Below are 217,470 nucleotides of genomic sequence, written 5' to 3'. Positions count from 1 at the left end.
GAATGAGTTACATGGGATTAATTTTGATAATCTCTTTATGTGGGCCCATGTGAACCTTATGAGGTTCCACAAGGCCAAGTGCAAGGTCCTGCACCTGGGTCGGGGCAACCCCCGTATCAATACAGGCTGGGGGATGGTGATTGAGAGCAGCCCTGCAGAGAAGGACTTGGGGGTACTGGTGGATGAAAAGCTGGACATGAGACAACAATGTGCGCTTGCAGCCCAGAAGGCCAACTGCATCCTGGGCTGCATGAAAAGAAGCATGGCCAGCAGGTCGAGGGAGGTGATTCTGCCCCTCTACTCTGCTCTGGTGAGACCCCACCTGGAGTACTGCGTCCAGCTCTGGAGCCCTCAGCACAGGAAAGACATGGACCTGTTGGAGTGGGTCCAGAGGAGGGCCACGAAAATGATCCGAGGGCTGGAGCAGCTCTCCTACGAGGACAGGCTGAGAGAGTTGGGGTTGTTCAGCCTGGAGAAGAGAAGGCTGCGGGGAGACCTTATTGCAGCCTTCCAGTACTTAAAGGGCACCTACAGGAAAGATGGGGACAAACTTTTTAGCAGGGCCTGTTGCAATAGGACAAGAAGTAATGGTTTCAAACCAAAAGAGGGTAGATTCAGACTAGATATAAGGAAGAAATTTTTTACAATGAGGGTGGTGAGGCACTGGAACAGGTTGCCCTGGAAACATTCAAGGTCAGGTTGGATGGGGCTCTGAGCAACCTGATCTAGTTGAAGATGTCCCTGCTGATTGGAGGGGGGTTGGACTAGGTGACCTTTAAAGGTCCCTTCCAACCCAAACCATTCCATGATTCTATGTCCCTTGCACAGCCCAGTATTTTAAATGATAAAATATAAAAGAGGTTGTGTCTTTACAAGTAAGTCTTTATCTACCAGTGTCTACTGCTGTCTAGTTCCACAGAAGCAGCACCGGCTGAGATTTCAGGGAAAAGATGGGGGAAGAAAACAGGCCTAAAGAAATGTGCCGTCCTTCCCAGAGACTCTGAGCAAAGCCTGAGACAGAACGGTTTTCCTGCACCTCCAGGTTGGCCAAACTCTTTCATAACCGACATCTACTTTAATACTACAAGAAATCATCAGAATAGATGAGAGCAAAGAATTTCATGCTTAAGAAACAAACAAATCCAGACAAGTGCATACAGGTGATTAGCTTGTTCACACATACGGGTGTTCCATAAAATTTCAGAATTACGTCAGTTTTTACAGATTTAGGGCATGGTCCTCTAAAGTACTCCTTACTACATAGCACACAAATAAAATGTTAGCAGTGATGACAAACTGCAGTTTCACCAGCAAACTTTTATTTTGACTATAAAGTGTGTAAAACTGTTAAAAAGAAAAAAACCCCCAACTGGTAACAGCATGAAAATATTATTTTCCATATGTAATGCATAAACATAATGAATCAAAAGAAGCAAACCCCCCCAACATTTATATACAAACATGAAGTGCTTTAAAAAATAGAGTCTGAAAAATGCATCAAATTCCACAATGGAGAGAAACTCATGTAGGAAAGAAAACATTCATATATAAAACCCAAATAAGAATTATTACAATCAAACAAATTCAACACTGAGGGTCAACTCAATGCAGAATCTATATAAGTGGATAGCTTAAGATTGTGACAGATTTTCTGCTTTCAAGCTGACTCGTGAGTTTTAACTTAAAACACAGAGCTGAAGAATAAATCCTCAGGCCCATTGTAAGTCAGTGTGGGACACACTGGTTAATCTAAGTACTTACCAATTCCGAATCTTGTGCAAGAGCGGAAAGTTTTTATCTGAAGAATGGTAGAGCGTATACCAAAAATTATCAGGAACTGAATTTTAGTAACAGCACATTCAAGTAAATAAAGATTTGGAAAATAAAGACAGGATTATGAATTTAAAAGAAAGGCGTATCAACTATGGTGATACAGGAAAAATAGTGCTAGTTTAAATACATATATTTAGAAGGCACAAAGCAAAGAGACTGAGAGGTTTCACAAGCCACTGACAGCATGCTACCCGTTCTAACCAGATGCTCCTGGAATCTCGGTGAAGTCCTGAGTAAATCTTGTTCTCATCTCTTTCTGGTTCAACATTATAAAATGCTATGAAAATTTTTGAACAAAAGACTAATGGAAATCACTTTTACCCATCAAGATCTCTGCCGCTGCTCCTAATTCTCGAGGTTTAACTGCACTGTGATAAATACATATTTTAGCTCCCCAATTACTTGACTTAAGTGTAGGCAGGAACCAAATGTTCAACAACTGTCCTCAAAATGATAACCGCTTCTTCACAATCCAATCTGGTATATTAAAATGGTGACCGCAATGCTTTCCCTAGTAGGCTACTAACAAGTATTAGTAACACTGCTGCCCAATACTGCACTGAGAGATATATTTGTGCGTGTGTGCGTTATACATACATAGTTTATATGTGTATATATATATATAAGAAGTTTTCTGCCACAGCCATCGCTGCAACCAAGCACAAACTGCTACCAAAAGCCCTTTGTAAGTATTTCACAAAGGCCAAAGCCTCTCTCTAGCCAAAGGATGAGTGATGGCTCCATGGCACAAGTCGGAGCATCCGAATGAGGCAAGAAAGCAAGGCGGGGGAGGATTCCGCTAGGTTTTGCTTCCCTGAACACCCTAGTTGTGATTGGAATTTACACAGAGCCAAACACCTATCTACAACTAAAATGTGCTCTTCCTTCAAAAAGGGAAAGTGTCAACAGCTGGTACTTTCAAGGTTGCTTGAAAGACAGAGCAAATAAGAAACCGAGTCCCTTAGCTTCAGAGACAACAGTGCTGGTTCCTCCTAGCAGAGCCTAGCAGTTGTTTGTAACACATGCTGCATTTTTGCAAATGTTTTTAAATTGCTTAGATAATTGGGTGACGTGTTTGCTTGACCTGCTCATCACTGTATTCGTACTTGGCCATGTGGTTTCTGGTTCCTTTACACTTGAAATGCAGTCACTGCATCTCCTCTGCTCATGGACCACAGGTAAAGAAGAAATGTCTATTTTGTAAGGCACGTTACTCCTATCTGATTTGTTACAGCTTCAGTTTTATTCCCCTCCCCTCAATCTTTTGTTTTACTGTTCTGTTTTGCTTGCTGTGTATACATTTAAAAGGACTAGTAAAACTGTGGCAGCTTTAGACAACATATGAAGCAAGCTTGCTGAAGCCACTATGAAATCTGAAGAAAGATAACCATGTTAGCGGTCCAATTACTACCTAGCATCCTTTAAAATGCCATTGCTCTGGGAGTTCTCTTTTTTCTCCTGGGACAGTTAGGCAGCAAGAGAACAATGAAAATACCTAAAGTTACCTAAACAGTTCAGTGAATCAGTTTCTTGAATAAAAGTGGTTATCTCGTATTCAGACAGGAAAGTTGTCTGCATCTGATTCAGACATTATATTAACTTCCATAAATTTTATATATATATATATATATATATACATATATATATATATATATGTAAGGCTGAGGTTTTAAACTTTTTTTGTCCTCCAGACTGTGGAGCCCTGAGTTTCACCACCTCATAGGAAGCACAAGCCTGACTTCGGTGTGGTCAAAAGCAAACCCCCCTCCCGAATTCAGCCAGCCCAGGCTTGCAGCCCTGGCACCGAATGCTCCCCAGGGCTCGCTGCGGTGGCTTTGTGCCTCTCCTTTCTCTCGTTCGCAGTTGCATCCTCCCTCTAGTGATTTGAGACGGAAGGAAAGGTTGTCATTTCTGACAGAACCACATACAGAAAGTACGTGAAACATTTCCATTTCCATCCAGAATCCTATTTCAGATGTAAATGGCCACATAATAACATAAAAAGCAATTTTCTATCCACTTAATAAATTTCCATTGAACCGAACCTTAAATGTTGCAAATCAAAAATATAATGAAGGAAAGAAGCAACCAGTCAGCACATACTATGACTCATTCAGTGACAGATGCGTATCATTTGAAAATGAAAGAAAATAATAAGGTATATAATTGAAAATCCTTCAAATATATTGACTGGAGACAGAATATATTTACATTGAAACTTCAGAAAATAATTAAATGCATTCGTGTTTGTAGAACAGCAGACTCGGAGATAAAACTGCTAAAAGACATGTAGACTACATTCTTTTTAGCTACAAACTTATTTTGGTCTAGAATCTGTAACGTTTGTTAGCAATTAATATTTGAAAACCGCATTTCCTTAAGGTATCATGAAGCTTGAGTTTTCCACTTAAACACCAACCAAGGCAAGGTCACGGTTAAACTTGTTCTCCGTGGCCTATACCCACCTACATGTATGCAGATGGATTTAAACATCCATGCAGTACAATCTAGTTGTAGTGGACGTAACAGAACTAAAGGAAAATTTCTATGACTCAGTACATCCAGAATCTAACAAAAACGTGATAAAAAACCCCCCCAAACCAACATTGTTTTGATTCCTGAGATACTTCTCATGTTCTAACGTCACGTTAGAGCAGCGGTTCTACTGCATTGGTAGAATGCAAGGCTGGGGGTGGCTTTACGTACTATATTTGGAGAAACAAGTTTATAAAATGCTAGTTTAGCCCGTGGGGTTTTTACAAGACTTTTATGTAAACATTACAGAAAAAGGAAAAAAAATTGAGTGTACACTGACATGAAAAAATAGTATTTCACCCTTGTGAAAAAGAAGAAGTGCCAAGATATTTTGTGTGATTAGCCATTAATTTAAAAAATATGCTTATTATTTAACAAAGTTGTGCATATCTAACGTCTAATACATATCATAAAACATAAAGGGAGAATGGATGATACAATCAATCCTGTTTCCATATCACAGTGCTCTTTTAGCATTGAAACCAAACCCAGTTTAAGACAAAAATACTGGTTCTTAAAACATTACAAAGTAGGCTGCACTGCTACTCGATCGTACGAAGTATGCTGTTGTAATTTTTATTAACCGTAGCGGACTCCCTGCTCCCCTAGAGACAAACATCACTACAGTGGGCATAAATGATGCCTGAAAGCGGGATGTCCCGCTACTGCATGTCCGCCTATAAAGTATATATATACAAAACACAAATAAAAGCTAAGCAATATTACCTGAAAATAAGTATCCAAGAAAGGCAGTATTTCTGGAAATACTACCATGCAAAACTAAATGGATTGGGGGGGGGAAGTCAGGCTCAAGAACAGAATCAGAAACACTGACTCTTGTGCCGTGAGTCTACGCAGCACTGGGTCATTTCTTGCGCTGCTGAGGGAGTTCAGCCTGGGCTTTATCCTTTGTACTGAAAAGATGTTTCGAACTCCACCATGTGGACAAAAGGAGGTATGTTGCAGCCTCAGAAAAGTTTCCCTCTTACCAGGTTTATTACTTTCCTTAGGCAAACTGAGTAGTTCTGTACATAGCTATTTGAAGCAAATCCCAAAACGTTCTTAGTAGATGATAACGCAACTTGCCATAAAATATAATGGTCTGACCCTGAACTAGAACAAAACTTAAGAGAGCTTTTAAGAAAGGTTTAAAACATTTTGTCAAAGATATTTCAGTTCAAAGTCCTGTTGTATGTAAACATTCCCAAATCAGAAAAATATCTTGTGCTACTGGGAAAAATAATCCTCCGTGTTTAGTTCCTTGCAATGCGTGCTGCAGCACAGGCTGCTCAAAACAGATAAAAAAGTGATAAAGCAAACTGCAAAACAGATTAACATCACTCTGCCCTCCCCGGCCCCCTTCCCAAAAACTAAGACAACATCGGTCTGAAACTGCAAAGAAATTTCAGGGGCCAAACCTGAAAACCATGCAGAAGCACGTTTCCACCTACATTCTGCTTTCAATTTTAAAAATACACAGTAGGAGCAAGCCAGTGCGAAGTAAAGTTAAGCTGGGATTAACTTTGTTCTACCCCAGTGAAGAACGCGGCACCTTTAAAAAGGTATCGAGATAGCCCGTATAACAAAATACCCGTTTTCTCACGTGAGAAAATTAAAGTGGGCTTTTAGCAACATAAAAAATAATGCAACAAGATAATTACCAAAGTTACCTGCAAATAAATTCAAAGTGTTCAAATACATTTTTAAAAGACCTTTAGTTTTGAGCCTATAAAAAGAAAAAGGCATCCGTAGGAAACATAGATCAAAAAATAAAACTTCTTCAAATACAAAAAGTGTTCTGCTTTCTGGTAAGTTCAAGTAAATTAACATACAGCAATTGCATCCGGCAAATAACAGATGCTTGGTTTCAGCTAGCTAAAAGCCCCAAAATATACACATACCACTAACGCGGCGCAATAGTCGATGTACAGCCTTCCAGGACGGGGGCTGCTTGGAAACCTCTCAGTCACGCGGATACTCTTTACGAGACAGCACCCTTTTCGATATTATCACAGAAAATGAAGTTTAAAATTAACTTAGGAAGTAAAAAAATATTTAGATTTTTACATACATTGGAATTACTAAAGAAGTAAAAAGAAATCAAGGAAAAAAATGTTCATGCAAGATACCTGATCAGCAGTTCATTTGACTGAATGGAAAACAGTATGTGGGGCCCGGTCCGCCGCTGGTGAGGACACACCGATACATACACTGGTGCAAGGCCCCCGGCTTTACTCGCTGGGCTGGCAGACCTGTGGCCCGGACAGCAGCAGGTGCCTCGGGACAGACAAGCGCTGGGTTTCAAGCCGCCTCACCAGTTCCTGGTGTTTGCACAGCTACGACGCTCTGAGGAGCAGATCTGGAAAGGCGGTCAACACCACAGAGCAAACCAAGACGTGCTCCATGGGCACGGGAGGTCTGGAAGGGGAGCAGCGCGTTTTGCGCTAGGCACAGGCGGGACCACTTGTTGCAAGCGCACCTTGGCCCCAGCGGGACGGGTCCCACCGCCCGCAGAGCGGAGGACGCGCTGGTCTAGAGAAGGGGCAGCCACTGCCTCCGAGGGACAGCAAGGGACGAGCAGAAGAGGAGACGTGAGCTTTGACCCGTCCATCCCCCTCCTCATGAGGGACAGACGAAGCACCCTGATCCTGCCAAGGGGTCCCCAGCTGCCGGACGTATTACAGCTCGCAGATTCCCTTCAGGGGATGGTTTCACGGCAAGCCACCAGTTTCTGCTGTCCTCCTTCCTGCTGCCCTCTCCTGTTCCAGGTGTTTACTCTCAGCCTTCAACCTCTGTGTTTACTTAAACATCGCTCTTGTGCCAAGCACCTTCTTCCCTCAAAACACCTAACTGATCAGCACATTAAGTAGCACTCCCAGGTTGCTCTTAGGGTATGCTTTCTCTCTCAGAAAGTGTGGCTAGGGCTTACCTGTGCTCCCCAGCTACCCGGGTTAACTCTATCACCTCTTGCTCCAGTCTGGGTACAAGTGCTTGGAACTCTATTCAGAACAAATGCCGATGTGTTTTGGTTTTTTAAAAGACTCCCACCATTCATTCCTTACTGTTTTTAAGGAAAAAACAGAAGTCAGCCAGACTACTGTCTCACAACAGCTCCTCTGGAAACCAGCGCATCCAATTTGGGAACACTTCCCCGGCGGCTCAGGACTGCTCAAGCACGGAGATCACCAAAACCACTTACCAGCCTGAAGCGGGAGAGAACGACTGCCTTCCTAATGGTAGGGCAAGAGCCCTCACTGCTGCTTTTGTACTACGGGTTTATTTTGAGGTTGTGAGTTATAGCTGTCCATGTTCTCTCGATAGCACCTTCGCTTTCTATTGCACTGTAGCAAATTCCTTAGGACTAATCTAGGATCATCCGTTTCCTAATTATCAGGAGTGAAACTTCAGCCAACCCTCCTTCCTCCTTTTCAGAATCAGCCTCTGTATGATTGATTTTCTCCATCTTTTCTTTTGTCCAACCCTTTGAGCTCTATAGGATTTACACTTTGTTCTGTTTTGTTCTTCATTGACAATGTCTGGTCCTGTAGGATTTACTCAATGCCTGCAAACTGCATGCAGTCGTGCTCTCTGTAGTACACCTTTCCAAGGAGGGTTTTGTAATTTTTCGGAATTTCTCTTGAGCTCAATTTTTTGCAACCAGTTATTAGGACCTGTGAGTTTTGGATTCCACTGTTTCCATGTTGTTCTCAAGTTTATTTTGGCACACAACTGTTGCAGGAAAAAGAGGAAACTTGTGCCATCCGTAAGACTAGAGGCTTGTGAAGTTCCTTCTTTGACTGTCTCACTGTGTACCCACCACCTCTGCTCTAGAGCAAGAGGTCGTCTTTGCTGGAAGCAGACATAACGGCAGACTAGCTTGGTTACAGGCAGTGATACTGCACTTACCGAGCCCACGTAATGGTGAGAAGACGTGCGAGTTCTCAGCTAGGACCACCACCACCAGCCCCTAATGGTTTCGTATCTGGAGTATACGCAACCATGACTAAACGAATGTACGAGCCCTCAGCTGGGACAACATCCAGTCAGGAGAGACGCTTCTTGGGGCTACACCTGGCAAATTTCCAGTCAGTCTGAAGCTAAACGTTGGATGGGGTTAGAGAGATCATAAACACAGCTTCGTTTCCTTCTGCGACATCTAGGAAGTGACGGAAATGGTGGGTAGCGTTTGCGGTGCACGACACGGCCCCGGTTCAGAAGGTGTTGCAGGAGCCTCCTCGAGGGACGTGAACGTTTAGTCTAAACAGAGTTCCCAGCGCTCCAGCTCAGGTCCTGCATTCGCCACAAGCAGGCACGCTTCAAAACTTCAGAACTGCATTTTCTCCACTTAAACTTCACCGCCAGCAAGAAAAATAAAGCCAGCTTACATACTGAGGCATACATACTGTCTCAGGTTATAATAAAATACGTTTTGTTTGAAGAAAGAAGCTTATGAAAATTATTTGGGCCTATTTTCTCCTCTAAGCAAAATAAATACGAGAAACATAACACATGGAATGCACTCTGGAAAAATATATGTCATTTCATAATTACGACACTGCAAATAACATAGAAAAAGGCTCAGTTCCGTGCCTTATAAATTATCTATATACCATGCAGTGTCAAGGGAAAAAAAATGCACCAAGTAGTTCAAAGATTAAATTAACTTATTGAGAGGAGTGAAAAGTGACTGTGAACCCAAGTGTCTACGCGAGAGGGTTTTTATTTCCCGCTGGTGTGTGACCGAGCCTGTGATATGTGGTAATAGCAATCTGCTGGATTGCATCTTCCGTTGGGTCCCGGTGGCCCCTGCGGTCCGGGTGAGCCTGGCGTTCCCGGTGGGCCCGGCGGGCCGGTAGCTGGCAAAACAAAGCTAGAATTAGCAGAGCGCGTGCAGTGCCCCGCGCTGCATCGCTGACAGTCGGCTGCGTGCCAGCTCGTCCCCGAGAAGGCAGGTGGGTCTGACCTCACGCTACGACCAAGCTCGGGAGGAATGCACGGGTGTAAAACCGGCGTGAAAACCAGGAGAAAGGCCTGTCAGTTCATAAATAACAACAGCAGAAATAAATCTGGAGACTTGTACCTGCAGGGCCGGGTGGTCCAGGGTTACCGGGCAGTCCAATTCCAGGCTCGCCTCTTTCCCCTTTCTGTCCTCTATAACCTACACAGAATAAAGATAGGAAAATAAGAGCATCCTCTTATTACAAACAGTGATCTTCCATATATCTTGTTGACAGGAAATTATCAGGACAAATGCAACGGGGAAAACACATGCTCACTTCTTTTTCTGAGACTGGTATTTTTTTCTGAGACAGCTCTTATCTTTAAAAGTTCCTTCTGGAAAATACGAGCATTCCTAGCAGTAACTGCTGCATCCTCTCCCAGAGGACTCTCGCTATGTTCACCAGCCAGACCTTTCCCTGAGATTTTAAGTTACCTTCCTGAAGTTCCTCTAATAAAGAACCAAATGCGTATTCTGCTCCAGAGTTACCTGTTCGATGAAGTGATGTAAAGCACCAACCCAAAGGCCATCTGGAGTCTGACCAGCCCTTCTCTGATCGCCCACAAACTGAGCGAGACTTCGCCCTCTCCGCTTTACATAAATCTTTAAGTCTACACTTTTTAGACCGCAAACTGGTAGTCGTATGCTTAGATACTGCCCGTATGCGAGAGAAGACTCACTCCTCCGCCAGCGTTACACAGCTGCCCTCACGTGGAATGAGGCCTCTTCAGAGCTTGGGCAGTTTCGGGTTCTAGCGTGCAAGGTCTACTTTGACCCAAGTGGCTGTATATTGTTAACAAGGTGTGATTTTTTTGTGATACTTTGAATATTTGTGTCCATTTTCTTCGCAGGCCATAGCTTTCTCTTTATTTAAATAGCTTCCATCTTCTCAGGTGCTGCAACTCGTGTCCAACCCCTGCTTCTTTTTCCTTAAAATGTTTGTAAAAATTTTTATTAGTTGGAAACGCTCTGGCTGCTTTAGAGCAGCGGACTTGTGGCTAATGGCATAACATTTTGCTTAGTATTTCAAGTTAAGAATCCATCTACAAATGTACCTTTTCTGCTTAGACCATGTAATTTATGTAGGACAGGGGATGAAGGCACTTTGAAAGGAACACGTGTGACACCTGCCACAACCCCTTACTTTAAAAGGGGTTATAAGGAAACGGTCTTCCCTCCCCAACGCCTCAGACACTGGCATGTAAGGTCACATATGTTGAAGATTAATTTGCCAACTTCTGGTCACATTTAGAATTAAATTTGTTCTGCTTCAGGGACCAGTATATTTCCAGTGCCGCGTATGCCATACAATAAACTTCCTCTTGTGAAGAGCTGTAACTTAGTTTGAACTAAAAGAGAAGTCACGGCTGACCAGGCAGCATAATGGTATCAATCCACCTGATGTCTCACGAAGATTAATGGGCACTGGCAGATGGATGGCAAAGGTTGTCTTGTCAGTGTACTGCAGCCTGTAGCAACACTGGTACTACACAGGAGAATCCAGAAGGAAACTATTGTAAGTGCTGTGGGTACCGATTCAGGGTTGTTACGACAGACACAATGCAGTAGGAACGGTACACAGAGTATTCAAGCTTTCCGTTACACACAAGTTCATTATATGCTTCGGTAGAAAGTCTATTATCTGTTGCAGTCATTCTAGGTTTCAAAACAGAGCATCAATTATCTTACTCTTCCCTCAGCACCCCAACAAGGAAATTACAGTGAGGCAAAAACATTAGAAAATTCATGCAGAGTGACATGCATAACATAACAAAAGGAAATCAACTGTCTAAAAGCTCACAGAGAAACCAACTTAATATTAATCATGCATTCTGGTCACTGAGTTGTGTTAAGCAGAATTGTACAAGGCATATATGCACACAAGCTATAAAGACTCGGAAAAGGGAATATGTAGGTGTTTGTATTCAATTGTGAATCTTGATTTTGCTCTTTAATGACCACAGTAGTATTTATAACTACATCAAGTTGGTTTGCTCTGAAAATCTTGTGTAATGCATAGTAGTTGCTACTGTTTGAGAAGCTCAATCATACAACCACAGAATCTATTACATTTCCTATTTATTATATATATATCTATGTTTCTTAATTTACAATAGATAGTTACAGTACATTTCTCACTACAAACCCAGTTAATGGTAATTTTACAAAGCAGCGCTGCCACTAATCATTTGTTTTGCATTTCTTTAGTTACGGGGAAAAGAGAGAAATCACATTTATGATATATCACATTTACAAGCTCCATGATAACCATTGCTGTAGGTATCCGAGACATCATAATTGAAAAGGGACTGAGATAGACTGAAAGGTTCTGTAAACATCACTGGAATTCAGGACAATAAGGAAAAAAACCTCCACAACAGGACAAAGAGCAGCCTGCCAATGCAAATATATGATCCAGGGTAGTGTAAACCATTGCTGGCTGTATCTGAATACACATGCAAAGGTGTAGTTCGTACACAGTGGCAGGTAAGTTATGTTGACACTGAAGTTTAATACAAAAATTCCCAGATATCTTTTCTAAAAATAAGGCTTTATTTAACAGGGTGTAAGCATATCAGTAAACAGGCCTATATGTAAACAATCCAAACAATGTAATGTGTAATTCTGGCAGGAAAATATTTTATTTTTAATGAGGTATATTTTGCTCAGAAGTAGGGCCATGATTACACTTCTAGAGGATAGTATCACCTTCTCTCTGAGCTTAAAGTGACAAACTCAAACACAGTCAAAGGAAAATATGACCATACACATAAATCATATTTTGATTTATTGTTTTTAACGTAAAGGCACATATAAGATGCTGTCTATTTTTACTGGTAGTATTACAACTCTAGTAAGAGGTACCTGCTTAATTCAAAAGGCGACTGCTTTAGCAAAGCCTTTCACTCGGGTTCCAGAAATTTTGTTGTGATTTCTGCAACCCAAAAGTTGTGGTATGTAAACACGTACCCAAGGTGGGTAGTATGGTAAACACTTGGTAGCAGTACGTAGCAAGTATGTGTTCAAATGGATAAGCTTTCTTCTGCTCATAGAGGAGTGGTGATAGCTAAAATACAGCTCTCGGTTTGGTGCTCTCCAAAAACATCACAGTCAAACGCATTACTACTACAACGCCCTCAGCTCTACTTGGAAATGACACAAGTTCATGTCTATGAACTTGGAGATAAAAAGTTCTCTCATTTAAACAGCTCGAAAAGGTATTCCACCTATATCATGGAGACCCTCTTCCATCCGCATAGATAATGCAGCACCTGAAACTAGCGTGTCAAGTATCTAGAGAAATCTGAGGTTCTTTAATACAAGTATGAGGCAAGCACATTACCATGACAAGAAACAATGAGACCGAAGTATCCACTGTGTTTTACTGTGCAAATACTCTGCGTTCTTAAAAACAAACAACTGCAAAGCAACAGGAAGGGTGCTAAGAGCAAGCCCTCTCATCCAGCCTCCAGTGCATATTCTGAATTCCTTCTGTGTGTTATAGCCCTCTCAGCTGAGAGGTAGCAACTGAGTTTCAAAACAAAGTAAAACAGGTTAACTTCACCCTCCACAGCAAAGAACAGTTTACAGGAGGTAACGCTTGAAACCAGTGCAGCTATTTTGGAAGAGTGACCGTGCCTGGACAACATCCACTACAATGGGTTCCTGATGTCAGCCAAGGCTTCTAGATGCTCCCACCATGCAAATTAATAATAAGAGATATAAATTTTACAAGAGAAATCATCAGTAAAGATAAGGAATTTTGACTATTCATCACATGGTATTTTTCTTCCCTGAGATGTGATGCTTGATTCCTCCAGGCTACCACGAGTTAGGAGAACCTATAAAAAACCCTTAACTTGATAGAAACAGTGAAGTTTAACTACAATGAAACCTTCTTTTCTCTACTGAGGAAAAACATCAATGGACATATTAACATAAAGGATAATATGCATCTCTGGATTGCAAAATTATCCCAAGGTGAATTTGATCTAGTGGACCAAAATTCACTTTCTATTACAGTTTTAAAAATCCAATTAAGTCAGTGGAATTAATTGAGCGAGATCCTCTAACACATGACAATCTGATTGACTGTTTGCAAATGGATGACATTGCGACAGCTTGTCAATAAAGTCTTGAAATAAACTTCCTGTTTCTCTACAAGACATTAGCATCCTTTAAAATGCATACAGAGTAAACAAGTTCCTCTGCTCCCCCTTAAGCAGATGCTGTACATTTCACTGGTAACATTGCCTCACAGTATCAGCTTGCTGGTGCATATGCCATAGGTTATTTTTTTTAAATGAAGAAAAAAAAAAAAACTTCCAATCACTATTATATGAAGTGTGTTTAAATACCAATTGCATATTTCATAATTTATCTTGCAATTCTTTGTTGTTTTTTGTTTGCATGCTATATTTTTACTGAGATCACCATAGAAAATCAAAATTATTTGTACCTGAACCACTGGGAAGTACCTGAGGTACATTATGAACAACCTTGCTGAAGGCCAGCAGGTAACAATTCTGGACTTCATTAGAAATGAATTACTCTATGCCCAAGAGTCTAGCAATTCCTTAACTACACTTTTTGAAGACCACGTCTACACTTCCAAAAGTTGGTATCTATGTTTTTTGCCTCTGGGACTAACCCCTACCTATTGGTTTGCTGTGCAGAAGGAGGCTCTGGTGGAATCTGGCCAGGCCAGGCCAGACCAGTTCCTGGGGGAACTGGCACCACACTTGAGGCGTACAGAGGGACCCCTGCGAAGCTGCAAGTTAAGCACCTCCTTGGGCACACGGTGACTCCTGCCCTTCCTGCTGGCTGGCTCTAGCAGGCTCTCTGCTCGGCGTGCAGCATCGCAGACCGCTCTGGAGGTGTTTGCAGGGGTCCTGTTAATTGCTCTCCAACAGTATCTACTTCTTTTCAGTGGCTGCATGGGACAAGTGACTGTTTCATTCTGCCAGCCCAAATGTGTATTACTATACACAGCAAAACCTTGGAGTTGGCAATTCGGGCTACAACCAAATGAGAATTATAATAAGGAATATCTGGCAGTCAATACCAAGCACCCTCTCCAATGCATATTATGACTTGGGCATACGTGCACACAGCATGCTACCTTGATGGTCTCAGCCACACATGCAGGTAACATGCTTCTTGAAGAAGTCTTGTCTGCTATGTCTTTTATGGCTGAAAATAAACTGGAATACAGAAGGATACTTTTCAATCTGCTCAGAGATTTGAATGTCTCTTTACTGTTGGCACAAAACAATAACACGCATAGGCACAGCTGGGAAAGACATGAAGGGTATTTGTAAGTGGGTTTCTTTCACGGGACTATCTCTTACTCAGAGTGTAAAAAGGAGGCAAGACAAATTTTTGGTTTTCTTTCCTTGGAAGTATAATTTCATATATCTTTTGATGTATCAGAGAAGTAAATGCTTCTCACTTAGCTTACCTTTTACTAATCAAAAAAGAGTATTGAGCATATCAGTAAAATAAATGGAAATCCTGCATACATGGGGCACTACTTTTACTTAAGCATAAGGCATGAAAAAGCAGCTTTATTTTTTTTCAAGAATAGCTATCATCTTTACTCTTGATGCTCACTAGGCTGGAAATGAAGCCTAGTACAACGTTCCACTTCCCAGAAGCATGTGAGACTATCCACCACATACATCATCATTGAACAATCTGGCACTGACATTGAAGTTGACTGTTTACAGTGATCTGAATATTTAGGTAATGATGAAGTCAGTGTTGTAAGATTCTAAGCCTTTTATTGTTTTCCTTGATCCTTTATTCTTGTTCTTCTCATTCTGAGCTCATCACATTTTTCAAGCTTCTGTCAGGGGTTTGCGCTTATCAATGTTAGTAAGTCTTTATTCTTCTGATAGCTTTAGGATCCACACATCTTCAGCTTTGCTCTCATGTTCTTCATTCCAGTCTGACTTGCTCTGACTCCAGAGCAGACCAAACTAACAAAAGATAATAAAGAACTACCTACAGATAAACTGCAAATTACATATTACCCACCCACAAAATATTATTCATCGATAAATTCTTTTTTCCTTTTATTCTGTTCTCCTCTTCCTTTTAATCTCTGAGAGGCTGACACTACAGTAGAGCAAGGCTACATTGAGCCTGGATCCCTTGAAGCTAATTTTGCAGTGAAAGACAGTTCAGTGAAACGAGAGTCCTATACCGTCCAAATGCATTGCAATGTACAAATTACCATTTAGGGTATAGTCAAAAGCTGATTACTCTGAAACTGATTTGTGAAAATAGACTACTTCACTGTAAGAAGAATTCATGTGGTAATATTTCAGTTTTCACTGCTTCTTAAAGAATAATATTTGCCTTCAGTTTTTCCTCCCCTGTGTTGTCTCAGGATCAGAGCTGAGAGCACTCAGACTTGGAGATCAGATTTTGTGTCTTAAATAAGATGGTCTCTCACTATGGAACAGGATCTAAATAGTTACATTAGAGTGCTGGCATAGTTTTTCTTCCTTGTTAAAGTACTTTGGAGAAAAAAAAACTGCTACAGGAGTCTAGATATCTGTCAGCTTTAGACATCTGTCAGTAATTAACTTTAGCACTTATTAGAAATAAAATGCACTGATTAGGAGTTTTTAATCAGTAAAATCCACACATTTACTATGGGTTAATATTTAGATCTAGTCTGGAAAACATAAGTACAGTTTTAAAAGTTAATCATTAGAAAGCTACATAGGTAATCCTGGCTTATTTAATAATCATTAGCACATGTATAAAGATTTCAAGATACAATTCGTGGGAACATTTTTTGGAATTCCTACCTTGAATTCCACGCTCTCCTGGTGGCCCTGGCAAACCATCCTTTCCTGGTGGCCCTGGTAACCCATCTTTTCCTGGGGGCCCTGGTTTTCCGTGCGCTTGGGAGGCAAGCATTGCAGCAGGCAGCTTCAGCTGGGATACGAACTGAGCCATCCTTTCTTCATTAACAGAAGACACAAGAAAAAGTGAGTAAGAAATCTGCTAGCAAAATATGGGAAAATAAATAAATCCCAAAACCCCAGCTAAAGTAAATTTCTGGAAGTAAGGTGTTTAATCCTTCTAAATGTCATGGTATTAAATGCTCCTATAAGTACTGAGGCCTTCAGTTCCAACTCAGACTCATGTCTGAGTCTTTACCCTTTGAAATAATCTGAACTAATTTGTACTAAAGTTTCTATTACTACTCTCTTTTACTAATGTATTCCAATATTTCAAATGACTTCTGACTCCTGTTCATGGAAGTACTTAAAATACATGAACACAGAATAATTAGTACTTAACACCCTTATGAAGGGCTACCTTATATGTTTGTAACTCATATTAAGTTGCAAAGTAGAGCTTAAATACTGCGAACAATTCTTGGAATGTGCTGAAACCCTGAAAACAGTTGTGAAAAAACCTGTAAGCACTCAGCAAACACTATTAATTGCAGAGATTTCAGCATGAACTGTTCAAGCTGGTAGAATAAAGTGCACTTGGTAACAATTCAGTGTTCCTTAGAAGTAGATAAAATATATACTAACCTTGAATCTGTCTCATTTATACCTGATTAAAAAACTTAACTAAGCATTCCACAATTTAGCAGGTATTTACTGTGGTGGAGTTTTAAGATTTAAGAAAAAAATTAGAGTAAAGAGAAGAGTGGGCATCAAACAAAAAATAGGCAAGGTGATAGAAAATAGGCAAAGTGAAACAAAGCCAAAAATAGAAGATCTGTGGGAACACTAGTGAGGTGTAGAAAATGGAATAGCTATAAAGGCAAAAAACAATATTCCCTGTAGGCAGGACACCTTTTAATACTTTCTTTTTATGAATGGACTAAATACTTGTTACCATTCCATTTGAATGGGAAAAGCCAACAAACTGCTCTTGAAATACATAGTAGGTTGAACTCCTAAGGGGTAGCAGTGTGGGGAAGGGTGAAAATACACAAAATAATAGCCTTGTTATAAAGTGAAAAACTGCCTGAACAGTTTAAAAAGTCTCAAGCTCTGTATGATTTCATTTATCCCTAAAAGACAAAAGGTTTTGTATCCACAAATATTAATGACAAAATAGCTAAGCATATTGCAGACATAAAAAAAGCATTTTGCAATGGAAGAGAAGCTACTGTTAAGAGGTGTTTGAGCAGAAGCAGCTTGTTTCAGACACCTACCTGAGTCACAGCTTTTCAACCCTGACTAAGAAAACGCTGGGGAAGAAAAATATTTCCTTTTCAGAGTAAGGACACACCTAAGAAAGCTTACATAGAACAAAGGCCTTGGCTGAATCTGGTACTTGCCTAAAACTGTGCCAGAAGACGGTGGTCTGCAAGGGAGCTTTGGAGCTCAGCAGGGATGTTTGCTGAAAATGCACAGCAGTTTAGACTTGCGTGACTGAAAGCTGTCAAGCCTTTCTCTCATTTAGATAGTCAAATCAAGTGGCCAAAATAATTAGATATTTCTGTTGTCTCCACTTTAATAAATCTTCAATGTCTTAATGATACGTTGTAGATACATACGTATCTGCAATAATATATGACACATATACGTATCTACAGTGAGACATACATATGTTTGCTATTATGATTTGGAGCAAACTACCTTTTAATGCTAATCTTTTACATAAGGAAATAATTTATAATTGTTTGAACATAATTATATTAAGTAGACTTAAACAACAGTTAAACATAGCTACAGCAACAAGGCAGCTGCTAAGTCCAATGTAAGTTAGATGACATGTAAAGAAGTGTATATACAGGCTGTAGGGATGTAAAACATCTAGAACAGAATTTAAGATTTACGTTTAGTTGTATAATACTTCATTTTCTTACCTTCAAAAACCTTAAGAACCTCTTGTTTGATATATTTTTTTATTTCTTCAAGTGAAACTGTATCACCCTGATGAGGGAAAAAAAAAAAAGGAGATATGTATCAGAAGAAACACACAGAAGGCACTTCATGATGCTACAAAAATAAAAAAATGCTGAAATTAGCATTAAAAATGTAAAGCTTTCACAAAAAATTATATATTTTAATAATATTTGTGTTATTTACTTAACTGCAAAGGCCACTTTATTGCAAATAAATTATAATATAAAGACTACTAATACCATGAAGTGGAAGAGGCACTCCCAACTGCCAAGATGATCAGCATGTTATGTGTATGGAAATTAATTTGCATAAGACAGTAAGGATGTCCACTGACACCGCTATGCTTTACCTGCCTTTTGCATAGCATTTCCCGACTTCTCACCCCCTCTAGGGACTAACTGCTGTGATGCACAGCCAACTAACTAAAACTGCATCACAGGACCAAGAACTTCACTGGAAATTTTTTTTAGAGCTTTACCCTATCTGATTGAGGGTAAAAAGAACCTGTAACTTGGATGTGTGTCTGCACGCGCATGGAGACAAACCAAGATGTCTACAACTGACAGGCAGCATTTCATTGCCTTTTTAAATGCTGATTTCCCTTTTATTGAGAATCATTCTTGTCTGCCTCTGTTTCTTTTTCAGTTGCAAAGACTTACACTTAAGCTCTTAAGCTTATGAAAAACTTGAAAATTAACAGTATTGAGTAGCCATATTGATTTGTCAGGAACTAAATAAATAAATAATTAAAGTTTATCCACAGCACATATTTAAAAAAAATTAAAAATAACTGCTTGATCACCTGGGTATATTTTTTCCACCTCTTAACTGAACACTGAAATTATCTCAGAGTTATCTTAGTTTTTCTGATACTGTGGTATTACTTGGTTGAATTTCCACTGCTCAGCACATGCTACCTTCACGTTATCTGAATTCACAAGCAACCAAGGAAAACTTGTATTTACTTACTGGAAACCCTGGGGGTCCCGGTGAACCCGGGGGACCTTGATGACCTGGTGATCCTGGATAGCCTCTGTCTCCTGGTGGCCCAATAGGACCCACATCCCCCTTTTCTCCTGATGGGCCAGGTTTCCCTCGTTCACCTTGTGGACCTTTGTCCCCTGGAATACCCTGATCTCCCTGTGTAAAATAAAAGCAGAAAGAAAATCACTGCAGACAGTGGAACAAACTAGGAAAAGTCACCCAAGAATGGTAAAGAGAAAATTCTTCCCTGTTCAGAAATAGATTTTATGAGTCATGCAGGGAAGCTGATTTTACAGTCTAACCCTTGTCTCTGAAAACACATCAAGTAACGTTTTGTTTTCTTACACTTTTAATGTTGAAGTCAATGACAAAAAAATAGCTTGACTCTGTAACCCACTTTTCAAGGACAGAACTTCGGTGCAGAAAGTGTATAGCCGTTATACAAGGATCTAGAAATGTCAAATACAGCATAGGTAGAATTTAGGTGCTCAACTTCTCCCAGGCACAAGGCACCAGGCTTTTTTTCTGTAACTTTACCTAGAAGCCTATTATTTTATTTCTGTATGTATACAAAATTTCAATTAATAAAAGAAACAACAAATATACAAATCCATTTATGATGAGTGAATTCCTTGCAAACAAAATAAATTAAAGATCAATGTTCTGGCCAGCAACAGCTTCCATCATGGCTGAGATTGCATTTAAATTTGTTTTATTTGTGAGGAATTAAAACTTTTAGAGTGATTTAATGTATTAGCTATTAGTTCACTGAACTACAGCTGTGGAGCAGAGTGCTGCAAGTCAGATGTTCAGATTGTTAATGAACAGCTGGCAGTTCTTAAGGGTCACTGCCTGCCCTTGCTGCATCACTTAAGCTAATGTTAGGCTCCACCGTAAGCAGCAAACAGCACCAAGAATTGACTACATCATTACTAGATAAATCCAGAATCTACATTTATGAAGGGTGAATGAATGGAATTAATTGAATTCTTAATCCACAGCAAGTGCTGGTAAACTGTATTCAGATCTGAAACATCATTGACTGATAAACCAATAAAAGTGTAGTTATAGTCTTAAGTCATATTTACATGACATGGAAAGATTGAAAAAGAAAGAAAGAAAGGTAAGGATGCAAGTAGGAGGTTGTATAACATTTTTATCACCTATCTGTCCTCCAATCTGTATGATTTCCAGTGAGTTAGACGTTATTACTGACTATAACTAAGCTTCACTAGAGAGACCACTGTAACTTGTGATGTTTTATTGCATTAACTGAAACCATAATGCATTCCCAATTGGTGTTTAAATTGCCCTCACTAAGAGCGCAGAGGCTCTGAACTCTGAAAGTCTACCACAAGAAAAAAACCCAAGTGTAAAAATCTGAGACCTCATCATCTCACACCTATAATTTTAACCTCTGTGGTGGGTTGACCTTGGCTGCCTGCCAGGTACCCACCCAGCCGCTCTCTCACTCCCCCTCCTCAACAAGACGGGGGGAGAAAATGAGACGAAAAGCTTGTGAGTCAAGGTAAGGACAGGGAGATCACTCACTGATTACTGTCGGGGAAAACAGACTGAACTTGGGGAAGATTAATTTAATTTATTGCAAATTAATAACAGAGCAGGATAGTGAGAACTTCCCCTCGACCCACCCCCTTTCTTCCCAGGCTCAACTTCACTCCTGACTCTTCGACCTCCTCCCCGCCGAGAGGTGCAGGGGGATGGGGAATGGGGGTTGCAGTCAGTCCTTAACACTTTGTCTCTGCTGCTCCTTCCTTCCCACATTCTTCTCCTGCTCCAGCGCGGGGTCCTTCCCATGGAATACAGTCCTTCATGAACTGCTCCAGTGTGGGTCCCTTCCACAGGCTGCAGTTCTTCAGGAATGGACTGCTCCAGTGTGGGTCCCCCATGGGACACAGTTCCTGCCTGAAAACTTGCTCCTGTATGGGCTCCTTCCCATGGGCCACAGGTCCTGCCAGGAGTCTGCTCCAGTGTGGGAACTCCATGGGCTGCAGCTTCCTTCAGGGCACATCCACCTGCTCCAGCGTGGGGTCCTCCACGAGCTGCAGGTGGATATCTGCTCCACCATGATCCTCCATGGACTGCAAGGGGACAGCCTGCTTCACCATGATCTTCTCCACAGGCTGCAGGGGAATCTCTGCTCTGGCACCTGGAGCACCTCCTCCCCTCCTTCTTCACTGACCTTGGTGTCTGCAGAGTTGTTTCTCTCACATAGTCTCACTCCTCTCTCCCAGCTGTTGCACAGCATTTTTTACCCTTTCTATCACACAGGCAGTACCAATGTCACTCGTGGGCTCACCTTTGGCCAGCAGCAGGTCCATCTTGGAGCCGGCTGGAATTGGCTGTCCGATGTGGGGGCAGCTCCTGGTGTCTTCTCACAGACACCACCCCTGCAGCCACCCTTTTACCAAAACCTTGCCACATAAACCCAATACAACCTGTCAAACTGCTAACACGATCACATAGTCAGGGAAGTCAGTGTGATGTGGAAACAATCTCAGTGTGATTACGTTTACTCTATTTCTCTTAAAAGACCTATCCTGCCAACACTGCAGACATCTGATTTCCAGTTTTAGTTTCTGGGCATGAATACTTTGGGCAAAACTCTAAATATGCAGCATATGAATGATTTCCAACAAACACACAGCTAATTTAGCTGTTCAGTAGAAAAAAGACAAGATATGATGTGATACACAAAAGACACCTGAGAATCTTTGACAAGGGTTACAAATTTTCAACAGTTGATGGGAGCAGGAAAGGGAGCATATGTGCATTGGGGAACTGGAAGAGTAATGTTCTGATGAAAGAGGCATACCTTTTCAGGCTTCTATAAATTTTAAGATTTACAGGAAAAAGTGTTCTGTCCTGCATACAACTATTGTATCGGATGTGTATTGCAACACCTTGAGAAACTCAGGGCAGAGGAAGGATTCTGACTGAGAAGCAGAACTTTTGTAATCTGCAGGGAGGAGGCTCTTTCCTGGCCTTAAAGTTTTTGCATCCAACCTCCATCTCCTACTTTACTCATAGCAACCTGAAACATTATAAAATTGAAGAACAACTCCTGTTCTACCATATGCTATTGCAAAACTTTGAAGAGGTATAACCTTTAATATAATTTTTAGTTTAGTCCCTTTTTTGGAGATTGAAGTCCAGTACAGGGAGCCACTGGACACACCATTTTGTCTGATAGTGCTTTCAAATGAGACCACACACACATGCATGCACCCACATATATAAAAAAAAGCTGTCTGAATATTACTATACTTACAAGAAGCCTTCATTAAAAATGTAATTAAGGCATAAATATACATATATAATGTCTCAGGTTTATAACCCTGCAGAGTAGGTATGGATAGCTATTCTATCAGAAATAAAGAAAAATGCAGGTTTCTCTAAGACCATGATGCTATGGCAGTGTGAAGCTGATCCTGGAATTGCTTTTCTTCTAAACAATTCCCATTTTACAGGCTGCCAATGCGTAGGAGGCAGATCAAATACTACAGCCACTTTTCAAACAAGCATTTTTTTAACTGCCTCCAGTGTTTTCTTTGTGTTTGGAAGAAGCTCCTTGTAAAAATTTGTAAAACTAGGTCGTATCTTTCTCCAGATTCCTCTTTAAACTCTCCTTCACTATGAATTATACAAAAAACAGGGTAGGACATTTGCGTTTTGCGATCTCTCCCTACAGTGCTGATTTATTCAGTCCTCCTCCTTTCTAGTGTTCTCCCATGTCTTGCATTTAATCTTGCACTAAATTCTGTGCAGAAGGAGCTACTGTTTTGCCTGGCTTTCTACACCCTCTAGTCCAGCAGGCTCCTGGTTTGCAATGAAGGTATGCAGATAACAGCAATAAATGAGCCAGCCACCAGTACTTTAATCTGTTGTTGAAATGACTTGAAAGGCGTATTTCTGATTGGTATAAACCACATGTTTTCAACTGGTTTGTCATGCGCTTTATAAAGTAGTAATAACAGCAGTGTTTAGTCACTCAAAGGATGTATAAGATTATTTCAGCCCAGGTGACTTTTTCCTTCTTAAAACAGATTCTACAAGGATATACTTATATTAGACACGAAAACCTCAAGAGTTTTATTCTGTCCTTTCAATTTTGATGCTTCTCTTTTCTGTAATTGCAACAGCTGGTCTCAAACTGAAGGAGTACGCTATACCACAGTAATAATAATGGCTGCAAGAAAACCTTGACTTTGTGTTATTTGCTGTAATCATTGCAATCTCTCTCTCAGATGCAGGTCTGTAATACCTGATCTGGGGAGGGGGGGGTGGGGGGGGAAATCAACTCCAACTCCCCACTGATCTCTGATCTGAGATGCAGACTTCTGCTGTGTATTTTGCTGTTATTTCTTAGGAAGATCTCCCCTTGTTTTCAACAAACCTTTTCTTTTCCTGCAGAATTGTAAGGAACAACTGACAGCTTTCTGAAAACTGTATTCAGATACTGCATTGGGCATATTTATAACTTTCCTGTTATAAAAGGTTGTGAGAGATTTTGATTATCAGTTGAGACAAAAATACTTCTGGAAATTGATTTATTTTTTAAGAGGTACTTATATATTTTTTATATATATATATGTGTGTGTGTATATATATATTTACTTTACCCTGTACAGAGAGCGCTAGATCGTGACATGTTTGCCAGTGATCCCAGAAGTGAGAGCAGATTCAGGCATCTGTGACCTCTCTGAGAGCAAGCATATATCCATATTTACATCAACAGCTACATGTACATGTGTGTATGTATGTACTCTGTCACCAGTGAGACTGGAATAAATACACCCTCTTCTCTTCCCCTGAAGCTTCCCAATTTTCACTCTGATAAAGCAAGCTTAGGCTGTGTCTCTGTCTCTCACAGACTTTTTCAACATCCTCCTCCCTGTCAGTATGTTTCAATGTCATGCACTTAGAGGTCCAGCCTCCTCTTCTGCTTGTATGTGTACAGTACTATTTGCAGGGCATTCAGATAGGTTGACACTAAGAAGATCAAGGCTGAGCAGTGTAATGCAGTACCACAGTAGGTGGTACAGTAAGAAGAATAATTTTATTTGTGTCCTTAAAGGCAGAAACAGAACATTGCAAACTATTAATTTTTGTAAGGGACAATTATTGTAATAATGGTTAAAACCTCATGTCTCCTCAGTGTCATAAAGCAGTATTTCCTTTTCCACATTACACAAGGAGGTGCTTTTCTGATTCATCAAATAAATGCAGTTATCAATTGGATTAGGATATCAGGGCTTTAGTTATGTTCTAATAGGAGCAGAATATGGGATAGGATTTTCTTTGCTCTAGCAAAATAAAGATCATCTCTCACCTCCCATAATGATTCCTGCCCACCATGATGTTGTTACCATGAACAGAACTGTCTAAACATTTTGGGAAGCAGTAAGGTATTGCATTGGCATTCCTGCTGCCTAAGTGTAACAAGCTTGTTTTATATAAAACATGATGTATCACAACAGGACTAGCTACTTTCTAATTTTTAACCTATTGATCAATTTACACTGACCAGGCCAACTGTGTTAGAAAGTCTATAAAATGTGTTTTTCCTCTAAATGCAGAAGCAATTCAATTCTAATTCCTTAAAGTGGTATCTAGGACTAAACCTCTTAGTTGTCTAAGAGACTGCTTGAAGGTCACGGAGAATTAATTTATTGGTTTTGCCTGTAAAATATGCACTGATGAGGTGCTTAGGTGCTGACAAAAAGAAAAAAGCTATTAAAACAAGGGACTTACACGTTCTCCTTTGGGTCCTCTGTCTCCTGGTCTCCCCACAGCACCCTGAAAAAATGTTTTTGAAAAAAGATAAGCATATCACTTAAAGGCTTTTTTGCATATTCATCTGTTAGCAGAACTGAAAGCAATTGCCTAGGATTAACAGCTATGGCATCTGTGGAGAATAAAATACACTAGTATGCAAAAGCATGTTTTCCTACCGGAGGACCTGGCAATCCATCTTTTCCATTGATTCCCTATAAAAAGAATAACAATTTTTAAATAAATATGCTTATGTATATGCATTTTAAAAATATAAAGGGTAAAGCTCAATGTTTAGTGCTGGTATCAGTACATATTCTGAAGCTGCAGAGGCAGCAGTTTGTGTGGTTACAATATAGAAATACTCATAAATAGTCTTGAGATGTGAAATAACAGAGCTCAGGGTGATACTGAACTGCAAGCACATTAAATTTGAGCTGAGAGCAGAGCAAAAAAAATCTCTGACATCAAGATATGCATCAAATTTAATGAGCACACAACTTTAAATTACAAGTTATATGGAAATTCTGCAAATGTGGAATATGGACCTGTACATGCACTCTTCCAGTCCCAGCTAGTCATTATACAACCATAGAAGAGATTTCTCTTATTCTAGATATTAGCCCTGATGCCCTATTACTCTTCTGCTGTTACAGAGATTATGCCTTAATAGGCCAGATCCATTCTTTGGTCCTTAGGACTCGTGGCACGGCACACTTTCAGCCTCCTGGGCTAAACATATTTCCTTCCCAAATCTTTTGGGTGGTCTCATTTGTACCACCTGCTGGAAACAGTCTCAGGCCCACGTTATCCCCCAAACTGTAATGTGGCATTATCTGAGAGTCCTAGTTGGCATGGGCCAAAATAATGTCAGAGAGCATGTTAACAATTGCACAATGCCAGATAATTGCAAGAGAAACGCTCTGGCACTGTTTAATTTACTAGGATATACATGGATCTGCATATGCTGCCAACTCGCTATTTCACTGAGTGAGAAAGACAGACTTGCATGAGCAAAGACGTCAGGAATATTTCCTTCTCTTTCATACTGCAAAGTGGAGTTTTGCACAGATTAGGCACCTTGGGCCAATTTGCTCCTGAAGTTACAGAAACTGTCTTTTCTTTCAAGACAGAAGTGTAATGTGGAGATGTGCTGACAAACTGAAACAGGCTGCTTCTCATGCTTGTCCCCAAAACACCAAGCTTCGGGGGAGATAATGAGTTCTGCGCTATCCTAGCTGAACCACTTCTAGAATATAAACCAGGTTGTTTCAAACCAGCTCAGACAGTGCTGACTACACTACTGTCACACTTTTACTAAATAGAGAGGTCAGATTAGACATATCCTAAGTGAACAGTAAATGCTTCAGCTGCAGTGTTGCATCACCTGTATACAGAAGAGTTACAGAGTTTATTCAGAGTCATGGAACACACACTTCCCTATCTAAACTGAAACCAAGAATGCATTTTGTCACCCCATCCTTTATAGACTGTGTTGAGTGTCTGGGTTAATATTCTCCTTCTGAAAAAATACGAGAGGATCCTTTATGTCAACAGGATCCAAAGAACCCTCATAAGACCTTTAAAGGCAACAGCTCAGTAACACTAAGACATCACAATACCAGGAATTCTTGACTGGATGGTTAATATTGAGCACTGTAGCTCTAAGTGTTCTTCAGATGTTACCTAGCCTAACACAAAGCAGGATGTAATCTCATTTCTTTTGTAACTTCCGATAAACTAAGACGCATCCTTTTGTAATGAACATATATATTCAGTATAAAATGGCTTACTGGTTTTCCTTGTGGCCCTTCTGGCCCGGGGAAGCCTATATCTCCTATAGGTCCTCTTTCACCCTAAGAAAGAAGAAAACACACATACAAATCTGCATGTAAAATATTGCATTCGGTGTCTGAAATATTTGTGCATTATCATAAAAGTCCAGAACTCAAATCTGTACTTACCGGTTCCCCTGGCATTCCTGGGGACCCGGGAGATCCTGGCTTTCCCTGCAAAAAGAGAACATTACAAATTCAAATTGCTAGGAAGCAAAAAATAATTTCTCTTAGGTCAAAAAAAAGAGAGGATATATATTTGAGTGAAATATTCATGTTACTGTTCATTAAATGCTTTAAGAGAGGAAAAAGAAATATTTTACCAGGTTTAATATTTGTGCCATGTTAATCTGGCTCTTGTGTACAACATAATTCAATCACTTGGTCTTTTTTACCCTTTCTGAATACTGAGATAATGTTTTCATGAAATTTTCTTTTACAACACCATGATTTCCTTCTTGAGAAGTCATAGTCAGATCAAAGTTTATCATTGTATATGTGAAATCAAGATTTTTTCCTTCAGGTACTTCCTAGCCCTGATTTTTTTTAAAGTGAGTTTATTACTGACTTAACGCCTTTTGCAAATTTTCTTCATGCTCTTTTTCGGCCACTTTTATTGTCATTTTATGTTCAGCCTGCCAGAACTCACAATCCATTCTCATCTCATCGTTTAGATGGTGATTTTAAATGTCTTAATTTTTTTAAATGATGCTTTGCTTTTAACAACCTATCTGGTTCAGCCCCAGACAAGACTCTATTACACTGAATCTACATTTCCTGGAAATATCCTTAGACCAGATCCTCAGCTGACTTGTACAAGTGAGGGATCTAACACATCAACAGCAGTGACAACTTCAGGAACAACAGGACTGAGGATTCGTGCTGAGGAAATGGGCACTGGTGGCAATTCTTGCAGAATCTCAGTCCAAGCTTCCCTGATAATCCTGCTCAGCGAAAAGCCAAAGCTAAAATGAGAGGTTTATACTCCCAAATGGGAAAAAGGTCCACTATTCAATCTAGGGAGTAACGCCAGGCAAGAAGGACAAATTCTCTTCCAGTAAGGTACGTGGATATATTTCAGAAACTCTTCCTAGGCTACTAAAAGTATTGTCTCTCATACGTCTATTAATTTGTTAATTAAAACTGCTTAGCATAAAATGATAAAGCAAATAATTTATTTAAGTGTATTTTATTAGAATTAAATGTAATCAACAGAATGCAACTCCATCAGGGATGAAGGTAACTCATTAAATATTTCATATCCAGCTAAAATAGAGAGCAAGAAGAATAAGACTTGGAACATCCAGTGGGAAATACACAGGGAATGAACAATTGTGATCATCCTAACCGGCTACTGCATTATTGATTCACAGCGTGAAATATATTTCAGAGCAAAAAACTTTGAAACTCTTACATGAGCTATAAAAGTCAGAGAAATACTTCTCTTTTCCCCTTAAATGTGCTATTTTACCTTGTTTTAGGATAACTTAACTAAATTAAGCTATTTAAGCTGATGTTCTCTCTTGGAACTAACAGTAAATAGACTAAATCAGTGGCTAATGGAAACGGGAGTGCATAGACACAAACTTCTCTTTATTTCACAAAACACATATTTATTATTTAAGAACAGCTCCTGAATGGATCGGTAGCTGCCCAAATTTAATAATAAATGTATTTGCATATAAATAACTCCATATTGCTTCCTGAAATATGGATAAACTTTTTTATTAAACTGTGAATGCAATCTAAAGAGAAGTTGTCTTCATTTCCTTTAGGAACACAAATGAATAATTATAATTTCAATTTATCATTACTCACATTTACTTTCACCTACAACAAAGTTTCTGGATGACTTTCAGAAACTTCTCTGAATACCACGCGTAAACAGCTGACAAAGCATTCGCCTAAAGCAAATGTTTGATCAGCTTGATATGCAGATCCTTGTGGATTGCAATAACTAACGTTCATAATTTTTCTTTGTGATAGAAAGATGCTTAGAAATTTGTGCATGCCGAGGACACAGAAAATGTCTTTATCTATATTAAACTGAGGCAATGAGAAGAATCTCATATGCTTTCTTAACTAAGCATATGCAGCTTCAAATTCCAGCTTTATCATGTATTCACACCATTCCCTCCTGTCATTTTAATAATAATATGAACCCTCAGTGGTATTAAAACTCTAATCTCTTTAGGAAAAACACATCATTTTCATGCCTGCCTATACAGCATTAGCGAAGCACTGGTGTTCCACAAACAGCGATCAAGATCAGCACCTTGCTTGACCAGTTTTTCAGCTTCTAACAGAGTTTTCTTTAATGAATATACGTACCGGTGTCCCTGCTACTCCTGGTGTGCCAGCTGCTCCACGGTCACCCTGAAGAAAAGATAAATCTATACTTAAATGGTAACACTCAAACCAGAAGTTTGTTTGTGGATTCCCATTAAAACCTGAGGAAGGATTATTCAGTGAACTGAAAATGAGGACAAGAGTCAGGCTCTGCTAAATGCTAATATTTAGCTCTGCCACTGACTCATTTTACCAACTTGAGCAAGTAACTTAAATCCTTTGCTTAGGCTGTCTTGTATAATATAATTTCCATGCTATCCCTTATACTCTGCTTGAGGCCTTCCTTGAAAAGGGATGGAAAGTCCCTAACTTATCTGTAGTTTTCCAAATAATTATCATTTGTGGTCATGACAATGACCAAAATTCACACAGAGTAATTCGCTATCATATCAACATCCCCATATTTAAGATGTATCTTTCAAAGAAGTTTTCACCTTCCTGCTACCCAGTCATCCGTTTGCCACAAGTCAGCATCCTCGATTTGCTTGTGCCATGGCCCTTTCAGGGCAAAGTTTCTCCTTTTAGCATACAGTCACGTTCATCTATGCTTTAAGCTAAGTCAATGGCTTTTGTGCTGGAGCTGATGACTTATGGGCACAAATTCATCTTTCTCTCTTGACAGGACTATAACCCAAAGCAGACAGATGGAGCTCACCAGTGGTAAAACTTTACGAGATTTGCCCTAACCCACTGCTGACACGTACTGGTCTGTAACACTACACTCTGCTAGTATAACGTTGGTTAAAAATGTAAGAAAAAAACCCAGGCTCCTAGTTTCTATAATCGTGTCAGAAAAGCCCTGGCACAGTTAAAGCCATACTAACAGGAGAATATTTCTGTGAGATGAGTTTATGTTACCTAGAGTTGTTTTGCAAAAGCTCCACCAACATAGCTACAGCCATGTTCTGTTGTGCCGAACAGCCCCAGGAGATGCTGGGATCCTGGTTTCTGTTCTTACACCTAATGCTGATTTGTCTCATTCTCATTATTTTTGTTCCGGTTGCGCAATGATAATGCTGGTAATTAGAACCACTTAACTCCATTATGCAAAGTGGAGACGGATGACAAGTTAAATGTCTGACCTTGTGTCTGGAGGGAGAAGCTTGCTTACAGGCCACAGTTCAACCTCTCTTGCTCTGGAGGCTAAGAGAAGTCACTTACTGCAAGGTCACCCCTCAGTGAGGACCACAACACGCACCTCAGGAACACCTGAGCACCGAGTATCTGTAGCAGGGCATACTGGCTGGAGCACTGTACTCTGTCCCTGTGGTTATTCTGGACCCAGAACTTGTATCGTGGTGTTCTCCCTATATGCTGGCTATGACAGCGAAGCTAGAAATTTCTAATACTTCCCCTGCAACTTTTTTTCTTTTAAGGGTTATTCTGGTCCTTTCAGCAATGTGATTTGCAGCACAGCCGCACAAACCACTGTGTTAGCACAGCTGAGGGAAGGGACATTTTACCCCGAGGACACAAAGTTCTTAAGGCAGTTCATGAAATTACCATGAAATTAAAGCCAACATTGTCTGTGGAAGATGGCATTCTACTACACAGAGGTACCTAACAGCTCTAAATTAAAAACCAGCATGCACTATACTGTTGGGACTGGCAGGCAGACTCTGGGGATACTGTTCATTTATTTGCACCAGAAATGTGGAATTTTGGCCAAGTTCAGTTAAGGAAAGGATATTTTTACTTTGGGAAAGGGCCAAACACTCACTTAGCTTGTTTTTACGATCTGCTCCATTGCTTATTCCCTTTATTTAATTCTTGTCCCCACTTTGTCTCAGTTAGACCTGTAATATCTCCCTGTGTTTGTTCATTTTGAAATCAGACTAGTCTTTAATTGCTTGTAAATTGTAGTCTTCCAGAGCAAGAATCACCTCGTAATTTAAACATCTAGTATAGACACCTACCTTAGATCTCGTCACTCCCCACTCTCTGCACAAGTAGGAGTAATGCGTAGTGATACTGAGAGAGAAACTTTTAATTTACATTGCTTTTTGATGAAAAATAAGTTTCAGTAAACTATTTTTGTATGAAGGCATTGAATAACATGTAATTCAAAAAGCTGAATAAATATTCCAGTTTTAAAAAATTACTCTTTTTTTCTTCTTAAATTTAGAAGATATGGGCAAAATCAAACTGTTTTCACTGTCAGAAAACATATTTACAGATTTTTTCATTTCTTCACTGAATTTTTTGTACTTTGCCATATTTAGAAATGAATACCAAAATCTTGAAGTTTTTAGCATTTCATGACAAGCTTTTGTCTAAATTAATATCAGCCTCCACAACCAGTAAGTGAAAGGCTGAAACATGCCACCAGCTGAAGGAAAGGATCATTTCCTAGCACTAGAATGCAGACTTGATCTACAGCAAGGAGCTGGAGAATATGATACGGTTCGGTATGTGCTACGGTGGCATCATACATGCAGCATGGAGTGCAAGAAAAGCAAAACAGAAACAAGGGGCCTTTTTTAGAATAATGAGCAACAATCCGAGAAAAGAGATTTTTGCTCACTTTGGAGCAGGATGCAATACAACAGGAACTGCAGGGAATCAGTCTCTCCCTCTATTTCTACTCTATTCTATATTTTTACACTCATCTGAAATAGTCTCTTTTTTTGTATGGAAGTCTTGCATGCACTAGGTCTAGACTAATTCAGGTACAAACTTCTCTTCAGATCTGTAGCTATGCCATAAGTCTTAGAACAAGACAGACAGACTGTAAGCATCAGCTGATGTTCAATACAGAACAAGAACTAGTGACCATACTTAGGAACATGTTAACTATATTACTGTCAAGTAATATAGTTATAAATAGTATATACTATACATAATATAGTATATAGTGGTATTCTATCAAGTTAAGGAAACAAAATATTAGAAGACCTCCTACACACAATTTTCCATTTGCGTAAAATGAAATTTTATGTTGGGTGAATATATGATTTAGATCCACAGTAAAGCAAAAAAAGGAAATACAGATAAGTATGCAAATATTTTTCACACAGAAACATTTACTTACACACAAAAAAAATTCAAACAAGGTTTCAGAAAACATTCAGCTGCAGATAGTTGCCACTAAGAAGCCATGACTTCTTTTTAAGAGTCCTACCTTTTCCCCTGGGAGTCCTTCCAGTCCTGGTAATCCCATTGGTCCTGGGTCTCCCTGATTTTTTTTTTTTTAATTAAAAAGAATCACATACATTAGAATTTCTGTACTCTACATGAGAAATGTTGAGCAGCAAGCAACACCAGATTATTTAACTTGATATCATTAAAACAGCTAATCAGTTATTAGGTGAACAGATTTTGTTATGCCCTGTTTTAGTGATCTGCGAATTAAGCTCTTCCCAGACACACTGTTTCTATATATTTGGATCAACAGTTTTAATTTTTATGAAGAATGTAATCCAGAAGATTCCCCTGCAGTCTTCTTGCAAGCCAAGGTCAGCTCTAAAGCAACTCCAGGCAGTAGAGCCCCAGGGTGTAAGCATACACTGTCAACCAGAGAACCAACCTCCAAGCAATTCTGTGCTCTGTTCCCTAGACAAAACTCACTCTGCAGCAAGGGCCACACAGACTAGGTCCCTGTGTAGGTCTTCAAGTTTTGAAAGAAAACCAGAAACATGCTCCACTGGAGAAATAAATTTAACATGTAGAATGAGGAGGCCCTTTTAATTCTTTTTCTTTTTTTAAAGAGAATCAGTAATTTACCACCAGTCAACAATTCTAGTATTTCAGCAATTCTCAGTTACATCAAAAGCCACAGCAAATTCCTGCCTGGATTTCACGAAGTCTCTGGCAGATCTCACTTTCCACACCTAAACTCTGGGAGATCATGCTTCCTGAGTAGGAAATGGATGCTGCTACAGAAAGACGTATTCAGCTTCTGGGCATTATGATGAAACAAAAAAAAGAGGCTTTGTGACTTTTTTTGAAAATAGATTAATCAACTCTTTAGGAAACTATCTCACAACTCCATGTTTTGCTGTGAGTGCTGAGCAGTTCTGTTTTGGGTTTCTGATTGTCCTTGAGGAGCACAGTTATCACATTGGTTCATAGAATAAAGTTTAGTTTTTCATGTAGCTGGCCTCCATTAACACTTGGCAAGGAATCAAACATGATCCCACGCCCTGCACAGGTTGGCTGAGTGGAGATTATGCACATTCATGCTAGATGAAATCCTAGCCAGCTCTTAAAAATGTTACCTTCCCATACCACTTTGGTCTTGGCTGGGTTACTCTGAGCCAGCTGCACTCAATTCCACTGCTATTTTTGTGCAGATACTGTGCCTGCACTGGTAGGAAAAAAGATAAAACTGGTACTGGCATGCTGCTATCCTGAGTAGAGACATTTCTCAATAGTTTCACACTGATACTGAAGAGAAAGACTCCATGATATGGACCCAAGTCAGAAGACAAGAACCCTTCAACAGGAGAAGACACTCATCATCATCTTCCAAATACTGTGGCCTGATGTGTTCAGACAAGGCCAGTCTCTAGTGACATTTAAACAGTCTATGTGTTGTGCTCTGACCTGATTCTTTACTACCAGGCATCTAAGATGTTGGCTGAACCATCTCCTTATTTATTTTGCCCAAGACTAACAATTCAAAGACAGGACAGCAGCTGGAGAGGTCAAGTGTCAGCTTCTTGGTGATTTAATGAATTCCTGAATGTGTTAAGGAACTCTGTGTATTTCTCTGAAGTAGTAATTTGTTTCATTAGTAGCAGACATAGCTGTTCTTTGCTGGAAAGAACGTGATTTTGTTTCAAAAATGATCTCCAATGTTTTTCAGGGTTTCCTGATCTTTATCAAGTACACAATTCATCAGCAGGTTGTGGGGAATGCACTCTGACTGGGCACAATTTTCTTTCCTAACTAGCTCAGCTTTTACTGCTTTTATCAGCAAATTCTTCTCATCAGTTTCCATTAGCTGATTCATGGTACTCATCCTGATTCAGTCATACTGCCTGAAGTTCGAAAGAGGTCTGCTGGACACAGTTCTACCACACTGACTATGAAGGAGCAGTACCTGTTTTGCTGCCTTGCAGTGTTACAGTGCTGTAACTATCATTACGCAGTTATGTGATGTTCCTTAGACTTGAAGTACACGAATGTATTGAAATTTTAACTGCTGTGGAAGCACCTATCCAATTTTTAAAACAGTATCTATTTAAAATGACATTTGATAGTACCATACTTTTTGGGCTAAATGACCAATACTCAAATTTTACTATTATCTTTTGGGTATTTTCACTGACATCCAGTCATCAAGACACAATACCTATAAGTTCCAACTTTGCCACCTTCAAGGCTAGGAACTGTAGCGACAAATCGCAAGCTAATGACAAATATAGTTTCTCTATTATTCACTTATTCAATTCAGTGCAAATTACATCACATGTCAAGGACTTTAGGAAAAATGTACACCCAGTCAGGATTTGGATCTACATTCTGCTAGTGGCTAGCCTTATGCAACTGCTCAAGATTCTTCCACTAGTTGTCCTTCCCCTCCTCATAATTTTTAAAGAAAGATCATGTGAAAAGGACGTAATGCAATGCTTAAAGGAAAAAAATATTAAGAAGTTAAATAGATCTGCTTTTGAATGTCAAACTGCATAGTTGAAAAGTATAGTGGCTCCCATGATCATCATCATCTTGCTCACCAGAAGCAATGTGATCATACTGTAACTGACCATCATGCCATTTCCAAGGAAAACATCAACTTCTAGTTGTTACTAGCTAGCATGATGTAGCATGCTGTCCTTTCACCCTTATCACTTTCAAATTTAATGTTGAGAGCAATCTAATAGCTCTTAAGGTATTTTCTACCTTTATTTCATATTCTCTATTCTTACATATATCCAGGGACAGCTCAGCAGAGATGAATCCACAAGCAGTTAATACTATGTTCCGTCATTCATTATATTATCACTTAGAACTATTTACCAGAAATTGCAAAATTTGAAAGCCTGGCAATTAAAAAGGCTTTTTCAGATGTACTGATTCTGCAGGAGGTAAGCTACCTGCTAAAGAACGTTAATGGACTATCCCACCCTTGTGAGTAGGATCACATGTTGAACTACTTGTGGAATTCTCTATCATGACCAAAAAATACATACATACCACTGTGCCTGGATCTCCTTTTGGACCCTGAAAAGAAATGAAGAAGTGGAAACACATTTAAAAAAGAACAGTTACACAACATGATGATTTTTTTTTGTATTACTGCATTATGTGTATACTTTGCTAACACAGTGCATTTAGAATCAGTATTAAGTCCATCCCTCTCAGCTGATTAATTTAGTATAAAATCTTAGTAATATTTGGGTTTTGTTTTGCCATTCCAGAATACAGACAAAGACAGCTCTGCAGTCCGGTGTGAGCCTATGACTACAAATGGCACATAAGGTAAGGATAAAGCCCTCACTGATTGCTACAACATTTTTCTGTGGTTACCAAAATGACAATCATCTTAAAACAGTAGAACTTGCCTATGACGCTAACAAGAAGGAGGACCTAAATAAGTGCACAGCATCTTTAGCTCCACAGAACAAAAGCAACAGTGTCAGGCTGCAAGGTGGTGCATCTGCACTCTAGCATGGAAGACACCAGCCCTGTATTACTGCCACAATATAATTCTTGGTTTTACACATTTTTCTGCACTGTGACTATACGTAGTGAATCAGTGACAGAACTGAGATCAGAATTCATGAGCTTCTCATTTCTGGCACCAAATTTAACCAGTCCAAAACTATGCCATCGCTAACTATAAATACTGTATTACATGTTTTAAGATATTAGGATACTTTCACTAAAGAGTCCAATACCAAATTATGTACCATTTTTGCAGCCTTTACTTGCTAGGGTGAAGTACTTAAATCAAAATAAACTACTCTCCAAAATGGGCTAAAATGCTTGATAAACACATAAAATCACATACTTCATCATTTATTACATACTAATCATAGCCTTATTTTTTCTTTCACATATAAAATCAAATTCCATGCCACTTACCAAATGGCATGCAACTAACCAACCCTTCTGTTACTATGTTAATTAAGTATTAGAAATTACATTTCTGTTAATACTTACCGGAGGTCCTGGTGGACCTGGATAACTAGCAACACTCACACCTCCCTGTAACAGCAAGTTTAAAAGTTGAGTTGGGCCAAAATTATGTGTTGATTGAAAAAAAAAAAATTAACATTAAAGAGAAATACCTGGAGTTTATATAAGCTGCTCATTCCATTTCTCTCATTGTAAGGCGTACCCTTTAAAACATAAAAGCCAAGTAAGTGTCACAACTATGAATTATAAAGGCAGAACTCTTGCCCTGTTCAAGTCCCGTAGCTCAGCAAAGCTGTAGTATCATTTTTGTTCTTGATTAATTTTTCACAGATTCCAGACATTTCAGTAAGAACATAAGACACATACCAGTGCAGCTTGGGATTTTTTTTTGAATTACAAAACCAGAAACCTGTAAATCTCAGTGTACGTTACATTTTGATATTTATTATTAGTATAATTCTCCAGAATTAATTTTGTCAGGTACTATTCCAGTTAATTTGGAGTCCAGTGAGCTCTACAGACTTTTCCTAGGTTCCCTGAGTTCCCTGATCTCAGGTACTCAAGCTGCCTAAATTACTCTAATAACACTGGACACCAAGGTTAACTCATTTGACCAAGTTTCTAGGATGGCTTTAGTGACCTGAACTTACTCAGTGATGAATCACAAGAAAAAAAAGGAATACAGAAACCTTTTGCAAAAAGATGTTGTTGTCTTCCTGCACTATTAATACATATTAGATTGACAGTCAATTCTTTATATTACATTACATTTTACTCACAGGTACATTGTTCCTAATATAACATTCAAAATATAAAACACAATGTCTCACCGGAGGCCCAGGTGGTCCAGGTTTCCCAGGAGAACCTTCACTACCCTAGTAGAGCAAGAGAATTATTTAACTAATTTAATGTAACTGACGCCCAGATCTATTCCATACCCAAGATATGATGACCATAATGACAATAAACAAGAGATATAGTCAATATGAGCAGGTAATATCAAGAATAAATTCTCCTGCCTGGCTCCCGCTTAAGCTTTGGGCAAGTTATAAATCATTACTTTATACTAGTTTTTCATTTTGTAGTTACTTGATGCTTCATGTGTAGTAACTTCCTTGTGGCAAAATAGTAGTAGTAACATGGGTTGTGAAACACTTCATAAATATATATCAGGAGGGAGAGGAAGAAAAAAAAAAGTGTTGTTAATATCAATTTCTAAGCAACTTGCAGATAAAAGTTAACATTCATTTTATGCTTTGTATATTATTTTGCAAAAGCCAATCCTCAGTTGATCATTCACAGGTAAATAAAGAGCTACAGTTTCAGAAGTTCAGTTTATTTAGAAACACACTGAATAAAAATGAAGATCTTCTTTATTAAGAGACATAATGAATATCTTTTTGGTTTTTACTGTAAAATATTAATCTCTGGTTACCTGTATCTGTAGTCTGTTCTGCTGATGTGCACCGAATTGCTTATACTAAAAAACCAAAAGCTTCTGAGTTTTCTGCCCCAGCAGAATGGTGGGGTCTTTGAACAGTATAAAGTTACAGAAGTGTCAACATCAAATTTCCCAAACAAGATCTTTCCGTTAAAAACACTGTCTAATTTGGAACAAGTCTGCCAGAATTTTTCACTGACTTGTTAAACATTACAGTGAGGGTCAGTGAGACCCTTAGGCTGCATATTTAAAATTATCAAGGTGCCAAAAGTCAAGCTAAGTGTTCAATGGCAATAATTAGCTCACCAGAACAACATAATTGTAATTAAATGTTTACACTAGGATAATTTCCAAATGATCCTGCTAATTGATAGAAACTGTCAGCCTCCAAAGAGTGATTTGGAGTACTTCACGGGGAATAAAAATACTATACTTTAGAAAGCTTATTATATGATCATTTCTCAAACAGGTTCCCCAGATGAAGGAAGGAGAAGGAAATTACTCTGTCTATATTTCAGTTTACTTCACTCTTCAGCCATCTGAGTTTTGCCCTTTTTGATCAATGAGACCCTAGTTATAGAGCAGTGGCTTCTCATTCCCGCCTGTGTGTGGGCTGTAAAGAAGGAACTAACAAAGACTTGTGTTTTGCATTCGGTTACATAAAAAGGAAATAAGCGTGGCAAATTTTTGCTGTTATGGTCTGCAAGGAGAGAGGTCTCAATGAATTTTTATATTGAAATCTTTTCAGAGCTTTACAAAATAGTTTCCTTTCTTACTCATACCAGAGTCAAGGTTTTGTAGAGTATTAGTAGGATCACATACATTGATGTGGCAGTGCTATGCCTGGAAAACTCCAGGCTAAAGCTGAAAAAAACTTCAGAAGAGTGTATTCATATACAAAATGGAGAACTTGTCCCAGAAAGTGTTTTGCAGCAAACTAAGTTTGTGTCTGCTGTATTTCACTGATCTGAGGTGCCCAAGAAATGAATTTGACCTCTTAGTTACAATAGATAATACTGAGTGCCTGATAAAAGAGCACATAAAACATTGATAAAAAGCAGTGCTATAACAGTGTAAATTAAGTATAAAGGAAGCTTATATATTTTTGCAGAATAGCCTATACTCAATAACTGTCAGTACTTGTGAAACACTTTTAAAGTATGCAATTACTTTTGACTAAAATACTGGTAAAAGAATGAGAAGCAGAGCAAGTAGTAACTAGTCATATACTATTTCACAAACGTATTTTCACTTTCCTAAATTTTATGTAATATGTCATACTTAAAGAACATTCTCTGCAACTTACATACACCACAAGGACTACGCTTCAAAATATAAAGCCCTATGTATGGCATTGTTTGGGGAAAGTACTTGTATTAAGACATAAATAAAAATTAATTTGAAAATGTACGTCAAGTTCTTGTTTGCACTCTGTGTTAAAAAAACCCCAAAACATAGGAACATAATGGGATTGCAAAACCTTCACAGATCTTTACCAAGACTAAAAAGAAGGAATACCTTTTCGCCTTTTGACCCTGCTGGACCGGGATGTCCAGGTCTTCCTGTGACTCCCTGCACAACATAGTATCAGTTTATATTAGTTAAGAAACAATGAAACACAGTATTTTTGCATTGCAGCTTAGTTTTTAAAACTTGTACCTTCTGAAGGTCATTTAAACCTAATTATGCTTCTCCTCCAGGTTTAAATATTTATCTTCTGTTTGATACAACAGCTATGTCCTTCTGATAAGCCCTTTGAAGGGTAAAACTTGTGTTTGCGGTTGCATTTTCACCTTGGCAGACTAAATGCACTGACCTTAACTGGCACCTCTTGATACTGCTAAGAACCATGCTTTACTGCTAAAATGCCTATTTACATATTCCACATTAAACTTCCTAAATGTGTTACCATTTTTGAAACAAGGAAAGCAACCTAGGCATTAATAATGATCATACTAACTAATGTAATCCCATCCAGTATGTAGAAAATAAAATTTAAAAGAATTTCCAAGACAAGTTTTCCCAGAAATACCAACATTTTTAATGATATTTTTCAGTGACTTTAAATACTGTCAGCTTATTCTCATCCTTTTTTATTGTGAAACCAAGTGATTACTTGGTTTCAGCATGTTTTCAGAATGCCTAGCTGGAATTATTTTTAGATTTTTATTACTAACATTATTACTGTAGCTCGGGTACAAATACATAATTAACTGCAAGTTTGCACATCGTAAGTCATGTAACCTCACAGAGTCTCCAGTAATGCCAAAACTCCAAACCCATTTAAGTTACATAAACTTTGAGCCCAGACAATGACAGTATTTTCAGTAACATCAACTCACAACATAGTTTCCTCCTAGAGCCAGTATGGGTAAGATTTTATTATTACTCTCCTCAAAGCCAAAAGAAAGGACAAGAAACTAAGAATATGAAGTTTTACTAGATAGTTATAGCAACCTCTGCAGAGACAGATTAGGCCACAGGTGATACCACACACTTACAGAAGGTCCACTGGGTCCTGGTATGCCTGGCAGTCCAGGAGCACCTTGAAGGCCCTGGAAATTAAAAGAGCATATGTCTATTTCCTCTCCCACTTACACCTCAAAAACTACTTATATTCAGCATGTCCAGCAGTATTATGACTATATTAAAGTGTATTTTCATCTAAAAGGTTGGCATAATTTTTAGGAATGAAAAAAAACCCCACTATGCAGGGAAAAGATTATCATTGAACAAGGTTAGAGGCAACTTCTTGCTTGACTGATAAACACTTGACCTTCAACCTTTCACATTGTTAGCTTATGTCCTGTATATCTGCTTGTTTTTAGTTATGCAGATAAGAGCAGGACATCTGGCTTTTCCTTAGAGATTAATTTTCTATTTTCTATCACTAAAAGTTTTTTTTGCTGGTGAGAAGACATCTCCTCAGACTTCTCAATGTTACCTGATGGTATCTAAATGCAATGATGCTTTCTGCCTGATTCATAGATTTTGCTTTTTTGATAATGGAACATGACATTTTTCATAGTATTTAATGACCTACTTTCCTGCTCTTATTCTATTTGATCGCCTGGAAATCGATGGATTCTGGTATCCGCTTACTAAACATACAGGTGTGCAACTTACTATGGTGGATACAGGCAGGATTTGAGACCAGCCTGCACATCACTGAAGTCTTTCCTCTGCCACACCAGGCTTAGGTGCAATTTTAGACATGTAAAAGTCATGTACTAATAATTGCTCTCGGTTCCCCTTATAATCCACGAAGGGAAATAGGTCCCTCCCAGCGGTGATTAATTTTATCTGCACAGGGTGCCTGTCCTCTGACAAGAGGAATCACCTCAGAAAAGCCGTATTTCTCATGTTAAATACAGTGTTTAAGAAGGCATGGCTAAGGGGGTAGTCTAGAAACCACAGAGGTCAGGAGCCCTGAAACAGGGGCTCTGAGGGGGAGACTGAGAGAAAAACTTCAGACAGAAATAAATCAGGAAAGACGTGGAGATGGAGAGAGACATTGATTTCCCTTTCTTGCTCCTACACACAGAGGACATTAATCCACCTCTGCAGCTTTTCAGAGTGGCAATCCAGCTGCTAATGTGTTCTCTGCTCATTTTTAATTACTTACTCTGATGGTACAGTCACCCGGAAAATGAGTATGAAGCCAAAGGAACATTTTCTGTAACTCTTATTACTGATATTAGAAAACGCCTCCCCTGAAAAAAGGAATGTTTTAAAAAGGAAGAGAACTAAGCTTCAATGAAGATTAAAGGGCTATTTGAAAGCACGTGGAAGTTAATGAGCATATTTCAAAGGGCTTCAGGTGGGCTTCTCAATCTCTCTTCCCATTCCCATGCTAACCAAATAATAAAAATGAAAATAAATGCATTCTTTTAAAATTTGTAAATTTGTAAAAAAAGTTACTTTTAAACTTTGTAAACTCTTTCATACGTGTTTCTGAAAATAAACTCACTCACACCCTCATAATGTCGTAATCAAAAGCTGCTGCTAAACACTGAAAATATCAGAGCTAACACAGCTAACCAGCTATCAGTGAAGAAGCATGTGAATAGCTAACTTACTAACAGGGCACAGCACCCTACTGAATCAATAAGAAAATTTAGAATGAATTTACTCTGGAGTCCTTTAAAAAACCCCTAACTGCCAGTTATAATCTTGCCTTTCCCTTATTATCTTCTTAATTGCCTCTAATATCTCACTTGATTCTCAGCAGTTCAATAGTATCTGAATTGTTTAAACTGTTTTGCTAATGCCTCAGACTGCTAGAGTTGAATTGTAGAGGTACCCTATAGGGCACACGAAGGATGGGTTACTTTCCCATTTATTTTTTAAGTAACATTCTGCTTGGGCTTTGGTTATGGCTGCCCCATCATTTCAAGGTATATGTTCTAAATCCAACCTCAGGAGGCACTTGCTTTTAAGAAGCAAAGACATAATGAGCTCTACAGAATAAGCATGATACTTTAGTCTGACAATCTGCTAAATTCTGGGGCAAAGCAGTAGCAGGAATACATATCTAATGCTTCTGCTGCATCTTTTTTCCCCCCTCATATAACTGTTTACTTTTGGAAGCCAAGGATCCTGAGGAACACATATTTTTTTGAAAATTATTCTCATTCTACTACTGTTTGAAAATTCTTACTATATTATGGCCCGAGGACCAAAGAAATGTAAAACGCTCGTAAAGAATTACAAAACCCTCAGTCAGTAAGATCTAAATTCCTTTCATATTTTCCAGGTGCCTTCTCTTGTAGCCAGCACTCCCAAATTAGAAGTGAGTAGTATGTATTTAACAGTGCCAGTTAAGTATTTTGGAATTTCAAAGTGTTCACCAAATATTTTGTAACAGACTACTTGTTTTAACTCCTTCAGTTGGCTAAGGTCACTACGAAATTCATTTATTTACTCAGATTCATTTGCTTAATAGCTTCTGCTTTGGTGAGGTTTTTTTTTTTGGGCAGAGATTGCTCTTGAACTGTTAACTGCAAATATTTCATTTTAAAATGAAAGCTATAGCAGCTAATTTGGATTCGGCACCACAAGTCACGTGGCTTTTTTTCCTTCTCCGTAATGACATAAAAATAAACCCAAGAATGCAGTATATGATGCAAAATACTGTAAGTATTTTAAATTCAGTCTTCAAACATTTTCCAGTTTCCACTTAATAGTAATTGCTGCTATGACTGTTCCCAGAGTATTTGCCTAATGGCATGTTTTTGAAAGTGAATTCTAAAGGGGAACTGACACAATGAAAGCAAATATGTTATAAAACATGAAGTATTTTCTGAAAATATTTGGCACTTGCCTATTTATTGCTCTATCCTATACTCTTAAAAATTAGCATTTAAATGTATGTGAAGCTTTAAAATATACACATGAGCAAAAATCCTCAGACAAAAATTAAATAGATGTTATTTAATCTTGTTGAAAATTCAGAATTGAGGGCTATTTATAGCAATAAATTATTATCTCAGCAGTTTTAAAGAACTGAATAACATTCTGTGCATTTCATTCTTGGTCTAGCTCTTTATTCAAATTCAGATAAGAGTGCAACCACTATAGAAACGAAGTAGTTTTACCTCGTCGCCCTTCTCTCCAGCAAGCCCAGGAAATCCACGTTCACCTTTGCTTCCCTATGAAAATGTAACATTCAAACAAATACTTCCTATTAGAGAACAATGAATTTCATGCTCTGTAGGGCATTTTATGACCCACATTTAATATATGCTAGCATGAAGCCCTTACAGCAATTGTGCCTAAAACAGAAAAAAAGGCTCAATACTACCTGAAAGCTTTAAAATATGCCTCCCATCGAGGTGAAAGGAAATGAGTGTTTTTAACCTAGTAGGCAAACTAGCCAAAAGGCCTGCTGGAGACATCTTATTAATACCAAAGAGCTTAAATGCTTGCCGAAATGGAGAAAGTACACTTTAATGGAATTACACTCAACTGTAGGGGATATCTGTATGCCAAACCACATGGCATTTGATCTAATTACAGAGAAGGAGAACTTTTATGGACATCAATGAAACTTCAAGTCCCCGTGAAACGGCTGCATTACTCCCACAGGAACAAGGTGCAAAGGCACAGGGTGATCCAGCTGTTGCACACTTGAGGGAGATACAGGATGTCTCCTTCTTCACCGCAGGATTCTTGTCTGACTGACTGACCTAAAATAAGCCTGTAGATGGCAATGCACTACTGGACAGTCAAATCTGAGCTAGCTTTAATGGATACAAGACAAAGAAGAGCTATCCTGGCTTGGAATTCAACTCGGGCTATTTTGCTCACTTTCCTGAGAGGAAAGGCAAACTCACACAGGAAGAGGGCTGAACCGTAAAAATTGTTTGAACCTTTAGGCTGCTCAGATGCTACAGGGATAGGGATCAGACAAAAAAGTCAAGACTGTCAGAGGTAAGAGTCTGGCCTTTTACTTTTAACAAGCAACAAAGCAATGTAAAGTACTCTCTTCAAAACTTACCTTTGGCCCTTCTCTACCAGGGATGCCTGGAGGACCTCTTGTGCCGGGATCACCCTGAGGAACAGACACAAAGCAAAGTGATAAATAATCATTTTGTGACACAGGCAGAAGGTCTGATTTATGCAGACTGCTTCCTTCCTGCCTTCGTGACCATCACCCCTTCATTTTACCCCAAAGCCTTCTCTTCAGCCCTTTCTGTCTTCCACACAAAATACTTGTTCAGATATCCTTCCTTGTTTCCCTCCCCATCTCTCACACGCTCTACTCAAACCCTGCTAACAAATTTTTAGCTTCATTTTGAGAGGACTCATAAATGCCTTCCTTTTGGATAGTCCCAGACACACCTGTGTTTAGGTTTCAGCAGACCATCTTCCTTTTAAGGATTAGGTAGAGATGGAGGCTACTTGTTACTCTTGCCAGCTTCAAATCTACAGTTATTTTAAACTAAATGATTCCTGCTTTATTGAGAGAAGCATTTTCCAGCTAAATTACAATCTTATAGAAGTGTTAACCACAAAACAGAGAGAACTGAAGAATAAAGCATAAAGAATCCGTAAGAGCGAGAATTGACAAAGACGTAGAAGAGCATGTACAGGAGAAAGAAAATACAATTACAAACAGAAAGAATCAGGGAAAAGCCCAAAGACAGACCTAAAAGAAATCAAATTTGGGAATGAGAAAGTCAATAAACCCTAAGTACATGTATTAATAAAGGACAGTAGAATAGGATAATCTCTCTCCTCAGAAGTGGTGTGTGCTTTTCATATAGAAATCCTCCTGAGCACACTTTTCATTTTGGAATATGGCAGATCACTTCAAATTTTATTATTTTTTAAAATAACGCCTTAGAAATTCTAGACTATTTTCCCCATTTTGTATATTATCAATATTAATACTACAAAGTAAAGTGGAGAATGAGGTATACTTGTAGCAATTCATACTGTGGGCTGGATGTACTGAACAGGCACTTGCTGGCTACTACCTCACATACTGTTCAAATGCTGTTTTGCAAAATTCCTATCAAATACGTTCTTGAGTATTTTTTAAAAACAAAACAAAACAAAAACCTCAAAATGATTTTAGGCTAGCCAAATAGTTCAGAATTGAACCTACGGAAACTTTCAAGTGCATATTTTGGTTTAAAAGCATGCTTATAGTAAACAAAGATACTTAACCTCTGACAATGTTTACCTTCAGTATAGCACCCATGTCTCCCACAAGTGGCAGTGCAATCTGAAATTAAAAAAGGCAGCTGCAGTTAATGTTTTACACAACACTACCAATTCTGATAGGTTCTCATTGCTTATTTTGTTTATATTGTTACGTACATAACTGATTACATATATATTGGCTGAAGCTATTTTTTAATGACAACTCTAAAGAAAAATCAGGGTTTTTAAATGTTAAATATCACTGTTTATCCAACCTAACAATGTAATTCTTTGTTACGATTTCAATGAAGTTGCTTAAACCATGTCAACAGCACAACTCCAGAACACAGTAAATTGCACTTTAAAATATCAGTAATATATTGTTGTTTTTGTAGCATACCAGCAACAACTTATCGCTATTGGAAATTCTCACAGACTATTCTCACCTGATTATCTTCAATTTTCTTCCTTCTGCTTTCTCCTAGGCTTTGACTCTACTGTGAACTGTAGCATGAATTGTGGAGATGCCAAAGCTAACTTCAATAAGCTAGCTCAGATATGGGAAAGAATCCAGCTACAGCAACACGAGCAACATATATAGTATTTTGTCCTGCCTTTAAACATTAAGAATTAGTGCAAAACTCTGTGGTGCCACAGCTCAATTGCTACCAATACTAAAGCTAACCCATTTAAAGCTCAACCAATAGGTTTACACTGTACTGCAATCTATCTCAGATTTCCAAGTGCTGCCATTAAACTTATATTTAAAGACTCCCTGTAAGAACTGATTGAACTGGTTATAATCAGCTTCACTCACAGACTCTTCAACTACCAATGCTCATTTCTTCTTGCAATGGCTAAAGCAAAAATAGCCTGGACATACTATAAAATTAGACACATGCAAGATTTGTTACTGTTTTTGTTCAGTCTGTTTCAACCATTTCCATGTTGAAGAAGAAATATCAAATGTAAGCACTTTTGTAGCACGTTAGAAAAACTGTTGGTTGTTAGCAATGGGTGTCAAATACCAACTCAAGAGAAGCCCTGCTGAACATACTTAACCATAAGGGTAATCAGGAGTACACGATTTACGGGATAGCATTACCACCTCTGAAAGCACACTGAGAAGTTTTCTAGGGTGAGACATAGCCACCTAACACAACTTAAGGACATAACTATGTAAGGTATGAAGTCCGTCCTCTGCACAAAGGTAAACTGTACATAGACAGTGTCACCTGCTCTTAAAAACCTGTAACAAGCCTTAAAAACAACAACCACACCCCTACATGGTCTGACTTTTCATCCTTCTCCTTGTGACAACATTTTGCGGATAGGCAGGCTATTTACGTTGTTGGTCTTTCTGCTGGACTACACAAGCGTAATTTCCTCAGTCTCTCCTATTTTCTAATGTTCTTGTTTTAGCTGCAGTATACCTTTGTGGTACAGGTCCCCAAACCCTCAGTGTGAAAGGTTCCTAACATCCAGCTGCAAGGGCACACCAGGGCTGAGAGCAAGCCTACTGCGTTTGTGCCACACAGTTCGTCTGCTCTGTAGGTACAGCAAATCCAGCCTAACTACACACATACTGTAGAGTCATAGCTGTGTATGCTGAGCTCTGAATAAGTGTACGATATATGCTGGGATTTTGAAAATGTTAAAATGGCCTTAATTCTCTGGACTCACTTCTGCTTGCACATCTTCCTTCAAAAATGTTCTCTTCAAAGAGAAGAGTATTTCAAGAGAGCAAAAGGCAATAGTTCTCCTCTTAGTAAGTTTTACCATTTAGACCTGTCAATTTAACAGTGGCATCAGATTTTTTACTTACATTTAGTTTACAGTGCACTGTGCCTTCCAGACCTATTCTACTTATGGATTTTATTTTTTCTTATTAAGCACTTTATGCTCATCTGTCTCAAGTTTAATCTTGTTGAGTTCAGACTGTCTCTGAATTTTAAGTTTTGATTATATCTTCAAAAAGCTAGCAATCTTTCCCAGTCCAATTGCAGAGTTTATATCTACTTATCCTAATCAAATTAAATCACTGACAAGAACCGGGCTTGGGAGAGACCTCTCTTTCCAAGTTTGACAGTAATCTGATGATAGACACTCATATCCATATTTTTTGATACGCACTAACTATATGGCAATTCCTTCAAGAGCATTTTTTGCTTGCTTATAAAAACATCATGAGGATAGTCTCAAAGTTTTATTGAAGCCAAGGTATATAGCATGACTGTTTCGCTGGCTTTCCCAAGAAAGCTGACCTTTCAAAGACAGAAATCTGATTTATTCCATGACTGCTTCTTAACGAAATTATGCCATCTTGTGTTTCCACTTTATCATCCATATCACTAGTACTTAGAATTAAATAATAATAAAAAATTAATATCTTTCTTGCAATCAAACAAGACCTATTATATCTATATTTTTCAACAGACCTATATATTTTTCAACAGACCTATTATACTCTGGTTCCTCTTCTATTCACCTTTTATGAAGATATGTTTTTTGTTAGCATCTCTCCCTTCCTCAAAAGCCACATCTTTCTCAAAGTACTCAAAGGTAACTGCTAATCGTTTAGAGACTGCTTTGGTTCATTCTTTGGGTGAATTACACCAGATCTTCATGCTGTATATAAAACCTCTTTAACTAATTATTTTTTCAATTAAATTAATTAAAATTCATTTTATGTATTCTTTGAAAAGCAATTTTTTTTCAGTGGACAGTGAAAAGCCACTGAATTACTCAGCTTTCCCTGCACAATCTATAATTTGATCTCCATGATTATTAAATAATAGATTTCACTGGTCTTTCAAATAATTGTATTCACAGTGCTTTTTTCTTGTTGTTTTTATAACCGTTCCTAAGTGAAGCTCATTTTATATCTCAATCTTTGTGACTCTCTGACTGGAATTCTACCTTCATACTCAATGCCAGTGATAGACTTGCTTTTACGTACTGATTTTAGGCCTTTGAGGAGCTACTGATACTCTTAAGTGTCTCTTAAAGCACTGGACCAGTTCATTAATGCAGGAAACAAGGAACCAACTGATCAGAATCACCATCCTGATCCCTGATAATCAACAGCGCATACGTGCTAGCTAGTTTCCAGGCTCTTCTCTGGAGAAAGCTGACTATTCTCTCCGAGATGAAATCTTTGTGTGATTTTGGGGCTAGTTCATTCCTCCATAAGCTTCTTGTTGTCAATCCTCAGGCTTACTTGTGGACTGCTGTGCACCTGTACCATCAAATGTTTAATTGAAAGCACGATGTATTTTACTGCCTAACGCATTCCTGCAGCAGCTCTGGAGCATTCCTAATCTCTTCACAGGCTATCAGCAGTCTGCAGACTAGTTTGGGAAATGCTGCCTTAGATTTGCATTGCTGGACACTTGGAGATGGACCTCCCTCATAAGACATGATGCAAGTCTCTGCATCTGAGGAGTACGTGCAATGGTCAGGTATGTGCAGAATTGCTAGTTTAAGAGATGAACAGACTGAGACCGCCAAGATACTCTACTCACTCAGTGAAAAAGCCAAATTCACTCCTTGGTAAGGAGCAGAGATTTTGCTAAAGGACATAATACAGTTCAAATGTTAGGTTTTGTAATTTTTATTTTCCTTTGTTTTGATATGTCTCAAATAAATACTACTATCACTGTGTCTCCCTGTTGTTTAGAAAACTGTGCCTTTGACTAAAATCTCTTGGGAAATATTAAATCCTATAATACCAAATAGGATCCTATAAAATAGGATCACGGTTGAGTTTAACAATTTTTTTTTAAGCTCTGGTTTAAGTTTGTTTCTTCCAACCATCTACAGATTTTTATTTATTTTATTTGTATTATTATATTTTATTTATATCAAACAACCACTCAGGGAATTCAGAAAGCTTCATTTGCTGTCATAAAAGCCTTTGCAAGCATTTGCTTCTAAAGAGAAATTTGCTTTTTGAAAGTTCTGAGGTAGTTGTTGGGACTCCAGACAGCAGTGGGAATAATGACCGAAGTTTTGCCTTTATGCCAATTTTGCAGATATGCTCGCTGGACTCTCCTGACTCCCATGTAAAATACTCAGTTATCTTTAAAGGTAGAGTTTGGTCTGAGGCATGTGCAGGCTTTTTGGATCTTGTAGTGCTGGACTTCACAAAACCTGTAAAGCTATAGCATTGTTAAATACAAATCATTGCTGTAATACATACCCAAGAGGAGATCATAACTCCTGAAGTGTGGTGAAGGATCAGAATTTATTTAGTGTTTTTGTTTTCAAACCCAGACACTTAGCTTTTCATTAGTGCTAAAGGGAATTTATTGCATTAGAGACTAACTATTCTCAGAATTTCACTAAAATTAATGTCTTCTTTCTGTGGCATAGCAAAATTAGCTTCAGAATCCCCAAACTTTTCTCTTCAATCTTTTAACAGGAATTACCAAAGTACACTCCTGAAAATCTGCATTATACAGAACTGCTTCTGAGGCTGAGGAATACTATGCCACGTTATAGCCTGGCAGAAACTCTAGTATACAAACTGTAACACCTGAAAATAAGGTATTTATCCTGTATACGTTAACATAAGTTTAATTTATACTGCAATATAATCAAGTAAAAACCACAAACCCAAAGGATGTAATAATTGAAAAATCAAATTAATTTAATCAATTGGACTTCTAGACTTGCTAGGTTACCTCACCTCCTTTAAATTTGAAGTATTTGCACCAAAGCAAATGCACAAGCTTTCTATGTATACGTACAGGATCACCTGGAGGGCCTGGTAGTCCTGGCTTTCCATCTCTTCCTGGAGTGCCCTAGAAACAAGTGTAAAATTTGATGGCCTTAAATCACTGATGAGGGACACATTACTTTTTGCTGTATATATAGAGAACTGTTACTTACATTAATACCAGGGGTACCTGGAGTTCCTGGTAATCCTGGGGGTCCCCTAGGGCCCTGAGAGCAGGAAAGGTCATTTAGGATTTAAGAATATTTTTCTTTTACTGTAAACTTCTTAAATTAAATTAATGTTTTTTATATAAAAGAGAAAACTTATATCCTACCTGCACACCTGCTGATCCAGTTGGACCTATAGGACCCTGCAAGAAAACTCCAAATAATCAGTATTTACACTTTTTGGGATAAGGGAGATTAACTTCATAAAAAAATACTGAATGTGGGATATTGGTGCAGTTTGCATTGCAAGAAAGACTTGCTCTAAGGTTTGGCTTTAAATCCAAATCCAATTTTGCCAAAATCAGAGAATTCCAAGATTTTGCTGAGGCCCATTTTTAAGGGCAAGTAATACCAAAGAATAATTATCTGTGCTGAAACTTGCTATTTAGCTAGGAGATTAATAAGAAAAGCTGATATTCAATTGAATAAAAACAAATTAGATTATCTAAATGTAAATGGGTAATTTTAAAAATTCAGATTTGAAAATATTTTAACTGAATAAATTATTTTAAATAATTTTAGATTAAGGATTATTCTAAGGATTTTAGATTAAGATCTCAGTGTGAATCTCTAGTCACCTCTCTCAAACATTTTGTCTCTGTACCCAAGTCCTGTCAATAAACTGAAATGTATCAGCTGACTATATTGGTCTGGACTGAAGAGAGATTGCCCTATTCACCACAACAGAACTCGGGTAATAACATGTACCACCTACCATCTACACCATCAATACCATCAATTTTTTTACTGAATACTCTGAAGACACTGCAGATGGATTTATTTAAAGGCAATAGAAAGAAAGAAACCTAGGAAACAAGCTGAATAACTGAAACAGTTACTGCTATAGAAGTTATTTAGTATGAATGCTCTAGATACACTGCATCAACTTGCTTCATGTTTGAATTTAAACTGCACAGAAATACGTGAAGCAAGCCGTGCCGAATCAGGACTTTATTATTTCCTGGTGTAGTAGCTGGCACTGTAAGGTCCTCATTTATAAGCAGTAGACCTAAGCTTGTAATTAGCAGTCATCACAAATGAAAAAGCTAGGAGCTGATGCAAAGCCTTCCACATCTCTTCCATGTGTCTTTGCCTTTTCCAGTACCAGCATGGATTTCAAAATGCCATCACCTACGATGTCGAGTACACCTCTTCTCTTTGTGCCAGTACTCAGGCTGGATTTTGCTGACAACTGCAAACAGTTGTTGCTTAGAAACAGACACAGTTAGTCTGAAGATGTCTCAACATCATCACTAGGAAGCTCATCTCTAAAGTAGCCATTGACTCAGTTCCCCAAGGTTTCCATTTCTCACTTAGCACTAGATCTTTCTGGGTCTGGATAAAGGCAAAAGATGCTGAGCTGGGAGTTGAGTCAGAAGGGAGTTCATGGCATGGATTTTTACTATGCTTTGGTTACTTGGTGCATCTTCTCAGCAATGCACAGTGAGAAGCCCAAATTCTGGGTGTTGCTATACTTACTCGTGATCCCTGAATGCCTATTCCAGGGGGCCCCATCTCCCCAGGTGCTCCTTGTACACCAGGTAGTCCTCTTTCTCCCTGAGAAGGGTACAAAGCTTTCAGTTACAACAGGTCTGAAAATGTAAACTAGCATATTATCCTTTTTTTTTTTTTTAGAAACTTTAGAAAAATAAGGTATTTTTTATACCTTTGGTCCCCGTGGACCTGGGTTTCCAGGAATACCAGTGGGACCCTAAAAAAAAAAATCCAGAAAAAAAACAAATTATGTTTTGAAATCAAAGAGACTAGCTGAATTTTATTGCCAAAATTAGTCAGCCTTTATAAATAAACTATGACAGATTTACATATGTCTTCCTTGTTAATACCACTGTCACTAGAAGCATGTGTGAGCCTTGCACTATTTCTAGACTATATTTTAGTGCACTTACAATACCACTATAACATATATCTCAATTTTTAAATTACATCCAAAAAAATACTTGTTCGGATTTATTTCATTGCACAGTGAGAATTCTTTAACAGTTGTCGCTACAAGAAATAAAGTCATAAAAGCCTTTTCAGATTATGGACTTACTGGTGCTCCAGGCAGACTTGGTCCAGGAGGCCCCACATCACCTTTTGGACCTGGATGTCCAGGTGGTCCCATAATCCCACCAGGGTCCCCCTGCAAGATAAATTTGAATCACTAATTGAAATGTGAGAATTTTCCCTTATGAAAAAACTCTAAATATTATCAAGGTTATCCTTGAAAGTGCCAGTACTTTGAGAAGAAATAGAGAAGAAAAAAAACCCCATATTTTCCTTCAAAAAGTTACAGAAGAAGAGGAGGCACGGACCACACAATCACTAATAGTAACTAGCATTCTCTCAGTTTTCCATGGTTGCAATGCATCTGATGTACATTTCTTTGTCTTCATGCCTCTAATAGGCAGATTGTCATTAAACCCTGCCAATTAATTCACAGTAACAGTATCAAACTGTCTCTCTCCAGCTATCTAGTGCTAAAATCCCAGTCTTCACATATTCCTGCTTACACCTCTATTTCTTACTTCAATGCATGCAGCGTCTCTTGCTCCACATCTCTACAACTCCTCCTGCTTACACAGGTGAATTTGCGCCTTTTATTACACTGTCCCCTTGTGTATGATGCTCCTGCGTCATTCTCTGTAATTCCTTCTGAATCTACTACTTCCTATTTTGCAAGATGAACACATTTTTGTCATTGTTCCACAGTCACTTTCTTCTCCTGCCTTTTAATCGGCTCACTTCTTCAAACTATAAACGGATGTTATTAGTTTCCCTTGTACCCCACAACGTATAAATACCATAACACATCCCATAGCTCACAGTATGCCTGTATATCCTCTTTTCTCTCCTTCTCTACATTCAACGTATACACGCATACCATTTTTACCTCTTGCGGATGTAGCTGAATTCTAACTCAGGGGTTTCTACACAGCAAAATACAATGCCATAAAGAGACCCCAGCCTCGGCTCACATCTGAGAGAGAATAGCTCCCCCGGTGCTCTGCCAAGGTGAGTATGTCTGACTGTGAAGTGGGATTTTACACATTAGTCTGGTTAGGACACTACACTGAAAAGGCTGTTCTGTGGTCAGGACCTGAACTGACATTTCTGAACCACACAGATTTAATGTAAGAGCTCAATGCAACCTCCTTGAAATATTACTTAAATTATGAATCTAAAGAGCAATTGGGTTGCCAAATTGGCCTGCAGCTTCTCCAAGGAGCAGATGGGGTTGCTGCTTGTACATTTTAAAATCAATTCATAAAGCAGCCACACAGATGCACTACAGAAGGATGGAAGGTTACTTCAGAGATTACAGTCTAATATGCTCTAACATATCAAGCTTAATTAAAAACACTTAAAACATACCTTGTCTCCTTTCACTCCTGGGTTTCCTGGTACCCCGTGCTCTCCTGGTAAGCCCTGCAATTAATAAAAATATAACTGTACATTTTTATAGCTACTCCCTTAAAGATTATCTAAAATTACAGATGAAAATGAGTTTCCACTGGATTATTTACTGTACATTAGTATTGACCCAAAATGTTAAAGAGTACAAGTTAATGAATGCTTCTTTAATCAAATATATGAATCATTTTTCTTTAAGTTGAAATGTAATAATCAAGATTATTTTATGGACCCTATCAGGGCAGAATGGCAAAGACTGACAGGTTTATTTCTTCAATTTCAAAATAATTCCAAGTCTGGAAAAATGAATCATTTTTTCAAGGAAGGCGGTAGCAGGTACAAAATTGAGTTTTAAAAAAGTGTCTTAACTTTTTTGCCTATGAAAGGTTGCATGATTTCCTACACTAGTTAATTATTCACATTTGTATCTTAGCCTCAATGAATTCCTACTCCTGCACATTACTTAATCCACCCAATTCCTTTAAAATGTTTTAGATATTTAATGGACAGTCAAATATTTTCAGCAAAATAAATATATTTCACCCTTTCTTTTGTCTAAATCTTCTCATCTTTCACATTTTGATTTTAATGTCAGTATTTTCCCTTGCCCTTTTCATGAAGGATTTGTTATAAATGCAGAGTAATGAAATAGATTAAAATCTAAATAGAAACTATTTAAATAATAGGGAAGTTTAAATTGTGTTCTCTTACTATGCTGTAACAAACACAGAAAACTTTTTCCATAACCCTTCAATGCTATTTATTCAACCAACTATTGTATCAAGCATTTTATTAAGAATAGCAGTAATTTTCACAGTAAATGATAAAATTGCCCAAACTGAACAGTAAAATCTAAGTATGATACTTAATCTGGAATGGAAAATGAACTTCTAAGAAAAAGACAAAGAAAGACATATTGTTTTTATTTTTCTTCGCAGTGTAAAACATACTTTTGTGAACACTGACATATGAAGGATGACAACATTTTCATGCCAGTAGTGAGGGTTCACTTTCTCTTCTGTATTCTGTCCTTAATACAGACAGACAGCTACTTGTTTCACCCAGCCATCCAAATCAAAAGCATAAGAAAAAAACCAACAAACCTTAATGAAGAATATTCTGCTTATACCAACACAAAATCATTATAAGAATATATGGAAGTTTAAATTTACTGATTATGGATTAGACATCATGTCCTACCCTATCCCCTTTTGATAGCGACATAAAATATATACAGTCTATCTTCTTTCCTAAGGATTTCTCAGATTTTTTTTTTTTTTGTTGGACCAAGCTTAAGGGATATCTTAGGAAAGGAAAGAAGCAAGCCTTATCTGCTGGATGACTCTTCAATGAGGTTAGTGGAAGTAAAACAATTTTCAACCTTTCATAATTTTCATGATGCTGCATAAGACAAATTATTATATTTGTTAATCCACAATGTTTCATCTTTAGAAGATAAAACAACGAGCATGGAACTATATACCTATTTCTACAATATGTTTAAATATATGTTTTTATATACTAGAATTGTGTGTACAAACACGAGTCTTCAAGATCATCTATATCTAGGATCTACATATATTATATATAGTATTTATCTGTTCATAATGTCACTCGATTAGAGATCCAGCAGAACAGCAGTTTCAAAAGCAGCATATATGAACTCAAGCGGCAACACAAGCAAAAGAGAAATGCAGTATTTTGTTATCTTTCACAGTAAGATTTGGGATCTATATATAAATTGCTGCACAGCAGAAAAGGCTTACAAACTATTGTTATAGAAGACAGGTAAATTAGACACAATTTAAAAAATGTGTGCCTCAACTGAGTAGTAAAATAAGGTATAAAAAAAACGGTCAATAAGAAGACAGTACAAAATGACTACATGCATATTTGAATATTAGGTGTTTTTTCCCTGCCAGGAGCTGAAGATGCTGTATTCCAGCTGTCACTTTGCTTATATCTCTAAGGCTTTTAACAGGTCAACAATAACAAGTCTGCCAGCTGCGTACCATTCAGAACTGTATTTTAATATTAATAAAGTATATGACTTAAAAGTCTGTTCAAATTAAGACTTCTTTTCCACAAAGTAGTCTCAGAGCGCATGTGGAAAGGCCTAAGACAAAATGCAGCAACACCAGCTCCTAGATGTTTCTGTTTGTAGAAACAAGACAAAAACCAAAACCAACCCACAGAGCAAAGGTCAAAATCCCAGTTCTTTTCAGGTGAATGGCTTAACTGCTAGGCTAAAGCCAAGCTCTCCATTGCCTGCTTTTCTTGGTCTGCTTCTTGGATCTAACCACTCAAACCTCCAAAATGGTACTTAAAAACCATTTTATGGTTTACGGAAGAATGGAGGGAGAACCAGGGACAGGGGGTAGGTGCTACTTGTTATGTTATGTGACAACACCACTGTTGTGGACTGAAACCTAACTTCAGTTTACATGGGGGATTAGACAGAACATAGCTGCCTGCACACCTAAAAAAGGATTGCCCCGTAATTTGGAAGGGAGACAGGCAGCCACATCCTCAGAATAGGCCTTCTGCTACATTAGGGTGTCAAGTCAAATGCTCAGGGAACTTTTAAGCTTAGTATAATGGTGCCTAATAGTTTAAGATGCTTCCTAGAGTATTCAGACTGGATTGAAGTTTCACCTGTGCTCTTCCTGCCCGAAGGCACAAGGGTTACAGGTGTGCTGGATCTCAGGGGAGGCCCCTACCAGTTTGAGGGATCCTAACCGGCTAGCAGACCCATTGGTTTGTTGCCCAGCGGCATAACGGTTACAGGCACACTGAAACCCTCATGAAGGAGGCCCCCATCACCCTGACAAATCCCAACCAGTTGGCAGACCTGAATGTGGGGCACCCAAAAGCATAATAACTGTAGGCACATTAAAACTCTGCTGAGACCCCCCACTGCCTTGACAATCCCAACACACCAGCTTTGCACCCACAGGCATAAAGGTTACGGGCACGCTGCATCTCTGGTGAGGCGTCCCGTCCCCTCCACTCCTCCCGGAGGACCTCCCTCAACAGGCCATGATCTCGAGGTTCAATAAACCATCTGTATCCTGCTTCTGACATAATGTGACAGCCTGTAGTGGATCTGGATATTGGGGTTTATTTAAGAACCACTGAGATGAGAGCTTTTACCTCCTTGATTATCTCACACTCTCACTCGTTCCCCTGTTAGCATTACGTTCATTGGGTCCTGACTTCCCTTTCCAGCAGGGAGATCGTTGCTTGTCCGGGATGGCTGGGCAGCAAGTTGTCTTGGTTTGTGTTGTGCAGCTGCTCACAGTCACCAGTCTCAGGTGTTAGTGGCTAAGGTCCCTGGCAATTGTTTCCATGCATCTCCCTGATCTCCACGACCTTCCCCCACTTCCAGCATCTTTCCTCCAGCCAAGAGCTTCCCCTTCTTTCTTGAGAGAGCACCTCTTTCCTTTCAGGAACCCTTCTATTTTGGCACCACTTCTTCTTCCGGGTACCCTCACCCCTCAGTTCTTGCCATCTAAACAGTCTATGTGCAGAAGCACAACAGGTGATCAGCCTCCAAATTGGTGAGTCTGGCTCACGTCTCTTTATTAACTGGAGACCCCAGGATGTGCCACTTTTGTTTAGTCCAGGTGCTATCAAAATTTAAAAGCAGCCCCTACTATTGCGTCTAACAAGTAGTATTCAACAGTTCAGGTTTTGACATTCTTGCACAGACACACGAACACATATTATCTGCCACTTGTCAGTGTTCACAAATTAAGCTATTTTTCACCTACGGCAACCTTATAATGGCTTTAGGTACTTTATGACTGTCAGTAAGCATTTGCACAATTAAATTGGAGTATCAACCAACAATTATAAGAATAATCTCTCATTCCACTTCCTGCAGAAATTATCTGAGTAATTTAATCTATTGAACAGTACTTAAAAAAGGAGTTTTCTATTAAATTCTTTCCAACCAATACTTCTACTCTGGCTAAATATTTTAATATTGTCCCTAGTTCTAATGTAATTACGTCTTGATCTGAATTAGTTTTACTCATAAATCTGACCTAAATTCTAAGATAATAAACATAATTGTTTATTCTGTTCACCTTATTAATCTTTACCCCTTTTACAGGAAGTAAAACAATTCAGAATAATACAAAACCAGAGATAGAAATAAGGAAGGCCATGTGTTTAAATCCTTCAGGTACTTTCCCTGTTTCTTCTCATTTTCCTCCACACACGCTGTCCTTTCCAGCTCACGACATAACATTATTAAAACTTTGCTAGAGATTTTTTAAATTTTCACCTACTCCTGTGAGATAAGAGTGATTTTTTTAGAACTAATTATCTGTGAATCAGACAAATTAGTATTATCATTCTTACTTGTTCAGATGGCAACACAAGGACTGAAAGGACATAAGCAAATGGCAGAATTCTATCCTCTGGCATCCCATACTACTGTGCTTTGACACCCGATTGCTATAGTACCATCCACAAAAGGAGAACCTGTGATAACTTCTGTGGTACTGCTTCACTGGCTAACTGTTCACACACCACACTTCTACAGCTTGGTGAAACTGCACAATACATACAACTTCTCCTGGCAGTCCCCTGGGTCCGACAGGTCCTGGAGGTCCTTGCAATCCCTGTGAAATGATATAATACACGCTTGAGGTAAAAGTCAATAGACTTGTTGTAATTTGGTGTAAAGCGTTCTCATATATAAATAGATTAAAACATCTGGCATTAAGAATTATCTTCTACATGGAATAAGCAGTACAGAGTTTTCTCATTCTCACTTCATCTAACGTTTAGTCCAATAAATCTTTGGGACTGACTGTACAAAATCCAAAGCATGTATACAAAGCAAACGCAAGTAAATACAAAGGCACTACTTAAAGGGAAAGACAAAACAAAAGAAGTAAATCAGGATTTTCTCCCTCAAGGGACAGATCTAGAAGTGATTTTTTAACTATGTGGTAGGTGTTCCTTCTCTTTTTGGAATAGATCTCATCAGAAGGACTCCAGAGCACTGAAAGAAAAGGCAATTGAGATGTAGAGATAAAAGGATGACTTGGTGCAAGCCCTAATGATCCTTTGGATCTCTATGAGCCTCTGCTGGAAGGTATACAGTGTGAAGGTGTCCTAGATTTCCACTGCAGTAATAACAATTATTTCAGTAGCTCCTACCAAGGAAGGATGTTAGCCTCCAAAGAGCAGTCTAAGGAGTGGAGAATCATTTTTAAGACCACAGTTTTGTGGACCCTACAGCTGCATCTATTCCCCCTGGGACTTCTTTTGATGATCTAAGGAACTTGGGTACTATCACATCCAACGTGAATAGTGTTGGGTGCAGGTTACATTTTCACAGTTTCCAATTCTACCTTTATTTGATACAATTCAAGGCATAATGAGAGATTCTCAAGAACATCTGTGCTTCAGTTACTTCAGTTACACCAAGGCAATGACTACATTGACATGGGATTAAACATAGGAACCGCTAATGTACTGGGAGTGGTTACTCCTTGCCTCACTGATGGGAAAATACACCCAGCTACCAGTGGCTTTGTAATTGCAAAATGGATGCTCATATTCTTGAGTGAGCAAATAACATTTGAGCTTTGTATAAATATTGCTTGCTGACTGATGCTGAGATCAGCAAGAATTTTATGAACTAAAATAGCCATGATCCATACACAAACTTTTGATATAAACTATTTGTATTCTCTGCCCTTTAATACTAGCTAAAGAGTTGACAGCATTCCAAGTCCTCTTATATAACAGCATAGAATGTAATGGCTGTTAATACCACAAAAATACCTTTCACCTACCTTTGATCCTGGATTTCCAGTAAGACCAGGTGGTCCAGGGTCTCCTGTTTCACCCTAATGGCATTGTTTGAAAAAATAAAAAAAAAAAATCCAAATTTACTGTTATGTCTCCCAGTATGAGCTATGTACACCAGCGATGTATATTGTGTTTACAAGTCAAAAAATACCTTATTTCCTTTTGATCCCCCCATTCCAGTTTCTCCCTGAAAATAGCAGGTACAACCATAAGAAGTTAAAACTTTAACTAAGATCAACTAAGAGTTTAATTTGCCACCTTAAAATATTATAATATAGTATGCAAACTTAATAAATATTGAGAAAGCATTAAAGAATTTCTGATGCGTAGTGCAAACTCTGAAAGGCATTCTTCTTTCAAACTAATTCTCTTTGCAGGTTTTTCTAGTGTTTTCAAGAAAAATTGTTTGAAAACACATTTCCTTAAGAGCTTCTCCAGTCTAAAGCCTATTCTTCACCACTAAATCTCTACGGGTGACACAGTATTCATCTCCAAAACCACATGTTATTACAGTATGCCTTATTTTGGTTATTATACTATGTTAATCACAAGTATCTGAGCAACCTTCAGTTGTGTATTAAACAACATAACTAGCTTTTGTCAAATGTCATAAGAGAGGACAATAGTTAATTAAAAATAAGCAACACATGTAAACAGACTCTTACAGAATGAGTGTGCTGAAAATATCCCCAAAATAACAAAAAAATTATGTGTATATAAAATGGCTATAAGAAAACTGCCTGATGTTAAATGCCACACTGGAAACTGGTAAAACAATTAAAATAATACAGTTCAGCCCACATATAATTTTGTGAAATAACTGAAAAAGGGAACAAAAAAAGCATGTACTTTAAACTCAGTTCATGGACTGTACCAACTACAGAAATGCTGAAGAACAAGGCATCTCTGTTTTTTATTTATAACCTGTGTGAACCTGATGCACGTGTAAGGAGGAGACAATACATATGCTACCCTATGTAATCGCTGATTCTAATGAAAATGTACAAAGGAAAGAAGTACAGCATTAGTACAGTATGAAAATCATATCAAACGTAAATTATTCACATCACCAGTTCAAAACATAGCTATACTTACTGGATCTCCCTTGTCCCCTTTTTCAGAAGGCTCTCCCTATGGAAACATAGGGAAGAGGTTAACACAGATTTATTTCAAATGGTAAATAGTGCATATGTCTGGTTTTGGTGAAGAGTCCTTGAAAAGTGTTGTTTTTTTTTTTTTTTTTAAAACCAATATAAAATATAAGTATATGGACTACAAAACTTTACTTGAGGGATGATGTTGATTTAATGACAAGACCATGACATGCGTGATCCTTTCAAGCAGGGGCACAAGGGATGGTCAGGCACATGAACTAAAAAGAATGATGATGCGTACAAATCTGAGAAATTCTCAAATACAAGTGCTTTATAACACACAAAATCATGAATCTGTCATACCAACAGAGTAAAAAAAGTTTCTGCCTGCATGAAAACTGTTTATACACTAGGATATGACCAAAGAAACCAACTGGAAGCCTAACAGCTGAATAGCAAAATGCCTGTTATTCAGTCGATGAAGACCTGGGTACATCACATGTTCCTAGAAAAACACAATACACACCTATTCCCAGGAACATCCCTCCCCCCCACATCTTTCCGGAAAATTTAAGCTTAAACTAGAAGATACTCAATTAGGAAGTTTATTTATAATTTTAATAATTTAAAGACTCCTGTTTTTTCACATAGACATTGCAGATCACATTTGTGACTTGAAAAAGTACAAATGGCATCTAATTTGTGAGGCAATCACTGGTCATGAACTTATATAAACATAATTTTAAACTGGTATTCAGTAGAGTTCTGAATGTGTTTAAAGTTAAGGACTTTGTGAGCTGTTGGAACAGAGAAATTTACTTACATACGTAAAAACTCTCTCAAGGAGGGGCTTGAGAAAATTACTAAGGACATTCAGAGACTGACAGCTTTTCCTACACCCAAATATATTTTCTTGATCCTGAGTATATTTTCCAAGATTTGATTCATAATCAGTACATTCAGCCACTTTCTAATATCACACATAAGCACGGAAGTAAGGAATTAGTTTACCTTTTCTCCTTTTGCGCCGGTCATTCCCAATTCTCCTTTTTGACCCTTTTAACAAAATAAATTATATTTAAAACCTTTTTTATTCTAACAAGTGCAAATAAACTCCTCCTCTCCTTCAACTGTATTTTGTTCTGTGTAGGGCACAAAATCTTAACTTCTATTGCAATGGAAATCTGAGATTTAAACATATGCAAATTAATTTAAATGACTGTTTCCTATAGCAGATCTGCAGGCTTCTCAACAAAAAACGGTGTCAATCCTGTGATGTATCCAGAGCACCCGTCTCTTTTCTTCCAAGTTTAAAAGGCTTCCAATTGTTAAAAATTCATTCCACTGTTTAAACAGGACAGATGCCTATAAACAATACACTGTCATATGGTGTGGATTCAGAATTTGACCTCCACGTAATTTTTAGAGGCTGACTATAAGTATTTTTGGTATAGCAAGTCCCATCGTTACAGAGAACTCCTTTAAATATTAATGACTTACTATTAAAAATATTTTTAAAATTTCAACTTTTTTAGAGTCTTTTCCCCCTAACTGGCAGGCCAGCTCATTTGACTTCTCCTCAGACAGTGTTATAGAAACCACACATAATTCTTCCTGCATTTTCCCTTTCTGGTTATCATATATCAGAGGAGAAAGGCTCATGTGCTGCACCTGCAGGATAGCACGATGAGCCAGATATTGAACTACACAGATCAAAGAGCCAGTCGTATCTAAAAATCTATTCCTTCAAAGACCATTGTGATAAATCAAATAAAATATATTGTGCTAAGGGTGGCAGAGACAGGTTAGATAGGCACTTTGAAATTTCTCCAAATTCATCCAAAATGCTTACAACATCTCCCTTCTGGCCTTTAGGTCCAGGGGTCCCAAGTAATCCTAGTAGTCTTGTATCACTCTGTGAAGAAATATCACCACAAAGATCAGAGAACAGAACACGTCACCATTTATTTACAGTAACAATTTATTTACCATAACAATGTAATTTACCAGTATGTAAACTCAGAAGTCCTAATTTACTACAAGAAAGGGATACTAAATGCCTATGCAGTACCTCTAAGTAATGTATTGCAGCAACACATCCTTTGTCATGCATTCATACTCCAGTCAGACTAGCAGATGAACAAAAGCATAAAAGGGAAATGTCTATGTTGAATATTGCTATGCAAAGCTGTGACTTTTTTTTTCTTAACTCAATGCAAAGAACATATTTTTATGCTCATTATTACAGTACATTTCTCAAGTATGTTAGAAAAGAACAATAAAAATCACTTCTCTCCTATGACAAAAACAGAAGCTTTTTACTTTGGAGCAGCATGAAATGTAAAATAGAACTAATTTAAGTCTATTACAGCAGTGAGACAGAATGAGAGGGAATGAGCATGACCAACAGGCTCCTCGAAGAAAACAGACAGATTTAAGGACCAGGGGTTCAGGTTATACGCTTGCTCAGGTATTACTGCACTGCATCTATTTGCTCTTCTGTACACGGTAAAGATACAATAAAATACAAAGCAAATGGTTTCCTCTTTGCAAAGCGAGGCTCAGACTACTTAAAGGGAACGTTTTCTTTTAATGACAATGGAAAAAGCAACAAAACCAATGACCCAGAAAAATAAGCTCAAGTCGGGACCCAAGGAGTCCAAGTACTAGAACATCTGCCACTGGGCTGAATGGGAACCCTGAACAAGCCAGCTCCCCTTGCCATGTTCCAGTTCCTGTATCTCTAAAACAGGAGAACCTCATGATGAATAGAAGTGCCATTTACACTCTGTTATTTTCAGAAGTTGATAACTTAATATAACCTGAATAAAATTCATTATTATTTTATAAATGTTAATGTCCTGAAGGATATTCTTCAGTATTTAGGGTTTGTAACACCACTACTACCCTAATTATTAAAATCAGCTCCGGAGCAAGAGGCAGACATCCAAAGAACAGAACCTGAGTATTGCTGAGGAGTAGTTGACCACCGCTTGACTGAGAAGAATCTAGGTATCTGTTATTATGAGTATACTATAAGTTACGATTTATTCTGAGTTGTGCATTTCTTTTGCATACATGGAGGAGAAAAAAAGGTATTAGATCAAATAACTACTTTTATGTTCTTTGCATATTTATAGGTCATTTGCTCTTTACCGCAAAATGTAAGTAAAATATGCCAAAGAAAAAAAATCTTAGAAAAGTAATAATGAATTATTCAAGAATAACCTATAATTATTAGGAATTATAATGATTTTGAAACATTTCCTGAGCAGATTGTGATGTAGTTTCAATTGCTTTGTGTTGTTGTTTCATTTTTATTTTTACATGTTGGAGAACATTTTAGATTAAACTGATCTGTATGCCCTTTCCAAAGACGTTTAGAAGCAGGTTTGACTGAAGTGACCTTATATCTATGTACAGAAAACCGGGAAGTAAAAAAGATGACAAGCAGAGACCTTGAAAGCCCAGGCAAATGATGATAAAAGAGCCCTGAGACTGTATAAACACAAACCATGAGGCATCATTTACCAGTCACTGAAGGAATGTAACTTACAGAGCAGGGCAGAACCAGTTTCTTGGCATAACGAAGAGAACAAAATGCATGTATTGAACACATGCAAAGCATCCCATTTACACTGAAAGCGCAAAAGACATAACAAGAAGGAATATAAAAATAGTCACATGCCTTGCAAGAACAGGCAGAAAGGAAGAACAATGAGAATGAAGAAATGCTCCAGCACTGTCTCCCACCCCATTAAGGATCGATGCTACTACTTATCCTCAGCAGGTTCCCCTCACCTTCGTTAAAGAAAGAGTGCTGTTCTTGGTTTGCCATTCAGCACAATTTGCTGCTGCTATGAGCAATTGTATTTATAGTGCTCTCTTTCACTGGATACATGGATCAAGTAAATTATGCTTTTAAAGACTTGCACTCCAGCCTCCTTACACAATAAAGTGATTGATACTGAGCCAGAAAAAGCTTGGTTGCAACAAATTATAAAAATACATTCTGCAATTACAACTACTCGTTGATGCCACACAGAAATCAGAAGAATTGCAAACAATCTGCTAAGAAACAGAGAAATTATGAGAAAAAAAGACATTATTAATGATGATGGGTCTTAAGATCTCTCTCACTGATCCTCCACATTTCTTAGTAGCAGTTTCTCATGATTCCTAGAAACACCAACGCAAAGAAGCCATACTAATATCCTCAGAAAAAAAAGATATTAAAATCTCTATAGCAACAAAAATGTGGTCACAATTTAAACACTTTAAAAAACCAAGCTGAAAGAAGAGCTTGTGAGAACCTTAAGAACATGCATAAAATCTTGGAAAATGACAAGAACGTTCCCTGTGGTGTAAAGAATCTCAAAAACCTCAGAATATCACTGAAATATCATCTTACAAATGCAAATAATTGAGGCACATTGAAAATTATATACTGGAATGTGAAAGATTGCTTCGTACCTCCAAGGTGCAGTGAACAAAATCAGCATTCATCATACCACGTAATAGTGTGGGGAAAAAAGGAAAGTTATTGGTGCATACGTCTGCCTAAATGAATAATCAATGGCAAAGCAGACAAGCTGTCCTTGTCTTTGATGACCTCTCTGATGTCTTTGTCTGGTCCTTGATGGGAATATCCCACTCCCATCATAAAATATATAGAAACTAATACATTTGCTGTAGCAATTGGAGACTTAAATTGACTCTAGGAAGATGTGAACAGGTAGTTACAGAAAGTTTCTGTATTTAAAACCTGCTACTTGAATCAGAAAGCCATCTCCTCTCTCATCTGAAACCAAACAGCATTTCCTTGTTGCAAAGGTAATTGCTCATGACAGAGTTATTAAAATCTTCAAACAAGACAGCTGAAGGAAGAAGGAAGTTGGTAAGCTGTAGGGGATTTAAAAGATGATTAATTTAAACACACAGAGCAGCTGGTCTACATTTTTCCAGAATACTGTTAATTAGGAAATATAAGACAACTTAGGAATTCTTAGAGCCTTACAATGATAAGAAATGTGATTTTTGGAGACAGATGCTTGCCAGTTCCTGAAGATCACCACTGTTTGTATTTCCTCCTGCAGAATTAACCTTAAAGGGACTATCAGGGTAAAAGAGATTAATAGTCCAGAGGTAGGGAATGAGTTACAGCAAATATGGTATTGATAGAGGAAACAGGGCTGGTATCAATGAAAGCTGTCTTTGGCAGGAAAAAGAAACTGGTAAGAAAATGAAAGGTCTAAAACCAAAATATAGAAAACTTCAACACATACATATGAAATGGCAGATCAAAACCAGAAACTAAGTCTCCAGGTATGAAAATGTCCCTGTCCAGGACAGCATATAAAACTATGCTTAATTCCTAATGTGTGTTCTAAGGTGATACACTGATTTGGAATGGATTAAATATCAGAAATATCAGAGAAATCACTTCAGTGATAAAAGCAACTGGAAAGAGATGTTTGATACGAATTTCGCTGCAGAATCCCTATTCAAAAAGAGATTTTAGTACTTATATGGGTACGTTATATAAGAAAAACATCCTGGATTTACCTGCTCTTTATAGTCATGCATTTTAATATTAAAAGAAATGGATGTCTTCCAGGTTTGACCTGCATGACTTAAGGTGTGATACACACAGTAACCTTTGTATTAAGCAAATGTTCCTGTAATAGTGCTTCATCAGTCTTTGAATGAAATACGATTTTCTAATCAGGTAAGTTACATACTCACTTTAGCATCAATTAAGAAAATTTGCATGATCTTTGAATTACAATGCCTTACAATGGCAGACACTATCACTGCTTAAATGATTTGAAAAATCTGTGGTAAGAATTTAAAAGCTCTGTCATACAGAACACCGTCCTATGCAACTTTAACGTTTTTCTATGAAGTGCTTGTAGCTGCAGGGGGTTCTATAATTAAAACAATATTTTTATTAGTCTATAATACAAGCATAAGAACAATTCTCAGAGATTGCTAGCAGATCTTTTAAAATTATGCCTCCTTTTCTTTCTATTCTACTCTTAGGATCACGACAGAGTAGGTCAAGAAATAAAAAATGTCATGTATGGTTTAGAGCAATTAGGTTTTGAAATGGGGAGCTGATGCTTTACTCTAACAGCTAGGTGGTCCACCCACCTCCTTTTGGAGTTATACCAGGCAAAAATATGTGAGTAGAAGATGGATGGGAGGTAAGACACATGGCAGCAGGATAGATGGCACAGTAGGTATGTGACTGGAGTGTGGACTGGGACTATACAGGGATGCAGAAAGGGGGCAGGGAAGGACCTACCCTTTGGATTAATTTGGAATGTGGTTCACAGGGATCAAAACTGTGGTCATTTCTACCTTAGATACTTCTTAGTCATAAACACACACACACACACAGACACTATATCAAATCTCCATACCTCATTATAATGCTTGTTCAATGAATCCAGAATTCCTTTTAGTCCAGAAGGACCCTATATGGAAAACCATGCATCAGAAGGTCATTTTAATTTAAGTAATGTTATGTATACATACCTGTATTCAAAGAGCAGTGGTCATGTAAAAGGGTTTAGATTTTTATTTGATTATACAGTAAATTATTTTCTGTACGTTAATTATATCTTTTTTCAGGCACAGAGGAGAAGCAGAGTCAGTTTCTAAATCCCTGAGTTTTGAAAACTGGCAACTTCTTTTGGAGTGAATCGGTCTGTCAGAGAAGGCACAGGTGACAGCCATATCAATTTTAATACGAATCCCTTCTGGTATGAGCAGCATCTCTGTTCTGCAGCATTTTAAAACTCTTTCCACTAACTCGAAGCACAAGTTTTGATGTAGAAGCAGCTCCTGGTGTGAGTAAACAGCTAGATTTTTAACTTAAGAGTACAGAAAGTGAAATTGAGGAATGCCAGAATTCTCCAAAAGACTAACTTCCTAGTTTTATTAGCACTGCAAGTTTATACTTATACACACACCTTTCATCAAGAATCTCAACAATGGAGAAGGAACTTCCTACACAAATGCAGACTTAGGATGGAGAGATTAAAAAACATGTGCTTGGGAAAACCAACAAATTTTTAGACATAATCTGCCATAAACCAGGCCCTCAATGAGATTTTTAAGTGTTGTAAATCAGGGCAGAACACAAAAAGTTCAGTCGAGATCTTATGAACTAAAACTCAGTTAAATTTACAAATTAGCATAGTATCTCTCTTTAAGTTGAATTTTTCACATCATGCAATATGAACTACAGCTACTCATGATGGCTATAAGAAACATTTGCCCACATTAATAAGATTACAATATACTCAGTTAAGTCACCTGGTCTGAATGACCTGCATTTAACAGAGACAGGGCACAAAGGCAACTCTCCTCCTCTGGGGCTTTTTATAATTACAGACAATTTACCCTCTGCAGCTTTCGTGTTAGTGGGGAAACTGTAGCTAGCATGCACTCTAAAGATTGCTTCAGGAAACTGAATTCTCCTCAGTTTTGAAAAGGGTTGTTTCTCAAAAAAATGGCGGCTGTTTATCACTCAGAGATGCTGCGTCAGAGATTAGAGTTTTAATCGCACATTTTAATTTTGTATAAGGTCTTTGTTAATTGTTTTATATGCACTGTTATTATACATACATCACAGGACAGAAATATTCTGGTGTTATGCATCGTAACAAGAAAACAGCTTTCTACACTTTCAGAATAAGAATCTATTGAAATTTTCTCCCATTTTCATGCTTGAGGGCCTGTAAAACTATTACAGGAAGTCAGGGATCAAAATCACTTGATACAAATTGGTCAAGATGAAAATACGATTGTTTTCAACTGGTTAAGACTTTTGTAACAGAACTGCTTTCAAATTCGTAGCAGTGTAGCAGCAAGACTCCGAAGTATTCCTAGAAAAACTGAAAAACCTTCTATCCACTGATTTCAGCTAGAGATCCAAGGAAAATACTGAAATGCTGGGTCAATATAAGCTAAATAACCAGTCACTATACTTTTCTAAGGAGGACCTCGACTGTTTACCACTTCAGAGTTGCTGCTGTATAAACCGTCAGGCAATTCAGGGAAAAAGATAATGACACGAACGGCAATGATTTTGTCACAGCTGGCATTCCTCGTATCTGATAATTTCACATGTGTATAGAAGATGAACTGAATTGCTACTTGTGAACTGAATATGACAGACAATCCTTGGTATTTGATACCTTTGTGTCACGGTACCAGTTGTAAGGATCACTAGGATGTAGTAAATGGATTTGTGGAAGCAGTGTAGTTCAACTTTTAGAAAATAATAGCTAGCTCTCATGAGTAAGGGAACTCTGACTATGGTTGGAAGGACAAATGATACTGTCACAAAGCTGAAACTGAAAAGCATTTCTGTTTTCAGAAAAGCATCATTCTCTTGGTGGTATAGATTAGTGTTGGTTTAAGAATAACCAGCTCTATGCAAAGAATATTAGGTCTTCACAGATGTTATAATTGTCACAGCAGTTTAAATGCATTTTTGGGTGGACAATTAGTAATAAGAAGGAAGATCACTGTGTAGGAGGCATGCTCTTGTCCCATCACCAGAATATGGTAAAGACACGGAGCCTCACAGCAATGACTCATGAAGACTGTAGAAGGCTTTCTTTGACTAATGCAACTATTCTGCATAATTTCTCTTAGCACCTCTGGAGGGGGGCAGGAGAGACCATAGCCAATTTCAAAACAAGACTTGTAACTTGTTCTCCTCCAGGAGGCTCACTCTTCAGGAATTTCACTTTTTTCAACATGTACAATTCCTGCATCTCTAACTGGGAGTAATGAGTCACAAGGCTGGTTCCTAAGTCCCAATAGCAGGCTATGCTGATGAACGATTATTAAAAGCTTGAGAATTACCACAATGTAAAGTACTTGCATAAAAAGACAGACACCAATTTAGTGATATTGATTGTGTGACAAAATGAGAGAGCTACTTTGAGGATGCACATCCTCAGGGTGGTATCATTTGGCTCCTATGTAATCATATTTTGAAGTGTTCTGACAAAGCATTTAAATGAGGTAGGTCATGATTTGCATTCTGACAGCAAAGCCTTCTCCGGCAAGATGCATCTGCTCTGTAAGAGTGCATAGAATGGCAAACACAAACAGTTTTCCCACATGTAGAAGATCATTCTGCAAAACCCTGGTGGCTCTCCTTACCAGTAAAGGTACTTCCCTTGAGGTACTGAACTTCAAAAAGATGAGAAACAGAACCATGATTTTGATTAACCAAACAGTCTGCTACTTCCTTAGGGAAAAAAATTCAATCTGATGGAAACTAACTAATAAAAGAGAGACAATCACAAAGTTTCCACGGAGTCTGAAGGTATAAAAAATTAGGAAGATGGTAAAGCCAAATTAAAGTCAAATAGGTAAAAGTTACTAAAACTGATGGATAAGTCAGTAAGACCTGGCAGAACATTATATTGCAGCATACCAGAACAAGACAGGTGTGTTCCCAGACATCATCACTAAATTATTAAATATGATCCTATGTATTTTACTGTGATTACATTGTTACAGAAAGACAATGGACAGACTTAAATATTGCCTCATGAAACATCACAGGTGCCTCACTTCCTCTTTGTTCCCCAACATCGGAAGAAATGAAGGCCATAAATTTTTCCATTCATTTTATTTTGGAAGTGAATTGTCACTTCAAATTTACGTTGAAAAATGAGATAAACATAGTAATGATGTTTTGACTGAGATGCTCACTCAACTCTGATTTCTAAAGTTAATGGCAGAATTTTTACTTTGATATCCATATTAAATATGGCAATCCAGAATTGGGACTGAACTGTGATGACACTGCCTACTTATTGGATGTCTCAACTTCAACACTGTAATCCTGCAGTGTCAAACCCTTGAATCCAGAATCCTTGCAGGATTCTGTAATCCTGCAAGCAGTCAAAAATAAGAAGTTATCCTCCCTTCTCGTTTGCCACCATGTTGTTTCTTTTACTGTTTTTCCACAAATGAAACTGCTGCAACCACACAACCCAGGAAGGATTGAATGCCGTACCTGCCACCAATCCCGACCTCTTAGATATTATTTGTACATCAAATAAATAATTTTTGACAAAATGGAAAGCCTTTGTACATGTCATGGTTTTGAAAAACAGATGTAACGTCACAAAGACCCAGAACTGTCTTGTGACTAAGGCAGTCAAGGGGAACTTATGGCATTTGGGTTGCATTCTTGGCTATGCCACAGCCTTTGTGCAATCAGAGGTAAAACATCTCTCTGTTTTAGTCTTTCCATGTTCAAAAATTGACATAAATTTAATAATTTCATCTTTCCATCATTCTTTCTAAAATAAAACTAATAAAACAAGTGTACAGCAGAAAATAGTTTTATTCAAGAGTGTCTTCCTAAACTCTAGTCTCTTTCTTCCCTTCCACACGGTTTCTCTCCTCTAATATAGCTGCATAATCCACTCCAAAGTCTCTACAGACAAAGAAAGAACTAGTAGTATTGGTTTGCAAGTGGAGAAGCAATGAAATTAACAGGAGTTGAAAAATTATTGTACAGACAATTTCTAGCTTTTGAATGAGAATTTTGCACATCTGCCACTTTGGATGTTTTTCAGACTTGCTGCTTTCCAAATACCAGTGAAAAGCTCACTTCAGCAGGGTTTCCTTTTTCTTTTTTAATATCAAGTTGTGTAATTGAGAGGACTGAAGCACACAGAGAGTACAGTTGTATGAATAAGAAAATAACTGAAAATGTGTCCTGATTGTTTTCCAAAATTACAAACAGGTTTCAGATGTTATTCCTATAGACAAGGCAGGAATAGAAATACAGGTGCTTAAAAGGAAATAGCTCCAAACTGTGAAATTACTGGGGTTTATAATATATTTTTCTCCCTTAACTTTTATAGTTTGTCTGCATTTCTGTAAAGATGAGGCTGCTGAAAAAGTCTATGCAGTCTCACAGTCCATGCAGTAAAATGTGTAACAAGTAAATTGCAGTGGTTGTATCTCAAGAACAGGCCATTTCAGGGACCACAGCAGTGCAAGTGACTCAGTGTAATCCCTTTATCCATCTATTTCAGATCTGTGCCTGCCCATTAAAATAAAATACTCTTTTTCTAATTACTATAATGTAAAAAATCGTGAAACTCATCAATGCAGATGTGGAATATTGTATAACCATTCCAAAGAGCAAATGGAAAGAATGATGAAGGCATGACGTCTGCCACAATAGAATACATTAAATAAATTACATTTTGATATGGATTTAAAAAACTTAAATGCATAGAAACAAGCAATATGACCAACCCTTGCCAGCCATTCCCATCCTACCACATAAGCATTTCCAATATTCTTCTAAAAAGCAGCTGAAAGTCCAGGAATACCAGAAATGATACTGACAATTTTCACTTATCATTGCTTTAATTTTCTGTTTACTGTAATTAACTGATAACATTCATTCACTTTCAAAATATTGGTAGAGGAATGACAGTATTTCCTGAGGCAGACAAAATGAGATTTCCAAGGCAAACTGCTGGCTACTTAAGATAACTAGTTTGGTGGCACTGACATACATACTGAATAACAAGAGCCCAAAAGTGTATGGAATTAAATGAAGAAATTCAGGTAGTCTGTGAACTTCTCCACTGCCTCACATGCAACACAAACAAAAATGAAACCCTATTTTAATTTAAGACTTTAAGGAGTAACACAAAGCTAATTTTCCAAGCAAGAATAGTTGTGAAGATAAAAGATATGAAGTTCAGCCCCTTGCAAAGGTAAATGAGGAACTGAATGATGAGCTTCAAGGGCTATAGCAACTGTGAAATAAATCCATTCTGGCTACAAACAATAACTTGTTGGTAGAAAACAGCAGGTTTAAGAGAATGAATAATTGTGATTGCAGCTCACTAACCTGTGATTTAGGAGACCCAAAGTTTATTTCCTTGCTCTGCCACAAACAGCTTCTTGGACAAGATGGCACTTGGCCAAATCAGATAGTCCTCCTGTTTCCTACCTTTAAAAACCAGTGCTGATAGTACTTCCCTTCTGCCAAACAGCAACACTGGGCAGAAGTCATACTCCGACTCACCCCAAAGAACACTGTTATACTGGTGGAAGTCTGTAGCACAACTCTAGCTTGGCACTTTTTTATTTTAAAAACAATCTGATGTCCCGCTAAAATAGGAACTATTGAGAAATGGAATTCCTCCAGTCATAACAGTTCCAGCAGAGACAGAGAAAATTGGCACAGAAAAGATAAAGTTAACCCTTAATGGAGAAACCAGTAAAACTCCTTTTTCTGTCCCCTAGCCTACCTATGTAAACAGAATTTTTTACCAGCTGCTGATTCATGTAAAAGTAAAAATAAACAAACAAACAAAAAAACCCCAGAAAACCAAACCCCCAAAACCTTCCACAAATGACCATAATATGTAAAACAGTGCCAGACATCATGCAGTTATTTTCTAAGCAGGACAAATAGAAAAATAAATGATCTCTTAACAGAACTCTACACAAAACCAGGCAGGTAGTAATTCTGCTACCCAAGACCAGAAAAGCATTTTGCCTAAGTGAAGACTGCAGGACTGGGCCTGTACATCCTGAGGCCAACAGCATATAAATACTAAGTTCAGATACCTTCCATACGTTTGCTTTTAAGTACTGAAAAAAAATGGTGCGGGAACTAGAAAGCCAATGCATTATACCTATGCAAAATAAGCTATGGTGGGCTAGTAACCCCTCCTGCATTGCGAAGTCCTGTAGATATTTTCGTTAGCAGCTACGGCAGAAGAAAGCTATCAGTTCAGTTCTGCAGTCAGATCAAAATGCTCTACTTACAACCTCACAGCATCCTACTATGATAGTATTTCTTTTTGTTTCATAAAATCAGCATTTCAATTTCAGTGAAGAGCCATGCAGAGCAGGATAACAGCATGTGAAAGACAGTATCTCTTTCTTAGAAGAAAGACTTTAGAAAAAAAACACAGGCAAGAGAATGTACGAAATACATTTCATACAGGGTACAGAGGTTTTGATTCCACAATCATAATTTTCAGAATGCTTCTGAGACTGAAATGAATAGTGTATTTAACAGAAGCTTTAAACTGCTCTCTAGACTCTTTTCAAGGGGGGAAGGGATCAAAAAGCACTAGAGGGAGCTGCTGTTCTACCTAACCCGTTTGGATTCCTTGTTTTCAGCTTAAATTGTTACCCGCTGGAGAGAGACACGTGTAAGCACACATCTCAGCTCTCCAGCACTGAAATAACAGAACAGTACTCAAAACCAACATCAGACAGCAAGGATGCAAACCATGAATTCTGAATCAGAAGGGAGTAACAGAAGACTTTAAAAGTCTATAATATTTAACAAACCTTAAAAAATACTCAAAGGAGGATCATCAGCTAGGTAGGCTTACAGAAATATTTTTTATAACCCATCAATAAAAATCCTCACTGACTCCTTGCCTTTTGTGGGCACAGGATTTGCTCCAAAGGGAAAAAATTACATAAAAGAAAGGATACCCATAAGAAGTTGCATAGACAGTCCCACTTTAACTGAGTAGTTTCATTACCAATTGCCAATCTAACTTTGTTTCTGACACTGATACAGGTTTTTAACCAAAGATGTGCAGATGATGTCGAGGGACTAGAAACTCACTACAAACATCAATTTTACTGAAAAAAAATCCCCAGAAATTAGGTTAGGGGAAAAAAAAAAGATGAGGTATTGAGAGAGGGTTAGAAAAGTCAGATTAGAGGCAGATAAGAATATCAAGAAAATCTTAACTGCTGCTGTGCAACAAGTAGGTAAAAAATTATTATTTTAATTAATCAAAGCTCACACCATTTAGTAGTGTCCAATTTAAAGCCCTTTTGACTGTTCAGAATGTGGTCTCATAATCCCTCCCTGCACACACTTTTTTTAGGACTGTCCTTTATACCAAATTCCCTGAGTATTGTATCCTGTTCACCAACTTCTTCCTCAAGGAGGCAGAACTTTCCTTCTCATAGTTTTTTCATTACTGAACACCTGGCTGTTCTCCTAATATCTAAATTAAGTACTTCACGTCATGGCATAAACTAATAAATAAATTAGGTAAATTTATTAATTTCAAACATGCAGTGTGTACTGTAGCCACCCTAAAAATTAATGATGGAATCTCCTTTTTCTCCAAGACAAATATCGTATTCTTCTGAAACATTAAACAAACAGCAAACTTACTTTTTCTGGAGAGTCTAATTTTCACATGCTCGGTCAATCTGTTAAGCCTTTTGTACCCTGTATATGCCAAACAGATAGTAACCACCCTGCAGGTGCGATAGTTGTGTTGCACTTTGGAAAGGCCAAAGTAAAGGCCAATGTGCCTTTCCATGTGCCACTACTTACTATTAGAAGAGAAGGGATAACAATATAGCAAAAATTTAATGTGGTTTGAGCCTTGAAAAAGAGAGGAGGAACGATGTTAAAGTCTTTTCAGTACGTACAAGCTGTAGCACTTTAAATGTGGGGATACTGCCAATGAGCATTAACAGGCATTACTACTTTTAAAGTACGCTTTTTCTATGCATTATATTCTCAATCTTGGAAGAGGAAGACAAGACGCTGCTGTAGCTGTATCCAAAGTAAGGACTGCATCAAGATAGTTATACCAGAAAAAAATACCTTTAACCAATATTTAGGCCATGATTGCTTGAGGAATGCTTTTCTGATATGTAGTGCTAGGCTACAGAACCCATACAGAGCTCCTCGTAGGGATGCTGCCATGCTGACAAAGTTGAGCTTCCCATTTGCTGTAAGAAAATCTCAAATAGGTATCAGTAATAAAAGTCCAATTTAGCTTCCACTCAGCATTTCTGGTATGTCTGTCAAGGATCATACATCTTCACAAGCCTGACCTGCCAGCAAATCTATGGTGGCAGAAATCTGTAATGGAGAAACAGCTTTTCACTGGTTCACAAAAAGCTAAGTAGATTAGGTCTAACATTGACCTCTGCTAAGTTGTTGTTTTTTTTTTTTTTTTTTTTTTTTTCCCCTCCTTTTAAAGGTCATTTTTGGCATTTGTATTAAGAAAGATTCTGCATCACTCCTTTCCTCTGTTTTGACTCCCACAGTCTGCAGTACCGTTTCAGCATTAGGAAGCCCGAACTGTACAAAAGACTCAAATAAGCAAGGCTTTAACGTGACTACATGCAGGGGAGAAGAGGGAGAGGGAGGGATTGTTAACTGTTTAGTTTTATGCAGGATAAATGAACTCCATCATCAACTCCTCTTTCTGAACACATTTTGCAAGGAAAAGGGGAGGAAAAATTATAAAATTTATGCAGTTTCGTTTTCAGATGAGTTGAAATTACATCTGTTTCATTTATTCATTGTATTTCATGGAGCAGTCCATTACTTTCCTCTCTACAAATAAGACTAATTTTCCCTTGCAGTGACGTTGAAATAGATGAATCAAATGTTCTGACGCATAAACTACTGGCCTTTACCTATTTCAGGTAAGCAGGAAAAGGAATTGTGAAATCCTTGTTTGATACTAGGAATGTAAAGCAGCAGATGTTTACTTAAACCACAAACAAACAGCTGTTTTATATTTGTGCACAACAGTGTTTTTACAATACAATAGATAGGGAATGTTACAAATATGATCAAGCCTTCCTCTACCAAAGGAAGGCTGCATTCATTCTAGGCTAAAATAGATCCATGCCTGACTTCAAATTTGAAATCATGTATCTCTTAAAAAAAAAAAAATCCCAAACCTCTTAGATCTGAGCTAAACGCTTTAGTGCTTCATATTACAAATCCTTCCATAGAGTCATGTATTTCTTAATCTTTTTAATTCCTCAGTAAACTCATTTGAACTACAGCTGAGTGCTCATACCAGTGCTGGGTATAATCCTCCCCACCATTCAGACAGTTGGCACATGCTTCACACAGTCCTTCATCTTTCAAATTACCCCTCTGAGACAGAAATTATCCCATCTTCTACCGAGCATCAGGCATTTTGCAAAGTGAATGAATGCACAGTATTCACATTTAGCATACATGGCCAGTCTTTCTTTGAAATGCCAGACAATTTCGCTTCCTTCGCTGAAGTTTGCATCTTGTTCTTTCCCTCCTGTGTAGCCTCTTGTATTTGTGGATCCAGTCCTTTTATCTTTGCTGTATCAAAAGGCTGCGAATAGTAGCTGTTTGATGCAGCAGAGTAAATACAAATCAATTGTTTTCAACCATAATTATGATCAGGTAACCCACTATAAAAATGCTAACAAAGTTCACTGTTCCAGGATAGAGTGAAAATTTCCTATTCCCCTTGTTAGTTACTCACAGGAGGTCCTGGTGGCCCTGGTTTTCCTGGGAGGCCTGGTTTGCCTCGTCGTCCCTGGAAACAAAAAAAGAACAGACGTTCATAAATGTTACAGCTAGTGACTGATTTGGAATAAGAATTTTGTTTAAAAGAAAGATTGCCTTTCTTATTATCAAAAAGTGAAAAAACTATCCAAAAGAATACTCTATATCAGTCATGGCAATGTATCCAATTCTAGTAATTTTAGGATTGTTTTTAATAATTATGACAAACAGTATATTTGCATCACTGTAACATTTACTGTCACATTTTACAGCTATGTCTCAAATGTGAGTGCACATTGATAGGACTATAAACAGAGCATCTTGATGAGGTGTAAAGAAATTATATTTTATCTGAATATACCAGAGCTTGAGATGTTAAACTGTCCTGCAGTAGTCACCCTGACATGCACAGTAAGTACGTATGTGCAATACAACCCAATTAACAAACCCCCATACCCTTCTTCTCCAGGATGTGAGAACAAGCAGAAAAGTCAGAGATCTATTAGCAAAACCAATTCACCTTCCTCATGCAATTACTACCATCTGGGTATATAATGCGCATGCAACATCACTTGTGTTAAAACTTAAGGTCCATAAAAGTCTACTTAAGTTAACGTGAGACTTTCCACTCGTAGTCTAAAAAACATGCACATGTAATTATTACAATTTTTTAGTACAGAACTCGACTGAACAACTGCTGTTTTCAAACATGCCTTTTTTTTTAGGAAGATCAACATAAAAATGGAAGTAATTTACAGTCATTTACATCTTTATTGCCAAGCTGAGATCTGACGTACATTTTTTAGAAACAACAGCTGAGAACAACTAATACCTAGGTGTGATGGTAAAAAAAAAGTATTATATCCATAAAGACTTAAACTCTTCCCTTGCATATGGCAAACGTAAATTAACAAAAAGCATTAGGGGGATGTCCTGGTGAAAACTTGGCTTAAGAAGTTAAAAAATGAAAATGCTTGCTGACAGCTCACAATTAACACACAGGGGTATTTCTGTAAGCTATGGTCCCTACTTCTAAGCCTGCTTCTGTGTTTTATTAAATGACGATCTCACACAAACTGCAGAAGTAATCTAAGGAACCTCAAGTGAACTCTCAGCTTTGCTCTTTACCGGTGAGAGCCCTGATCTGTAGGAAACCACTCTGCCTCTCAAACCATTAATGCCTCTCATTAATCTTGATCTATGCTGAGGGGAAACAAGATGATGACAGTAAGGGTGGAAAATCCCTCTTCTTCACAGCCCACAGCTCTCCAGGGTAACCTCTTGCCTAGATGCCAGGGACTCTCCTGAGAAGCAGGAGGTAGGGATTTGGAGCCCTTCTAGTTGAAGACAGAACCGAACAAGGGTTGTGGGGATGTATTTCAGCCACCGGGCTGTGCCACATAACATGTACACTGCCAGCACAGTTTTATGAAGGTCCTCAGTCAGTCACAGTTTTAAGGGCAGCGTAAAAAAAACCACCTCAGCATATCTGGAGTGCCAAATTCCTGGGTCTTAACTAGCTGAGACATATGTTATGTGCTGAGTTGTTTAATCCCGCCAGTACTCGCACATGCAGGGCTGTAACTGGGGCAGCTCAAGGTAAATTTTCAGAACCAAAATACAGTACTAGGTGCCTATATTGGGCTCAACGCTATACTGGCCCTTACCACCCATCCCCAGCATGTCCTCTGCTGTGTTGGTAACACTGTCCACGCAGCCCTGTGACGAGCCGGAGCTGGGAACTCATCCGGGCTAAGGATGGCTCACAAAAAAGTCGAGTTGTTTTGGACTTTAATCAGTTCATGGATGCAGTTCACTGGGCAACCGAGTCGCTTGCCTGGCCTGACAGAGGGCACGGTACCAGGAAAGGCACACGTGCACGGGAAAAGGGGGCTGTTGTTAACTAGATCTAGACTCCTGGACTGATCTCTACTTCAGAAATACAGATGGACACTAACATTTCCTGACTTTTTTGAAAACCAGTAAACTTTCCTTAGAAAGTATGAAAAATAGATTGAGAGGCAACGGTGTAAGCAATAAACAAAGATAAATTGCTTCATACTTTTTAAATAGTCCCTCTGAGTTATAGTGAGCTATACTGTTGACTCCTTGAAGCACCTTCCTTTTCCTGTTTGGACTTATTTAAAGTATCCTGAGGATGACACCTAAAATCTCAGCAGTCTAAACAAAGTATCAAGGAAGTGTCAGGGGGAAGAAGGCAGGGCCTTGACTGGCAGCCACAGCTGCGAACGAGGTGTTAATTACACAGGAAAACATGGCACATGTTGGGAAGGCAATTTTATCTCTATTTACAAGATGAGCTACAATATGATTGATGACATATTGCAAAGTCAAAACTTGACCAACTTTCTGAAAAATCAATTATAAAAAAAAAATAATAAAAATTGCGGGTAGTTATTTTTCACTGTCATTTATTAATTACCAGAACACTTACCCGGTGAAACACAGAAGAAACACTTGCCCTACCTTTTATCCAATCATTATATTATTAGTCATTATACTATGTGCCATGTGTACAAAAAACCTGTAGAACAATCACATAGATCGGTATGAAGCATCAGCTTTTTCTAGAAGAACAGAAGTCCTTTTTTTTTCCTACATGCACCCTTCTAAACTGTCTGATATTTTCACACAGAAATATGTAAAAGGCCACTACCTTTCAGCAATGCCTTTCAGATACAGAGATTTAAATGTTAGCTCCACACACAGCTCCACCTACTTGGCCTGCGCTCGTCCTTCTCTATGAATTCCCAGCATCAGTATGGAAAAAATTAAAATATATAGTATAGTAAGAGTCTAAGTAAAACAAAGTAGCTTATGTTTTTGTTTAGGATAATTAAAACAATTACAAGAATGTTTTTGATAAACCCATTATGGTCTTGCCTTAAGCAGACCATAAGCCAGACTGTGACTAAATATTTACAGTTTGATTGTGAGTCTTCCTTCTAGCAAGAAAGAAGAAGTGAAAAACATCTCGGTGCCCTCTCTGGTCTATCGAGTGGGCTTAGCTCCCATCAGCCACAGCTCCCATCTCCTGGTCAGAAGGGGGTCTCGGCAGCCCCATGAGAGCTGTACTCGCTGCCGTAGTGCTGTGCATGGGGCAGGCAGCTGGCACAGGAGGCCCATTACCTTCATTTAGTTGAGTTCACTGAGCAAATATTGAGGATATAAAACCACTTAAAATATAAATAAATGTTCTAGGCATCACATACTTCCTTCACCTAAATAAAAAATGGAATACCACCTACACTGACTTAAAAAAGAAAAGTGGTGTCAACAAGTTGTCTAATGCTACTTAGAATAATATCTAAAGAAAAGCAAAACAGTTGCTGGTTATTTCCTTTGTGGAATCAATGTGATAAGAAGTTGTCTAAATGTTACTGATATCGCATCCCTTGACTCATGAAATGCCTGCCCTCAACTAATCTGGACAGTTGGCTACCTTCCTCTTTTCCATAGGACAAATTTCAGCTACAATACACAGACAAATCATTCAAATAACTGCTTGGTTAGGGGCAAAAAAGACAAAATATTAAAAATAAAATAAATGAGAAATTATATGCTTCAGCAAACCCCAGATGAGTGCCTAGCTGAAGTAGGCGGTCAACTGCGTTCTTTATTCCTCTCTTCCTTCGCCCCTTCTGTTAATCAAAATGACTTGATGAGCTTTTCCTTACATTAGATGGAAAGCTGTTCAGAAGAGAGGCTCTGTGCATCCTTCCATAAGCTTGTGCTCTGATTCTGACAGCCGCCCCTGGGCACCGCTGCAGGTCCAACACACAGTGCAAGAATTCAAAGTCTATATTGTAACCCCCTGCTGTATCATGTTGCATCCATCTATTCGCATATCTCTAACTATAGAAGAGTAAGCTCACTAATCCTAGTGTCTAAAAATAAGCTGTGGATTATTTTAGGATAAAATCGAGCGGAGTTATGTAGGAATGCTGACATGATTTATGGAATTAATAATTTAAAGAACCCACACTTGAGTACGAAGGGAAAAGTTCTTAGAATAAGCCCGTGTGAATTTTCAAGGGAAACTGCTAATTAGCAGTTCCTGAAACACATCATCACATTTCAAAACAGGAACTAGTTCTAGAGAAAGTAGGAAGCTGGGATTTAAAGTCTTAACTGTTGTAGTTATTATGCAAGATTAATGAGGCTTCTGTAACTCATTTGCCAAGCTAAACTAAGATTCTCTTGAATCGTCCTCAAAACCAGACTGACAAAGGGACAGATATACCTGAAGCAGGAGGCAGGTGGAAAGTAAAGACCCCCATCTCAGAGTGCCCAAGCCACGGACATCCTGCCAGCCCCTTGGGCACCTAAAGGCGGCCATGCGAGTGGAGCTCTGGGCAGTTAAAAGACTGTTTCTCCAGATGCTCAAAGCTGCCACCAAGCAGCCAGACAAGTCCCAGTGCCTACGCTAATTCAGAGTACAGAAAAGAGGCTTTCTTTTGTCTCAGTCCTCTAAGCTGATACACTTAGTCCATATAAAACTTCCCAGTTTTCCCTCTCTGTCTGTAGTCACAACCCACTGCTCCTGGCAGCTCACCTGGAGCTTGCAGAGCTCCAACCAACTCTAACCCAGGGGAAACCCAGCCCAGCCCAAAGCTGGTGACAGTCCTCTGCTCCATGGTTTACCAGAAGAAGTTTGCCAGACTGCCATTTTAGGGGAAGGAAGGCAGACATGACATGGCAGTATTGGTAGGAAAGCCAGGTCAAGAGCTAATGGGAAACAGAAGATTAGAACTGATCACAAAAATCAGAGCAATCACCCATCCAACCCAGTTACACAACAGCACGCATCTACTGATTGGCTGTGGGACAGGAGAAGGTTCTCCCGGATCCCAGCGAACTATTTGACAGTTTGTAAAGTGAAAATTACAAATATACAACAAATGCACAGCCTGGATATGGAGTCACTATTTTTTATCATGCATTTAGCCAAAAATTTGGTAGTATTTAAAGAGAGCGTTGACATTTAACCACCTGACTGCACAACTGCTGTTAATAAGAGTTTTGCCATTAACTTTGGTAGTGTCACAATTGCACAAGTTTTTTTTAATCCTTAGAAATGTTACAGTTTGGATATTCTCTTTCCTAAATTGGAAAACTATGTTGCAGTCAACGAAACGTTTTTAACTTCAGTAATACGGCATTAGGACTTGAATGTATAATTCCTTCTTCAATCCTATTAACCTTGGCCTTGAGGATGCATTATGGTAACCAGTGTATTACAAATTAACCTCTGTATTAAATGTTAAACCTGAACAAACTCACAGGAAATAAGGCCAGAAGGCAAGAAATAAAGCCGTTTGCAGAAAACAAGTGAAAGTCTGCCCCTCATATCCCACTAAAGCCTTTCACAGAAACACGGCTCACAGACGAATAGAGCACACAGACCCTAATCCCCTCTTTTGGAAGAGGAGCCACTAGGGAGTTCCTCGCTAATGCAGAAGCATTCCTGCACTCAACCTTGGCTTTCTAGTTTTAGGAATGATTTCCAATAAACTCGTTTCTTCTTTTTTGTATTAATAAAATGGTAAAAGACAGAGCCTAGCCAGACTATATAATATTATTCAAATGCATTTAACAAACATCAAAAATATCCTGAAACAGGCATAGCAGTGCCAAGAAATTAAATGCCACAACCTATTTTGCCAACAAATCCCTACACAAAATCCATCACAATTTTTCAAGTGTATTCACAAAAGTGCATTTTAAATTCAAAATCACGTGTAGAAATATTTTTCAACTACATTTAGATATTTTTATAATGAACACCTTAATTTTTAATTATGAGAAATAATTTCCTATTCTCTCCTGTTGCTACACCTTTTGCTAAGAAACATTAAAAGAAATATTGATAATAGAGTATTTGGAAGGGAACCTGAAAATTCTAAATGAGATCTTAAAAGTGAAATAATTTCTGCTATTCCACTGAAAGTTAATTTTAATTACTTCCATGGAAAATAACAAAGAAATTTAAAAATTATAGAACCATTTTCTAATTGACAAATCTGTTTTCAACATTCTAAGCTACAACCTTTTTCATTCCATTTTTAAATGCCAAAGTGGGAAAAATTTAATTTATTTTTTTTAAGCTGTATCCTACCTTACTGGTTATTTACGTTGCTTTTAAGGTAGAGACATTCTGTCAGAAAAACTGAAAATTATCTCCCTCTTTTACATTAACCATTTTTAGACTGTTAAATGCCCAAGTGAAGGAATGTACAGCACTCCAACTTAAACATAAAATCAGTCTGGAGCTTTGCATACTTAAAAACAACTTACATCAAAGTCAAGAAGGACTGAGAAGATTAAAAGAGATTCCAAAACTCCAGAGCTGTAGCTGTGAAAAACAGTTTGCTCTGTGCCAGGAGCCTGACCTACTATGCAGTAATTATCATTGCTCTGTAAAGCTTGCTTTACAATTGGTTGAGTACAACGCTTACTCACTGAACTAGAAAACAAATTATGCCAAAGAAATATTTAAGTTCTATAAACCAGATAAATGCAACCTGAATTTAAATTAATTTTGATGTCACTCTAAATAATTATGTTAAGAAAATCTAATAGCTTCCTGCCCATTTACTTATTTAGGAAGATTTTCCACTGTGTCGTAATAATTTTATTCGTGCTTGATTAGAAAAACTTGTAATCTCAGAGAGTAAGTTGATTATTAACATAAGGCAAGTGTTGCAATTTCACAAGGTCCCTCCAAACACATAATTTTAGTGAAATCAATGCTGAAACACTAGATATGACAATCCAAAGGACTCTCAGTTTTACGAGGTGTTTAATTTATTACTAAGATAATGCTAAAATAACCTCCTCTTAAGTGAAGTATTTGGTACTATAAACACAACAATTGGAAATAAGGAAGCTGTTTCAAAAATATTTACTTCAAGACACCTGCAACTTCCCAAGGAATACAGAGTCAAGAATATGGCTGTGGTATTGTAGAAAGATTTGTAAATGTTTGAACTGAATTCATCACTGGAATCAGGGAAACCACCACAGTGGAGAATCAGTCTGTTTAAATACACATGAAACATTTCAAAAAATCCTATTAATCCATAAAAATGAAGTTGTTGGCAGCTATGCTGAGAATAAGCTAGAGCTATTTAAATAAAAACACACAGAATCATCTGGGTTGGAATGCTGGGTTGATCCTCTTGAGATCATCTACTACAATCCCTCTCCTCAAGCACGATCAATTGTCCAGGACTGTGTCTAGTCAACTTTTGAATATCTCCACAGATGGAGACTCCACAACCTCTCTGGGCAACCTGTATCAGTGTTTGACCACCCTCACAATAAAAAACTGTTTTCTTGTGTTCAGATGGAATTTCCTGTTTTTTTAATTTGTGTCCATTGCCTCTTGGTCTGTCACTGGCAACTACTGAGGAGAATCTGGCTCCTTCTTCTTTATTCCCTCACATCAGGTATTTATACACACTGGTAAAATCCCCCCTGAGCCTTCCCTTCTCCAGGCTGAAGAGTCCCAGCTCTCTCAGCCTCTCCTTTTATGAAAGATGCTCCAGTCCCTTTAGTCCACTCTGTGGCCCTGTGCTAGACCCACTTCAGTAAGTCCATGTCCTCCTTGACATGGTCTCACCAGCGCTGAGCAAAGGGGCAGGGTATCTCCCCTGACCTGCTGGCAATGCTCTTCCAAATGCAGCCCAGGATATTGTTGGCCTTTTTTTGCCGTGAGGGTGCATTGCTGACTCATGGTCTGTTTGTTGTCCAGCAGGTTCTTCTCCACAAAGCTGCTTTCCAGACAGTTTGTTTCCAGTGTATACTGATACCTGGGGTCATTACTCCCTAGATGCAGGATTTTGCATTTCCCCTTGTTGAATTTCATGTGCTTCCTCTCACCCCAGTTCTCTGCTATGCTCTGCCCCATTGTCCAGGTCATTAATGAAGATGCTGGACAGTACTGGCTCCAGTGTTGAGCCCCGGGGTACACCACTAGTGACTCGTCTCCAACTGGACTTTGTACCACTGATCACAAACCTCTGGGCCCAGTTGTTCAGCTGGTTTTCAATCCACCTCACTGTCCACTTATCTAACCTGTACTTTGTCAGCTTGTCTATGAAGTTGACGAGATGAAGTTATGGGAGATAGTGTCAAAGGCTTTGCTAAAGTTGAGGTCAACAACATCATCCACTGCTCACCTCTCATCCACCAAGCTAGTCACCTCATTGTAGATGGCAATGTAGTTGGTCAAGCATGATTTCCCCTTCATAAATCCATGCAGACTATGCCAATCACCTTCTTGTCCTTCATGTGTTTGGAGATGGTTTCCAGGAGGATTTCCTCTATCACATTCCCAGGGACTGAAGTGAGGCTGATTGGCCTGTAGTTCCCCAGATCTTCCTTCTTGAAGACAGAAGTCATATTTGCTTTCCTCCAGTCTTCAGGAACCTCTCCCAGTCACCCTGACCATTCAAAGATAATCAAGAATGGCCTTGCAATGGCATCAGCCAGCTCCTTCTGTGCTTGTGGATGCAACCCGTCAGGCCCCATGGACTTACAGAGCTGTGTCCACCGTCTGAAACTGCCTAGGTGCAAGAGTCTGACAGCAAACAGTTACTTCAGTAGCGCCTGGGTCCTGTGCCTTGTGACCATCATCTTTAAGGATGTGTACGCTGGACAGAGAAAGTTTGCTGGCCTCTTCTTTGTGCCCTTCTGCACGAATTGCTGTGCCAACTGCTGCACATCTATTGGCTTCTTCTGTTACCACTGCACACACTGCTGCATCACCTCGCTGTTATACACTCCTCCTCCTGGCATGGGCTAAAAGGGTGCTCAACCCTCACTAATCAGGGGTCAGCCACAACAAAGGCTGCAGGCACCCTTTGACCAAGGACAGCTGATGGAGTTCCTTAGAAGCTACTAGAGCTACCCTTACCTTAGCCTTACCTGGCAGCCACAGGCACCCTCAGTTTCCTCAGAGGTTTCCCAGAAGTGCCCAAACCCCAGAAAAAGTGCCCAGAAGCTCAAGAAGATATCAAGAAGACTCAAAGAAGCAGAAACTGCTACACAAACTGCTGTGTATGTTAGCTGCTTGCTGGGCCTGGCTCTTCTATAAGCCAGCTGAGAATGAAAAATGACCATTTGTAGACTTCACAGTATAGCTGTCTAACAAAGTTGCTTTGATGCTTTGCATTAAGAGAATTTTTGGAATTCACTAAAATATTATACTAAAAAATTAAACCATTTTCAGAAAAAATAGTATTTATAAAAAAAATACATCAAGTTCAGGGAAAATCCCTGCTACAAAGATATCCAACTGAAATTAAGCATTAATTTCCAAAACCTTTGGAATTATATTTTGGAAATACAAATTTCACTTCACTGCACTTAACATAGTAAGGGAAGAGTCTGGAAAACTCCATGCAGTCCATAATTATAAGTAGTAGAATTTTTTAAGAAAGTACAGCAAGATGACAAAATTATTTGAAGACTTTAGAAAATTCTTTACATGCGGAGCCAAAGAACCTTAGTTGAATTTTCTCAAAAATAAAGGGAATGGTGATTTGATTACAGAGAAAAAACTTTAAATATCTCTTTAATGTAAAGCAGACATTAAAAAAAACAGCTGTTGGAGGCTTAAGCCCAAGTGTAAAATAAAAAGCACATTTCGAAATGTGGGATTGACAATAAACACTAGAACAAAGAAATCAAGGAGACTTGAGAAGTCTCTGTTGTTGATGTCTTTCAGGTGGAAACTGTACTTCTGTGAAAGATATACTTAAAGTGCAGGAATATTGAGAAAAATAATAAAGACCTGCATAACACAGGAAGCCAGAAAGATGGCGTTGTTGTCCGCTTTGGTTTAAATGCCATGCAATGCTAGGTTAGCACCCAATCTTTCTATTTTTTGTTGGTCAGTAATATTGGACCAGGGACTTTTCTGAGTAACATCTAATTACCTTCTGAAGCTCCTGATGTCATTCTGAGCACTGGTGTAACAGTATCAAGTTGCTGCAGCAGTAACATGCTGCTCTGAATGCCTAAAGCCCACAAGAGGGACACTGAAAAATTATGTATGAAAGTAATACTCACAGAATGGTCTAGCGTCTCTCAGGCAGAAATGAGGAAAAGGGAATGAGTAGCTGCCTCTACTGGCCCACTTCTCCCAGTGACCAGAATTAAAAAGAAAGGCTCTCACTTAGCAAGGCCTCATGTCTAACATAAAACACTTCACTGAAGATAACAAAACTAAAAAATTATACTAGTCGCCAGTGGTAGAACAAGGAAAAACACCAGTCTTTTTGTAAGAACAGCAAAGATTTGAGGATTCCTTGCACCCACAGGAAAGCACAATGCTGGCTAACACATGGTACCATGACAAAAGGAGAAATATAAGGGCAGTACATGCTCAAACAAAATTTAACTAAGTTCACTCAAGAGATTGTCACAACAAAAAAGACCTTTAAATTAATATTGTATATGTCTCATGTTGGTTGAAGAATCAGAAGCAAGTTCTCTGGATATGGCCAGATTATCATGTAGCTGCTATTTCTTCTGCCATAACCATTATTTTCCTCTTCTAAGTAACACCCTAAATAAGGATGCACCATGTATGATGAATCACTGAGTATCTTTTTTTTGGTAGAGCTACAAGAGATGCTAAGTAGTTTCTTTTGTGTAGATAGAGAAGCATGGTAGTAAACAGAAAGCCAATTGCTTCACTTTAGCTCACAACTCTGTTCCTCCTTTTTTATTGCTCTGCAAAGGAAACAAGCTATGTAAGTCTGAAGATGATTATTTGTACTACCTCACTGCTCATGAAGGTTGCTCTCTTCTCCTGCATAAGCCAGCTATATGCAGAATGAGAAGACATAACAAAGGAGATGAGAGAAAAATAAGTGGAGAAAGAATGGGAACTAATGAGTTTACTGGTATAAACATAACCAATACACTTGCTAAATGCTAGACTATTAATGTGTTTGTTTATTCAGAAAAGAAATACTTATGCATTTTGCTACTACACCAGTATGAAAGAAATAATATACATAAGAATCCAATTTTTATTTATCATTGCAGTAGTTGTTCTCCATGAATGCACTACTTCAAATTTTTAGTGAGTCTGGAATTTTCTCTTAAGCAAAGCCAAAAAATAGAGCATGCATCCTGATACAGGATCCTTTAATGCTGCACAGATCTAGTCAAAGAGCTTTCAGGGTTTCACCTCTCTCATTCTGAATGATCTCCCTACAGCACATTCCTGTAAACATATTGCTTTGGTGGACACTGTTTTCTGCAAACTCTTTTGTCGTTTGGGATATCTGGAAAGCATCCAGGGAGACCAACTCGGACAGAAGACATTTCACACACTTCTGTCATCAAGTTCCATGGCTGACTTATTTGCATTCCATCATTTAAAGGTGTAAGAACCTAACCTGCTCTTTGATGTAGGAGCAAGATCATATCCCAGCATGATCATATAGTAGCAATATATCGGATCACCAAGCCACAGAAAGTGACATATTTATTATTTTAATAGTAATGTGTCGGCTCAAATGATACCACCTAACTCTATCTACAGTGTATCCATTGGAAAAAAGCTGTTACCACTTTATCTGACATAATGTATTGATCCCCCTTTGCTCTTGAAATAAATAACCCACAGTCTTCATCTAATTCAGTGATGTTGTAAATTTGTGCTTGTAAGCCAATTTCACATATATGTCAATAAGTATTTTAAGGCTGGCATAACTTTGAACTAAAAATCTACAATTCAGTTAATCTTTATGTTTATAATTATACAATGATATATAATTATACTTATTCTATTTCCATAATAATTATTATATGTATTTTTACCATGTAATTTTTGATGCAGATTATTCCTGTGAGGGGAAAGAAATACTACTACCCAGACTTATTCCTCTTAATAGGGGTACATTTGTCCTAGTTTCCTCTATAGTGAACGCAGGGAGATGGGTCCCCACTCTGGGACAGGGTTCCACCTTTCATATTTCTTAGGAGCTCTAATATTAAACTCTGATCTTGGATGATATAATAAAATTCCACTTAAAACACTCTGAAAATCAAAATGCATGGCTCAGGCCAGTTCAAAGAGGGAAGAAATCCACTGGCATGGCTTTTTTTCTTCCCTTTCTATCTCATTTTGTACTGTCGCTTACCTAAGTCACTAGCGCTAACATGAGCTTTCTACATGTTTCTTTGAGTTTTGACAATATCACCATTAACAGTTAATTTTCCTCAGTTTCTTATATCTTGCTTTAATGTGTGTTGAGAGGTCTCTAACTTACACACTTAATGATTCTTCTCTCAACTCCTTATTAATCTAAGCCTAATTTTCAAAGCAGTTGAACACTTAAAAATGCGGCTGAGGTAAGTGGGAATTAAAACTTTGAATATAACAAGTACAATGCAAATGGAAAGTTTTTAAAAAATTCAGGTTCTCAAAGTGAGGCATCCAAATTGAATAGATACCGTGAAATGTTTTAGAGCGGTTTTTTTTCCTAGTATGTTACAGTTCCAGTCTGCAAAATGGGCATAATATCACTCTTAGGTCTGAACAATACGTTGAAGAAAAATCATCAGTTAGTTACACACTCATTATGATGCTTTAATCTTCAAAAGACAGCCCATGACAAAACCAATAACTTCATATAATGTGAAAGATTTGGAGGATCTGCTGGAAGTAGAACAGAGGAACATGACATCTATAATTAAATAAAAAAGAATATGTACTAGCCATTAGATGTGCGCTGTCCTGTTTGTCATTAAACAGGGCAGAGATCTTGTTACAAACAGTATGTTATTGTGTAATTAAATGTACTGGAAATGCAAATGCACATGGGAGTTGAATTAAGATCGCAAACTATGTTATTAATGCTTAGGCGGGGGTGGCCAGCAGAAAGAGTATTGTTGTGAGTATCTCACTGGTAGAGAGATAAAGACAGATGCTGCGGCTCTACAGTCTGCTGTTCCCATTATTTGGCTGAAGGCAACTGTGTGCACGGCCGAGATTTTAAAACAATCAGCACTCTTGTTTTTATAGATATTGGAGTGAGACAGCAGTTCAATTTTATGTGCGAATAGGAAATGTCCATGACAAATGTATCAACCCCCTAATTCCCACTGCAAAATGGGGAAAAAAAAAAAAAAAGAATTTCCAAATTCATTTATCTACCATTATATATAATACGGTGTGTTAACTCTGAATCTTTGCCTCAAAAACTAAGAAGTTCAGAGAGTGATGTCTCTCAAACACAGCCATATTTCCTAAAGGAGAACTAATAAACTGCGTGTTTCTGCAGATTCAATACTCCACAGAAAAACACTCTAAAACATGCTAAAACTGGATATCCATAGCTTTTCAGTATCCTGGGTTTTTAATTGCGTAACAGTAAGAGTAATAGTAATTATAAAATTCTTAATAGCATGTTAATATGCTATTAAATATGCTCTAATAGGATATTCACCAGATAACTTTTGGTTCTCCCTTACTAGACTGACTTTTTCTAAACAGGTTCTCAATCCTTACTGTGAAACTTAAATAAGTTGAACATGAAAATTTGAAAGCTGAGGTTAAGTGAAATTTAGTGCTATTTTTATAACTTAAAAAGCAATATAAAACATAGCTTTGGGGCCTACATGCCATTACTCATTTTGTTCAAGAATTGGTCTTCTGTTATTATTATTACTGTTACTGGAATTATTAAACTGGCCTTTAATAATTCACTGTACTTGACTACGATCAATGATGAGTAACACTAAATCCTTCCACTTCAGATAATTGAGATACTAAATATCAAGATGACTAAACAAACGAAGAATTACTGAGAGATTCAACTTCAAACCACAAACTGCGTACAATTTAATTCATAAAAACATTGAAATGTGTGAGTTTGAATATCTTCCCAAACTTTTAGGAGCAGACTAGATTATAAACTCTCAAAACTGAATTATTTCTTGCGATACCACAATCATAAATATTCATTATCTGTTCCAATGAACTACCAAATTCAGTAAGTCTGGAAAAACAAAAACATAACACAGAGAAACCAGTCAGTCAGTTACTTCATTATATTAAAATTCTGAATAACCAAAGGTTTATTTCATGTCTTCGGCATAATCTCTTCTCCCTCCCCCGCTGCCTGTATCTCTCTTCTTTGTATATATATGGTAGGCTCCGACACTTGTATAACGGCATCTACAACAAAACTTGGGTCACTAGTACTGGCTCCTGTTAATATTTTAGATAATTACCCTAAATTAATATATTTATATATTTTAGACATAGTAAGGTATGGCCTCTCCCCGCAATAAAATGAAAACTTCTGAGCAATTTTAATATTCTTTCACTTAAAATTACAGCAGAAACATGTTGCACAAACGACAATATCTACATCTGTGCTGCCAGTCATTAAAACACTTTAGTTGGTTGAAATTGTTAAATCTCCTTCAACTGAAGAGAAACCTCAAATGTCAAAGCTCAGTTTGTTGTCAGCATGCTTCATACTCAGCTGCTACCTTTCCATTTTTTATTAGTGCTTAGAAAGAAGTCACACATCAAGGTCAGTTAGCACACTCAGCAGTTGTTCACCAAGTTTACTCACCCTTTGACCTTCTTTGCCAGGTGGACCTTGGGGACCCTCCAGCCCTGGCAAACCCTGAAAATAGAAACATTAAACAAATATAACATTCAGTGTTATTTTCATCCTCTATTATTCTATAGAAGTAAGACTAAGCCAAAGAGCCAGATGTCGAGACAAACCATTCATTTCTAATAATAAAAATAGGTTATTCATAATAACTTCCAGGATAATGTTATATTCAAGTGCAAGAAAAAATGCAAACAATAATTATTAATCACATTCCTCCATATAAAGGCTGAATCATTTGGAAAAGAAGAGGTAAGTCAGCACTACTTAAGCATAGTTATATTTAATTATGGTGTTATATGAAAAGTGATTTATCTTGTTAAGTTAGGATGCCATAAGAAATAAAAGTTATATTAAATGAATCACAACTTACTCTACAACTCAAATTCAAATATAGGCACTGAAGGGGGAGGGGAAGGGAAGGGAAGGGAGGGGAGGGAAAGAGGACTAAATATAGCAGAAGGCCTTATGCTCGCTGTATTGTAAGAACCAGCCCTGTGCAGCTTCCTCTGCATGCCTGGCTCAGCTTTTCAAAACCCTTCAGAGCCACTGCTCTCTCGCCCTCTCCCCTGACCAGGCACAGGAGCTTTGGGTGTTTTGAATATACCCTCGACTTGTGAGCCTTCCTTCTGAACTCAGTGCAAGGATCAGCCTTTGCTGTCACAGACAGAATCACAGACTGTTTCTGATGCTTTGGGGCTTTAATTTTATATCTGATTAATGTACGACATAATCATAAAGCCTTCAAATAACAGATCTGTACTTAGAACAGTGCCCCCTCCCTTTACTTTATGAGTCACCTTGGAACACAATTTTAAAAAAAATTACGTCGAGGAAGCTATCCAATTTCCATTATAGCAACAAGAAATATGAAATCAGTTTCAATGTAATCAGCAAAGAGCACTGAACACTTCTACTTTGTATAATTAAAAAAAAAAGTATTGAATGTAATATTGCATATTCTTACAGGGTATCACAAAATTAAAGAACTTATGTTTAGTTTATTTAAGAGTTTGAAATATTAAAATAATAATTTCTTAACCATTTAAATTACTCAGACTCAGCTACTGCTTCAGCTTGAGTTATATCTATGGTCAAATTCTGAACTCCTTATTTAGAATTAATTACACATATATATTGCCCCAATAAGGGTAAACTGAGGCCCCCTGAGAATCATGTTTTTAAAAAGTGTCCAGATTTCCAGAAATCAATTTAAAAAGTTCATTTATGATCTCTAATTCTCAAGATAAACTTGAGAAAGTAAGTGGGCATGCCAAAGCTGCTAGCTCATATATCTTCAAGTGATGTTTTAAGTTGATTAGAATCAAGTCTCACTTCAATTTTAAATAGAAGTAGTCAGTTCAAGAGTTTTCCTATTCCTATCATTTCTCTACTTTCAAACACTGAAGCTGGAAGAGTACCTCAGACAGTATTTCACTATAGGATATTTCTCCTTTCACTTCAGTTTATAATGGAAACACGATAAGCCTTAGGATCTTTTACAAAACTGATGCGCACCATTTCCACCTTTCCCCAAAAGTTTATGGAACTAGAATATGCATGATAATGTTGTGTCCAACAAATAAATCACAGTAAATTAATTACAGTGCAGTTATGTAGCTTATACATGCACAAACCCATAATGCGGTATGCGAATGTGACCTCTGTAAACCTTCTCTACTTTCTCCTCAAGGTAGTTTGGAACTTGCAGCGAATTCTGTCTCTCCAACTGTTAGCAATATTCTACATTTGTAGAGAAATTCTGGGAATTCAGGAAGAGGTGGAGTTTTGTTTTGTTAATATTTCATTTCTAGTGACAACTTTATGCAGGGGAATGAGATGAAAACCTGTAATGTCTTTTTTATGGAGGAGGAAATACTTAGTCTCACATATCTGTACAATAAGGCTCCAAGGGGACAAGAATTACACAAGAATGTAACTGCACAATAATGATAATTAATAGCCGACATTTTTGTCCAAGACCTACTTTTATTCTTTTTCTTGTCTCTACAATATTATTGTCAAGAAAAAGGAACCAGATAAGGAGGTTTATCTTCGAGGAAAGGGAGGAGAGCAGCTTACAATTGGTAACTAGGCAGGGAGGACTACCCTGTACAAGGAGCCACATCCTGACATTGAAACTGAGGTAAAAGTTCACACTAACTTCAGTGGGATCTTCGGTTTAAAAAGTGATAGGACAACATGGGCCATGTGAACTAAGATGGCTGTAAAACCGTAATAACTTGGCAATGCTGATGACTTAGCAATGCTGTCCCTGTTCAGCATGCACTGAATGAGATCTTGGAAAAACTGCTGAAGAAGAAACCTGCAGGAAGAATGAAAAAGAAAACTTCTCTACCGTGAAATCTGTCTAAAGGGATGAATAAAACATCCCCTGCTGAACTCCTATAAAGCTTGGCAATGAATGTAACAGTTTAGCACAGAAAAGAAGTACGTATTTGTAGGAAGGCAGACCAAAGTATCTACTTAGGTCTTAGCCCTGTTTAACTTCTGGAGATCTCCCTTTGGAGATCAAAGATAAGATTCTCGACTCCCTCAAATCACAGATGGCACAGTGAGTAGACAAACCCCACCAAAGGAGCCCACCACCACAGACAGAAAGGGACAGAATATAGACTGAATATATACATGTGGCCTCACAGGATATGCCGTCGATTGTGTTGAAAACATTTATGTCAGAAGGCAATCTATTTTACACGTACCATCTCCCCAGGTAAACAACATCCAAAGCAATTAAAATGATTCACTATGCGTCACCCTGATAGCCTTGCACTGGCAAGAGGATGGCTATGGCGATGAGCAAAAGAAGGTGTAGGAATAGCACAGGGCAAAGTGAGGTATAAGAACAGCCTATTCCTGTGGCATCAGACTGGCAGGAAAATACAATGCATCTTTACAGGTGGCCTAACACGCACGGGATTTTCCTGACTCTGCCAGGCCACCTTTGAGGTTGGAAGGTAGTACCCTTCTACTTACTTCATGGAGAAGTGAACTGAAACAACCTATGCAGTCTTTAGGGCTTGTACCTGTCATGGGCCAGGCAAGCCCCTTGAAGTTACGTGCCTGAAGGAGCTTGAGGAACATGAAGTGGAAATGTCTCAAACATTCCCATGTAGCTTGGGGAAAAAAAAGTCAGTACACTGGAGATGGGCTCAGGTGCATCTGAAACTTAGAAAATCTATTACAATGAGTGAGGATGGGTATGAAAAGAGATGAAACATGATGCACAGGCAGGCACAAGAGGGTTGTACAAAACCTTGAAAATGAAGTTAAGAGCGGAAACTTGTGAATTCCTTTACAAGAGGTAAACTATAAAGAGAAGTGTTGGCAAGGGAAAAGATGCTGGTTGTGAAGCTAGGTAAAGAAAAAGCAAGCATGCTCTGAAGCACATGCTGACAGACATTTAAACAAAATATCATCAAAACTTAGTCTAAGCTTTAGTCGAGGGAATACAGGAAAAATGACAGGTTTAAAAAACGCTACAGTAGAGTAAGTGAGCTTTTAAAAGAACTTGCATGTCATTGAAAATATCTGTAGGAATTAATACTTTAATACTTAACAATTAATATATTTTGCAAGTATCAGGAGATAAAAGCTAATAAGAATTATTAAACTTGAGATGGTAGAAGAAAAATGTGTTTAGAAGTGATAGAAGAATCAGCTAACAGTTCAGCCAGTTAAGCTGTTTTAAGTTTCATAAGCTATCAATTTCAAGTGTATTAGCGAGCATGTAGCTATCAGAAGCCGCTTATTAGAGAAGGGCTAAAATCCTGTCATGTGACCCTGCAGGTACAAAACCATTTTTAAATGCCTGATACATCACGACAAGCATCTGCAGAGACATGGTGGAGACTTGGTTCATAAATTTAATAGCTCAGAGTAACTGCCTAAGAACACACTCTGAACAAAAGCAAAGTTTTTATCGTGACGTCTTGGTGAATTAAAACAAAAGAAAACAAAAATCCCAGCTGAAGTGGAAGACTGAAGTTACTTAAAGTTGTTATTCGTATTACTTCCTCCGGAAGCTTTGGCCAATGCCAAAAGACTAAAATATTAGACAAGTAAGTATATTTTTGGTGTTCTGAAGGTTGCTTCAAAACTTAGCTGATAGTTTTTGAAGCAGAAGGCTAGACAGCTGCCTTATGTACTTATAGGTAGTGTTGCTGAAATAGGTTCTGAGCATGGCAGCCTTTCCTTCTCAACACAAATTAGAAGTATAATACAAATGCTAACAATAATAAGGCAGGTCTAATTAAGGCACAAAAATTATTTCATTATAGACCTTTATAGACTGGTTTCTGTGTTCCATACACAAACTACTCTCATGCATTTTTTTCCTCACTATGAGTTCCAGCAAACACATGACCTCAATTTTTATGGAATAAATGCTACTAGACAGGGAGAAAGTGTATGTAGTTTAGTGAGACGAGTCAAAGACAGAGACAAAGCCTAAATGAGGTATGTAGAAACACCTCGTGGTAATGTAAGAATAGGTAATTTTTTAACTATTTGAATATGTGATCTTTTATAATGGTAAAACTTGCTACTTTAAAAAGACCCAGCTATAATAGACATGATTTGGCTAAGCAATTTGGAAACAATATGTTTATAAACAGAAAATATAGCTCTACTGAAACAAAATCAACACTTAAACTTTTTTACAAGTGAACTGGTGAGCAATTCCCACTGCAGGGGCTTGACCTAGTTCTTCAACACACAGTTCTCATCAGGATAAACAAAAGCCGTCACACTGATGAATTACATATACAATGGTCCCTCTGTAAAACCCACAAGTAGAGCAGCACAGGATCACACAAATCAATAGTCAGGTTAAAAGTGACCACGGATTTCCAAATTCCTGACATAACACAATGTGTGATCATGGTAAAGAGCTGCAGCCTGACTGACCTGAAGAGCATTCCCCAGCCACCCAAATACTGCTGGTGGGATGGATGGCACTGCTGTGGCTGCACTCACGCAAGAATGTCCCAGCATCCCAGACAGGATGCATCAAGATGCAGTTCAATTACGTCTTAAATTAAACTAATTATCTGGAGGTGTTAACCAGATGACAAGTTCTGCTGTGCAGGTCATGATTGTCACTGTGATCCTTCTATCTTATTTTGAGGATATTTTCCTCTTTGGCTTGTTTGTACCATATTAAGGGGAAACGAGTGGCTTCCTCTCATGTAAGAACAGGCTATTACTCTTAGCAAGCAAAGGAGCTGAAATATAAATACCTTCCCCATAGTCAAGATGGGTACAGTGTTAGTTTCCCAGATATCTTCAAGCCAGTTTACTTGCTGCGACTGTCCTGCTGCCCTACCTCAAAGCCCAAACAGGAGGGTGAGGAAGAGAGAGATCTTAAAATACAACTATGATGGTTTCCTCTTCATTACCACCCACACAGAGGCTGCAGACACACCTCACTGTTATAAAATTTTGCTAGAATGGGAAAAATGGCACAGGAAAATCACAAATGGATGATAATTTCTTGTTATATTACCATTTAGTGAGGGAAATTAGACTACCACTCTGTCTTCAGCATTTCCAAACATGACCTGGTCTCGTTCGCATCCTTACTGTAGTAAGTCAAGATGGCAAGTTGAAACATTGGTACCCCATGTTTGGCCTCTTACTGCTACTGCAATAATCATAGTGTTTTGCTTGGGAGTGCAAAGTGGAATAGGCCACGATTTTGCTTTCAAAACTGCTGCCAACCCATTTACTTCTAGTGGGAAGGGAGATGGCATTTAGCAGTATTTCAGTCTGCCAGAAAACATGATCAGCTACATTTTCATGATAATTTATTACTGAAGCAAACAGAAAATAAGTTCCTCACTGATCTCATTATGCTTTGGGTTTGGTCATTTCTGTAGCTCTCTCTGGTAACTTAACTTGAAATCTACTTTGCTTCAGAGACAATCATTTCAAAGGGTAAATGGAAGAGTACTTTCACAGAAGTTCACACTTTATGAATCTAGTACTTTTAAAAGACATGGATTTATTTTCTAAGCAAAAAACTATCACTTAAAATCCTGAGGAGTAATCTGAAATGATTCTTTACATTGATGTCTACTGCATATGGGACTATTCTCAAATCATTCTTCTAAGAAGGACATATAAATCACATTCATGCCCATTTAGCAGACTGGGAATTTTTGAAAAACAAATTTTCTGTGAGGCTAAGACATCAATCTTCACTTGTGCCTTCAGTATCAGTATTACTGCGTAAAGAAGATAAAAAACAGACTGAAATTGCTAAAACATCTTCTATTTCACTAAAAAAGTAATCTTAATAGGATCTGCTTCCATACTTAAAAAGCATTTTTTAAAGATGAGAATATTTGAAAGTTACACTGTAAGAGTTAAAGATCACTATATCTCATGTAAAACAACTGAACAGTTCAATATTTTCATGAAATTAATACACCTCCATTAAAAAAGCTGAAGTAGATAAAATTCATATTTTTCTTAGAGTGATGTATATGAAGAGATTTAGAATGAAAATACAATTTTCTGTCTATACTTTCCGTAGTTAACTAGAATTGCTCTCCTTTATGTTATTACATGAAAAGAAAGAGAGAGTAATAGTAGTTAAGATGCTTACTAATGGGGGGTGCATGTGTCCCCTTCTTAAGTAATACGAGTTATTCAGATGACTTATTTTTTCACTGTGAGACAAGGAATTGTGTGCAGAAGTCAAGATAAGCAAAAACTGGCACATGATTTTTCAGGAAGAATCATCTGAGATACTGCTGCCCATTACAACAGCAAGAACGCCAGGATACCAAACGCCTCCTCTTCGGAGTTCCGTATAAATGCCAAATAATTACACTATGACCAAAGTACTGCATCAAATGAATTTGTGAAATTCCTAGGCAACACTGCCGAAAGTGAATTTTAGCTATACATGAATAACTGGCGAAGCTCCGAGGGGAAAGCTGCGTAATCTGTTGCTGATGTTTGTTTAGGGAGGGCAGAGCCAAAAGTGACGGCAGAGCTTGCCCAGGCCTGAATCTGCAGCTTCCTCCTGCAGCCGCCTCCACGCCGCACTTGTGTGCCAGCTTCCTTCGGCTCGATTTAACCAGACCTAGGAGCCGACATTCCAACTATCTGTTTAGTAAGCAAGTCTTGGGGACTTCTGTCTGTGACTGACTTAAGCCTCGGCTTCTGCGTAAACACTTGGTGCCATCTGGATGACTATTTTATAACTCCTGAAAGGGATAGGTTCGCAGGAACGTACGGATGGACGCTCGTTTTCCTCAGGAACTAAAAGCAGCGTATCGAGTGTCAAGAGGAATAGTTATCATACATTTTACAAGAGATGGCTGTGCTACCTTCCCTCACCTGTCACTCTTCTGACACAGCACGCACAGGCTTAAGCTGGGGATACCAGAGCGGGCAAGCTGTGGAGCCAGCTGTGCCCCTGCAGAAAACAGTCCCCAGCTTCTGCCACTAAATTCCACATTTTGACAAAACCACACAACAGAGCACTTATAATCTCTCCTGTTTATTCTCTGAAGGGTCCTCGGCTACAGTACAGTTTATCAGGGAACTTAAACTTTTAAAGACTAAACATATCCCTGCATGAACTGGGCATAATTAGGGAGAAAAGTTCAAAATACATTCCCAGCGTGCATTATAAGACACTTGGAAAGTACTAAAGAAAAGAGACATCTAGTACTTACAGAGCAATTCAGAAAGAACATACCAGAGAAATTAAAGACAGCATAAAAAAAGGACGAGAATCAATCATGACTTTGGACCACTCCCATAAAAATACCACCGTAACAAAGAAGAGACAAAATAAATACATATATCTTGACTTGTGTAGTGTTAACTGACTCCATGGAAACATAGAAAAACTTTACATCCTTAATAAAAGTGCTTAAATATGCACATATATGTCAAAGTTAATGATCCAAGCCACTAAAATGTATTTGTATGAATAATGCATGAATTAAACAAATATACTTAGAACTACTGAAATTACTAATTTCCTTAGGATTCTACATAAAGCCTATAATTTTTTTCATATATTTCTTTTTACAGCTTAGCATATTTTGCACTACAACACTGTTTCTTTTTTTCCCTCTAGTTCTTCATGCAAGAATGATGAAATTGTATTAACAAGACTTCCATACCTGCCTTAAAGAAATGTACAGAAACACATGGGCTGCAATTCTAATCCCATCTCTATTCACTGCAGAAACGTACAGCCAGGCATACACAATTTCTTTCTCAATTCTCTGCTATTGCTGCAAGTGAGAAGTTTTGTTAAGTGTGCATGCTTAACATTTAGGATTTCGTTACAGATTTTCTGTTAACTGACATCAAACAGGAGTATTCAGAGCTCTACTTTTTTTTCCAGAGCAATGCACTTTCTAAGCTATGAAATTTCCATTTCAAACTCATAAAATAATTTTTGCATCTTAAAAAGCAGTGGTATTATTTTCCCTGTTTTGCAGTTTGGCATATGCTCATCCACCTGATAGGCTGTTACAGCTGTTGGGTTTTTATGAATTCTGCCATGCATTACTGCCTCCAAGGATCCCTCATTCCTTACAGAGACTATAATGGCTATACCTGTCAGCTGAGCACTTTTAAAAATACAGATTTTTCCTCCAAGTACCAATAACTTCATTCCCTTCTGCATTTTTTCACGTTGGAGAGCAGAGCGCGCTTACCGTGCTTCTGAGCAGCATGGGATTTCCTACACATCAAGGATGCCCGAACACTTTTAGACACAGGGTCACTGACACCTTTTACACTTTCACAGGTACCGATAGCACAGACAAATGAAAAACCAAGAGTTTCTCCTACCTACTGTTACATGCTTCTATAGATTACCTACGGACAACTCCTGTGGACCGAAGGACCACCAACCAGCTGTTTGGGAATGACTGCAGTGAAGCAGTCTCAGCCTTTTGCCACCTTCATGCTCCCTGTGCTGAGGACAGGACTGTGGTGCAGGTCTGTGTGTGGGAAGAACGCTCTGGCCCTGCACAACGCTGCTGATGCTCTAGTTTATACTGAGACCAGCTTATATGGTAGACCTTCTCCAGCTTATTCCACTGCTGTATGATTTCGATGGAAATACAGAGGAATAGAAGAGCTGCACAGGGCAGCAGAGCTCTATAATGCCATAATTTCCCACCTGTCTCAATATGCAATTGCACTAGGGCAGAAGGTCAATGACCCAGGCCCAGTCATCCAATCTGAGCAAAACCAAGTCCCTTTCAATATTCTCTCCCTCCCTGTCCAAATGCATTTTGGACTTAGCTCTAACAGTGTGTCATTATTTTCACTGCTCTTCCCTCCCTGCCCCCAAGCATAATAATTATTTTTGCATTTTGATAAAAAGAAATAGATCATTTTCACATTAGGAAAAACTAAAAAATGACTATAAGTAGAGGATAAATTTATGACGTTATGCATGAGTCCCAAATGAATGGAACATTTTAAAACTTTGCTTTAATAGGGTTCATAACTGAAACACTGATGTCACATTTTGGCTGTAACAGCATGAACGGTCCTGACATAGTAAGTTCTCATTCAGTGACACATGAACCTTGATATTATCTGACCACTACTTACTCACAGCGAGATACAACATCTTCCTTTCATGATTATGTATCATAAGAGTCACGGCCACACAGAAGTCACACAAATAAAACAGCTCTGAAGACTGGATTTTCCCCGAGCCACCACCATTCATGTCATTCATCTTCTTTTAGCTCTTGCCAACAGAAACACATGACTATTTACAGTGGCGGAGACAGAAAGCCTTCCTGCTGGGCCATATATTCCCGCAGTGTTGTAATCTGTCTTCAAACTGCTAAACCAATTCACACTCACTCTTGTCTCTTCTCTCAGTTAGCAGCTACACAAAAAAAATGTTTCAGTATGTCAGTTAGTAACATCCCTCTGAAGACTCATGTCTGCTTTCCTAAAATTTAAATGTTTCCTTTTAAAAAGTGTGAAGACGACCATCAGTGGGTGTACCAATGCAGAGACATCTTGCTATGCCTGAATCAACTGAACTGAAACATTTGCACAGCATTTTATAATCAAAGAAATGTAATTCTTTTACAGTTCATTTTACGAAAGTGAATCACTTAAGGTAGAGAAGGAATAAGTTCAGCCAATTTGAAAGCAGCTTTTGATTTTCGATATCATACTACTGACCTCTGAGTATGACTCTTAGGAAAGCTAAGTGTCCACGACTGCAACTGAAGACAATGAATGCATTTGAAACAGGCCTAACACATCCAGGTGCCTCTATCAAAATGGATGTAGTCATTTTTCCATCATTTACACAAGAAATGCTCAAAACGGCCACTCTATGGTCCTATAGCACACAGAAAATAGGCATCCTCAATTCTTTTTCCTGTGTCTTATCTTCAGAAGTATCCTATTCCTATTTCAATGATCCCTTCAAGGCCTGTAATAATCTATCTGAAGCAAGATCTACTCCAATCCATCTACTGCAGTAACAATCCTAGAATCAAGGTTGTTTATTAAAAATATTTCACCATTAACGCTTTCAACACACATTTTGACTGTATATTCAAGAGCTGAAGGACATAGTTGGCCCTGTTTACCTCTAGCAAGACATGAACTGTAGCAAACAGACACTGACCTTGGGACACAGTACTAATTTATCTCTAGGAAATCAAGATACCGGATATTTAGATTTCCTAATCCAAAAACAAGTATCATAAAACATAGCAACTTAATTTTGAAACCTTGGAGTAGAATTTATTTTTATGGTATGGGTTTCTGGTTACATCCTTCAATGTTTGTCAGATCTAACGGAGATCCTTGCTGCTACCGTCTTGGAGTGAAAAGACAACGTATAATCATTTACACTATGAATGATAGTTCTTATGAAGTTTATTTAGGATTACATGGGTAACATGAATAGTGAAGAAGTAGCTAATAACACTGAGTCTGGGGGAAGAGCTATTCATGCTGCGGAACTACAGCCTGGGAATTTGGGAGCTTTTGTCTTTGTTTTCATTTTTGCCATGCTCTTTTGCACCATTCTCAATTGTTTTTACCCAGATGGGCTGTCCCTAATGGGAGGCCTTCTCACTTCAGTTTGTGAGCAAAAACACTTGTATTCAGACAGAATTTATTACTTTTATGAAGCAAAACTTGCTCTGGAGAGTTTTGGGGACGTTTCTCTTTAGGCTTCGTACATGATTGGGGCACAGATCATTGCAAGGAAATTAAAAACATCTTCCACCATCTCTATGGCACTATATAGCCAGAATACAACTAATAGGCAGATCAATTCTCTTTTCTGGGGCACAGGCATGTACCAGATCCTCACAAAGAATCTGACAGATCCATACTCAAGAAGTCTTTCCTTGATACTTGAAAGACAACTAGTCATCATGTCTGACCTCACATATTCTTTTTTACAGGTAAATTACAGGAAAGGGAATAAATGAATTAGTGACCAAATTTGCAACTTCCTGAGTCTGATACACAGACTTCTTCTATAAAGAAAGAAGGTAAGATACCTGTCTGCTTTTTTTCCTCTGAGCATTGTAGAAACCATAAAACACCCTAAATTATTGAAATATTGTTCTTCATAAGAATCTAGTAAGTGATTTTCCATCATTATAACGTTACATTTCTTTTTCCTTTCCAGTCTGTGCTTGTTAAGCATATCTGGTCATGTAAGATAAAAAGATTGTACAGATGTCAAGACCATGACATGTAGCTCTGCAAATATTTGAAAGGGCAAACTCTAAACAATTTTCTATTCTGCGTGAAAAGAATTTTGCAACCTCTTTTTCTGGATAGAGAAGGCTTCATACTGAAGCATATGTTATTCTCAAATACTGTTAGACATGTCCAATCACCGAAATGTAAATGGACTATAATTAAGCCAATACTGAAATTATTTTAATTATTTTTATTATCAGTAGCAGCATTATCTTGTAATGCAAAGAACCAGAAGCATATGATGTGTTTCATAAAAGACAATGGTCTATGCCTTTGTGGTACCAACACATGGAGTGAACACAGGCATGTGAGTGTGTGTGTGTGATCAACAGCAAATAGCAAGCTGGACTGGCTGGCAAGTAGGTGAAATGGCCTGGAAGCCAGAGGAATATATCTATATGTGTGTGTGTGTACATGCATGTTTTTGTGTGGGTGTCTGTGAGCAAGCAGGTCTGCATCAGTAACTGGAGTGAGGCTGTGAGCCTCGGGGTTGGGGTTGAATGCCCAGGTGCCAGTAACTGGAGAGACCAGGAGCAGGGGCATCTACTGGTTAGGCTGTGTGTCAGCTCAGCTACTAGAGGGATGCACATTGTATATACGTATATATTTCCCAGTACGTCTAGTACTATAGATCATCATCATGATCAGCCAGAGGGGGTAACAGGATGAGGCTGTTGGAGCTGTTTGTGTTTGTGGGAGTGCTGAGTGTGTCCATCTGTGTTGACCTGTGCGGCCAGACCTGTCTATATGTGTTGTACGTGTGTTTGTATGCCTACTGGGAATGCACGCTCAGCCCCACTACCAGCTGGACCTGAGGGCAAGGAGCTGTGGCAGCCTCACAACTATCTGGCTGCTGGATGTGTCCCTACATCCTTAACTTTCTGAAAATAGGTTCCTGTGTGTCATATCTGAACTTATGCATGCTATATATATAATACTGTGTTGTACATATAACATTGCACTCATAACTAAGTACTTAATAAAATAATCTGACAATAGAATACTTACAATATCTTAAAAACATTAATTAGTTTTGCAAGCTTTCACTGAAAAATATTTTTCACTAAAAATAACAAGGTAATTCTTTCACTTTAACCAGCCTATACTATCTATACACAGAATAAAAAAGCAATATTCTTAGCATCTGGTGGGAAACACCATGTTCTAAATATGCTTATTTTCTTCATATTCATAAAAATCCCTTTTCCCTGCTTCACAATTCATATAGAAAATGCACAGGCATTCTAAAGAGAGGGACTTTTGGCTCTTGAATTTAATAATGAAAGTATTTACATTGCAAATAAGCTAAGAACTGCAACATTTCTTAGCGATTTTCTTTCGTCTGTTTTTGTTTTACATGTACTTACGCTCACGGCAGTTGGTCCCGGAGGTCCTGCATCTCCCTAGTTAAAATAGGAGAGTAAGTAAATTGCCAATCTCTTTATTTATACATACTTAACCTCGAGGCATTTTAGAGGATATGCACCACTGCAGAAGTAAATTCAGTATAATCATCAAACATGCTCTGATTATGAAAGTATATGAGTAAAGCAATATTCTTTTCCAGTAATGGCGTAGATGTACACAGTTCACCACAGGTTAAATGGAAAAAAAAATGGCAGGCCTCTACATAAATGAATCACAGCTTAAAAAAAGCAATCTTTCAAAACACATTTGCATATGTTAAATTACAAGCTGCAGCTTACATGCACAAGGTGGCCACTGAAGTCAGTATGACAGCTCACATATGTAAAGACATCTGACTGTGTAAAATGTTCATAGAATTAGGTTGCTGAGGTACGAATTGCGCTGTGAGACCTTCGGGTTCAGTCCATGGGAGCAAATCAGAGCACCCAGAGAGCAATTCAGAACAGCGAATTTAGGCTCCTGCTCTGAATTCCTTTCAAAATTTGTTGTGATAAAGAGTACTTGTCTTCCATATTTAGTTAGTCTGTATTCATATTCTTCAACCCTTAAGCTACACAAATGGCAGCAGTGGGTGTTCGTCATATGTAGTTAAGGCAATGTGTTCAATATTGAAGAAATATCACGCACACTCACATATACATACAACTTTACAGATAAAAAAGTACCTTTTCTCCTTTAGGACCAGCCACACCAGGACTACCAGGGTCACCTTTTAGTCCCTGGGCAAAGAAGAAAAATGCTTACTTGTTGTCATCTGCAGAAAGCGTTGGACAAAATCCTGTAGTGCTGTGAATTAGTATATACTAACCAACTAAGCCTTAAAATATTATCACATTATTAGTACTACTATCTCATAATTCTTTATTTTCATTATTTTGTGAACAGAGAAACATCTATCGAAGACCACATGTCTCTTCAACACATAATTAAACACACAAAGCCAAACTATCTACTTGACTGTGCCCCATTATGGCAAGTAGCGTGTAGAAATGCAAAGTTCCTTTGCAGTCCCAGTAGGTCTGTCTTGCATGGCCAACAAAGATAAAATAGAATACTAGAGAAAGTACTAGTACATTCACTTAACCTCTGCTAAAATCGGGAAAGAGGCAGGGGTGGACAGAGAGCTGTGGACTCTATGCTTCAAGTAGCAATGCTGAGCTGGTGAGCTACAGCAGGGTACAGCTTAGAGCTGCTGCACAGGCTCTAACACTCCGATCTTCACCAGTGTTTGAAAAGAAAATTAGAAAAATAATTGAGTCCTTCATACCTCCCTCCTTAGTTCTGCTTCAGCTGGAGAAGCAGATAATACTGCCTAGTCTTACACATTACATACGCAGCAATTTCACTATTGCAGAATCATAGAACGGTTTGGGTTGGAAGGGACCTTTACAGGTCACCTAGTCCAACCCCCCTGCAATGAGCAGGGACATCTTTAACTCGATCAGGTTGCTCAGAGCCCCATCCAACCTGACCTTGAATGTTTCCAGGGATGGGGCCTCCACAACCTCTCTGGGCAACCGGTTCCAGTGTTTCACCATCCTCATCGTAAAAAATTTCCTCCTTGTATCTAGTCTGAATCTACCCTCTATAATATCTACAATACAGCTCTTCCACTAACATGTCTCACCAGAAGCAGGAGGGAGGAAGAGGCGGGAGTGTTGATCTGCTTGAGGGTAGGAAGGCTCTGCAGAGGGACCTGGACAGGCTGGATCAATGGGCCGAGGTCAATTGTATGAGGTTTAACAAGGCCAAGTGTCAGGTCCTGCACTTGGGCCACAGCAACCCCATGCAACGCTACAGGCTTGGGGAAGAGTGGCTGGAAAGCTGCCTGGTGGAAAAGGGCCTGGGCGTGTTGGTTGACAGCAGGCTGAACATGAGCCAGCAGTGTGCCCAGGTGGCCAAGAAAGCCAATGGCATCCTGGCTTGTATCAGGAATAGCATGGCCAGCAGGAGTAGGGAAGTGATCGTGCCCCTGTACTTGGCCCTGGTGAGGCTGCACCTTGAATACTGTGTTCAGTTTTGGGCCCCTCACTACAAGAGAGACACTGAGGTGCTGGAGCGTGTCCAAAGAAGGGCAATGAAGCTGGTGAAGGGTCTAGAGCAGAAGTCTTATGAGGATGGGCTGAGGGAACTGGGGTTGTTTAGTCTGGAGAAGCGGAGGCTGAGGGGAGACCTTATTGCTCTCTACAACTACCTGAAAGGAGGTTGTAGCAAGGTGTGTGTTGGTCTCTTCTCCCAGGTAACAAGTGATAGGACAAGAGGACATGGCCTCAAGTTGCATCAGGAGAGGTTTAGATTGGCTGTTAGGAAAAAATTCTTTACTGAAAGGGCGGCCAAGCATTGGAACAGGCTGCCTAGAGAGGTGGTGGAGTCACCATACCTGGAGGAGTTAAAAAAATGTGTAGATGTGGCACTTCAGGACATGGTTTAGTAGGCATAGAGGTGTTGGGTTGACAGTTGGACTAGATGATCTTAGAGGTCTTTTCCAACCTTAATGATTCTGTGATTCTATGATTCTATAAGCACCCCAAAAAAATCTTTAGCAGACAGCACATAATCTTTGTTGTCTTCTTGCCACAAAACACATGGAAAAGCGAGAAGTTTTGAAATATGCCCAGCAAATTCAAGCCATTCTGCAGTAAGGAATGAACTTAATTCTAATGCTGGACCAACTTACCAGGAACTCCTTTTTGTTTAAGCCAGATGTATTTTGTGCCTTCCCTCTGATCGCTGTTTTAGAGGCATGTGACAGGAGTGCATGTACATTGTGAGTCAGAGACAGTTCTACAGGTTCGAAGATTTTACTTAGAAACCAAATAGCAATAATGTAGGCAATACAGGACTAAATCATAATGAGATACTCCAGAAGTAGGCCACCATCATTATTACTGTGGAGCTTAAATAGGTTGAGGACAGAAAAGATTCATCTACATCTGAATTAGGGTTTACGAACTTAAGTTCTTCCCAGCCCCCTTTTTGCCCTTGCAAACTCTCTTCCTCAGTTTGCAATAATTGGAAAGATAGAGACAACTGGCACGAAAATAAGTAACATCTGTGCCTTGGTGGGTACAGAAACATTAAATCAGTGAGTGTTCTAAATACTGCATATTTGTGCAACTTCACTTCCTGCTAAAATTACATTAATTCACCATCTGGAAGGAACATCATTTAGAACTATATGAGCATTTAAGTACCCACTTTGGATTAAATTTGTGGTTGTTGTAAATACCCCTGATTTAGCTTTGATTTGTCCTTTATTAAGCTTGCCAAATATGTAATAGTTAAATCAGAAGTAGTTTTGCTGTTTGAACTTAAAAAATGTAATAGGCAGATGGATTCAAAAACCAAGCCAAAAAATTGCCTTTTTTTTTTTTACAATCTGCATATTTATGACATAGTTTTAATATTGCCTCCATTTACTATGTTTTACTTTTCACCTCCTTCTGAAAGACTGCATAAAACACAACCATTCCATATTCTAAAAAGCCATTTTAGGGATTTTTCAGGTATGCAAACCATATGGATTTGGTTCAAAATCAGTATTAGCAAATCAGCAGTGGAACAATAGGTTTGAGTTTAAGAATTAGCTCTTAGGCTGTATATTTGCAGAAGAGAAGAGAAAAGGGTAAAAAAAAATCTGCAACTCACAGACGGCAATATATCTGTCTGTGTCTCTACTGAATAGAAAAGACAACTAGCTGATGAAAGATACTGAACCTAAGCCATGCACTGTTAAACTATGAACCTCATTTTTTTCCCAATTGGTGTGTTTAAAGCTTTTAGTAGTATTCCTGCAGTGCACCTCGGTGAGGGATGCAGTTTGACAGCTACTGCAGAGATGATGACCACAGAGGTCAACCTCACATATAAAGGACAAGAGGAAACCACATATTTGACAACAAGCCTTACAGTGTTTGCAGCAGGACTTTTGAGTACCCAGGAAGGTTTTCATATAAAGTATTTATTTTAAAATACTTGAATTAGCTTTCCTTTGCAGTTTAAAACCTCAAGAAAGAAACGTAGCATCAGAAAAAAAAAATTGCTTAAAAGGTTCTCCCATTAGAAGTATTTCTTATTCTTCTATACATTATATATCTTTTAAAAATATTATTATGTTAATAAGTTCCAGACATAGTGAATGCTTGCAAAAACACATCTGGCACTGCACCATGCCTATTCTTCCCTACAGCTACCCTTTTAAAGCTGCTGAGATGTCTAGCTGCTGCTGCCTGTCTCTGAAATGACATCAGAAGTAAGAATTCCTGTGCTGAGTCGAATCTGTATCCCCTTCTACCACAGTAGAGTACAGTATCCTTTCTCTGGCAGAGACCAGAACAGGATGCTTCAGTAAAACACATGTGGTTAGCTGAACAGACATAATTTGGATGATTTTAGATTAAGGTTTAAATTAGAAAAGCTCATTTTCTGCAATATTTTAGGAGAATGAGGTCAGTTTTGAAAACAGTAAACTAATTTCTATTGATCTAAGGAGTCTGTTACCAGATTTGTCAGAAATTCAAGAACTGAGTAGAAATTCCAGCAGCTTTCATAACAGATGGTAAATGAACTACTGAATTCTATCCCAAACTAATTCTAGCTTTTTTGGAGCAATACAATAATACACATTTGTGAGTTCATGAACAGTCTTCAGCTGGTACTTTTCCTCCTCTGTAAGGAATACAGCTTGGTCTTTTTACAGGTCAGAATAAACTTACATTATGTTTCCTCTATGGATGCCAAAATGTAAAGTAAGCGTTAGGATATGCATGTATAAGGCCAACTCAAGGCTAACAAGATAACAACATGAGAAATGGCAGAAATGAGAAATGTTATATGTATGTTTAATAAGACAGGTATTACAGTAACACAACTGCTGACCGACAGAGAAATTACTCAACAAGTATATCACAAATATCAATAAGGATGTAAAGTCAGCAAAATCGGGGCCAACAGAGGAAAGATTAAACTAGAGGCAGGCTTTTTGTTTGGAAGGGGATGACAATGGTATTTCTTCTGGTGGAAGGAATTTAAAGGAGAAGTTACCATACTGGTTGACACTATTTTTGACAAATATTTAACCAGACTTTTCTGTGATAGTAGTTTACTGGAATCTTAGCCAGCCTACAAAACTAACTGGATTAGGAGAAGAAGACAATTAAAAAACAGTAACTGTGCTTTAAAGCTCTAAAAAGGACCACGGTTTCACAAATTCTTCAAAGGATGGGATTTTATTAATGGTGTCCCAACACTACTGGCATAAAACGTGACAGTTTTTCTATTTGAATTTTCCTTTTAAACCAGCAACAATGTCATACAATGTTTTCTGTGCTCTGGAGTTCCACAGTGAAGAAAAAATAACTTTACTTAGTGATGTGATAAATATGTTCTTTACCAAGTCTGAGAACACTTTATTCACTCAAAAGAAGTGCTAGGTATAACCAGAACCAGAAAACTAAACAGTTTTTCACTTCCTATGTTTTCAGTCATTTGGATAAGAACATAACAGTCAAAGATTTTGCAGGAAAAGGGAACCAAACAATGTTTTCTCCTAAGCCAATTCTTTTGGGTCAACATGATGATCTGCAAACTGGTACTACTACCATCACTAGCAAAAAGGACAGAAGATGAAGAGAACAGAGGATGCACAGCTTGCTGCTTGTGTTGGGAAATCACATCCCATATGCCTGTAGCGTCTCAGGAACTACTCTACGAAAGAATCCTAGCCCCTAGGAGTATCATCTAACCTGCCCATTAAACAACAGCAACAACTTGAACCAAGTACACACCCTCTGTGAGTACTCCCATATAAGCTACAAGGGTTATATTAAAAGGGAAATGTGTTGGTGCTTGCACAGGATGGGGAAAGCATCCTGTAATTTAAAGGAGTCTGCTTCTGTAAATTAGGTTTTCTTGCAGACTCGCCTGTTGCTTTTAACCTTAACACTGTGATGCTCAGCTGGGTTTAAAAGCCACATGAGGGGTCTGTAAGGGTTTAATGAGCAGACACCTCTCCGGCTGAGACCGACTAGCTGGCAATCCCTGTGATAAAACCTCTGCAGCCCAAACAAGGGGATTTGAATGACAGGCCAGGGAAGTCTGAGGAAGAATTTCAGCAGCAGGTTGACAATGAGCTGATCTGGGAGCAAACACAGAAGCCTCAAGAAAGCTAGGCTAAGGAGAGGAAGCTTACTGGGAAACTCTTACAGAGCTGCCAGAGTTTCTAAGGCTTATGTTGCCTGGCAGCAGGCAACTGGACTGATGGGTTTCCGTATGGACTGGAGACCAGACTCGAGAGCCAGGGTTCTGTTTAACAGCTCACTGAAGACAAACTACTGAGATGAAGAGACAGATACCAGCCACAACGCAAACCTCACCAGTAGTGTTAGAAGACAGGGCCTACAGCCTTTTCTCAGCTGCCATCAGTTACTTACTTATCCACCGCTGGGAAATATCTGAGAAGTACATTAACCTCTCACCCTGAGACAAAATGTTTACTATAGTAACAGACATGAATTTGATCAGAGAAGTCTGAAAGAGAGTACCAAAATAACTGAATTGTTAGCTTTGCATGAAATTATCAATAAGAAAACTCTTTCTAGAGTTCAGGAACATTAGGAAAATTGTTATGTTAAGTGTTCCCTCCAAGTAAAACATGCTTTTTGTGCCCTAATGCTTTACTTGATGAATTCTGACTTAACAAGCTCTAGCAGGTTCACCGAGGCCTGAGAAAACTGTATCATACACTGAAAATTTTCTCAAGAGAGAGAGAGAGCAGCAGACAGTGCTTACACATCATCACAGAAAAGAGATGAAACAGAGAAAATGTACCGGCAGCCGACGACAGGCGCTTTTCCCAATGCAAAAATGCAAAAATCAGCTGGACCCCAACCAGAGGACTCCAGCAGCTCCTGCAGCAGCCAAGTGTCACCCACTGGAAATGCAACAATTTGTGCAGCATACACTATGCTGCACGCATGTGGCAATGGAAAAATGCTGTAAGATTGGCATAATCCTTTGAGGAGAACAAGTTTTTCACTCTAAAAGATATCTGTTTGGGAAAACATCATTCATTATTTACAATTCCCTGGCCTGCATTAGAGTAATCTTGTTCAATCTCACATCAGGTTAAAATCTCCTAGAACAACACATATTATCTAAAGTACTGGAAATAACAGTAAACAATCCAACACACTAACCAACAATGTGCAACCAAATTAGTATAGATCAAATCAACAACCTCCACCGAGTAATAAAACTTGGAAATACTCTAATGAGTAAGAGAGCAGAACTACACTTTCTCCACAGAGCAGCCTTAAAATCTAAATTAAAACAACAGCTTCAGAGTCAGCTGTACAACACCAAGCGTATATGTTGGCATAACTTTTCTAATTTAGCAAAGTATTTTCAAAGCTCCAAACAATATACTATTTTTCAGTTTAAGTCTCATGTACTTTTAAATATTGCCATTGCTCTTTTCTCGTTAATGTCATTCAAATTGCTACACTACTAGAATTTTCTGGATCCTGAGCAATGCCTACTATCTTAAACTTTTGTTCCTCACAGAATCCTCAAACTCTAGATACAATTAAATATCATTACCAACTTCATACTTTCAAGCAATAGGATTCTTCCCTTCCTATCCAAATATTTCCTTACAATACTAATACTAAGAGAGTTCAAGATTAGAGAGACAGGCCATGAGCGTGTGAAGGTAAATGACTGTAACTATCATATCAAGACACTGGATCCCTTTAAAAATGTTCATACTTCTGTTCACCTTTTCCCACAAGCATAAAAATAAAAAGGTCTGATATGTTTTCCATCTTTCCATTGAAAACCTAGGATTTTTTTCATTGCTCACTGAACTTCAGAAGTCCGTCCTTTGACATCAGGTATGTAAAGAATAACAACATTTTATGTAGGAAAGTTTTTTAAAAGTCACTTAGGGTATCAACTTTCCCAGCAGGAGAAAAGAAAAAAATTAGTGAATCACTGGGTTTAATGATGTAGAGATTATATACTAGATTTTAATTTCAAGGTTTTTTGCACTTTTTTTTTTAATAATTTACAAGAAAGACTCTATTCTTCCCCTAGCTATGCATGACACATGCTGATAGATATGATAAAACTTTCTGTTTTCACTTTTGCTGAAGGATTTCATTTATGTCAGCAAAACATTAATTGGTAGTATCCCACAGTATTCAATTCCTACCTGCACCACTGATCAAGAAAATGACGACTCCAAGAAAAGTCCAAAAGTTTCAATGATAAAGATTTTCTTTCAATTTCAGTTCAAATGACAAGCATATGAATATAACATAGATCTTAGTCCACAGATAGTTTCATGGGTATTTGTATTGCAAATTTGTCCTTATTCCATATGGGATATGAGCGTGATGGAGAAGAAACTGTATTTATCAGGATTTCTTTCAGACAGTGTGTCTATGAAGCTCCACTTGTTACAGTGATACAAATGATAGCATTATTAATGTCAAGTGGCTAAAAAAGTCTCAAGGGATAAAACAGAGACACTACTCAAGCAAACTGGCTGTTCATATTACACAGGCAAATACCTGCTTACAGATGTAATGTGAACACATAGCACGGGAGGACTACATTAGTAATATGTTAAGTTATTTATAACTACTCCTTAAGAAGCTAAAAAACAATGGCAACCACATTACTAGTATTTATAGTAAGTATTCATGTTGTCAGATGGATTTTGAATAATGTCGCAGACTGGGACACGGCATTGTAGATCTTGGCTCAGATTCCTGGAGTGATAAACTGGGAGATGTGCAGAGCAGTTAAATATATTCACAGTTCCTGCATCCAAACCTGGTTCTCAATGAGATGAACTGACCCAGTTAGTACAACCAGTGAGGGATGAGGGAATTAAACTTTTTAGGTATCTCTTCATCGTTACAGAAAGCCTAGTCTCCAAATCAGGTCTGGCTTCCCCTCTGTCACGTCTGGCTTCCCCCCTACTTCATTCCAGCAAGAACTTTTTGTACAGCTAAGAAAACACAAGTAGTAATAGAAAGCAGAACTGTTCTGTGACACCTACTTTCCTAATTTTGATTAAAATAAATTCAAATATGTTTCTACCATTTGTGCAAGATAAAATGTCCAGTCATCATTTTCAAGGTCTTCACTTGCGAGTATGGAAACCCTCACTCCCCCAGGCAGAGACAACAGCTGCCAGCAGCCGATACTGCTAGCTTTAAGTGTTTTCAGGCTTTCTTTATACAGCACTGCAGATTACACCCATGTAAGCAGATTAACTTGATTATTTCAGAAATATCAGATGTTACATTTCTGTATGCGGAATGAGTTTGAGAGACACTGATAGCAACCAAGAGTCAATGATACACAGTCCTTTAAATTTAAACTTAATGACTGGCATCTCCATGCACAGTGATAACTGAATCCAAAGCATTTTATATAAGTGTTGTTAAAAAGGAATTATGTGCGGATTCAAACAATATAATGTCATATTGCCTTGTGCAATTTAACTTCCAAAATGTTTTAATGACTGTTCCCATGATGATAATCTACCATTTCTTGACACATTACAAGAGCTCAGTAAATATTTCAAAATATAAAGGTTCAATATTTTACACTTTCACAGTGCCACTATGTCAAATATGTTCTAGAGTTCACCAGATACTCGGTATACCTTACTCTTCCTAAAAGGTTTATGGAACAAGATCCCATGTAGTAAAGGAGATCGTGTAAGACCAACACAGAAATGTCCCCAGAGCTATGGAAAGAAACACAGATGTGTTTTTTCCATGCTGTCAGCATATATGTATGCATGACAGAAGTATATGGTTCACCTTTACAGACATGCAGGCTACAAGGGAATACCTCTTTGAATACCTAAACATAGTTTCAGCTCAGAACATAGTATATCTTTTCATATGGAGGACATCAGTTATTAGTCAAAAATAGCCTGATTTGTCTAGCATTAAATTATAATAACCTAAAATAGGAAAAATATTTTTATGGTTACAGTGTACGTAGAAAGCCAGATGACATAAAAAGTGTCATAATTATGTAGTCTGTTTTACTGCATTTTCTGTAGACCCAGCTAGACTGTCATAGCATTTTTGTGTCAAATGCTGACCCTTTCACTCTTTTGGTAAAGTTGCTTAAAAAAGCTTTGCTGAATGGTTTTTCCAAATCCTGTATCTGGATTCCAGTCCTAATGCCAGTCATTCTCCACTGAATTTGGACAGTCAGGTTCAGATCCCTCTGTAAGATGCCCTCTGCCTTCAACCGTGATGCTTTGCAATTGGAGAGCCAACAGTATCTTGCATTAAACCCTAATTGCAGGTTCACTCCCAGCTAGGTCAAGGAGGAGACAGGAGGGGAAGAGGGGGATAAAGAAAACTGCTGGCTTGATTTTATTTTATTCTTTTTTTTAAATCTTGCTGTTCAAATCATGCTGGTTGGCCATTTTAGTATTGCATTGAAAAAAATTCTGATTTTCTGCCCTCTCATCTTGGTTTAATATAGAACAAAATAAATTTAAATTTAAAAATAAATTAGGCAAAAGTAAGGTTTATGACTGGCTGTGTCTATAGTGTTAGCTCAGGTTCAAGCTTGAATGTGAACTCAATGATCAGGATTATCCAGTATTTTTAGACACAGATTCACGCTGTACCTCAAATACGGACCAGACCAATTAACTAAGGCAGTGAAATCTGGCAGAGAAAAAAAGTGACTTTTTAACTCAAATTCTCTATCACATGAACCATATGGCACAGTGAGTGACCCATGGCTCTCACCCACAAATGGCTAACAGCCTGGGTATTTTCCTTTTCAGAAACCAAGGCTCCAGGCCCAGCTTTACCCTGCCTCCAGAAATGCCCTCTCTCCCAGCAGATTATCCAACCAGGAATGATTCTCATCTACATTGTGTTGCTTTAATCCCCATGCTTGTTTCAGTTTATCTCATGAGCCCTCAGCAGAAATATCATGGAACCTATCACATCCTTACCCACAGCTCTCCTGTCCAACCTGAAGCCCTAAGAACTTGTACCTCACCTGAACGCATCTCTTTTTCTTGCCCCATCATCTTGTGGATGTTAACTCTCCAGGCATACACATTTTCTAAATCTATCACTCTCCTTACATAAATTCTGAATTTCATTGCTTAACCATCCCCCCAAAAGTTTGTAACTTGACTGTTACATTATCATTCAGTTTACCTCTCTTCCATGAATGCCTTCTGGTCCTGGTTCTCCTTTATCTCCTTTTTCACCCTAAAAGAATGAATATTTATTTTATTATATATACAAGACAAATACTAACCCATGACACTTTTTAACAGGAAAAATATTTTAAGATTCTGGTCTGTTCTACATGAAGTGCTACATATACACTGCTGGCTGCACAAGCAAAGCTATTTCCTACTTTCCAACAGAAATTCTTTCCAAAGAAATGCCTCTAAAGAATGTCTAGAGCTCTGAGAGCTACAGTTCTCCACAGTGCCACTGAACATCCATGAAGACTTACCACTGAAAAATATTCTTGGTTCTCACAGTGCTCCAAGAACATGGTGGTGAAACATAAATTTACACTGGGGAACAGTTTTCCTTTTGAAAATCTGTTTTCATTCTGAGACTGTTTTTTAATAAACAATTCTTGTTTTAAATATCTGATAACAGAATTGTCCTCAGTATTATCATTTGTCTTTGACTCATACTGGTATATGGTTCACTGATTGCATTTGAGTAATAGAAACAATTTTTATTCTGAAATTTTTCTCACAAGTATGAATACAAACAACATTATGAATCAAAAGAAAAGAATGTGGGAACGATCCTTCAGAATCAACTATATAGGCTGGTTCCTGTGTTTGTTCAAGACACACTGACTACAAAACACAATAATCTTTGTAGGATACATGAAAGGACTCAGTTCTGTATTATCTCTAACTACTATGCTATTCTAGTTAACACATACCTCATCAAAGTGAACAAAACACACCTGCTTAAGCAGCATAATTTAAGGGAGAATGTCTTCCAGAACCAAGTCTAAACAGCTGTATAATTGCATCTGTGTCACTAGACTGAACTTTGTCAAATCATAAAAGCAACATAATTCTGATAAAAGCACAAGGACTGACTTTACTAGAGTCCAAGCTCTTCATATCAACCAAAGAAAGCAAACAGCCCTGCACTGAATTTCCATTATCTCCAGGGGACTACATTTGTCTGAGCAGAACGTATTCATTATGTCAGCATCATCTTGATAATCCTGTTAGGTAAATGGTACTGAACTGAGATCATTCAGCTAACTCCATTTGTGACACAGCCCTGATTCAGAGCTATTCCTCCAGTGGCAATGACAGAGGGCATTTCATCTAATAATCGGTTTTGCAAAATGAGTTCGTATGCGCTTTCTCAAACAACTGAAGCCTACTAACAAATTAGCAACAGCAAACTGTGAATTTAATAATCCCACGCACAAGATGGCTTCGCTAGTTCATTGTTTCCATTTTAATACATCTTGTTGATAACAAACCTAATGCTACGCATTAGCCTGAATCATACTGTTAAGGTTTTTCCTCAAGCATTGCCTTTCTTGTCAAAAAAAAAAACAAAAAAACAAAACAAACCAGATAAATCGATGCATTTATTGCAAAAGTTTAAATGACACCAAACAGTTATAGGAGTTTAACACTGGTTATTTTGGTATGTTTAAACTATAAAGTCCTCTTTGTTCTATGGATTAAGGCATTGGTTGACATAGTAATTTTCTTTCACTGTCAGTTTAAAAAACCAGCAGCTGAATTCCCAAACTTACTATTCTTTTTTAAATTGCTCACTTAAACTTTTAGAAGAAACTGCAAAAATGACATTTAACGTTTCATCACTGTGACACACTGGATATTTAACACTGCTTTCAGGATCTTTCAACTAGTATTAGTTACACTGCTACAATCTTGCAACAGCTACAAAGGTACAGTCATATATTTGACATATCTCCTTATCTGAATAGATTTCCAAAAGATTTAAAAATCATTCAAATTTATGGAGCTTTTTTTTCTTCTATGATTTGTTTATGTGCTGTCATACTTTAAGAGAAAATGATATAAATATGTACAGATTTGCTTCAGAAGTAGTAGCACCCTGTAAATTCCTTGATGTATAGGTGGAAATCTAAAGTCAAAGTATCTCGCCATAATTTGTTATGCAACATCTACATTTACATAAAAACCTAAACAGAGAGCCTAAACCAAAAGATGACCCTCCCCTCACCCTCTCTTATCATTTGCCTTGATGTTAGACGAGCAGCACGTGTTGGAGACCATGCCTTTTTCTTCTACAGGAGGCAGACAGTAACTTTAAAACGCCAGTGGGCAGTTGTAGACACATACAACTGTAGCTGGTGAATGCAGGGAAGAAAGAAAAACCCTTCCTTAAAATTTACAAGTTATTTGGATTTAAGATGTTTGTCAGTTTCTTAGACAAAATGATAAAAAGCACCCTCTGTTAATGAGCCTCGGACCTCTGCAGAGTCCCAGGAGCCACAGGCTTTCTGCCAGGTATGCAATTTTACTATGAACCTATTCTGATTTTTTAATGGAGTAAATGATTTGTCCTCGCCAAGCCTGTCATATGGAATGTCCGTGTCCTCTGTGAAGCCAGAATTCAAATCAAACAGAGGTCCAATTTTTACAATTTATTCTCATGAGAACTGAGCCAAGTCACGCTCATTTCTGCCTTTATGGAACGCACTATACGGCATAATTAACAGCTTCAAATCTAGCCAATTTGCAGAACCGCTGGAGCCACTCTGCAGTGTAGAGGAGGCTGTTAATAATCAACATTGTGGCTTACCTCATAGATTAACAAAAAAGAGAGAAAAATGTGTTAATGCCGTTTTATATCTAATGCTCCTGCCTGCTTATACTATATTCAGATGAGACAATTAAAGACTATTTATTGCAAAAACAGGATGACAAAACTCTGGAAGTGCCATGCCTTGTTTATTAGTTAACTAAAACTAATCCAATATAACACTGAATTATTTGTATTTCTTTGGGTTGCTCCAGTATAACCGCTGGGAGGGATTCAGTCTGCTGTGTGTAATAGCGGATACACTGAATTCAGTGGTAACATTCTTTAATTAAAGCCAGGGGTTCACGCACAGCCTCTGCAAGATGAGAGTACCAGCCTTCAACTCACTTGTCCACTTTAAGGCTGCCTCATTTTCCTTGCATACCACTTCCTCCTTATTATAAAGGTAATGTATTTGGAAATAAAATACATTCATACCTAAAAATTTACCTAAAAAGGTAAAGATTTTTTTGCAGCGCTGCCCTGTTAATGATACTAATCAGGAATTCCTGATATTCTTTGTCCCAAGCATTTTAAAGTACCATTGTTAACAATAGCTGATATACTCTCCAAAGTACGCAAGCTATACAGTATCACTAACTCGGTGCGGATATCTTATAATTTTTAACCTCTGAAACTCCGTGATTTTACCCTACATATCTTTAAGATAGTTATGGCTTGTTGTTTTTATGAAATACTCTTCTGTGTTTTGCTACAGCTCTGTCTCAGCAGAATGCTCTATGTGAATTTTCTTTTCTTGTGACCATTTCTCCATAGCTTCTTTTAGACTGAACCCAGCCCATAGTAATGCTTCTTGATTTTTCCTAAATAAGTTACAAATTTAAAAAATCAGCATCTTCAGTTCAAAAAAACCCCTATGGCTCTTTCTGGTTTTGCTGATAGATGTCTGAAGAGCTGGGGTTATGAAGGGCTCCATACCAATAACATTCTTATTGACTGATCTGTAACCTTCTGCAGAATGGGGCATAGTACACTTCAGGAAAGCGGCAATACTCAGGGTGAAGCACCTCAGGACTGCTGAGACACTATACCATTTAAAAGGAGTGGAAATCAAGGCAGACTAATGATCTTGTCTCAGTTCAGACTGGGAGGAACTATATAAGGAAATGAAAGAGTGACATGAGAAGCTTATTTCCAAACAGGAAATGTGATACTGTAACCCTGTATCACGTAAAAGTATTACCTAAGCAGAGTCAGAAAGAGACAGCATAAAACATTGCAGAAATACACTTCTATTTCCAGTATACTAAAATCAACAGTGATGACCTGGAAGGACGTCACCGTGAAGCTTGTGTCTTCCCAAACCCACCTATTTAGGATACTCAGAGACAGCAAGAAAGCAGGTGATCACAAAGCTTCATAGGCATCAGGAATTCAGAGAGCTCAGCAGATACACTTATCAAGAAACTGTGACCCAAAAACCTTCTGATGCCAAACTTTGCCATCACCATCTTGTGAAAGAGCCCCAAACAACAGGTGTCATGCCTGACCAAGCCAGATAACATGTCCGGAGAAAGATCTTTCCTTCCTGCTTCACTTACATAGACTGAGCAATACTGAAGACGTTCATACTGCCTAACTACCGCTTAGTGTCACGCATCATGTTTCTAGGCAAGCTCTAAGCATTTCTAAGCCAGAGAGGCTATATACAGGCGAACTACCACTTCAACTGAGTCCAAAATCTTAGGCACAGAATGATCTGAAGCCAGGCCAGCCCGTGGCTCCAAAACTGCACTGATGAATTGCCTCTTCCTGCCAGCAGGAATGAGGCAGCCATCCATTTTTATTCTTTGTAGAAAAACCTTAAGATGCAAAATTACCTCGATCAATCAGAACAGCGATTAAAAATACCAAGTCCAGTAACTGTTACAGTGTAGTGCTCTCCAAATGGAGAAACCAAATGCACAAATAACAAGGAAAGAATAATCCCTGTAGCACTACTGCAGAAAAGGATCTGGGGATTATCATGGATCGCATAGTGAGCGGGAGTCCGTAACACAAAGCTATTTTTAAAAGGCCAGACTCCATTCTGGGATGAGCCAAATGCAAATTAAAAAAACCCAATTATTCTGGTTTACTTGCCACTGATGAGAACAGCAAAAAACAGTTCAGGGCATCATATTTTTCATGGAACTTTGTCAACTTTTAGGTATCTGCTCTTCCCCAAACCAGAATGATAGAAAGTTTGGGGAAAAAAAAAAAAGGGAGGAAAGAGTGAACGTAGGACACATTGATGAATCTCAACTATGGGAGAATGCTATAAATGGGACAGTAAGTTTTCCATAGTAATAATACAAATAATGAGTTTAATTTGTAGCCAAAAGGATTTAGGTTGGGGGGGGGGGAGTGGAAATTGGAGTTAAGAAGGCAGAGAAGTACTCTAACGATCTATCTAAGAACAGAGTGAAATTGCCTTAACTGTAGATTTTGCTTGAGAATGCTCTAGATGGACTGGATGATACTTCATCGTATATGTGTCTTTATGGGGGTGAGGCAGATATAACCCTGTACACTGTTCCAGGATAACATTTCCTCTAGATTGCTCCTTGGTTCTGCTATGATTGCTCCCTTGGAAAAAGTGACAAAGTCACAAATTAAAATAGTTTTAGCTTTTCTTAGGATGATGCCCTTGCTGAGTAATGATTACAGTGTTTGCAGGAGGCACATGTCTTAAGGAGTCAAAATTCTTTAATTTAATAAATAAATTCTCTTTTTTCATGAAGGCATTGAAAGACAGACAAACATTGATTCAAATGCCAGCAATACACAGGATAACAATATGACTGAGCTGTTTGTACTGTCACCATGCCATTATCACCAAGCTCAGTGATGGAATAGTATCAGTTCAGCGATAAAGAACAGCAAAATAAAAATCAAACCAAATAACATAGAGCAAACAGGAGTGGACAGATAAAATGTATTCTGAAGAGTTAGCAGCCTCTTTAGATTGATGACTGTATCCACATTCGATCAAGTCATGTAACTTAGGCATACTTTTATATTCTTCACGAAAGCTAAACTCTCACATTGCAACATCCACAAACACTGATTTCTAAAATAGTCTATCACTTCCATGGCACCCTGGCAGGCAATAAAGTGTCCTCAGGCATTGCCCTACTGAAATCTTTTCTTACATAGCCTACAGAACTATGATATACTTGAGAACTAAGCCTTCAGAAAACTCAAATTCTATTCTTTCACACCCAGAAAATGCCACAGCAAGGTTACCAGCAATGCCTTATTGAAAACACAAGTGAACGAACCTTTGATCTCTTAATGCGTTCCTTACAGACCTCTGAATCTCACCTTGGTCCTTATCTTCAGTGTAACCCTATCTTGTGGAAGTCTAAAAGACTGCCTAACATTCCCTGATGCTGACCAGAGCTAGTAGTTAAGATCATTAATGAAATACTAAAAGGCATTAAATAATACTGTGATAAGTGGAAAAAATATTCTATGTAGAATAGTACATGACATACATTTTCATCTAAGAGACCTGTTAGGGTAAAAGAAACGTAAAGACACAACTTCATCCTTTTGGGTGACAGATGTTAGCCCACACAAGAAGAAAAGATAATGAGATTTTGGATAACTCCTGCTTGCTACAATTTATACAAGACTAACCACAATCTATCATTTAGTTTGTTATTCAATAATAAATGCCCCAAACGAACGTACTCAGGCTTAAGATGCTCACATTGGCTTTGCTTTTTGCCACATGAAATTCAGATGTTGTGGTTTGCAAACTTTGCTCTGTATGCTATCCTGCCATGGCTCATCCCGCCATCACTATTTTACTTTTTTGGTTTTTCTTCAAACTTTTCAATGTCAAGGAGAAAAAACAAACAAAATCAACTTCCAAAATGCTACTCTTTTTGGTAATTATTTGATCTTATATTCCCAGACTTAACTTTAAAGAAAAATTCTTAACCCAAGATTAAAGTTTTATTCATAAAAATAAGAAAAATAATACAACCTAAAGCATGAGCTATCTGAAAGCAGAGTTTCAGTCTCCTAGATAATATGTATTCTTAACATCCACTCAAATATATTAATGTTCTCTTCAGAGAAATTGCAGTCAGGTAAAATGTGTTTATAAGGAAAAGTCACTAAGCTTTTTCGTGGTGATCTTCATTTGCAAATGCTACTTGGTATTTATGTGCAGAGGCTTTAGTGGATGTAAATAGCTTTCTGAAAGAACTCAAAGCTTCCCAAAACAATCAGTATGATGTTTATTTCAAGAATTTAATCTACAGAAAGAAATCATAGAATATATTTTAAAGACTCTAAAAAACCCACTGTGAATAGTAATGGATATTCTGTTCTTTACTCACTCCATCTGGCCGAGTTCTACAATACATTCCATACATGGAACATCACTTCAGTTTAAAAATTGGTGTATTGCACATCATTTTTCGTGCTATACCTTTCATCATAATCCAAAAGCAAAAGGCTTTCCAAACTATAAAGACTCATAAATTCAGTCAGACAACTCATACATGCAGCTTTCCATGAAGAGGCTATACAGGGTACATTCATGGTCCAGTTTTCCTCTCCTTCTGCAGTATCTCTGGCTAATCTCATCTGCAAATACAAAATCAACAATCACTTCTATAAGTCATCATTTACACTTCTACTCCAGACTTGCCTCCTGTCCAAGCAAACATCTTAACTTTCCAGTACCTTCTTGTTGATATCTAAACATTTGAATTAGTTTTAAACGTTTCTTTCAACATTTTTTTCTTGAGAAAGGTTCCTCTCTTGCCACTGAAAAAACGCTGATTCTATTGGTCACCAAGAACTGGAATAATCTTGAAGTGAGCCTCTCAGATACAAACCACATCCAGACCATACACATAACCTCTTCCAGCTATCTACAGAGCTACCACTTTCATCTGGTCTTGATAATGCTATTTTCACAAATGCTCCCTCATCCTGCTCTCACCCACCCATTAGGAATGTCATTGCTAAAACTCTGTTCATCATTTATCTTCTCCTTTGCTGGTTCTCATGCACGCATACTTAAATACTGGGAAACCCAAGTACTAAACTCAGTGCACAACTCAGCACTGCAAGGCTTACACAAAGTCATACCATTTATCCCCATTCAATAACCTCTCTCTTCAGCCCAGTTCTGGCATGCACAGAGCACAATTCTTCTTCAGTGTGTGGTGAGCACAAAATCTACATAATAGGTGAAGCATCATCTTTTATATTATTTATTTTTTAATTAACCAACCAAGTCTGGTTGTTCTGTAGGTATCCATCTTCTGTCTTAAATCTTATATTTTAATTATAATACCTTTGGGATGCGATAAATCTGCTCTGTCTTGGTACTGTGCCTAACACAAGGGAATCATAATACATGTTTTGACTTGCACAAATATTTGAGCTTTTACAGAATTTTGCGCTTACATCACTCACGAACAAAACTAATAGTTGAATTTGGCTCTAAGTTTCCAGCACAAAACTCCACAATAATTTTGAATTTAAGTGTCTTGTGTATCTATCAATAGATTAAAACCTAAAAAGAAAAAAGCTGTCTCATTTAATGATCACTTTATTTTTCCCTTTCTTAGGTAAATACTACAAACGGATTTGACTTTCAGCTACAATTGTTTAAGATTCTATCTGCCTTTTAGTGGGGAGGTTTCTGTTTATACTGGCTTAGTGTTAGCGTTGAATGAAGATTTTTCCGTAGGAGGAATAAACTAGTTTCTTTTCAAGGCTGGTCTCCTAAGGCAACCTAAAACCAATCTGTTCTTGTCAGCAGTTGACAAATAGTATTGCTTTCACAGAACGTAGTATTTTTTAGACACCCATGCTTTCATGGTTTTGGCAGGCTATTGCTGTTGTTATTTGGACTCTAAAAAATGTTCTGCAGATGGTTAAAGTAACATCAAGTGTTTGCGCAAGGTGATGGACTGCTGTCTTTTCTGCAAAGGCTGCACCTCTAGCTCTATTTCTATCACATGACAACTGAAATAATGGCATTTTCTGTAGCTGTGACTATTAACCATGTTCATCAGGCCCATACAGATAGCAGTATCAGTTACCTCTATTTTCTTAGACTGCAGTAAGTAGTTTATTAAGGTCACAGAAATGCATACTTTAGACCAGGAAATTGAGGTTTCAGTAAAGCTCTCATGGACCCTGGTACAATCTAAAGGTGTAATGTGTTCAGTCTTCTGATGGATATTTATCTGAGGAGGAGGCTTGATCTGTGTTCATAATGAGCACACCTTTCTCAGACTTCACTAAGGCCAGTTCAGAACACAGCTAGAAAAGTAGGAAATGGCTGCCTTTTGCATAAAACTTAGTAATTATAGATTTAATGCAGGAAGTTTTCTCTCTTTTCAAGAGGATCAAAATCCACAGCTCCCACTTCCCTGGCAACTGTCCATACAACCAGCCCATAGGGTACCGTGCATGAAAACAATTGTCATATTTCTGTTCCAGCTGGACCACTGTGCAGTGAAGTGTGAAAAATCAATGGGTCTAGAATAAATAGCTGAGAGAATGTTCTGCAGCCTTCTGAAGGGAAGGAAGCATCTTCAGAAAGGGCATGCTGGGAAATCTGAGCTGTATCTACTGGCTGCCTAGTGACAACGGAAGCAAATTTAAGTTAACACTGGCCTTCAATAAGTACATAAAACTCATAAAAGGGTACAGGGCAAAACTTCTCTGTGCACAATATATATTGGCCTCACCATACGAGGAAGATCAACGATACGCTCCCTGTAGACATCTAAGACAACTCAGTCTCCACTTACTGCCACAGAAACTCTGAACTTCTGTTGTAAATTAGCTGTTCTTCTAAGCTAGCTTCTTTTGTTTCTTAAACTAAAATTTAAGAATACACAAAGATGGTCAATGAGTGTACGGTACAAAGTAGAGCATAAAGCTGCTGATTGGGTTAACTACATTAGACACATACTTCTGTACAATTTACCATTCTTTAGCTTTTGTGCATATCTTTGATAACAGCCTAACAACCTTGACTCACAAGCTTGCTACGTCAGGTCTTCTTCAAAGTAAGTATTTTCTAGGTATGTATACATTAGCAAACAGTGCAACACAACAGAAGAGGATCTATGGAGCAAATGATGCAGAGTACTAGATGTTCACACTATATGTATTTTGTTGGACCTATTCCAAACCAAACCTAAACTAGCTTTAGTCAGTTTTCATGAACTTAAGAGCTGTTAGCAATTACAGCACCTTAGGCTTGTTCCTGGAGAACATCTTTCAGTTTAGCTTCATCCAAAGGGAATCATACTGTTCTTTTCCAGCCCAAGAACTGCAGCACCTTCTGGTCATTAAAATATTCCTATTCTTCTGGAATACCTTGGTTGCTGAAGAAAAGCCAGACAGCAGTCTGGAGAAACAGAATCTGCTGGGATATAACCCAGTAAACAGAGGCTTTTTTTGGTCAAAACTCTTCCCTGATTTATTTACTTTACTAGGCATCACACAGTTGCAATAGCAGTGCACAGGGACACTGGGAATAGGAAGAAGCAGATGGAAAGGAGGAGATGGGGGAGGATATCATTGAAAGTATTACCTTAACAAACATCAACTACTGCTAAGTGGAGAAAAAAAAACGTGCTTTGGAGACTTAAATACACTTAAACATGTATGTTGCTGACTTTTCAGTAGTAACATCCACATCTGTCTTTGAAGGTTGTGGAAAGCTTCCCAAGCTCACACACATACCCTCTGAGTTTTATTTTTGGTATATTCATGAACAAAGGTTCTGTCATCTCCTGTCCTACAGTGACCAATGTGAGTAGCCTTTTTGTTGTTTCTTCTTTCATGACTCTCTGTTCATGAATTCTGATCCTTATCCTAATTGCAAACAACTCTCTAATCAGATATTCACTCACTCAAAATTGCAAGAGCCCATTTAGGGAGCCTGTTGACATAAACACATGTATTTAATCTGCAAATTTATTTCTTAGCATTCATGCCTATTTTGGAACTATCACATAAAAGAATTTTTAAGAAGGTCTCACAATATGAGGAGGCTAAATTATAAAAACTACAAGGCTGCATTAGCATATATGCAATTTATGCTAAATGATGTTTTCTAACATTGTAGCATCAATACGGTTTTATTAGATTATCCTATTGCCTCTTCTCATTGGATACCTGTCAGTACTCTCTTTTTCATAAAGAATAATCCTCTGCAACAGTGCGTACAACATAATCTCACTGATAGTAGCAGCTGCAGCGTACTGATGACCTCCTTGCTGTGGAGCCCTGCCAGCTCAGTCTTACAGCGTATCTTTGCTCAGCAGCTCCCAAGAACTGCCTCCCATTTGAAAGAAAGGAGACTCACATGTCAGGAGCTTTATTCAGTTTGCCATGTTAAAGTAATACACTGCACCTGCCAGCAAGGACTCAGTTGTGCTTACTCTCTATTGCTGTAGTGCCGCCTTCTTCCAGAGCCTCCTTTCTGGCTTAAAGTTCTTGGTAAAGGAAGCATTTCCTTTAATAACTGCGAATTAAGTCAGAAATTACATAATTTATAAATCTATTAATTAGTATGTTACTAAATATTTTTGTGATTGTAGTATGTTATATTTCCTAGAAGGAGATGACTTATTCTAGTATACACTTAAATATGTATGTAAACATACACGCGTATTACTGTAAATGTGCACGTTCAACTGGAAATCGAGGAAATACGCTCACTCAAAATTAAACCTATCAAGAAGAAATAACCCACCTAGACTACACTGTCAGAAAATACTGAGAAGTACAGCCATATGAAACTACTTTAATTTTCAGTCTTGGCTAACTCTAAGACCATATCAATGACACCACCTGAAGTTATCCAGAACCCATAAGATCTGTAAGGAGTTGAAGTACTCGCGTTATGGTACACCGTACCTACAACGCTTCTCACAGCACTTCCAGTTAAACACAACTCTTTCCTCAAAGATATTATGCAAAGGTATTAGTGAAATGTAAACAGCTTTTGCGAAAGTAAAATAGGGAAAGAGAATGGACAAATATGTGTATGGGTGGGTTTCTGCACAACAGGAAAGGTAAGTTATGAGCCAGAAAACAGGGAAGAGAGAAGGCACAGATCATCAAGAACAAGTAATAAAAAATAGCAAGCAGACAAAAAAAACACCAAAAAAACCCCCCAAACCAAACAGAAACAGTGATAAGAAAATAAGTTTGAACACAAAAGACTGGATGTCGAACTTCAGTCAGACCTATTTCTCTGAGACTATCTTGTGGGAACACTCATATGATGGACTATTTCCAGGCCCCTCTCTAATCCAACTGAGGTCACATTTAGTTTTCAAATTAATTCTATTCTGGCATTTCTTATCTTTTGACTCAGCAACCACCTTTTTTAAATTGAGTCTGTCGAGATTAATAAATGGTAAACAACAACAAAAAATCTGTCATAATGAATTATAAGGCCTTTCACCAAAGATCATCTGTGGAGTCAGAAGAGAGAATATTTTAATTCAGAGCAATAAGCTTTATCACTAGAGTTAAAAGACTAGGTAGCTGCAGCAGAGGATGACCCCTCTCTTCTAGTGAACCAAAAGCGCAGGCTGAGCATGGTATACCTTCCACTCATCGCAGAATACAAACAATTCACTAGCCAAGCTGACGAAAAGCAAGAAAAACAGAAATTCTGTATTCTACTTTTGACTCTGAAAAGGAGTAAGATTTACTACTCACAGACTACATCCAGACCACATACCTTCTGGAAGGCAGTGCAGTCAAATGGAAGAGCTAGGACACACTACAGCTCTCGGGTTTATTCCCACTTTAGTACGGATGTACGCCCAGTCTGGCTTCTGAATTACTCTCAGTTTCTTCCATCTCTCTCAGAAATACACATACATATGCCACCCACTCTTCTTGTTTTCCCCTAGTAGCCCACTCAAGGTCCATGCCCACCTCTACCCTCTCTCCTGTATACAGGTGCCCTGACCCAAGCTCTAGCATTCTCCCCACTGGCGCTACACAATCCTCAGAGCTGTTAAATGGAAACTGGGACCTCAACATGTCTACATAGAGAGAGGATGATGCTCTGCTCTCTACCACTGCCAGTGGATATTTCTTTGCTCCTCCAAAATACTTTCTCAGATGCTAAGTGTGCAGCACTCTTTATAGATAAAAATATTTACATTAATTTTAAATTAATTACCATTTATCAAAATTACCATTCAAAAGGTTTACAGCCTACACTGTTTCCAAACCAGTGCATCTTTTCTAGGCATCAATAGCTGTAATGGTACCCAGTCATCCATCTCTGGATATGCCTTCACAGAAATCGCCAAGGTGGCACAGAAGTAACTGTTACTGGAAGCAGTACATCCAAATGACCTGGCACTCTGCTCATGTTATTAAACCTTACATCTCAACAGAGTGCCCACTAATGAAGCTGCAAACCTCCTGATACCCCAGATAGTTCATTCAGAACAGGCTTGGCTGTTTCTGCAGAGCACTGCGCGTGCTTTCTTGCCCAGAGCTCCACATCTGGTCCTACCATGCAAAAGGCTTCCTACGTTGTGGGAGTAATTGGAATTTGGAGAGCTTTGTGGACTGAAGTAAATTATACTAAGTATGTACAAGTGGCCATTTTCAGAGCTTAAAATTACACATCTTGGTGGAGAGAAGTCAGACTGAAAAAGATACCTTTCTTATGCCAAAAAAATGCAGCTGTCAAATATTATATTTGTAATCCAAGGCAGAAGGAGCTTGAGAGTTCACACCAGGATTTAGGTATTGGCGAAGTCACTTCTCCACTAATCTTGTTCTCAGTAAGACATGAATTGTTTACACTCAAACCTCATAAAGAAAACCATTTTGAGGTACATGACTAAATCTGGTGATGATTCCAAATCGTACAGGATAAACCAGATGAGGATGAAGTGTGACAAACTCAATATGGGCATAATGAGATGAAATGACATGGCAAAAGAAAGACAAATGAAGTTTGTTGTAGGTATATTTAAAATTATGAAGAAGGTAAAACCCTTATGTCCCATATGTAGCCATAACGTCTGTGAACACAATCACAGCTTCCTAAATGCAACAACTGGTAATGCTCAGTTCAAAAGAACCAAGAGTGAGATCTTGAGGTCACACTCAAAGCTAAAGAGAGGGTAAAAAAGGAAGTTCCATGTGAGAAGATATTAGGAAGGCACAGAGAACGAAACAAAGAATTTCACTGTGATATTATATACACTGAAGTTCTTGTCTCTACCATCTTTAAACACTGCAACAGAACTCAAAAACATCCAGAGGCAGCTAGTAAGGATGATCAAATACAGAACAGTTTTCATAGCAGGAGATACTAAGTAAGCTGGTATTCTTCAATTTGGAAGAGACAGCTCAGGAATGCATGATAGATGCTTATCGATTCTTGATTGATACTGAAAAGGAGAACAGGAATCTTCCAACAGAAGAATTAGGGGACATCAAATTAAATTAAGAGGAAGCAGGTTCCAAATAAACAAAAGGAAGTGGTTCCTTCAAACACAAAGATAAACGGCATAATTTCTCACCACAGGATATTGCAGATGCTTAAAGTTTACATGAATTCAAAGGACAACTGCACTCAGTAATGGAAAAGAAGTCTATTGAAGGCTACTAAATTCAGTGAAAACACATCTGGCTGAGATCGCAGCCTCAAATAATTGGAGGCTGGAAGAGTACATGGGGAGAAGCACTGTACTTGCTTACTTTGTCCTTATGCTTTTCCCCATGCACCACTTCTGGCTATCATTAGAAGCAGGATGCTGAGCCTGATGAACCTTTAATCTGACCAAATGGGTATGTGTAAGTAAATTAAACAGTGATTCAGCTTGGGACCTGGAACTTGGTCATCTATATCATTAAACTGATAGACCCCGGCTGTGAAGGTCTCTTGCAGACATTTCAACGAGTCTAATTAGCATTTCCCCATATAATTCCCAGGCACAGTTCAAAAGCTAGCATAGGCTAGGGACTATTCCCAACAGGCAGTTTTGATTAAGCCTGTTTCAAAGGGCAAGAGAGTTAAACAGTATGAAGATGGCCAGATCAAGTCAAATACCACAGAACTACAGGATAAGCCCTGGTAATGTTTAGCTTACTAGGATAAATACCAATGTCACTGCTTTTATTCCAGGTAGAGACTTCCTGTAGAATTAACAATATGCTTTTCCTTTTCCCCTAAAATGTCTGTGTACAGGTGTCTCTCTTTGTGATGATATATGATCTACTTGGTAATAAAAAAATTCTGTCAAACAAAAGGGCAAGCCTTGCACGCCCATTCATTGAGATGGCTGTCTTGTAAACATTTAACCTCATATGACTTCATGAAAAAAATTCTAAAATGGTACCCACAATGTCAGAGCAGAACAATCGTACAAGCAAAGCAAAGAAAAACATTCCCCCCAACCCCAAAGCTTAAAAGGTGCGAACAGATAACTAAATAGTTACAAGATGAGAAGGAGAAAACTCTAATGCCTCCCTGTATAGCATTAGGAGCAAGTATGAAAAAACTCAGTTCACATTTACATCCAGCCAGTAAAGCACCCAGTCTTAACTGCATGAAATTGGATTTAAAGGACTTCAGAAAATCTTCCCCCCCCAATAAAGTATCTGTATTGATGGTTAGCAAAGGTAAGGAGCTACATTTTCAGTACAGCGGAACTGATTCGACAACCATCCAAAAAACTAGGGAAGTGGACCCTTAGTCTATAATGCAAAATGCATGTTCTTCCGTTACTCCAAAAACCATTCCAGACTAACAGGTCTGTATATGCAGCGGCCATGGTTACATTAAGATTTGCAGCTTACTGAATTTACTCTTCTAGTCTTTTGTTCAGACTGAAGCATTTCTAGCAGAATCTACAGCTGGTGAATAGAAGCGCTGTACTAAAACACAGGAGGGTTACTAACTGCTTCTCTTAGTTGTAATTTTTTAGTATTTTTAATTATAGACCTTTGAAGTCCATGATTGTCTCCTATCCATGAGTAATAGCTTCTATCTTTCAAGCAGATTGGAAGCTCCCCCAGTACTTGAGCTGTCTTATGTGGACTAGTTTCATCATTGAGATCTATGGTACAGACATCAAAATATTAGAAAGACTAAATAATTATTAACTTCAACTAGGATCTTAGAAAGGAAGGGTGATTCCTTCTTCATTTACTTACAATTATTTAAGAAAAGGATATTGAAGACTGTGAAATAAAAGACTACACCTGGGGACACACTGGAATTTTATAGCCTTGCATGTTCTGAATGGGTGGAAGATAGACAGAGGAGGATTTTATTAGGTGTGATAGGATGAAGTAGAAAATGTTGAACCTCCAGGAAATCTCCTTGACACTAAGATCTATTAGGAATTTTCTTCTAAAGGAAATAGAGGAAGCCCTATTTCCTGGGATAATTCAAATTGTACTTAACAAAATAGTAAATATATACAAAGAACATCCTGCGTTTAGAAGAAAATGAAGCAGATGACAATTTTTTCTACATTTAGGCTGGACAAGCCCCAGACTCTTTCTCTCTTCTCACATGTATACACAGTCAAAAGCACAATCGAAACATACAAAAAGTACAGATAAAAGGATGAAACTTTGGAAATAACGAATGACTATCATTATGGTTTTACTCTCAAAGTTTCCCTTAGTCAAATACATGTAACTTTTTTATTTATATCATTTTACTGAGAAATATCAATCAAAGAGTTACAGTAAAATAATAACTTTACCAAAGATCAAGTGTTCACAAGTGCATATTACAGCACATATACTGCTGCACAGGTCAGCTCCAATGACATCCAGTTTTAAAATCCTCTGTTTCAAGCGTCAGATGGGAGGGGAATATGCTTTATAAAGGAAAGCAACCAGTCAAGGAAAACTGCAATTAAAGAGTCCGTCTCCAGAGCACAGCCATCCTCCTACTCTATCACTCACAACTTCTGAGTCTTCTGAGATATCAACTAGTACTGTGATTTAGTCTATATAACAGCACACCTTACTTGCCTCTGAGTTGAAACAGGGATTTTATACTAGTATTTTGAAGCAGCTAAGCAAGACAAGGAATTTAGGTTTCCCAGCTCTGTGAAATCACTATTATCTATTAGTGACAATCCAGTCATGTTTGCTCAGCTATAATTAACATGTAAATGTGTTGGCTTCTCTATCACCACCATTCCAAATAAAATATAGATTTGTTCCACACATGCTGCCAAATTACAATGAAATCTATACGGTGTTCAGGTTCCATGTGTCCCACAAAACCGAATTCTCAGTGTTCTAGCTCAATTACAGAAAGGACTGTATCTGTGACGTATACTACAACAAATACATATTTTAACCAAGAAGGCAGACAAGGATCACAGAAAAATGGGGGACCTGGGTAAAGAGATTACTAGCTGAAGTGACCAAAGGAAGCAAAAGCCAGGAGATACAGGAGAATGAATTACAAATTTAACAAAGAAAAAAGAGATCTTAGAGGTTATTTGTCTGATTAACTAACAGGCTTTGGGCCAGTTCCAACTCCCAAGCGATGCACACACTTCAGATATCAAAATAAATAATAAAAAAACAATCCCACTTGCTCACATGTATGCTACTCATGCCTGGGGCGGGGAAGGGATATTGAGATAATGATATCAAGGACAACTCAATTGGCCTCAGTATTTATTGCCACAGTGTGCTGGTTTTGGCTGGGACAGAGTTAATTTCCTCCATAGTAGCTAGTATGGGGCTATGTGTTGGATTTGTGCTGAAAACAGTGTTGATAACACAGGGATGTTTTCGGTACTGCTGAGCAGTGCTTACACACAGTCAAGGCCTTTTCTGCTTCTCACCCCACCCCACCAGCGAGTAGGCTGGGGGTGCACAAGAAGCTGGGATGGGGCACAGCCAGGACAGCTGACCCCAACTGGCCAAAGGGCTATTCCATACCAGATGACGTCATGCTCAGCAATAAACTAGGGGGAAGGTTGGCCGGGGGGCCACTGCTCGGGGACTAGCTGGGCATTGGTTGGTTGGCCATGAGAAATTGTTTTCATTTGCATCACTTGTCTTTCTTGGGTTTTATTTCTCTCTCTTTGTTATTTTCTTTTCCATGACAATCTATTATTATTATAATTATTTTATCTTATTCATTTATTAAACTCTTCTTATCTCAACCCACGAGTCTTCTCACTTTCACCCTTCCAATTCTCTTCCCCCATCCTGCTGGGGGGGGAGTGAGCGAGCGGCTGTGTGGTGCTTTAGTTGCTGGCTGGGGTTAAACCACGACATACAGCAACAGTAAGATTTCAATCTCTGTAGGTTTCAAGATCTCAGACCTAACTTAGAGTCCATTTCTTGGTTAAGCTCATAACAGCTGCCAAGCTCAAAACACTGTATGTGCCCACTCATCTTAAACGTCGTGCCTCAGCAAATTAAGAAGCTACAAATTACAATATAGAAGGTGACTGCCGGAGAGGCAAGGGTTACCCAAGAGAAAGACAAAACATTCATAATTAGGTATTGAGATTTCTGACATTAATTTTTTTTTTAATTGCTAGTGACAACATATAACTAGATAACTTATCTCCTCCCCAATGGCTGCATTTAAGCAACTCAAACCAACTGGTGCTTGAGCTAAGATTCTGCCTTTTGTTTTTGTTTGGTGGATTTTGGTTTTCTCCATTTAGAGTCAACTGACAGTCATTAAATGATGCACCAAGTTTTGTGACATAGCTTTAAGCATGGGTTTTAAGAAAACCTGATGCTTCTAACTTTGTTGTGAGAATGGAGGCCTGTTTTGTGGACCATTTTGGTATCAGGGTTTCCCCTGGCTTTAAAATCTGTTATTTTGGGGGTTCTGTGCTTTTTGTTCCAACCCGGAGGCTTGTTAGGTACTTGAAGCAGGAACACGTGTAACTTCACGGCACTGCAATTTCTATACGGCTCAAATTCTTGTTGGTGCATTATACAGCAATTCTCTGCATATAACCCTCTGTATCAACCAATTCCATATTTTATTCCTTTTTTAACATTTTGTATTTATAGTACTTCCCAGAGGTATCAAAACCAGGATCAGAGATCTCTGATTGTTAGAACTCTGTCTCAGAAACTCCATCTACAAGCTGATCGGAAAGCCAGGTTTTATTTTATGTGTCACTGGTTTCAGTGCCTGGCTCTCCTTCATACTCTGAATTGTCAAAAACTGACACTGATTTCATTTTTCAGAAAGTAATTGCTTTGTGTTGGGACACTGTCTGGGAGAAAGCAGTCAAAAAAGGAAAGAAAGAAGAAACCAGCAATACATAGAAGGCTGTAAAAATGAAACAAGGGGATTTACCTTGTAAATAAAACTGTATTTAGAAGATGCAGGGACAGAACTTCAGCTATGGAAATTGCACCAGCTCAGGTGAATGGAGCTGTGATTAGACAACCCAACAGCTGCACGGCAATTTTCATACTAATAAATTTTTAGATTCTCCTTTTTTTTTGGTACTTAACAAATTTTGAAGACACTTTTAGATTTTATTTATGTCGAACAATTTATTTTGTAACTATTTGTATTGGAAAATAAACTGTTTCATAAGGTTTCAGCAAACCTAAGTTAAAAACATCCCAGAGAATGCATACACACCCATCATCCAAGCAACCATGTACAATGCTACCCAAACAAGCGTTCCATGACAGCTTCCATGAGGAAGAGAGCATCAGCTGACAGGTGATCAGATATTTAAGCAAGGGCACTGGTCACCCTCAGATGTGATGCTCCAAAATGAAAGTATGTGAATGTATATACACATCTTAAAAAAACCTGCCTATAAAATATTCTGGTGAACAATATTAGTCCATACTGTCAATTAAATGTACATTCACACCCCACTCCTGCCAATATTTGGAAACAAAACAAAAAACTCAACAAAAACCCCACCACTAAACCATTATCACTTTTTATTGTTCTCCTTTTTTACGTGGGTTTCTAATGTGAACGCATGTGCCGAATCAGAAAAATACTGCATTCATGTTCACTATTCATAAAATCACAGGATAATTGAGGCTGGACGTGACCTCAGGAGCTCTCTAGTCCAACCTCCTACTCAAAGCAGGGTCAGCTATGGGGTCAGGCCAGGTTGCTCAGGGCTGGTCTTGAAAACCTCCAGGAAAAGAGGCTGCATAATCACTTTGGGCAACCCGTTCCAGAACTTTACTGTCCTATCACAGAAAAGTATTAACTGGGCATTAAAAACAAACAAGGATATACGTTGAAAAAGAAACTGTCTTGCTGTTCTCTGTGTTTATCCAATTAGAAATCAGTGTAAGTGATACCTTGCATAATTTTAATTAAAAGAAAATGGGAAAATCATTTAAGATAATCTGATCTCCTGTATTTTCATGAAGCAAGCCTTTCTTTAGTTTATTCCCTTTTCTGTAACCAGGATAAAAAGTGCAGACCACTGGAAGAGGAAATTACTTCCATAAAAAACAACAGTGTTAAAATTAAAAACCCTTTCCTAATGGCTACACAGCATCTTCCTTGCTGCACTTTCAGCCCATCGCTTTGCATGTCATCGACTATGGACACAGCAAATATACCATTCCCTTCCTCTCTGCAGCAGTTTTATGTATCTGAAGACTGTTTACATACTTCTTTTCAGCTGACTCTACACTAAGTAATCTTCATTCATGCAATCCTTCCTCAAAGGTTATGTGTTCCTGAGCACCAGTCATTCTCAGTGCTCTCCTTTCAACATCCTTTAAGTTGAAGCCTTACCAATACCAAATAGCACAGGACTATTTAATTAGTGTTGCAGACAATATTCCACTTAAAAACATCTTAGTAAGAGTCTTTCATTTGCAGCTGCCTGACTTCATTTACCTGTGTTCAGCTTCTGATCCAAATAATCCTCAGATTTTAATTTCTGAGTAGATACTATTTGATTTGTTTTTTCGCAGCTCAGTTTTATTCTCCGCTACAGGTAGTTCCTTGCACTTGTTCCTTCTGCGTTGGATCCTATTTTTTTTCAGGCTACATCTCTGATTTGCCAAGAACATCCTGGATGTTAAAACATTCTTCTAGTTATTATCAGTCCTTCCTGACTTCCTGTTGTTATTAAATTTAGTACTCATACTTTCTATCCCATACTGTAAAATTACAATTCTGACGGTATTAGAATGAGGATGGATCCACATGATATAGTCTGCCTTCCTGGCAGCAAAACAATTAAAACTGCTCTCAGCATATACTTTTTCAGTCATGCTACAGAAGGGTAGACCAATGTTTTTGTTGCAGTTATAAGACAATGCCATTACCTAAGTAACACAAAGAAAGCACAATACCAAGGAGAATTAAAATACATTTACACTGAGAGTATTTTTCCTGTGGAGTGAAAACCTGCAGCATAACATCTGCACATGCAGCTCTGTAGCTTCCCTTACCACTACTGGCCTCTGTAAGAGAGAACCAAGTTCAATCTGAGACCAAAAAAACAGGAGGAAGGTGGAACAAGACTTCTGGATTCCTCAAGGAGAGCCAAGTGTGGCAAAGAAACCTTTAAACAGTCTAAAAGAATCTCCCTCAACAGCGTAAATTACAGATGCCTCCTGTATCTTTAAGTTCCATACAATCAATCACTTTCACCTCAGCTGCTTATGTCTCCCTGATATCCCCAGAGCTTGCTCTGCCAAAGCAGAACGTAGTAGAATAAAAGCCAAAGTCAACTAGTTTGATTTGGTGAACTGAGAGGTATAAGGCTGAGTTGGTTTTAAGTATTCAATCCTATGGCATGCCATGGTCACCAAAACAAAAACACAGGATTTTTCATTTTAGTGTACCTCTGCAGAGAGTTTGAAATGGCAAATACCCCATGTTTAGGCAGCTGTGTCCCACTCTAGGTGATATGCAAAACAGTGTGCAAACACTACCTTGTTCCTTGGTATGCAAGATGGGGCAGAGTTTTTTGTATTAGGAAAAATTAAATTTTAAGTTCCAGGCTTTTTAATCATGTTTGTTACACACAAATTAGTAAAAAACTGTTTTATTTTGTGATACTATGTTAAAATGCAAAGGTGTTGATACATTTTTAATACTGGAGTTCAGTTACTGGAAACAGCATTGCTGTTCTTCAACAATTATTTGAATTAAGGCTAAACTGAGTAACTGCTAAAGCCCAGGCTGAGACCTACTCCCCATAATCTTAAAACACACTCTTTCCTCACAAATCACAATGTGTGGCTTCTGATGAGACTGTGCCAAATTATTTCTGAGTGATCCCTGGTAAGTAAAGATCCTTCCACTTGTATATTTCCTTTTGTTTAAAGGAGAGCAGAATACATTGTTAATAGTTACACTGGAAATACTTTTAAATGACATCTTTTAATTAACTTCTGAAGTTACAAGACGAAAAGAAAAAAATAAATGGTCTAAGCATGCTGACTCAGCTTCCAGATAAGAAAAATATGACTATCAGTGGTTGGGTCATTTTACCGCTGCCTTAAAATAAGGGAAATCAAGCAAAGAGAGTGGCAGCAACAGCTGGAACCACGTGCCTCCGTCCAAACACAATTTATTCATAAAACTTGAGGAAAGCACAGCACAGCTGCAGAGCAATTATGGGAGAAAAAAAAATAAAAATCCACAAGCCCTTCACAACTGATGAATAATGATGCCACCAAGGAAATAAGATCTGCCGGTGGAGTTAGAAACACTCAAGCTTAACAAGTGCTTTTTTTAGAGAATGAATCTTCACATTATAAATGTTGGTTGCTATGGATGCTGGGTTTTACTTCTGATATTTCTTCCTTCCTGATTACTGGAATACTTCCTCCTAAAAAATCCTCCACAATTTTAAATCTGCTTAAAATCTGTTAATCCATAACATGCTTTCTTTAAAATATGAACACTGGAAAGCTGGCTGACACTTCTAAAGAAGTATGGTGGGTGAGTGAATATACCTATGTCCAAAGCAGCCTAACTCACAAGTATATTGCATTTTTTAAAATTCAGAAGCTGCTACCTACTCTCCATTTTCTTCAGTCTGAATATTGCAGAATCACAGTATCTGTCGTTCTTCATCTTTATGACATATACATTCAGCAGAAATGCTCTTCTGCACCTTTTTCAGCCAGTGAGCTGAAGCACAGAGACACTATCTATGATCCAAGAAAAGACTCTTAATTCAGGTTGCCTAATCCACATCAGCCAAAACTAGTGAAAAAGCAGTAACCAGCCAGTAACTTGGTTAGGAGCTGAAGTTTCAAGCGTAAGCTGTCACCATTGTTACTTTAATTCCTATTAGGCAAGCTAAGAACAGGCTCTTCCTTCCTCTTCTCCCTCAACACAGACTTGCCTTTGATGACCTGTGAAGACCTACTTGTCTGAAGCCACACAAGAAGATTAGGTTGCATCATCTAGAGCGAGCCAGGCTGCCATTCTGTTAGCCAAAACAGCCTTCCACAGGCCCAGTTTAGTTCCCATTTTAATGCACAAGCTTTTGAACGATTTCTGGCCACTGCAGAGCATCTGCAATTAAGGCAAACTGCTTCAAGCTCCATTTCTGATACCCACTGGTGAAGAACAAGGAAAGGCTTCTCCTTGAATTTATGCTCGGAAGCATTTTATGGCTGTTGGGAGACTAAGAAGGTCCTTAGGGCAACATGCCAGTCCATCAGGCAAAGGGGCTGAACTTCCAGTCTGAAGAAGAGGTAAATGCACCTGCATTCAGCTTGGGCACTGGCAGTCAAGTCAATTTACTCGGGAGTCAGATGTGTGCAAGAGACAAAACTCATGTTAACTACTGTGTAGGTACACAGAAGTATATCAATGAATATTAACCTTTTTACATTAGCAGTCAGTTGTGCTGTAGCAAACGTTAAACTTTGCTACTGCAGTAAATTTATGTTTTTAGGAAAAAAGTGTGTAAAACATTTAGCATTTGTGATCAACACAACAGTTTCTATAAAAGTGCATTTGTAATGTATAAAAGCAATAATTAAGTACTATAAATACCTACACATCATCTCATCATGCATTTCATACTCTATAAATAAACATTCACTAGTTACCATAGAAATAAGGTGGCAGTAGACACTACTGGAGTCCAGTGGTTATGCTTATGTCAGACTTCATTAGTAAAACTTTTCTTAAAAAAAAAAAAAAGTGGTTCTAAAAGAAGCACTGATGACACCAATTAACATGCGTAAAAACCTCCTTACTCTTAAGCATTTCAGGAATCATTTACATAGCAAAAAAAAAAAGAATTTTATCCATGAAAGAGTTAAGGAAGACCTTCAGAACAAAGCTCTACTTGGTTGGCCATACTTCAAATTGTTAAACCGAAAAAATAAGTAACATGGGCAGAATAATTTACCTTTTCACCTTCTTCACCTTTACTACCCACAAAGCCACGTTCACCCTGGAACACAAAACAATAAAATAAAAATCTCAAACAAACATTCTTCAAGTAATTGCATTTTAAAAATAGTTTTATTGCACTGAATTTTTATTATGGGATCAAAACAGAAAAAATCATTTGGATACTGATTATCTCTCATTCCAAAAGATGTGAAACCTCTACAAAAAAATGACACGGCTTTCCACAGTTTTGTCAATTAACAGTAGTCAATCATTCTTCCATGCAGCCTAAGGGATCTGCTTAGCTTTAAAAATTCTGAACTATTCATTGATGCTAAACCCGCTCATTACAGTCCTGCTATTCTTCTGCAGGACCAGTTTTAACACATTTATTCCTATTAATAACTTCATTTTAATTTTTAAATATGACTAGTCAGCTGTGAAGGCCTCCAAAACCCAGAACAATTGAGAAAAATATACAGATACAATTTACTGAAAGAAAACTTATTCCTTTCACTTTGAAAACCACATCCAATTACCCAAGTATTGGAAAATCTAGGAGTGAGTTTTGAAATATTAATTCAAGCTCAGCTTATTTCAGCAGATTGAATTAATTATTTGATGATCTTTCAATAAAAAGACCTGTTATAATGCTCTCCCAGCTCCAACTTGATAACTTTTAGCTCAGAAAAAGATCTTAATGTACAATCTTGCTACGTTAATGTCTTCGTCAAATAGTCTGCAGCCTGGCTATCTTGTAACAAGAGTAACACCTGTTTTAGATCTTTATACTTGTATGTTTTGTGAGACATATAGCAGACATACAGCCAAAATTTTATACTTGGAGCACAAAAACAACCTAATAAAAAAACCCCAAACATTCTCTTTCTCCCTCAAATCATCCAGGAGGAGATGGTTTGCATGCGTTTGCCAGTCTCTAGAATTCAGTCTCACCGCGTCAGTACAATGTACATGATTTTTACAGGTCTGTAGATGAAGAGACTGCAAAATTTCCCAAGTAAAGCATATGGTATTTTCTAAATTACTTTCAAAAACTTAGAATGAGCAATGTCTAAACATTCTTTCACCCTTCAGAGAGTGTAATTTCCTTATATAGAAGTCTAAGGTTTAAGTGAGGCTAACTAGAACAGCAGGCTACAACTTGCAAAATTTCTAGCAGCATTTTGTCAAATCTTTCAACTGATATAGCACCATGTACTACACATCTGGGAATTAAATTCAAAGCTTTGGAGATGTGCAGGTGTATAGATTAACGGATAGTTCTGAACTTTTCATCAACCACCTACAGTGGCTGCTTTTTGTTTGCTTTCTTTTATCTGGGGTGGCTCATACATCAACAGCTTAAGGGTCAATTTTAGAAGCATGCCCAAGACCAAGCATGCAAAATGGGATCTAGTGAAATAACCTTCCATATGTCCTCATCTAAAAATGAGTGGTTAATTACTGAAATTATTTCTGAATGTATGCAACTTCTGTTGTGCTCATCTAGTTTCCCTTTCTCATGCAAGGTTGGACCAGAAGATCTTTTGAGGTTCCTTCCAACCTGGGTTGATACTATGATTCCCATTCTTCTCCAAGTGTTGGACATACAAACACAGCTAACGCCTATTTACTTTTGACAAATTCTTACAAGCAACGTGTTTTCTCCATTTAGCTTTCCCATTTGTGAGAATGCATATCCTGTCTTTACTCAATTCCCAATTCATTATACAAAAAATATTCTTGGATAAAGTCAAAATTTCTCTGGTTGTAGCTTGTGTCCATTGCCTCTTGTCCTTTCACTGTACACCTCCGACAAGAGTCTGGCTCTGGCTTCTCCCCATGCTCCCAGTACTTAGAGACAGCAATGAATCTGCACACCACCCTCCTCCTTTCCGAATCACTTCATCTTAAGGCTGAACATGCCCTGCTCCCTCAGCCTCCCCTCGCACATCATGGGCTCCAAGCCCCTGGCCATCTTAGTGGGCCTCCACTGGGCTCGCCCCAGTAAGCTGCTCTCCCCTCTCCTGGGAAACCCTAAACTGCACACAGAACTCCAGATGCAGTCTCACAATTGCCAAACAATCACTCCTCCTGACCTGCTGGCCATGCTCTTGCATGCCAAGGCAGCCCAAGATGCAGCTGGCCTTCTCCACCACAAGGGCACCCACCAGGACCCCCAAACTCCTTTTCTGTAGAGCTGCTTTCTAGCAATTTGGCAACTGGCCTGTACTGCTGCATGAGGCTATGTCTTCTCAGAGGCAGGACCTCATGTTTGCCTTTGCCTAACTTCTTGAGTTCTCCGTTAGCCCTTTTCTCCAGCATGTTGAGGTCTCACTGAATATCATCCTTGCCCTACCTCTCAGTGCACTGACTACTTCCCCACATATGGTAACTTCCATGAACTTGCTGAGAATCCCATCATCCAGGTTATTAATAAAGACACTAAATAATACTGGCCCCAGTATCACCTCATGGGGGATGACACTAGTTACTAGGCAGCAATTGGACTGCACAGCAGTTATTCCACCTTTGAGCCCAACAATCCAACCAATCTTCCACCCATCTTATTGTCCATTTATCCAGTCCATATCTCACAGATTTGACTACAATGATATGACTGAAGCTGTGCCAAAAGCCTGGCTGAAGTCAAGGTATACAACATCCACTGCTCTCCCCTAATCCACACAGCCATCTTATCGGAGTAGGCAATCGGGTTGGTCAGGCATGATTTGTCATTGGTGAATCCATACTAGCTGTTCCCAGTCACCCTCTAGTCCTTCATGTATTCAGAAATGCCTTCCACAATTTGCTATATAATTTTTTTCAGGGACAGAGGTGAGGCTGAATCTGCAGTTCCACAGATCTTTACTGAAGTGAGGTGAACCTTTCTTGAAGTGAATCTGCAGTTCCCTGGATCTTTCTTGAAGATGAATGTGATATTTGCCTGTTTCCAATCATCAGACACCTCCCCTAGTCATCATGGTCTTTTGCTAATGACAGAGGACAGCCTTGCAGTGGCATCAGCCAGCTCCCTCAGCACCCTGGATGCATACTGTTTGGTATCTTGCAAATATTCAATTAGCTTCAGTGCTCCTTCACACCCTCTTTCCCTTCAGTGGGTAATGGCTCATGCTCACACACTCTTCGAGGAGGCTCAAGTACCTGGGAGGCCTGAGGGCAAACTTTACTCCTGAAAACCAAGACAAAAAGGGCATTGGGTACTCTTGGCCTTTTCCATGTCCCCCACCCCATTAAGCAGTGGATCAACATTTTCTTCAGCCTTGTTTTTTCTACGGATGCACTTAACAGAAGCCCTTCATGCTGCCCTTCAAATCCCTCATTAGTTTCAATTCCAGATGAATTTTTGGTTTCCTAACTCCATCGCCACATGCTCTGGCAATGTTTCTATACTCCTACAGGGTAGCTCATCCCCCTGCTTCCACTGTTTACCTTCTTTTTGTGTCTGAGCTCAGTCAGGAACTCCCTCTTCATCCATACTGGCCTTCTGCCATGCTTGCTCAACCTGCTGCACATCAGAATGGACTGTTCTTGAGCTTTTAGGAAGGTGTCCTTGAAAATCAACCAGCAGGGCTCCGTAGGCCTGCAGGACAGTCTTGATCGCTCCTTGGCCTTCTCTTTGCCAGACTCAACAAACTTAGCTCCTTGAAACTATCCTCAAAGGTCTTGTTTTCTAGGCACCTGAACATACACTAACTCCCTGCTGGACCCTCTCTGGTGTCTCCACATCTCTTGAAGAAGTGAGGGTGGGAGACGCCCCCAAACACGACACAGAATACCAGATGCAGCACCACCAAGCAAAGGGTGGAAAATACCTTCCCCTGATCTGCCAGCTGCAGTTTTACTAACGTAGTCCAATATGTGGTTCACTTACTCCCAAGAGAACACTGTTAGCTTGTTCCCAGCATCACGTCCACCTCCAGCTCTTTTTCAGCAATGCTGCTGCTCAGCCAGTCAGTTCTCTGCCTGTACCAATGTATGGTGTGATCAACTAACTCCTTCTTTTTCAGAAATACAGTCTAAGTGTCCAGATTTTTTGCACATATTTGACTTTAAAAAAATTATTTCCAATTAGCAAAAATAAGAAATACAGTCAACAGAAAGTGTAGAGAAAGAAGTTTAGGTAATTTCCACTTGACAGCATTAAAAAAATATAACAATATTAGCCACTGGTAAGTTACTTCAAAGAATTCTCATGTTGCAGAAATAAAAATGTGAAAGCTGCAAAATAACACATTTATGACTGACTTAAATTCTCCTTTCTGAGGCAGAATTCTCATATTAAGTTAGGCAAAACATTTCACACAAGCTTTTTCATGGACAATCACTGATTACTCGTCTTGACGCTCACTGCAGGATTGCTGATCTGATTTTCAGTGTTTTAAATATGCCTACAGTACAAGTCAATGAGATCCTGGCTTTGAACGTACAAATTGATAGATTGTGGTAAGCATGTGGCGGAACTCAATGCTGGCTACCTCATCTGCAGAAAATAAGTTCCTTCCTTCCCTTTGTGCTATATTACAGGAAGTATCTGCCCTAAAGATACACAAATCAGCCCCCTGCATCAAGGTCACGCTGCAGAACACTTTCTTGAAATTTTAATATGAACAAAATAATGGGGTTTTGTGTAGTCCCTTAATTTTTGGAAGCAGCAGAGCTATTTCCCCTACAGTTTTCTAAAAGGAATTAGCTGGACAGACGCATGTGACATTAAGATCTCATTCCAAATACTTACAGTTAAACACAGCTGCAATCAACAGAAAACAAAATCTGACCATGAAAAGAGTCAGGCAACTTTAACAAATATTACCAGCAAGATCTAAAATACAGATGCCTCTTTTTGCAAGTTTTGGCCTTCCTACAATATTCCACCTCTGGAAAGGAGCAAAAGATTAAAATGGAAGAGTGGAAGAAGCAGTGCAGTCCCTCAACTCATATTGCTGAGATCACGAGACTCTCAAATTTCAAATTTTTGAATCTGCTATCTTGTGGCTGGAAAGACCTGCACAGTTCTGAGACTTAGGTGACTGCTCTTAATGCAAAACAATACTGATAGGCAGGTTTGTGCCACTGCACCTCACATTCTTTCTCTTTTGAAAGACAAGCTGATAATAAAGTTCCTTTGTCACATTATACAACTTGGAAACTGGATGTGTAATTCAAATCCAATTTATGTAGATACTAGGCAGCTGGCAAAAAGGATGTTGAGAGTGAAAATACATAAAATGAGACTGCTTTATTCCTTTATTTTTATTTTTTTACCTTGGAACCAGTAAGGCCAGGTATGCCAGGAGCACCTACTAAGCCAGCTTCCCCCTGAAACAAAATGTACAAAGCCATCATTTTACAGACCTAACTCATGACTGAGCTAAATTAAGAGAAAAAAACATCTAGCATGTATTGCTTCTCATTCCTTTTCTACAGAACAGCTGAACTGATTTCTAAGATTGTTTATGTCTGTTGACCTATATTTGGTTAAAATAGATTACACTTTCAAAATATTAGGCAATTAACAATTACAGGTGATCTAATTATGCAGCAGATATAGCTGTAGATTGCTTCAGACAACCGGATGACTGAAGATTTAAAAAGATTAGACAGTTTAGATCACATGAAAAACCTTCCTCAAGTTTATTTCAGGCCCCGATTTAGAAAAAAAGACTTCAGAAGACACTTACTTACTACCCAAGTACCCAAAATCCCAACAAGGGTGCCACAGCTTCCACTCTCTCCCTCATACCTGTTAGGTGCTTGAGCCCACAGGGGTCTACACTTAAACCGTTAGGTCCCATATACGAAGTTGTACATATGAAGCAGACTGCTGGTTGCGAGGCTCTGCTTAGTCACAGGGGACTTTCGGATCTTTTCCCCATCCCTAGGGGAGTGCCCAACCTACTCAGTAGGAGGAAATGCAAATCTTGATCCTGTGCAACCAGGCAGACAAAAAACTGTTTCTCCTACTTCCCAAGTGAATGTTCTGTATATACTGTTAAATTACTGCCTCCTCTACCCCATGTTTTAAAAGAGCAAAATAAGTCAGCTGTACATTTGACTGTTAGTCACCCCCTGCCCCCCCAAACTGCTTTCTCTTTGCACTGCCCATGAAAATTAAGAATCTAATTTGGGTTTGCAAATTCTGTTCAAGAAACAGGATGCTTAAAAATTATGCTCAGCAACTGAGCCTAAGTACAAACAAGCACCATGTTAATAAAAAATGTTTTTAAAAGGTAACTATCCAAGCTGAGTAACATGGTAAACTTCATCTTCAATATCTGAATAAGGACTAGTTGAGCAAAAGAAAAAAAATAATAAAATCAATAGCTCTGCGTTGAAAGCTACAGACAATTCAATTCTGCATTTAATATCGGTCTTTCCAAGGAAGAGGTATAGCTAAAAACCTAGTAATATCTCATTTAGGATTAAAATATAAAATATTGCAGCTATTTCCTTTTCCATTGCTTCTTAGGAAAGCTTGTTAAACAATTATAGACCTAGTGAGAACCGGGCTCTGCCTCTGAAAGCGAAGAGCTGCCCTCCATTTACAGCTTCATGAAATATGCCACCGTGAAATACATTAATTTTGGTCTCAATAAATCTAAAGTTACTGAGCTAAGTTCCGCTAGAAGAATTCATTTGTGCTCATATGACTTCAAGTGGGAGCTTAGAAGACTTAAAGGAATCTAAAATCAAATGCTTTCTCCATTCCATTCATGGGTCTTAATTCCTTGACAGAAGTATGCCCTAGTAACTCGCACGCCATCCAATTCAGTTTTCTAGCCAAGCCAGAATTCAGGAACAAAAGAAAGTTTTGAAAGTTCACTCGTTTGATTCCAAGCCAAGCACAAGACAAATGCCTCTCAGATGCAAAAGAAGAACAGAGACAAAGGAAAAACTCCAATCTCCCTTAACAACAGAAAGAGACAATAAAAGAACAATTACTCAACAAAATGATACAAGTAATTAAGCAAATAAATACAAAGCACTCATGATATACAACAATTAAAATACAGCTTAAAATAGCTTGTTAAAATGGCATTTTTCTAACTCCATTCATGGCACAGTTTCCAATATCTTCCTTCCAGCTCCCCTCTGTAAAAATAGATGCTAGCGTGCTGGGGAAAAATTCTAATTAATCATTACAAGTAATCCTTAGTCCTTCCTTTTCTCCAGATTTACAACGTGAATTCATAAAAATTCTTCATAGTCTAACAGTTACCAGATAATAATATTTCATCTTCTCTGCTATACTGGATCACTGTAAACTAGAAAAAACCCCCACATACACTGTTTTTTTGTGGAGACAAGGCAGAGACGTTTTGCCTTGCACTGTTTAATCAGTGTTCTACAAATGATTATCCCTTCAACACAACAATGCAAAAATAACCTCCTACATCAATAGCGATTCTTATTAAATCTAAAGTTATTAATGTTGTGGTTGCTTTAAGTATTTTGGAAATGTGCAGTGTATTTATAATCAAGGTTCTTAATGTATTTATCACGTATTGATTTCACCGTTTGTAATTGCACTGCAACACCCTATAAAATCAGGGATTCAGTTTATACCTAAAGGTTTTCAAGATAGAGTAAGATGCTTGATATGTGTGTACTTTGCAACTTTCTTAGAATGCATTTACGTTAATTTGTATACCTTGACTTCCACATTTAGCTATTTTTCTCCCTAAATAAGAGCTTTTCACATTAAAAAAGATTTTTAAAAAAGAGACTATCTTAACATGCAAGTGTGTGAACTTTATTAAGTGCATTGATTACTTGTACTACCAAACAATACGGTGCCAAAAATGAATTAGGCATTACATTAACTAATCATTAAAAAAAAAAAAAGTTGAGAGAAAGTTGTATCAATCACTTGGAATGCATTTTGCTATTTAGAACATTTTAGTCATTAACACATTTTATAATGGCAAACATGCTGGAACTTCAGGAGATTCTCTTCAAGGCTGGGAAAGAGAAAGAATTGCTGTAAAATATTTTAAAGATTTTGCAGAGATGATTCTGCGAAATTTAAAAAAAACAAGCAGCAGTCAGATGCTTCTCCATCTTCAATATGAAGAACAAACATTTTTCCTTTTATTTTTAAATTTACTAGGCCACTGCCAGGAGCTTGATTTACAGAATAGACTTGGTACTCCAGGGTTACTCGCAAGGAAACTCATCTTAATAGAAGTAAAATCAGCACAGTCAGACACTACTTACTGTTTTGATAATTTATGGATATGTGCCTTCCATTACCCTGAGTATGCCAGACCCTTGGAATAATCTAATAGCCCGGTGTTTTAAAATGAGGACAACTATTTTTAGCGTTGCAGAAATGGAGCGGAATGTTCAACAACGTACTGTCAGAGGCTCAGCAACATCCTCCCCGTGGAACATGTACTGAGCCAGGCCAGAGACACCAGTGGGGGCAGAGCTTCTCCTTTAACAAATAAAAATCCCACACCAATTATAGTCCATTACATGACACCTTCCTTAGCCTACTGGAATATTTCCTTGTTTCTTTAAACAGACTCTTGTTAATGGTTAGGATCACCTGATAGAATATTAATGACATAAAAATGCATTCAGCTGATATTTACTAAGACTCACCCTGTGAATCTCCTGGATTAGTCATGTCAGGAAGTTTCTGCTAAATATTATGACATTTTGGTTTCACTGCATCTACTGATCCTTTTGTTCCCACTTGGTTACTGCTGAACTACCAGAACTCAGCACCTGCTGGGCCTCAGAGGCCCAAATCAGTGCTACCTTTGATGCAAACTTGAACCACGTGAGCAAGTGTAAGATCCTCCCTTAAAATAACCTAATGAAGCAAGGGCTTGGGATGGGTAAACAATTTGTCTCCTTTGCGCTGTCCTGCTTCCACAGCAGCCCCAGCAGAGCAGGTACACCATGGTTCAACCAAGGGGTGAGGGCTGGTCAGAGGACTCTTGTGTCCTAGTGATTGGGGCTCCTGTTGCTTTTTTATGCAGCTGCTCAAGAGAAGGGCAAATGAGAACAGCCCTACTAGAATGACATAATCTGAGCTCAGAAGGCATCAATTTTTCCTTGCTCCTAACCCTTCCTGATACCCATCTTTGGGACACGTCTGACTTGCCGATCCGTTCAGGGACCTAGAAGTTAATACAGCCCAGATGACGCTTGAAAATTTAGGTTTCAGTGCTTTGCATGCGAACTAATGAATCAGCAGCCAGAGGCAGCTCAGAGCTTAGAGAACATGGTCACAGGGCTCCTTACTCCAGACTGCACTCTCTTTAGTTGGCATTGTTTCCTTTTTTGCTATTAGCATGTCTTAAAAAGCATGCAACTCCCACAATTTCTATGTTCAAATACATAAAAGACACATACTTTACAAATAAAATGCATAAGGTAAAAGTTTGTTTCTACATTTTGCTCCCACAACTTCTTTCCATTCAACATGAGAAGTCAGAAAAGTTGTTCTGAAAAGCCTGAGAAAAAAGGATCACTCCATCTATTTTCATGCATAACTATAGGCCTGCATATTGTCATTTTTTTCTTTAGATAACTCATAACGAACTGACTGAAGCCTTTATGATAAATGTCAAGGAGCAGTTTTTATACCATCAACACAAGTATCAGCAGAAGCAGAGCCTTGTCAGTTGGTGTCCTTTCTGCTTTTGGCAAATACATGTGGTATTCACTGCTATCACACGTCCTTGAAGAAGTGACAACTGCCGCCTTCTTGACCTTCTTCAAGAAGTGACTCCTCAGCCCAGAGGGCACCACTCTTAAATGCCACCAATTTCAAACAGAACAGAACTGGACTGCAAGAAACTAAACAGCAAACAGAAGAGAAAAATGAAGGCAAAACATATTATCAGCACATAACCAGGGCCTTGGGTAGTTTGCGTTTAGTTTCCAGTTGTGCCGCAGAGTTGTGTATAACCTACAAGAGGCGATTTACACCTCCTTCTCCTCTTCTCCCTCCTACAGTATTGTTTTAAGAGGAAACTCCTTAGTATCTGTGGAGCCCTCAGGGGCTGTAATGAGGGAGCTTTACAAGCAAGGGGAAAGTTCTAGGCAGTGCGGAAGAGCAGTGGAACAGGACAGCTTCTCCTCATTTTGTGTCACTGTGTCCTGAAGGGCTTTTACAATTTTTTGTTTCTCTACTTTTCTGACTGCATCAAATGACCCAACTAACACCTTTTTTAATGGCCCACCACCCAGTTACATTCCTTAGTAAGATGGGTAAGAAGCACACTATACTTTACTACTGATAGAAGTGGGTAATGTTAAAAATATAATTTTTTTTACAGTGTTATTTAAAAATGCAGTGCAGACATGAATGGAACGTGAGCTTGAAAACAATCCAGTTCAGCTGACCTACACGACACAGACAGCATAAAGAAAATGCAAACAAAAACCATGAGAAAACTTCCTGCAGAGTACTCATAATAAGCAAACAGGCTTCTGGCTGCAAAAGGTTCTCAAAGATTAATAACCTCTTATGGATGAACAGTTTAGAAAATTAAGTCTAGCCAGTTGGATATTTCTATCATCTGAAGCAACACAGTAAAAAAATTTTGAAGTGATCTTATACTTATGGACAACTGATAGATTTTTGTAACTATGTTTTTTCCCTTACAGTAGATCTGTCAAAAGAAAAATTGCTTGATTTACACACCATCTATTGATTTATTGTTAACCCAGCCATAACATGGCATTAAAGCAAATCTAAACCCTATTAAAGTTTCAACAGAACTGGAAAGTCATCTAATTGGCCTTGCTAAAATAATATTTGAAATGTAATACTGTTAAGTATCAGTTTAAAAGTATTCTACGATATTAATGAATTGCTGAAGTCTTTTCAAAATAATAAAATATATTACAACTATTATACTCACCATAATAGCTGGAGCCCCAAGTTTATATTAGGAAGGTAAACAGAACAGGTCAACCTCTTAGATGTCAGAGGCCACTCTTTACTGCAGGAATTATTATTATTCTTATCATCATCATCATCCACTTCCATAATCTGAAGATTATGGTACAAATGTCAGTTTACTCTAACAAAGATCTGCCCCACAGACCATTAACCACTATTAAGTCTAATGTCTAAGCATACCGACGTGAAATGCAAAAAAGCAGTAGCAAAACTAAGGACTTAAGATGAATTAAAAATAAAGAGACAATATATAGACTGGAATTTCTAATCTAGGAACTAAGTCAGATCAGTACTTGCTCTGAAATACCATATTGTTGGTGTGCTCATGTAGCTGCAAACCTCCTATCAACTATTGATAAGTAAAGCAGTTAAAGATACAGTTTCTGTGTCTCCATTTACACTCAGAAGTTTAAAACTTTCCCAAGAAGAATCTCTCTTCATTTAAAAAACATTGCCTTTTGATATTTGACATATTTTGAAGATGAAGAGGATATACCAACCACATATCTAGGACTCCAACAGACCGCTCCCCACCTGTGAGTCCGGGATCAGCCGACCTAGTTGTCAGCACAGGAGCCCTGGGAACTGCCCTCTGAAGGTAAGTCTCCAGGTGTACCCCATTACTATCAATTCCGAGCAGCTTTGTAGGGAACAGTGGCACCTCAGCCTAGCAGAGTCCTAACTTTTCCTTTCAGTCCCCCTTCTTAACCCCTTTGAGGCTTATTAGCCTACCCCTTATCCTATGTCTGGGATGCCTGACAGAAAGAAGCTAGTCCGCTATCCAAGGGACACAGGCTCTCGGCATGAGTTTTTAATCATCCTTTCACTAAACCCCAATGTTTATTTAGAGAATCAACATTACTCTGACAGCCATTTCTCTGGCTGCATTCCTTTCTCATTCTTCCGAGTTCAGCAGAAGTACTGCCGGTACACTATATTCTGCAGGGTGGTATTTCTTCTGGCTGTTTCACAACACTGGCATTATAACCTTGTCACTGCGAAGAGCCACGCATTTTTGTTAACAGTTCCTGAAGTCTCACCTTCATCCACCTCATAGATTCGATATCGGAAAAGAAAAATACTCAGACTAAAGTATGAAGGAATTGCGGGGGGGGGGAAGACAAACTGGCCGTAGTCACTGTTACATTACACACCCCACTGACTAAGGCTCTGAGAGTTCACATTAATCAAAGATGATTTGTAAGAGCATCCTGATTACTGTTTCCACTGCTGGTTTTGCCAGCAGAGTTGCTATCACAGCAGTGACTAACAAATGCCACAAAGATCATTGTTTCTCCCACTCACTGTTATTAAAACAAAACAAAATCCCCAAAGTGTAATTAAATAAACAGACCATTGTTGAGACAATCTCTCTCCAAATACGCAGAGTGCTGTTACGTAGCTTCTTCTACCCTCTTTCAGTTTAGAGCCATTACCCCTTGTCCTATCACCACATGCCCTTGTAAAAAGTCCCTCTCCAGCTTTCTTGCAGGCCCTGTTCAGGTACTGAAAGGCCGCTGTCAGGTCTCCCCAGAGCCTTCTCTTCTCCAGGCTGAACAACCCCAACTCTCAGCCTGTCTTCATAGGAGAAGGTGCTCCAGCCCTCTGATCATCTTCGTGGCCCTCCTCTGGACTTGCTCCAACAGGCCCTATGGATTAATTTCTCCCATTTAGTGCCTTTCTTATTACAAACTAAAATGATGTTATCTTCATTTGTAAGGGAAAATCAGAAGAACTGCCACACACAACAAAAAGGGAGCATAGCGAAAGAGGCGTTAATTCTGAAGAAAAAGCATCAGCTGACTAGCTTCTCAGTGTCTGTAAAAAAAAAAAAAAAAAAAATCTGGCTTGTGTGAGGTACTTGTTAAAGACAAATCAAACACCTGTCAACCAGCTGGGCCACGTGTGTCACTGCTGAGCCATCTGCAGAAACACACCCCATGCCAGTTGCTTTACTTAGCGTGGCCTGGGAACAAGAATCCATTAGACAGAAAGTCAACAGTGGAATTAGCAGCACTTTTTCTTTTAATGCCCTTCCACTTACTTGTTTGACTTCTTGTGTTTCTATTTTTGTGAGCCTCATGCCAGAGCAACAGTGCTGACTGCTGATTAGACAAGACTTGGCCCAGCCTCAGCGTGTCACGTTGATTTAATCGATTCAGACTCGAAACATGCAGTATGAATCTTAGGTGTTGATAAATACTGGCTAGCAGTGTGAATTTAAAAAAAATCCTGTTTTTCAATGCCTGTGAATGATTTTACTATATGAATAAAAAGCAGGGGTTTTTGTCCAACAACTTGGTATCTACGAGTGAAAAAATTGGAATATAAAACTTACATTATAATTTCTAAGTTTTTCTGGGGGAAGAAGTATATTCATTGACATTAAAAATTCACATCTTAGCTGGATTTATATAAATAATTATATGACTAATACAATTCACCCACCAAAAAAAGGGCAGAGAAGAGTTAATAGTGAATAGGTCACAAGTCACAGCAGCCAACAGTATTATCTTTAACCTCTGTACAATTTGTATGACATATGCATTTTCTATTCCATGAGGATAACAATTTTATTTTTTTTTTATTTCATGCACGACTTGTAATAGAAGGTGTTAGCCATGGAGAAAATACTGTGGGAGAAAATACTGCTGTATATAAATTAAATGAATTGCAGTAACATAAGTTATTAATTTTTAAATTATCCTAAGATAGATCAGTGATTCACCAGGTCTGAAATCTAGTATTTGGTGAAGTTCAATATCTAATTCCTCAAAAGAAAACAAACAGAACTAAGCAAAATGTGTCAGACAAGCTGTACAATGCTGCAGTACAGTGAGAAAGTTCCTTCCTCTCCGATTAGTCCGTCTCCTGCAACACACTGCTGCCAACTTTTACAACACTAAGTCTTGCAATAACGGGTATTTTTCTTAAAGCTCTACTTTCTGATGAGATGAGAAAAGCTCAGAATATTAGTTTCAAAACAGTCTCTAGCCCTTGCAATTGAGGGAGAAAAAAATAAAGAAAAAAAAAATCTATGTGCCACAGAAATCTCACAGAAAGAACCCAATAAATGTAATTTAAGAACAATTGCAGAAAAATCCTCAAGGCTCCCCCCGCCCTTTCAAAGTCCGTAAGGTCCTGACTGAGGCTTTTCAAACATAGTTAAGAATCCCAGAGCCAGGCAGGCGCACAGCTAGAGTATTCATGAATCTCTGATTAAGGAACAAAGAGCTGCATTTAACGACGGCATTATTTAACAACCGCATTATTTTTTATTTCCACGTTACATAACACGCTAACAAAAGCCTGTCCTGCATGGCAGCGTGCCACCCTCAGTTTCGCTCCCAGCAGCCCAGACCCCTATAAAATGGACGGTGACCTCTGGTTTCTTTGGCCACACCTCACATCACAATAGCGGCCGCTGCACGCCGGGCCCCCGTGACTGGCCACGTTCTGCTGGTTATTGCAGTTTCATTGCAAATACCAGAGGGTATACCCTTCCACCCCCACTCTTATCTCACCAGTGTCACTCGCCTGAAGGAGCCCATGGCTTTGATGCCAAGCAATACAAGCATTAGCGTCTGGCTCCCAAAACACATTTGCACTTTTGTTCTACCGAGACGTACTAATCTGATTTTGAGGGAAACCACAAGAGGACAGAAGACAATGCCACGACTTTCCTCAAACGGGTTAGCTGACAGACTGAAGCATAATTTTTTTTTCCCCTCAAAAAGCAATGATTCTTTAATTAAAAATGAAGTCTCTGCTCACCAACAGTACACAACCCACAGCGGTCACTAGCACCGTTCCCTCCAGAGGAGAAATAACACCCAAGCAGTGTCACTGCACGCAAGGTAATTTGATTCCACGGAGCTCTCTATCGAGAACCGAACTGAACTGCTGTCGTTTAGCTTTAGGAATTGAAAAAACAGGGAGCTCAACAGTTCCTGGAGTTGTGAACTGCAAAAATCACCTAATAAGGCAAAAATAAGTCAGCACAGCAGACAGCTCTCTGGAATCAAATTTATGATCAAAGGCTATTCAAAACACTTCCTTGTAACGCGAAGGAGGGAGCAAGAGCAAGCAAGCAAGAACTATACATGCTGAAGGAATGAAAGGAGTTTTAGAAAACAGAATGGTCTAAAGTGTGTTTGCCCTGTAAGATTTTTAGAAAGCATATTAATGCATCAGAAAGCTATAGAGAGCTACTATTTTCACATTCATCCATCTCTTAAAATCAGATGTGTGCTAATTATACACAAAGACATCACTGAAAACACAAAAAGAATACAAGAAACCCATACCAAATTTGTTGCTGTAATAGAGGTGTCCAACTGCCTCATTTCCAATGACCAGCAATTCCCAAACTCAAGGCTTTAACGCAGTGGTAATAAAATTTCCAACTGTAAAACCACTGTCTTTCTTTTTTGAGGCTGATCTATTTACTTCTTAACCCATATGTAAAATCTAGTTTTAAAAAATTTGCACCATATTTCCTATTAAAATGTTGTTTCGGCTTTACGTTCTTACAGCTCACAATTCTCCTCCTTTGAAAAGCTTTCTGATGTCAAATACTTTTTCCTATATTAGTGATTATACTTTTTATCTCTTTTGGAGACTCCAGAGTAAAGCAGTACAAGAATTCTTCAAAAGCTGCATAACTTGCACAATTTATGTCCGTACCTGACCTAAAAATATTGAAATATAACTGATTAGCAATGACAGGAGCTCAGAAATTGGATGGCACTGAACGAAAGACAGGCAAACTGCGTAAGATGTCTTTAAGCAGTACGTTTCCAGTGCTCCACATGCATTTTTGGAAGCTTTCTCAGAGATGCTGATGAGCTACTTTGGAAATATCCTGATCCCTGTCAAGGATCTGTACAGCACATGAAATGTGGAAGGCACTGTGTCCAGAGATCTTTCGAGACAGCTGCAAGGAAAAGACTGCATTACTGTAAACTCAACACCAACGTCTCCTCAGATTTGTACATTTGCATAAGTGATTGATGCTCCAGGAGCATATGCCGAACTGGCATAATAGGCCATATATCCATGGCTCTTCTGCAAAGTCAAACATGCCTTGGAAAATTCTAGACAGGGTTTCCACGGTCTAGCTGGAGCAATGGGGAAAGCAGGTTAATGGTCACAAGGATCTTCATGATGACACAATTTGATTTGGATGTACATTTAACAAGTTTCTGGTTGTGGATTTCATGACATAGCTGGCCCTGAAGACCTGAGCCTGGAGTAACTCAGTACGGAGACGGGTATTAAAAGCATCTCTGAAAGTAATTTGAAGTCACATGCTATACTAGTATGTAATTTTAATTTATAATTTTGGAAAAAAAATATATGTATATATATTTAAATCATGTCGGCAAACAAAGCACTGGACATTTCTAAGCCATGTTTTATATTGAGCTTCTGAATTAAATTTCTTCTTAAAAACTAATCTTATAATGCAGCAGTTTTCAAGATCATTTTCTCAGCTACCACTAAGGGAAAGGGGAGTGCTGCTCACCACGCAATGCAAAGTAGGCTGTTCAAGAGGTGTTAACATGCTGTTTTGATGCAGCATGCATACAACAAATGGTATCTATATAACGTTTTGGGAATCCTTTTACTAATAATTTCCTTACCTGTACCAAATATAAAAAGAACCCTATTACAAGAGGGTAATCAAATTTAATAAGAATAAAATTATCAGTGTTAGGTTTCAGAGTCAGTTAAAACTGAAGACAGCACACTGATAACGGCCTTGAGAAAACTGAAGTTACAGATAACCATCTCATACAGTTAAATGAGAAAAACACCACTACAAACAGCATCATATATTCTAGTCCTCTTATCTTCTAGCTCACAAAATATGTGAGTTCACGCACACTTTGTTGAGCCATCATCACAAATACATGCAAGTGCACAAAAGAAGGAACAATCCTTTTACAGATACCTACTGCACAGTTTCACGTAAACCCATTCTCATCTTCATGACCCTTGAAGTACAAATGGCACTCGTACAGTTGGTAGAGCTCTTGAAATGTATACTCATTTTTTTTCTCTGGTCTGACTTTGAATATAAATCTAAGTTGTGTAGTGATAAACATTGTTTTTATTCGCATAAGCATTTCTTTCTCCTTTCAGTCTGTCTAAACTGTTTATTTTACTAATACACTGTGGGAGCACCCATACAGTGCAGTAGCAAATGCACAGCATATTGAATATTTCACTGCTTCTTCAGGCTTACTGTGCAAAACCAGCTATTTTAAAAAGCTTACTCAATATATTTAATATTTTAGGATGTCTGTTCATAATCTAGATTGCAAAAAATTAGTGCAAAAAACTACAACAGTAAAGCTAAGCCATTTGAAAGTCAAGTATTAAAAGTGAATGGTGTCACAAGTATTTCACAAAATGTAGTTTAAGAAACATAGATGTATCATCTCTATCACTATGAATTGTATACCATGAACCATAAGAAAGCAATTACTATGGAGATTTGGATAAAGGGCAACAGACAAAAACAGTTTAGTTTGGTAAGTCTTCTGAATATTCTGAATTACGTTTCTGGCTACATCAGTTTTATTTTTCAGAATGTAGTGACCGAGAAAGAAGAAAAAGTATTTTCATAATAGAAAAAAATACACAAATAGGGAATGGCCAAGAACAGAGACAATTACTCACCTTCAGCAACTTGAGTCCTTTGAGCATTGCTGCCATCAGCACGTTCTCAGAAGCTTAAGAGCTTTTCGGCTAGCAGGACCCGTAACACACATAAGCCATAACTCCCCAAGAGGCTTAGTACTTTGTATCAAAGTACATGCCATGGTGGCAACTTATCTCTCAGAACAAGGAACACTCCTGCTAAACTTTTCGAGTACAGAGATCGTCCACCCCCTAAAATGTGATATGCCAAGACAGTTGAGAGGTTCATTTTGACTGCCAAGGCATCACACACCAGCAAAAACAAACAAACAAAAAGCCCAAACCCCAAACAGGACTACATCACCTAGCATCCAGGACATAAATAAACTTTTAATTTGGAGCTTCACTGTCGTGGCATTACAGACCCAGAAGCAAAGTGAAGGAAAGGACTTGAGTTATTTGGCTGAGTGATGCAAGAAGTGCAGGAAAAAGAAAAATCTCAACTATACAGACGCAAATCAAACCCAGCTTGTTCAAGTTTACAAAAAGCTCAGGAAAGGAAAGGGACAGAAATAACTACCTGTAAACGAGAACAAAAAGATCTGGTGGCTCCCCCCCGCCCTGAAAAGGTCTTAGAACACATTTTTAAGGCTGGAATACTTGATCTTCTAGTCATGGTTCAAAGTGTACATCTCCTTAAGTTGTCAGACTATTTGGAAGGCCTAGAAGTATACTACAAAAGGAGGATCCAACACAGCATATGCTTACTCAAAGTCTAATTGTTTCCTGGGCTGCAAGAGTGGAGAGACTAACCCTGCTCTCTCCCGATACAAAATGCATAGCAGTGAAGTTGACCATCCTCATCTGTATTAATGCCCAGTAGGTGCTATGGAAAGGACCTGCACAAATGCAACCTGTACGGAAGTAATAAGACACTACGACTTCAGTAAAGAAGCCTGTGGGTCTCAACAGGAGAGTCCTCTCACCATTTCAGTATGACAGGAACACTAGGAAAATAATCAAACTTTTTTAACAGGAATACTTTCCAGCAGCATATCAACCTTGCTCAGACTACACCAGTGGTGTGACCCTGCACACAGCAACGGGGTGTGAAGACCATTCTTAATGGCAGAGCGATCAGTTCTTGTTGTCATAATGATGTTAGTCTAACTGCTAGATCAGGGTTGCTTAACTTGTGGAGCCTGATTTGCAGCAGATAGGCGACTGTCATCCTACACCTTAGAGCACTCCAATCACCTCAAACCTCTGCTTCAGGGACGGATTTAATTTCTCAGGCCATACAGCCAGCACTCTGGCTGCAATCCAGTTATACTAAATGGCTTCAGAAGTGTATCCAGAGACAATTTCACTTGCTAATCGCCAAAGAGTAAGTAGGCTAACACAGTGTTTCCCTTGACACGTGTTTCTTCTGTCCTCACAGACTCTGCTGAACACCTCCAGAAGGCCAAGGCATAAGGTCCCACATGCATGGTGATTCTGATTTACCAAAACATTCCAGTTGTTCTTGTATCATGATTTGACAGATACCTTGAAGAAGTGTCCCCAGAAGGTTGAGTTACAAATCAGTCCTGATTGCAGGAAGGGGATCATGGCAATGTATTCTGTATCTGCTGGTAGTCTACAAACGAAGCGAGTTTCCTTCCTCGCTACTGCCCTCTTATTTTTTAGAGCTATAAACTAACACCACGGAACCCTCTCCTCTGATACTCACAAGAATTTCTTCTGTTGCCCTATGTAGGATCTACTATTTAAAAAACATCTCTTAAGACGACTCCCTGAAAAAGGACAGGGATGAAGGAACTAGGTATTTAGACATCAAATAGAGTGTCATATATGTGATGGTGTTCATGATCTACTGTGTTGTGACTTTGGGGGCCTGAGGTAGGGCTCCACAGGGACTGCATTTGATTCTTGAATCTCTAGATTGGTCATCAGCATTGTCACACTGACTGCTTTTGCCCTGAAGGCAGATTAGATGACAGGCACGTTGTGGTGTGTTGCCAGTCAGTGGAAACCTCATTTTTTACTTTGGCAGCTTACCAGAACTGCAGTACAAAAATGAGCAAAACTACAGAACCATGGCCTGAACAATCACCCGTTTTCTTTTGGGTATTATGGCTATTGTTATGTCACCCTAGAGCCATCAAGACTTAAACTTTGTTCTCCGTATTAGTCCACAACAGGTCCAACCTCTCAAATGGCAAGAACCTCCTAGAAGTCTACGCCACTTAGATCTCCGCTTATTAGCCCGTGCAACTGTTGCAAAACCACTGCAGCATTTAGTGAATGGGAAATTAGTTGTCAGCGGTAATATGTCTTACAAATAACAGAAAGCCAAGTGTCACATCTGAAGACAGATGGAAGATACGTGAGGTACACAATCTATTTTCACACTTTAGATCCCTGAAAGTCAAGGCCATATATGAAGCCTTACAGACTTCTCACCATTTACACAGATCTTGAAAATTAAGTATACGACCATGGAGTATTTTCATGGGAGATTTTCCTGGTAACATTCTCTCAAGTAATAAAGTATATTGGATAGGATTATTCTAACTTTAGTTTTTCACTACAATGTCAGGTACATTTGAGCTAATCAGTTCTACAGAAACAGGCCTTCTAATAGCCAAGTTTATCTCATTCTAATGTAAACTTCTAAAATAGGTCAAATTAATTGATATTGTTGCTTACTCATAGCAACATGAGTAAGATCTGCCACGTATTTATTCTCTGAACCTGTCCCCAGGGAAAGAAGTATGAACAATGGAGTATTGCAGTGGATAGGTTTTGGGTGTATCAGAAAGAGCCCCTCTGCTCTCCAAAGCCTCAAACTGCATTTACCTAAAAAACAATTGTATCCTTTCTGTTTTATTTTTCCTATTTCTAATTAGTGACTCAGGGGGCACATCTGCACAAAGCTCAGAAAAATACAGTGCAGAAAAACATAAAAACAGCCATACCAGTCAAACAAATATAAAATCTCCAACAAAAGATAATGTGTATTGAAGGGTTTAAGAGGATAAACAAACAGCAGTAGCTCCTGAGAATGCTCTCCCAGCACTGCACAGCCTGCACCTCAACTTCCTGAAATGTAGGAGACACCTTTGTATATAACAGTGCTTAGAGTATTTTTATTCCTTTACTTCGTTCAGTTGTCTGTGAATCTATGTACATTTTTAGCATCCAGAACATCCCAGAAAAAGGAGCACAAAAATAACAGACACACACAAATTTACATAGCTCTTGATGTATCAACTGAGAGACAGAGCATATTAACACCATTCACAACACAAGGAAAAGAAAGTGATTCTACTTCTAGAAAGGAGCTAATAATTCCACACAGCACTGTACTGCTCTGCAAAGACATGACAACTCTGGCTAGCAGAAGCTGGGTTGCTGGATCTCAATCTTTTCATCTAGCTATGCATGTACAAAACATTTTGTTTGCCCCCTTTTTTTCTTTTTTTTTTTAAAAAAAAAGAGCTTTTGGTTTTGCCAGTTTCAGATTCCACGGTAGTTCATTTTTAATTTGCAACAACGGTATGGCTTTTATGTAGTCTGAATTAAAAGAGTTATAATGTTCAGGAAAAGTACAGTGTCTTGATATTAAATACGATCTGACTGTTGAGCCTTACATAAACTAACAGGAGCTTTGGGATTTGGCCTGACAGTGAATCTGCAAGGCACTATGCAAAAAAACCCCAAACAGTATTAACCATGGAAACTGCAATAATAACTTGTACTGGAAAAGCAATGTAGCCTGGTATTTTTAAAGAAAGATAACATCAGAGAAGGAGCTACAGAAAGAGCCAAGGGAAAACAGCTTCATTCTAGATCAATCTCATTCAGTCTACAATGTTTTACATAACTCTTTCCATTAATTCACATCTGTGAGCACAGTAAAGTAAAAACTGTCTAGCTGGATCAAATCAAAGGTTTCTCTAGTCAAGTATACGACTACAATTGTGGCAGCAACAGATGTCTACAGAAAAGTATAACAACAGGGCAACCATGAAGACTTCGCCAGTGGGTTTCCCAGACTTCAGTGTTTTAGAGCTCAGGAACTTTCAGACAAGCAGCAGTGTCTGACAAACTCCATGGATTTTTATTCCATCAACTTTCTAATAAATTTTCAGACTGTTTAAATCCTGTGGCAGAGTGTTCAAACTGTAATCATGTAATAGGAAGAATGAGCCCTTTCTGTCCTTTTTGAACTTGCTACCAGATAGGTCTGATGCTCTAGTTTGCACCCGGAAAGGGAGAGTCAAATAAATAAATAAATCCCCATTAAACTTTTCTGTTCCATTCATGATTGTATAGAGCACAGAACAGGACATATTTCACCTCAGTTGTGCCTTTTTCAAATTGAAGTCCCCATTGTCATACCTTAATTGGAAGATGCCCAATGCTCTTGATCAGTCTTGACACCTCCTCTGAACCTCTTCCAGTAATATTAGATCCACTTTTGAGATGTGGGAACCAGAACCATATACATCATTCAAGATGCAGCAAAATATGGTTTCATTAATAACAGTAACATTAAGATGCTTTTGCTTTGTTCTGTATTCTCTTCCTAATCATTCCTAAATTCCATTTGTTTATTTGACTAGTACTTAAGAGTGAGTGTATGTTTTCATTGATCTGTAATTCTGAGATCACTTTCCTGAACAGTAATAGGTGTCCAGAGTCTGACATGAAATACATAACGTTTGCTTTGTTCTTCCTCTTCATCTGAATCACTTTACTGTTACATTCTCTGAGCTTTACATACCACTTTATGATTCAGTCCCTCAACACTGCAAAGTCCTTTGAGCATCTTTGCAGCCTGCTCTCCATTTTGTTACCACATGTCACTTAGTATCAGCAGCAAATACCATTATTTTAACTCATCTCTTTGGTAATATCATATATCTACCTCCCATCTTTAACAAAACACAATTTGAAACAGAAATAGTAAGTAAAAATAAAAGATAGTTTCATAATTCTATATCCTGTTAATTACAGATTTTAAACCTGACAGTTGAAGTGAAACTCTACTTCTTTCAGTACCTAGAAATCTTGCTAATGACAAAATAAACCAAACCCTCTGCCATTACCAAAATGTTGCGTACATATGAAAGCAGCATGTCAACCAATAAAGCGCAATATCGAAATTCTGAGCCTCTCACAGCAACAGCTGCCTTTAAAAGGCATACTTGTTTATGGCACTGAAAGAACAGAAACTTGAAGTACACAATGAAAAAGAACCTAAATTGACAGAATTGAGGGTTGAGGACTTAAATCGTGACGCTAAAGATAACCACTGGGGGGGGAATCAGTGAAGTGCACTAGCACATGTATCTGGACTGTTTCATTCATTTACATATTAACTGGCTTCCACTTATGGAAGAAAATGCAGAAAATCCACTATAATTTCAACTGTTACTACGGTACAGAAAAAAATCACAAGAGGCCAAATGATTAGAAACTGCAGCAACACGCTATTTCCTCAGTGTTATGAGGGCTGTCTTCCATACTAAGGATGCTGGATATTAGACTAGTAGACTTCCTCTAATACAGGTAACCAGCTCTGAACTCAATAAACATGTACAACTGCCTTAATTTGCACACCAACATCCTGAAATGAAAAGAAACTTATCCTCTTGAATACACAGGTAGGCTGACATGCTTTCTAAGCCATAGCTGTTCCCAAGTCTTTGCTTAGAGGTCAGTGGTGTTTATCTCAAAGCTCTACCAAGTGGCCTGTTCAGAGCATAAGAGCTCTCTTCCAGGCTTGCAGACCACAAACTGCACAGTGGACCAAGTGGCTTCCTTTGGTTCCGTATAGCTCCCCCTTCTAGAAAAAACAAACAAACAAACAAACAAGCACAGCTGCAGAGAATACTATTGGTCTGAGTATCTTTTTCAGTTTGCTACAAAAACATGGCAGTGCAGGTAAGAGAAATTCATTTTCTAACACAAGTGTTCTGTCCTCCCACTTCTGTACATAGTTACAGATAAGCCACTGACATAACAAACACTTCCTGTGAGTCAAATTACGTATCAATATACATGAACATACCTTTTCGCCAGGAAGACCAGCAACACCATCCTGTCCTTTTGTGCCCATTTCACCCTACAAAACAAATTATTCAGTTAGAAGTTCTAAAGACTTCTCAGGTTAACAACAACTACTCAGGTCATATCTGATTCAACAGAAAAGCATCTTCTACCCTGTTTTTGTCATGCTTAGTAATGTAACCACTGTAGAGGAGGATGCCTTACATGTTAACACTAAAATCAGACAAAATAGATACACTTTAAAACACCTATAATGTCAATTAAGACCCTCACCTGACAAATACTTGCACATGCACATTTCCATAAAAAGCAGGTCTGCTGATTTTAAGGGAATCCACTGCGACAGCAGAGTCAAGCCAAGTGGGTCCATTTTCACTGAGCTGAGTGTGTTCTACACTGAGAAAGCTCAACATGTAATACAGGTTTGTTTTGTCTAAAAGTCATGTGCCCACAATATTTTTAAAAGACGCTATTTAAACTCAGTTCCTCTCTCCCTCCCTTTTGCCCCCTCAGAGAAACCAAACCCCAAACCATAAGCAATCTGTAAGAAAATTTTAGTTTTAAGCGACAAATGACCAACTGATCAGGAGAGGTATGGAAGATCCCAGGAGCTGCAAATTGGATCATGAGTCTTAAAAATGATTGAAGAAAACATCGAACGGAAATTTTGCTTCATAACGTCAAGTATAAGGGTTACAAAGTTTAAAATAAAAATTGGGTGGATGCTAGAGGAATGTAACAAAAGCACTGAAACCATATTATAGTCTTCATTTAAAAACAAAACAAAACATTAGGTTTGTCTAGAAGAAAGAAGTACCAAGAAGAAAACATTCTCTAGCAAACAGAAAATGCTGCAGCCTTTTTTTGAGTAATATAATTCTTTATGAAGAAAATGTCACCAGTTTGAAAAGAATTAACTATCAAATTGTTCTTCAAGAGAAAGGGTTGCACGAAGAAGCAGAAGAGACACATTTACACAAATAATTGGTTCCTAAAATAGGTTGTAAACCTAGGTTTGGAGCCCAAATCTAAAACTGCAAATCCAAAAGCCTCTGCTGAGGAATTACTGTCCAAGACCTCTAAACTCACAAAGTGCATAACTTTTTAAATAGCAGGATCCTGGAAACTCATAGTTCTAATACTCAGCATATGCAAAAACTTCTTGATATTAGGCAACATTCATCAGTTTAGACAATAAACTCACTCTGCAGTAACAAATATCAGTTTCTCAAGATCTTCCCAAATAGGATACACACACAGTGTTGCAGTGACTTCTTTTTCTTCTGTTACATATAGGAGATGCTTAACTCAACAGCGTAGAAGACGGGCTTTGTCTAGGCCACAGAACATACATGTTCTGGTGCCCTCCGCAGCCTCAGTGCTCCCAGCCTGTACCCCCGCTTGCCTGGACCGCTGATGCCTGCCAGCGCATTGGTGGTCATGGGATCTAAAGTTGTTCCGAACTTCACAAGAAGAACGTTAGGAACTGCACAAGTGAACCGCATCCCAGCAGCCTGGTGTCTTTCCAGAGAGCAAGGAGACCATGTTCCTATCTGGATGACCGTTCCTGCATTTTACATGAGAACGTCCCCAAGTAAAGTGCATAACCATTTCTTAAATTACAACGTAAGTCTCTCCATCAGGTTTAAAGTGATTTTAATTGATGTAGTTAGGGTACAATAACATCAGCTACGTATCCCAGAACTCAGTATCAGAATATAAACACTGCTGTAAAGCTTTTTTTAAAAAAACGAAAACAAACCACAAAAAACCCCCACCAAAACCAAAAATCTGAAAGAGCTTCACAGACAGAATACTCTAGTACCTTTATCTTTTCAGCATAAACATAATAGCTCTGTTCTGAAATGAAGTCATTAACCTTTCTGAAGTTAAGAAAGGAGCAGTAAGATTGTCAAGAAGTAATACATAACAACAGTATTTGCTATACCCCGGAACAGCCATTATAAAACATTTAATCCCTGGTAAAGGAAGGATTTACAATATATACTTTTCCTCAGCATTCCGTCTGGGCTGGCACACAGCAGCTGCTGACTCAGCACACTGTACTCCAAGGTGCTTAAGTCTCCTTATGCTATACTCAGGGAGTCTATGGATCGGATCCAGGGCCCCAGATGGCAGTTTCATTTAAGTTCTGACAATTCAACATTTTTGTCTCTAGCCTCAAGGAAAAAAATAACGCTCCCCCCAAAAAAAACCCCAAACCCTAAGCGCTACAGGTCAGGTTTCCTTGTTACCTTTTTCTAAAAGCAGAATGATGTGCCCTAATGACTGTCACCGTAATTTTGAAGTAAGCTGTCATACCCTAATACTATTGTTGTTGCTTCTCACCTGCCATAAAACTTATCTACCTTCCTTGCCCCCATTTTAATTTCTTAACAACTATTCACAGAAACCGTCATAAAATAACTGCATGTGTGCACCCTGGCTCAAAACTCCTTTGTTTACAACACGTGAGCTAAGCAAATCAATCAAAATGAGCAACTCCTGGGTGCAGAGTACTATTCCAGCCATAAGTTTAAACCAGTGCTCAGAAGCAACAATGTTCTGGAGGAGTGTATGAGCCATCTCCTATGTGCTTTTTATTCAAATATTGGAATGGTCCTTAGCTCTATTGCAAAAGTAGACCAAAATCCTGTGCGTGCAAATAGCATGAACCCACTGGCGCTATGACAGATAAAGCAGCAGGACTGGCCTCTGGTTACCTATCTAATCACCCACAGAGTGACTCTTTTATCTATGCACACTCTGTTCCCTTATGCCACTTGCCAGTACTTTAATAGACCAGAACCACTTTGTTACATTCAGCAGTGTATTTTTATATACTGTATAGTTTAAAATTACACAGCCTGCTACATGCCAGGAAGCCTTTAGCATGTATGACTTACTAGCCAATTAACCAAGGCATGTTTACACTTCTGTTTCACTAACTGCAGACAGACTCCTCACCTTGCAGACAATTATTTTCCACTGCAAATTAGATTATAAAGTTATGCTTCTATCTTGTAATTGTGATTTTAATAACCACAGCCTTAAAGGTTCTAGTTTTTCTTGCTTTTATTCAATGAGTTTAAAGATCAGATACGATAGGTTGTACAACCTATAACAGTACTCACACAAGCAGCATGACAGAATAAAAAAAAAATAGAGCAAATGCATTTTTAAGGGGTTTTTGCCTATTTGTTTAATGGCATTTTCCTTTGCTTCTGCAGATCTCAAAGTCCTTCACAAAAGTGAAAAAGCATCCTTTTCTCTTTCTTACATAGTAGATGCCAAAAGCATAGAAATGAGATGAACAAACAGGGCTCCTGACCATCAGCCCTACATCTACCCCTAAGTAAATCTCTTTCATGCCTTAACAAGAGTATTCTAACTCCCGACACACACTGCAATTGAGCTTTTTAAGTTTATGTAAATAAATTAGTAAGAATGGGAATAAAGGATCGCATTTGCTTAGAACTACCAAAGCCAACAGAAAATATATGCTGCCAGAAGAATAATTTCAGAAGCTGGTGAACACTAGCAGTACAATGCTGGCACTTATAGGTTATATGCTACATTCAGTGTAACAATATTCAAAGGTAGTACTGTGAGCTTTAAGTTTACTGTTAGAATTTTCTACTAAGAGTACCAGTGAAAATCCTTTTCAACTGACCACAAGATACTTATTGAATAAAATATTTAAGCCATAGCACATTTTTCAGAGGGTGATCTCTTGCAAACAATAGGATGGCTACTATATTTTTGACAATGTTTAATTTGGTAAGCTCATAAGCAGACAGGGTGGAAATTTAGCAGGCTGAAATGAAAAAAAAAAAACTGCTCTCAACTTTCCGTAAAGCCAAGCCAAACTAAATTCTTAAAAAGACACTGTAAACAGTGAACATGCTTCTTTCCAGTGATACCAATCAGCCTTCTATCTGAAGTGGAAACAATTCTGCACATGTGAGACCACCTGCAGTATTACACTTGTGATCATTTTTTTACATTAATGATCCAGAGTTTCAAAAGCACTTGACCTTTAGCTCTTTGTACCATGCAGCCTTTATGCAATGCACCTGTTGTAGAACTAGAAATTATATACTAGTAGCAGACACAAAATACAGTACCTTGATTCCTATACCATGCATTACTATTGAAGAGTCATGTATAGCAAAGATAGCCTAAAGCCAAATGTGGTGATAGACAAAATGACAGTCATATTTATTTAAGTTAACAAATTACAGTCCTTTCTCCTATAAAACCAAAAAACATTATTTTAAGAAAGTATTTTATTTAAACACATTATTTTGTCTCTTAATTGCAAATCTATTTAAAATCTATTTACATTGTGATATGGAGTGGGATTAACTTGACACATTAATATTTAATCTAGAAAAAGTCTAGAAGGAATTTTGAGAGGAGGAAAATATTCTCAGCAGGGTTCTGTACTAACAAGGTACAGAAGATGATTTTAATACTAAGATGAAAGCAAATGCACTTAATAAACAGGAAGAATGACATTAACGTGGCCTAGAGCGCACACTGCTGAAGTATTGCATTATAACATTGCTCTTGTCTGCAATGGGGATTTATTAATTCAGATAAAATGAGTAACCTACGTCAGTTGTCAAAATACTCCTTAACCAAAATCAGTTTCGGTTTTATAAGATGTGATTAAGTAAAATAGCTTTCCTGGTTTTCATCTCTGCATAGTTATGTGTGCCAATAGCATCAGAAATGTCCAGGAAAGAAAATGTGTATTATTACCAAGAAAGAAACGTCAGCACACTCTGAAGAGAGTTGTTCCCAGCAGACAGTGTACTGGCAGGGTTTCCAAAAGTGGTAAAATAGAAGGTGAAAGAGGTAATGTAGAGGACTCATCCTTTACACTGTAACCATCATATGTATGACTAATGTCAGAAGCAATCCCTGTAAGAAATTATGTAAGCTGAAATTTAAAACTTAGATGTACAGACAAGTAAACAGTTCTCATGATTATAAAATGGTGATAGAAGTATTTAGACCTGGAAAAAAAAAAACCCTCATTAGGAACTTTTAGTTGATGAATACAATAAAATCAAATTCAGAGAATTTGCCAAGGGTGAGAAAGAAAACTCATCCCAAAGGCGGCATCACTCCAGGGTTTCCCTGGCACCAGGGGAGAAGCAGGGAGTCTACAGTCCAGAAAGTATCATCCCTGGTACTCCCAGGAGAAGCCCCCAGCTGTGCACTGACCCAGCAGTGCAGGGCTCAGCCTTGCCACGGCCTGAGCTGGGTGTCACTGGTTTAACCCCTGCGCTGGGACCCGTGACCGCTGCCTCCCCTGCTCCAGCTTCAGCTCCAGGGGTGTCCCCGCTGGGGAGGGGTGACACCCCCCAACCCTATGAGTACCTCAGAGTGCTGAGGACTCACTGACACCCTCTGCACTGCCTCAGGAGGAGGACTTGAAATGCCATCCTCAGGACTGAGATGAATACTGGAAAGGTGAGTATGGTAACATAGAAAAGAGGAATATATTTAAGACCTTTTTTTTTTTAAAGAAAACAAATTGGACTATTAGATGGTTAAAACATTAAGTAGGACTACCAATAAACTCTTAGCTCCATAGGCATGGAGCGTTCTCTTCTGCCCGTTAGAAGATTTCAGTCTACCAAGTACACTGGCGATTCCTGACTTTGTCGTCACTGACAACCAGCTGTATTTTGCCTGATTTTTTTTCTTTTTCATGCATTCCAGCTTCTAGGTCCCTATCAATAAACTCTGCAACAAACATCAGACCAGAAAGGAACCATTCTGAAGGCAGCATAACATGATAGATATGCCTTAGGTGGAATCAGGTGGACCTGGGTTATAACAGGAATGACAGAGGAGGAGGAAAGGAAGACTAGCAAGGAAAATACGGAGAAAGAACATTCAGACACCTCATCTGAGTTCCTTTTTTCTTATCATTCTATTACAAATATTTTCCTAGTGCAACAATATATTGCATAAACCTATCTCTACCAATCCTAAAATAGCCTTTTAAATGTCTTTTTCCTTAAGTAAAGTTTAAATTAATGAAGCTCACTTGAATAGCAATAAATTTCTCCATGGTGTGCATCAACAGGCACTTTAATGTTTGAAAGCACTCTGCCTCTGGCTTTTTGCTCTCTGCTGTACTTACAGCATTAACCGATGACCTATTAACACAGCTTGGAATGGTTTAATATTATATAAAAATATTGAAATCCAAAGAGAATTAAATTTAAAATCTTTTGTGGGCACTAAGTTTGCTTAAAAGAAATAAAAATAAAAAAGATAACATACAATTACTTTTTTCAGCCTCTTTGATAGAGAAAATTAATTTGTATATTCAGTATATATGTAATCATTTCAATTACTGTGATCCATATTCTGTCTTTCTGAAGAATTTCTACATATTGAGGACAAAACAGGACCTTCACATTGTGATCAAAAGACATTTGCTAACAACGAATATATTTGTAAGAGTCTGAGTAGCTATATACCATGCTGAAGTAGAAGAAATTGCTTCTAAAAGAGAAAACAATAAATTTCTCACTCAGCTCAGCAGAAGAGGAAACCTAGCTCTACAGAACAGATATCAAAATGTGTTAAATCACAGGAGACTTCTACCTGACTTCCAACCACTTGAAACTTGTGAAATATACTGTGCTAAGAATCAAGCTACCATGAGAGTAACACGGTATATTTTTCAGGGATAACCTAAATTGTACACTTGACTGCTGCTGCCTCTCTGTTTTCATCCAATGGGAAAAAGCAGTCAGGCAGTCCAAAAAGTGCGTTTCAAGGGCAGAGATCAGTAAGGAGCAAAGTTGGTCCTGCTGACTTTTTCAGTCTTAGTTATTCAGACATTAAGGAACAGGAGGTTGTCACTTGCTGCAGATAGCTGCAGAAGCTGATATCCCAGCAAATAAAATCCTGCAGAGCAAACATCCCTGGATCCAAGATTGCGCAGGAAACAAAAGGGACAGGGACTACTGCCCTTGAGGCAGTTTTTGCTACACAGTAAGGGGTATATGGTACCAAACGGAACAGTTTGGTCATTCAAGAAGGGAGCCAATCTTGAAACTGAGCAGCTTCTTCACCCGCAAGCACCAGAGATAATAATTCTATTGTTGAGTGAAGAACTGTCCTCATAACGTCCTCACGAAGCCATAATGGAAGGCTAGGCATACAAATAGGAAGGTCATTCACACAAATGGAGTAATTTTGATCAGTGATGCTCCTCTACATTCAGACGGACAGCTTGCCAGAGATGCATCAATATTTGCATGAATGCTTGTTCCAGTGAAAATATGGCACTTCAGTCATCTGGGCCCACAATACACTTCGGACTTTGGCTTAGACCCGTTCAGAGGTACTAAGATGAGCCAAGAGTACAGGACTGCCAAGTGTACAGGAATGAAGTGGAAACAGGCTAATAATTAAATTCAAAATGTCTAAAAAAGGCTTATCAGGTATCATGCTTTGTACTGGTGATAGCTTAGATATTCCTGAACAGGCAAAACACCGTCTGATCTTAGGGAACAACTATGTTAGACTGAAGAGAAGGGCAATTTTGGGGGGCTTGAATATAGCCTAACACCAATTTGTGTATGTAGAGACCTTCTTGCCAATCCCATAGCAACAAAAAGACATGTAAATTCAGTCATACAATTAATTACAGTGGATGGGAAATTGGAATGAAACAATGTAAAATAAAATGAAAAGGAATGTGGTGCTGAACAAGAGATAATATCAACGGATACAGAAATTTCCTAGGAAAGAAGCTAAAAAAATTAATGTTAACATGTTTTCACTTGGATGCTGCCATGGCAAGGACATTTAAACATAGTTAGTTGGATGCTAATAATGTGATTTAGAAGCAAAAGAAAACAATAAAACGAGGAGCTGAGCACAAGCAAAGTGGGAAACATGGGCTGAAGAACAATCAGACAACTTACAGAAATCCTGTTTTTTTGTGACTGGCCAGCAAAGTCATCAAGAAGTTGCCTATTTCATGCATAACATTGTCGTGGTTTAGCCCCAGCTGGGAACTAAGCACCACGCAGCCGCTCGCTCACTCCCCCCTGGTGGGATGGGGGAGAGAATTGGAAGACCAAAATAAGAAAACTCGAGGGTTGAGATAAAGACAGTTTAATAGGGAAAGCAAAAGCTGCGCATGCAAGCAAAGCAAAGCAAGGAATTCCTTCACTACTTCCCATGGGCAGGCAGGTGTTCAGCCACCTCCAGGAAAGCAGGGCTCCATCACGCGTAATGGTTACTTGGGAAGACAAACGCCATCACTCCAAATGTCCCCTCCTTCCTTCTTCTTCCCCAGCTTTATATACTGAGCATGACGTCATGTGGTATGGAATAGCCCTTTGGTCAGTTTGGATCAACTGTCCTGGCTGTGTCCCCTCCCAGCTTCTTCTGCACCTGGCAGAGCATGGGAAACTGAAAAGTCCTTGAGTGGTGCAGCAACAACTAAAACATCTCTGTATTATCAACACTGTTTTCAGCACAAATCCAAAACATAGCCCCACACCAGCCACTATAAAGAAAATTAACTCTATCTCAGCTGAAACCAGGACAAACATATTACAAAACATCCAACCACACTCTGTTACTCTCCTTTACATAATCTGGCAATAAATCATGTATCCTGCATGTCTGGAATAGTTTGGGGTCTTGCTTCCTCTCCACCTCTAATTATTGATATAACAAGGCCATCACTGAGAGCAAGTGTTACTGAAAACGTGCATAAGTGCAGAGGCGAAGAAAAAATGGTACTAAAGCCTCAGAGAACATGGCATTCAACTCCATCATGGTAGGCACTACTGAAGGCAGTATTCGTTTGCTCACAAAGGTCAACAGTGAGACCATCCTTTTAATCACAGCAGTAATGTGCCCTCTACCCACCCCCAAACAAAACAAAAAAACCTCACCCCAAAGCTAGGAAGTAGAAAGTATTGGTCTATAAGGAAGGTTCAAATGAAGCAGCTTTCTAGCTGTTTGCTGTACTACCTCTGACTTTAACCTGCTGATTCATCGAATTTTGTGAATTGACATTCACAAATGTCAATTTACTATCATTAGGCTAAGCTGCTGGATGCACGTAATCCTGCTCAGGCTCTAAATATTCAGTGAAGTATCAGAGTGGCTGGTGATAAACAGATCAAATTTGGACTTACAAGTAGTAGGCCACTACCAAAAAAATATCTATTTGAAATAAATCTTTCAAGATTTATATTCATGAATCTCAAGCTTAACAATTTTCAGTTTTACACCTAAACCAAAAATTTTATACTTTGTTATTACCAGCCACGTCAGACATGGCCGCATGCAATTTGCTATCAGTGATGCACAGAAGTTGAAAGGGTTCACTGACTGCTGGATGGTTTTTGAATCAATGCAATGAGGGTTTCTTTGTAAAGCAAACAGGAGAACACAACTGGAGATGACCACAGGCACCACATGCTTTATTTAGAGGTACTATGCTTAGCATGGTAAATATTGCTAATTGGCTGTGAGACACAATGGTAAAAAAATTAGACTTCCAAAGTTTCCTTTCTCATCTTAGTAGAAGTAATAGTCTAAATGGATCACGTCAGGAGCAGAAGAGCAGTGTCCCAAATAAATGCTACAAAACTCCCTATGTTGATAACATAGGCTAACCCTAACACTGACAATTGTTCCATATACTCAGGCCTAGGATCAGCAAAAACTCATGATTAAATTTGGAAACTGCCAGCAACCCCTCTAGGTTCAGCTAGGCTATAGAAACTAACATGCTTGAACTTTTTTGTTCCACCTAGGAAAAAGATACAGCTAGTATCAAAAGTGAAATATATATTGGAGGGGAGGAGTTGGGGCGGAAGACACTATCAGGGAACTTACTTAACTTCAACTGACTGCGTAGGTAAGCTCTCTCAGAACTGGGCTGATTTCAGCCAGGTACTGCAGTCCTAGGAACAGCGCTGACTGTCTTCACAAACTATTTTAGATGACATATTAAACAGTGTGCTGTGAGGGAGGATGCTGGCTTAGGACACCTCCATCCTAACCCATGCATTAGGACATTCCATGTATCTTCCCCTCACGCTGCATTCCCTGAACTCAGAATTCCTATCCACTGTCTTTCTGGCTGATTTGCAGTAGTTTATTCAAGTTGCCCCCTCTATTAGCACAAGAAAAACACATTCCCAGACATGTCCTAATCCAGCATCCTCCAACCAAATTTAGGGAATGGAGTGTGAAGAGAAAACATCTGATATGCTAACCTTTATTATTAGGAAACCCCCAAGCTAAATAACACAGGAATGTCACGGTAAGCATTACAGAACAAAAATAGAGAACAGGCTCAAGGAAAGGAGCACTGACTAGCCTGTCCTAGGGGCTTGCCAATGTCAGGTCCCTCTCTCTTCACAATTAAGAAAGTTTCAGGTTAAGAATATACAATGTCAAAGAATATACAGTGCAGAGGTCATACGAGTGAATTCACACCCTCCTACTGATGACTGCAAGGATGAATCCACCACACAGGGTTCTGTCCAGCAGCAGTGAGGTACACACATGATATGGGAAAATCCTTGTCACAGACGACATAACACGACTTCTCTTTTTTTGGATAAGGGGAACAGGCAATAGGACATGCTGACAGGGTTGGGTAGGCATGTGCTTCCCAGGCAGGTAAACTGTGTTCCATGGAATTGATGAGGGGACCCCAAAGTGAGACAGCTGTAGGCTGCCTGGCAGGAAGCCCACACACAGAACCAGAGACTGACTGATAAAGGATTTAATCTGTGTACAGGGGGATTCCTTTAAGGAATAACAAGATCCAAGAAGTTTCTTTTAAGAAAGGTAAGCCAAAGATAAAGATTCAAAAGAGATAATTCAACTGATCTTTTACCTTTTCACCTTTATCTCCTTTCTGGCCTGGCAAACCAGCTACTCCTGGCAATCCTGCTTCTCCCTGATTTTAAAAGAAATCAAAAATCAACAAAGAAGCAGATCCAAAAATATGTATTTGGTTCAGTTTCCTTGTCTTTATCACAAAAGCCTAACAAAGCAAACGACTCAGAATAAATATAGCGCAACACCCAGGAGAAGGATTTAAAAAAAAAGCATTATGTAGAAAATAATTTATTCTCAAGTAAAAACATTTACACTAAATATAATGCCTAAATATAATTCTCATTTTTAACATGGATCTTTATTTTGGTGTGTATTCAAACAACTAAACCTTACAGACCTCTTCAACTCTAACTTTAAATTAACTAAATCTAAAATTTACTGTTTCTTAACTGGGAAATACAATGTAAGTACATTACAACACTACAAACCAGTGCAATATTTTTCATAACTACAAAAAAAACCCCACACCTTTTTTTTTAATCCCTAGCAGGATTAAACAGCATGATGCACTAAAAAGCAATAGGAAAATCTCATACTTTATTTGGAAAGCAGTGGCATCTCTCTCTAGTTTCTTGCTGCATTCCTGGAAGTGTGTATATTTTGCTGGCATTAACAGTCACTGGTGATGAAGTTGTAGCAAGTAACCTCTCCTCACGTGGACACTAAAATAAAAAGATTTTCTGATTTTTGGTGCACTTTGGTTAATAGATAAATACCGTCCAAACACTATTTTTAAGTTGCTCTCTGTTTTAACACTCCTGTATACACCGTATTACAGAGAAGCCACAACAATTGCCAAACAAAGGAAAAAGCTGTAGTAAAATGAAGTCTAGACATTGTGATCCTTCTGTACTAAAATCAACGCCAGTTAAAACTGATCTGACTGTCCCATTTCTTTCTTCCAAAAGAGCCCAGTCAGAGGAATGTTGTCTCCCAAAATTAGAAGTAGTGAAGCAGAAAATGCCCATGGGAAAAAAAAGAGGGTACTTCTCAGTCTCATCTCATCCTCCACTCCCTGCCTCGAAATGCAAAATGTCAGAGTGTGAGAGGGAAAATTCCGTCATTTTTTTGTAATGAAAGACTTTGGACATGTACAGTTTGGAAACAAAAAAAAAGCCCTGAAGCCAATATTCACCTGTCTGTAACTCATGAGAGCTGAGCCAACCTGAGGATATACTACAGGACAAGTCATAAGAACCTGATAAATTTCAGAAGCTCTCATTAAGATGTAATGAGGTCTCCTGCAAGCCCTCTGTCAAAGAAATTCCCACAGGATTTACAGCTTAGTGTAGAAATTTGTACCCAAGGATGAAATCCTTCCCTTATATTACTGAAAATGTAGCCCTTATAATTGGTAAGGAAGTAATGAAAAAATAAATCAGAAAATGTTATGCTGGTTTCAATATCAAAGTCATTAACAAGTAGTCCACTATTTTTTATATCTTCAACATAAGACATACAAATGAAACTGATGGTGCTTTTAGCTATATAGCAGAATGAATGTTTAAGATGCTTTTAATAAGGCCTATCCTTGATCTTTTTGTATTCATATATAATTAGGGTTTGTTTTGTTTTTACTTTTTTGCTACTGTGTCATAACTGGTAAATAAATTTTATTTCCATGCATGAAGTGGAACCTACAGAAGAAAATCCATTCATTTCACTTATCCATGAGCTTATACATTCAAGAGAAAGCCTGCACTATTATCAGAATATATTTTGAAATATATTTGAACAATAAATTATTATTTAAAATTGAAATTTCCCTTGATAAATTAGATCCACCCTTTTCCATGCTTCTGAGCACCTATCAGTTGTCAGTTCCCACAAAGTCTTCTGCTCCTCTGTTCTTGGGCAGCTTTATCCCTCCCCATTCCAGGTATCCTTTTCTCTCATCTCTTTGTAGATGGAATCAATTAGTCCTTCTGCACGCTCTGGGATTTTTGCTGACTGCAGGCTGGGTGGTGATGGTACTGCCAGCTATCTCAGAGGAGCCTACTCTTACAGTCTATTCATAACTAGCAGACCAATATTTTAACATATTTTCTGAGGGTTTTTTCCTTTTTTTTTTTTTCCTCCAAATGGGCTTGATTCAGCAAAACAATCACATCCACAACTTCAAGCATTTCTATAGTTCTAGTGTCTTCCAGTTTACACTGATTCTGTCTATGAAAACAAAAGGGAAAAGTGAACCCTCTAAACGAAATCAATGTTTTCCCTTATGTTAAACAATATATACACCTCAGCATGTGCATTATAAAGAATAAAGTATTTGCCAATTATGAAACACCCATTCCTCCACGTTAGCATATTGAAATAAGGGAAACACCCTCAACACCTTCCTATTTTTCCTCCCTTCCACTGTCATGCAGACTCTTTCATGGGCTTTCTTTACCATCCGTAATGCTTCACTAGATGCAACTGTTATTGAAATGGCCTCTGTTACTTGAAGCCATCCTCAGATCACTGCAGTAATTTGTTTCCTACTCTCCGAGAGTTCCTCAGTTACTAATTAGATATTAATCAATGTTAAGAAATGCATTTAAAAAGCACTAGCAGCACCTAGTGCCTTTTACTGTAGTTCCACTGTGCCATTTAGTTAGGCAGTAAGAAACAACGTGCCGTGACTCCAGATACAGGATTCATTTTTAGGACGTAATTAATCTAACACTTCTATTGAAATTTCTTTACGACTCTTTAGTAAGAAACAATGAAGCAATTTCTTTTGTATTAACATTTGCATTTTAACAAATAACTTACCAGGTCTGCAGATATTTCACAACATGTATCTTCTGTTGCAAGTTTTGGATTACAATACACTGTTATACGGTGAAGTTCAATCTATTAAGAAATACAAAGGAGATTAATATGAGATGTAAAAAATCATGTGTTACGGCATGCATTTTCTTATCTTGGCATAATAAACTTTCTCTCTGAAACACTGCATATTTCTAAAATGCTGGAAAAAGAGACAAATCCAAAACAATTACACAGCTCCTCACTTAAGGAATAAATTATGCAGTCTATTACTTTGATGTAAATCACATTTTACATTTAATTTATCTTCATGTAAGTTGCACCCCTGTGTACTGCTCTTGCTATGCTACATAGGCATTTTAGCCCTCTAGACATCCTCTGCAAACCTTCTTTTCAGGAATATAATTTTCTCCTGCAGTGAACTAGAGTAAAGGTTTGATAAGCTCTATCTCGCACACATCGTCTATGACTTTGGACAGACCTTTGCCTGGACCGTGCCACTATATCACCTGAAGAGCAAAAATCACAAATTCTGTACGTAAAGGTTCTGTTTCAGAGATTTTGGGTGGATTGGTGAGATGAACAGCATCTAATTTTAACTAGCTAATCTTGCCCCTGTATGCCTCTTTCTGCATCTGTTTTGTATCTTCTTATTCTCTCCCTTGCACTTGGCATTGAGAAGAGTGACTGTTGGTACAGGATCCGCCCTGCTGCCTTCATCAGCTTTATGCCCATAACGTTTTCTTGCAAACGTGGAAATCCCGATTGACAACTTCCACTCAGAATTATCCAGCCTGTGCCATACAACCAACACAAGACAAAAATAATCTGCTCCTTCTCCTGCATGCTACATTTCAAATAAAGTTGAACTCAGTCCTAAAAAACAAAATGAAGCACAAGCTTGGCTCCACGAAATAAGAGCTCTGAGTCCAGGCCAAAGTGTTTCGCGCCTCACAGGACTGATTCCTCCCACAATGCTATCTTGCAGTTACAATGTGCTATTTTCATCTGGAACTGTACAGTGCACATAACATAGCTGAAACTTTCAGATGGTCACTATAAACTCCAAGCCAGATGCTTTAAACCTGGTAACTGGATGTCAGCATACTTAAAATAAAATGACATTTCCTGGAGCTTTCAAATTACTTGCTGTGAGCTCTCTGCACAAGGAAACAGAGGAGAGCATCTCTGGGACAGAACACAGCCTAGAATATCATGGGGTTGCCTTGGGTAATTCTTGCACCAAAGGCTGCAGGACACACACCTCCAGCCACTTCCTAATCCCTCCCTTTAGGAGGAGGGAGCAACAACTATGAACAATGTGCCCCTATTTCTGCATAGCTGAATTACCCTGGAATGTGATACAATCTTGATCCAGAGGTAATCCTTAATTTTTTTGTGTCTCCCCTTGATCAAATAGAGACAAACTGTAATGGACGACTGATACATACTTAGAAATAAATGTCATAAAAATTGAAAGAAAAAAAAAGTACGACTGGAAGTTATCTCTAAATGTAGTAATAATATGTCTACGGTAGCTACGTGGCTCTTACTCCAAAGCGAATACAGAAAAACAGACTCCTGAAACCAGGACCGAGTTTTTGTAGTTATTTTGGTAACAGAAGGTTTGCCTTAGCAGATGCTGCAGCACTGAATATTGTTTAGAGAAAAAGACTTAAGGACTTCAAATTAAGAATACAAACTCAAAATTAATAACCAGTTCTGAACCTTTTATCTACATAATTCTTTACGATGGTGTTAGTAAAAGCATGGCTAAAACATGATTTCAAGGTATCTGGTTTTCCTTTCATACTACTCACATCTACAGGCTTATCATCTGCAGCGCGAGAAGCAATCAGAGTCCTTCCCTGCAAGTCAATGGTGAATTTTTCATCAGTCTGCTTTCTCTCAATTAAATTACAATCCAAATAGAGGGAAATGATCCCCGACTGCACGCTAATACCAAGCTTATGCCACTGCCGATCAAACAATGGATAAATTTCTCGACTCTTAAAAGTGTAGTGCAGTATATTTCCCTGAGCAGATTTGGTCATATACTCCACCACCTTTTTTGTACCATCCAGAAGGACAGAGATCTGAAAGCAAAAGAAAGTAAAATAAAATAAGTGGTCATTTAAAAGTTACGAGTGTAAGAATTAAACACATATATAAACTATATATAATAAAAATACTTTGACTATGTAGCTTGGGCAAGAATTACGTTATTAAGCATTCTTCTGTGTAACTTTGTAAACACATATCAGCTATAAATCATAACATGCCTTCTTATCCTAGTTTGCAGTCTTAATTCAATACATTTTGTTAAATTTCTGTCATTCCTATAATAAATCATCAATTATTTCAGAGCAGTCTGTCTATTCCATATAAACTGTAGCTAAACCCAGTGGTGAAACATCCACTAAGTTATATTTGCCATATTATACGGGGAAAAAAAAGAAACTTAATGAAAAAAATAAATCAAAGACGACTCTAACCTCAGGTGTGTCATACTGATTTAAAACTTGCCATATATACCAACGCTCTTTCTTGGTATTTCGCCGTACACGGAATGTAGCAATTAGAGAGTATTCTTCAGGAAGCCCATTTGGAAATACTTGCCTACAATAGGAGGGAGGAAAAACAGATTTCTTGATATTCTTATACACACAAACACTGCTTAAAAGTGCTTAAACAGAAATAATACCTGGTGAAAACAAGGAGCCAAACGCTCACTCACACTCATACAAATTGACGGTCTTCAGCATTCAGAAGTGCCTCTTCTCAAAAGTACAACTCAGTCTATTTGTAAGAATAAATGGCTGAAGAATTTGCTAATGAATTTTTTGTTCTAACTTTTTTAAAATCTGCAATTACTATAAATAGGAGTCTTAAAAGAACTGCTGCAAAGTGAATACCACACATAAACATATTTTAAAGTACTGCTTTTCCCAATTTATTGCTTGGGATACTGGAACAAGTTTCCCAGAGGATTCATGGAATAATCCCCATCCTTGGAGACTTTCAAAACACAGCTGGACAGGGCTCATAATAACCTGATCTAACTTTTAAGCTGGTCCTGCTCTGAGCAGGGGGTTTGATCCAGTGACCTCCACAGGCGATGACTCGGACATCTTGAGTATCTGAACAGCTGGACTTTAGCAGGCTTGAACAAAAATAAGGAATGCATTTCTGAATTAATGACTTGCTGTTGTTTGATTTTGTTACTCTTTTCTTACCTAAGATATGCCGATGCCTCTAAAAAAAAGTCTGACTTGCTACCTATATCACAGAATGCAGTACAACACTTCTACAAACTATTTGAAAAGTTTGTATTTCAGAAAAAATGACATTAGGCTGTAACTTAACTCTACAGACTTTCATAATCATTAAATATATACTAATTCTGTACTAAAATTAGGATGGTGCAATCAATTTTTTTCTTTTGAAGCTTCTGCGTTTCAAATTATTTCTTTTCTAAGACAGAGGTGAGACAAATGAAAACCACAGATGCAAACACTACACAACACACGAGTAGCTAAAGTGTTAACATTGCTGTTTGCTGAAAACTGTCAGGATTGCCCAACTAGCCACATTGCAACAGGCATTCCCTGGATCAGAGTGGAGGAAACCTGAGGGCCGCATGCAGCAGAAAAATTTCCTCCGTTTTTCTTCCCACAATCATGTGAAGTAAATAGCTTAGTTCTAAAAAACTACAAATGGGATTATAATTACACAGTAATGTGCTATAAAAGCTTTATTAAAAATACCCTAAAACCAAAACAAAACAAAGGGAAGAAAAAGGAAAGAGGAAAACACCAGCTGACAAGACAATAACCCCACAACCCTCCTGGAAATCAGCACACCTCAGTTAACTTAGGATCTCAGGAAAAATGTCTTCTGTGTTGAGAAGCCTGCTCTAAATCCTGCCAAAGAGCTTCTTTATGGACTAACACCTATTTAAGTCCCTATGTGCAAATCACACTTCTTTGGCTTATTTCCCACAGCTGATTCCTGTTTTATCCCAGGACCAAACTGGCTGCTCTCCCACATTGTTAGTGGACTCATATGCTCTGTTGTACAGCTATAGATGTTTCAATGTCAAAAGGCAAGGCAAAAGTGAATAGACTTTGCAGGACTTAGATCTAGATTTCATACTACTCTGTATTTTTAATTATAGCATAAAGAATGTGTTTATGATTTATAAAGAAAATACCTTTATTGGGCATCAGTAATACATGAGCACGTCTCTGCAGAACAGTAAACTATCTGGACATGGGATCAGCCCTGTGGTTTACAGCACCCCAGGCAAGCTAAGGAGGTGGCATCTCAGGTTTACAGCTGTCAACTAGACAGGATATCTGGCTGTGGGAGCATCTGATTAGCTCTCCAAAATCAATTAACTTTCCCAGCTAAGTTCCATATTGGGAGACATAGGGGAGTTACATTAACGGGCAAAGGGCAGACAACTGTGGAAGGGAAATGATCAGAAGTCTTCATCAAATAAAAGGAAGGGAGACCATGATTGGTATGAGAAGTCTGCAAAACAAACGGAAGTAGTTTCTGCACATGGTAGGTATTTGAGTAAATATCAAGGACTTTTTTTCCTTTTTTTTTTGTTCCACCATTGTTGCTTTCTACTGTAAGCCTCCCTGACACTTTAAGAGCTATCTAAATGAATGACAGTATTAGTCTTCTAAAATTTTAAGTGTTTCTTTCAGAATTTTCTCAAAAAATTTTGGTTGTGTGTGAGTGCACATGATATAAAATTATCTTCCTTAACTGTTTATCAAACCATGTGGGAAACAGGACAAGAGTTAAGGTATAGGCCAGCATTATGAAAAAGGGCAGGAGTTCACTCTAGCTTCTCTTACCTTTGAACTGACAGAGAAAACTGTATTGGGAGAAACAAGAAAAGCAGACAAGGTCAAGTTAATTCCTAGGGGCATTACACTGATTTCAGTGAAGTCAACTAAAGAGGTAAGATTTAAGTAGAATTGGACCAAGGATAAATTCAGTTAGATTCACAAAATAATTTAGGTAGGAAGGTACCTCTGGAGGCCAATGGATCTAACCCCCTGCTCAAAGCAGAGCTAACCAGAAAATTATATCAGGTTAGGTTGCTATAAATCCTGTCCAGCTGAGTTTTGAAAGTCTCCAAGAATGGAGATTATTCCACAACCCTCTGGGCAACTTGTCCCAGTGTCTGGCCAACAAACAGCACAAATTTGCTATACGACTACTGTATACCAAAGACATAACAGAAGCAATATCTTTATTCTGAGAAGAGTTCCCATTGTGAAACTATATGAACATTCCTTGGTGACCAAAAAGTCATTAACAGATGCTTTAAAGTATACACTTAACACTCAACCCTTCCAGCCAGATGGTGAATGCTAAAAGGAAAAAAATGAAGGGATAAAATACCCAGAAAACTAGCACACTATCTACTACTATACACAATATCCCCTGTGCTCTTGCTCCCTGAATGGCTTCAAGTGAATGCAATAGAATAAAAAGCATGCATCCAGTATTGAAGTGACTTAGGTACAGACAATCAGTAAGATACGATAGCAAAATTTAAGTATTACTACCATGGTATCTACTACTCTGTAAAGCTCTGTTAAAAACTCCTCAGAAATAGGCAAAGTATGTATGTGTTTTAAATAATAAATATATAATGACATTTGATGGGGGGGGGGGGGGGGGGGGGAAGCCAGAACAGAAACGTGAACCTAAAACCTCATATCGGAACATGAGAAAAGCCAAAACAAAATTTTGCAGAATACTGAATTTGAAATTCAGAAGTTCTTTGGATGTTTAATATACTGTTTCACCTGATTGCATCTACCAACATTTAAAAACTAATGAGATGTCATGTGCAGGGTGAAAACAGTAAAGCAGCAGCATTAAACATTAATGAAAAAACCAAAAGCAAGTTGTTCCACGTGTCCACAGCTCAACAAGCACTTCCTCACAGAGTATTTACCCCTTCCATGTGGCACAGGGAAAGAACAATAGGAAAAGGAAAGAGAATAAGGATGAAGGAAATCTGTACCAAGCTCACCTCAAAGTCTACAGATGTAAAGCACAAATATAGAGAACATTAACTTAGGGTAGTACATCATGGTGTCTAAGCCAAAAGCAGTAAGAGAGATGACAGCTCTTAAGAAAGCCCTAACATTACAGAAATATGGGTAGCAATTAATAAGTGTGCAAATTAATCTATAAAGACAAAAAGAAAGAACTTGTAAGTTAAAACAGACAAGCAAATGAGGGTATCCTTGGTATCTGGTCTCTGAACCAGGGGATGCTTATGTTTTTTTGGACAAAAGCATCTGAACCAAAATACATAATCAGACTTGGGAGCAAAAAGATGAATCTGAGGTTTTCCTCTCCCAGGAAATATCCTTAACAGTGGGACAACAGCCAAGTTCTCCCATTCCTGTTGAGCTTCCTTATCTTAGGACAATCCAAACCAGACATATCCTTCCTAGATGACTGCTCTAACTTTTAAGGCTATTGAAAAGGTCCTCTCTCCTTCTTCTACACTGAAAGTGCTCATGACTGCTGTGGTTTGTGTTGAATTCAATGCTGTCCAAGCTTATTATGTGCGATTTAAGCACAGTCAATGGCTTTGGCACCTCTGGGGACATAGGCAGCATTCAGGCATCTCTACACACATCTTTGAGTCAAAGTGAAACTTGGGTGGGAGTTACATGCCTGGCTGCTTAAGCCACGGTGCTTCTGAGCTTCCCTGGAACTTATGCCCAGACGCCGGGGGAAATCTGTTGTCTGAAATGATTCATTTTAGGTGCCACCAGGGGTTAGGTGGTGCTTGAGAGTAGGCAATTTGAGTCATTCTCTGAGATTCAGGCGCCCAAAGTCTGACTAAATTATACTTTAGGTGGAATTTAGACAGTTTGATTTTCTCCCTCTGTCCATATTGTCAGCAGTATATAATAAAAAATGAAAGTTGATGAATGGAGCACTGTGTTCTCAAAGCAAAGCACACCCTTGGTAGAAACTGCTGAAAACAATGGCAGGAATCGAAGCATATGAACTGAATACCCAGGGTTGAATTTACACCACCCTAGCCTGCTGGATTTAGGTGTACTGTAAATTACAGAGGCGCCAGCTGGCACATTGAGGAGACCAAAGATAACAAGCAGGAAAATCCCCAACAATACAAGGTTTTAGATCGTACAAATATACATTACCAATCCAGACATTCAGGTGCCTTTTAATGTTCCACAGGTTGGAGCATAAGGCAGATGCATCCAGAATGTTAATAAATGCACACTGATGTTCCTGCAACAACTATGTGCCGCTCTATCAAAGCATATACACAGCACAGACTGTACATTATGAGATTACTAGAAGAGCAGTTACAGGAATTTTGCATGAACTTTACAACTGTATTTGTGCATACCTTCCACTCTTTGTAATGATCAAGTATAGACTGATTTTTGGCAAAATATTGCTTATTCATTTGTTGCCTCAAAAGTTCTGTGAGTTTCTGAAATGCAGATACCAGCTGCTTCTCCTAGTGCTACCATGCTAAAAGAAGTAATTATGAATGAACTAACTGTGTATTCACTGTGCTATAAACAGTTTTAGTTCTATCTTTATAAAGCAGCATTGAGTTACCCATATCAAATTTAGTAAGGTAATCCTTTATTTACCTTTTGTTTTTATTTTTTAAAAAAGCACTAATGGAAAAGCAGCATCTATTTTTAAATCTTATGAACTCTAATTGTTCCATATCAAATGAGAATACACTACAGTATATGATAAACTTCCGTATTTACAAGTATCAATGAAGCCTCCAGCCTGCTGAATATCTTCCAAGAAGAGAAAGATGAGCCAACTTACATTTCCTGAGAGTGAAGTGAGAGATGTTTAGAGTTTATGGGAAGACATATCTTTTCCAGCTGACATATACCAGGTAATGGTATATGTCACTTGTAACATGACAATGTTACAATAATTTGGTGACCAGAGCTCAAGGAGTTAGTTTAAACAACTTTCCTATGGTGGGTAATTATTTATTTAGTACTACGTTGACGGAGACACTGAAATCTTAACCTTTTCATGTTTGCTAAGGGATTTAAACTGAGATCCATTATGAATAAAAAGTAAAGCTCAGGTGACCAAATACAAAAAATCTCCACATTATTCTCAGTATTTCTACAACAAATTACTATATTTTTGATTCTCAGGTTTAGCCTAACTTGACGGTACAATGGGAGAAGGGGTAATAACTAACTAGAAGAATTTACCAATCTCTGCCTAGAAAGGGTATTTTAAATTCTTTTAAAATAAAAGTTAAGAACAGCTGTTTGTTACTCAGAATAAGAAATAATTTCCTTCCCATCCATCTTCCTCAAATCACATTAAGATGCACTATACAGTTTCATGTTACATTAAGCCTCAAGTTGTTTTCATATGACACATTATATGATGCAACTCAAGGGAAACTATTCAGACAGCTTAAGAGTTATTAATTACTTAGGGAGAGCTCAACCCACTCAGAAAATGTACCGCTGAAAGCAAAGCTGCAAATTATTTTAACACTGAGAAAAGGGATTTACCTAATATTTCATATACTTCAGCATGCCTCTGCTTTCATTTACTGAACAGGTAAAGATTAGCTGACACTTTTTATATACAGGTGCTTTAGAAATTTTTTTTTTGAGAAAGTCAATGTTATCGCTATCAAAATTTTAAAGGGCATTTAAAAAAAGATTGGTTTGAAAAAGAAATACCAAAACTGTTATGCCTGCGCAGAGTACTTTTCCCCGAGGGTTTCCAGCAGTATTCTGTATCCTTATTTACGGGAATTATTGGTGAACTCCTGGCCCTAATGAAGTCAAAGGCCAGTCTTCCATTGATTCTGAAGAGGTCAGGCTAACAAAACTATGTCTGCTTTCCAAGTTTGGCCAATTTCTGTGCATTTTAACTTTTCTGAAAAAAACCCTGTGAGCAGCAATAAGAACGACAGACTTAAAAGTAGTAACATATAATAATGGACATTGGAAATGCAACAAATTTTCTTCTCATTTTCCTAAGCAGAATTCTGCAGCCTGATAAAGTTTTGAGAAAATTCAGGTCAATATTTAGTCTTTTGGAGTCTTATCTTATGGAAGGCAACTTTCAGCACTTCTGATGCAGTTATACACTTGCCTTGCTCAACTTGGATATTTGTTTTACGAACCAAATAGGTCTCAGAGCAATCAGTGAACTTTCCTTGTACCTGGAAAATAAAAATAACCCTAGCAAAGACCAAAGGCTACCAAAAGCAACAACTGGGCACAATTGTGATTTGGGCACACAGTCATTCACTCTTTCTCTCCCCTTTTTAATAATGAATATATTTTCAAATGTAAAAAGATGACAAAATGCATTCAGAAGCTACCAAGAGTATCACATTATAAAATACTACATTCAAAGAGCATGTTTCCCCTTCCAAAATATCACACCTTATCCTGAACGTTGCACAGTAAATTCGGCTGCTCTAATCAGTAGTAAGCATCTTTCCACGTAGAAGCACACGGGGTGGCAAAGAACAACAGCCATACCACCAGAGAACATTGTGAAGGAAGATGAGTCAGGGAAGAGAAGAAAGCCAGAGCCTGACTACTTCAGCAAGCTAAAACTTTGCTCAAAGTAATCTCACACGCCAAAGGATCCTCCCACACCTGCACTGGTATAGACTGAAGAAAACAATGCAACAGCGTGGATCCAGACAATGGACATACTACAGTAAGCTGCCTTTTTATGTACAAAGCAAGTAAAGGAAAGGTATGGGGTACTAGAAAGATTTGGGTGGCTTTTGCAGTATACAGGCATTGAGATGTTCCTCCAGACACTTTTGAGCTCAACATCTAATGCATGGTTAGCCTGTGATTCAGAAATACTGAAGTCAATCTCTATGATTCACCCAGGTCTTACACTGAACAGAGGTCTTGCATTCAGACTGTTTCTTTTCCTTAGGAGATGACCAGAGAACAAGCAAACATACTGCTCTCGGTGTCCTGAGAGACGGGGAACACAGATGAGAAAAATGTGGAACTCTAGTTCTTTCACAAAGGGGAAACACATTTCCTCTGCATCTGCTTTCTCTTAATCATGCAACTGCATGACCCTTTCTGGTGTCCCTCTGCCTCATGCTGCTCAAACCAGACTGGTTTTCCATGTGTTGGCATCACTTACTGACTGAGAAACATGCAGAGGCTTTCTAACGTTGCTGGCAGAAAGTGGCCAAAACCAGCCTCTGTTGCCCCAAGTCTTTTTTCAACCTGATTCTTCTCATATATATTTTCAATAGCTGTGGCAGTCAGGTAACACCTCTGTAGCAGATACTGATGCATCAGTAATTGGTACCTTCAGTTCCATCTGCCCCTCCTCACATGGACATTACAATAAGAAGTCGCTTCAGTCGACTGGTTTTAGAGTCTTGTGAATACAGCGATGTTTCTCATACCAAGTGCCCTTTCATTGAGCATTTATCCACATTCCATGGATGCTAAATCTGCCCATGTATCAAAATTAAAAAAAGTCAGTTAGGAAGAGCTCCTTCCAATACCAGCATCCATCTCCCTATCATAGCTACACTGAAAATATAAAAATAACTCAAAAGAAAACCATCTCTTTTGAACTCTCATAGTCTCCTGTCAGGAATCATGCTCTTCCTAGATGTATACCTCATTCTCCTTTATCTTCCATAGCTAAATGTAGAACATCACACACATGCGCACGCCCCATCCTCATTTTGCTAATGGGTTTCTACTCCTATGATTTATTGTAGGGAATGACACCTCCCTGCACACATACAAACATGGTCTTACTGTCCAGCATGAATGTCCCAGAAATCTTCAGTGCTTTTCCTTACTCAGAACCACACTAGTAAATCGGTTGCCTCTATAAGGAAACTTATGCAGGGTCTGACACATTTCCCACAAGCAATCCACAAAAACTGAACAAAACTCTCCTTGGACATTAATGGTAGAATCTGGAGAAGTGTGACCATCTGTCTGTTTCTTCGGTGGGTTTCCGATTCTCTCCTAAGATACGGTCTTTGATCAAAATTTAAAGCTAAGATGTGCTTAAAAGAATGGCAGAGATTCAAGTTTTCTTCAAGTCATTCAAGAATTGTATCAAGCTTTTTGGCTTTTTTACATAATCTCTCAAGGCCATTTTGCTGTCCTAAATGTCCTAAAATCCAATTGTGGTACTCTTTCTTTTCAAGTGTGGCAACCATCAAGAAAAGAGGATGTGAACTTAAATACTTTTAAAGGAACTTTACATACTTCTTCTAACATGTAACCATGTCTTTATTTAGACATTTTATGAGCAGCTCTAGAACTCCTGTGATCCTTCTAGTTTGCTCCCAGAAATGGAACAAAGACAACAGGTCTAGTTATTAGAGTAGCCTGTTATTTGGCAGTCTCTGAAGTCAATGAGATATTAAATTCTCATGCTAAATATGATTATCTACAGTGCAATGGAGTTATTCAGCTGATCAAGAAACCCTCTGAAGATGTTAGAGAAAAAAAATAATTACGGTAACCTCTGAAAGTCAACTGGCAGCAAAAATTGCTCTGCATGCATTTTTACATGCTTCCTACCCTGAAGCAAGATTTGTGGTACAGTGTTAATTATTTGTAGATCTCAGTGGTTGCTGTTGTCTGGAAAAGCAAAGGAAATGCAGACTACAATACAGGATTTGTCTATTGGAGGCCATGATCATTCAGTCTGAAGACAGACGATGCACTTCATACTTTGGAAAAGAGGGAGGAAATCAGGAGTGACGTTTCTTTTTTCTTGGCCTATATATCCATATAATCTTCTTCAGAGGAGGAAGAAATCTAAGCATCCATCTCTCCTTGGAGGTTTTCATAGCCAATTTACCAGCACTGTGCAGACACTTGTACAGGTGTCTAGAGATGCTAGCTGATTCCAGAAACAGATTGGTCCTTATAGTTTGGTACACAGGAGGGCAAGTCAGCTCCAGCAGAGCTGCACGCCGAGAGATTCACACCCCCCTACTTCTCACGTTGGTCTTGTGAGAGCTAACTTGTGTATTTCTGCATGACACTGTGCTACCCAACTAAATGCGTTGTTTCTTAGAACCCTCAATTTCTTCCTGTTTAGTCTCCCCTCACCCCCATCCCAAACTTTTGATAGCTTTTTACAATGAATCAATAGAACAAGCACTAGCAAAGTGAACTGTTGATTACACTTGGAACAGGCACCCCCCTTCCTTCCCTGGTTTGTTCTGCCAGGTCCTAGACAACCCTGGCTGATGGTAAAAGGCAAACCGTCTCGCAGGCCAGCATCCCTCTCATGAAAATGCTGAGTACTCACAGTGAACATAATAGCATGGCTGGCAGTGGAAAGAGAGAGCTAGAAGGACTGCTGTATGGAGTGCAGCTGAACCAAACTAAGGGATGCTTTTTTCCTAACCTCCTCAAATAATTGCCTGGATAACTAGCCTCCTCCTCTTCAGCGTGCAGGACTGCCTATAAATAAATTCATTCCAGGCTAAAGTCACAAGCAGGCCATGCTAAGAAGTGCTTGAGAAAAAAGGCACAGGCAACACCAAAGGTACTACAGCCTACAATACTGTTATAGATGGATATATCTACCCATCTTCGTTCCAAGTGATCTCCCCAAAAAAAGAAGGTATAAGTGGTGAAGATTAAGTTACCAACAGAAGAGACTGGAGTAGGAAAGAAGGTTAATGATACCAGATACCAGGCTCTGACCTGAAATAAGTAGCTCTGTCAGCTGCAAGAGTGAAGCTACAGAGAGAGAACATGCTTTTGCTTCAACACCCCCTACGCACAGCATGACTAGTCTATGAATATTTAAGCCTGGTGTTCTGCTTACAATTTGAAGGATAATTAGATAAATAATGTGCTCTTTTACAGTTTGTAAAAACTGTTAACATTCATGGATTCTAAGTGAATGAATATGGAAAATAAAAGATCAAAAAATACATTTGCATCACATAGACTTAATAGCACTTTCAGAAACTGGAAATTATCACTTTTCTGAAGTCCCAGGACTTAGAAACGAGTTGTCTAATTAAAGTCAAGTTAAAAAAAAAAGTACATACAGCTTAGCCTGCTTCTCTCACACTTTCTGTAATAATGAGATTTTTGGTAAGTTACAGATTAAATGGGGTTAAAATATATCAAGCTCAAAAATATCAACACTGCATTGCTATCTGCTGAGTCATAACTATGTTTAACAGGATGGGCCAAGGACCTGTGACTTGCTAACCCTGTTACTATCGGACCCAGCTGGGAAATAGTCAGGTATTCCCTTTAAAGGGCTGGGAGAGAAACAAAAAAAAGCTTGTAAAGAAAGATAGGGTCTTGCATTAGGCCCAAGACAGAGGTGTTGAAAGGAGGCTTCAAACAGTGGTAGCTTTGGATAAGTCAATGAACATTTTATTTAGATTATTCCTAAGCTTCACATCAAAAGAACCCACCAAACCCAAGCTGGAAGAACACTAGATATTACCATCCTTCTCAGGCTAGGGCAACAGGTCGGACGCCTTATATCCAAACAAGGAAGCTTGACAGGCTGGGAGTTTACAAACTTTTCTTAAAACAGCAAAGGCTCCACAGTACAAAAACTTTGCATTAAAACAATGCATCAATTATAACTTGATTCAACTTGAGGTTGAATCATTTATGTAACTTCTATGTGAAAGTAACAGAACTAGAATAAACAATGATCTTATTTTTCAACAGTAAGGCTGAGATTGAAATCTTTACTGCTGATGAAATTTCTAAGAACATCATATTATCTACTATAAACCTCAGGCTAGTAGATGAAGTGTGGAAGAGTTATGACAGTAAAGAAAATATCACTAATATCGCCAATATTTTGCACTGTATAAAATTGTAACATTTAAGCATGCAATGAGATGCAAGAAATATTTTGGAAATTTTAAAAAGGAAATACTTTGTTCCCTCACTATCTTATGACAAAAATAGCATTTTGATGAATGTGCTCTTACCCTATAAATTACTCGGTTGACAGTGGAAGTAAGTACCCAATATTATGGGAGTCTATATTCTTAAGGAAGAAAATCCGTTAACAGTGTAGTCTATAATAGAATCACAGCATCCCAGAATGGTTGAGGTTGGAAGGGACCTCTGGAGGACGTCTGGTCCAACTGCCACTGCTCAGGCAGGGCCACCTAGAGCCAGTTGGATAGGAGTACACATTTACTTGCGTATGAGAACAAAATCAATCCAACGTAAGCTGTTTAAAGAGATGACATTTAGTTGTGATAACAAAAGGATGCTGTAAAAATGTAATCTGAGGCATAATATGGATTCATATTAGTAGTGCTAACTGGTCCTTAAGGAGAGCAATGAAGCAAGGCTGTGTTATAACTCTTCAGTCTTTCAAGAACTCTAACCAGTTCCCTTCCATGAAATCATATCAGCTATCTTGAATCACAAAGTGTTTTTTTAGTGCTCCTAACACTTTCACAACGAACCAATCTTAAGCTTATGTAATTTCCTGGTAGCATAGCATATCTGTCTGCACATACCAACAGTAATACAATCATTTATCACTTCCTAAATTTAAAGAAAGTCCTGTGGAAAGGAAAGAAACCTATAAAAAATAAGAAACTGTTTCAAAGTCTATGCTCCTTTTTGAGTAAACACAGACATCTGATGGCATTTCTTGCATCTAACATTTCCAGACATTCAAGTCATCATACACAGTTTCATTACTGAACTACTGCTACAACTTATCTTCTATGTTTAGTTAGTACGTTTTCTTCCAATGTCTCTGTCCATTTGATTATTCTTACGAGTACTGTCGTAAGACAGTATTGTCACATATTGTCCACAGTTCATATAGGAATGAAACGTCCTATGTCAAAATTCTCAGTTCTCAGTGACTTAATTTCACAGGAGATATTTATAAAAAACAAACCTACTGCAGTAGAAGACTCCCCTCCCAAAACACCTTGTTTCCAAATAACACCTTTACCTATAAAATGAGTGAGCATTACCTTCTAATCCTGTACAAGTCAGCTGCTAGATGTCAATCCTGAGCAACGGCAATTATTTAATGCTGCAATTGTATGTGCTGTACTTCAAAGTAAGCATATGCAGCATGGAGGGTCCTGAGTGCAAGAACTGGACCGGGAAGTGCACTTCATCTCCCCAGGTCTTGACAAATAGTTCCTGTTATTGTATATGCTCCTGGTGAATACCATTATCTTTTTTTTGTTTCATACATTAATTTAAACTGGCAGTCATCTAGCATTCTGAACTGCTCACTTAAGAGACAGATCCAGTAAGATAAAAAATACAGTGTGTGGAGTCATAGCACCTTGATGATGCTATCTGTGTTGTTACCTCTCAGGAGCGGTCCAAAGCAAACCTCACGTTCCTTAGCCATAAAATAGCCGTTACTATTTTATGGGATATCCATTCAACAGTATTTGAGTAATCAACACTGCTCGCCATAGATTATGAACATACACATTTTTTACTAAACTCTCAGCAGAGTTCACAGAGAAAACTGAGTAAAAGAGACAAATCGAAGTTTATTAAGGACTTCAACATTAACATTGCTATTACGGGTGTAGCAATAAGCAGCAGCCTAATCCCTAAAATAAAAGATACATGCATTTTCGTATGACAATTAAAAGCCTAATGCCATATTAGGAACTATCAACAAGTTATTCAAGGCTTGTATTGTCACACTCAATCCCACAGTATTTTTAGGATTTTTTTTTTTAATAGAATTCTGAGATTCTGCAACTAGTCACATTGACTAAATCCAAAAATAACGTGATCTCTTGCACATGGTTCTGTTAATACACCAATAGCTGTACATCAGGACTTAGTTTCTATAGATTACAGACTGTTCTTCATATTGAAGTTTATTAAATCATTCCAAGTTTTGAAATGAGTTTGTGACATGACAGATATTCACTTGAGGCAAGGCTGCAATCAGCAAACTCTGTACACTTATGACTGAAATCAAGTTGATACCTAGATCTCCAAGTGAAAAATCCACAGGGCACGGACTGTACTGTTCATGCAAAATTAAAGAAATATTTTTAAAAATTTAGCAATTTATTTATCTCCATAAATAAAAAATGTTTCATGGCATGATGATAAAAACTGCAAAGAGCTAACCACAGAGAAATGCTAGAGGCCAAAAATCTTTCACAACCAACTCAAAATAAATGAGAATCAGTGTAATGAAAAAAGCACCAGGCAGTTTCACTGTGAGAGAGCCCATGAACTATTTTTAGATAGAAAAATGAAAAACTCAGAGGCAAGGTTGGGGAAGAGAATAGTATCTCTATGACATCTTTAAACAACAAAGCCCCAGTGTAGACACAGATGTATCAGCACAAACATCTTTTTGTAGGTACAACTTTAGTTAAGAGGAGGTATGCCTGACAGCATAGCTAATGCAAACTACATTTCACAAAGTGTTAAATCATAAAAGCCAGAAAAAAAAAAATCTTATTTATTACAGGTTTGGGGTTTTTTTTAGTCTGCTGATAAATGACTTCTGAAGCACGTGGAACCACTGCTTCAGCTGGAGAAATTATATGCATTTTTTACAAAGACACTTGAATCCTCTCAGCCCAATCAGCAAAACTGATAAATGATCTTTCAATCTCTAATTTTATACTACAACATATGGGGGCTATAGTCTATCCTCAGCTGCATGCATTATAGCCAGTACATTTCATTGAATTCTGTGTGGTTGCATATAGCATTGCTGTATACACCCATATTTACTCTGGATTTCTAAGAAACTTCAACTGTATTGATTTTGCAACTGTATTTTTGTTCTAAGACTATTCTGACTACTGGTCTTATCAAACACAGATCTTGTTACAGACTTAGACCTGCATCCTTCTTACATATTTATAGTACTATCTTGTACTCACTTTTGCGGGACTTTTTCTTCAAAAAAGATGGCCAAGAAAAACCAAGACAACATTACAAAGATTTTAAAAGTCAGCATGTTTGGCAGGGAGTGAGAGACATGTAAACTCTTGTGAAAGTTCCCCACAGTCCAGCATCACTTAAGGCTCTCTTCAGCTAACATACGGGTAAACTGAACAACCTGTGACAGAATCTGTGTCCAATTTTTTGAACAAGGGCCACAGGGAAGTGTCCAGGTAAACTGCTTGTGCTGAATCTAGAAATCTAATAACACAATAACTTTGTCTAGCAAATGCAGTATCTATGACAGTATATGTTTTAAGTTTTGCTATCTTATCCAATAAGAAAACTGAAAAATAGTTTTGGCATCCATATCGGATGAAAATAAAAAGGAATTCTATATAGGCGTATATAGCAGAAGTGACATTTCTTAGATATTGCAGATGCCGTTGTTTTAATCAAAACAACAGAATTGTTTTCCACAGGGCAGGTTAAACCATTAAACTAAGGGTGCAATTTCAGTGTTTGCTTAAGCTAACGGCAAGCCGCCCCCTGCGCCAGCAGCATGTTCTTGCTCCTTCCCCGCTGTGATTGCTGGAGATCACACAGCCACGGGGATCAGCCACCGGCCTTGCTGACCAGAGAGGCTGATGCTGATGTGGAGGAAGTGAGATGAGGCTGAGAGCTGGAGAGGAGTGCTGTGAAGATGAACTCCTAATTTTATTTTCTTCCAAATAATAATCTTGGCTGGACATATTTCTCCTTTAAAACAAAGGCAGCAGGAAAAAAAATAACAGTAATCTGTACTGAAGTACATGTTTTTTAAATTAAGGAAAGCTTTTTAAGGAAGGAAAGTAAACTGCCTTTACTATTTGTTCTTCCAGTGCTTCTGTGATTTGCTTATTGCCTGCCTTAAGTTTCATCCTGAACCAAGGCACACAGGGGATCCACACAAACACTGCTGATCTCCTGCACACTCTCGTTGTGGACCAGTGCCCTTAAAGTACACATCTCCCAAAAGCTCCTCCCTTTTATCTGCAAGTGCTTTACAGCAAGAACAACATTGCTGGGGAAAAAAGGAAAAGAAACAGTCTGCTTCATCCGACATTGTCTTACCAATTCAACTGGTACAACGCTGCCACACTAAGTGCTCTACCGTCAGGTGAACACACTACAGATCAAAGAATTCAGATTTGCTACAGTCAGTGGCATAATTAAAATAGTTTTTCTGCTCTCTGTTCCCTCACAGTCTCCTTTCAACCTAAGTACTATACGCTTTTATGTATATGTATTTTATATACATATATATATATATATATTCCCCTCTGCCACCTCTCTGTCATTACTTTTGCTTTCCCAATTCTTTCCGCATAGTAAATTGCATGTTAAATTATAGGATGATTCAAGCCCAATACAGCAATTAAAATCCATTAATGTCTGAATTTTAAGTTTTATAAAAAGATCTTGGCATATTTCTTGTAAATTGTCAGGTAGAAACAAGCCCAAGTATGCAGAAAAAGACATTTGCATGTGTTCATTCTTTAAAAGAAGCATTGTCCTATCATTTTTCATGGTAAGAGGCCCCAGTTTTCTCCTTAGTTATGAAATGAAATAATTGGTATTTACATGGTAGGTACAGCTCTAATTTGTTCTTTTGACAATAATCCCTGTATTATCCTTCTTTTTAATTTATAAAATGCAGTAAGTTTTCAAGTTTCTGGAAATAAACACGAAGTACACAATTTCAGTACCTTTCAACCAGAATCGAAAAAAGAAAGATTGTGTCACTGCAGCTTCTGATCCACTACTTTGAAAGACCTGAAGAAAGCATCAGGATTTGTACTAAATTCAGGCTCCCACACTCAGGAAGCAAATTCCAGAGACAAGGCCCTTTTCTTGAAAATACCCTGCAACCAAAATACCAGACATTTCAGTCTTAGCATTGTTGGCTCCAACAGCTCAAATGACCTCAAATAATACGTGATATAGGAAGGGAGAGGTGGTTTCTTACATAACTATCTAATATTTTAATAGACCAAAGGCTAGCAGGACTTTGTGTAAGCGTAGATAAAAGCTGGTTAGCATAACTGTAACTACTGCCTTCAAACAGGGGTGCCACCTCACTGCCATTTTCAGTAGATGTTTCAAAAGTTTGGAAACTGGTGATTTTCACATCTATCCATTCTATACTGTATTTAAGAAATAGGTATACTACTTCTTAATATATATCTTAATAACATTTTCCAAGAAGACTGCTGAACCTGACTCCACTGCCCAAAACACACGCCATGTGCAAAACTAATCAAAAATCATGCCTATGTGGACATTCACTGACAGCTGAATTCATACGCAAGGAACTCAAGTGTTTATTATCTTGGTGAAGAAAGAAGTCTCAGCAGATACACCCAGAGAATATATGGCAAATTAAATGGCTGCAAAGCCACCTAGAGATAAGTGCTTTCGGGGAGCAAAGTGCTTGCTATGAAAAGGCTTCTAACAGTGAGCACAGAAACTGCCTTGCTTGATGCCAGCTGTGCTCTAGGAAATGCAACTCCCTATGCATTTTTTGCAATTAAAAAGGTTAGCATTAAAAACAAACAAAAAACCCCACATAAATATTATTTCATCATTGATTTCTGTTCTTAGCAGAAAGAATCCTCCAGCCTGGAATATACTGACAGAAGTGGGAACAGTATTTCTGCATCCAGTAATTAAACATCACAAGGAGGTGAAACACTTTCTCTGAAATATAGCCCAAGCCACAGCTCTTCTGGCAGCAGTGAGTGACAACATTGCTGATGGAGCTCAGGAGTCCAAATACAGTCAAAAGCCAAGCTCTTTTGCAGTATCTTACACCGAAAGGGGAAGAATTCCTAAAAAAGTCGTGAGAGTAATCCCAACTGCTGTAACTCTGAGATCATTTAACAGCCAGCTACGATAATCTCCTCAGTAAATTAATATGGTTTGTCAAGCCAACAAACTACAAAATAAGAAAGCCATGACTGTGCCATTAAGATTTGCTAATCATAAACATCAATTTCAAAAACATTCTGAAACTCAGCCGAAATCAACTTACTATCTCCTTTATTGGTGCTTTCAGAGGAGAAAAAAATGCAACCCAGCATTCTCACCAGCAACCCAGAAGAGTGAGAATGAGGAACAACTGTCATCTGACGCATCTTCACAGAAGGACAGTGAAATTATTTCATCATAGTGCTATTTACTCTAAGGCAACTAAAGAACAAAGATTAGCCTAGAAGGCCTCATGTCCAGAAGTACTGAATACTGCTGGCAGATCTAAAGGAGTTGCTCTCAGCACAGAGCTCCGTGCTGCTTTTGTCAGCCAGCTCTATGCCAAACTGGAATGCACTGCATAGGCACTGCGTGTTAAACTCCAGAGAACACAACATGACTCCATAATGTATTTATTGAAATAAAATTAAAACATTATATATAATAGTTATAGTGTATATATATAATTAGATTGTCTGCATAATGCTATTTTACTGTGAATTTCTTTAGGATTCAAAGGCTCAGTTATACTCCTTTACTCAGGAATAACTTCTATTAATGTCCACATAAGAATTGAAAGAAATAACTCACAGTATTTTAATTTAAAAATCACTCTTTAATCCTGAAAATATTATTAGAATTAAATTGATATTTAATAGTCATTTACATGGAGCATAAGAAAAGCTATCCATCTCCTATCACAAGACAAAATACGTACAGAACGCCCTCACAAAAAGGGATAAAGATAAGAGATATAACTAAAATCCAACATAAATAGACATAATCGATTTCCCAAGCTGACACTGCGTTGTAAATTACTTAGAACATATAAATAGGTGCAACACTACTCCAGGTCCATTGAAAAAAAGCCAAAATGGCATCACACAAGAAAAATGGCACAGCATAGCTTTCTATTACCCACACTACGACTGAATGAATGAAATGCAAGAGGAGATGTGCCAAGTTACTTGATACTTGCTAGTCAGCTTAATCAGATACTCTCAGTTTCCTGCAGGATGGATAACAAACACTGTTCTGCTGCTTACTGCACACCACGTCTACTAAAATATTTTCTGAGGCAGAACGATCCTAAAAACCTCTGTGTGTCTAATAATGCAAGGGGTCTGAAATCGTGCAATCTGACATAATGTAAGAGAAGGAGATTTAAATAAAAATAATAAATTACAAGATATTGTACCATGGATAACTGAGATAAGGTAAATTATAAGGTTATGATAACAGATGTCCGCGTTCCTGACTATCCTTCATTGCAACCCTACCATGTCAAAACCTGACTTTGTGCTCCTGACTGCCCTCTGCCCTTATTTTTAAAAAAACAACTCAGAAGTTCAGAGGAGTATCCAAAATACTTTAAACAAATAATTTTTTAAAATCTTGTCTGAAGTGTTATCTCAACAACAGAAAGCTATTATATATTCAACATATTCAATAAAAGAAGTAAATTCTATTCTTCATTATGACATGCATTTCTCTGTGAAGGAAGGTTAAAAAAGCATAAGCAAGACTATTGCCATGAAGAACTAGGATTTAATGGAAATTCTGTAATGCTTGAATGTTACTTAAAATACTTTTAACCCTTTTTTTTGTTCAGGAAGATATATGTAAGAGGTACTATTTAATTCCACAGCAAGCTGACTGAAAAGCTTATCTTGTACCTTATTAACATCAATAATGTGATGTTAATTTTCAGCCTAACTATATTCATACATTAGCACTGTTATGCATTTTATTAATAATAATCTCAGTTGCTTCATCCAGCTAAACTTTTCATCCATTAGATACGCATATTTTTAGGGGAAACTGGAAAGATTTTCTCTTTAGTTTTTGTTTCATGAGGATACACAGAAGAAGACAACAGGGAGGGAGAAGAATGTGAGAAGCAAGAGACCATTAAAGCCAAACGACCTGCCTTCCAGGTTTACCCTTTACTGAAATTCTTTATCCCCTGCTCAAGTTACACTGAAAATGAAGAAACACTAGCCATTTTTGTCTCAAAGAGTCATCCTCCCTCCAAAAAGCTGAACAGATAAAATACAGAAAAAAACATGTTACATTTCTCTCACACTCCGTAAAGTAAAAAAAAAAAAGTAGTATTTTCTCTTTCTCGAGTATTTTCCTTGCAACTGCTAAGAGTTAAGGCTTAGTTAAGGCTTTGCTAAGGCACAGCTATCAGCCATGAATTCTCCATGTTCACTGCCTTCACTAGTAAACCATTTTTAAAAGAAGAAAATAAAACACAGACATTAGCATTAACACCTACTAATAAAAGCTAGGAAAAAAGCTTTACATTTTTCAACCTCAACATCACCTGTCAGACCCCCTCCAAAACCATCAAATTCTTAGAAATCAATCCTTTCGAATCACAAATTTTCCCTCAAAGTAAGATGAATTTTAAATAATTCACCCTTTTCCAGTTTCTAGCTCCTCTCACTCCATTTTTGCCATTGATTTTCTTACAGTTTCAGAATAAAGTAAGTCAGCTTGCAATATGCATTTCACTACACACAAAGCACTGCTTAGCTTCTTATTCCTAAAGGAAAATTGCCCCACATTTTTTGTTATTGCCTTGATTTTCTACTCTTCTATAGTCTCATGTTTCCCTCAAATTCCCATCCATTGAAAGAAATCTATAAAAATCTGAAAAATGACTAATGGATTTGAAAAAACCCACCTTTTCTTACTGACAAACTTTCAAAATATTTTTAGTGAAGACATGTATGGGTGGTACCTAATTTTACCCGTTCCTCTTCTAAAGACAATCTTGATAATACTCGGAAGGCCCTAATAAAAATAGACACTCTCTGTGTCAAGTAATTTTATCTAGTCATTTTTCCTTCCACAGCTAATGTCCTAGGTATTTAAAGAAAGACAGTAATTACTTTAACTTTGCAGAATTACAGAAGCATAAAAATTTAGCATTTACAGTACCTAATACCTCAGAAAAATTTAGAATCTATCTAGTAATCTAGAATATTTAGGTCCTATTCCTTTAATCATTCTCCTCTCCCAAAGAGCGCTTTGTTTTGTGTCTGGGTGCCTCTGATTCCTTTCTTCTCCCTCTGCCCTGGCCTCATGCTACCCACAGCCCCTCTTTGCTCTGCCCAGGATCCAAGCAAAGGGGAATTCCAAGGGCCGGGTGTATTTTTTCCTAGGCAAGCTGGAGCCAGACCTCTTGCAACAGAGACTACCCAACCTGAAGGCACAGTTGCTTCCCGCGTCATCACAGGGACATGCTGTACAGAAACCACAGTCCCATGACTCGGAGCACATCTCAACCAAGAAGCTCTGAGATGATCCTCTCTCTCCACTGAGCATGGGGAACTTGAAACTACATTCCTAACTGCTTCTTACCATTTCCTTGTCCCTGTGCAAACTTAAATCCATCCAATTCCTTTGTGCCTTACTCTCTTTCACCTTCCATTTGATTTTTCATGCAGTCTCTGCCTTTCATCCCACTCTGCGTTGGAATAGGATGCTGCCTAGTTTCACCTCTACACTAAGTACCCACCATTCTGTTGCTGCTCAAAGGCAAGATGCCAATTCCACTGGAAAGAAAAAAAATCATGAAAATATAGCATTTAAGGAAATGGTGACACTCTCTCTCTCTCTCTTAATCCTGCCAGCAGTAATGAGAGAGGGGACAGGCAACTTCACTGAGGGAAGATTAGTATAACACTTCTTGTCATACCATAAAAGTTCTTTTTTTCCTTTGTTTTATAAATATTTATGTATAAACAGTAGAGTTTTCAGTATCAGAATCACGATTTGAGAAACTTTCTACCTAGATACTTCCAGATTCCAGAATAACACCACACCTGAATCAAAATGCTTCCCAAAGAAAAAACTGTTACACATAAAAATGCCTGAAAATAGACGTACTTGTCTTTCTGTGGCATCCTTTGGATACACTGCTCGGTGTTTCAGTTCATTAGTAGCATTTAGTGTGAGCTCTGTCTTTTAAAGACTTAGGATGAAAGTAGTATCTTACTTACTTTGTGTCTCTGACGAGAGGTGCACTTCCCAGTTTAAAACAGATTTTTTCCCCTCCACAAGATGTTTGCCTCAAAGAAAAGCTTTCTGCCAGATCAAACCCTGTGAAATACAATACAATGATTTTGTTTATTTAATGGAAATTAAAAATTGGAGGTAAATACTTGGTGACTTTCTAGAGTACAGACTGACAAGCTATTTTGAAAACCAGTACTTTAAGTCAGAGAAACTTCCAATATTCATTTTATCGATAGAGAAACTATCAGTGCAAAACTACTCAGTAGATGACTTTGCAACCTGAGAAATGCATTCATTATTTCCTTTTATAATCTGAACTGATAAGAATGAAGGATGTTTGGGAAAAACAACGGAAATGAGTGTGGCTGCAGAACTTGAACCAATACTTTCCAAGAACAACACGTTCTGATTTTAACCCCACTTTCCTAAAACAACAACAGCTTTTGGAGCATGGGGGTGGCATTCTGTACTATCCTTTCAGTTTCAAAGACAGCTTCAGTCGGACTATGATTACATCCACTACTAGCAAATTAATTTAGATATCCATATTAACGCAGTCATTTACCTGAAACACCAAGACTGTCTCTATTGATTTGTTTCAGATGATGGACAACTGTTTTCATTAAAGGACACACAGCACCTTCAAGAGAATACAGTTGAGTATCTATCATAAAATTCTATCAAACAAAAATGAATCAGAACAAACTATCATGACAGAGATAGTAATATTAAAAGGGATGTTTCTTTTTGTTTCTTTAGGATGTGAAAAACAGCAATAAACCAAGTTACAAAATCTAAGTAAGAGCAATGATATTTCAGATTTCATACTACACTTCTAATAATAGAAGCCAATACAAAATTTATCATATTTTAATTCAGTTGTTTATGATTAAAGCTCACATGAACAATATAACCAGAAGAAAACCAGTAAAGTCTTACCAAGCTCTTTCCATCTATAATACTCTATAAAGCAATAACATCTGTTCTAAGGTTTTTTTTTTATTTCTGGCTATATTATTAGAAAATGTCTTTTTCCCCCATTAATGAACATGAAACAATAAAGCATAAATGCTTGATTACCATTACAATAATCTATTGTTACTTCAGCGAACAGTAATTTCAAAATGTGGATTAAGATGGATATAATCATATCATATAATAAACAATGTAAGCAATACTTATGTTTCGAAAAAAAAGGTTGAAAATTAAGCAGCTTTACAGGGATTAAGTCCGAACCAAAGTATTCAGGTAAACAAGCAGGATGTTCTAAAATCTGGAACATGGTAAATTCTAAGGTTAAATCTAACTGAACACTTAGATCAAACACTGTATTATTAATATGCAGTATCTTACTTGCATAAAGTCCTTTCTTCTCTTTTTTCTTATATATACACAGGAATACACACTTTTAAGAAGCAAATACAGAGAAATGTCCCTTTTGTACATGCGTCAGAGATAGGGCTCGCTCTTTTACAAACTTTGCAAATAGCCCTGCTAAACCCTAATAAAACTATCGAACAGAAGATGACAAGCAGGATTTGGCCCATGTGCTTATCAAGCACAGAGCTCCATGTTGAGCTGATGCAACTAAAAAGATGGCCAAAGTATATCTGAAGCTGCTGAACAGTGAAGGTCAAGGGGCTTTCTGAAATGTCAGTTCAATGAAAAAAGTAAGGAGGAATGTCCTACCATTAACCTGGAAATCATCTATACTTAAAGATTTCCAAGAGCATCCAGACTGAAAGTTGGCATTCATTAGCTATATTTGTAATCTTAAAGCATGTGAAATTTGTCATTCATTCTGTAGTAATGTAGAAAGCATATTATCCTTCAAAAGTCTTAAATTCTATTAAACGTGTTACAGTATTTGATCTGGATTAAGAATGGCTAATTGGAAATAACCAGTAAAAGTGAAACTAGATTATATAATACAGATATAAAGACACCTCTTGACAACATGGTTAATGAAAGCTATGTCAGTTGTTTAAAGAACAGACCGGGTGGAAGACATTTTTTCGTAAGATTCATTAAGTTCCATGTCTTTTACATCTAAATTGGAATTTACAATTACAAGTAACATCACTCATAAATTAATTTATTTCTAAGGCTCTAAAAGAATGTATTCTTTCTTTCCTTCATATATATACATAAATATGTGTATATACATGCATTTACCGATACAGATGGATAGATATAAATTTCATGACAACTGAGATGAAACATATGCATTAAAAACACTACAAATTCCCTTTCCCCAGAAAAGATGCAGAACTGTAAAGAATATTCATGTTGAAATCTCTGAAACTGAAGTGAAATCTTTCATCGTTTTTAGTTTGCAGGGAGTTTTATGTAGTGTGAAAAGCATTCCCTGGAATTACATACTAACATAGCAATTTCAATACACCATATGATATACACACACACACAATGCGACAGAAACAGGCTCACCTTAGATACCCTTTAATCTACAAACCTCAGCCTTCAATCACTTATACTGTTTATTAAACTACAGATTTTTATCTATAGCCACTCTAAAACAATGAATGTGGTTATGGTAAATTTACACGAGTATAGCTGTAAGAAATATGTTGGCGTAAAGGAAGCCTGTTATGGCTGAAGCCGCAATAGCATGTCACAGATACACTGACAAACGTTTTTCTTAAATCTACGTGTTTTCTAACCAAGGTTTTTTTTAATATATATAAAGACTACAGGGCAGATTCCCTTTTTTGTTAAATTACTTTACAGTACTTATAACAAGAGCAGCCAGATATTACTTATTGCTGATTTTACCGTGAACTGCTGTAGTAAGCTCTAGAGAACCTGGGACACAACTGTGCTTTTTTTTCCAGCATTAACTTACATGAGGGCTGAGTGGCAAAAGACTAGAGAGTTTTAGCTTATTCCCCCCAACCACTTTCTTTCAAGTACAAATAAAGACTTAAGCCTTAATTTCTGTGTTATCCAGATGATAGCAATGATTCCTCACATGCCACAGACTGGACCGTGCACCTATTTTTATCAGTGGCATAACAGTCACAGCATAGACAGGCCATTTAAGTGTTACTTATTTGGTTGTATTCCATATCCCCAGAAGCAAAAGGGTTACTATGAATCTTCTATCTCATGCTGCTGATGCACTCCTTTAGCCCAATGTTATTCCTTTTGCCAGAGAGCTAAGGCAAAACTCTAAAATATTAAAATCAAAACCTCTCTATACCAAGACTGACAACTTTCATTTCTATAGATTGATGAAAATTTTTTCTACAGTTACAGTTTGTACGGTCAAAAAGTTAGCCTCTTCCAAGATTTTTAGTACTGCTGGCAGATCTTTAAATTTTCTTTGGCCTGAGACGAAACAGTTAGTTTACCCATTCATCTTGTGGGTAGCTGAATTAGAAGATCTACATTAAGACATTCAGGAAAGAAAAAGAACAAGACAAACCCTTACCACTAATCCCGGCGTGGAAACCATGCACCTACCTGCCCTGTTAGAATACATTACTATAAAACTAATGACGCAGTAAAAAGAACAAGCTTACATTTATACATTAGATTGCTCTGCATGTGATAAAACTGGGTCTGTCTGAAGTCAACAATTCATATTAAAATGGTGATGTCAAAACTCAAGTTAACATACCTATTAATTAATAAGATCACCTATCCATAGGACAAATTACAGACCTTAATCTTTAGAAATCAATGAGCTCTACGTAGGAGCTTATTATTATAAAATCAACCTAATAATTTTGAAAATATATATTTATGCAGATCAAGCAGATATATCACAGATCATTGATCTTCTGTCTCTTCAATAAGATGCTAGTAAGAATTTTTTTTGTTTTCTAATAGCATTATGCAAAAAAAAAAAAAAAGGAGTTACATCTAGATGTATCTGCGGCAACATGCAATGGCATGTTCTGAATTCCTGGAACGATCAGGACACCTGTTGAAGCACACTGCAGCTTCCATCTAGGCCACATGCCCAGTTTTCCTTTCCGTGCAAACGAGGACAGAGGAGACTCTGGTGCATACTTCAGTCTCATTCTTACAGACATCTCTTGTGTGCACTTCCTGACTGGGAACTAGCTTCCAATAAGCACTCTTGGCTCCTCCAGATCAAGTGTAACCTGTAATGGCTAGATTCACTTTACAAGTACCTACCTGCTGCTTTATAATTAAACTTTATGTTCAGGTGAAGTTTTCAGCTGCCATCTAACACCACTGACATGCACATTGCAAGGGCACTGAAGTTTCCATCAGTAAGCATGACTGGCCAATTGAACGTGGCCAAACAGCAAAGCCGCACCTATTGTATACCCACGTCCTACATCAGACCCAAGCTTCAGGCAGAAACTCATATTAGCTAGGATTTGTCTCACACTCTTACTGGATCAGGCTTCGTAAATATATAGACATAGGGGACCTCTTTAGAGCGTGCAACATACCTGCAAGTGTCAGCAATGACATCCAATGAGTTCACCTCAAAGGTATTTGTACCGAAGATAAGCAGATCCAGCTGGCCTGCTTTCAAATACAGTCAAGAATTCAGATTTCCTACATACCTGTAGCCTCATGTATAGAGGTACCAGAAAATCAGATGTGATTATTTTGTTTTCCTTTTTTACTCTGTGGCTACATCATATCAATTACAATATATGTGTTAATTAAGACAAAGGTGGGAAAAGGAATGAAGGAGACTGAATCTACAACGTTGCTGATATAGGAAAGAAGTCAACTCCGAGTCTGGTGACTATTTAGATGGTTACGGAAATAACATAACAGCTTTGGCAGGTGGGATTAAGAAATCCATATCAACAGAGTTCAAGTATTAGGATGCTCATGCTAGACCCTGAAGTACTGGACTCTCCCATGAGGAAGAGTAGGCACTGGAAAAACAAGACTTCATTTTATTCAAGACAACCCGCATGGCTTCACCAAGGGCAAGTCTTGCCTGACCAACATAATGGCCTTCTATGATGGAGTGACTACATCAGTGGACAAGGGAAGAGCTATGGATGTCATCTATCTGGACTTCTGTAAGGCCTCTGACACAGTCCCCACAACATCCTTCTCTCTAAATTGGAAAGATATGGACTTGATGGGTGGACTGTTCAGTGGATGAGGAATTGGTTGGATGGTCGCATCCAGAGGGTAGTGGTCAATGGCTCAATGTCCAGATGCAGATCAGTGATCAGTGGTGTCCCTCAGGGGTCCGTGTTGGGACCAGTACTGTTTAATGTCTTCATCAGTGACATAGACAGTGGGATTGAGTGCATCCTCAGCAAGTATGCAGACGACACCAAGCTGAGTGGTGCAGTTGACACACCTGAGGGATGGCATGCCAGCCAGAGGGACCTGGACAAGCTGAAGAAGCGGACCCATATGAACCTCATGAGGTTCCACAAGGCCAAGTGCAAGGTCCTGCACCTGGGTCAGGTGCCCCAGTATCAATACAGGCTGGGGGATGAAGAGATTGAGAGCAGCCCTGTGGAGAAGGACTTGGGGGTACTGATGGATGAAAAGCTGGACATGAGACAACAATGTGCGCTCACACCTCAGAAGGCCAACTGCATCCTGGGCTGCATGAAAAGAAGCGTAGCCAGCAGGTCGAGGGAGGTGATTCTGCCCCTCTACTCCACTCTGGTGAGACCCCACCTGGAGTACTGCATCCAGCTCTGGAGTCCTCAGCACAGGAAAGACATGGAGCTGTTGGAGCGGGTCCAGAAGAGGGCCACAAAAAACAATCATAGGGATGGAACACCTCTCCTCTGAAGAAAGGCTGGGAGAGTTGGGGTTGTTCAGCCTGGAGAAGAGAAGGCTCCAGGGAGACCTTATTGCATCCTTTCAGTACTTAAAGGGGGCTTATAAGAAAGATGGGGACAAACTTTTCAGTAGGGCCTGTTGCGATCAGACAAGGGGTAATGGTTTTAAACTAAAAGAGGGTAGATTCAGACTAGATATAAGGAAGAAATTTTTTACGATGAGGGTGGTCAAACACCCACAACCTGGAACAGGTTGCCCTGGAAACATTCAAGGTCAGGTTGGATGGGGCTCTGAGCAACCTGACCTAGTTGAAGATGTCCCTGCTCATTGCAGAGGGGATGAACTAGATGATCTTTGGAAGTCCCTTCCAACCCTAACTATTCAATGATTCAGTGATATCCCAGGTGAATATCTTGTCTGTAGGAGTTGATGCTTTTTTCTTTCTCTACCTTTCCATAAAAGAAAAAAAGGGCTGATCTAGTTTACAGGCTTCACACTGAGAGAATGTGTGTAGCTGAGAATGTTCCCCTTTGCAGTCTGGGATCTCTCTTATGTACTACTTACTCACTAGCTGAAGTGGTTTTCCACAGAGTGTTCCACAGTTTCCACAGAGTAGGCTTTCATGAACCATGTTCTTATTCCTTATTCTTAAGCAGCTCCTTATTCACTGCCCAAGAAGACTTAGTATTTAACTACAAGTTAAGGAATCCAAAGGTGGCAGGGTCGCTTAAACACTGCAATGCTAACAATAGTTTGTGGATCCAACCTTAAATATTCAGAATATTAAGAATATGAATACATTGTCTATGAGAATTGCTGTAGAGCCATTATCTTGATTTTAAGAAGTATCTAGTCATTCTAAACATGAAAACCAAAAAGCTGAACTGATTTGCATACTTGAAACCACTCACTGTATTTGGGTTAAAGTGCCTATCTAAAATTATGATCTAGAGCCAATACTTTTCACAACACATTCCACGTCAAAAGGCAATGGAAATTCACCATGCCTGACAGTCCCAGGACTTTGTTTATACTACATTTTTCATGGGTTAGCAAGTGACTTTGAAAAACAGTAATTGTAAAAGAAAGCTGAAAAAGCAGCAATGATCTGGGAATGAGACAAAGTATTAATATTCTTAAAATGAAACATTCAGGAGTTATCAAATTAGAACTTCATGTGTCACTACAGAAAGAGCTCATGTCCACGCTCCAAAATCAAATGTTCCCAACAATAAAAAAAAAAAAGTAAGTTGACAACATGAAGAAAATATTCTTGAAGTCAGATCAAAAACATGATTGTGGAGAACTCCTGAACCCTCTCCCTCAGATTTGCTATATTCTGTCATTAGAAGTGAGTGCTTCCTTCTGATGAACAATTAGCACATCAAAACTTCTGGACAAGTGAGAATTGAAAGAAATCCTTGATGTGAATCTAATGGTTACTGGCACATGTTCAGAGCCTAAAGAGGACTGCTCCGAGAAGATCCAGCATACTCTTGTCACTCTCTAACATTTTTTTCCAATACTGGTATTTATTTATTACAGTATTGACCCAATGAATAAGTCCCAAAATATTTTCAGAATGCCAGCTCAGAAAGCTCTCCGCCATATATGCACACAAGTTAATCCTTTCTCTTGCACAAGAGATTTCCTTCACCTAACACACTTCTTCCCCCCACCCCCGCCCTTCAAATTAACTTTAATTTATACTTTCCCCTGCATTTGAAGGCCATTCCTTTAGACTCAAATAGATCAGAGGAGAAATTTCAGGATGTAAATGCAATAATTCAAGATCCTATCTAAATGGGCTTTGCTGGAAAAGCTTTCATATTAGCAGTGAGAAAGAAATGCTATGCATATGTTGTTGAAGGAAGAAAACTAAAAGGATTGCCTAGGCAGATCCTGAAGGACAGATGCTGACGCAAACAGAATTGGTACATGGGAGAGAACAAAGGCCCAAGCAAGAGCCAGTTAATGAAAGGAGAAGAAAAAAAAAAAAAAAAGAGAGGAGGTTAGATATTTCTCTCTTCTTGAAGTGAGCACATTTCCAATTTGTAACAGATTCATCTGCATACAAATTATCAAACTAGAACGAGACAACTTTGCAACACAGAGTACTCAGTTCAGCTGAACGGGGCAGATTAACAAAAGGCTTGCAGACACACCTGTACCCCTTACAGCTGCACCGTCGCAGGGTCCGTTCTTTCTCAGCTCCTGCTTTCTGGTCTATAACTTGTATTTCTTTTTTGGACAGTAACCATCCCTTCAGTCTCTAGAAGAGTCTCTTTCCTGTTATCAACTTGAGGCTGCACTCTGAGACTATTCCCTGCTGTCAGCAGAGCTGCTCAAGCTGGCAGCTATCTACTTGTTATTCCTCACCATCTGCTTGTATCACCTCAAACTGCAGAAGTCTCTCTCAGTTGCACACCATCAGTTATGCTCAGGAGAGGTTCAATCTCTCCTGTTCTTCCCAGCGGTTCAATTTGACCCATATTTGATCCATTTGTGGCAATCAGGTTACAGAAGACTGCAACTTCCTTGCTGGCTGCCTAGCCAAAAACTTCTAACAGAAAATAATGTACAGTTCAGATACACTGTTTATTAGCAGTTCAGTGTATCTGTCACATCTTCTATGACTGGTCCACCTTTTACTAAGACATCTTTTCATTAGGAAAAAAAAAGAACATAAAAAGAAAAGAGAAAATGCTTCCTGGCATTTTGTTTTAAAATTTTTCAAGTTTCCATTTATTCATTTATATTATTAGGGAACCTTCTGCACTCGCACCCTTTTCGCACTTTTAAAACTTCCCTTCTACAATCCACCAGCTAGCAACGACAGAGAAGATAACCTATTTTGCTTCTTTCAGGCAGCTGAAGAGAATGATTGCATAGCTATGGTGTAGGCTCACTCTCTCACAGGGGTTAAGAATAATTCATCAGTAGAGCACTGAGCCTTGCTGCCCTAAAAATACAAGGCAAAAAAGTCTTTGACTTAAATTCAGACTCTTCACAATGTGTTATTCTTACCTTAGAGCCCAGACATGACACTTATTATTTATTAAATATTACTATTTGTTTCCAGGAGTTAAAGGAGTAAAAGGATTATTATCCTAGTCATTGACTTTTTTAATTTCTTGGGCCTAAGCTTCAAATGTGTTATGGAGATTCAAAGTTGTTGTATATGTATAGCTTCTATTATCTTTCATTAGGTTTCCGGAAAAACAGCATTACTAAAAATAACTTTCATTTTCTAAAAAAATTAATGAAAAATAACTCTTTTTATTTCTATTTAAATAGAAACAAGCATGTTCTCCTTGTTAATAATAGTAGGAAAATTCTAGGAAGTTGAGGTACGTGCTGAGGCTGAGCAATTCTAGAAAACTGACAATTCATTATTCTACAAGCACACATGACGTGCCTTTAAGAAAGAATTTACCATACTCTGGAGAGTCAATGTAGAGTTTAAGTGAGAGAGCTAGATAACATGTGGACCGTTAAGAGAAAGAACAGAGAAGTATGAGAAAATTTGCAGAAGATGGGTAACAGCTTTTAAGTTAAACAATATCACTATATTCCTTTCCCCTGTCCTCTTAGGCACAAGGTTTTGTCTAACTCTGCACCAGTGAATCGTATGACCTGGTCTCGGGATTAAGTTTAGGTGAGGTTAACATGAGCATTAGGTTGTTTAGGTCAATGTGATCACTGATCTGCTCTAATAAAGCCACATGATTTTCTTCACAAAAGTTTTGCAAGCTCTGATTTAGAATCTTGTTTTGTATGGTAAGTTGAAAAAGTATGAAACAAAACTCTTAGGAACTACAACTGCTTCCAAACACAAATCTGCCAAGCACAGGAAACAGAAAGGCAGCTTTGTAACTGCTTCAAACTTAGACTTTTTTAAAAAAAAAAGAGATTAAAAAAGGTCTTGTATTATTTTATCTGCTTATACTGCTTATTTTCCATGTACTGTCATTATTTGTTAAAATTTGTTCAGTATTGAGATTTATGCCTTTGGTCTGTGACGGGCAAGAATAATGGAAGTACCTGTCTGGTCACTGACAGCCACAGAAGTAGAAACAGGAAGGAGGAGGAAGACTGCCATACAAAGCCAAGTTATGCAGGATCCAATGTACTTCATCTCCCCCTGGACACATGTGAACAATCAGCTACAAATCTGAAACAGAAAATAATCATATTCAGAACAATCTCTTCTTATTCTTTCCTCCTCACCCCATCAGAAAACTACAAAGAAGAATTTCTTAACTGTAAAGAAAAGAGGAGGTCGCTAGTCACATGCAAAGGGTATCATTTATCTGTTGTAAGCAACTACAAAAAGAGACTTATGTAAATTTAGAACTGAATTACAAATGTACTGCTTTAGTTCTTTATTAAATTCGGAAGTAGCACCTTAGAAATATTACCTCAGAGATATCAGTTGTAAAGGCACTCAATTTTCATTTCATCATTAACAACTAATTTTCCTTTATTTTTCTCCCAGGTTTTCAATTTTAAATGTATTAGCCGAACCGTTTGGTGTCACAACACTGGCAGTGACTGCTGAAGTAGTCTTCAAATCGAACAAGGACAACATGCAATTGTTTCAGTTCAAGTGCAAAAGAAAGCAAAATACGGTATTTCTCTGCCTTGCAAAATATACAAGTGCCTAAAGCAGCCTGTATTGAGTTTACGGTTTAAATCTCACAAGAATACAGTCCAGCTTCAACAACATATCTTTTGTCCTCTGAAGACAGTACCAGCTTTTCTTCTAAGCCGACCACAATGTATAGATACACGTGAACTTAATGAAACACAGAAAACAACAAATATTTTCCTAATCACATTTTCTGTAAAAAAAACAAATCACATTTTATAGTTGTTTTATAAAATAATTTTTATATTTTCACAAGACGCCTTATTCACCATCAGAGCTATGCTGTCAGTCACACGTACTGACAGCAACTACACCATCATTAACTTTTCCAGCCTGCCCAAGAGCAGCAAAGTGAATACATGTTCAAATAACATTATCATTTAATTTCCCGCACCTGCTTTACAAGCAGGCATCAGTAATTCACTAGAGCTGCCGCTCCAGAGGTCTCATTTTCTGAAGGGCTCTTGCCAGTTAAGTCACCCCTGCCGCCACCCCCTCGCTGCCGCCGCACCTCCGGGCGTGGGTCCTCTCCCCCGCGCAACCGGCGCGCCGGAGCCTCGGGGGCGGCAGCGACCCGAGCCCTCAGCGGCTCAGACGGTGGCACGGCGGTGCTGGCGGTTTAATTTCTCTTGGATCGACCTGGGTTTGCTGGAGCAGGCTTTGAAACACTAGGCGGGGGAGCAAGCGGCACGGCATGCGGGCAGCTCGGTCGGCGGGGCTGGGCGGGGAGCGGCGAGGCGCCGGGCCGGGCAGCGCCCCCGCCCCGCTGCCCGAGCCCCGCTCTCCCCGCGGCTCGGCTCCGCGCCTCGCCCCCGGACCCCCGCTCCCGGGCTTCTACCCGCCGCCCCTCGCCCCGGGCTCGGCCGCCCCGTCTCTCCGGAACCTGCCTGCGGCGCCGGGAGCGGCGGGCCCCCGGCGAGTCGAGCGAGGGGCCAGGCGCCCGCCGACGCTTCCTCCGCAGCCCCGGGGCGGAGCGGGGCCAGGAGACCTCTCGGGCCGGCGGCGCCTGCGAGCGGGGCCGAGCGCCCACCGCGAGCGAGGGAGCCCTCTGCCGCCAGGCCCGCGGCGGAGGGGCCGGGCCGGGCCGGCCGCAGGGCAGCGCCGCCGGCCCCGGGCGGCACCTGCACGGGGCGAACAGGTGAGGGGGGCGGCGGGGAGAAGGCGCTGCTCGCCGCGGCCGGCTGGGCTCCGGGACAGCAGCGCAGCGCTGGCGCCTGCCCGCCGGGGACATGTGCCGGGGCTATGTGCCGGGGCTCGACGTCCCCGGGATTTGCCCAGGAGCCGCTGAACCGCCCGGGTTCCCCCGCCCTGGAGAGCATTTCCTGCGCTTCCCGCCCGTGCCGCTGCTCACGAGTGTGTTTCAACTAACGGGATGGAGGCCGCTCGATACGCACGCTAATTAGAATGATACACGCTAATAGCCAGATTTGTAAATGTAAATATATGCGTACAAGGAATAAGCATCCTCAGGATTATGACAATTTGCAACAGTTTAATCGGGTTTGTAAATGACTGCAAATTTAGTGGGACTGTTTCCATTAGCATATCTTAGAGTATACCTGTAGTCACACACATATGCAATGTATGTACACAATCATGAGCAGAATCCTATAGCATAGACTGATTACAGTACATTAAAAGCTTAACTGTGTACATTATATAGGACATAGTTAATAGTGGCAAAATCAGTGATAAACTTAAATGGCAATTTTGAAAAAAACCAACCCTCCACAAAACAAGCCAGGAATATTGTAGTGTGTGCGTGCACGTGCGATGTTTAGGCAATTGACTACAAATAAGGAGCTGCTTACCTTTACTTTTTATTCTCGTAAGTCCTCCAGAAGCACTGAAAATGCCTGTACAGAGCTGCTGTAGTGCCGAGGAGTTCCTGGCGTGAGTCTCCAAAGAGTGGTAGAGGGGGATGCAACTCTGTCCTTATTAGTCTCACACAGTGTGACCCTCCCACTCAGTGAGCACAGAATACTCTGCAAGAAAGGACAAACGGACACCCCGACACAGATTTTACATAATCATACTTGTATATTCCAAGTCCAGTAACAATGTAAGAAAAGGGGTTTTTTCTCCTTCCCCCTACTCCTCAACCCCCCTCCCCCCCCAGTTCCATAAATTAAACTGCCAGAGTATGAACGCATGAATGAAAGAGTATCTGGTTTCTAGTTGTAAAGAACCAATTATGTACATTAGCACACTGGCAGAAACTAGCTTTTATCACTTAAGTGTAAGCACACATCATTAATTTTATATACTTTATCATAAATTTAAAAATCAGCCACCCAAATAACCAAGAGAGTGCACCTATTTATGGAACTGATGCTGCAAAGCACAGCAGATTACTGACATTTGTTTTGCCTTTTAAAAATCTATCATTTACAAACCTGAATGTTCTTGCACTGTAATATCATCTGTCTGTGATGAAATAGTGAGATTGAGCACTGCCACTGGCTCTCAGCTGAATGTGCAAAACTGTACTTTTCTCAGGTTCTCCAAGAGTGCTTGTGGCAGTTTTCCGTATTGCATTTTAAAGATGTAAATCAGATAGGAGGACAGAGAAAAGTAAAATGACTAGAAATAGATACACAGAAGGCAGAGAGAGTAGGGCTTTAATTAAACATATCTCATTTATATATATATACAAGACATTTTATCTTTTTCCAGTAGAATCATTCTGAAGGGAAAAAACGGAAGGTGGTGACTTATATGAAAATTTATTAGCTTAACATCAATTTAGCCCAACTGGTCTTCAGGTCAGAAAATACACAGGTTAGCTTTTTGTCGTGTGTCCCCCCCCCCCCCCCCCCCCCCCCCCCGATTTTGAAAAGTGTTTCCTCATTTCAACCAAGATAACTAGCCAGGATAACTAACAAATCACATGATTATTTTTCTGGTTTAAATTTCAAAACAGTTGTTGTTCTTCCCAACTTAGAATCATGAGAGAAAGATGAAATTGCAGCTTATGTACATGTCTGCTAGGGTGTTTTACTCCACAGCTTTGCCACAGACTTGTGGTGTAACTTTAGGCAAGTCACACTTCTCGCTTGCTCATTCTGTAAATTATAGAAAGTAAAGCTGCCTTACCTTGCAGGGTGAGGCGCAAGAGCCTAATCGTACAGCTGACAAATCACTGGAGCATTCCCTTCCCCTTCAGACTGTTCATTTGATAAAGGCTTCAGTGTTGAGCCCTAATTCAGTGTTTCAAGCAGAGTTGTGAGATCCTCAGTTGAAAGACCCTTTGTAAAAGCTCTGCTCCTAGCGAAAGGCATTATCATTTTTAATTTGAAAAGAACTACATTTCTCATTGCTCTTTCAAGCTACAAAATTCTTAAAATCTTTTTGTTTTACTTCATTTTACATGCCCTAAATATCAGGATTCAGCTGTGTTACATGAATATACACAGTCTTATTAATTTCAATGAATATAAGTTCTGAATTAGCTCAACATTTAATTGCATAACACTTTGCACATACAATCAGTTCATCCTTTAAAGAAATATTTCTCTCCTTCAAAGTTTCAGTATTGCTCAGAAGTGCAGATCCAAACTGGGTCTTAATTTCCTATGAAGCAATCATGAAACATAACCCCTAAACCAAGGATGTCGTTCCACTTACCAAGATACCAATACTCCAAATAGAAAATTAAAAATACCTCATTTGGACCCTGTCAACTTCAAAACACTCCACATCCATGTGAAAGCAGTAAGTAGAAGAATTAGAAACTACTACAACCTTCCCTGGCTAACACATATGCTTCCTGTACTCTGGCCCAGATTTTTAACTAAACAGGATTATGCCAGTTCATATAAATCAAAGGAATTAACCGATTTATACTAGTTCAAGACCTTGACATTAGGGACTGCCACCATATGTATTTATGGACAACACTGTTCACATTAATGAATACAGTCTTGAATGTATAGTGACATGAAAATTGGGAACAAGGAAAACCTTACTGTTTACAAACTTCTGTCACGAGCCAAAAAACCAGCTTCTCTCTCTGCCTCCTGCAATATAACAAGCAAAGCCACAACTGGCAAAACATCTCTGTTATCATAAACAGCTTAAAAATCCCAACCACCTGCACTCTTGTTCACCTGCAAACAGTTACTGGTGCACTCCAGAGAAAATAGTCTATACATCGGCTCATCTCCTTTGTATCCAGGAAGTACTGGGAAAACTGATGATATGAGCTGAAGCGCCCGCAGCAAATGGATGATATCCCGTGTTACCTCAGCAGTAACACAGTTTTCCAGCTATCTCAGAGTTTAGCTAAAGCACTTACTTGCACACAGAAGACAGGATTAGGATCCAGGCAAGAGCCAAGGCAAATACACCAAGAAGCAGAAAAGAGAGAAATTTAAGTTTGAAACCCTACTTAGCACAGACATGCAGAGCATGTTCTATCTCCTGCGCCAAGGGTGAACTGCTCCACTGAACAGCTTTTACTACGACTGTAGTTGCAGGCAAGATGCAGGGGAAAAAGGTGAGAGAATAGGGGGGCAAAGGGACAGATTCATTTTTTTGTAGAAAATTTTTCTTTATTGCCGACACTCACTTTCAACCTTTGTTTCTTTTTCGGCACGATTAGATATCCAAACCAGCCAAGTAGCATAATTCACTCTTGTCTGTGTGGTGCTAACAGATTTGTCTCCATCACGTTAGACCCACATTTTTAACTTGTGTTGCTTATGACAACGCATATGCAGGAATGAAGCTGTAAACTTTGACAAAACTCTTTAAATGCAGCAGTATTTTACTTGAAAACAATTTTTTAAAAGGAGATTAATTTGAAACGCCCCTCACCATGCTATTTCTCACTGAATGTAGAGCTTAGTATTTCTATTCTGTTGTATAAGCCCTTATGTGGGATTGTTCCTTGCCAGATGATCCTTTCTGCCCTCTGTGAGATCTGCTGGTCATGACAACTGCATTCCACTGAAGCAATTAAAATATAAATGCTTTTAAATACATTAGACTGAACTATACTGAACTTAGACAAAACAGGTGGAATCCCAGCCTTGGGGAAGTTAATGGAAATTTTAACATTAATGTAAATGGGGCAAAAATGTCACACAAATGAGGGAACTTTGGCAAAAATTACATCAAAAAGGAATTATTTATATGCATGTGCACACACACTAAGCACTCCTAAGCAGCAAAGCTGACAGAAACGCTGGATGTCACTTCATTTCTTCTATAGGAGAGGAAAAGAGGGAAAAAAACCCCAACTGCTACTTCTTTTTCTGAATACTTAGGAAGCACTCAGATTTTCAGTAAAGGGGTCAAAATAACTGTCAAAAAGATGCAGAAAGAATGCTTACCACTATACTTCTGTGGTATTAGTTGTCTTTGGCTCAGACATTTTCTCCACTCTTTGACACTTTATAACATCTTAAAATAATCAAATATTAATAAATATAATGGTACAGCAACAGCAAAAAAATGTCCATACTCTGTCTCCAATTCCAATGCCACTGATAATTCCAATCTCAAAAAAATAATGTGGCATTGTATAATTTGTAATGTTTAGTGCTATCTGGTCCTAATGTTTCATATTTTTAATAATGACATTTTAATCCAAAA

General features: G+C 38.5%; 1 protein-coding gene and 1 long non-coding RNA gene across 9 annotated transcripts; both read right to left on the bottom strand.

Annotated features, from left to right (window-relative positions):
* Positions 1–1,190: 1,190 nt before the first annotated feature.
* Positions 1,191–213,788, bottom strand: COL19A1 (collagen type XIX alpha 1 chain). Of its 8 annotated transcripts, none has more exons than XM_072855250.1 (51): positions 213,684–213,788; positions 211,266–211,395; positions 202,021–202,095; positions 201,440–201,539; positions 179,958–180,081; positions 179,283–179,558; positions 177,466–177,546; positions 175,242–175,367; positions 174,701–174,763; positions 163,790–163,843; positions 145,401–145,454; positions 140,131–140,175; positions 116,120–116,173; positions 105,569–105,622; positions 104,843–104,878; positions 91,668–91,721; positions 77,015–77,068; positions 67,109–67,162; positions 62,536–62,598; positions 61,695–61,739; positions 60,685–60,720; positions 59,741–59,776; positions 59,574–59,627; positions 58,335–58,388; positions 53,719–53,772; positions 52,397–52,486; positions 52,010–52,054; positions 51,823–51,900; positions 50,451–50,486; positions 50,290–50,343; positions 50,148–50,201; positions 45,437–45,478; positions 44,246–44,299; positions 43,344–43,397; positions 40,248–40,301; positions 39,265–39,318; positions 37,136–37,180; positions 36,458–36,508; positions 36,330–36,374; positions 35,361–35,387; positions 32,344–32,397; positions 29,205–29,249; positions 27,003–27,047; positions 26,832–26,894; positions 25,218–25,253; positions 25,018–25,062; positions 19,228–19,398; positions 18,219–18,285; positions 16,189–16,344; positions 9,449–9,526; positions 1,192–9,224 (listed from the first exon to the last, which is right to left on the bottom strand). In XM_072855250.1, exons 2-51 carry the CDS (start codon positions 211,357–211,359, stop codon positions 9,088–9,090), a joined length of 3,420 nt encoding a protein of 1,139 aa, XP_072711351.1. In that variant the 5' UTR covers positions 211,360–211,395; positions 213,684–213,788; the 3' UTR covers positions 1,192–9,087. The 8 variants fall into 8 exon arrangements, with proteins under 8 accessions (XP_072711354.1, XP_072711355.1, XP_072711351.1 ...); XM_072855248.1 differs by lacking the exon at positions 213,684–213,788 and adding an exon at positions 212,267–212,922; XM_072855249.1 differs by lacking the exon at positions 213,684–213,788 and adding an exon at positions 212,384–212,922.
* Positions 149,758–151,803, bottom strand: LOC140648855 (uncharacterized). The gene is made up of 3 exons (XR_012041357.1): positions 151,594–151,803; positions 151,019–151,149; positions 149,758–149,938 (listed from the first exon to the last, which is right to left on the bottom strand). It is a non-coding gene; the product is annotated as an uncharacterized lncRNA (long non-coding RNA).
* Positions 213,789–217,470: the final 3,682 nt, after the last annotated feature.

The sequence above is a fragment of the Ciconia boyciana genome, chromosome 3, assembly GCF_034638445.1.
Source record: "Ciconia boyciana chromosome 3, ASM3463844v1, whole genome shotgun sequence".
NCBI lineage: Eukaryota > Metazoa > Chordata > Aves > Ciconiiformes > Ciconiidae > Ciconia > Ciconia boyciana.
Note: the sequence above shows the minus strand (reverse complement) of the source record. Positions and strands in the feature narration are given on the sequence as shown.

Coding starts and splice junctions, on each gene's coding strand:
- COL19A1 (XM_072855250.1), bottom strand. CDS start 211,359: ATGAAGTACATTGGATCCTGCATAACTTGGCTTTGTATGGCAGTCTTC. Junction 62,599..67,108: donor TGAACAAGCATTATAATGAG/GTATGGAGATTT, acceptor ATTTCTTCACAG/AGTGATACAAGACTACTAGG. Junction 25,254..26,831: donor AAGGGCCACAAGGAAAACCA/GTAAGCCATTTT, acceptor TTCTTTTTATAG/GGAATCAATGGAAAAGATGG.